This window comes from Oncorhynchus nerka, linkage group LG7 (genome assembly GCF_034236695.1).
Source record: "Oncorhynchus nerka isolate Pitt River linkage group LG7, Oner_Uvic_2.0, whole genome shotgun sequence".
NCBI lineage: Eukaryota > Metazoa > Chordata > Actinopteri > Salmoniformes > Salmonidae > Oncorhynchus > Oncorhynchus nerka.
The window spans coordinates 37,723,246-38,003,392 of NC_088402.1; the positions used below are offsets into that span (position 1 = coordinate 37,723,246).

General features: G+C 43.1%; 3 protein-coding genes and 2 long non-coding RNA genes across 7 annotated transcripts; 4 read left to right on the plus strand and 1 right to left on the minus strand.

Annotated features, from left to right (window-relative positions):
• Positions 1–50,165: 50,165 nt before the first annotated feature.
• Positions 50,166–187,817, plus strand: LOC115131575 (semaphorin-6D-like). Of its 3 annotated transcripts, none has more exons than XM_029663384.2 (21): positions 50,166–50,345; positions 56,597–56,666; positions 77,157–77,319; positions 138,108–138,234; positions 155,688–155,908; positions 157,652–157,766; positions 157,980–158,037; positions 158,938–158,994; positions 159,508–159,609; positions 160,403–160,493; positions 160,836–160,958; positions 161,207–161,295; positions 162,132–162,349; positions 163,518–163,649; positions 163,828–163,983; positions 165,131–165,304; positions 165,803–165,943; positions 167,209–167,286; positions 175,172–175,230; positions 176,497–176,550; positions 185,129–187,817. In XM_029663384.2, the coding sequence occupies exons 5-21, from the start codon at positions 155,773–155,775 to the stop codon at positions 186,487–186,489; spliced, it is 3,144 nt and encodes a 1,047-aa protein (XP_029519244.1). In that variant the 5' UTR covers positions 50,166–50,345; positions 56,597–56,666; positions 77,157–77,319; positions 138,108–138,234; positions 155,688–155,772; the 3' UTR covers positions 186,490–187,817. The 3 variants fall into 3 exon arrangements, with proteins under 3 accessions (XP_029519244.1, XP_029519246.1, XP_029519245.1); XM_029663386.2 differs by having other exon boundaries at positions 176,500–176,550; XM_029663385.2 differs by lacking the exon at positions 56,597–56,666.
• Positions 187,818–209,913: 22,096 nt separating this feature from the next.
• LOC135572330 (uncharacterized) lies at positions 209,914–210,600 on the plus strand. Its single transcript, XR_010464215.1, has 3 exons — positions 209,914–210,012; positions 210,112–210,395; positions 210,520–210,600. It is a non-coding gene; the product is annotated as an uncharacterized LOC135572330 (long non-coding RNA).
• Positions 210,601–216,364: 5,764 nt separating this feature from the next.
• LOC115132570 (uncharacterized) lies at positions 216,365–229,381 on the plus strand. Its single transcript, XM_029665319.2, has 11 exons — positions 216,365–217,465; positions 217,554–217,611; positions 217,737–217,886; positions 218,013–218,062; positions 218,183–218,252; positions 218,352–218,438; positions 218,537–218,635; positions 218,760–218,840; positions 218,923–219,027; positions 219,476–219,553; positions 229,190–229,381. Exons 2-11 carry the CDS (start codon positions 217,579–217,581, stop codon positions 229,379–229,381), a joined length of 945 nt encoding a protein of 314 aa, XP_029521179.1. The 5' UTR covers positions 216,365–217,465; positions 217,554–217,578.
• A 3,061-nt stretch (positions 229,382–232,442) lies between these two features.
• LOC115131576 (piggyBac transposable element-derived protein 4-like) lies at positions 232,443–265,249 on the minus strand. Its single transcript, XM_029663387.2, has 3 exons — positions 264,898–265,249; positions 260,109–260,267; positions 232,443–245,076 (listed from the first exon to the last, which is right to left on the minus strand). Exons 1-3 carry the CDS (start codon positions 265,026–265,028, stop codon positions 243,300–243,302), a joined length of 2,067 nt encoding a protein of 688 aa, XP_029519247.1. The 5' UTR covers positions 265,029–265,249; the 3' UTR covers positions 232,443–243,299.
• LOC135572469 (uncharacterized) lies at positions 264,572–266,539 on the plus strand. Its single transcript, XR_010464328.1, has 2 exons — positions 264,572–264,956; positions 266,150–266,539. It is a non-coding gene; the product is annotated as an uncharacterized LOC135572469 (long non-coding RNA).
• The last annotated feature ends 13,608 nt before the right edge of the window (positions 266,540–280,147 follow it).

Genomic DNA, 280,147 nt, shown 5'->3' on the forward strand with positions numbered 1-280,147 from the left:
GGACTGCCTTTAAATAACTAGGCCAAAAATTAGCTTTAGCCTGAAACATCCCAGAATCTATTGCATAATTTGTTGATAAAAGTGTTTACATTGTTAAAGGAATGCTGGATGTTGGGGAGCTAAGAAATCTTCCCCTTCAAAGTTAGATAGAAGATAGAGCTTTTGCTAATTAGCCGCGTTGTAGGTCATGTTAACTTGGTTATTTTATATTTTTCCCAATTAGCAAGTGATTACAGTTTGCTGACAGTGTTAGTCAATATGAGCAGAGTGCAACCGCTCATTTAATTCTCATACCAGTCACCCAAGAAAACAACTCCAAGTGATTCTAACATTTGTGGATCGGATGTGTGAGTCTGTGTTATTATGGACACTGTAAACGTGAATGGTAGGTTTTAGTAGACGCGTCATTTAGAGAGATATAAAAAGAGATATCTCTTTTAGAGATATCAATCATTCATAGAGCCAGACTGACAGGACCACATTGTAATACAAAATCCACATTTCTGTCCAACATCAAATGTAGCAATTCGCATTTCAAGATCTGTTTAGCATCATCTCCAGGCTTGTTTGTTATAAACAATATATTAACCACGTCCATTATGGTTGTGGTCCATTATGGTTATCTAGTTAGACATTGGTCTAACTATTTACCGTTAGGATAGTTTCAGTATAAAATGTTTTTGGAGACATTTCACATAAAAAATACAGCGGAAAAACAAAAAAACGATATATAATTGAAATGTATTTTTCAGTAGGCGGCATGTCGTTGATTGCATGCGTTGACTGTCTCTTCAATATGAGCATAATGGGAGCTTAGCTGTCATTTTCATTTGTAGTCGACCAAAATGTTCCGACGTCATCTGCCTCAGTGGCAGGAGGTTGACTGCGAGAGAGCAGACAAATCAATTAGCATACTCGGATAGGAGTGTGGTTGTGATACTGTAATACAGCACTCCAAATGCCAAGGGTTGTAGGTGGCATTGTGCATTGCGCCTCATGCTCGATGCCATCAATGCGGTAATGGTATGTGTATGTATGGCTTCATACATGCTTTATGACTCCCATTAGTGGAGAAACAATAATTGAACAGGAGAAGTATCTGTTATTATGTTGAAGAGCAGTCATTATAGCATAAATACCGTGTAGGATCATGATACACTTGAGTTATTGCAACGGCAGGGGGTCATGATACGTCAATTGTGAGAAGAGGCTGACGATCGATATGATCACCATCATGCCTATGGATTGTATTCATTCAGTTTCATTTTCTCATAAAATAGAAGGAAAAGAAACACATCTTTAGGTAAATGATGGCGTGAAAGAATTGCCAACCACCATGGAACCACATATTTGAGAAAGTCTCTCTTGCTAAATAGATTTTTATCTTAATGAGAATAACCTGTCTAAATAAAGGTTAGTGAACAGTGACTTCAGAAATTATTCACACCCTTCACTTTTTACACATTTGTTGTGTTACAACCTGAATTTTTAAATGTAGATTTTATGTCACTGGCCTACATAATGTCAAAGTGGAATTAGGTTTTTCAACATTTTTATTTTACAAATTAATAAAAAAATGAAGAGATTGAATGTCTTGAGTCAATAAGTATTCAAACCCTTTGTTATTGCAAGCCTAAATCAGTTCAGGAGTAAAAAACTGCTTAACAAGTCACAAAATCAGTGTTTAACATTTTTTTTTAAATATGACCACGCCATCTCCATACCCCACATGCTAAATTATCTCTGAAATCCCTCAGTTGAGCAGTGAATTTCAAACACAGATTCGACCACAAAGACTAGGGAGGTTTTCTAATGCCTCGGAAAGAAGGGCACCTATTGGCCAATGGGTAAAAAAAATATCCCTTTGAATATCCCTTTGAGCATGGTGAAGTTATTAATTACACTTTGGATGGTGTATCAATACACCCAGTCAATACAAAGATACAAGCCTCCTTCCTAACTCATTTGCTGGAGAGGAAGGAAACGGCTCAGGGATTTCACCATGAGGCCAATGGTGACTTTAAAGTTGCACTGTGCAGAAATCGCTCTGCCATTTCCTGGTTGAAAAAACTTTTATAGTTTGCCTAATTTCAGTTTGTGACAAAATAACTAACAGTGTAGAGAATCATTATACCTTATAAACTGCTGTGAAATGTATTTTCCATAACCAGAAATATTGTTGTTTGAAGCTGGTTTACAAAACCGAAAGTAAAAGACGCAAAAACAAAACTTGAAAACCAGAAGCATAGAAATAGTGCACATAGAACAGATCTAACGCTTCTTGGACTTTCTTTCAAATTGAACGATAGATCTGTGATTCACATTTCTATGTGAATTTGTCTGGGTCTCCCAGAAAGTTACATATTCTCACTTTAAAACAGTTTAATAGCTGTGATGGATCAACAACATTGTATTTACTCCACAATACTAACCTAAATGACAGAGTGAAAATAAGAAAGCCTATACAGAATACAATTATCCCAAACATGTCTCTAGAGAGTTGAAACAGCAGGTCAGCAGGTCTGGGACAGGTAGCACATCCGGTGAACAGGTCAGGGTTCCATAGCCGCAGGCAGAACAGTTGAAACTGGAGCAGCAGTACGGCCAGGTGGACTGGGGACAGCAAGGAGTCATCATGCCAGGTCCTGAGTCCTGAGGCATGGTCCTAGGGTTCAGGTCCTCTGAGAGAAAGAGAAAATTAGAGAGAGCATACTTAAATTCACACAGGACACCGGATAAGAAATACTCCAGATATAACAGATTGACCCTAACCCCCTACTGCAGCATACATACTGGAGGCTGAGACAGGAGGGGTCAGGAGACACTGTGGCCCCATCCGATGATACCCTCGGACAGGGCCAAACAGGCAGGATATAACCGCACCCACTTTGCCAAAGCACAGGCCCCACACCACTATGTACAGTGCCTTGCGAAAGTATTCGGCCCCCTTGAACTTTGCGACCTTTTGCCACATTTCAGGCTTCAAACATAAAGATATAAAACTGTATTTTTTGTGAAGAATCAACAACAAGTGGGACACAATCATGAAGTGGAACGACATTTATTGGATATTTCAAACTTTTTTAACAAATCAAAAACTGAAAAATTGGGCGTGCAAAATTATTCAGCCCCCTTAAGTTAATACTTTGTAGCGCCACCTTTTGCTGCGATTACAGCTGTAAGTCGCTTGGGGTATGTCTCTATCAGTTTTGCATATCGAGAGACTGAATTTTTTTCCCATTCCTCCTTGCAAAACAGCTCGAGCTCAGTGAGGTTGGATGAAGAGCATTTGTGAACAGCAGTTTTCAGTTCTTTCCACAGATTCTCGATTGGATTCAGGTCTGGACTTTGACTTGGCCATTCTAACACCTGGATATGTTTATTTTTGAACCATTCCATTGTAGATTTTGCTTTATGTTTTGGATCATTGTCTTGTTGGAAGACAAATCTCCGTCCCAGTCTCAGGTCTTTTGCAGACTCCATCAGGTTTTCTTCCAGAATGGTCCTGTATTTGGCTCCATCCATCTTCCCATCAATTTTAACCATCTTCCCTGTCCCTGCTGAAGAAAAGCAGGCCCAAACCATGATGCTGCCACCACCATGTTTGACAGTGGGGATGGTGTGTTCAGGGTGATGAGCTGTGTTGCTTTTACGCCAAACATAACGTTTTGCATTGTTGCCAAAAAGTTCAATTTTGGTTTCATCTGACCAGAGCACCTTCTTCCACATGTTTGGTGTGTCTCCCAGGTGGCTTGTGGCAAACTTTCAACAACACTTTTTATGGATATCTTTAAGAAATGGCTTTCTTCTTGCCACTCTTCCATAAAGGCCAAATTTGTGCAATATACGACTGATTGTTGTCCTATGGACAGAGTCTCCCACCTCAGCTGTAGATCTCTGCAGTTCATCCAGAGTGATCATGGGCCTCTTGGCTGCATCAGTCTTCTCCTTGTATGAGCTGAAAGTTTAGAGGGACGGCCAGGTCTTGGTAGATTTGCAGTGGTCTGATACTCCTTCCATTTCAATATTATCGCTTGCACAGTGCTCCTTGGGATGTTTAAAGCTTGGGAAATCTTTTTGTATCCAAATCCGGCTTTAAACTTCTTCACAACAGTATCTCGGACCTGCCTGGTGTGTTCCTTGTTCTTCATGATGCTCTCTGCGCTTTTAACGGACCTCTGAGACTATCACAGTGCAGGTGCATTTATACGGAGACTTGATTACACACAGGTGGATTGTATTTATCATCATTAGTCATTTAGGTCAACATTGGATCATTCAGAGATCCTCACTGAACTTCTGGAGAGAGTTTGCTGCACTGAAAGTAAAGGGGCTGAATAATTTTGCACGCCCAATTTTTCAGTTTTTGATTTGTTAAAAAAGTTTGAAATATCCAATAAATGTCGTTCCACTTCATGATTGTGTCCCACTTGTTGATTCTTCACAAAAAAATACAGTTTTATATCTTTATGTTTGAAGCCTGAAATGTGGCAAAAGGTCGCAAAGTTCAAGGGGGCCGAATACTTTCGCAAGGCACTGTATGGGGAAAATCCAATATAACACATTATTGTGTACCACTCTTCATATTTTGGTTTCCTGAATAATGTTATGGGTATGCTTGTAATCGCTAAGGACTGGGGCATTTTTCAGGATAAAAATAAATGGAATGGAGCTAAGCACCGGCAAAATCATAGAGGAAAACCTGATTCAGTCTGCTTTCCACCAGACACTGGGAGATTAATTCACCTTTCAGCAGGACAATAAGATAAAACATGAGGCCAAATCTACGCTGGAGTTGCTTACCAAGAAGACAGTGAAAGTTCCTGAGTGACCAAGTTAGAGTTTTGACTTAAATCTACTTGAAAATCTAAAAATATAAATGGGCAAATGTTGCACAATCCAGGGGTGGGAAGCTCTTAGTGACTTACCCAGAAAGACTCACAGCTGTAATCACTGTCAAAGGCGCTTCAACAAAGTATTGAATAGTATTGTGAATACTTATGGAAATGACATATTTCATTATTTAGTATTCAATACATTTGCAAAAATGTCCCACTTTTTAAAAAACTTTCATTATGGGATATTTTGTGTAGATGGGTGAGAACATGTTTAATTCAGGCTGTAACACATCTGGAATAAGTCAAGGGGTATGAATACTTTCTGAGGGCACTGTAACTTTTGGTCATATCTACTACAGTTACGGGTCTACTACAATACATGTGAAAAATGATATCTTTCCCTCGCCCAGTGATTTAGTTTAAAATCCATCCGTCTCTGGTGCAGTATGCTCACAGCACCTACCTGCAGCACAGATGGTAGGCCGCCTCCCCCTCATTATCGCTCCCTGGGAGATGAAAAAGAATGGAAATTGCCTTCCAATTACAGAGTGAGCAATTTGCGGCCTGCTGTCAGCATTACTGAAAAGAGAGCGATCATTACAGGGGTGGGATTAGTGCTGATTTACATGGCATGTAGATAGGGGATGCTCCCATCCCACCAACTTCGTGCCTTGAATAGGAGGATTTTGCTCAGTGAAGTCAGTGTCAAGGTCAGCCATGTTTAAATGGAAAGGGTATGGGAAAAGATAGAGGTCATTAAAAAAACTTGACTTTGTAGAGTAGAGATTCCATTGATGTATCTTTGTGTTACTGTTTTGATGTGTACTGAACAAAAATATAAACGTACCATGTAAAGTGTTTATCCCATGTTAAGAACAAATCCTTATTTACAATGATGGCCTACCGGGGAACAATGGGTTAACTGCCGTGTTCAGGAGCAGAATGACAGATTTTTACCTTGGGGATTTGATCCTGCAAACTCTCGATTATTGGCCCAAAGCTCTAACTACTTGCCGCCCAATCCCTGTTAATGAGCATTTCTCCTTTGCCAAGATAATCCATCCACCTGACAGATGTGGCATATCAAGAAGCTGATTAAACAGCATAATCATTACACATGTGTACCTTGTGCTGGGGACAAGAAAAGGCCACTCTAAAATGTGCAGTTTTGTCACACAACACAATGCCACAGCTCTCAAGTTTTGAGGGAGCATTCAATTGGCATGCTGACTGCAGGAATGTCCACCAGAGTTGTTGATAGAGAATTGAATGTTAATTTATGTACCATAAGCGGCATCCAACATCGTTTTAGAGAATTTGGCAGTACATCCAACCGGCCTCACAACCACAGACCACGTGTAACCACGCCAGTCCAGGACCTCCACATCCAGCTTCCTCACCTGCGGGATCGTATGAGACCAGCCACCCAGACAGCTGATGAAACTGAGGAGTATTTCTGTCTGTAATAAAGCCGTTTTGTGGGGAAAAATGTATTCCGATTGGCTGGTTCCCTGCCCCTGCACAGTCACGTGAAATCCATAGATTAGGGCCTAATTAATGTATTACAATTGACTGGTTTCCTTATATGAACTGTAACTCAGTAAAATTGTTGAAAATGTTGCATGTTGAGTTTATATTGTTGCTCAGTATGGTAATTAAGGTTTCCATTAGTCCAAAAGTCTGAGAAGCACATTGACTACAACATTTACTTAAAGCTTACAGTGACATTAAGTTCAAAGTTAGGCAGCAAGTACAGTAAATACAAAGGACTAATTATTTTGTAGCTTTGAGTGTCCTTGTTGAATAATTCATCCACTGATGTCAAGAATAATAATAGACAGTCTGGGAAGCCATCGCTGTTCTGTATTCACTCCCTCCAAGCGGCCATATGGCTAACACCATGGCTCATGAAATTATAAAAATAAATGTACAGTAGGGTGCTAAGAACTGCCAGCTAGCATCGCTCATAAATGCATATTAAGCCTCTCCATCAAAGCAATATTAGTCAGTGTTTGTGTGTGTGTGTGCGCACGGGGCTTTTGACATATAAATTCACACAAATGCAATTTCAGATCAGATTTGTGATTCGGGCCAAGTTGAGACAACACAATGGAGATGACATTCACTGGCGTCTTTAAAAAGGCATGCGGCGCTTGGTGAGTGATGGCCAATGTCCTGTTGTTAAAATTCATTGGCAGCATATGATCCGTCCATATGGGCCATAAGCAGTTCCAAAAACTGAGGCTCCATCCATTGCTTCTGTCGCAGAGAAAGAGGGAGATGGACAGATTCACTCCATATGGTCCACAAACATGGCGGGGACAGCAGTCAACTGTTGGTGGTCCACAAAGCCACATCATTACTCAAACCATGATTACATTTTAGTCTGTTTTTTTAACACAGGCAGTGGTCAACATAAGTTGCCCCAGACTGGAATTTATACAGGGATCCTTCTAATAGCATAAGTTTATAGGGCCTGTAATACTGTGCCCGATCATGAGAAAGGTGCAGTTTTATATGAGAGCTTGCGTTTATAGGGCTACCAGATTGACCTGGAAGCCTCAGCTGTAGGTGTGGATGGCTTTCACATGAATTCTCACATTAATGTGTTTCCACTTAGAAATGATCATTCACTTGAAATTACTTAGGGCTTAATAGGCATGCCATAACATGCCATAACATGTCATTACATGCAGAGCTACACTAAACCCCCCACAACAAAGTTTATGACAAAGTACTAACACTATTGTCATGCTTGCAATTGCTTTAATGTGACAGATATCCATACATGTGCCTCCAGAGGAGCATACTTTACAGTTAAAACCAATAAATTAATATTATGCGCATATTTATGTAACCCCATAGAAGAGCCAAAGCAAAGCGAAGCATTGTCAAATCACAAATGCCCTCCCTGTGTTTACTTCTGAGATATAGCCTTGATTGTGTGTGTGCACACCTCTCTGTGTGTGCACGTACATGCACATAATTGTGCTTACAGTACGTGTGTGTGTGTGTGTGTGTGTGTGTGTCTCCGAGGGTCTGGGTTTAGCTGGTCTCAGGGTGTGTAGGCGGTAATACACAAATAGAATACAAAAAGCAGTCTGCTGTGAGAGCAGACAGCTTTTTCAGCCACAGGCTTAACAATCACAGATAGACACCTTTCCCGTGACCTCACACTAAACTTTATCTGTCTAACCACCCCCAGTGCTACAACGCACACCCTCAAGCATAATCAAACACACACGAAAAACGCTGCCCACATACTTTCATACTCACAAACATAACCATAACACATTTACTTGTAATTTATGTAGTTCTGTTCTTGTCTATTAATGTTCTAAATGATGAACGTGGAACTTGAGTGAAATTTTGTCCACTTGTAGCTCTAGAGAGCCTGGAGGAACTGAAATGAGAACAGCAGTCTGGGCCGTGTCCGCAGAGATAAACGGAGAGAATACTTGGAAAAGTCAGCGGATCACCTCCAGATGGCTGCCATGGTAGTTTTGTCTGCCTGAGGTTAGGAGGAAGACAGCCTCCCTGCTCCTTCTCCATGTGTTATTGGTGTGTGTGTCTGGGTTTGGACCTACCAAACATACACGCACTCACACACACAAGCTTACCATAGTCCCAGACGGTATTAGATAGAACTTCACAGCCCGGCCTGCTTGTGGGAAAAACAACCTGTGGTTACCTAGGTTACCCCATTGGCTCACAGCAAAAACTTGACCTTTTTCAAACTCAATTTTCTTATTGTCTGCTTGTTTTAGTCAATTACAAAACTGCATTTAAGAAAAGTACATGTCTAAAGATGACTCGCCTTACTAGCGTTCTCGCTAGTAAAAATGTAATATTGTAGGGCTTCCCTCATGCCCCTTTTCATGACGGTGCTAGCAGGCGAGGAGGAGTGAATGACTGAGTGAGTGCTAGCTAGCTACCGACCGGAACATTAAGCTAGCCGAGATCAACAACACAAACCAAAAGAATGTACAGCTACAAGTAGTGAGTTGAGTTACAAACAAACTATCCTAAACAAGTTAAATGTCTTACCTGTGATTAAATGTTTTCCACTCACAGCCACGTGTAGCCTACTTGGACACCGAGAGCCCCACATTTCCTACTCTTCCACGTGGGAGCATTGTGAACCGTAGGTCGGGATTTTGGACCTGGTTACATGTACATTGAACAACACAGCAGCTTTTCTGCATGTTTTTTTTTTAAATTTCTGTCTAACAAAAAATGGAAAACGGTGTTTGCTCTTTTACACTGGGGGTCAATGAGAAAGAATGTGGCCATGGTCGAGGGGAATTCCTTATTATTACGTGACTATCGACTAGGCCCATATGATTAAACATACAACGTGATGCTTCTGCTGGCAACGATACGTCCATGTTTGCAGACATAGTCGGGGAATACAATGTATGCTCTATGATGGAAGCCACTGAGTTTGTTCTGCTAGCCATGTCCATGATTAGGTCTGTTGATACGCTTTCCCACTGACATCAGGAAAGGCTGAACTTAAAGGTTCAATGTATCAATTTTTTTAGCTCAATATCAAATCATTTTTGGGTAACAATTAAGTACATTATTATATTTGCTTTTAATTAAAAAGAAAAATAGCAATTTTCAAGTAAGACTTTTACTAGGACTATCTGGGAGTGGTCTGAGTGGGGAGGGGAAAACGACCTGTTATTGGCAGAAAGGTTGGGAACTCTCTTTATCCTATTAACTCATTTACCGCCTGGTGATGTCATCAGGCAGGCCAAAACTCCATCCCACCACAACAGGCAGACATTTCAGGCAGTCTTTTCAAACATCTCTTACACTAAAAGGGCATTATCATCATTTTCACAATTTCATAGCATCATTCCAACTTCCATAGTGTGGAAATATATAGAAACTCGATTTTCCTGTGTTTTAAGTCAAATCAAATGTATTTATAAAGCCCTTTTTACATCAGCAGATGTCACAAAGTGCTTCTACAGAAACCCAGGTTAAACCCCCAAACAGCAAGCGATGCAGATGTAGAAGCAATAAGGAATGCTCGTTTTTTTTTTCTTTTGAACTTTATTTGCTTTGGTGTGCCTTCATGGACACAACCCTGATGGACTATTGATCCAGGCCATAACACTTCAATAAGCAAGCCAATGGCCTTTGTGTTTTTATTGACTCAGACATGAATTTGAATGACATTCTGAATAAGTTTGTGTATGACTGATACATTACCCGACCACAGGACAGGACCCAACGGGTGCCTTTATCATGGTAGGAAATGTCTTCAGGGAATATTTACAAGAATGGAAAGCAGGTCAAACCCAGATTGAAATGTAAAAACACTATTGAACAAAATTGTATTCATAAGTATTGAGCTTCCCCATTCAACAATTCAACTGAAAATGCTCTACTCTACGTATAGTGCAAAGATGAAAAAGCACAGGAAGATGTTTTAATGCTGAATGTATCTTTATTACACCAAGCAGGCAAAAACATCCCACCAAAAGAGACTGACATTTCAGCTGGTCTTTTCAAGCAGCTCTTACACTAAAAGTGCATTATCATAACTTTCACACTTAGTCCAACCTCATAGTGTGGAAATATACACTGGGTGTACAAACCATTAGGCACACCTGCTGACCAGGTGAATCCAGGTGATAGCTATGGTCCAATTGTTCAATCCACTTCAATCAAGATTTTTTAATCCTGGAGTCAATTGACACATGGATTGTGTATGGATTGTGTATGTTTGCCATGGGCAAGAGAAAAGATTTGTGCCTTTGAACAGGGTATGGCAGTAGGTGCCAGGCACACCGGTTTGAGTGTGTCAAGAACAACACTGTATCGAGAATGGTCCACCTCAAAAAGGACAACTAGCCAACTTCACACATTGGAGTCAACATGAGCCAGCATCCCTGTGGAACGCTTTCGACACCTTGTAGTCCATGCCGACAAATTTAGGCTTTATTGAGGGCACAAGGGTGTGAAACTCAATATTGGGAAGGTGTTCCTAATGCTTTGTACACTCAGTGTATATACAACACAGGAAAATCACATTTTGGACTGCACCAGGCCTTTAAATTCAACTAAATTCATGAAACAATCTATTATCTGACAAAGCCATCACTCTTATTCCCATCTTTACTCAATTATTTTTGGCAAACAACTTGAAGAACATATTCCCTTTGATGTCCTTACCTTTGCTTTACTTGCTTTCCATCTCAGTGCTGCTAGACAGCTTGGTACTTCCAGAACTTTCCAAGGCAGTTTTCAAGTCACTGTCCTTCCTCCTCTCAAACTGTTGCCTTGCCTCACTGCTCTCACTTTTTCTGCTGCCCTTTCCTCTTCTCAGCCTCTCTTCCTCCATTTCTCTACTCTTCGTTTTTGCCTCTCTTGCTTTCCTTAGACTTCCTCCTCTCCATCATCCTCTCACTTGTCTCTTTCTTCATCCATTTTGCTCTGTTCCTACACACGAGGTCGGGGTAACTCAGGTCAGTCTCATTGGTATCAAGGTTCTGCACTCTCCTCCTTGTTGTTCTTTCTCCGATGCTCCTGTCTTTCACCTTCCTCACATCCCTCTCTCGTTTCAGTGCCTCAACCAGTCTTACCTCCATGTCCAGCCTGAGCCTCTCTCCCTCTTTCACCATTACCTCTTTCATCTTTCTCATCTCCTGCTCCATCTCGGTAATTTCTACCTCAAGCTTCTCGGACATGGAAATCCTCACCTGCTTTCTGAACTTCTCCACCTGTCTCTTTATCTCGCGCCACATCTCTGCCTCCCTTTCTGTTTTCTCTCTCTCTCCATCTCGGTGCATTTGGTCTCCCTGATCTTCTCAATGGCCTCCATCTCCTTCATTCCTCCTCTCTCTGCCTTCCTTTCTCTTCCAGACACATCCTCTGTTTCTCGTCCTTTCCTCTGCATCTCCACTTCCACCTTTTCAGCGTCCAGTTCTCTCTTTCTCCCTAAGCATGCTCCTTTCTTCCTCAATCTCCTCATGATCTTTCGTCCTCAAATTCCTTAATCTCTCCCTCTCTCTTTCCTCCAACTTCCTCTGCTCTTCAACCAACTCCTCTCTTTTTTGTCTCTGCCATTCCATCTGTTCCCTCCATCATCCCTCTCTTCCCCTCCACTTTCCTCAGTCGCCCATGACCTCTCCTCTCCCCTTCCTTCCCTCTCCTTCGTCCAATTCTCTCCATCTCCATTCTCCTCTCCACTTTAAGGTCATTGATCCTGAGCTCTATCTCTCTCTTGTTGTACTCGTGCATTCTGTCCAGCTTCTCATTCTTTCTCTCCTTAATCTGCTGCGTCTCATCCTCTCACCCATGTACAACCTCCACTCCTCCGCCTTCCTACCCATCTCCCACATCTTAACTCTCCAACTGAGGGAGGGAGAGACAAATCATTGTTATCCTTCACTATTTAATGCTTTTTTAATTCAAATATTTGTAAGGTCTTTACACTCTCTCTCTCTCGCCAATATTCTTCACTGGAACTCTACACAAACATTTAAACAAGAATACTTATTCTACCAAAGCAATGGGAATGCCATGGAAATGCATGGGGGAAAGATGCTATGACAGAAAGATCCCAAATCTCCCCATTGCCCCCCAGCAACATTAGCCTAAATGTAGGATATTGTTTATATGTGAATTTCATGTTGAGGTAAAAATCTGTCTATAATGCTTGTATGGATGTCTTCCGTTTTCTATCCCCCACGGTCTGCGTTCCATTGACCTCTTTACCGCATCTATGAAGTAACACCATTGTGACATCATAAATGATAACAATCATAACTATCTAGTTTGCCCTGCAATATAGGATGGTTAGTTTATCTGTCCGCTGATGAAGTAATGACAACATTATCTCTCTCTCAAACACGCATACATATACAACACACACACACACACACACACACACACACACACACACACACACACACACACACAAATAAAACAATTCAGGAAACTGCTCTCTGTAGAGACTTTGATTGAATTGGCACCCAATCAACAGCCCTTTTCCTCTCTTTTCTGTCTGTGATTTCCTCTTGTACGAACACAATGACCCAAAGTATGGGATCAGAGGAACATCCCTTTTATCAGTCAGTGTAAGCCTTCGATAGGTTTAAACCCTGAAGGAATCCTTTCCTAACTCGCATTCATTATTATCTACACCACTGCACTGCTTCTATAGTTACTATCCAAATGAAAACAAAGGGCCATATTGGAATGGGGAATTGGGAATACACAGCCATCCCTTAGGGACTTTAGATGATGCTGCTGCCAAAATAGCTGGCTTGTCACGTTTGACCTTATCTGACCTTCCCTCTAAATTCGGTTGTAACCTTTTCACACTTGTGTGAAGACCTGAACCCGTGCCTTGCTGGCTCTGATATGTTGCCTTTCACGTCGTCCTTTCCAGAAAGGTACCGTTATGTAAGATGCCGCCGACACGCAACAGCCATGCAGAGGTAATGACATGGCATCAGAGGCACGAGTTTGTCTGATGTTTATGGTGCGGACACACACGTTTTTTAATGCCATTGTTCAAGTGTTGTAACTCAACATGTACGACAATACATCTGTGGTCTACGGGAGACCCTTCAATACGTCTGGGGTCTACTTTTCATCCTCCAATCCACTTGAAGGTCTGAGGAACGCACGCACGCACGCACGCACGCACGCACGCACGCACGCACGCACGCACGCACACACGCACTCACGCACGCACACACACACACACACACACACACACACACACACACACACACACACACACCACCCCCCAAGTTCAGGGTACCAACAAAACAACAAGGATTATGTTGAAATCAAAGTTCATACTTTTATCCAGATTTCCCCTTTTCCTGATTCTGTCTTGCAGCCGTTAACCCACCCCAACCATCCCTGAACACCATAATTAGTTAATTATGCCTTAATTACCAAATAATGAACTCTGCATTTTTCCAGGAGGTTCTATTTTCTGCTTACCAGAGGGGAAGCTATTTTCAGGCTCTTTGTTGCCAATTTGTCATATTTCACCTCTCATCTCTCATTCAGGAGAGATGTATTGCTGATGGAGTGAGGAGATGTTGTGTGTGCACATATGGCTGTGTTTTCAGGAATGTTCACTCTGAGGCGGTTCGCCGTGCGATCCTAATGGCGTAAAATTGTCTTGTTCTTGTTTCGCTGTACAGAAGCATGAAATGTTATCATTTACTTTGAAACAAGCTAAGTATTATTTTTTATGGCATGACGTGACAGCATACCCAAGTCTAGCTGCAGAATCAGATGGAAAGCTGGGGGGAAAAACTGAAAATATATATTTTTTAAGATACAAAATGCCTGATATGACTAACCTTTAGCTGTGAGTGTTTTGATCTTACAGTAGCAAGATGTTGCCGACAGATAGGGCCGCTCTGCTTCTAGCTCTTAAACAACTTTGCAGTATTTAAAAAAATGTTGTTTCATTTCTTACATTATTAGCCCAGGAAATGTTTTGTGTCATTACATACAGCTGGAAAGAACTTTTGGATATCAGAGCGGCGGTAACTCACCAGCATTACGACCGGGAATATGACTTTCCCGAATTGGATCCTTTGTTCGTACCCCCCAGGGCAATAGAACTGATTCCAGAGGTTGCTCCAAAACACCGCCAGCGGAGAAGAGGTATTCGGAGTGGACTTCTAGTCTGACTCAGGAGGCGCGCACACCATCCACTGCTTCTGAGTATATTACTCGCTAATGTTCAGTCTCTGGATAATAAAGTAGACGAGCTCAGGGCAAGAATCTCCTTCCAGGGAGATATCAGGGATTATAACATACTCTGTTTCACGGAAACATGGCACTCTCGGGATATACTGTCTTTGTCCATACAGCCATCTGGGTTCTCAGTATATCGTGCAGACAGGAATAAAGAACTCTCCGGGAAGAAGAAAGGCGGGTGTAACGGTTTTCTAGGTGTGAAGGAGAGTCGGACCAAAATGCAGCGTGTAGATTGCGATCCATGTTTAATACACAAACGTAAAACACGAATCAATTATAAACACTACAAAACAAAGAACGTAATGAACGTAACGAAAACCGAAACAGCCTATACTTGTGTAAACTAACACAGAGACAGGAACAAGGACACTAAGGACAATCACCCACAAAACCCAACACAAAACAGGCTACCTAAATATGGTTCCCAATCAGAGACAATGACTAACACCTGCCTCTTATTGAGAACCATATCAGGCCAAACATAGAAATAGACAAACCAGACACACAACATAGAATGCCCACCCAGCTCACGTCCTGACCAACACTAAAACAGGGAAAATACATACGAACGATGGTCAGACCGTGACAGAACCCCCCCCCCCCCCCCCCCCCAAGGTGCGGACTCCGAACGCACAACCTAAACCTATAGGGGAGGGCATCTGTCCGCTGTGGCGGCTCTGGCGCTGGACGTGGACCCCACTCCATAATTGTCTTAGTCCACCTCCTTAGCGTCCCTTGAGTGGCGACCCTCGCCGCTAACCTTGGCCTAGGAAACCTAACAACGGGCCCCACTGGACTGAGGGGCAGCTCCGGACTGAGGTAGCTCAGGACTGAGGGGTAGCTCGGGACTGAGGGGTAGCTCGGGACTGAGGGGAAGCTCGGGACTGAGGGGAAGCTCAGGAGTGAGAGGAAGCTCCGGCAGGTTGATGGATCTAGCAGATCCTGGCTGGCTGGTGGTTCCGGCAGACTGGCGGATCCTGGCTGACTGGCAGTTCTGGCAGATCCTGGCTGACTGGCGGATCCTGGCAGACTGGTGGATCCTGGCAGACTGGCGGATCTAACTGATCCTGGCAGACTGGCGGCACTTGCGGCGCTGGACAGACTGGCGGCACTGGCGGCGCTGGGCAGACTGACGGCACTGGCGGCGCTGGGCAGACTGGCGGCACTGGCGGCGCTGGGCAGACTAGCGGCGCTGGGCAGACTGGCAGCTCCTTGCAGACTGACAGCTCTGGCTGCTTCATGCAGACTGACATCTCTGGCTGCTCCATGCAGACTGACAGCTCTGGCTGCTCCATGCAGGCTGGCAGCTCTGACTGCTCCATGCAGGCTGGCAGCTCAGGCTGCTCCATGCAGGCTGGCAGCTCTGGCTGCGCTGAACAGGCGGGAGACTCCGGCAGCGCAGGAGAGGAGAAAGGCTCTGGCTGCGCTAAACAGGCGGGAGACTCCAGCAGCGCTGTAGAGGAGGAAGGCTCTGTCTGCGCTGAACAGGCGGGAGACTCCGGCAGCGCAGGAGAGGAGAAAGGCTCCGGCAGCGCTGAACAGGCGGGAGGCTCCGGCAGCGCAGGAGAGGAGGAAGGCTCGGGCAGCGCTGAACAGGCGGGAGACTCCGGCAGTGCAGGAGAGGAGAAAGGCTCCGGCAGCGCTGGAGAGGCGAGGCGCACTGTAGACCTGATGCGTGGTGCTGGCACTGGTGGTACTGGGCCGAGGACACGCACAGGAAGCCTGGTGCGGGGAGCTGCCACCGGGGGGCTGGTGTGTGGAGGTGGCATAGGATGGGCTAGACCATGAAGGCGTACTGGAGATCTTGAGAGCAGTGCTGGCACAGGACGTGCAAGGCTAGGGATGTGCACAGGAGGCCTGGTGCGTGAGGCTGGCACCAACTTCACCAGCCGACTAACACGCACCTCAGGACGAGTATGGAGCGCTGACCCAGGTGCCATCAAATCCCCGACTCGCTCCGTCTGGCGAATTCCATGTTTAAAACACCAACACAGCAACTCCCTCATTACTCTCTCCTCCAATTTCCCCATTAACTCCTTCACAGTCTCTGCTTCGCTCACCTCCAACACCGGCTCTGGTTCTGGTCTCCTCCTTGGTTCCTCACGATAAACAGGGAGAGTTGGCTCAGGTCTGACTCCTGACTCTGCCACACTCTCCCTGAGCTCCCCTCCCAATACATTTTTGGGGCTGACTCTCGTGCTTCCTTCCGCGCCGCCGTGCTTGCTTCGCCAACCTCATTCTCTCGTAACCTTCTGCACACTGCTCCATCGAATCCCAGGCGGGCTCCGGCACTCTCCCTGGGTCGACCGCCCACCTGTCTATCTCCTCCCAAGTTGTGTAGTCCAGATATTGTTGCTCCTGTTGCCGCTGTTGCTTCTCCTCATACCAGCGCCTCTCAGCTCTCGCCACCTCCAGTTCTTCTTTGGGGCGGCGATATTCTACAGGCTGCACCTTGGGGCGGCTACACTCCCCTGGTTTAGCCCAGGGTCCTCTCCCGTCGAGGATTTCCTCCCATGTCCAGAATTCCTTATTACGTATCTCCTGCTGCCGCTGCCTGTTGACACGCTGCTTGGTCCTGTTGTGGTGGGTGATTCTGTACCGGCTTTCTTGTGGAGAAGGAGAGTCGGACCAAAATGCAGCGTGATGATGATTCATGATATTTTAATGAAGGAAAAAACTATACATGAAGAAACTACAAAATAATGAAATGTGAAAACCGAAACAGCCCTATCTGGTGCAAACACAAAGACAGGAACAATCACCCACAAAACACTCAAAGAATATGGCTGCCTAAATATGATTCCCAATCAGAGACAACGATAAACACCTGCCTCTGATTGAGAACCACTCCAGACAGCCATAGACTTTGCTAGATACCCCCACTAAGCCACACACCCAATACCTAACAAAACCCCAAGACAAAACACACCACAATAAACCCATGTCACACCCCGGCCTGACCAAATAAATAAATACAAACACAATATACTTCGACCAGGGCGTGACAGCGGGGGTGTATGTTTCATGATGAACCACTCATGGTGTGATTGTAATAACATACAGAAACTCAAGTCCTTCTATCCACCCGACCTAGAATACCTCAAAATCAAATGCAGACCGATTTACCTCCCAAGAGAATTATCTTCGGTTATAATCACAGCGGTGTATATTCCCCCTCAAGCCGATACCACGACGGCCCTGAAATAACTTCCCTGGACTTTATGCAAACTGGAAACCATATATCCGAAGGCCGCATTTATTAGAGCTGGAATTTTAACAAAGCAAATATGAGGCAAACGCTACCGAAGTTCTATCAACACATTGACTGTAGTACTCGCGCTGCTAAAACACTTGACCACTGCTACTCCAACTTCCGGGATGGCCACAAGACCCTCCCTCACCCTCAATTCGGCAAATCTGATCACGACTCCATTTTGGAATCCATGCTTCAAGATTGTTTTGATCACTCGGACTGGGATATGTTGCGAGTAGCCTCCGAGAACAACATTGACAAATACAGTCACTGAGTTTATCAGGAAGCATATAGGACTAGTAGTGTGTACCCACTGTGACTATTAAAACCTACCCTAACCAGACACTGTGGATAGATGGCAGTATTCGTGCAAAACTGAAAGCGCGAATCACCACATTTAACCATGACAAGGTGACTGGGAAAATAGCCGAATACAAACAGAGCAGTTATTCCCACCATAAGGCAATCAAACAGGCAAAACGTCAGTATAGAGACAAAGTGGAGTCCAAATTCAACGAGACGTATGTGGCAAGGTCTACAGACAATCACGGACTACAAAGGGAAAACCAGCCAAGTCGCGGACAGCGACATCTAGCTACCAGCTAAACACCTTCGCCAGCTTTGAGGATAACACAGTGCCACCGACTCAGACCGCTACGAAGACTGTGGGCTCTCCTTCTCTGTGACCAACGTGAGTAAGACATTTAAGCTTGTTAACCCTCGCAAGGTTAACATCCCTAGCTCATCCTCAGAGCATGCGCAGACCAGCTGGATGGAGTGTTGACGGACATATTCAATCTATCCCTATCCCAGTCTGCTATTCCCACTTGCTTGATGATGTCCACCAATGTTCCTGAACCCAAGAAAGCAAAGGTAAATTAACTAAATGTCACGCCCTGACCGTAGATTGCTTTGTATGTTTCCATTTTTGTTTGATCAGGGTGTGATTTTGTGTGGGCATTCTATGTTTGTATGTCTAGGTTTTTGTATTTCTATGTTTCGGCCGGGTATGGTTCTCAATCAGGGACAGCTGTCTATCGTTGTCTCTGATTGGGAATCATAATTAGGTAGCCTGTTTTTCCACTTTTAGGTGTGGGTAGTTGTAATTTCTGTTTAGTGTTTGTTTCACCTTGCAGGACTGTTTCGGGTTTTCCTTTTGTTATTTTTGTCTTCAGTGTTCTGTTCCTTGAAATAAAGATGAACACGTATCCCGCTGCATTTTTGTCTGACGATTCCTCTTCTTCCGATGAAAGCCGTTATACTAAATTACTATCGCCCCATTGCCCTCATTTCTGTCATCATGAAGTGGTTTGAGAGGCTAGTTAAGGATCATATCACCTCTACCTTACCTGACACCCTAGATCCACTTAAATTTGCTTACCGCCCCAATAGACCCACAGACGACGCAATCGCACTGCACACCGCCGTATCTTATTTGGACAAGAGGAATACCTATGTAAGAATGCTGTTCATTGACTACAGCTCAGCCTTCAACACCATAGTACCCTCCAACCTCATCAGTAAGCTCGCGGCCCAGGGTCTGAACCCCGCCCTGTGCAACTGGGTCCTGGACTTCCTGACGGGCCACCCCCAGGTGGTGAAGTGGTGAAGGTAGGAAACAACACCTCCACTTCGCTGATCCTCAACACAGGGGCCCCACTAGGGTGCGTGCTAAGTCCCCTCCTGTACGCCCTGTTCACCCATGACTGCGTGGCCACGCACGCCTCTAACTCAATCATCAAGGAAAATAACCTCTCACTCAATGTCGAGTGAGAGGTTATCTGGTTAGGGGCCCCCAAGATCAGGTTATCACCAGGGGCAAACTACCTGCCCTCCAGGACAACAACCACCCAAGCCACTGCCTGTTCACCCAGCTATCATCCAGAAGGTGAGGTCAATACAGATGCATCAAAACTCGGACAGAGAGACTGAAAAACAGCTTCTATCTCAAGGCCATCAGACTGTTAAATAGCCATCACTAGGTGGCTTCCACCCGGTTACGTAACCCTGCACCTTAGAGGCTGCTGTCCTATATACATAGACTTGAAATCACTGGCCACTTTAATAATGGAACACTAGTCACTTTAATAATGTTTACATATTTTTGCTTTACTCATGTTATATGTATATACTGTATTCTATTCTACTGTATTTTAGTCTATGCCACTCCGACTTTGCTCATCCTAATATTTATATATTCTTTAATTCGCTTTTTTTACTTTTAGGTTGTGGGTATTGTGTGTATTGTTGTGAATTGTTAGATATTACTGCACTGTTGGAGCTAGAAACACAAGCATTTCGCTATACCCGCAATAACATCTGCTAAACATGTGTATGTGACAAATAAAATTTGATTTGATGTGGTATCAATCTACAGTATATCACCCATGGTGGATTTGTTGAAGAATTTGTGTCAAAAAGGAAAGAAAAAAACAACTAGTTGCTATGTGGAAAAACTTGAGCCTGACCTTTGATCTCTAATCTCACTGGCTGAAATTGGGTCAGTGCTAAAGCAACAACAGGTCGCCTTCAATATCCGCAGCATAATATATATTATTCAGAAGCTGGTTCTGCTGTACAAAGAACAAGCTGCTATAAATTCCTTCTAGGACAGAATGATGTCAACTTGACAGAGGAGCCTGTCTATCCTATCTTTGTTTTGCCAGTAATGTCAACCGCACAGGCAAACAGGCAGGAGATGTCTATTATTACACTGTGGCATGGCAACAGCTGAATAGCCACTTGGGTGGAAAGCGGGTAACAGTCCTTGAAAAAACGGGTGGCATAATAGCTTGGCGTCTCAGGTTTTAGGCTTTTCTTCCCCCATTGAGAATCATTCACGCACCCCTGGATAGGCATGTACAGCTAGCTTAGCTGGCGCTAATTGACTCTAATAACTGTGGTGTCTGGTTCACTGATCCTAACCCAGTCAGTATAGCATAGTTGTTTTTGTTTCGTTAGCGTAGCCGATCACGCTAGCTTAGGTGCCACCACTCTGGCAGGACAAACATGTGGTTTCTTCTCTGAGCCAGGGCCAGGGTTGGATTACCCACTAGGCCAACTGGTCCAGCTCATGTCAAGGCATGCTCTCCTCCAGGTGAGCAGAACAATGGTCACTGAATAATTGAACATGTAAAAGGTAGAAAACATTGGGCCAAGCCAGCGCCCCTCTCAAAAGCTTTCAATGTCTGTCATAAAAGCCACCGTATAGGGGAAGCTATTTCGGTTTGCGTTTTTGTCGGCCCCGCAGCTCTATAAAGCAAATATTTCAATCATTGATGCCATAAAATAATTATGAGTCATATTTTTGGTTCAAATGGAAACTTTAGAACTCTGTAATGTATTGGTATGTCAGACATTGCTGGAGATCATGTGATGTTTTGTGTAATCTTGAGAGAATTGTCAAGCCATTGGTGTCCTCGAAGGAAAGGGTAGTGGAGAGACTGTCCAAACAAATGAATAATTAAATTGCAACCAAACTACTTAATGACGGGATTTTGTCACATCATTTCTCATGAGCTGATCCATGCCATGATAAATGAGGTGTTTTATGACACATCTGAAGTGAAAATGTTGTCACACACAGTCAATCAAACCCTGAGACAAATAACATGGAGGTGGTCCAAAACAACTAACCCTCTCTGTCTGGGGGAATCTTCTAAGTCAGTGATTTCTATTCCGATCACACTCTTTCATCATCTGTAAAAGAAACACGCAAATGGATACAAGCTCCAAGATACAAAATGTCATGATTTTGAACATGTTTTATCAGTTTTTTCTTTTTTCAGGGTCGCAAACAACTTTTTGTTCCATGCCATTTGTGGGTTCTTCCTGGTGGTAGAACGAAAAAGGGAAATAATGGGTTATATTAAATATGTTGCTCTCCGTGACACTAATGAGTAATCTGTCTAATGAGTCTATTAGAGAGGTCTATTTTCTGTTAATGTTGCCGTGGCATCATGCGCACCCATTAACATTAGTGCCGTTCACACAGCTTTAGGTAGCCATTTCACGGTTTAAACTTTCTACGCTACATAAACTACACATTCTCTACTTAGTATCATGTGGTGCCCTGGCTCATGACAATGTAACTGCACAAATTCCTGTCAAAGACTTGGGCATAGCATTTAAAGCATCGTATGATGGGCCACATTGCCTCGAACCGGTTTCTGGATAGAAAATGCTACATAAACAAAAAGTGTGGAATTACAGTCTCTCCTTGTGCCTAGACTGTTTTGAAGATAAGGAAGCAAACATTTTGTTTGTAATTTGGGTAAACTATATCCCTTTAAGGCAACAGGGTCATGTACAGTAGGGTCCAAACAGGTGGAAACGTCCATACTGCCTATAGCCCCTATATATATTGTTAAAGCCCAGACAAGCAATGAAGGGCGAATTCTCGTGGGGAAAAAAAGTGTTTACTGATGTGGTCCAACACAAGAGCAGCTAATTTTCTATTTTTAAGTGGAGATAATGTGAATAATTATCTTGTGTCAGACAAGCATGATTGACAAGTGATGCAATTAGTCTGTGTAGACTGCATGCTGTTTGACACCCTACTAAAAATGATGTTGTTTTCACACTCTCCATACATGATGATGATGACGAGGACAATTAAGACGCTGATCTGTTGAGGCTATCCCAATGTTTTCCATTTTGCCAGGCAAGCTCAATCAAGTGCAGCTAAAGTATTTGAAAGAAAGCAAACACCATTTGAACCTACCTCTGCATGAACAGATTGATCTATTGATTGATTTTATTTGCCAGTTAAAAAAAAAAAACGACATGCATACATAGTACAAACATTAGGAAAACGTTACTAGGATAGCACAATAAAGTCAGGGACTTATTTCCATTGGGGTCCTATGAACCCCTATGACACAGAGGTGGGGGTGTTCATTTAATTTGCAATACGCTTGTATTTTAATATTTATCCCTGTAGCATTTTAAACAAATAGGAGAAGGGTTTAATTAGCATGATTTAGAGAGACCCTGAAAGAGACATGGGTCCCCCTAGATGCAACAAAGTCAAAGTTTGGGGGGGGGCTCTAAATAACGCTAATTGAGAGGGAATATAAACAATATATATTCCACAAATCTAATAATATAGATTATTATTCCATGACCACGAATACCTTATTTACATAATTATTCAAACTCTTTGCTAAGAGACTCAAAATTGAGCTCAGGTGCATCCTGCTTCCATTAATTATCCTTGAGATGTTTCTACAACTTGATTGGAGTCCACCTATGGTAAATTCAATTGATTGGACATGATTTGGAAAGACACACACCTGTCTATTCAAGGTCCCACAGTTGACAGTGCATGTCAGAGCAAACACCAAGCCATGAGGTTGAAGGAATTGTCCGTAGAGCTCCGAGACAGGATTGTGTTGAGGCACAGATCTGGGGAAGGATACCAAAAAATATCTGCAGCATTGAAGGTCCCCAAGAACACAGTGGCCTCCATCATTTTTAAATGGAAGAAGTTTGGAACCACAAAGGCTCTTCTTAGAGCTGGCCGCCCGGCCAAACTGAGCAATCGGGAGAGAAGGGCCTTGGTCAGGGAGGGGACCAAGAACCCAATGGTCACTCTGATAGTTCTCCAGACTTCCTCTGTGGAGATGAGAGAACCTTCCAAAAGGACAACCATCTCTGCAGCATTCCACCAATCAGACCTTTATGATAGAGTGGCCAGACTGAAGCCACTCCTCAGTAAAAGGCACATGACAGCCCGCTTGGAGTTTGCCAAAAGGTACCCTAAGGACTCAGACCATGAGAAACAAGATTCTCTGGTCTGAGGAAACAAAGATTGAACTCTTTGGCATGAATGCCATGTGTCACGTCTGGAGGAAAACAAAAGGGGAATAATGAAGTGACATATGGGACTTTAATGAGGACCAGCCAATGTTTTGATACAGGATGCAGTGGTGAGTATTAAAGCTGTCTCCTGTGATAAAGCAAATGGACGCGATGGAAGACAGCAACCAAGAATGTCATTACACTTTTTGGTGTTTTTGCAAGTGCACAGTCCACTTAGACGGAGTTATTTTGGAGTGGACGGACAAGCGCAGGCAGCCTACTTTTCTTTTCTTTGTTGAATTTTACCCCCTTTTCTCCCCAATTTCGTGGTATCCAATTGTTAGTAGTTACTATCTTGTCTCATCACTACAACTCCCGTACGGGCTCGGGAGAGACGAAGGTCGAAAGCCATGACAAAACACAACCCAACAAAGACGCACTGCTTCTTAACACAGCACACATCCAACCCAGAAGCCAGCCGCACCAATGTGTCGGAGGAATCACTGTGCACCTGGCGACCTGGTTAGCGTGCATTGTCCTACCGGCCAAACCCGGACGATGCTAGGCCAATTGTGCATCATCTCATGGACCTCCCGGGCGACTGCGACAGAGCCTGGGCTCGAACCCAGGGTCTCTGGTGGCGCAGCTAGCACTGCAGCTAGCAGTGTCCTAGACCACTGCGCCGCCCGGGAGGTCCCAACAGCCTACTTTTTTGGTTGACAATAGGATGACATCAACACTATCATTAAATTTGCTGATGACACAACAGTAGTAGGCCTGATCACGACAACGACGAGACAGCCTATAGAGAGGAGGTCAGAGACCTGGCCGTGTGGTGACAGGACAACAACCTCTCCCTCAATGTGATCAAGTCAAAGGAGATGATTGTGGACTACAGGAAAAGCACGCCCTCATTCTCATCGACGGGGCTGTAGTGGAGCAGGTTGAGAGCTTCAAGTTCCTTGGTGTCCAAATCACCAACAAACTAACATGGTCCAAGCACACCAAGACAGGCACGACAAAACCTATTCCCCATCAGGAGACTGAAAAGATTTGGCATGATCCTCAAAAGGTTCTACAGCTCTACCATCGAGAACATACTGACTGGTTGCATCACTGCCTGGTATGGCAACTGCTCGGCCTCCGACCACAAGACACTACAGAGGGAAATGCGTACGGCCCAGTACATCACTGGGGCCAGGCTTCCTGCCATCCAGGACCTCTATACCAGGCGGTGTCAGAGGACCGCCTGGTATGTACATATTACCTCAATTACCTCGACTAACTGGTGCCGACTAATCGACTAACCACATTAACTCTGTACCGGTACCCCCTGTATATAGTCTCACTATTGTTATTTTACTGCTGCTCTTTAATTACTTGTTACTTTTATTTCTTATTCTTATTCATATTTTATTTTGATTTTTTAAAACTGCATTGTTGGTTAGTGGCTCGTAAGTAAGCATTTCACTGTAAGGTTGTACCTGTTGCGCATGTGACAAATAAAATTTGATTTAATTTGATACCACCCATGTAGCTATAGCTCAAACACAGACCAAATGGCAGCTTACCTTGTAAAAATGTTTGCTGTTTGGTGAAAACATTGTGTAAAATAAACATTTTGACTCTCGGGGCTGGTGATCAATAACGGTTGGTCACAGACAGACAAATAAGACATCCTCATAATCTGTGGAGTCTCGGCTTTAGGTATGTATCAACGCATTCTGTGTTTAATTCCTTTATGCTTCACAACGCTAACCGGAATGTAGGTATCAGCCATCTTGAAATTAGGTCATCGGCTCAGCCTGACCTTATAAATGTGTATGCCCATATTTGGTAGTAGGTCATACCAAAACTATGAATAGCCAAGATACTCAGCTTTCCGCAGACACCCTGTTTTTGCAGATAGGGTCTACCGTTCTCAAACCAAGATGAATTGAATAAAGAAAATCAAATACCCTCCCCAAATACGGGGAGTTTACATTTAAGAGGTTTTAAGACATACTGAATGATTCTTTCTGTTTTTACAGGACCTTGTAGCCATCAAAGGTTAGAGCCTTTCTTCTATGGCTGTACAAATCAGTCAACATTTAATACTGGTGCCTGAAAGGCACTCCCCGATAAGGTGGGAGGTACACCCTGATAAGGTAAGACTACGCTGTCCCCTCCAGACATCCAATCAATAGTCCAACAACAACATCCATGTCCATGTGGATAGACATAAAGCCAAAGGAAATGTTAATATCTGATACACTTGTTTAAAAAACTCACAGTTATTTTACCAAGAGAAGAAGAGATCCCTCCCTGTCCCTTGGCGTCATGGAAGTTTCACACCTCTCTGCGTCTTCCATCGGTTTTAATTAACCTTCAAGGCTAGCTATCTGTTAGAGAAGGAGAGACAGAAAGAGAGAAGGGAACGAGACAGAAAAAGAGACGACCAGGCTCTCTTTGGGGCTGTCATCTGATGCAGGGTTTTAATTTTCCTGCTCATCTGATGTCGAGGCAGGAACATCCTGGGAAAAGGGACGGAGCGCTGCACTTAATTACAGGAGAAGCGGCGGTCCGATCTGCAGTGTTGTCAGAGACCACGAGCCTCACGCTGTTCAACTTCAATGATCCATAGAGAATGGGAAAAGTCGCCTTTGATGAGTAGCTGGACGTGTTCCCACTTCACAAAATTGGGAAAGGGTGTGATAGAATTTTATTTTGTAGACTAAGTATTTAGGAAATGGGAGAATAGGAAAGTGGCCCTCGTGAGTTATGAATACGCTAGGAAAGAGGATTCGTCACCAATGTAATGTCATTAGTGGAGCCACTTTCAGCTTTGGAGGCATAGTTACATTTACTAGCAATCAGTTTTGTGGTTGTAAAGTAACTGTAAATAACTGAAATGTTTTGCCCGCTAGTTAACCAAGATGGTTAGATAGCTAGCTAAAGTTCTTTACATCTAGTTAGTTTTTTTAGGGGGTAGATCAGCTTTAATATTGAATAGAGATTGTAGCTTCCATCAATGTAATTGTCTGCATCAATTCCAATCCCCCATATATTTTTGGGCAAATATATATATATATAAAAAACTAAACATACATACATACATACATACATACATGCATGCATACCTACCTACCTACCTACCTACATACATACATACATACATACATGCATACATGCATACATGCATACATACATACATAATACATACATACATACATACATAATACATGCATGCATACATGCATACATGCATGCATACATACATACATACATACATACATACATAATACATACATGCATACATACATACATACATACATACATACATGAATGAATACATACATACATACATACATATATATATATATATATATATATATATATATATATATCTTTTTTTTATCCTTTATTACCCTCCAACCCCCCCCCCCCCCCCCAATTAGAGCAAACTAGTGAACAACAACGCTTAGGCCTGTATTTCCAGCTTATACATACTGTATACATTTTATGGAGAAAGTCTATCAACCTCTCCCATATATTTATGATGTGCATCCAGTTAGATTTTTATTTGCCATACATTTCAAACTGTGCTCTTTCAAAAAAGTTCTTAATGAACTTATATATGTTTTACGGGCACAGTATGTTTTACTTGAGTTATTTTGCTGTTATTAGTCCCAACCTTCAGCTCCATTAAGTTTTGAATCCGGCGTCGTTTTGCGTATCAGTTCATAAACCATGTGTCATGGAATAGGTACGTCAATAATCTCTTCCCAACTGTTTTGCAATCTAGAAAGGCGCAGCTGTCAATTTTTGGTCGTTAAATACATTTAGTTAGTTAGCAACTTCTCTTACAATAGTTTGCTGGGCCGATACCCTAACCCTGATGCATCAAAAACATGCTTCCAAAGATGACGTGGTGTCCCTTGTTTTGTTTACATTTTACAGATGAATATTGAAACATACTTTTTCCATGCATATTCAAGAAGGAATGTTGTCTCTGGTACATGGAATTGTCTTTTTACAAAATATAATGTAGGCCTATGGGGTTCACGGTGTCTGCTTAGTGTATGCCTCATATTCAAAGGTCTTTTGACTCGTTGCTCCCTACCTGCTAGTCAGTTTCTCTGGAATTGTCTCTGCCAGATTATAAAAGTAACTATTTCTGACCTAAAAAAAAGGACATATGACAAAAGGGAAGTGATGCCTACCTGACAATTATGTTTCACTTACCAGGTTCATTTTCAAATGTTTTCATTCCTTAGTGTACCGTTTTCATAAGGGACACTGGATACATAAAACAACTGACTGGCTTATTATATTGCACTCCCACTAACTTTGTGTTATGCTAAATACAACCTTAGGGACTATGGTGCACATAATCAACCGTAAAAGCAAACAAGATCAGTACAAGAAATCAGAAAAATACATAAAAGTAGATAGTACTTTATTTCCATTACCTAGTAAATGAATCCGTAATTAAAAAGTAAACAAGATGAGAGACTAAATGGTGCTCTCTGTTTGTATTTTTTTAATGAGGACAAGTAATATATGCTTTTATGTTGGTAACTTTTCAAAGCCTCTGAGCTTCAAACAAATTGCAGAAGTTTATTGTTGTAATTAGATTTCTTGCGTTTTGGATGAGAGTGAGACCCACCAAGGTGCTTGAGCTCCCCAGTAAATTCCCATTTCTGGAGCTCTTGCTCTTGCTGTGAGAGCTCTCCCTCGGTGGGGGCAATGAAGCAAACCAGAGAAGGCTCAGGGGAAAGAGTGTGTCTCTTTTTGACTAGAAGTCAGTAAGCATTAGATTCTGTATATCAGGTATACATGTAGCCAAGCTTCTTACAACTACCCCATGCTGAGTTCTAAAGAAGTAAGATAGGCTTTTGTTTATTTTTGTTGATGGACGGTGATGTATCGACATAGGGCTTACAATGTTTTGAAAGATGTACAGATGTCTGTTTGATTAATGTATTATGTTAGGCCTACTGCTATTTTAGTGTCATAGAATCCAAATTATTGAAGATATTGCTGTCTCCCCGCTTTGGGTTGTAAATACAGTGGGGCAAAAAAGTATTTAGTCAGCCACCAATTGTGCAAGTTCTCCCACTTAAAAACATGAGAGAGGCCTGAATTAATCATAGGTACACTTCAACTATGACAGACAAAATGAGAAAAAAAAATACAGAAAATCACATTGTAGGATTTTTAAATAATTTATTTGCAAATTATGGTTCAAAATAAGTATTTGGTCAATAACAAAAGTTTCTCAATACTTTGTTATATACCCTTTGTTGGCAATGACAGAGGTCAAACGTTTTCTGTAAGTCTTCACAAGGTTTTCACACACTGTTGTTGGTATTTTGGTATTTTCAACACAGACTTTCAACTCCCTCCAAATATTTCCTATGGGGTTGAGATCTGGAGACTGGCTAGGCCACTCCAGGACCTTGAAATGCTTCTTACGAAGCCACTCCTTCGTTGCCCGGGCGGTGTATTTGGGATCATTGTCATGCTGAAAGACCCAGCCACGTTTCATCTTCAATGCCCTTGCTGATGGAAGGAGGTTTTCACTCAAAATCTCACGATACATGGCCCCATTCATTCTTTCTTTTACACGGATCAGTCGTCCTGGTCCCTTTGCAGAAAAACAGCCCCAAAGCATGATGTTTCCACCCCCATGCTTCACAGTAGGTATGGTGTTCTTTGGATGCAACTCAGCATTCTTTGTCCTCCAAACACGACGAGTTGAGTTTTTACCAAAAAGTTATATTTTGGTTTCATCTGACCATATGACATTATCCCAATCTTCTTCTGGATCATCCAAATGCTCTCTAGCAAACTTCAGACGGGCCTGGACATGTACTGGCTTAAAGAGGGGGACACGTCTGGCACTGCAGGATTTGAGTCCCTGGTGGCGTAGTGTGTTACTGATGGTAGGCTTTGTTACTTTGGTCCCAGCCCTCTGCAGGTCATTCACTAGGTCCCCCGGGTGGTTCTGGGATTTTCCTCACCGTTCTTGTGATCATTTTGACCCCACGGGGTGAGATCTTGCGTGGAGCCCTAGACCGAGGGAGATTATCAGTGGTCTTGTATGTCTTCCATTTCCTAATAATTGCTCCCACAGTTGATTTCTTCAAACCAAGCTGCTTACCTATTGCAGATTCAGTCTTCCCAGCCTGGTGCAGGTCTACAATTTTGTTTCTGGTGTCCTTTGACAGCTCTTTGGTCTTGGCCATAGTGGAGTTTGGAGTGTGACTGTTTGAGGTTGTGGACAGGTGTCTTTTATACTGATAACAAGTTCAAACAGGTGCCGTTAATACGAGTGGAGGACAGAGGAGCCTCTTAAAGAAGAAGTTACAGGTCTGTGAGAGCCAGAAATCTTGCTTGTTTGTAGGTGACCAAATACTTATTTTCCACCATTATTTGCAAATAAATTCATTAAAAATCCTACAATGTGATTTTCTGGATTTTGTCTGTCATAGTTTAAGTGTACCTATGATGCAAATTACAGGCCTCTCTCATATTTTTAAGTGGGAGAACTTGCACAATTGGTGGCTGACTAAATACTTTTTTGCTCCACTGTATATCACCGGCTGGGTGTTTGAACCAGGGTCTCCTAAATGCTATGTTGGCCCACGGGGCTAAAGTCCAAGGCATTAGGTCTGGGAGCTTAAGCAAGTCTTTAGGTATCAGGTAAGGCTATTCATCCCACCGTTGTATGTCATTGGACCTTTGTGAGAGCCGTTGGGTTTGTCTACATCCAAAATGGCCGCCTTTCTTTTACAACCCTTTGAGGAGCTCTCGATCCATTGCGCCCTGTCATATTGTACAAGGGAGTCGATACAATCAATGCTAGTTTATACATCCATAATGACCAGACACAGTGCCCTTGTGCAGACGATCAACACCATTCATATTAATAGCCTCTCACCATCTCTTCAACTCCCATTAAATTTAAGAGGCATAAAATGGACTGTTTATAGATTATTTATGGCACCTTATAAAGAACATTTCCAGCTGGTGTTAGATGGTGTTTAGTGTTTACAGGGGGCAATACCGGGCAACCCTGGTGAAATCCACAGTCTACTACAGGGGGGAACCCAGTCGGGGTCTCAACTTACTGTAATTTTGAAAATTGATTGTACATCAGCAGTTTTTCTCTTGTTATTTCAGTCACTGACATTCACTCAATTAGCCCATGTCAGCAAAACTTTTTTTGATTGGTAAATTAGTCTAACCAGTTATCTAAACTTGTACTAATCATGGTCGAATTACCGACTGGGGGGCCACCATTGATTTTGTTATTCACTATCACTCAGATATCTTATTAAAAACTGCAAACATGTATCTCCAACATATGGACAAAATGAGTAGAATTGCTTGAAATGAGTTATAGAATTGCTAAAATCTTCTCTCCGTCCATATTAAAATGTGTAGAATGTCAAAAACTTGCTTTAAAACAGTAACATTTTCTCTACGCCCCGTGGCAAAATGTGTAGAATTAACTCTCTCTGCTGTCAAGAGCGGGGATGCTAAAATGTTTTGCTGGCAAGGTGGGTGTCACGACTTCCTCCGAAGTTGGTTCCTTTCCTTGTTCGGGTGGCGCTCGGCGGTCGGCGTCGCCGGTCTTCTAGCCATCATTGATTCACTTTTCATTTTCCATTTGTTTTGTCTTGTCTTCCCACACACCTGGTTACAATTCCATCATTACATGTTGTGTATTTAACCCTCTCTTCCCCCCATGTCCTTGTCCGGAATTGTTTATTGTAAGTGCTTGTGCACATTATGCTGGTGTGCGACGGGTTTTGTACCTATTGTATTGATTGTTCTGTTTACGGTGATTTTTATTATTAAACTGCGCCATTGTAACACAGTTTTTGCTCTCCTGCGTCTGACTTCTCTGCCGCCACCCTTACAGTGGGTGGGTGCATATGCAGACCCGTGATCTACCGCGGCCCATTATTTATTTTATTTTCATTTCACCTTTATTTGATCTGGGAGTCATACTGAGACCAAGGTCTCTTTTACAGATGAGCCCTGAATTACAGAAATCACAGAAAATAAACATGTTAAAATATAAATACAAAACGCAAGCCGATAGAAAGAAAAACATTCATCAGTAATAAGATCCTCAATTAGCTTTCTGAATTTCCCTACAGCCACCAAAACACCAACTTTAAGAACATTTTGAAGATTTTTCCACAATAGTGATGAGTATTAAAACTGTCGCTCGTAATAAAGCACAGTGAGATATGACAAACTGCATCTAATGGATTTTGATGAAGGGGCAGCTGTGTTCATATCGATAGTGTCGCCATAGTATGACCAATAGGTATGTCTACTGAATCATCTTCGATTGACTATTTAGCGAGAGGCATGACCTATTACTATAGAAGAAGACCATTTGTGTTCTCAGCTTAAATAACTAACTCATCAATATGCTTTTTAAAAGACAGTTTTTCATCTATCCAGATGCCCAGATTATTGTAGGCAGGGACACGATCAATATGGACACCATCCAAAGTATATATCCTTAAAACATGTTATGCACTGTAGAGAACAGTGGGTTAACTGCCTTGTTCAGGGGCAGAACAACAGATTCTTACCTTGTCAGCTCAGGGATTCAATCTAGCGACCTTGCGGTTACTAGTCCAATGCTCTAACCACTAGGCTACCTGCCATCCCTTATAACTAGGAATGCAGCAGAGATAGTGCTATGACCTGGTCTAAAACCCCACTGATGTACATTTACAATTTCAAATATAAGAAAGATCTTAGCTGGTAATAAGTCAAGGATTCTAATATTTTAGCTAGGCAAGAAAGTTTAGAAATAGGCCGATAATTTGTGAAAGGGGATTACATGGGCCACCTTCCAAACATTGGGGATAGTACCAGATATAATTATCAGGTTAAAAATATTCAGTTAATGGTTCAGCATTTAGGGGGGCAGTGGGCTGCAGCCAAAATGGATCAAACATGTCAGCTCCAGTGTATTATTTTTTTACATCAATCTTAAGCAAGGGATCTAGCACATCACAGGTAGTAAATTGTTGAAATGAAAACAAAGATTGACTGGAAGTTGACAGGTTAAGTGTCGCATCAGCTAGAGGCTGGCAGAGGAAAGAGCTGTCGATTGACTGACCAGGGTCAATTAAACCACCGTTTCTTCAAATAAAAAGCCTGCCGAGATAAAATGATGATTAAAAGCATCACTTATCCCATTCTTCTCAGTTATGATGCCAGAGTCAGACATAACTTGCTTAGGCAGGGAAGGAATTTGTATTCTTGGATTTCTGAACATGATGAGTTCAGATTTTTTGTGCCCATCCTATTATCTATTATCTAGTGCAGTGGTATTCAAACTTTTTCAGCAGGGACCCAATTTTTTGGGGGCCAGAAATTCTTGTGACACCTACCCTACCTTAAATCGAATGACACAACTAAAATCTGTCAATTTAGATTTTCACATTAACAAATAACCTTCAAGTCATTCCATTTTCATCTCACTAATCAAAATTAAGAGAACCAATTAATACATTTACTCAATGAAATTGCATTTCTCAAATGATCTTTCTCAAAAAAGTTTTTTAAAATTAGTCCCATACAATAATCTGTACTCACGACCCTGGTTTTGAATACCTCTGATCTAGCGTATAATCTCCCTTAGGCGACAATGTTATGGGAATTCCCTTTTGTGTCTTTCTCTGTTCCCAGTTCATCCCAAACCTCACCATTCCCTTGCCTAATGGTGATGGGAGGCTAGATCACATTACAATCCCCCTCATCCTCCCTTCTCTCTCCATCCCTTCTCCCTCTCCCTTCATCTCTCGCTCCATGAACACAGTTTTGTACCCTCCAGATCCCTCTGAATTTCATAATTCATGATCATTTACCAGACTGCCTGGGGCAGTAGCTAATAGAGTTATTACTGCAGGGGACAGAGTGAGGGGTAAGTAGGGGGTAGGGGAAAGAGGGAAAGGGAGGGAATATTGTTATTGCCCTTATTACCTGTCGCTGTCTCATTTTGTTGTTCTTCGGCTAGATTATGCTTGACATGTCCTATAATTGCAAATGCCATTCAATTAGCAAAGTGCCTTTTGAATTTGAACGAGCTTTTGAGGGAGAGAGAGAGAAAACGAGAGAGAGAATGAAAAATATATAGTTGCACTTTATGAATAGAGATAGATTAACAACATGGGACACACCGACACCAAAGGCGAATACATACTCTCTGTCTGCTCAAAGTGTGGTTTTCACATTGTACACTACCATTCAAAAGTTTGGGGTCACTTAGAAGTTTGGGGTCACTTTTTTGTCCATTAAAATGACATCAAACTGATCAGAAACAGTGTAGACATTGGTCATGTTGTAAATGACTATTGCAGTTGGAAACGACAGATTTTTTAAATGGAATGGAATGTTTTCATGTGATCACGTGATCTTATGTGAAGTTAATGTGATAACATGTGGCAACATGTAATTGCAACATGTGATAACATGAAATTCACAAGTATTCCAAAAACATGATTTCATATGAAATTTCACATCTGAAATATGTGATTTTCCACATGTGAAATCATGTGGGTTGAGGCAAAATGTATCATATGGGGATGATTTCCGTATTTTGAAAGTTACATTATCTTGAAAACTTGAGTGCTGACAAGCAAAACATTTTGGGACTATGTCAACAATGGACTAATGAAACAAATATCAAAATATAGTTTTTGGGTGGAATTGTCCTTTAAGATCTTTCCTGACCTTGTGGACATTATCTTACAATTATATTTAATGACATCGACATTTCTCTGACTATCTCTCCGTCACACCCACCCTTTTTAATAATTTACGTTATGAATACTTTTATAACTGTTTCATTTTTGATGAGGGAGAATACTGGCAATAAATGTGAATCTCCATTTGAGTATTGAGTCCCCTAGATTCAGTGAATATAGCTCAAGATCAGATCCTCAGACACCCCTCCAAAGGCTGATGTATAACGGAAGGTTCGGAGCGTAAGGAAGTGTCGCAATGTTGTTTTTTCGCCACAAAAGGGAAGGCTGCTTTTTATATGCTCCGGCATTTCGACTTACTTTTGAACTACCTGAAAATGTTGATGTGCCATATCATTCCTTGCGAAGACTTGAGGTGCATTATTGAGTGAGTTTTGCAACGGAAGTCCTGCCCTGTGTCTACATCACATCCCTTCTGCCATAAACACGGAAGCACTACATTTGAATGTGAATTTCCATTCAAGTTTTTTTCTCCTCTAGTTTCAGTGAATGTAGCAGAAGATCAGACACCCCTCCAACAATGTGGCTCTGAGCACAGCTACAGAGACCAACAATTTGATGTGAAGAAAAGAGGAGGTTGAAAGGTCACGAACAAACTGCAGAGTGGAGCACAAAAAGCTGTTGTTTGAGAAAATGTCTAAATTAGGAGGAGAGAGAGATGAAACAGTATGGTGTTTCTGTATGTGTGTGTTTGTGCGTGCGTGCGTGTCAGAAATCTCTGACAAATACAATTGTCTGGAAAGACACAATTGAAAACCACTGCCAGAGAGAGAGGCTTCAGAATGTAAAAGTGCAAACTCTGTGAATGAAAAAGATGCCTGAACAGTTTGAGAGGAGACATTTGCATATGGTTGAGAGGCCCTGAGACAAGTGACACATCTCAAGAGAGAGAAAAGGGAGAGAGAAAAAAAACACATCTTATAATGTGTATAAACGAATGTCTCATGCCATTATTATTAGATGAGGATGATGGTGTATTTCCCCTCAAGGGTATTGCTTGGGCACTGTACCCCTCCCCCACTCTTCGCTTGTCATTGTCTACTTCCCTAGTGACATGTTGTTCGGTTACTGAATATGGCTGATCACCAGCCTCTGTCCTTCTGCATTAATGCACATGTACTGTAACCCAATTGCGGATCCCACATTGCATACATAAAACATACTTTACATCAGCTCTCCATGTGTGAGGCGCGTCATGCCAGTGTTTGTTGCGTATAAATGATCCACGCTATGTGAATTCAGTGGCATGTTTGGTTAGCGTGGTCCCACAGCTTTTTATTTAATGAGACCCTACCCCAAGGCAGTGGGAGGGAGGGAACCGCCAAAAACCATCCACCGTTTTATAGAGTATATGGTTAATAGCCCACCGCTAACCATCTGTGGAGTTATATTAGCGCACAGAGTGGTTTGTCACTGAGCGTTCCCGTAAACCAAAGAGGCCATTACCATAACTAAAAACAACCCTGAGTGCCTACTAATGAATAATGAAATGTCATTAACAATTCCCAACCTAATTCAAAGACCAAAACATGCGAAAGTAGAACAGAGGTTCTGATGAGAGTTGTGTATGTTAACACTAATCCAATGAATAATAGGGTGTTTGTGAGCAGTAAGAATGTTCCGTAATATTTATGTTCATTGAGAAATCCAGTTTGGTTAAGAACTTTAAACCATTTTAGCTACTATAGGCTACAAGAACAATTTGTGCATTTCCTCTAAACCCCTATAGTCTGTGATTAGTGGTCGTGAGAAGAACAGCACACACAGCTATACTGAATTATAGACTGAATTCCACGAGAATTGTAAACTCCTACCCCTGAAGCGTTTGCTGAGATGATGACGAATGTTAAGCCAGGTTGTTAACCCTTAGTGCCTCCCGTTCTGTGCACCACTGAGTGTCCTGCATGGCGGCAGTGTCAAGTTGAATGGGCTTGTGCGAACATGCAGTAATGGTGGGGTAATCAATGGTTACAAATGGGGTCGGTTGCCTCCTGCTTTCTCTCACCCTGAGACCTTACTAAATGTACCTACATTAACGTAATGGTCAGTGGTAGAGCTACTCACCTATCTCATAATGGGTTAGTTATATGTTTAAGGTTTATAATGAGCCGTTAGTCTGCTAGCCGGTATGCTACTGCCCCATGTAAGACTGAAAGTAAATCATGCGGTAACTCTTCGCTTAGAGGCCTCAATCATAAAGACTATCTAACACGGGTGTCACCACAATCACTTTGTGCTTTAGTACTGGGGGGTGTTTGATGTCGTAAAATGACAAGATGGCTGCCATGACTCATTATGGCACTTTTTGTGTCATTTTCATGATATATTCATATTAGAAAGGGTTCACGCAGAGTATAATCAATCACCCGTAGGCGTTTTGGACATTTGCAGCGACGCTATGAATTGATGTTGGAGTCATTCAATGTCAGAAGATGCACAGTAGTAGATTATATAGGCAGCATTTTGTTTACCAATCCCTAAAGTGATGCTATCAATTTGTTTAACAAACTGAGCATTTTTACTAGCCTACCTCTTGAGCAAGATGGCGGTTGACTCGAGACATAGGCTGAGTTCCAATTTCCATAATAGCACACCAGTTATAAAGCATGCCCAATACATTGCATCAAGTGGCATGTGTGGATACTGTAACGTAGCCCTGGTTAAGCTATTTTCTACAGTGACCCGTGCAACTTACCCAAATGTGGGAAGAATCTTGAAGGGGTTTGAATTTGCAATATCCCCTGTACAAAAGAAAGAAAAGAAAGTAAAAAATGGAGGAGGAAATGAAAGGAAGAAAAGCCAGATTCCCTTCAGTGATCCTCCCTCCACCCAACTGTTCCTGCCCCCGCATCACACCTTATGGATAACTGTTGGGAGAGGGCCTGTGTCTTCCATTCTGCCTCACCTTGAAAAGCTTATCTGTTTTGAAGTTCACCCGCCCTCTGTCTGGTTACCATAGAAGCTAGCCATGTGGGTCCTCATTACTCTGAGACCAGAAATGCAAAATAGGACTAATTATCATTCTTCTTACTGCTGAAAGAACAATTCTCCTTATTACGTCGCCCTTAATTAGGATAGAGTGAGTTCCCTGGCTTCTCAGTCTTGGGTTATGGTATTGTTATGGCAGCATCACAGTGTTTCGAAATGATTTTCCACTAGTGATATTCCCCGAACTGTCCTCTTGAGAGAGAGTGTGTGTGTGTGTGTGTGTGTGTGTGTGTGTGTGTGTGTGTGTGTGTGTGTGTGTGTGTGTGTGCTCATGCGACTGTAGCTGACATGGCAACACACCGGGAAGTCCTTATAATTAGGGTTATACCTCATGTGAAGTTTGTAATCTCATGTAAGCCTGAATGGATCATTTATGCTGATGTTACCACACCTAATTTCTCCCTTTGTGTTCTGTGCCCAACCGCCTCCCCCAAACACTTTCTATCTGATATCTGCTATATGCTTCTCTCATCACCTTCCCACTTCCCCTCTGTTCAGTCATCATTAACTCCATTTCCATTTCTGTTACCTTGTTTTCCTTAATAACCAATTCTTCCAATCTCTCTGTCCCTGTCTGTCGCTGTCTCTCCCTCTCTCTCTCACTCGCTCTCTCTCTTCTCCCTACAGTGGCTCCCGTAAATTACGCATGTCCTTCTGTGTCATTGTGGAGTAGTCACATCCACTTTCAGCCACTGGACTTTAGGTGAGGTTAACCTATAAATCCCACTAAATTGCTACTCTCCCCCTCTTAAAAAAAAATAAAAATGAATGAGTGAGTGAGTGATGAAAATGAAATGAAAATTGGACGAGGAGGGTGATGGACAGGCAGACCCTGAGAGGAGGTGAATGGTATACCCTGTTGAAGGGTTCAGTGTTTCTTTTGTTTTTTTTATGCCCTCTGGTTGAATCTACCGTTCAGCTATCACTCTAATCCTAACCGCTGTGCTCATTTTGGAGTTGGACACATTAGCAAAGTCCAGCTAAGCCGTTAAAAACTGGGCACTTCAGAGATGTGCAGCGTGTTTAGCTCAAATGATCTGGTCCCTTATCAATACGCCAATCCTCCCAGCTTCAGGGTAATTAAAGAGAGAATAGTGGTTTTGTTAGTTGAAAGGTTTGTAAATGTTTTGAAATGATTACTTCCTAATACTGGAGACTTGTCAGTTTAAGCCGTTATTTAACGGTCATTAGTCCCCCGACCCATTTGTAACCTCTGACCCTTTAGCATAAACTTCCCCAAGCCCATATACTTTAACCAGGGTCTGGTCTGCACAACTCTGCCAGGACCTAGGATCAAGAGAGACACTAAAGTGTTTTAGTACTATATCTCTTGACACAATGATAAAAATAATCATGGCCTCTAAACCTTCAAGCTGCATACTGGACCCTATTCCAACTAAACTACTGAAAGAGCTGCTTCCTGTGCTTGGTCCTCCTATGTTGAACATAATAAACCGCTCTCTATCCACCGGATGTGTACCAAACTCACTAAAAGTAGCAGTAATAAAGCCTCTCTTGAAAAAGCCAAACCTTGACCCAGAAAATACAAAAAACTATCGGTCTATATCGAATCTTCCATTCCTCTCAACATTTTTAGAAAAGGCTGTTTCGCAGCAACTCACTGCCTTCTTGAAGACAAACAATGTATAAGAAATGCTTCAGTCTGGTTTTAGACCCCATCATAGCGCTGAGACTGCACTTGTGAAGGTGGTAAATGGCCTTTTAATGGCATCAGACCGAGGCTCTGCTAGAATCCTGAGGCGCTGCTAGAATCCTGACTAGAACTAAAACATTTGATCATATTACTCCAGTGCTAGCCTCCCTACACTGGCTTCCTGTCAAGGCAAGGGCTGATTTCAAGGTTTTATTGCTAACCTACAAAGCATTACATGGGCTTGCTCCTACCTATCTCTTTGATTTGGTCCTGCCGTACATACCTACACGTACGCTATGGTCACAAGACGCAGGCCTCCTAATTGTCCCTAGAATTTCTAAGCAAACAGCTGGAGGCAGGGCTTTCTCCTATAGAGCTCCATTTTTATGGAATGGTCTACCTACCCATGTGAGAGACGCAAACTCGGTCTCAACCTTTACGTCTTTACTGAAGACTCATCTCTTCAGTGGGTCATATGATTGAGAGTAGTCTGGCCCAGGAGTGTGAAGGTGAAGGGAAAGGCTCTGGAGCAACGAACCGCCCTTGCTGTCTCTGCCTGGCCGGTTCCCCTCTTTCCACTGGGATTCTCTGCCTCTAACCCTACTACAAGGGCTGAGTCACTGGCTTACTGGTGCTCTTTCATGCCGTCCCTAGGAGGGGTGCGTCACTTGAGTGGGTTGAGTCACTGATGTGATCTTCCTGTCTGGGTTGGCGCCCCCCCCCCCCCCCCCTTGGGTTGTGCCGTGGCGGAGATCTTTGTGGGCTATACTCAGCCTTGTCTCAGGATGGTAAGTTGGTGGTTGAAGATATCCCTCTAGTAGTGTGGGGGCTGTGCTTTGGCAAAGTGGGTGGGGTTATATCCTTCCTGCTTGGCCCTGTCCGGGGGTATCATCGGATGGACTTCTCCTGTCTTATTCGGTGTCCTGTGTGAATTTAAGTATGCTCTCTCTAATTCTCTCTTCCTCTCTTTCTTTCTCTCTCTCTCTCAGAGGACCTGAGCTGTAGGACCATGCCTCAGGACTACCTGGCATGATGACACCTTGCTGTCCCCAGTCCACCTGGCCGTGCTGCTGCTCCAGTTACAACTGTTCTGCCTGTGGCTATGGAATCCTGACCTGTTCACCGGACGTGCTACCTGTCCCAGACCTGTTATTTGACCATGCTGGTCATTTATGAACATTTGAACATCTTGGCCATGTTCTGTTATAATCTCCACCTGGCACAGCCAGAAGAGGACTGGCCACCCCTCATATTCTGGTTCCTCTCTAGGTTTCTTCCAAGGTTTTGGCCTTTCTAGGGAGTTTTTCCTAGCCAACGTGCTTCAACACCTGCATTGCTTGCTGTTTGGGGTTTTAGGCTGGGTTTCTGTACAGCACTTTGAGATATCAGCTGATGTACGAAGGGCTATATAAATACATTTGATTTTGATTTGATTTGATTTGGTTCTGTGTAAGATGTTGGAGATATTTGTAATGTTCTGGAAATGTCAGATACGATTTGGCCAGTTAAGCCTCAAATGGTATTGGGTGGTCACTGGTCAAGCGGTTGGCTGTGGTCTGGTCAGATGTGGTAGATTACTGTGACGTAATTATTTTGCCTGGTGTGCTGGCAAGAATCCCTTCAGGGAAGGGTGGTGGAGTGTCATCCCACCTATCACAGTCTGACAATAATGTCAAGGTCATCTTTGATGAACACGTATTTTTTTGTTGCTGTTTTCTGATATTTTCCAAATCGTACATAATGTTGAAAGTGTGACCAAAAGGAAGACAGTTGAATAGTGTGAGATAACAAGTACTACTGCACAATATGCTGCTGATTCAGATAAAAATGGCTCTGACTTTTGACCCTTGAGATGGAAATATGCTAAGGCAGCTCCATCGCATGTCTTCTTGAAGTTAAATAAGGTGCACTGAAATAGTGAATCCCTTGAGCGATGCATCTCTGTGTGAATACCAAGGGGACTACTTTGGTTAGAGGAGTCCACTTCTATCCCTCCCTCCCTCACATATACACACGTCACACATGAGTGTGTTTGCGTTCATTGGGGTACCGCATGTCTCTCCATTCTTAACAGTCACAGATTTTGCATGCCTTCAAATCCCCTCCTTCACGCTCAGGCGAGGTTTGTAGGGCGGAAAAACAGACCGTTTCACATAGCCATACAAACACACGCACACACAGATTCAGCGTACAAATCTCCCCTAATTATTTTAGACATGTCCAGGAGTTGGTTATGTTTTGCTTTCCCTCCTGTCCTGTCAGGGGCAGCAGTGGATCAAAGGGTTATGTCAACACTGAGGGTCGTAACAACAACCCTAACCCCATTCCTGACAACCCTCCATTCTGTTGCCACCACTCCCTTAGCTAATCAGATAGGCCCCAATCCTAGCTGGAGATCTGTTTGCGTAAACTTGAGTTTCCGCACAGGTCTTCCATTGAAAGTCAATGCATGATTTATGCTCAAATCTGAGTTAAGCGCATGCATCTCAAGTTGGGATTCAGCCTTTAGCCCATATCATATTGGCAGAGGGAGCGACATTCTCTCTTAGGAGAACTACTGAGAGCCAGCTAGGGATCGTACCAAATGGTATTACTGCAAGTCATTCTAACCTATTTCAGAATGCTTTGAGCTGTGCTGTATTTCATAATATTGGGTCTGACACAACCCCCATGCAGCCACCCACCTCCACCCCCATACCAAATGCAGATGACAAACCCCAATCATCGTCACCTTAAATGCCATCTGAAAACCTTTCCTTTTTGTCAAATTTGTTCCGTTTGAGGCCCGCTTTCGGTTCATGGTGCAGTGATTATGAGAACGTCAGCAAGTAGACCAACTGATCTGGAATCTGATTAGAATTACAATAAAGAACCAATAAATGGCCTTATTCGCAAATGAACAGGGAGAACCCGAGGGAAACTAAGGGGGGGGGGGTGTTGGTTATTGCATATGAGCATCTGTGAGATGTTAAAACAAAATTGGATTTGGCGTGTGTGTGAGAGAGAGGGAGAGGTAGAGAGGTAGAGAGGTAGAGAGAGAAAGAGAGAGAGAGAGAGAGAGAGAGAGAGAGAGAGAGAGGGAGAGGTAGAGGTAGCGGTAAGAGAGAGAGTTTGTGTCTTTCCTAAGACAGTGCATCCAGAACAAGCTCTCACCTTTTACTAAACCAGGAAGTTGGTTCACATTCAGTCTACCTAGCTTTAGCAAACAATAGCATCACCAGTAGGAGAATGAACGGCAGTTGACAGCGTGGCGACTGGAAGGAGGACAGGAAGCAGGTGACAAAGATGGAGTGTTCCATGTCCTCTTCTCTCTCTCTCCTCTCTCTCCCCCACCCCCTGTTCCCTTTCTCTGTCTAACTCATGCTGGACCAGAACCAAACATCTGGTTAGTGTCTTAGGACTTGGTGGCAGGGACTTGGTTTATGCGGAGAGAGGGGTTTGACTGGTGTTCGGGCTTCGGTTTGGAAAAGGGGTTATGTTTAAACCTGGGAGTGTGTGAAGGGGACAGAGGGTCAAGGGGTGCAGAGGTTGCAATGCGGTTGAAGCACTGCCTGTACCCAAACCTCGCCTCCTAATGAGGGAGAGCGCTGATGGAGGAAGATAACTGGCTATGTTGCTAACTCTGGATTATAAGGATTGTAAACATCATTGCCACTCTTTCACCTAAAGCAGCTTGTAGGTCTCAAAGACCAATAGTGTATTTTATCTGGCTGGAGCTATAATGAGCAGTTTTAAGTCATAAGTGCTAATGAGTGTACTAACAGCATGCCTTGCATTTCTATGCTGCAGACAGACAACATGTTTGTTCATGGTTTTTGTCTGCATGCTCAAATTGACAGTAATGTGGTGATTGACCTAATGTTTTTAACTTCCCAGTATTCCCTAAATATCTATCTTTGTGATGTCACAACTCTGGGCCTGACTGCAGTGAATAATGGGTAGAGAGAGAGAGAGAGAGAGAGAGAGAGAGAGAGAGAGAGAGAGAAGAGAGAATTCATTCACTTTGTTTTTGTCCTTCCTATGACAGTGCATCCAGAATAAGCTCTCACCTATTACTAAACCAGGAAGTTGGCAGATTAATAAGAGGTGTCTCATTTTAAAAATTGTATTTAGGGTGCATCCAGGAAATCATTTGAGCAAGGAGATATACCTCACACCCACATCACAATGGGCAGTAAAAAGGCCATAAAAACAAACTACACTTGGGAATAGGGAAATGCAACAGGCAATCAAACATTACGACTTTACTCGTTAGGTGAATGCCCTTTGAAGTGTCAAGGTAGGTATGGGAGTTACAGCGTGGGGTTTAGCCACATCGGTCATTGTCACGTTTCATTTGTTTACGTCAAAATGTCAAACTTGACAAGTCAAAAAGTCTTGTTGGAAAATAATTAGCCTATTGAACTGCAACAGAATCCACTTAGAAAAATAATTTGTGGTAGAAGTAGGCCTAAGTTCACTTCAGTCAGAAAGTGGTTCCAGACACGCAACCTATAATTCTGCCTGGCTGTAATGAAAATGGTGGTCCAAATCATGGCTGGACATGTCTAAGAGAGAATGAGAGTGCAGGTGCGCATGCACGAAAAGCTCGGCACATGAAAGCAGGAGAGTATATCGCTGTACGTATCTTTTTGGTCAGATATAGGGACCCATGAATGATGCTTGTAATTGCGTAGAGCTCTCAAAGGATTCTATGGACAGTTAACTGATCCACATACAAGGGTACTCACGCACTGTGAATGTTGAAAAAGGAATCTAGATCAAGGGAGCAACTATACCACAGAGATCCACCAAACTACATTTGGTGTAACAGTACATTTTGAAATTATACTCATGTTTTTCACAGTATAATTTCACTATCAATGGATGTCAAACAACACATGGGGAATATAATGACATTGCGAGAAAGACCAATGGAGTCAAATGTGAGTGTTTGCACTTCTCCAATGTACATTATCAATCATTTATCAATCCAATATATTTGTTTTGAAGAACTGTAAAACATAAAGGAATGCAGACACCATGCCAAATGTAACATATACAGTGCCTGCATAAAGTATTGACTTATTTCACATTTTGTTGTGTTATAGTCTGAATTCAAAATGGATTAAAGATGCACTATGCAGAAATCGCTCTGCCATTTCCTGGTTGCTAAATTTCTAATAGTTTGCCTAATGACAAGACAAATAAGTATAGTGTAGAGAATCATTGTACCATCTAAACCGCTGTGAAATATATTGTCCATAACCAAAAATATTGTATTTTCAGCTGTTTGAAACTGGTGTGCAAAACTGGAAGTCAAAGAAGAAAGGACTTTGTTTCTGGCCATTTTGAGCCTGTAATCAAACCCACAAATGCTGATGCTCCAGATACTCAATTAGTCTAAAGAAGGCCAGTTTTATTACTTCTTTAATCAGTACAACTGATGAGCTAACACAACGTGCCATTGGAACACAGGAGTGATTGTTGCTGATAATGGGCCTCTGTACGCCTATGTAGATATTCCATTAAAAATCAGCTGTTTCCAGCTACAATAGTCATTTACAACATTAACAATGTCTACACTGTATTTCTGATCAATTTGATGTTATTTTAATGGACAAAAAAATGTGTTTTCTTTCAAAAACAAGGACATTTCTAAGTGACCCCAAACTTTTAAACAGTAGTGTAAGTATTCACCCCACCCCATCCCATAATGACAAAGTAAAAAGAAGTCGGACCTTTTTGCAAATGTATTGAATATTAAATAATTAAATATGTACTTTACATAAGTATTCACAATCTTGAGTGAATACTTTATAGAAGCACCTTTGGCAATGATTACAGCTGTGAGTCTTTCTGGGTAAGTCTCTAAGAGCTTTCCACCCCTGGATTGTGCTACATTTGCCCATTATTCTTTTCAAAATTCTTCAAGCTCTGTCAAATTTGTTCTTGATCATTGCTAGACAACCATTTTACGATCTTGCCATTGATTTTCAAGTAGATTTAAGTCCAAACTAACTCAGCCACACAGAAACATTCACTCTCTTCTTGGTAAGCAACTCTACTGTATATTTAGCCTTGTGTTTTAGGTTATTGTTCTGCTGAAAGGTGAATTAATTTCCCTGTGTCTGGTGGAAAGCAGACTGAACAAGGTTTTTGCCTGTGCTTAGCTCCATTCCATTTATATTTTATCCTGAAAAATGTCCATGTCCTTAATGATTACAAGCATGCCCATAAAATGATGCAGCCACCACTATGCTTGAAAATATGGAGAGTGGTACTCAGTAATGTATTGTATTGGATTCCCCCCAAATATAACATTTTGTATTCAGGGCAAAAAGTTAATTGCTTTGCCACATTTTTTGCAGTATTACTTTAGCGCCTTGTACCAAACAGGATGCATTTAAAAAAAGGTTTTATTATGTACAGGCTTCCTTCTTCTCACTCTGTCAATTAGGTTAGTATTGTCGAGTTACTACAATGTTGTTGATCCATCCTCAGTTTTCTCCTATCACAGTCATTATACCCTGTCATGGTGAAATCCCTGAGCGGTTTCCTTCCGCTCTGGACGCCTGTACCTTTGTAGTGACTGGGTGTATTGATACACCATCCAAAGTGAAATGAGTAACTTCACCGTGCTCAAAGGGATATATTCAATGTCTGCTTTTGTATTTTTTTTTTACCCATCTACCAGTAGGTGCACTTCTTTATGAGGCATCGGAAAACCTCCCTGGTATTTGTGGTTGAATATGTGTTTGAAATTCACTGCTCGACTGAGGGACCTTACAGGTTATTGTATGTGTGGGGTGCAGAGATGAGGAAGTCATTATAAAATCATTTAAAACACTATCATTGCACACAGAGTAAGTCCATGCAACTTACTATGTGACATAACAAGCCAATTATTACTCCTGAACATATTTAGGTTTGCCATAACAAAGGGGTTGAAGACGTATTGACTCGTGATATTTTAGCTTTTCATTTTTTTTATTCATTTGTAAACATAATTCCACTTTTACATTATGGGTTATTGTGTGTAGGCCAGTGACCCCCGAAAATCTCAATTTTATCCATTTTAAATTCAGGCGGTAACACAACATGTGGAAATAGTTAAGGGGTGCGAAAACTTTCTGAAGGCACTGTAAGAGTGAAGCTAAAATACAGTACATAGGAAAAAGCAGTGACAGCTTCTTTAGCCTTATTTAGCTCCGAACGGCTAACAACACCCAAGCACACTGTGACATCTCTGCTAGGGTGAAGGGGTGGGACCCCGGGGGTAGGGGGCGAGACAGCGGTCCTGCCCCTCTGATTTGTGAATTAGGGACACTGGCCGGGGTCATTGGCCGGCGTGTTTTAATTAACACGGTGTCACCCTCTGTCTGCGGCCTGTCTGATGATGTTATTCTGGGGGCGCCCAGTTCCCTTCCTCTCTCTAGTGTCTGACTGTGTGTCTTATTTATCTATAAGCCTACGCGTGAGAAAACATACAGACTTCATTGGGTTAAAGTGGTTCTAAAAAGATTTGAGGTTGGTTATTGAACAAAGTGATGTCCCGAGTCAGTCATGCACAGAAGTCTAAAGGCTACAGGTAACATGTGTGTGTCTCTGTTTGTCTACTCTGCACGTAGAAATGTGTTGTGTCTTCTCTAAAACAGTTATGTTTATGCCCTTGACTCCTCTCCACTACCTTTTTGGTTGGGACATGAGGCCAATCAATTTGGATTTCATTGTAATCCATCTGGGAGTTGGGTATCAACTTGTCTTATTTGGATTGGGTGACCTTCCCGAAAATGAATTTGTACCTGGCCTCCTCCCGCCTCCCACAGAACAAACGAAGGCACCCATGAAATATTTAGTGATTGCTTTCTTAAAAACATAGGGAGTAATTTGCAGCCCATCTAGGGTCTCGTGTACGGGGGGCTGATATGGATAGTGGCACAGCGGTCTAAGGCACTGCATCTCAGTGCTAGAGGCATCACTACAGACCCTGGTTCAATTCCAGGCTGTATCACAACCGGCCGTGATTGGGAGTCCCATAGGGCAGCGCACAATTGGCCCCATGTCGTCCAGGTTAGGGTTTGGCCGGGGTAGGCCATCATTGTAAATAATAATTTGTTCTTAAACCGACATGACTAGTTAAATAAAGGTTAAATTAAAATAAAAAATATAACTGAGAACATTCATCTCCATGTAGCAGGACCTTGGAGAAAAGTTGATGGAAATTCAAGTTCATGTAGGGTCATAGAGTTTGCTGACTTGTGTTGGTCAACACTTGCTAAAGTCCTTCATTAGGGTTAAAGTCAATTGCATAAACCGTAAACCATTGATTTGTTCCAAATCATGTTGATCACATAGTCTATTAATGTTTCACTGCACTTATGTGGTGTTTGTGACAAAACATCTTATTTTATTTGATCAATAAACGTATGGATCTTGATTAATTATGTTTGTTGGCCAGAGAAATGCTGACTGAGTGACCCACTGGTCAGGGAGAGATATAATGATCACCATCAAATAATCACCATCTCTATCGCTTTAGCAATCCCAGAAACTAGAGACAGTGAAGTTAGCAAGTTTTTTGGCTCATAATGATCAAGTCCCTCTACCTGTTTGCCTTGGCAAAATGCAATGGGATGTTATTTGTGCTGCCAGATTTTGGTGCCCAGTGAGCATGTGTGATGGATATGAAACTTGTCTGTAGCATGTTGGCTGATGTCACCTTCCCTGAGACCTAAAGCCAACTGTCATTCATGGAGTGACAGAATAGTCTCTCTTACTCAATGAATGTTGAGCATTTAATTTACTTACTGAATCAACATTCATGATATAATGTGGGCTAATGTGGACAATGCACCACAAGACTGTGTTAGCATGCTGAACTAAAGCAAAGGCATTAGCTCATGGAGCTAACACACGTCTTCTCATCAAGCAAGGTTACTCATCATCACATGAGCATAGTTCACCGAACCATCTCTGTGACACTAACCAGTAACCAATGTGTTGATGTATCATTGACTCTTGGGGTGCTCTAATTAAGCAATACGGCACGAGGGGGTGTGGTATATGGCCAATGTACCACGGCTGCGGGCTGTTCTTATGCACGACGCAATGCAGTGTGCTTGGATACAGCCCTTAGCCGTGGTATATTGGCCATATACCACAAACCCCCGAGGTGCCTTATTGCTATTATAAACTGGTTAGCAACGTAATTAGAACAGTAAAAATAAATGTTTTGTCATACCCATGGTATACGGTCTGATATACCACGGCTGTCAGCCAATCAGCATTCAGGGCCCGAACCACCCAGTTTATAATGCTTATTAGAATATGAGGATGTATTTAATATTCATTTGCTTATTAGAATGTCCTGATTTGTTGTAGGAGTGTCCATCGGCTCCCCCAGGCAAGTCTGCAATTCTAACTTTGGTAATAGCTTCACTCATATGACAAAGTTTTTGTATAAATAGGCTATCCAATTATCTCACTTTCATTGTTAAAATACAGGCAATTTGTAAATACCAATGGACACTACAAGGTTTCAGTTTGTCATTTTCAGAGTGCATTCAGATCATCAGATATATATTTACTCTTTCTCTCTCTCTCTTTCTCTCTCTCGCTTTCTCTCTCTCTCTTTCTCTCTCTCTCTCTCTCTTTCACTCTCTCTCTCTTTCACTCTCTCTCTCTCTCTCTCTCTCTCTCTCTCTCTCTCTTTCACTCTCTCTCTCCCCCCCTCTCCGGCTGCTGCTGATAGTTTATGGTCTGGTGGCTTTGACAAAACACAGTCATCTCTCTCCTGTCACTGATACCATTAGCGGCGCCTGCAAATGGCTCTCCTTCCTTATTGGCACTTGTGTTAAATTTACATTCACAAACATGTCCATCAGTGTGGATAACTCAATTATGAAATGGACGCTGATCCTACATGCTTGGGTTAACAATGCAATACAAACACTGCATCGGGGTCCACATAACAACATTCCCTTTTTATGAATAGACAGCACCATGGAGAGAGGAAGGGGAAATCAACATCATAAGACTACGGTATAATCATTTAACAGTAGCTTTGACTTCGACAAATAAACCAATATTTCCCAGGATACAACATTTCTCATAATAAATAGGCCTATCTTTTTTCTACATAGTGTGGCTCTGGTAAAAACAAAACAAAAAAAACAGAGGTATTTGTCTCACTCTGGATAAACCGCATCTTTACATGTCTTTACATTTACTCTGGAGAAAAGACAATGACATTTGAATGATTAACTTTTGTTGAAATTATCGGCTGACTTTGAATGACACAAAGTGGGTTCAGCATGGGGCTAAAGGGCACGTCATTTCTTGCTGTTTCACCAGAGGTTGTTGGGAAATGGAAAATGGAGGTGGCAGGAAAATCAGCCGGGGACATTGGGACATTGATCCCTGAGATTGAATTGGGAGTTGAGCGGTGGGCTCTAAATGCTTTGATTGCTGGAAAAACAAGGTTTGGGACTATAGTTTAAAATGTAGAATAATACCACTTAATGACTCAGTTCTCAAGGTGTGTGCCTAAGTGTTCGATAAAAACCCTCCAAGTGAGACTGTGCAAGGCCTCACATATATTCATGGCATAGGGAGAGAATGTGTTATGGTCGAAGTAGATTGGATTTGCATTTGATCAAAAGAGAAGCGAGAAAGCCATGTCAAACACTATGCAACGCACAATTACACATTTTTCTTCTGTCTAATATTGTTGCTGGTTATTCCTACTTGCTTGCAACTATCCTTATTCTTATCATAATAAGATGACATGGTATATCATAGTTCATGCTTATCATAATAAGATGCTTCATGTTTGAGTTAATTATTTACCCTATTGTTGATTTCACACACACATACTCACGCGGAGAGAGAGAGATAATTCGAAACAGTGTTAAAAAGAAAGGGAAAAACCATTCTGAGAACCATTTTATGTTTACAGTCTGGACTGGGGTCTGAAGTCTGGACGGTGGTTTGAACGGTGTGGGAGGTGCCAGCTGCGTAGTCTACCGTGCTGCGACCCTTAATTGGCCGTAAGGGTCTTTCATGCAAACGAGGAGGGTGTGTCCTGGACGAGACGACAGTCGCGCGCCTGGGTAGATCTCCGCCTGTTTCAGTGTATAGTCAATGCAAACTCAACAGCGTGCGTCTTGGGAATTACGACGTTCTAGGAGTGAAATAGTGATTATTTTCAGACTGTTACCTCTTCGTCAATACACTTGCTGAATTTTGGACTATTTCCCTCGGAAATATCTCGCGGAATTTATTTTGGAGATAAGGTAAATTCCTTGTTGTCGCCCCTGTGCGGTATATGTTGCCGACAATCTGCATCTGCTCCCTCTGTACATTTGGTTTGGTTCAAATGTTTGAAAAGTCAGTCCTCATGCGGACCATTATGTTGTATGTTCTGGGTTGTCGGTCTTTGCAAACCCACTGAACTGAATTTGCGAAGTAAATGTCGACAACCTTCATCCCACGACTTGGCGACATGACTGCGACTTTCTGGTTTGACAGGTCTGAGATCTCAATTAAAGAGCTGTCACACAAGGTGTCAAATTAAACATTTGAATGAGAAAAACATTGCATTTATTCTAGTGACCGATTTGTAGCATGCATCCTTTATTGTTATGCTACATGGTAGCCTATTTTATTAGGTTAGTATTTTCCAGGTTTTGTATATATTTTTCTAGGGCACTTGATAATTTGCCAGATTGATGGTCACTATTGTAGTTTGTGATTATAATTTATGTCAAATTATTTCTTTAGCTAGTTTAAAGGGCGCGGGGTCATAGTCATAGTTGCCCATAAATGTCCGTCGCATCATTCTACCCCAAATCATCAATGAATATCGATGGGGGCAACTTCACAGGGTTTGTCAGTGGACGATAAATAGAATTGACACAATATCGAAAGCGTCAACTGTGTAATGTTGCTTTAGCCTATAAAGTCGTCAACTTAAAGTGACGTATAGGCCTATCTATCATTTTAGTGAACCGTAGACAATAATAATTCCTTATATTGACGCTTTCAAAGCCTACCTCTCGTTTTAGTGAATTGTAGTCAATAGCCATTCCTTATTTTGAGGCTTTCAAAGTTGATCATATTAGTTATGAAATGCTTTGTGCAGGTTATGTCAATTATGTTGTAGTTGTATCTTTAAAAAAACGATCGTATATATATATATATAATCTAGTCATACGCCTACCTTTAAAAAAAAAACCTAACTTGATATTTTTTTAATAAAAATCCTGTTTAAACACACAGACGGGTGGTAACAATAATGTTATTACACAAGATTTTATACTGAACCCCGGGTTGCCATGCGCCTATTTTTTCCCCTGAAATCTCTGCCGCGGGACTCGCCTTTTGTCCTAATCCGTTTCCCTCACCGTACTGGTTCACAATCAAAATACCGGACTTAGCGATTTAGTACTCCGTGACGTCTGGCCATCTGCAATTGCCTGCGAAAACACAGTCCAAATTAGCACGTTTTTATGCATGTATTCAAACAATGCCTTCACGCGGTAACAGATTGTATGACAATTGTTTTGGCAGATAAGGGGCAATATAATCGAATTTGCTTGCTCTTTTCAGGTGGTTAATTGACTTGCGCATTGTCTTTCCCGCAAATATTTTTAGCAGCTTTTGTCTTCACGCTATTATGCCAATGCTTCAAATCATCTGTCTTTTGCATTTGGGCATAGGCCTACATACATATATTATCCAATTGTAACACGGAAAGACTTATTTCAAGCTCAACAAAGTTCAGTGTAAATGAAGTAGACAGCAGGCTACTAAATGAATGCTCACTTACACATAATTCTGCAGTTGGCAACCTGAAGTAGAAGAGAAATGTTATCTTTGGACAGAGCTATCTGAAACATTTATTCACTGTTAAAATTGTATAAGATCTTCTAGGCTTCAATGCACTCGGGCTACTGTAATGGACCACACTGCCCATTCTCTCTGGAGGAGAGAGCAATCATGTGTCAACCCCATGCTTAGCCATCAGCATAGCCATCATATCTCGCCTCAGCATAGCCATCATATCTCGCCTCAGCATAGCCATCATATCTCACCTCAGCATAGCCATCATATCTCACCTCAGCATAGCCATCATCTCACCTCAGCATAGCCATCATATCTCACCTCAGCATAGCCATCATATCTCACCTCAGCATAGCCATCATATCTCACCTCAGCATAGCCATCATATCTCACCTCAGCATAGCCATCATATCTCACCTCAGCATAGCCATCATATCTCACCTCAGCAGGATGCTGTGTTGGAGCCAGCAGCCTGTGCTGTGTGTTTGTGTGTTAATTATTTGTTTCATGGGACCATCCTATTTGGGCCTAATAGGAAAGGCATGCCATTAAATGGTAAACATGTGGCATGAACACAACCAGTCATGATGTTTTCATCTGATTGTCAAACAAACCACTACCTGCACAAGTTCATCCTCTCCCAAAAGACTTCCAGCATCTGAACAGTGTACTGGGCACACGCCCATTTGATGACTAGAAAGAGACATTGGTTACAAAACAACAAGTCAAGTGACATTCTGCGATTTTCATTAGACCTACACTCATGTAGCCCGAATTAGTTGATATGTTTTTGTAAAAAGTCAAGTTGAGAAACCTGAAAAGGGGCTGAAATACAGGACTGTGCCAGGATGACAAGTGCAGCCACATTGGGAAATGTATTTTTTTAAACCATGTCAGAGATGTGGGGGTGTTTGTTAATTTAGAATAAACTTTTATTTGAATATTTATCACTGTAGCAGTAAAATGCATTATTTGGAGACCCCTCCCCAAAGATGGACTTTGCATTTAGATTCCTCTTTCATTCAGGGGGGTTTAGGCCCCCTGTAATTCGCTGTGTGTGTGTGTGCGCATGCGTGTAAATGAAAGCACAGTTTCATTTTTGGCTTGCATGTGTGTGCATATGTATTCGCTGTGTGCATGTCACCTGCTGCATGACTGATGAAGTTACTGATGCTGTGAATCGGTGGCCTTGCTCTACTAAGATCCCTCCATCACTGCCACAGCATGTCGGTGGGCCTACCACAAATCTCTCCCTTACCAGGTCTCTACCCTACACCTCAGCACCATCACGGTAGACCTCAGGTGCTCAGGCAGTTGATTTGTAGATCAGTGAATCAGTGTTGTGAACAGCTGATCTAACTGAACTGAAGCCAGTTTTCTGGCACTCGCTCTAGGTTTTGGCGACAGCCTTAATTGGCTAACTGGTAATTAGGAGTTTGGGTTCACAACCTCAAGGGTGTCGTTAACTGGCGCCACAACAAAACCATCGGTGTCGTTGCATCATCGAACCACATCTCTTTTTTTTTGTTATAAAGGAAAAGATTTTACCTCACTTAAAAGAGAATTCAAGGCCTCTCTTGTGGCGCAATGGTCTAAGGCCGTTACCGGTAGACCCATGAGGCGGCGCACAATTTGGCCCAGCGTCGCACGGGTTTGGGGAGTGTTTGGCCTGCTGTGATTTTCTTGTTCCATCGCGCTCTAGAGACTCCTTGTGGCGGGCCGGGCACCTACTACTGTATCTGACTTTGGTTGACAGTTGTACAGTGTTTCCTCAGACACATTGTTGTGGCTGGCTTCCGGGTTAAGTGAGCAGTGTGTCAAGAAGCAGTGCGCCTTGGCAAGGCCGTGTTTCGGAGGACGCATGGCTCTCGACCTTCACTTCTCCCAAGTCCGTACAGGAGTTGCAGCGACGGGACAAGACTGTAACTACAAATTGGATACTACAAAAAAAATAAAACAAAAAGAGAAAGAGTACTTGACAGTTGTCTGTAGTTGGTGTTACGTCGATCCCGTTCCCCCTTAGTGAGAGTTGTCTCTTTAGCGTGTGGCTTCATTAATTTCAACATCTCTATCTCGCTGGCAATTAATAGGTTTCCAGATGGCTCGAGCTATTATACCTCTGCTTGTGTGTAATGTTTGCATCTATTTAGTGGGCTTTTGTTGACAGATAACTTCATGTAGCTGGAAATCAGTGTTGTGTATGTAGCTGTATTTGAGCACACGGATCATGCCATATTCTGTCTTCGCTAATGTTTAAACATGGCTCCGACAAAGGTTGAAAAACATCAGTACTGCATTGAATGTGTTTGCACGTACACAAAGTCTAGGCCTAATCAGCATGGAACCTCTACAGTGTTTTGTCTGCGTGGTTATAAAAGCATTAACATGCACAGTTGTATCTGCCTGCCTGAATATCCAGCACACAACCTAAACAGGCTTATCTCAGTTTGGATGTGAAACCACCCCTCTGAGTGCAGTGCCGTCTCCCCGTCCCTCTGCTGTGACTGAGGGTGACACAGTGGGAGTGGTGAGGTTACGGCTGGAGAGCCGTAGCACCATGACAGGGGAACTGGATCTAGCCAGTTGCGTTGTTGACATGGCGCTTGTCGATTTGAGATGAGTGAATTAGAAGAGCATGATGTGGGATGTTCTCAGAGTGGGAAGCTGAGGAAGCTTCTGGTGAGATTGTGTGTATGTGTTCTGTGAGTCTATGTATTTGTGTGTGAGGGTGAAAGATATAACAATGCTTGTGTTGTATTCGATTTATGGCGTGTGTAGCTTGGATGAGTAGCTAGTGTGTGTGTGTGTGTGTGTATACACTGCTCAAAAAAATAAAGGGAACACTAAAATAACACATCCTAGATCTGAATGAATTAAATATTCTTATTAAATACTTTTTTCTTTACATAGTTGAATGTGCTGACAACAAAATCACACAAAAATTATCAATGGAAATCAAATGTATCAACCCATGGAGGTCTGGATTTGGAGTCACACTCAAAATTAAAGTGGAAAACCACACTACAGGCTGATCCAACTTTGATGTAATGTCCTTAAAACAAGTCAAAATTAGTCTCAGTAGTGTGTGTGGCCTCCACGTGCCTGTATGACCTCCCTACAACGCCTGGGCATGCTCCTGATGAGGTGGCGGATGGTCTCCTGAGGGATCTCCTCCCAGACCTGGACTGAAGCATCCGCCATCTCCTGGACAGTCTGTGGTGCAACGTGGCGTTGGTGGATGGAGCGAGACATGATGTCCCAGATGTGCTCAATTGGATTCAGGTCTGGGGAACGGGCAGGCCAGTCCATAGCATCAATGCCTTCCTCTTGCAGGAACTGCTGACACACTCCAGCCACATGAGGTCTAGCATTGTCTTGCATTAGGAGGAACCCAGGGCCAACCGCACCAGCATATGGTCTCACAAGGGGTCTGAGGATCTCATCTCGGTACCTAATGGCAGTCAGGCTATCTCTGGTGAGCACATAGAGGGCTGTGCGGCCCCGCAAAGAAATGCCACCCCACACCATGACTGACCCACCGCCAAACCGGTCATGCTGGAGGATGTTGCAGAAAGCAGAACGTTCTCCACGGCATCTCCAGACTCTGTCACGTCTGTCACGTGCTCAGTGTGAACCTGCTTTCATCTGTGAAGAGCACAGGGCGCCAGTGGCGAATTTGCCAATCTTGGTGTTCTCTGGCAAATGCCAAACATCCTGCACAGTGTTGGGCTGTAAGCACAACCCCCACCTGTGGACGTCGGGCCCTCATACCACCCTCATGGAGTCTGTTTCTGACCGTTTGAGCAGACACATGCACATTTGTGGCCTGCTGGAGGTCATTTTGCAGGGCTCTGGCAGTGCTCCTCCTGCTCCTCCTTGCACAAAGGCGGAGGTAGCGGTCCTCTGCCGGGTTGTTGCCCTCCTACGGCCTCCTCCACGTCTCCTGATGTACTGGCCTGTCTCCTGGTAGTGTTCCCTTTATTTTTTTGAGCAGTGTATATAATATATATATATTTTAATGATATTTAACTAGGCAAGTCAGTTAAAAACAAATTCTTATTTACAATGATGACCTACCAGAAGGCAAATGGCCTCCTGCTGGGATGGGGGTTGGGATTAAAAATATAGGACTAAACACACATCATGACAAGAGAGACAACACAACACTACATAAAGAGAGACCTAAGACGACAACATAGCATGGCAGCAACACAACATGACAACAACTTAGTACAAACATTTTTGGGCACAGACAACTGCACAAAGGGCAAGAAGGTAGAGACAACAATGCATCACGCGAAGCAGCCACAACTATTATAGTGTGGTCACTAAGAAGTGAGCACAGGCCTGTGTGATTGTCATTCCGCCTGATGTACAGTTGCTTTGTGCGCATGGGTCTTTTTGGCCTAGTATCTGTATCAATCTGTTACGTCTAGTATGTTGCTCCACTCTGTAACTCCAGAGGATCTGTAAAAGTCCCACTTCCTCTGTTTGTCATTAGTAGCCTCTCCATTCACCAGCCGAGTTGGGTTCTGCTCACCAGCCCATGATGGCTAAAAATGACCCTGCCATCGTAGCTTTTTTCCATTTCATTCAAAGATTGTGTCCCCCTCACTGATGGCCTGCAGACGCAGAAGCACCCTGAGAAATGGTCTGTTTTGTCAAGGGTGTGATTTTTATTTCCTGGCTGTCTCTTTTCCAGACTTTGGCTCCTGAATTGTGTCGCCGGTGGAGAGGTCCTCAAAGGCCCATCGCTCCTAATGCCCCCAGAGGTAATGAGTGCTGAAATAGCCTTCCCCTTCAAGTGCCTCTAGTATCTGCTCCTCGTTCTTATCTTACTTCATGTTTTCTCCTCTCTTTGTCTCCTTTCCCTCTCTCCTCTAAAGATGGGGGTAAATCGATACAGTAACAGTGCCTTCAGAAAGTATTCATACGTCTTGACTTATACCACATGTTCTTGTGTTACAGCCTGAATTCAAAATTGATTAAATATATTTTTTCTTACCCATCTACACACAATACCCCATAATGACAAAGTGAAAACATGTTTTTAGTCAATTTTATTTTAGATGAATTACAGATCTAATTTACATAAGTATTCACACCTGAGTCAATACTTTGTAGAAGAACCTTTGGTAGTGATTGCAGCTTTGAGTTGTCTTGGGTATGCTTTGCATATCTGGATTTTGGAATTTTCTCCCATTCTTCCTTGCACATTTTCTCAAACTCTTACATTTGATGGGAAGCGGCGGTGAACAGCAATCTTCAAGTCTTTCCACAGATTTGAAATGAGATTCAAGTATGGGCTTTGGCTGGGCCACTCAAGAGATTTCACATTCTTGTTCTAAAGCCATTCCAGCATTGCTTTGGCTGTATGCTTGGGGTCATTGTCCTGTTGGAACATACAGTTGAAGCCGGAAGTTTACATACACCTTAGCCAAATACATTTAAACTCAGTTTTTCACAATTTCTGACATTTAATCCTAGTAAAAAGTTAGGATCACCACTTTATATTATGAATGTGAAATTTCAGAATAATAGTAGAGAATGATTTATTTCAGCTTTGGTTTCTTTCATCACATTCACCTTGGGTCAGAAGTTTACAAACACTCAATTAGTATCAATGCCTTTAAATTGTTTAACTTGGGTCAAACATTTCAGGTAGCCTTCCACAAGCTTTCCACAATACGTTGGGTGAATTCTGTCCCATTCCTCCTGACAAAGCAGGTGTAACTGAGTCAGGTTTGTAGGCCTCCTTGCTCGCACACACTTTTTCAGTTCTGCACACATTTTCTATAGAATTGTGGTCTTTGTGATGGCCACTCCGATACCTGAACTTTGTTGTCCTTAAGCCATTGTGCCACAACTTTGAAATTATACTTGGGGTCATTGTCCATTTGGAAGACCCATTTGCGACAAAGCTTTAACTTCCTGACTGACGTCTTGAGATGTTGCTTCACTATATCCACAAAATGTTCCTACCCCATGATGCCATCTATTTTGTGAAGTGCACCAGTCCCTGCAGCAAAGCACCCCCACAACATGATGCTGTCACCCCCATGCTTCACGGTTGGGATGATGTTCTTCGGCTTGCAAGCATCCCCCTTTTTCCTCCAAACGTAACGATGGTCATTATGGCCAAACAGTTCTATTTTTGTTTCATCAGACCAGAGGACATTTCTCCAAAAAGTACGATCTTTGTCCCCATGTGCAGTTGCAAACTGTATTCTGGCTTTTTTTAATGGTGGTTTTGGAGCAGTGGCTTCTTCCTTGCTGAGCGGCCTTTCAGGTTATATCGATACAGGAATTGTTTTACTGTGGATATAGATGCTTTTGTACCCGTTTCCTCCAGCATCTTCACAAGGTCCTTTGCTGTTGTTCTGGGATTGACTTGCACTTTTCGCACCAAAGTACGTTCATCTCTAGGAGACAGAACGCACTTCCTTCCTGAGCGGTATGACTGCTGCGTGGTCCCATGGTGTTTATACTTGCGTACTATTGTTTGTACAGATGAACGTGGTACCTTCAGGTGTTGTGCAGGTCTACAATTTTTTTTCTGAGGTCTTGGCTGATATCTTTTGATTTTCCCATGATGTCAAGCAAAGAGGCACTGAGTTTGAAGGTAGGCCTTGAAATGGATCCTCAGGTACACCTCCAATTGACTCAAATGATGTCAATTAGCCTATTAGAAGCTTCTAAAGCTATGACATTTTCTGGAATTTTCCAAGCTGTTTAAAGGCACAGTCAATTTAGTGTATGTAAACTTCTGACCCAGTGGAATTGTAAGTGAAATAATTTGTCTGTAAACAATTGTTGGAAAAATTGCATGCACAAAGTAGATGTCCTAACCGACTTGCCAAAACTATAGTTTGTTAACAATACATTTGTGGAGTGGTTGAAAAATGAGTTTTAATGACTCCAACCTAAGTGTATGTAAATTTCCAACTTCAACTGTATATTTGGGGAAGGGTATAAAACGTCTTCTTCTTTTTACATAGTGAGCCGACATGTTTTCAGCACTTTTTTATTTCCATGACTGATCAAAACAAATGTTATTATGCTCTTTCTTGTCTCTCTGCAGCAGACATATACATCAAATTGCAATAAAATCTCAGTTTTGAATCGCAATACATCTAGAACCGTGAGAATCACAATACATATAGACTATCGTGTTATTATTGTATCACGAGTTCTCTGGAATTTAACCAGCCCTACTCTTAAGTTTTTATTAAACCCTCCACCACCCCCCCTCTTTGGAGCACAAATATCATAGTTTTTTAAAAATTTGCTACATATACATATATTTTTTTACATTTGACATACTTTTATATAAAGCAGTCACATAACAATAATACATTACCAAACATCAGCTCTTTAATCCCACCCCCTCAGCCACTCTCAGCCCATCCCACCTATCACCATAGACCACCCTCGTTTGGTTTCTATGTGCCATAAATCTTTCAATTGTGCTGTGATGTTTGACAAAAAGTTTGAACCTTTCTAATCGTGTATTATCCACAGATTGTGAGCTGAAGATGAAAACCTTTTTCCTATGAGTATTATTATATTATTTATTGACTGACAGCCCTACCTCTTCTCACATCATAAACTTTTATCTCTCCTCTTCTTCTCTTGTCCCAGCTTTTCAATCTATCTCCAAATTTCTCCCACAATTTCCTAATCTCTTCCACACTATTCTATTGCCCTATTATTGGTTCTGTCCACACAGATCCATAACACTATTTTTATTGCATTACGTGGGAGGAACAGAAAGCCAGATCTTTATAGTGTTTTGCTTTTAGCATTGCTATAGGCCTGTATTTGGTAAGAGATGATAGTTTGTCCAATTCAGCAGCAACGAGTCTCTGCCCAGTGTAAAGTCATGTCAGAGTATATTAAATACCATCATGCAATTGCCTCCTGTAGAAATGAAGGATCTGTGAAATGCTGCTCCGTCGTCATGGTCGGGGGATTTCGGTTGATGCCTAGTGTTGTAGCTCAGCGGTAATCTCCGCATGCCTGTGTAGACTCCCCATGATCCTCCCTGCTGCATGCGATGAAAACATTTCTGCAAATCTATCGGAAGACTTCTTTCACAGTTTGCCACTCACTAGCTAGCTTTGACCTAATGTCGCGATCCACGAACCCAGCACACTCTCCCCAAATGACTTAATTAACCTTTTCACGTGTGAGTTTCAAACATCTCTAACGGTCGCCCCAGTGTGAGTTTTTTAATGTGCTTAATGTCAGAATGCACTCACTGTTCCAAAACCAAGGCACGCTGCCTGCAAAAGGATCTATAGGCTATGATACAACTTGTCAGTTTCAAATGATTTTCTAACCAGTTTTATTTTCGAACAACAGTTTGAGGTGTGTTCCGCCTCCTCGTTAATTCACACAGAAGTAGCCTATTTAACTATTGCGGACAATTTATGTTTGAGGATTTACTGAGCTGTCTTTGACGAGAGCCCAAGCACTTCCCCAGTGTTTCCCGAGAACAAGTACGCAGGCATTTGCGCATCTCCAGTCAGAACATAACTTGCACAAACTTTTCCCCCCTGGCACATTTTCCGGCTGGTGTCCGGCATTGCCTTCTTGTTGTTTTCCTTGCTAATAATAACTTTGGACATGTGTGTGTTCCTATCAAAGTAAGTACCTTATTATGTTATCATTATAGTTTCTGTATATCGTGTTGTTTCTACTGTAGCACACCGTAAGTATGTATGGAGCATCATGTATTTACTGTTTCATTCACATGTTTTCAAGTACTGGTGACAAATCATGCATTCTGATTCTTGCATAGATTGTAATGGACACATATGATGTGTATAAAATACTTTTTGGAAGGTTGTACTGATTTATGATGAGCCAATGCTAAGCAAAATGCCAGCTATTCGTGGCACCATGTTTGTTGACGTCATACAATGCACTCTGGTTGTCGTCTGTCAGACCAAAGATATAACAAAATGAGGTATATAACAAAATGAGGTAAAGGGGATGGTTCACCCGATTGACTTAGTTACAATCTATCATTACTCAGGGTTTCCAGTTTAGACACCCCTTTCCAGGTGTTTTATTTTTATTTAACTTATAAACTTTCCTGTGTTTGCCACCCATTTATGGATAAATCCCCCGTCATATTAATATTTACTGCGTCATATACCCCCACGATAACTTCCCCCATTTCTATCCCCTATGGACTTGAAATCCTCAACAAACCCCCTTAACCTCTCTGAACCACCCATCCCGGTTCCGCTATAATTGTCATCAGCAACGCTGAATAGCATAGCGCCACAGTCAAATAATATTACGAGAAAATATTAATATTCATGAAATCACAAGTGCAATATTGCAAAACACAGCTTAACCTTTTGTTAATCCACCTGTCGTCTCAGCGAATGCAATACAAGCGTTTGTGTAAGTTTATCGATCACTCGACAAAACAATAAGTACACTTAGCATCAGGTAACTTGGTCACGAAAATCAGAAAAGCAATCAAATTAATCGTTTACCTTTGATGATCTTCGGATGTTTTCACTCACGAGACTCCCAGTTAGACAACAAATGTTCCTTTTGTTCCATAAAGATATTTTTTATATCCAAATACCGTTAGTTTGGTGCGCTATGCCCAGGAATCCACCGGAAAAAGCGGTCACAACAACGCAGGCAAAAATTCCAAATTATATCCATAATGTCCACAGAAAAATGTCAAACGTTTTTTATAATCAATCCTCGGGGTGTTTTTCAAATATCTATTCGATAATATATCAACCGGGACAGTTGGCTTTTCACTAGGACCAAGAGTAACAATGGCCGCCTTTCTCTTTTGCGCACAACTCACTCTGAGAGCCCTCACCTCTACACTTACCCAATGGGGTCGTTCACGCTCATTCTTCAAAATAAAAGCCTGAAACTATGTCTAAAGGCTGTTGACACCTTAGGGAAGCCATAGAAAAAGGAATCTGGTTGGTATCCCTTTAAATGGGCAATAGGGATGCATAAAAACAGAGGGGTTTCAAAAACAGGGGACTCCCTGATTGGATTTTCGTCAGGTTTTAGCCTGCAAAATCAGTTCTGTTTAACTCACAGACAACATTTTGACAGTTTTGGAAACTTTAGAGTGTTTTCTATCCTAATCTGTCAATTATATGTATATTCTAGCATCTGGTCCTGAGAAATAGGCGGTTTACTTTGGGAACGTTATTTTTCCCAACATAAAAATAGTGCCCCCTAGCTTAAAGAGGTTAAAATGGTTTCACCCAAATCTGGCAACGCTGTTTAGCTTTCTCTCTACGGTTAGGCTAGGCAATAGGCTTGTATTTGGGGTGATGATCTGTGAGGTGATAACATTTTATTTGCTTTGTGATTTGTCAAACTGTAAATGACTTGTCAAGTCATGTGCTCTGGTTCTGGTATACACTGTATCAAGTACATTGAAGATTTGTAATATGCTGAAAAGTGGCAAAACTAACTATTTTCTGGGCAATAGGCGCAACCAACTTTGACTTTGTTTATTTGTATCTTATAGTGAATGGCATTCTGGGATTAGGGAGTTTTTGCTTGTCAAACAACTCTCCTTCCGTGGCCTCCAACTGCTCTTAAACGCAAGTAAAACTAAATGCATGCTATTCAATCGATCACTGCCCGCACCTGCTCGCCCGTCCAGCATCACCACTCTGGACGGCTCTGACTTCGAATATGTGGACAACTACAAATACCTAGGTGTCTGGTTAGACTGTAAATTCTCCTTCCAGACTCACATGAAGCATCTCAAATCCAAAATTAAATCTAGAATCGGCTTCCTATATCGCAACAAAGCATCCTTCACTCATGCTGCCAAACACCCTCGTAAAACTGACCATCCTACCGATCCTCGACTTCAGTGATGTCATCTATAAAATAGCCTCAAACACTCTACTCAACAAACTGGATGCAGTCTATCACAGCGTCATCCGTTTTGTCACCAAAGCCCCATACACTATCCACCATTGCGACCTGTACGCTCTCGTTGGCTGGCCCTCGCTTCATACTTGTCGCCAAACCCACTGGCTACAGGTTATCTACAAGTCTCTGCTAGGTAAAGCCCCGCCTTATTTCAGCTCACTGGTCACCATAGCAGCACCCACCCATAGCACGCGCTCCAGCAGGTATATCTCACTGGTCACCCCCAAAGCCAATTCCTCCTTTGGTCGTCTTTCCTTCCAGTTCTCTGCTGCCCATGACTGGAACGAATTGCAAAAATCTCTGAAGCTGGAGACTCACATCTCCCTCACTAGCTTTAAGCACCAGCTGTCAGAGCAGCTTACAGATCACTGCACCTGTACATAGCCCATCTGTAAACAGCCCATCTATCTACCTACCTCAGCCCCATACTGGTATTTATTTATTTATTTTTGCTCCTTTGCACCCCAGTATCTCTACCTGTACATTCATCTTCTGCCGATCTACCATTCCAGTGTTTAATTGCTATATTGTAATTACTTTGCCACCATGGCCTATTTATTTCCTTAACTTACCTCATTTGCACTCACTGTATATAGACTTTTTGTTTTCTTTTGTTCTACTGTATTATTGACTGTATGTTTTGTTTATTCCATGTGTAACACTGTGTTGTTGTATGTGTCGAATTGCTACGCTTTATCTTGGCCAGGTCGCAGTTGCAAATGAGAACTTGTTCTCAACTAGCCTAACTGGTTAAATAAAGGTGAAATAAAAATAAAAAACATAAACAAACATGGCTGCCATCATAAAGCATTTAGCTGCTGTTATCTTAGCTGACACACACTTATTTTCTAAACAATATTACATTTCTCCCTTGGGCTCATAAGAGCTGTGGTACATTGTAAACAAGTCTAGCTGTTAGGTCGCCAATGTTTTTATTTTTTTCCCCCTCTCTCGGCGCAGCCTGTTATTTAGACTGGTTTATGAAATAAGTTTGGTTGTGGAAGTTCCGTGTGATGCTTAGATGATGACGTTCACATTTATCTTTTACAATAAAAGGTGAGATTGTGGAATAAAGTTGTGAAGACATTTATTTCCCATCAGAACAAAACATTGTTTAGATGCTTTTCAGACAACAATGCTGTTTGTTGCATCATACAGTGCATCCGGGAAGTATTCAGAACCCTTGACTTTTTCCACATTTTGTTATGTTCCAGCCTTATTGTAAAATGGATTAAATAGTTTTCCCCCCTCATCAATCTACACAAAATACCCCATAATGACAAAGCAAAAACAGGTTTTTAGAAATATCACATTTACATAAGTATTCAGACCCTTTACTCAGTACTTTGTTGAAGCACCTTTGGCAGCGTTTACAGCCTCAAGTCTTCTTGGGTATGACGTTGCAAGTTTGGCACACCTGTATTTGAGTTTCTCCCATTCTTCTCTGCAGATCCCCTCAAGCTCTGTCAGGTTGGATGGGGAGCGTCGCTGACCATCAAGTCCGGGCCCTGGCTGGGCATTCAGAGACTACTCCCAAAGTCACTCCTGTGTTGTCTTTGCTGTGTGCTAATTGTCATTGTCCTGTTGGAAGGTGAACCTTCCCCCAGTCTGAGGTCCTGTGCGCTCTGGAGCAAGTTTTGAGCAAGGATCTGTCTGTACTTTGCTCCGTTCATCTTTGGCTCAATCCTAACTAGTCTCTCAGTCTGCCACCACCATGCTTCACCATAGGGATGGTGCCAGGTTTCCTCCAGACGTGACGCTTGGCATTCAGGCCAAAGAGTTCAGTCTTGGTTTCATCAGACCAAGAATCTTGTTTCTCCTGGTCTGAGAGTCCTTTAGGTGCCTTTTGGCAAACTCCAAACGGGCTGTTATGTGCCTTTTTACAGAGGAGTGGCTTCCGCCTGGCCACTCTACCATAAAGGCCTGATTGGCGAAGTGCTGCAGAGATGGTTGTCCTTCTGGAAGGTTCTCCCATCTCCACAGAGGAAGTCTTTCAGAGCTCCGATCAGGTCCTTGGTCACTTCCCTGACCGAGCCCTTCTCCCCCGACTGCTCAGTTTGGCCGGGCGGACAGTTCTAGGAAGAATCTTGGTGCTTCCAAACTTCTTCCATTTAAGAATGATGGAGGCCACTGTGTTCTTGGGGACCTTCAATGCTGCAGACATTTTTTGGTAGCCTTCTCCAGATCTGTGCCTTGACACAATCCTGTCTCAGAGTTCTACAGACAATTCCTTCAACCTCATGGTTTGGTTTTTGCTCTGACATGCACTGTCAACTGTGGGCCCTTATATAGACATGCATGTGCCTTATCAAATCATGTCCAATCAATTTACTCCAATCAAGTTGTAGAAACATCTCAAGGATGATCAATGGAAACAGGATTCACCCAAGCTCAATTTCGAGTCTCATAGCAAAGGGTCTGAATACTTATGTAAATAAGGTATTCTAAAAACCTGTTTTTTCGCGTTGTCATTATGGGGTATTGTGTGTAGATTGATGATATTTAATCCATTTTAGAAGAAGGATGTAACAAAATGTGGAAAAAGTCAAAGGGTCTGAATACTTTCTGAATGCACTGCACGTTCTGTTTCTACTGTTCGAATCACATATTTGCGATGGTACGCTGCAGGGACTACTCAACAATGACCACAAATATGTGATCGTATGTGTCAAAGGGTTAGTTGTCAACACATGCCCTCCATACAAGGTAGGCCATCATTGTAAAAAATAATTTGTTCATTAACTGACTTGCCTAGTTAAATAAAGGTTAAATATGTATTTTTTATTTATTTTTTAAATACCAGCTTATTTGCTTTGCTCCTTTTAAAAACCGGCTGACTTTTAAAGCCAGGGACAGGTTTAAATTATAAATAAGGTTCAAAGGGGCTTCAGGGTGCTTGTGCCAAATGATCTCTACTTTTATTCACTTAATGATAGTGTATCTCTTTCCTGCTTCATTGATTAGCTGTTGGCAAATAAAATGGCTGAAGAGTCATTTCTGCGACTGGCCTGCTTCAAAGGGAGATCGGGGGTAGCTAAATCAGTTTTACGGTTGATGGTGTCTGCTGATATGCAGCACAGAGACTGTTTTATGAGCTTTATTGGTGAGGCGCGGAGATAACACAAGTTATTGCGTGGAGGAAGGCCTATTCTGTAGGGGGAGTTTTGCGGATGCAGGCTTGCCAGTTTTTATCAACTTCTTGCTTCTTTTGTGACCTCTTTTTTTTCCTCTGTCTTGCTCCTACTGTTTTTTTTGTTGCCTCATTGCTTGTTTGCTCACTTGCTTGCTTGAAGTTGAAGTGCAGGTGCTGACAAACACAACATTCAAAACTCCTTAGCACAAGCGTTCCAGGAATGTGAAAGTAGAAGCAAGCAAAGTGGGGTGAAGGGAGAGGGGATTTTTATTTTAAGAAAGATCCCGCGGAATTCCTTAGTGTTCCGAAAGAGGGGGGGTAGAGAAAAGCCGTGCTGAGGAAAGATTAAGAGGCCACGGACGCTCAAGATCTTTAACTTTGTCCCAGTCTGATGAGGATTGAGAAAAGTCCAAAAAAGGAGAAGAAAGAGCTCTCCAAAATGTACAGCTGGAAGCTGTCTCTTCCAAGCACTTAAAACGTTGCAGAAACAACGCCTTTTTGCAACACATGGAGCTTAGTGGAAAAGATGGCCTCTGTAAGTATTCCAAGGCCTCTCTATGGCAATTAATGGAACAATAATTACAGTAGCTCGGTTAGACAACAGAGAAATTTGACTTTGTCAGAATACACACAACAGATGATTTGGTGTGGTTAAATTGCCAGCTGATGCCATTAAAAAAAAAATTCTGTAATCAGGTTGAGAGATGAAATGAGGCATAAAATGGAAGGAGCCAGAGATTGGATTTCTGCAGTTCAGAGCTGTTCAATGGGTTTCATATTAATTCATTGCTCCCCTATCTCCTCAATCCCTACCAGCATGTGTTGCACATGACTCCCATTATTCGTAAAGGTCCTCAATTACCTCTTGTGTACAAATAGTTTACACCAGGACCTAGTCTAGATGTTTAATTCACTGATCCACATTCAATCTATCTGGCTTTGGCAAACAATGGCGTCACCAGTAAGAGATGGAACGGCAGTTGACAGTCTGGCGACTGGAAGGAGGACAGGAAGCAGGTGACAAAGATGGAGTGTTCCATGTCCTATTCTCGCTCTCTCTCTTCGCTCTCGCTCTTCCTCCACCCTTTCTGTCTAACTCATGCTGGACCAGAACCAAACATCTGGTTAGTGTCTTAGGACTTGGTGGCGGGGACTTAGTATATGCAGAGCGAGGGGTTTGACTGGAAAAGGGGTTATGTTTAAACCTGGGAGTGTGTGAAGGGGACAGAGGGTCAAGGGGTGCAGAGGTTGCAATGCGGTTGAAGCACTGCCTGTATCCAAACCTCGCCTCCTAATGAGGGAGAGCGCTGATGGAGGAAGATAACTGGCTATGTTGCTAACTCTGGATTATAAGGATTGTAAACATCATTGCCACTCTTTCACCTGAAGCAGCTTGTAGGTCTCAAAGACCAATAGTGCATTTGATCTGGCTGGAGCTATAATGAGCAGTTTTAAGTGTGTGTGTGAGTGATTTCACTTTGTTTTTGTATTTCCTAAAACAGTGCATCCAGAATAAACTCTCACCTTTTGCTAAAATGTTGCCCTCTGACCAAAAGTCTTTGCATGTGGCACCTTTAATAAAATGGCTCGTCTTTAAAATTGTATTTAGGTGCATCCAGGAAATCATTTGCGCAAGGAGATATACCTCACACCCACATCACAAGGGGCAGTAAAAGGCCATAAAAACAAACTACCCTTGGGAATAGGGAAATGCAACAGGCGATCAAACTTTAAATCAAATCTAATTTTATTAGTCACATGCGCCGAATACCACTGGTGTAGTAGACCTTACAGTGAAATGTTTACTTATGAGCCCCTAATCAACAATGCAGTTTATAAAATACTGATAAGAATAAGAGATCAAAGTAACGACTTTACTCGTTAGGTGACTGCCCTTTGAAGTGTCAAGGTAGGTATGGGAGTTACAATGTGGGGTTTAGCCCCATCAGCCATTGTCACGTTTCATTTGTTTACGTCAAAACGTTAAAAAATTAAATAAAAAGGTCTTGATGGAAAATATAAAAATATAAACGCAACATGTAAAGTGTTGATCCTATCTTTTATTTGAGATCATGAAACATCACAAATGTTCCATACGCACAAAAAGCTTATTTCTCTCAAAATGTGTGTACAAATGTGTTTACATCCCTGTTAGTGATAATTTCTCCTATACCAAGATAATCCATCCACCTGACTGGTGTGGTATATCATGTAGATGATTAAACAGCATGATCGTTGCAGAGGTGCACCTTGTGCTGGGGACAATAAAAGGCCACTCTAAAATGTGCAGTTTTGTCACACAACACAACGCCACAGATGTCTCAAGTTTTGAGGGCGTGTGCAATTGACATGCTGACTGTAGGAATGTCCACCAGAGCTGTTGCCAGATAATTTAATGTTAATTTCTCTACCATAAGCTGCCTCCAATGTCATTTTAGAGAATTTGGCAGTACGTTCAACCGGCCTCACAACCGCAGATCTCGTGTAACCACGCCAGCCCACATCCGGCTTCTTCACCTGCAGGATCGTCTGAGACCAGCCACCCGGAGAGCTGATGAAACTGTGGGTTTGCACAACCGATGAATTTCTGCACAAACTGTCAGAAACCGTCTCAGGGAAGCTCATCTGCGTGCTCGTCGTCTTCAACGGGGTCTTGACCTGACTGCAATTCAGCATTGTAACCGACTTCAGTGTGCAAATAGTCACCTTCAATGGCCACTGGCACGCTGGAGAAGTGTGCTCTTAACGGATGAATCCGGGTTTCAACTGTACCAGGCAGATGGCTCCCGAGTGGCGCATTGGTCTAAGGCACTACATCTCACTGTGCAATAGGCATCACTACAGTCCCTGGTTCAATTCCAGGCTGTATCACATCCGGCTGTAATTGGGAGTCCCATAGGGCGTCGCACAATTGGCCCAGTGTCATCCGGGTTTGGCCAGGGTAGGCCGTCATTGTAAATAAGAATTTGTTCTTAACTGACTTTCCTAGTTAAATAAAGGTTAAATAAATAAAAAATAATGGCAGACAGCGTGGGCGTTGTGTGGGTGAGCGGTTAGCTGATGTCAATGTTGTGAACAGAGTGCTCCATGGTGGGATTATGGTATGGGCAGGCATAAACTACGGACAACAAACACATTTTATTGATGGCAATTTTAATGCACAGAGATACAGTGACGAAATCCTGAGGCCCATTGTCGTGCCATTCATCCGCCACCACCACCTCATGTTTCAGTATGATAATGACGGTCCCATGTTGCAAGGATCAGTACACAATTCCTGGAAGCTGAAAATGTCCCAGTTCTTCTATGGCCTGCATTCTCACCAGACATGTCACCCATTGAGCATGTTTAGGATGCGCTGAATTGACGTGTACGACATACAGTATGTTCCAGTTCCTGCCAATATCCAGCAATTAAAGAGTGGGATAACATTCCACAGGCCACGGTCAACAGCTTGTTTAACTCTATGCGAAGGAGATGTCACTCACTGCATGAGGCAAATGGTGGTCACACCAGATGCTGACTGGTTTTCTGATCCACACCCCTATGTTTTTTAAGGTAGCTGTGACCAACAGATGGATATCTGTATTCCCATTTTGTGAAATCCATGGATTAGGGCCTAATAAATATATTTCAATTGACTGATTTTCTTATATGAACTGTAAACTTAGTAAAATCTTTGAAATTGTTGTATGTTGCATTTATATTTTTGTTCAGTGTAATTACCCTATTGAATTGCAACAGAATACACTTCGAAAAAGAAATTGTTGTCGAAGTAGGCCTAAATCCACTCCACTAAGAAAGAGATTGTGTCACTGGAACCAATCATTTTGCCTGGCTGTAGTGAAAACGGTGGTCCAAATCATGTCTCCATCCTTCCATTCACGGAGAGTAATGTTCTTAATTAACAGTTAGCACTAATGTCTTCCTCTTTCCATATACTCGGCTGTTCCGAGTCACTGGGATAGATATTGGGTTAGCAGAGCTTTAATTTCCCTGCCAGTATGAAAATCAATGTTCAGCAGGCCCAGTTTATTTAAGGCCTAGATTAGCATGATAATGTCAGAGTAGTGGGAGTAACTCATCAGATTCTCGTAGTGCTCGTGCAGCTATTATCATACGAAACACACCATTAGTGGGAATGGTATTCTGCCAATCCCTCACCATTCAATTATTTGAACTAGTTTCTTGGAAAGACGTATCAGAAATGGAACAGTGCGGGGGAGGCAGAGATGGACTGCCTTAAACCGCTATATGATGTTACCCACTGCGTTTTTCTATTACTCTGAACATCTATTGAGGCTGATCGCTTTAGAGCATGTGGAGTGGGTCTGGGCTCATGTTTGTCTGACTCTGAAGTAGACTGAAATGAGTCTGTTTTGGCCTTATATGAACCAGAATGGACAATACTCTAAAGTGCATTGCAAACATTTTGGTACAGTTTCTGACCTAAACTATACAAGTAGCTCAACAACGCTATTCCCAGTTTGCTGCATGTCAAAACAATTATTAGCTAGCCAGGCTCTTGATCCTGGAGGGGATTCCCTTCTGCTACCAAGTGAATGCATGATTTTTGAAGAAGCTAGCCACTTAGCTAGATAGCTAACTAGCTACTAAATTAGGAAACCAAACCAAATGTTACATTTATATTTTAGAAGATTCTCTTAACTATGATTGCTCTTGTAAGTCGCTCTGGATATAAGTGCCTTGCTCAAGGGCACATCGTTAGATTTTTCACCTGGTCGGCTCTGGGATTCGTTCCAGCAACCTTTCAGTAACTGTCTTGCTAGGCTACCTGCCCGCCATGCACAGCATTTAACATCTAAACAGTTAATTGAATGGTTATAAATATCTAGCTGTGAATTCCATCCTTTAATTCGATCGCCTAGCACATGCTGCACAACAGTGAGTGACTCACAAGGCTCCCTTCTCTCATAGTTGTGTGCATGTAAACAAACACCATTGTGACACGTGACTGGGGACTACGGTAAGATTCATAATAATGTGACAGCTGAAATGAGGAACGCAATGTTCTTTATCTTGACAGCAGGTATTTACTTAAAGTACCTACATGTATTGTAAAAAATAATAATAATTTCAACTTCAAATATTATTGGCGGTATTGAAAAACGATCTTTATTTACCCAGTTTATCAATAGAGATGTACCATACAACATTGGATTCGTAAAAAGTCATATTTATTGAATGATTGTGTAATTGATTCATTAATGCATAGCTGTCAAAAATAATGTGGCATAGAAACGTTCAAATCGAATGATATTGAACTTAAAAGATGCCCAACGATTGAACAGAGCAGTAGCTGTGTTTATCTGTCTGGATCAATATGCCTCATTTTTTTCATTGTTGTATCGTGATGGTATAAAACATTGTGATACTAAACCTGAAATCAGTGTTAGTCAAAATTCTGGTATCGTGACAACACTAGTTCCTATGGGTCCCATTTCTGTCTGGAGGCTCTGTCAGGCCCATAAGTCAACTGTGTGGGTGTATCGTTGGACCAGCTACTGATTTGCCCTGACGTCTCTCTCGCTCGCTCCTTTTCTACCGCTCTCTTTCTGCTTCTCTCGCTCCCTCTCTCTCGCACACACTATCTTAGGGCATACCTAGGTCAACTCTTGTTTAGGCCAGGGGGGTTGGCATGTTGAAAATCTGAAGAGCCTCTCGATATCTCTAGTCAGGTAGTAGATTGGACTGGTGGTGAGAGAGGTGGATTGTTCACATGAAGCAGGGCTATGCTGTTCATTATCTCACAATTCTTTGGGAAGGGGTAAGAAGTGTCTGTCGAAAACAAGCTGCTTTGCCCTGAAGCACTTCAGGCCTTCGGTCAAGCATGGTCAAAGCAATGCATCTCTCTCTCTTTTCTCTCTCGCTCTCGCTTAAATTCTAATTCAATATGCTTTATATATGACTGACAAGGTCAATGTTGCCAAAAGCGAAGTGATATACATAACAATTTGATGAATAGAAGCTATAATAATACATAAATAAATATATACAGTACCAGTCAAAAGTTTGGACACACCTACTCATTCCAGAGTTTCTCATTATTTGTACTATTATTCTACATTGTAGAATAATAGTGAAGACATCAAAACTATGAAATAACATATGTGGAATCATGTGGTAACCAAAAAAGTGTGAAACATATCAATATATTTTATATTTGAGATTCTTTAAAGTAGGCACCCTTTGCCTTGATGACGGCTTTGCACGCTCTTGGCATTCTCTCAACCAGTTCCAGGTTTATTTTAATGTTCATGAAATAATTAGCCATTTTATATTTGGCTTTGTAATCAGAATCTTCAAGTATTTAATTAAAAAGGTTTGTCGAAGACTTTCAAACCTGGTCCACAGAAATCTTGAAATGATTCTTCACTGTTTTGTTATTTTACTGTTTTGTTATTTTAGACTGTAATCCCACCCATTGTTGAACATGCTTTTTTGGCAAACATCTGACTAGTCCTAGAGTGTTATGAGTAGGCAATTCGGTCACAACACAGATCTGAAATGTTCTTCAACCCTCGACCTGCTTGGCTGACCTCCTGCCCAGTCTGCCCACAGCAAAACATGCTTTGGTCTTATAGCGAGGGAGGAGTGATCGGGTTTTGAGATTTAATCACATTTTTGGTTTTCTGTGGTGATCTGAACCACAATGGGCACACTTAGGACCCAGAACAAGGGCCGGATTCAGCTAAACTAGAAACGTCCTGCCCCAGGCTAATTCCCAATGACAGATCCTTTGTTGATGGGCGAGCTACTTTAGGAGGGAAACAAGAAACCCCCTATTGACAAGGTAACAAGCCATGACAGGAGAAATTATTTCTTTGGAAAAGGGTTTAAATTGACCCAGGAACAGATTTAAGGGGAAAAACAAGGATTTTGGGGTAGTGGAAGTAGGTTTCCTAAAGTCATGACAATAGCTCATTTCTCCTGCTAACGGTTTGCTGTGTCTCCCCTTAACCTCTAAAACTGGGGGAGAGTTGAGTTTGAGGTTAGTTCAACTGTTAGCACAGAACACACGGGCATGGTTTTGATAAATCTCAGCTGAGCTCAAAGGCTCTGGTTTGTGTCTTGGGGCACAGGTTGCCAAGCTCTACTGTTCAGGGAGAACACGCTCAGCTGCCCGTACCCTTCTCAGTACATTTTGTTTTTAAATCATCTCTCTCTGTACTCTACCACTTTGGTTATTCCGGCTGTGGTGTTTTCTGATTGCAGAGGATGTATTTTGGCCTCCACAACTTCCCAGCAGCTTTCAATTTTAGATCGCATACCAACCAATGGGCTCATTTTCAAAGGCCTGACGTATAGACCCCTACTAGTGGCACTTATCTGAAGCTTGGCACCACCCTGAACAATGATGACACTATCAGTGTTCAGAATGCCCTTTTCCAACATTTCCTCTATGTAGGAAGAGACCATGACATATTGGCTGGCTTCAACGCTTAACCACCGTGGGTTGGGGCCAACCCCCTGATATCCGAGTCTGGCTGGGGTGCCCTGCTCAGAGAATGATTTCCCCTCGCGCTCAGTAAGTGTGTTGTGTTGAGCTGCGTTCAAGGGAGAGGAAAAAAAACTCCCCAAGCAGCTGTGCTGAAAGCCTGTGCTAAACACAATCAGGAAGTCGACGGGGGAGGCAGCGTGTTTTTGGCAGGGCGACGGCAAGCGCCACGGCACATTTGATAGACCCTCTGGAAACGTCAAACGTGGGCGGCCCTGCCCCCCTGACACCAGATGGCAGTCAGTTGCATTCCACTTGGCCCGGGCTGCGCATGGAATAGGCCTCTGTCTTTCTGTGTATTGTTAACTAGCGACGGTTTAGCCAGGAAAAGCGGCCCATGCTGTATAAAACAGATCTGGTTCACTTTGGAAAGACAGAGTCGGTTGGATTCCAGCACAAATGTATCTGATCCAAAAGACACACTGACCTGCCCGATTGCCCCAATTCCCCCTCATTCTCTTCAGAACATGAAGACGTTCTGCCTTTTTGGCTGATATGTAGCTGTGCTCCTGGGGGGGCTACTCTCAATATAGGAACTAGTGGTCTGCGGGTCAGCTGTTTGTGCATCTGCACCCGCCCGCAATTGCTAATAACCCATCCGTAACCTCCTGACTGTATGTGATAAAGTGGAAATCTGAGGCCCGTACCCAACCTACAAATATAGAAAATGTGCTATAGGCTATTTAAAAAAAAATGTTTACCTTTATTTTACTAGGCAAGTCAGTTAAGAACAATTTCTTATTTTCAATGACGGCCTAGGAACAGTTGGTTAACTGCCTGTTCAGGGCAGAACGGCAGATTTGTACCTTTTCAGCTCGGGGATTCGAACTTGCAACCTTTTGGTTACTAGTCCAACGCTCTAACCACTAGGCTACCCTGCCGCTATAGTCAAAGACTGCAGAATTCTTTTGGACGGTGTGCATTTTTTGTTGTTGCCTGATTTAGATATGTTTCTGATTATAATTTCTGATGTTTTGGTAAGGATATTTGTTAGTCAACCTGTTTATAATTAAATGCATGTAGCTTCTCTGTTATCATTATATGTTTCCCTAAAGTACTTACAGAATAATGTAATAGATCGATTGAATGCTTCCATCTATAGTAGTTGACATCGGTAAAGTTTTCTATGTCATCTTTCACGGAGCAAACACGTTTAGGGACTGGGGAGAAAATACAATTAAAAAACAGGAAATATTTGCTGTGCAACCAGGTTGACCGGTTGTAAAGGAAAAGAAAGCTGCGAAAACAACCCAAGGCGTTTCTGATAAGATTTCAGTTCGGCTTCGATGCATATTTTATGTGGTTGAAATACTGTCAGCTTTTATGATAAAGACAGCACCTTTGAGCATTGCATTCTCTCAAGATGCAGAAAGAAAGAAATCATATTCCTCCAGTCCTGTTCTTGTCCAAGTTTTACCTACATTTGGTGTATAATTTTACTGCAAGAAATGCTTAATTCTGTAGGAATTCATATTAAAGCTATGTGAGAGGTTATAAACCTACAGTCAGTGCCCAGATTTCAGTTTCCATTGAACCCATCTAAATAGTAGGCTACAGTTCCCATGACGTGTCATAGGCCTATTGTATTTGAAGTCTCATCTTGTGACTGTCAAATTTGTATTGCGCCTCACAATCATCACACATCACACACGATTCGCTGTGTAGGCTATTTGGTGCACGTAGAGTTAAGCCCTACATTTTTAGGTTTATGTGCTAATACCAGATCGCCTAAAATAATGGAAGAAAAATCTTAATGTAGCCTATATAAATTACACAAGAATTATACATTGATGGATTTTTTTAAGGTATTGTTTCTCTTTCTTTAACCCACCCGCCAGCCACCCTTTCTGCCATTCAGCAACACAATATTTAATGACCCTAAACCCGTCCGCCACACAGATACGTCCGCCCCAGGGATTATGGGTTATGAGTCAACCCGCACATCACTAATGACCTAATGCAATCCATGAAGGGCCGAACTGACAGAAAAAAACAAGACATGGAGTCCATTCAGGGGCAGAATTCCCCACTTCTGAGCTCAGTGTTTACCTGGACTATGGTTCCTAAAGGCGTCTGGCTTTTTAGTAGGACGATGGTAAAAGTGACCGCTGCTGGGCTGGTATATAAACATCCTTGGAGGAATCTGACTCCGCTTCAGGGCTACTGAAAACATCTCAACTACTTCTCTGATAGAGTTCAGTGTGTCAAATCGGAGGGCCTGTTCTCCGGACCTCTGGCAGTCTCTATGGGGGTGCCACAGGGTTCAATCCTCGGGCCGACTCTTCTCTGTATACATCAATGGTATTGCTCTTGCTGCTGGTGATTCTCTGGTACACCTCTATGCAGATGACACCATTCTGTATACTTTTGGTCCTTCTTTGGACACTGTGTTAACTAACCTTCAGACGAGCTTCAATGCCATACAACTCTCCTTCCGTGGCCTCCAACTGCTCTTAAACGCAAGTAAAACTTTTCAACCAATCACTGCCCGCACCTGCTCGCCCGTCCAGCATCACTACTCTGGACGGTTCTGACTTAGAATACGTGGACAACTACAAATACCTAGGTGTCCGGTTAGACTGTAAACTCTCCTTCCAGACTCACATTAAGCATCTCCAATCCAAAATTAAATCTAGAATTGGCTTCCTATATCACAACAAAGCATCCTTCACTCATGCTGCCAAACATACCCTCGTAAAACTGACCATTCTACCGATCCTCGACTTCAGTGATGTCATCTATGAAATAGCCTCCAACACGCTACTCAACAAACTGGATGCAGTCTATCACAGCGCCATCCGTTTTGTCACCAAAGCCCCATACACTACCCACCATTGGGACCTGTATGCTCTCGTTGGTTGGCCCTCGCTTCATACTCGTCGCCAAACCCAGGTTACAGGTTATCTACAAGTCTCTGCTAGGTAAAGCCCCGCCTTATCTCAGCTCACTGATCACCATGGCAGCACCCACTTGTAGCACTCACTCCAGCAGTTATAACTCACTGGTCATCCCCAAAGCCAATTCCTCCTTTGGTCGTCTTTCCTTCCAGTTCTCTGCTGCCAATGACTGGAACGAACTGCAAAAATCTCTGAAGCTAGAGACTCATATCTCCCTCACTAGTTTTAAGCACCAGCTGTCAGAGCAGCTCACAGATCACTGCACCTGTACATAGATGGGCTGTTTACAGATGGGCGATCTACCTACCTCATCCCCATACAGCATTTATTTATCTTGCTCCTTTGCACCCCAAAGGAGCATCTTCTGCACATCTACCATTCCAGTGTTTAATTGCTATATTGTAATTACTTCGCCACCATGGCCTATTTATTGCCTTAACTCCCCCCCTTTTTTTTAACCTAATTTGCACTCACTGTATATAGACTTTTTGTTTTCTTTTGTTCTACTGTATTATTGACTATGTTTTGTTTATTCCATGTGTAACTCTGTGTTGTTGTATGTGTCGAATTGCTATGCTTTATCTTGGCCAGGTCGCAGTTGCAAATGAGAACTTGTTCTCAACCAGCCTACCTGGTTAAATAAAGGTGAAATAAAAACAATAAAAAAATGAATGAGTTAGGATAAGGATAAATGTGGAGGTGCCGCTTCTTGGCATGTTCAAGCACTCTCTAATGCTCGCTCTGTTTTCTTTACTTTTGTTCCTCACAGGTAGTCAGTCAGTTGGGAGGAAGAATTCAGCCCATACCTCTTAAATTCAGAACCCTTCAGAATCCTGTTCTGTCCTCTGATTTGGGATTCCTACTGGATGTTCACTCTGTACCGATTGGCTCATCGAATCCCACTGCCGTTGTTGGACGATTCAGAAGCTGAGGTAAGTAATTCTTTGTCCTTGAAGGAATAGAGAATGACAGCGAGAATGCTAATGTGACATAGTGAAGTAAATCCGAGGAGACACTGAAAAAATAGACCTACTAGTGGAGACTTGAGGCTTACTGTACTTTTAGAGTCATCTGTGGGGTTTCTTTGTACAAATGTGCCCTGTGGCAGCCAGATTAATCGGTCCAAGTACGAAGCTGGCCTATTTGTTTGATGCGGTCACCCAATAACTTGTGTTTTGAGAAAAATGCTTGTCTCAACAAGCCTCTTTTCTCCTGTAATTGGGTTGAACTTGTGCTGCATCTCTGAGGTTGCCTCAGGGCGCAACGAGGATCCCATGGGAAAGGCTCTGACCTGTTTTGAGTAAGAGCATTGGAACACATCCAGCAACATTTGTTGTTTAAGCAAGGGACCCTTATCTAGGGCATCGGATTTCGAATCAAATTTTTTTGCACATTTTTGTTTTTCTGCTGTCAGGCCATTTTCCTGATGTGAACCGTGTTAGCCATGTGAAGTGCCTCTCAGGTGCAGAGTGTGGTCGCATCAAGTCAAGCAGCAATTCCCATTTTGCAACCATAAACTGTTCCAAATCTGTTACGGGTCGTTCATTTTCAATAACTTTGACCGCACCCCTTTAGATTTGAACGAAACCTTCCATACGTTTGCCCATAATGGAAGTGGTCAGACAGTTCAGTCTGCATGGTCAGTGCAGCACATGCAACAATGTTGATGACAACGATGCTGTTTTCTCTTTGCTTCTTATTATCAATCCACTTGTGTTCTATAATTGCACTATTAGTTTACATCTGCAAACAGCTGGTTTTTATTTTCTTACCAAGTTGGGCCTAAATCGTGTTAGTAATACTAATCACTAGTTAATTGGCTAGCTAATAAATGTACTAAATCAGAGCAAACATAATTAACTATACAGCTTCATAACACCAGTGATGGTGTAGACCTAGATCAGCATGTCGTTTGTGCAACAGTATCTTCAGAATCAAAGAGGAATACATGAAGCATGAATATGAAAGCTACATGAAGTAGCTAAGAGAGAACATTCGATGTACCCAAAGATTATAGGGTCCCCTATGAAACACTTATCAACACTTTGGTTCCTACGCTGTCACAACTCTTCCCTGGCATTTTAATTCCTTATCATGTCAAACAGCTGTATAGCTAATTAGGTTTGCTCTGATTCAGTACATTTATTAGCTAGCGATTTAGGCCCAACTTGATAAGAAAATAAAAACTAGCTGTGCCCGCTATTCAATTCTAACTATAGAATTAGAATAATCATTCTACATGACTCCAACAGTTCACCCAATTGTTTTGCTGTAAATCGCAAGTCAAATTGCAATTACAATATTTGGTTAAAAATATGGCCTAGATTGTTTGCCAATACCTCGTGCAGACCTATGTGGCAGTGTGGAAATGCTTTTAAATGAGTGCAGAAATGTATGAAAATGCTGAAAAATGACTTTTGGTTGAAGTTGAACATCTAGAATGAAGGAAGACCCATTGAAATCACTGAGAATGTATTTATCACCCTCGGGTCACACACTACTCATTAAGAATATTTTTTATTTGTATTATTAAAAAAACGTCAAATACCGTCCATTTTTGTTTAAATAATGTGATATATCGGAGTTTACGCGCATTTAGAAAGGAATTATTATTATTTTTCTCACTTTTTATTTTAAAAAGTATTTGCAAGGCATTATTAAATAGTTTGACAACCCTGTTAAATGATATCACCCAACCCTACGGTTAAGTTTTAAATAATTTAACAGGGTTGTCAAACTATTTAATAATGTCTTGCAAATACTTTTTAAAATAAAAAGTGAGGGAAAAAATGATCCTTTCTAAATACGCGGATTCCCCAATGTTTTTCATTTTCGCATATGTTGTAGTTTAGAAACTATTTTACATAATCTGATGTGTTTGTGTTGTGCAATCATAGAAATATAATTCATAGAAATAGAAATATAATTCATAGAAATATAATTCATAGAATCGACATATCCATTCAGACCACTGCAATTTAGCTGGTACATCTTTTACATGTTGATTTAACTGAGTTGTTCACTTTCAGTTACTCCACAAAGATGGCTGCTGGTCGACCCACCGTCAAATGTCAATTTAAATGGGAATGTCTATTGTATTATCCAGATTTCTATGATCTTAATAGGAAGATTGACAGTATAATTTTAAACAACTGATGTTCCCATTTGTCAATATTCTCTGGTGTGTGATCCTCAAACCATCTTTGTGCTACCATTTGAAAGAGAGTACATTTATCAGCCAAAACATGACACCCACCCTACCCTGTTTTCAATAGCATGCTCTCTCTTAACCAGGCTGTATCACATCCGGCCGTGATTGGGAGTTCCATAGGGCGGTGCAGGTTTGTCCGGCATAGGCCATCATTGTAAATAAGAATTTGTTCTTAACTGACTTGCCTAGTTAAATAAAAATACAATTAACTGATGGTGGGCACAACATAAAAACCTCAGAAGATGTAAAATCAGGTCTAAACTACAACATATGCAAAAATGCTGAATAGTTTACGAGTTAAGAAAATGTACATTGAAGGTAAAAAAATATATATAATTTTTATTAAAACACATTTTTTTAAAGAAATTATAAAAAGTTTGACAACCCTGTTTGTGTCACGTTCGTCATAGTGAGGAGACCAAGGCACAGCGTGATTTGAATACATTCTTCTTTAATGAAAGAAAGAACACTTAAACAAACTATACAAAACAACAAACGTGACGCTATATAACAAGAGTGCTGAAACAGGCAACTACACATAGACATATTCTTTGGGTATTTTGTGGGTTATTGTCTATCTAAATATGGTCCCCAATCAGAGACAACGATAAACAGCTGCCTCTGATTGAGAACTAATCTAGGCAACCATCGACATAAAAACACCTAGACTGGACAACCCCATAAACATACAAAAACCCTAGACAGGGGAAAAACACATATAGCACCCTCGTCACAACCTGAGCTAACCAAAATAATAAAGAAAACAAAGATAACTAAGGTCAGGGCATGACAGTTTGTAAGCTTTTAAATTACATCAATCTCAACTGTTTATATTTTCCAATGATGAAGACATGGATGTCTCATGGTAGGATAGGGTGTGCGAAATGGCTCAACTTTGAGCATCTCTATCTCCTAAATGTTTTGGCATTCAGGTCCAAAAAGTTACTTTCTGACTACTACGACTATCATCGGTAAATATTTATAAAAGCTTTCATTGAAATCAAAAGGGGTGCGGTTAAAAAGTGATTGAAATCAAATGGAACGTCCCTTACTGCAAACCTTTTAGGTTGAAATCAGATTATTCCTAATGTACGAATTGTAGAATGTAGGCCTAATTGCTGTACACTTTATGATAATGGTTAAATAACACAGGAACCAAAGTGTCAGGGATCCTTTTTAACGGATTCCTGTGAATCTAACTTGCCTAACTAGATGTCTTTTAGACCCATTATTTGTGCCGTTTTGTAGATGTTCTCTTTTCTAGCAGCTCCACAGGTAATGCTCCATTTCCTAATTTCCTCTCACAGATGAAAGGGCTGAAGCATTGTGGCTTTATGCTGTGGAGCCATTATCGTCTGGAACCATTACTGTCAATCGCTGCTGCCTATTTTACAGTTATTAGCACAAAATGTTCCTTTCTCCATGTGCATTACTTTCCTAGTGGGATTTGGATGACTGCACACTTTAGTGAATTTCAGGTTTACCTCAGATACTCTACATCATTTTAGCGACAACTCAGGACAAAACAAAATAGTCTGATATTTTACATTTCAGGTAAAATTATTCATAAAATTGAATACATGAAATTGAATAGATTGCAGGCATTAAGTGCCATATCTATTGGCCTGTAGGTCAATATAGTGCTAGCTTTTGTGCTTCAGATGCATTTTTATAGGGGAAGGCATAACTAAGAACATGCTGCTGATATCACAGCTTAGAGACTGACAGAAGAAGGTGGTGATTGGGGGACCAATGACTGTCTCTATAGACAAATGGATGGACAAAGCCATCGATCACGTGACACCATTCATTCCTGCGTGACGACTCAACGGCGCATTGCAGCCAAATGAAGTCGAGTTTGTGGTACCATGATTGTCTTCAGGTTTTTATTTATTTACACGAAGATTGACCACAAGATCCTGTTATCTGCTAACAATGCCTGCGGTACCGTGGTCGGTCTTGAACTGCCGTGGCTTCTATGAGAGGGGAAGTCATCCTCCCCTGGGGGGGGACAGTTCAAATCCATTGACCTTTGACCTCCTGTCGCTAATTTCGTCTCCCCTTCTGCTCAGCTCCTAGCTCTCGTAACGGACAAACAGGGAGTGGTGGGTTAAGGGGGGTAAGCTTTGTTGATATTTTCAGACTAGTCATATCCATCAAAAATGTGGGGTGAAAAGTTAGCCCTGCCCGCTGTGAGCTAATCTGATTTAGCAGGGTCGAGGGAAGAAGGGGAGACGTGGGAGAGGGGAGGCGCAGAGGGAGAGGCGTCAGCTACATAATTGGGGTGAGTTGATGCACACAGGGAAACGGAGACGAACGCTGCTAAGCCTTTTGAACTCCAGTCAGGGGTAGATAGGCCTAATACGCCTCGGTTAGACAGCCATTTTGACCATTACTGAGTGGCGATAGAAGAAACCATTAACCTCACTACAGAACTGAGATGTGTTGTTGCTTGTGATTCTTCAAATGTCAGTCAACTTATGTCACTCCACAACTCTTTCATTTGGCTTTTTGCGCATGAAGTGCATCCTTGTTATTTATTTTAGACTTTTGAAGGGTGTCCATTGAGTGACTAGTTGATAATATATAGCTCACTCACAAATTAGTATTTGTGGTGGAAATGCAACTGTTGTGTTTAGATGGGTTGGAAGTATAATTCAGGTAATGTTGGGGAGAGCCTGGGGTCCATGGCAACAAGCCTCCTACCATGTCATGTGACCTCTCACCTGTGTGAAAAGGGGCTTTGGGGAATTGTGAACCACAGGGTGGGGAGTCAGAGAGGACATTACACTTATTATAATGTTGCATGGGTTTAACCACAAGTAGTCAAGTTGTTTCCGGTGTGCCTTCTCATACTTCCATATCAATCTACCATTCCTATTTGGTAAAAGTATATGTATTATCAGGGGAAGCCATCAACCGCCCATTGTCTCCATGTTTTCTCCAAACCTTTTGAAAGCACATGGTGGGTAAAGGCCTGATCTAAAAGTCTTTAATGGTGGAAGTCAGGTAGAGGAGGGGGTTAAGCTGACAGGTCTGGCTCCCTGGGTGGGGCTTGACTTGAGGAAGGGGGAGATAGAAGCTTGAGCTGCTCAGTCCAGTTGTCAGGGTGGGTCTACTTCTGTCTGTGGATTAAACCGGATCAGATCAGTGGCCCCCTGTAAAGTGCTCTAAGCCCCACCTCCTTGAGCCCAGAACGGCAGATGGACTGTTGCCATGTGAAGGTATTTCCCCTAATTTAAACAGGCACTGTCAAGTTGTGGTGGCATAGACAATGGGGTGATGGTGTACTTGTCCTGGGTTGGCCCGATTTTAGCCTCACTTGGAGACTGCCCTGTTTGGTGGCATTAAGAAAGTGGGCTAGGGAGGGATACACATGTTCTGAGGTATAGATGAAGGTCAAAGGTATGTGACCAGATCATTGACCAGTTTGAGGGTGTTCCAGAAATTTGGGTTCGGGTAAACCTTACACTTTTGAACACCTTGTTTTTTTGGGGGGCAAGTGAATCCCCTACGATCCCCTACAAACCATTTTTAGGAAGCGTTCTCCATTCCTTAAAGCTAGAGCCCTTGATATTAAACGTCAAGGGATTTTTAAATCTATTGGGGGGGGGGGGGGGATTGGCAAACATTGGCAGTAGAATGGCCTTACTGAAAAGCTCAGTGACTTTCAATGTGGCACCGTCTTAGAATGTTCATCAAGTTTCTGCCCTGCTAGAGCTGCCACAGTCAACTGTAAGTGCTGTTATTGTGAAATGGAAACGTCTAGGAGCTACAATGGCTCAGCCACAAAGTCGTAGGCCACACAAGCTCACAGAACAAAACCGCCGAGTGCTGAAGCATGTAGCGTGTAAAAATCGTCTGTCCTCTGCTGCAACTCTCACTCCCGAGTTTCAAACTGCCTCTGGAAGAAACGTCAGCACGAGAACTGTTCGTCGGGAGCGTCATGAAATGGGTTTCCATGGCCGGGCAGCCGCACACAAGCCTAAGATCACCATGCGGAATGCCTAGCGTTGGCTGGAGTGTTGTAAAGCTCGCCGCCATTGGACTCCGGAGCACTGAAAACACGTTTGGGGAAGGCCCTTTCCTGTTTCAGCATGAAAATGCTCACGTGCACAAAGCGAGTTCAATTAAGAAATGGTTTGTCGAGATCGGTGTGCAGGAACTTGACTGGGCTGCACAGAGCCCTGACCTAAACCCCATCAAACACCTTTAAGATGAATTGGAATGCCGACAGCGAGCCAGGCCTCATCAACCAACATCAGTGCCCGACCTCACTAAATATTTTGTGGCTGAATGGAAGCGAGTCACCGCAGTAATGTTCCAACATCTAGTGGAAGCCTTCCCAGAAGAGTGGAGGCTGTTATCGCAGCAAACGCGGACCAACTCCATATTAATGCCCATGTTATTTTAATGAGATGTTCAACGAGCAGGTGTCCACATACTTTTGGTTATGTAGTGTATTTCTAAAAGACTCCAAAAATACAGTCTTTTCTGGCTTTTACACCTTCAAGTACGCTTCCCATTTAATCCTGTGTCACGTACCTGTGCGTCCTTTAGCGATTCAGTAGTTTATGGTTGGTAGTTCTTAATGTGCCATGGCATAGTATAGTCTATGGCTCTTAGCTTCGTACAGTACACATCACCGTTTTATGCCAGATACTGTAACAAGCACCAGATAGTGCCAGCTAGAACTTTTCCCTCTCCAAACGTAGCCTAGCCCTTCTTGATCCTGTGAACCTTAGAGGATATGTTTTTTTTTTTACTTTGGAGTTTTGGGATGACATTTTGACAGTGCAGAAAAGCAGCGCAGATATCAAACTGCACATGTTGCATTCATTTAAAAAAAACGTTTTAAAAAACTCAGTCGTTCAACCTGTAAGCTTTTACCCAATTATTTTGGATTGTGCTATGAGCTTGAACCAATATCCATCTCATCAGACTCCTCAGGCGTCTCAAGTTTCCCTAGTTTGCCAAGGCAATGCACCATGACCTCTAACCTATAGTCCTTGCAGCCTCACCATCCTTATTCTCCCTGCAGGGTTTTTCCAGACATTTGGCATTAGTTCTGGTTAGTGTTCTCCTCCAATCAAGTAGAGCATGACTGATACAAGATGATGCGCTGATTGACGTCACCAGCGTAACTTATTGTGCAACCCTTTTTTTTATGTATCCCTTTTTGAGCTACAATATCCTCCGGGAATCTCTGCACTGACACCTGATACAGTGCCATCTCTGCCAAGATGTGCCAAGAGTCACTCTCATGGTTAAAACGTACCAGCAGTGCACTGGCTAAGGCAACGCCTATCCAATATTTACACTCAGCAATTAACATGATTGGATAAGCATGTTTGGATCATGGCACAACATGGTTGACCTCCGAACCTTGACTCGTGAATATACATTTTTCACTCTTGAACATTGCCCAATGCCCACACAAGAAATATCATGGGTCTGCCGAGTGGCTGAATTTGATAAAGCTTTTCAATTTAGCATATGCAAATTACACAACATTAAGCAGTTGACAAAGACACATTTTGACTTCCAAGATTTCCAAGAAAATTGGGTTCAAGGACAGCCCTACTCTATTACCTGATCTCAGACCTATTGTCCATCTTCCCTAGCTATTCATTTAAGTTATTTTAATGAAATACAGCTATTCTGTTTCCTGAGCACAAGAGATTGCGTGTTCATTAAAGAAAACCCTGATTAGAATGAAAGAGTGATTACGGTGTGGCAGCCATTACTCCCCACGTAAAGGCTACCGCCTGCTCATTTGTCTAATGGAAGACGACTTAGAGCTCCCTCAAAAGCCATTCATTAGCTTAAGTGGACCCTCAGGGTTCCGGCCTCTTTTCCTCTCCACCCCTTCCTCCAGGAACGTAAGTGACCACATTGCTCGTTGTCTGGTTGTGCTCCTTTGGCTATAATGTTGTCAATGACAGGAATAGTTAGGAAGGTGTAGATTGGAGTTGTGTTTTGGCTCCTTAGACTGTAGGTGCACACAGGCGTGTATAGAGAGAGACACACTTATAAGGGATTTGACTTATTGTGTTGTCCTTAACACAAGACAATTGACATTTACAATGACTGAGCTCATTAAAAGGAGTTTCAAAGGACTTTCTCTCAGTACGTCCCATGTGATGATAGCAGCAAGCAAATGTGAGATACTGTGCCATATCTTTTGGGTTAATTCATAACGAAACATCCCTTATCTGTCTGTGTCCTAAGGGCCAACACTTTATGGGGTTCATTCCTCAAAGTGTCTCCATGAACAAAGCTTCAACAGATGAGGGTTGGAATGCAATTAGCGAAATAATGACCTTACAAATAGAGATGGCAAGCTTTCCTGGGGATATTCCTCAAGCTAATTGACATTCAAGGCAGAAATGAGGGTCTCCTTACTTTCCCTTTCTTCTGCATGCACACACAATCCCATTGGCTACCATTGTTTTTGCTGTCACATATAATATTCCCATGTCTCAAGGACATAATGCCCCTCAAAAGAAGTGTATTGCCTGTGTGTATCTTTCATTTACAATCCACTCATGTACGCACAGGCATGCGCAGGTCGGACACACACACACACACACACACACACACACACACACACACACAGAGCCAATTGCTTTGCAACAAGGACCTGTTGGTTCTGCTGCAGTCCCGGTCTGACTGTACAGTTTTAGCCACCCTGTTTGCAGTGTTAAACTGTGGAGCATCGTTTGTAAACACACACAGTCACCTATTCTACAGCATTGGGGAACCTGTGCTGTTCACTCGCTATGCATGTGACTGGGACACATACATCTTCCCTTATAGTGGGGCCAGCTCCCCTTCCCCTGTGCCTGTCTGTGTGTTTCTCTATGTGTGTGTCTCTGTGCATGTGAGTGTGTCTCTGTGCGTGTGAGTGTGTCTCTGTGCGTGTGAGTGTGTCTCTGTGCGTGTGAGTGTGTCTCTGTGCGTGTGAGTGTGTCTCTGTGCGTGTGAGTGTGTCTCTGTGCGTGTGAGTGTGTCTCTGTGCGTGTGAGTGTGTCTCTGTGCTTGTGAGTGTGTCTCTGTGCGTGTGAGTGTGTCTCTGTGTGCGTGTGAGTGTGTCTCTGTGTGCGTGTGAGTGTGTCTCTGTGCGCGTGTGAGTGTGTCTCTGTGCTTGTGAGTGTGTCTCTGTGTGCGTGTGAGTGTGTCTCTGTGCGCGTGTGAGTGTGTCTCTGTGCGTGTGTGAGTGTGTCTCTGTGTGTGTGTGAGTGTGTCTCTGTGCGTGTGTGTGTGTGTGTGTGTGTGTGTGTGTGTGTGTGTGTGTGTGTCACTATATGTCTGTATGGTTCTGCTTTGGAGTGAATGTCTGCACCTTTGCGAGTGGAGCTGAAAGGACAGACCGGCGGCAAAGCCAGGGAGGAGGGACAGGTAGAGAGGAAGGGGGTGGTGTGGTGTTTTACTGGGTTGAGCAGAACTCAGCAAGAACCCGTTTGTCCTCGTCAACTCCAAATATTGTCCCTGTACCCCCACTCTCCCCCACCTCCCATTTTCACCTGTTCACTGCCTCTTTTCAGAGAGTACCTCTTCCCTGCTCCTTCTCCTGCTCCCCCATCTCATTCTTCTCCATTTTGTCATCCCCCTGTCTCACCGGAGGGGCCTCTTTAGCTCTCCTTTCTTCCCTCCTTTCGCACGTGATGTCTGTTCTCCTAAAAAGAATGCCTCTTCCTTGGCCTTTTCGCTTCTCTTCAGCTTTGGGTGCATTCTTGATATTTGCTCTCTCTCTCGCTTGCTCTCACTTCCTCGCTCTTTCCATCCTTAATGGTCTTTCTCCTCTTTCTGCTTACCCTTTCTCCTTGTCCTACCTCTTTATTCTCTCCCTCTCTCTTCTCCTCTTTCCCCCGCACTACATGTGGCCCGACCTGTCTGACAGCCCCTCCCATGATGACTGGTGTGACAGTAGATGACAGGTGCGATAGTGACGGTCTTGTTGTTACGACTTCTTATCTCGTTATTACGGCCACACCTGTCAATGTTTTTTAGGTTATGTTAATTCTGTCTTATCGTCTACAGGTAGGACGACATCTCGTCTTACCCCGAACCAAGTCCTCACAAAAACTCACATGTGAATGCACACATTTACTGTACTGTACATACTTGGAGTGGATATTAGCTTCACGTAACACATGAGCCTACACAAACATCACATGCATCACATCAGACATCTCAACAAGGATGTGCACAAGGATGTCAGAGTGAACCAGCGCGGTACGCTGTCTGTAATACGATCTTGATAAGTCGATACAACCCAGGAATCCTGAGGCAGGCGTCACACTGGGGTTACATAGCTGGATTCCGGACACTGTGTGCTGGTCTGCGCTATTGTAGAGATTAAAGAATGAGAGAAGAAGAGAAAAACTAGGATACCTCTTCAAAAAGCCTCTCTGAGCAAGTGTGTTGATCTCGGACCAGCTCCCTCCTGTCAAAAAGATCTTATTCATCATTTGGATCTGAAAGGTATAACTGATCCCTCCTACTCCGAGAATCTTTGTCAGGTATTGACAAATATCAATACTTTTAAAGAAAAGACATTCCAATTGGACAACATCCATGTTCCACACCTTCTAATTTGGAAGCTATTGAAGTTGTGGATTTGGCTGCAGTGTGTGAGAACAGTGTTTAGTTCACATGTCACCCCTGCAAAAGTGTGCCAACATTGTGCTGAGAACTGGTGATATGCCATATTGCTTCATCCGTGATGCAAAGACAATGGCCTTTATATCACCCAGCCATAGAAGGTACTGTAGTCTTTGGCAATCAAAGTAAGACCTGTCTGTCACACTGATAATATCACCATCTATGTTTCTGTTTTCTGTTGTTGAAAGTCTACCGACTGTTCTCTGACAGATGTCTATGTGGTGAACTGCTGAGGGGGTGCTTGGTGATTGGTGGCGGGAGGAGGGTCCGGGTGTATGAAAGCATTACACACGTTACCGCTAAGAAAACAGGTGCGGCACAGATGCATCGTTGTTGTTGCTCACATTTTTGGTTTGTTCTGTGGTTGGAGGGTAGGGGAGGCGACGACGTAGAGCAAAATGACATATCATGAGAAATGGACTGAATTGTAACGATACAGTTAACGTTTTTAATATTAATGTGCACCATTGTTATTGTTTGATTTTACACTTAAAACTACTTCTACTACTTTGAATGTTGTAGCTATCCATTGTCCCATTAACAATCACCCATATTTGCCAACTTATTTCATTTCAAACTTCAGATTTCTCTAGTAAGACCCTAAAGGTTATTTATCATAATGAACGATATCAGTAAAAGGTCCACGATAAGTGGTTGGTTTGGTCGATGTCGATCATTTCCGGTTTATCAGCTCATCTCTACGAGGAAGTGCAGTTGTTTGAGGGATGACTGAGCAGTGAGGACCGGTGAAAGTGTGTGGTCTGTGTGTGCATGGGAAGGATATGAGTGTGTGTGGTGTGGTTACGGTAGTTTGTTCGGCCACGAGTACACGCTCGCACGAATGCACACATGCATGCACATACACAGTGCCCAACAAAAACTAGGCTATAGCCCAATCACCTCCAGGGGAAGAAATAAATAATCAAATGTTAATTACTGGAATGAGTCTGAGAACCAATCATAACGACCCCTAGCCGTTGGGTCAGCTACCTCCTCCCGCCCTCCTCCTCCCACCCACATCACATCCCTCCTCCAACGGTCTCTCCGTGTGAAACCGGCACAAACGCTAACCAAATATGGCCATCCATCCTAGCCTGCCTCTGCAGCTGTGTCCCTGAGCTGTGACTAAAATCTTCCGAAGTCTCTATGCTACGATGAGACTGCGAAGAGGCACCTTTAGCCTTCCCTCACAGGGGCTGCTTCATGAACACTTAAAAAGCACTTAAGAACTTAAGAAACAAAGCTTCAAAATAAAAACTCCCAACAGAGATAGCTGGCAAAAGTTGCTGTGCTTTGAACACAACAGAGAGCCATCAAAAGCTTTCTGCTGAGGCTCCCTACCAAGCACCCTAAATGTATTCTTCAGCAGAATCAGTACCCTCTCTTCTTCCTTATATAGGGGATCATTGCGAAAACTGTTGATTTGCTGCAGGCTTCCAGGGACAGCTTTTCAAACAGATAAGGGCCGTCCAGATACCCAGCAACCCCCTCTCTTGTGTTCCCGAGGACCAGAGTAAAGAACAAACAAAAAGCAGATGGTAAACAACAAACATACAGCTCTATTGTTTGTTTGTGGGGTTCTCTCCAGTTTCGGTCGACCAGCCCTTCCTCAGCATTCACAGTGGGTTTTAGCTACACATTCCTCAGTAAGAACATTAAAAATGACCATTTCTGGAGCCACTATAATCCTTCCTCTTTTCTGTTGGGTATTTCTGGATATATTTACCCACTGAGGTTTACATTTTTCACATGTTCTCCACCCTCATCTATTGCCAACCGACTTGACTCAAGTCAAGTTAAAGCCTGCATCCTATGTCTCCGAGTTCTAAGTGGAGCCACTGTTGTGGGACAGGGGCTTCAAATAGACTCTGGGTAAAATGCTAGTTTAGCGCAGTGCGCTTTCCTTTCATGTGGCCTGGGGGCTGCCAGGCACTGTGACGTTTTTGTATTATTCATATGTGTCCCTTCAGGATGACTGTCAATAATTAATGCAAGGGGGGTTAACAGCATTTTTGGGTGTCCTTGGTGGCAGGCAGCTTAGGAGACAGGTGTGTGTGTGTGTGTTCATGTGTGTGCATGTGACTGGGTGTGTGCATGTATGCGCTAGTGAGCCTGTTCATGTTTGGCTGATCGCTGCCTGCTTGCCAGCCTGTCAGGAAAAGCTTCTCTCTGGCATTTTAAAATCCACATTTCAGTCTCCCGCGGTGCCCGCCACTGTCGTGATGTGTGTTTCGGAGCTTTTCTCCCCAGTGGCTTCCATAATAAAGCTTCTGTATTCAGACCCACAGTTGCTTGTGTAGACAGACACACACACACACACAGGCTTTATCACATACACACACACACCTGCGTTCTCTCTCTCTCTCTCTCTCTCTCTCTCTTTCTTTCTTTCTTTCTTTCTTTCTTTCTCTATCTCTCTCACTCACTGTCACACACACCCACTCAAATTCTCTCATTCTCTCGCTTCCTCTCTGTCTCACACAGACCTACACACACACACCGTGGGAATTGATATTCAGCCCTCATTATGCCTGCAGAAATAAGTAAAACTGGATCAATGGGCGTCGGACGACTGGCTTTGGATCACGGCGGGGCCAACCGCATTATGGAACTATTTGAATATGGTGTTCAGGGACCACTTAGAGGACCCACACACACCTCCACACACCATCCTATGAAGGTCCTGTGACAGTCTGAGCTGAGCTTCTGAAGAATGCCTCATGGCTGTGTATCGGTTAGGGTTGATTTGATGATAAAGGTTTTTGTCATTTGGACTCGTGATTGTATTGATTTGAGTCCATGGCCTGTGCAATATGAGTCTCAATTTTGATTGCAGTCGCCGCCCTGTCCATCAATCTCTCCCCCCTCTCTTCCTCACTGGTCTTCCCCACTCTCTTTCACTTCTTCTCTCACTCTTTCTTTCTACATTCCTCTATCTTCTTCTCTCGCCTTTCTGTCATCATATCATATGATCATCCTTTGCTTCTCTGCTTCCCTCTGTGCCCCCCCTGTCTATGTCTTTCCCCCCACCCTGCCCCCCTCCCTAATTGACTTTTATTCACCGTTTTACATCATGATTTGATATTCAAATTAGCCCCGTCAGCCAGGTTAGAGCACAGGTCTTTTATTCCAACCCTCAGCCCTCCATCTCTTCCCCATTTCCCCTCTCTCTCCCTCCTTTTAAGAGGGGTCGTTACATGAGCACGTCCCTATTAATTGCATGTTTAATGTGTCTGTTTATCTTCAGAGGGGCTGGAATGCAGAAACGGTCTCATTGAAACAGGCACGCACATGCAAGCGAGTCGATGTTTATCTGGAAAAATTGCTTTCGGGGTTTGCTGCAGCGTGTACATTACACAGGCTCTTGATGGATTTGTGGGACATCTGTTTCTATAGAAAGCCTGTTGCCTGCTTCCCAGTCAAAACAATTTGTGAAAATGTTATGACGTTTTTTTTTGGTTGTTTTGTTGTTCAGCAGGTTTTTATTGTACGTTTGTACGTAGTCAAAGTCTACGCCCCTTCTGTGATTGGTCAACAGTACGACTCCTAGTAGGAGTGGGAACTATGGACGGGATTCTTCAATTACGTGTTTGTTGTCATTCAGTGAGAGACGACTAGCTTTCGTATACATTTTTTTCACTGAAATACTCCAGCAAATATCTTAGTTGCGCAATTCTACATCTAAGACTTCTTCCTCTGGAATTTTTTTAAAATTAATTACAGATTTCCTTATTAATTCTGACTATTTTGAGGAGGTGTTATGACTACGTTGTTGCTACGTTGGCTCAAGAGGAACAAACCGTAATATTCCTGCTATTTTCCTCCTTTCTCAAGCGAAGGTCTTTAGGGAGTATGCAAGCACAGACGTTCACGTCGCCTAGCCGAGTTCTGCTAGGAGTAAACTGAACCTATGTACGCGGATGCCTTTACACGTTCTGTTTTTGCTCCAAGCTCTGCTGCGAGACAGTTTTATTTACAAAGTTTTTAATATTTTGGTCATCTTGTCCTTGTTGGGTGGACAGCCTTGCCAGCGAAATGTTCCTCTGGAGATTGTACTCCTCCTCTAATGCTGGGAGCAGGTAGCCATCTTCACTGTCAGTCTGAAGACGAGCTTGAACTTGTTCCAGACCTATAGCTTGTATCGCTGGGGTCTGGAGCCTCTTCCTCACTGCAATATCTGAAGTCCACTTCTTTTGGAGGGTGTAGACGTCATTGGCTGGGCTGTACTGGGTTCAGGTTGGTCCCATGTGATACAGTGCATAAGACAACTCAATAGTAGAAATGGAGACTAGCTTGATTATTCCACTGTCAAACATTCTAAGAGCTAAATGGCAGCTTACGATAATATTATGACTCAAGTGGCAAATGCATGTGGTAAAGCTGTGTATTCTTGTGGAGATAAGTGGTACAAATCGTAGCGAGAGAAGTCAAAGGTAACTGTGGTGACGAATTGCATAACATTATTTACCCTCAGGTGTAGTGGTGATTTTGTTGGCGATAATGTAGCGGTGGTGGTCACACTTTGCAAATACTAAAGGTGAAAACAGAGCGAGACATTTATCTAGCTAGTTAGCTACATCCTTGTCAATAATCTCCATCCATGATGACCAAAGGAAAATGGAGGGTTTTATGAGCATTTTGACTAGTTTAGGTACAGCTTTGATAACTTGCACACGACATATGCCTTTTTGTAGCCTGAAGACATGCTAGATTTTTTTAGATATATGGCTAGGTGGTATTAGTAGGGTAGATAAATAGTATGTAACAAAACATCTTCATTTACTTTGTGATGAATTCTCTTCTTTTGTGCTATTGTTTGATCGTCCCATTACGGGCATGCTGTGTTGTCATGTGTTGCTGCCTTGCATGTGTTGCTGTCTTAGGTCTCTCTTTATGTAGTGTAGTGTTGTCTCTCTTGTTGTGATGTGTGTTTTGTCCTATATTTATATTGTATTTATTTTTATTTTTAATCCCAGGCCCCAGTCCCCGCATGAGTCCTTTTGCCTTTTGGTAGGCCGTCATTGTAAATAAGAATTTGTTCTTAACTGACTTACCTAGTTAAATAATGGTTAAATTAAATAAATAAAAACGTCTCACCCCCGGGAACTGCACACCACGGCAATGCTAACAACTTTGCATCTTCTTCACAACCCACCTCCAAATATACATGCCCCATATTCAGAAAGGAGAGGAGGGGTGAGAGAACGGAATGTTGAGGCTTTGTGGGAAATGTAGGAAACTGAACATTCAGAGGAAGCTCGGGAAACGATTGCAAAAATAGGGAAAATACTGTTTTATGAAAAAAACGTAACAGAGGAAGTGATTTAGCAGTTTTTTTCCCCACTACAGTACATGTAAGGATGCTCTTAAGATATCAACTGAAAACCGTCCAATTTGTCCTTTGACGTCCTCAAGGGAGAGCAACGGCAAGCGGCAACTCGAGTTCAAAGCGGAAATCTCCTAAATTAGCTCATTTATTATATTTCAAACCCAAACTTTTGCTGTGAAAGTTTTGTCAGATCAGAAACCAGAGAGCAAATGCATGTTAGGTCTAAATATTTATATTTAGGTCTAAATATTTATATATGACAAGTTGGGGTTTCGGTTGAGAAAACGGAGTAACATACAGTCACAGTATATCAAAATACAGGACTGTAGCTCTAGGAAAAATATAGCCTATGATACAGAACGAGAAAGCAAATGCTTGCTTCAATGCTTCATTTCCCAATGAGAGTTGCATAAAGGCTGTATTGTTGGACCACTGCTAGCATACTGGCTCTGATAACTAAACTGGGTACTAAGAAACATACTCACCAGTCAGATCCTATTCTCAAAACCTTTGGAGTTTGGCTTGACTGAAAGACGAGCCTCCGCTGAGAGGTGCTCTTTGATGGCCTGAATAGAGAAGATGTCACCTTATTTGATAGTTAACTTAGCTAGTTGACATAGCATGACATCGCGTCACACTATATTGCAGTCATTTAGGCAATCTATATCCAGAATGACACATATTCGACCGTTGAAAGTGACTTGAGAAAGAGCTGTGCGAAATATATGTAGTCCTGAGAGTTTGTCGTGCTCGATCGTTGAAAGAAGCTGAATGGAGTGAGTGGTCTGAGAGAGATACTGTACAGTAGTTTGGAATGACCAGAGGGTACAGTTAGATGAAGCTTGTTGTGGCTGGGTACAGCGTGGGAGTGATGATCAGTCGTTGAAAGAGACCAAAGATGAAAAGAGGGAGGAAGGGAGGTAGGGGGGAAAAGGCTAAAAGTAGCAATAGGAGTGCAAAATAAGATGGTTGAAAGAAACTTGAGGGAGAGAATATAGTGGAAGATATATAGTTTAGAAGCTTCTGGATTGGAGGAGATATGGGTGGGATATTGTTTAGAGGCCAGTGGGAGCGAGTGATGTTAGACTGTGGCTGGAAGGAGGGATGGTAGATGCTAGAAATTGCTTATAGAACGTTTCTCCCTATTTAACATGCAGCTTCTGAAGATTTTTCTGATCCCTTGACTTTGTTTGGTGTAGCCATGTCACATGACGGGATGGGAGTGATGTTACCCAGTTAACAGGAGCAACCCTGTAGTCGGTAGTGTTCTGTGAGGCAGTGCCCTCGGGCTCATCTCAGGGAATAGGAGTGTATGTGGGGTGAACTAGGGTGAATAAGGGTAATTCAGGAAGCCCCCATAGAGAGATCTCTTATTTAATTCTGGACGCCCACTCTCACACCGACACTGTTTGCAAGACATTTAACAGCGATGAATGTATAAAGACTACATGTGAGCCCATTTAGTTTTACTCAGTTAGCTAAATGGTTAGATTGGGACCTATAGAGGTAAAGATACATCTTTAGGTCTCAGACAAAGTGACTCACTTGCGGAAAGTTTCAACAAAAGCTTAAACTTGAAAGACCTTCCTTTTCTCCCCGCACCTCTTCTTTTTCCGTCTCTGGTTTTACTCTCGCTTGCGCGGCTAGGTCCGTTCATTGTGGGAACTGCCATGTTTGCCCCGAGGCTGTTCTCATTCCCTATGGGCGTGAGTGTGTACGTGTATATACATGTGAATGTGCATGTGTGTGCGCACACGCTTGTGTATGTGTGTCTCTTTTGTCACTCTTCTGACACTTCAAGTGTTAGGGCTGGGGCTGCCATTAGGGTTATGCATGGCTCATTAGCATAATCACTTTTCTGTTGGAGGGTCATTATAGCTGGCACGGCGCCTTGGCACTCTGTAATGGGAGACATTTGATTGGCCTTTTCATTCATTTGCCATTATTAAAAGGGACATGGTGCCGAAAATGGCTTGACTTTGTTGCCCATAACCACAGATCTAGGATCAGACATTCCTACCCACAATTTTAACTTAAACCATTAGGACACGAAAAAAATAATATCTTACCCTGCATCAGTAATTCGGAGCAACTTTCTTCTAGCGCTTTAGAAAAGAGAAGGCGTCAAGGCTGTCTTCTGTCTCTAACACAAGGCCTATTTGCTGATCAAACTCGAAGGGGTTGCTTTGTGTATCTGTAATAGGTGTCAGTTCGGTGTGCACAGCACATACCAAACATTACACTGTATTTATGTTTTGCACCATGTATTTCCACTAAACACAGTCACTGAAAAGCAGCCTAGCCAGTTGCACCAGCCGCAGCAATGTGGTTTACCCCCTGATCAGTGTTGGTGTGTTTTTCAACCAGGATTGTGACTCGGGTTGAATATTTTTTGCAAATATTTCTTCAGGAAAATAAATCACTTTTCTCCCGGGTAACCAGTATGTCCCGCCAAAACCACAAGTGTCATTCTAAAGATTTTATAAAGCATATGAATATGTCTGGATTTGATTAGAGCGTTGATCAGCATAAAAATTCAAGCCTGATGCTACCTGAGCCTGATGAGTCATATATTAAATACATGCTATGAACCCAAGCCCCAAAAAAGCCCAAATCATAGTGCCGTTATCCAATACAGCATATATAATATACTGTATAAGCAACCACAAATTACGCATGAAAGAAAAACATAAAAGTCCATAGATGTAGCTTTCCTCTTTTAGGAAATAAATGAAACAAGCTCCAATAGGCTAATCTTTTTGAATGGGGAGTGTATTACTGTATTGTATTATATGACAGGAATTATGCACCTCGTTCAAACCATGAAGTTGGGAGAGAACATGGGACGCTGGTGCAGGACTTGTGTCCTACAAAGTTACAATTATAGGCTAGCAAATCTGACTTTAATTTTGAAATATAATAGGAGTATAATTAGTCTGAAGCATATATAGACTATCTTTCACAATATTTCCCCTAAAGTTGTGCGACGTGCATATTAGCCTCCTGCTACATTTCTTCCTTGCTTTCAACATTAGGACTAGAATATAGGATTAGAATAATGTAGACAAGCTTTCACTTTTCTTCACGAAGATTGAATGGTTATGGGTGACTGGTCTGAATAAATAACTGCTAGTCTACTGCCATCGCGTGTTCTTTCTTAATTCACACGTCCCGTGAGTTGAATTGGCTGCTGTATTTTAACATCAGCAAACAAGAGCTGGCATCCCTCTTCATCATTGTAATGACATGCTTGAGTAATATGGGACTAGAATAAGATGTAGATGATATTCACTTCTCTCCATGAAGATTGAATGGTTATGGGTGACTTATCTGAATAAATAACTGCGGTAGCCTACCGCCATCGTTCTCTCTTCTTTCAAACTCACATCCCTCTTCGAAAAGTCTTTGCCTTCAATTTGTCGAGGCGTGGACCCTTCGTGAAACAAACCTGTACCCCTGGCACCTACTACCATACCCCGTTCGAAGGCACTTACATCTTTTATCTCGGCCATTCACCCTATGAATGGCACACATACACAATCAATGTCTCAATTGTCTCTAAGCTTAAAAATCTTTATTTAACCTGTCTCCTCCCCTTCATATACACTGATTTGATGTGGATTTAACAGGGGAAGTGCAAGTGTTTCGTATACCCTGTGTGTGTGTGTGTGTGTGTGTGTGTGTGTGTGTGTGTGTGTGTGTGTGTGTGTGTGTGTGTGTGTGTGTGTGTGTGTGTGTGTGTGTGTGTGTGTGTTTATATATACAGTTGAATACCTAGGATAGGATAAAGTAATCCTTCTCACCCCCCCCCCTTAAAAGATTTAGATGCACTATTGTAAAGTGGCTGATCCACTGGATGTCATAAGGTGAACGCACCAATTTGTAAGTCGCTCTGGATAAGAGCGTCTGCTAAATGACTTAAATGTAAATGTTAAATTTAAGTCGGAAGTTTACATACACTTAGGTTGTGAATACAGGATTATTGTGAATCATCCTAAATTGTCCCTAACATATTTTACTCCCTCGCAACAGTTGTGGGATATACACACTCAACCCCTTTCCCCCACAACAACCATAGACTAAGATTCTCAACAGTTGCAACATCCCATAGCCCAACTCAAGAAAGGTCTTGATTTATGAATGCATATACAGTTGAAGTCGGAAGTTTACATACACTTTGTCATGATGTTGGCCTGGGGATAGGTTTATGACAGTCATAAATACCTCTTCCCCCCTTTTTCCTCTCTCTACCCTACTGATGTGACATTTGCAAACCCCTTGGTTAACATAGAGATTCTGGGAACATCAGAAGGTGGGGGGAAATTAACTATATTCTGGTAATCTGACCAAATGAACATATGCGGTGGTACTTAATGAATATGATGTCAGTTCGGTTGTCATCTGAGACATTCTCATCAATGATAAGATGACATAAACTCTACAGTGGAAAGTCTACATATCAGAGTTATCGGATTCACATGGAATTGTTGTTCAATTTAAATGTTTGAATATGAAATTATTTGTGATGGGATGAAATGTGATTTTCCTTCTAAAATGTGAGATTTGGGTTTTCATAAAGTTAGGGCTCTGCTCAATCAGTGGCCCGCCCCTGTGAAGGGACATGGGCTTAAAACTTTTCAAACACGCCCTCCTCTCCCTTCCTATATAAAGCCTTGATGACAATATAACCTCCTCAGTTCTTTGAACTCTTATTCACTACAGAGGATGCCATTTACATTTACATTTAAGTCATTTTAGGACGCTCTTATCAGTCAAATTGTGCTTTCACCTTATGATGTGGAACAGAATGGTTCAGATAATACCTACAAAGAACAGGTGTCTCCGGAAGCCAACATCAGCGTTTTGAGCTTTGTGGTTGTGAATGGTATGAACTTTGAACTCTTATTCACTACAGAAGTGATACCTCCTAGCCGTTGAGTTAGCAACAGCAGCTGCAAATGAGGGTTAGGAAGGAACAGACAGAGTATCCCGTCTATCACACAATGACGTTACTACAACATATCCAATTGACCACTAGAGACATTATTCAAAGGACTCGGTTTGGCAACACGACCTTCCATCTACCACCAACCTACTGAAGCGCAGCTCAGAGTAAATGTTTATTGCTTTTTCCTTTTCCAAATGGGCGGTAATTTAGAATGCATAAGATACTGTATTTACGATAGCACAGCTTCGCCCTTTGTTCCTCAGTCTTCCTGTTCTTTCACTCAAACCCAGCCCCTTTTCTTTTGTGTAACAAGCTGTCATATCTGTTCCGCCCGCTAGGGACGTTTTCCTTTATGACATAATTTGTAATCAAGTTATGATTAATTATGTGTATGTGTAATTCTGTGTGATTAGTTGGGTATTTAGTAAATAAATAATTAAACACAATTTTGTATTGCTGATTCAACTTGTTAGTCAGGGTTCGTGAAGCTTCCCAAAAATGTACAACTTTCAGATGAGACTGAATTAAGGTGACAATTAATATTGACTGCTATTGATGTAAAATATTACTAGGTCTTTAAGAGTTTATTCGGAAGATAACAGCTCTATAAATATTATTTTGTGGTGCCCCGACTCTCTAGTTAATTACATTTACATGATTAGCTCAATCAGGTAATATTAATTACGGAGAAATTATTTTATAGACTACCATGTCATATCACTTAATCCGGCATAGCCAAAGACATGACAACTTAGATTGGAGTCATTAAAACTCATTTTTCAACCACTCCACAAATTTCTTGTTAACCAACTATACTTTTGGCAAGTCGGTTAGGACATCTACTTTGTGCATGACACAAGTAATTTTTCCAACAATTATTTACAGACAGATTATTTAACTTATAATTCACTGTATCCAATTCCAGTGGGTCAGAAGTTTACATACGCTAAGTTGACTGTGCCTTTAAACAGCTTGGAAAATTCCAGAAAATGATGTTATGGCTTTAGAAGCTTCTGATTGGAAGTGTACCTGTGGATGTACTTCAAGGCCTACCTTCAAACTCAGTGTCTCTTTGCTTGACATCATGGGAAAATCAAAAGAAATCAGCCAAGACCTCAGCAAAAAATGGTAGACCCCCACAAGTCTGGTTCATCCTTGGGAGCAATTTCCAAACGCCTGAAGGTACCACGTTCATCTGTACAAACAATAGTACACAAGTATAAACACCATTGGACTAGGCAGCTGTCATACCACTCAGGAAGGAGATGCGTTCTGTCTCCTAGAGATGAACGTGCAAAATGTGCAAATCAATCCCAGAACAACACCAAAGGACCCTGTGAAGATGTTGGAGGAAACAGGTACAAAAGTATCTATTTCCACAAGTAAAAGAGTCCTAAATCGACACAACTTGAAAGTCCGCTCAGCAAGGAAGAAGCTACTGCTCCAAAACCGCCATAAAAAAGCCAGACTACGGTTTGCAACTGCACATGGGGACAAAGATTGTACTTTTTGGAGAAATGTCCTCTGGTCTGATGAAACAAAAATAGAACGGTTTGGCCATAATGACCATCGTTATGTCTTGCTTCCATTCGTGCACTGATGTTGGACGATAGGCCTGGCTCGCTGTTGGCGTTCCAATTCATCCTAAAGGTGTTCGATGGAGTTGAGTTCAGGGCTATGTGCAGGCCAGTCAAGTTCTTCCACACCGATCTCAACAAACCTTTTCTTATGGACCTCGCTTTGTGCATGAGGGCATTGTCATGCTAAAATAGGAAAGGGCCTTCACCAAACTGTTGCCACAAATTTGGAAGCGCAGAATCGTCTAGAATGTCATTGTATGCTGTAACGTTAACATTTCCCTTCACTGGAACTAAGGGGCTTAGATCGAACAATGAAAAACAGCCCCAGACCATTATTCCTCCTCCACCAAACTTTACAGCTGGGACTATGCATTAGGGCAGGTAGCGTTCTCCTGACATTCGCCAAACCCGGATTCGTCCCATCGGACTGCCAGATGGTGAAACGTGATTCATCACTCCAGAGAACTCGTTTCCACTGCTCCAGAGTCCAATGGTGGTGAGCTTTACACCACTCCAGCCGACGTTTAGCATTGCACATTGTGATCTTAGGCTTGTGTGTGGCTGCTCGGCCATGGAAACCCATTTCATTAAGCTACCGACGAACAGTTCTTGTGCTGATGTTGCTTCCAGAGGCAGTTTGAAACTCGTAGACAGTGTTGCAAGCGAGGACAGAGGCCAATAGTGACTTTAAAACAGTTTGTTTAATGGCTGTGATAGAATGGATCAAGAACATTGTAGTTACGCCACAAAACGAACCTAATTGACAGAGTGGAAAGAAGGAAGTCTGTGCAGAATAAAAAATATTCCAAAACAATCATCCTGTTTGCAACAAGGCACTAAAGTAATACTGCAAAAGCTTTGGCAAAGCAATTAACTTTTTGTCCTGAATACAAAGTGTTATGTTTGGGGCAAATCCAATACAACACATTACCGAGTACCATTCTCCATATTTTTAAGCATAGTGGTGGCTGCATCATGTTATGGGTATGCTTGACATTATTAAAGGCTGGGGAGTTTTTCAAGATAAAAAAATAAATGGAATGGAGCCAAGCACAGGTTCAAAATCTGGTTCAGTTTGCTTTTCACCAGACACTGGGAGATTAATTCACATTTTAGCTGGAGAATAACCTAAAACATGCGGCTAAATCTACACTGGATGTACTTACCAAGAAGACAGTGAATGTTGGCCGAGTTTCAGTTTGGACTTAAATCTACTTGGAAATCTATGGCAAGACCTGAAAAATGGTTGTCTAGCAATGATCAACAACCAATTTTGAAAATAATAATGGGCAAATGTTGCACAATCCAGGTGTGGAAAGCTCTTAGAGACTTACCCAGAAAGACACAGCTGCCAAAGGTGCTTCTACAAAGTATTGACTCAGGGGTGTGAATACTTATGTAACACAACAAAATGTGGAAAAAGTTAAGGGGTATTAATACTTTCTGAAGTGTGTGTGTGTGTGTGTGTGTGTGTGTGTGTGTGTCTCAATCTTGAACAGAATGATCTATTTTGGATGCAATTTCAATGGAATTGATGGAGCGAGAGAAAGATGGCAAGAGAGTGCTTGCTTATGCACTGATTTTACAGCAACGATATTCGAGTGATGGGCTGTTTTAAATCTCTGCAGCTACAATAAAAGAAAACATCTTTATAATAACATTTTAAAGTGAAACCTGAAAGGCAGATGGAGATGTGTAAATTAGACTCTCATTCAGTCATTTATATTACAGTAACATAGGCTATGCTGCAGCAAATGTAGGCCTACCTGTCTCAGGAGAAAAAGTTACCATGATGAGATGCATGCATTGTAAACTGCGCTTCTACTGTGATGCGCTGTCTGGCCCCACCCTGAGCGTTGATAATTAATCGTGCAGAGAGGTGGCCATAGAGAAGCCAGATTTAGAAATCACTTATAATTTAACAGTTCCATTTCGCATTGATTAGAAATCATTTATAATAATTTGCCGGATTCTCGCAGTTATTTATCCCGGAAAAAAGGGAGTGGGTTTGTTTTCATGTGAATATCTGTACAGTATCATGGAATTCTTTCTCTTGACTCACCTCTCACAGGTTGCAATCCTTTCTACTTCACTTTCTGCACAATTAGTTCCTGAATGTGTGTGTTATCATTGTGTGTCTGTAAGGATACCGTGCGCTCTAGCCACACCGACATGCTCTCGCCAGGGGGCCGCGCTCATATGGTCCCCACGAGGGGAGTCTTGTGGAGAAGGAGTGCAGAGTGCACATGGGATCAGGTTCTCAACGGGGGGCTGTGGCTCAGCAGCTTTTGCGGTAGCAGCTACCCACAAGCCCCTTCCCTTCAGCCATTAAGGAAGCAAGGATAAGTGCATTCACCCATTATCACTGACATCATCGATTAATATAGGAGGTTTTTACTTGGTTATATTTAGAGGGTACTTTTTATTTTTTTGTAACAGTATTTTTATTGAAATTTCACAATTTTCACCCATATTAAGAGATACAACAACAGAGACAAAGCACACAGAACAAAAACAAGAAAAACAGCCCCCACTTACCCATATCTACGTGCATATACATACACATACATACATACACATACATATACATATACACACACATATGCATACATACACGCACGCACACACACACATATACACACCCATACATACGTACACCATTTTCCCCTTCCCGCTCGGTGCTTCTCTCACCCCATCACCATCATTGCGTCTCTCAATACATACATTTTAAACAAACTTACAAACAGAAATTAAACAAAAAAGCTCAGTTTAAACCAAGAGGTTAGGTTCCACACATGGAACGTACAGTGTAGTTCTGAAATACATAGATCCCCGCCATTCTAAGAGAATCCTTGCAGCATAATAGCTGATACTTCAGGTTCTAGGTAATTTAGATAAGGTTCCCATACTTTGTAGAACTGGTCTGTTTTAGAATGCAATGTACATGTCAGATATTCCAGAGGCACCCATTCAAATAGTATCTTATGCCAGTCTTTAATAGAAGGAACCTTATCACTAATCCACTGTAAAAGGATGTTTTTCCTCGCTGCGAAGGTAAGGATGTTGTAAAGCCTCCTTTTACAGACAGAAGTAACATGCCTACTAGGGACACCTAACAGCAAAGAAACTGGGTCCAATTCTAGATCAACCCCTAGGATCTTTTCAATTTCTTGCAGGACACCAGACCAGTATCTTTGTATTTTGGTACATGACCATAAACAATGTTTTAGGGTGCCTGTATCAGTTTTGCATTTAAGACACTGAGGGGAAGAGGAAGTGGGGCTAAAAGCATGTCTGCGATTTGGGGATATATGCAATCTGTGTATTATTCTTAATTGGATTGCTCTAGTACTGTTACATATAGATATTGTTTTTGCATATCTCCAAATGTCCTCCCACATCTCTTCGTCAATAGTAACAGACAATTCTTTCTCCCACACTTGTTTCACCCTCTGTGTGTTGACAGCAGAAAAGGACCTTAAAGTATCATAAAACAGACTTACAGACATTTTCCTTTGTGGGAGAGGTTACTTTTTGATGGCAGTCAAGGACCAGCTAACTAAGATAGGCCCCTTTCTTTCTAAATACTCAGTATAAGGCTATTTATTTGGTGGAGGTATGCCTGCTAGCCTGCTGGCTATGGCTAATCTGACAGATGGTGCATCAATCATGGTGGAATACTGCAATGATGTCATGACTCACAAGTTATCTTTGCCCTTTTCACTTATTCACTAGATAACAAAGGACCTTTTAATTTATAAACTCTCTTTTGCAAGAGAGGTGGAAAGCTGCAGGGTCAACTACATATGAATGTTCCGTAATGTTGTGCCCTACGGACCGAGCCCAGATAACACGTAATAGGTCTATTGCCTGTAACTTTATTGCCCCACTTGATAACTGAAGTAAAGTATTACGAAACCCCAAGCACTAATGTTAATTGGCATACTTTTTTTTAAAATGTAGTAATTTAAATGTTTGTTTTTTATTGAATATCCGAAACATACAATATACTTGCAGTGAAGCCACTCAACAACTACATCATACCAGTCATCCAACAAACTCGCATTCAGAGCGACACAGAAGCATCCAGGGTCAATGCCCTGCTCAAGGGCACGTTGACAGACCTCCCACCAGGCCAAGAAACATGAACCCGAACCCTCCAAGATCCTCCCCACAGTTCCACAATAGCTGTCCCTCAACCATTTGAGTCCCCTCCCCCCCAAGAAGAAAAATAAAAAATACAATTAAGTCCATTCTCCACCCCCAAGAACACCCCAATGCACCAGAAACCAAGATAATGAACTAAAGAGAAAAAATAAAGACAGAAGAAAACAGCAAACAAGAACGCAAAAAAAGAATAATTTTAAAACCTCTTTAGGGATAGGCGGGACGCAAATGTCTCAACTGGCCAATTGCCAGGGAAAATGCAGAGCGCCAGATTCAAATAAAATACTATAAAATTCAAACGTTCATTAAATCACACGTGAGATACTCAATTAAAGCTACACTCGTTGTGAATCCAGCCAACATGTCAGATTTTAAAAATCTGTATTCAATACAGGAAAGAAAACAAACCAGTGCTGCTTTTCACGTCTTTTCAAGCTTTTCACAAAAGTGTCCTCAGTTCCTAGTTGGCCCACTTCTTCATTGCACAAAGGAATAACCTCAACCAAATTCCAAAGACTGGTGACATCCAGTGGAAGCGGTAGGAACTGAAAACAGGTTCCTATGAAATATCCCTTGGCAAAGACAATTCAGGGAACAGAGAGGGGGAAAAAAACAATTCTGAACAGTTAGTCCTCTAGGTTTTGCCTGCTACATAAGTTCTGTTATACTCACATACATGATTCAAACAGTTTTAGAAACATCAGAGTGTTTTCTATCCAAATCTATGAATAATATATCTTATATTCTTGGCATGAGTAGCAGGAAGTTGAAATTGGGCACGCTATTTATCCAAAAGTGAAGATTCTGCCCCCTAGCCCCAAGAGGGTAAAACAAAGCACATTAATGACAACTAAAATCATGACATCAATGCCAATTGTATATGTTTGTGTGCATGTCTGGCACTATTACATGTATGTGTGTGTTCTTGTTTATGTTGATTTGAATGCACGGCATCAGCCTCAGGCAAACCAGCATTAGCTGTACAAACACTGCCCCTCAGTGTTATTCAAACATACTTTTTATTATGTTTTATTTGTATTTTTTGTTGACTTTTATCTTTGACCATAATTCTATCTCCTGCACAGCAACTCCACTCCCACTTGTAACCAATTCCACATCCCAACCCTCAGCTTCCCTCAGCCCATCCCATCTATCTCTGTCGGCCACCCACTTCGGGTTTCTACGCAACACATATCTTTCAACTATGCTGTGATGTTTAATGTACAATTTCAATCTATCTAATCGAATAGAATCCACAGATTGCGAGTTGAAGATAAATACTTTTGCAAAGAGTATTAGTGTATTACTAAATGCTATGCATTTTCAGCCATTCCTGAACCTGAGACCAGAAACAGGCTACTTGAGGGCAATACCAAAATAAATGGTCTATTGATTCTGTATCCTCACATCAAAATCTGCAGAACTTGGATGATTTTATGCCCCAAATATTCAACATTTTGTTGATGGCATGAATTCTATATAATAATCGGTACATCAAAAATCTCTTCCCAACTATTTTGCAATCTGTATGGCACAGTTGTCAACATCCTGGTCCTCAAATGAAACTGGTATGCTTTCCTATTTATGCTATTTTTATTCCTCCACCAGTTTTGATCCTTTATATTGGGCAGACAGACCAGTTCCCTACCTCCTCCCGCTGCCACCTGCCTCCTCCATTTGTGGGGTAATGCTGTAATCAATTGGTTGTACTCTTCTTGAGCAGACCTTCCCGTACAATTCTGATAACTCCATGAAGGGCAAAACTCTACCATTCCAATTTACAATATAATTTAAGAACAAAATACTCTTTTAATTGGCATACTAGTTTCCTGATGCTTCTCTGTAGATAAAGTCTCAGTTCAATCCAAATTCGCTGACTGTAGTTCATATTGAAGAAGTGTCGTAAACTGTGTATGTAGTCGTCAAATATGATGTCTGTGTATCTAGACCCCTGATCCTTTTTGTCTAAGGCAATTAGAAAATGTAATTGAGCAATTAACAGCACAAGGGATTAACATAACTATTGTACAACGAAGCTCATTGCTTGGAATTGTTTTAGCACTCTGTGTGTGTGTGTCTGTGTTTGAGTGTGTGTGTGTGTGGTCAATTTGGATCAGGAACATGGCGACAGGTTGGGTAAACTGTGGTCATGTGAGCCCGGAGAGTTTGGCTACTTATTCCTATCGGATCTCAGAATTCCTGCCTAATCCCACATTGGGGAGGTGAAGAGCGGATTAGGCAACAGGAAATATCCTTCAAAAGGCCTATTCCCGCTGCTTTTCCGAGCCCTCGCAATCAGATTCCCGGGGTGTGTCTCTCCATCCTCTTGGCTCGTTGTTTTTCAGGGAGAAACGGGGAATCGGAACACCCGCAAACATACACATTTAAATGCGCACACACACACACTTTTTTTTGCGTACACAAATTCACATGCATACTCACTTGCATGCACCCACACATCCTTGCACACAAGCTTACCCATGCACGCACATACAAGCATAGGCACAGACAGATGCATACACACCCATGATCACATACGCACTATACACACAAACACATGGATTTTGTGTTGTAGATACAGTGGGGCAAAAAAGTATTTAGTCTGCCACCAATTGTGCAAGTTCTCCCACTTAAAAAGATGAGAGAGGCCTGTAATTTCCATCATAGGTACACTTAAACTATGACAGACAAAATTAGAAAATAAAATCCAGAAAATCACATTGTAGGATTTTTAATGAATTTATTTGCAAATTATGGTGGAAAACAAGTATTGCACAATTGGTGGCTGACTAAATACTTTTTTGCCCCACTGTATGTGGTAGTGGAGTTGGGGCCTGAGGGCTCACACTTAGTGTGTTGTGAAATCTGTTATGAATGTATTGTATTTTTAAAATTTTATTCTTTAACTGCCTTAATTTTTCTGGACCTCAGGACCTGGACCTTGCTGGACCTGCCTTGGCAGCAGCTAATGGGGATCCATAATAAATACAAATACAAACACACGTGAATTGTGTTGAGGCCATGTGATTCCAAGAGTTCAGAGAATGCAAAAGCTTCATTAGTAGATCATTTGGTGGTCAATGACACTGTAAACTACTTCGTATGTGCAAACTGTACATACTTAGTTGGGCTTATCCAACTAAACAAGATCTCAGTTTAAACTTAACTTTGTTGTACAGGGAGTGGTGTCTGTAGGAATCATTTGAAGCTTCAGTCTTTGAGATAAGGTGGCTGGGTGAGGTTCTGAAGACTTTTCTACAGTACCCAAGCCAAGGTAGAGGACATTGATCCTCTGACGAGAACACAATGAGAAAGTCGATAAATATCGGGCTGGGTTATCCAGTGGCTATGCAGGGAGGAAATCACTTCACATGGGACACAGCTATATTTCCCTGCTAGAGGTTTCCCCACCGAAAGAGGTTGTGTGTGTCTTCATAGGTGAGTGTCCGTTCATGAGTGTACTTGTGCACATGCCCATACATATCCTCCTCATTTCTCACACCTCCAAAAGCCCAGTCTCCATCCGATTAATCTTGAGCCGCTCGACAAGCCCTATCAAGCTATCTCAATAAGAGATTTACTCCTATCTAGGTGATACTATTCTATTGCTGAGGGTATTATTTTTAAATTATTTTACTTTGACCCTTTTCTCCCCCAATTTTGTGGTATCCAATTGGTAGTTACAGTATTGTCTCATTGCTGCAACATCCGTACGGACTTGGGAGAGGCGAAGGTCGAGAGTCGCGCGTCCTCTGAAACACGACCCTGCCAAGCCGCACTGCTTCTTGACACAGCGCCCGCTTAACCCGTAAGCCAGCCGCACCAATGTGTTGGAGGCACAGCTAGCACTGCGATGCAGTTCCTTAGACCACTGTGCCACTCGGGAGGTCCCTGATTAGTGATTTTTGAGATCAGTTTCGGTTCGATTATCAATTTTAGGTTTTGATTATTATTATTTTTTTTACATTAAATGCATCATTAAATAATGACAACATAATTTTAGAGCTTTTTAATGGAAATTCCAAAGCCACAAATAGTGAACATTCAATTCCATTGTCTCGTCCACATTGGGTAGACATCAATATAAAAATAGGAAATTACTATGAAATTATAAAATATTTCAGATGTGTGTGTATATTATTATTTTTTTAAATTTTTATTTGATAACTTTATTATTTTTCATTACTTAAAGCCTCATCTCATCTCTGACCAAGCAGTGGCAGCCAGCCAGCCAGGCCTTCTGTTATCTCTGCCACTGCTCCCCATACTATACTGTCTTTAGTCATCCTATTTAGCCAGGCTAGCCTTCCTAAGTATGCTACAGAGCTGTCCGACAACATCATCTTACTAGTTCTTCAAAGTAGATAAGGCATACTTTTACAACAAAAAAATTCTATCATCCTTGTCGTTGTGTACATTCCTCTCTTATGCGGTCTTTGTGTATCTAACCTAACATAGCAGGCATAAAAGTGTATCCATCTCTATCCGAGCCGGAAAGAACAGGCTTATGGTCATTGTAGTTAATTACCACGTTTCTGCGCAGAACTAGGTTGAATATTTGCTTCATGAAAACTGCAACTCCCTTCACAAAAAAACAAACTGAAAGGGAATTCAAGTAAATAAACCGATGTAGGTCAATTAGTTGTTTAATAACCCCAGAAATGTTGTTGAATCAGTCAGCACTAGACTATTCTAACACTGTCTCGCCTGTGTCTATTCCTGGACTATACGGAGAGCCAAGTCATAACCTAGTGAGAGGCCCTTATCAGATCCATCCCATAGAGGCGTTCTCTCAGTCTCACCCCCATTCACCCTTATGGGGGCTCAGCCTTATCTTTAGGACAGAGGTGCCAACCATACAGACTACTGGCCGGCTCTTTTTATGTGCCACGGGCAGATGCCAGATCGCATGGCAGCCGTTCCAGGTGGGTGAATGAATGAGGGCCAGATATGGTTAGCATGCTCTTTCTCTGTTTTCAACCTAGGATAATGTATGAAAAACGTAGACTGTAATAACTTTTTTACCACTTCATTTTATGAGTCCCACAGCACGGCATTGTCTCTTTTTAGAATGTACAACAATTGCATATAATCTCAATTTTTGCAACCTCTTCTAATACTACCATATTTGGTCCTGACCTCTCCCATGCTTCTCGCTCATGAGCATGTATCTGCGAGAATGTCCATGAGCACACGTGTTTGAGTCTCTTGTCTTCACAGATTAACAGCAGAGCTTGCATGAGTCCTTTTGATAAATTCTAGGTTCTGAAAAATATTCACCGGACATTGCAATAGTTCCGTGAACTGTGAAAACGATATAGCATCGGGTGTGAGTGTGTGAATTTCTGGTTTTCAGATATCAATAACAGACATAGTGGAAATGGGTTAGTGTTTAAGTTTGTAAGGTTATAGCGACACAAGTGAGTGACGCTTGTAGTGTTTGCAGCTGTTGGTATGACAAATAGCTGGGCAGAGTGAATTATTTTGTTTACGTGTGTTTGCATGGGTGTGTGTGCGTGTGTAATTGCGTGTGTGTCTGTGTATGTTCCGTGTGTGTGTGTGTTTGCGTGTGCGTAATTGCGTGTGTGTCAACTGTGTATGTTCCACACGTGTGTGTGTGTGTGTGTGTGTGTGTGTGCACATATTTATAACATATGTGTGTGGTATTAGGACAGCGGGTTATATATGGGCTAATAGGAGCTAACTAGTTTTCTGCCTAAAATGACATACCCAAATCTAACTGCCTGTAGCTCAGGACCTGAATGGAGGATATGCATATTTTTGACACTATTTGAAAGGAAACATTTTGAGGTTTGTGGGGATGTGACATTAATGTAGGAGAATATAACACATTAGATCTGGTAAAAGATAAAACAAACAAAACGTGTTTTCTATTAAAATTTTTATTTTGTATGAAGTCTCCCCATGTGTTCCTCACGAGTTTGCTCAAATGTACCCAAGGGGCTGAATTAGTCAATTGATACATTTCCAAGTACATAACTATAGAGAACATACAAAAATGCCATGGCAATAAAAAATACAAGTTTACACTCATCCAGGAATGTCATACATGATGGATCATTAGCTTCCCTACATAAAAAGGTACTAACCTTGGAGGTACCAATTCCTACATTTGAATGAGTGGGGGGTGGAGGGCTTGACTGTGGTGTCTTTGAAGTTGGCTCCCACAGGTCATCTGACTCTCTACCACTATTGAGGATTTAAAAATCAGTTAGAACTCAAGTTTACTATTACGTATTTTATTTCACCTTTATTTTGGCTGGGGGTGAGCACTGCTTCAATACATTAAATACACAAACCTTATCTATAAATGTATGTATGTGTGAGTGTGTGAGTGAATATAGGGAACACAATCACTATAATAAAATGTGGATAAATAGGCAATAAGACACAGACTATACTGATATATTGTATGCCTCATATTATATATATATATATATATAGAAATCAAAGACAAATATATTATATGAATATGCAACCATTTAAACAACTGGATTAGCATGAGAAGCAAAAATTGTATTTTACTTACTGATCTAAAAGTAACATTACCTTCTACAATCTTTCTTGCGTGCAGGACTCCTCATGCCCTCTCCTGTTAAATTTCTGCAATAATCTCATCCAAATGTGTATACTTGAAGTTCGATTTAGTGTTTATACTCTTAGTAGCCATGTCATACTTTTTACGTTTTGAGAAAACTTTGTAGAAGAAAGCGAGCGCTGCATAACACAAGCTCCCCTGCGTCCTCTGGATTTTCAATGGAGAATGAATCGCATTGCGCGCAGCCATAGGACAATGGGCGTTAGTCCTACAAAGGACCATCACATACTCATGTAAAGCCCAGCTCATTGGCTATCTAGCCAGCTATGTTTCAAAACGATAGGTGGTCCTTGGACCAAGAGACTGTTCATCAAGTGAACACTGCCCGACATAATGACGGCTGTCCTTTGTGGGCTAATTGACATGTTGTGTAGCCAATACGTAATGTAAAATTATGAAACAAAGTTTGGTTGCCTTCTAGAGTGTCTGAGGATTGCACCGAACTTGACCGGATGAAACAATGTTTAGCCGGTTAGATTTCATTGATTGTTTTGTTGAAATAATCGGAAGTCATGCGAAACGCTGTGTACAACATGGATTGTGAGGGGTTATAAAAATAGATTTTATCAAACAAAACTACCCCCCCAAAAATTCTCTGGGACCCTCATGATGACAAATTAGAGCAAGGTTACTGAATGTAAGTACATTATATGCTGTCAGAGGTGAATGTATCAAACCAGCTGCCTTAATAAGTGTTTTGTTGTGCACTACCCTCAAACAATAGCATGGTATTCTTTCGCTGTAATAGCTACTGTAAATTGGACACTGCACTTAGATTAACAATCATTTAAGCTTTCTGACCATATAAGACATGTCTATGTCCCAGAAATGTGGCTTTTGTTTACAACGCCATTCTAGTCAAATATCGCATATTGAGCAGCAACTGTCCCTATTTCGGGACACTGATCCAGTAGTTAAGAGGCTCTAAAGCTGACATTTATAGGAAGCCCAAAGTAATGGAGCTTTCCAAATGTGGCATCTGCTCTATGGTCGGCTGCTCAGGGCTTATTCAATTTAAAACATGACTGGGAGCTCTGTTAAAGGCAGATATGGACATTTTTTTAAACAAAATATCTCAGATCAGCTGTTCAAGTTGAACACGAGGATGACCTTTGACGACATTTTCAAAGGGATTTAAAGAGTTCTGGTGGCTATCCTAGTCGTACAATGAAAATGGGGAATTTGACACCTGTTTATTTCCATGTTATGATAAACTACTTAATGGATGACACACTGAGTTCGGAATACGAGGTTGTGATTTTATCACATGTGCATTCATTGTTTATGTACTGTTCACTTTGAATCAGCCCCTCATGGACCGCGTAAAAAGATCGATTGACATGTTCAGTGCTGTGAGTAATAGAGGTTTCTGCGCATCTCGGAGCATTTTATCAATGTCAAAAAGTCGCCAGAATAGTTGATCCTTGGTCCAAGATGACCAACAGATAACATTTTCAATTAAAAAGTCTCTCACAAACCCTATCAGAAACCGCACAGGCCTCCTCACGTCACCACACCTTTTGTGGTGTTATGGACCTTGTTCCACCTTACATTCGTTGTTGTTGTATTGGATTTTGTGGAGGTGGCACATCTTGTTAACAGGAAGACAAAGAATGCCGCAACGCAGGAAATGTCACGGTGTCCATGTGATGTGTGTTAGGGTGGAACGAGGGCCCCATTTGCTTTCGGTTCCTCCTGGAACCTGGCTAAATGCTACACATGCCAAGGTTGCCTTTTAACATTACATTCCCCACCTCAGAGAAAGCATTGTGTGTGTTAGGTTTCTATTTGTGTTTCTCTTCACGCCTACAGACAGATGTGGCCTGTCACACACACACACACAGAGAAATAGGCAGACATACAGTGCATTTTGTAAGTATCCAGACCCCTTGGCTTTTTCAAAATTTTGTTAATTTACAGGCTTATTCTAAAATGTATTAAATTGTTGTTTGTTTTTCATCAATCTACACACAATACCCCATAATTACGAGGCAAAATCAGGTTATATATTTTTGCAAATGTATAAAAAAAAAATGGAAGTATCACATTTACATAAGTATTCAGACCTTTTACTCATTACTTTGTTGACGCACCTTTGGCAGCGATTACAGCCTTGGGTATGATGCTAAAAGTTTGGCAGACCTGTATTTGAGGAGTGTCTCCCATTCTTCTCTGCAGATCCTCAAGATCTGTCAAGTTGGATGGGGAGCGTCGCTGAACAGCTATTTTCAAGTCTATCCAGAGATGTTTGATCAGGTTCAAGTCCGGACTCTGGCTGGGCCACTCAAGGACATTCAGAGTCTTGTCCCGAAGGCACTCCTGCGTTGTCTTGGCTGTGTGCTTAGGGTCATTGTCCTGTTGGAAGGTGAACCTTCGCCCCCAGTCTGGGGTCCTGAACACCCTGGAGCAGGTTTTCATCAAGGATCTCTCTTTACTTTGCTCCGTTCATCTTTCCCTTGATCGTGACTAGTCTCCCAGTCCCTGCCGCTAAAAAACACCCCAGTAGCATGATGCTGCCACCACCATGCTTCACCGTAGGGATGGTGCCAGGTTTCCTTCAGACATAATGCTTGGGATTCAGGCCAAAGAGTTTAATCTTGGTTTCATCAGACCAGAGAATCTTGTTTCTGAGAGTCCTTTAGGTGCCTTTTGGTCGAACTCCAAGTGGGCTGTCATGTGCCTTTTTACTAAGAAGTGGCATCCGTCTGGCTTGTCCTTGGTTGTCCTTCTGGTTGTCCTTCTGGAACTCTGGAGCTCTGTCAGAGTGACCGCTGCGTTCTTGGTCACCTCCCTGACCAAAGCCCTTCTCCCCCGATTGCTCAGTTTGGCCAGGCAGACAGCTCTAGGAAGAGTCTTGCTGATTCCAAACTTATTCCATTTAAGAATGATGGAGGCCCCTGTGTTCTTGGGCCTTCAATGCAGCAGAAATGTTTTAGTACCCTTCCCCAGATCTGTGCGAATTCCTTTGACCTCATGGCTTAGTTTTTGCTCTGTCATGCACTATCAACTGTGGGACCTTATATAGACAGGTGTGTGCCTTTCCAAATCATGTCCAATCAATTTAATTTACCACAGATGGACTCCAATCACGTTGTAGAAACATCTGAAGGATGATCAGTGGAAACAGGATGCACCTGAGCTCAATTTCGATTCTCATAGCAAAGGGTCTGAATGCTTATGTAAATAAGGTATTTCTCTTTTTATATTTAAAACATTTCTAAATATCTGTTTTTTCACCTTGTCATTATGGGGTATTGTGTGTAGATTGTTGAGAATTGAAAAAATATTTAATCCCTTTTAAAATAAGGCTGTAGTGTTACGTTTTTGTTTTTCCATGGCACATAATCAGACATATTTCAATATCTTACATTGTCAATAGATATGGCTTTCCTACCCCCTCCAGGTTTGGTAAATGGATCAACCAGACCCACCTTCAGGCACGGACTGAGAAGAATGACACTTACGTTCATGGTGTCTCACACACACCGACACATAAACAGGCTTTCAGTATCAGTTCTGGGAGGTTTCTGATTGCCTCACTTCAACCATAAATTAGTCAGTTCCAGGAAACAGAGGAGCAATTAGGTCCACTCTACACGGTGTCCTAGGTCATCCTGTTACCTTTGAACCTCTGGGCCTTGCTTATAGAGATTTGTCAAACTTGTTGGCATTCATGTCTCAGCTTAGGTACTGTAAGCCATCAGTGATTGCGAAAGTGAAGATCTCCATCTCAAATGCCAAAACAAGACAGACCATATCTATCTCATGCAGTCAGTGTAGATGGAGGGAGGATTATAGGGAGCTTTGTCTCTGGCTCAGCCATGTTTACAGGGAGATTGGAGTGTGTCTATGGGAAAGATTGGGGGCAGGGATAGGGAGGGAACAGGAGGAAGCTAACGGAGAGATGGATAGAGAGATGTCAAGGTGAGTGGGAGGGCAGAGACGGACAGAGAGGGAGGAGGAAAAGAAGCAGAGACCGGTAGGAGTCTCTGCGAGGAGGAAGAGAGAGAGTGTTGCATGTTTATGAAGTTTGCAGAGGTAGAAGACACAGCGGGGATATTAACTGTCTCAAGCCGAAGGACGTTGACTGCAGGAGCATATTGCCACATATCTACCTATCTGTTTATATACACACACACACACACACCGCCTACACAAACACACGCACTGCCTAAGATTGTTTTGGCCAACAATCTTATCTTAGATTTGTCTGGAGTCTGGACAGAGAGCAAGTACAGTGGCGATTGCAGGGTTGTTTTAGTTATTAAGGTATGGGGTAACGTGTCCTGAATGGGAACGTATACTTTACTCGCCTTTTTACTTCCATGTGGACTTTTTGCTCAAATTGGTCCCCAAAACCCACATCGAGAAAACGTGTTCAGTTGAAACCAGAAGAAAGCGGTTGTTACTGTGTGTTCTACACCCTGTTGGAGGGTGGGATAAATGTTCAACTGAAACCAGAAGAAAGCGGTTGTTACTGTGTGTTCTACACCCTGTTGGAGGGTGGGATAAATGTTCAACTGAAACCAGAAGAAAGCGGTTGTTACTGTGTGTTCTACACCCTGTTGGAGGGTGGGATAAATGTTCAACTGAAACCAGAAGAAAGCGGTTGTTACTGTGTCTTCTACACCCTGTTGGAGGGTGGGATAAATGTTCAACTGAAACCAGAAGAAAGCGGTTGTTACTGTGTGTTCTACACCCTGTTGGAGGGTGGGATAAATGTTCAACTGAAACCAGAAGAAAGCGGTTGTTACTGTGTGTTCTACACCCCGTTGGCTTGTGGGATAAATGTTCAACTGAAACCAGAAGAAAGCGGTTGTTACTGTGTCTTCTACACCTTGTTGTAGGGTGGGATAAATGTTCAACTGAAACCAGAAGAAAGCAGTTGTTACTGTGTGTTCTACACCCTGTTGGAGGGTGGGATAAATGTTCAACTGAAACCAGAAGAAAGCGGTTGTTACTGTGTGTTCTACACCCTGTTGGAGGGTGGGATAAATGTTCAACTGAAACCAGAAGAAAGCGGTTGTTACTGTGTCTTCTACACCTTGTTGGTGGGTGGGATAAATGTTCAACTGAAACCAGAAGAAAGCGGTTGTTACTGTGTGTTCTACACCTTGTTGGAGGGTGGGATAAATGTTCAACTGAAACCAGAAGAAAGCGGTTGTTACTGTGTCTTCTACACCCTGTTGGAGGGTGGGATAAATGTTCAACTGAAACCAGAAGAAAGCGGTTGTTACTGTGTGTTCTACACCCCGTTGGCTTGTGGGATAAATGTTCAACTGAAACCAGAAGAAAGCGGTTGTTACTCTGTGTTCTACACCCTGTTGGAGGGTGGGATAAATGTTCAACTGAAACCAGAAGAAAGCGGTTGTTACTGTGTGTTCTACACCTTGTTGGAGGGTGGGATAAATGTTCAACTGAAACCAGAAGAAAGCGGTTGTTACTGTGTGTTCTACACCCTGTTGGAGGGTGGGATAAATGTTCAACTGAAACCAGAAGAAAGCGGTTGTTACTGTGTGTTCTACACACTGTTGGACGGTGGGATAAATGTTCAACTGAAACCAGAAGAAAGCGGTTGTTACTGTGTCTTCTACACCTTGTTGGAGGGTGGGATAAATGTTCAACTGAAACCAGAAGAAAGCGGTTGTTGCTGTGTCTTCTACACCTTGTTGGAGGATGGGATAAATGTTCAACTGAAACCAGAAGAAAGCGGTTGTTACTGTGTCTTCTACACCCTGTTGGAGGGTGGGATAAATGTTCAACTGAAACCAATTGGGCACTTCAAGTGGTCACAACAGTGCATTTTGTCTTGGCGAATCCACTACACCTCCTAAGTAATGAGTTTGGGAAACAATATAACCGCTCTCCTCAGACCATTATAACTGAGATCTATTGTGAGTCTTTTGTGGAACTATTATGGATCATATGGCTCAGTAGGTTAGGTGCTAGCAGGGAGGGCAGTGAGTTAAAGATTCCACACTATTCCACAAGAATAGTTCTGAATATATGTTACCATCATTTAGCAGGCACTTTTAAATGACCTATCGTGATGATTGTATTCCAGTGAGCATCAGTTCATCTCTGTCTCTGTAATGTAGCCCAGAGCCCTATGTGTAGTCAGTGGTACAGATAGGTGGGGGTGTTTTTGTTGTGTGTGTGTGTGTGTGACTTTTTGTGCATCTGTGTGTGTGACTTTTTGTGCATCTGTGTGTGTGTGTTTGCATTGGCACCTGCACTGTCTGTTTATACAGGTGACTGCCGGGTGACAGTGAGGGGCTTTTTAGAAGGGTAATTGGATGCATCGGCAGGAGTTTGAGTAAATATCAACGCGTGGGTGTGAATATTCACTGAGGGCATACAGTTAACAGAAACACACACACACAGGGGGCTCTGGTATCAATCTCGCATCTGCCACAGCCATACTGTATCAGTACGGAGAGGGCCTGTCATGCCAAATAATGTTCCCCGGCCAAATAGTGTCCCCCTCTATGTCACAATGGGATTCAATAAACTATTAGGGTCCGCTGCTATATCGAACTGCGTGATGACCTAATGATTAGAATACAGAATATTAGAATATTAGAATACAGCCTAAATGATGTACTTTTCATCATCGCTATGCAAACAAGGCTGATTTCCATGACAATTTCGCCGTTTAAACACGTTTTCTTTTGAAAATAAAATTACTACTAATAAAATGAACTACTTTTGTGTGCATTGTTAACATTAAATCCATGTCTTAAACGGTGCTATGTTTCAGAAATGGGAAAGAAAACGTGTAATCTGCTTGACAAGTTACTTACCTTACAGATCACGAAGTCAGCTGATTTCCACTCCATTCATATGCAAATCCATTTGATTCATACACTGGCTTGTCTGGCTGTCATGTTTTATTTGAACATGGCCTTCCCCTATCTACACTGAAATAACACCATTTCAGTAGTCCTCTTGTGTTTTAAAAAATATATATTTTGCTTAGCTCATTAGCACAACCTTATGGTTGAATATATATATATATATATATATGTATTTTTTATTTTTATTTTACCTAGGCAAGTCAGTTAAGAACAAATTCTTATTTTCAATGACGGCCTAGGAACGAACAGTGGGTTAACTGCCTGTTCAGGGGCAGAACGACAGATTTGTACCTTGTCAGCTCGGGGGTTTGAACTTGCAACCTTGCGGTTACTAGTCCAACGCTCTAACCACTAGGCTACCCTGCCGCCCCGTGTGTGTGTGTGTGTGTGTGTGTGTGTGTGTGTGTGTGTGTGTGTGTGTGTGTGTGTGTGTGTGTGTGTGTGTGTGTGTGTGTGTGTGTGTGTGTGTGTGTGTGTGTGTGTGTGTGTGTGTGTGTGTGTGTGTGTGTGTGTGTGTGTGTGTGTGTGTGTGTGTGTGTGTGATGTGTGTGTGTGTGTGTGTGTGTGTGTGTGTGAAAGATGTGTGTGTGGGAAAGATGTGTGTGTGGGAAAGATGTGAAAGATGTGTGTGTGGGAAAGATGTGTGTGTGTGTGGGAAAGATGTGTGTATATATAATGTAGGTCCTTGGATACAACAATTAATCATGTGGAACAAATAAATATCATCAAGGGATACCTTACAACTTACAACAATGAACACGCTGTGAAAACCAACCCGGCAATATTTAAGATTTTTAATACATAAACTTTGATATTTTTTGGTACAGTCATTTAATATATTTTCTGGGGGGTTTTGTACACTCACATGGCAATCAGACTACAATACTGAGTTCTGGTGTGTGGAATATTGAGGAGGTGGTTGCTGTGTGGATAGGAGGTTGTTCTCAACAGACAGCCAGTTGGGAAGGGGGACTTGAAGAGGGTGACTGCGGTTCTCTTTGTTCTGAGTGTTTTGCAGTGCTAGTGTTTTTAGTTAATCAGTGTATCTCACACATTATGTGCCCAGTATGAGCAAGAACATTGCTTAGCAGATAACCTCAACATGACAATAACAGTAGCTGATGCAACGAAAAGTTGGAGGATGGTTGGTAATAGAGGACATCAGGTGGATCCACGTCTGGGTGTTGGACAGAATCCATAGGTCGTGGAGAACAGGAGCAGAGTTAAAGGGAACAGGGTAGGAGACAGAGACGTAAACAAGCAAACACACAGGTTACACTTTTCTGTGAGAATTTGATGGATAAGTGCAGTGTTATAAATGGGAGACATGTACTTGTCAACACTTTTGGAAGGCATAGCCTTCCTCAAGCTGGTCCCCTTCTGACTCAGAGCACAGAGAATTAGACTGATCTGAACTCACTGGTTCTGGTGGATGGGATACCTCCTGGGGACCATCGACTGTTGACAGTGGAACACTTCGGCGCTTCAAAATGGAACACTTACACAGAGAGCGGTGCAGGCCAATGCCAAATGTAGCTGGATTTATTTAGTCTTGATCTGGGAAATTGTGCTGCTGATAACGCAATGGGTATTGCTCATTCAAATCACAGGAGAGGTCAATTCATTTGAAGAGGTACATTTTTATAAGCTCAGCATTTTAGGCCTCCCGAGTGGTGTGTTGGTCAATTTCTTCAACAGATGATCAGGTCTATATAATTATTAAACGTGTGTATTAGTAGTAGAAAGGAAACACAGACTCTTTGTTTAAGTATTACAATTCTCCTTTAGTAAATAAATTGTAGGCAGAAGTTGGTACAGAGTATAGTATATGATAGGTCTCCCCAGCTTCTGCATGGTGTCTAAGACATCTGGCCACTTATATAGCTCAAAAGCATGCTCGACCGAAATCCGACACTTCACCACAGACACAGGGTCACAACAAGGTGACAATCACAACAGGCGAGTCTTTAAGCATCTTCTGACAGGTGTGAATTCCACAAGGCCTGCGGTGGCTTTGCATTCTCAGAAAACCAGTCGTCTTCTCAGCCAGCCACGGTGGGACCCAGACAGGAAGAGTATGAGCGTAGGCGGTTTCCGCCTTCTGACAGTGTCTGCAGGGCACATCACTCAAAACAGGTTAACACACACGTCTCATAAGGACACTTCACAGTTTGTTAATAAGTTATTAACCCATTAGAAGGTATGGGGTCTACACCTAACACCTTCAGGTGCAGCAGTCTACGGCACTGCAGCTCAGTGCTTGAGGCGTCACTACAGACCCTGGTTTGATCCCGGGCTGTATCACAACCGGCCGTGATCGAGAGTTCCAGAGGGCGGCGCACAATTGGCCCAGCGTCATCCGGGTTAGGTTAGGGTAGGGTTTGGCCGGGGTAGGCCTTCATTCTAAATAAGAATTTGTTCTTGTCTGACTTGCCTAGTTAAAATAACTACAATTTCTTGCTTTCTCGAATGTCAACCAAAGCCTAACATACTTTGTCTATTGGGCTTCACCGAAGTGTAGGGCGTCAGTGCTGTCAGTGGTTGACCGTGCAGCTGCTCCAACTGGAGAAGATTGTTGGCTTCCACCGAAGTAACCCTACAAAGACAAAGAGAAAAATCAGTGTTAGGGAAACTAAAACTAGCTTCAATTTATTTTGTGTGCAAATGCAAATAGTTATCTGAGATTTTTATATTCACCTTAAGGGATGGTGACCACAACTAGAAGTGAAAGAGCAGCGAGGTTTCCCAGGTCTCAACTTCCTTTCGTCCTTCTTCCAAACCAAGTCATTCGCCCGGATGTCTTAGCACTTGGTCCCCTTCTTGATTCTGCTCCGGTAGATCTCCTTCTGTTTCTCCTGTGCCTTGTCCATGTTCAGTCTCACCTTGATTGATAACAGGAATAAATGCAATTATATTTCATATTACAAATACATTTCTTACATATCTCTTGGAGGGCCAGAAAATAAATTAACAGCGGACAATCATTTTTACCTGGTCAAAAACCTCCCCATCCTTCTCACTCCGTGTCTGAAGGTGGGTCTGGTTGATCCATTCACCAAACCTGGAGGGGGTAGGAAAGCCATATCTATTGACAATATAAGATATTGAAATATGTCTGATTATGTGCCATGGAAAAACAAAAACAAATTGTAGAAAATAAATAAAACAAACCATTGGTGACACAATATAACCTATAACATCCGTATCTTGTTCCAGCGTTCATGACCTCAGTCACTCAAGATGACCTCAGGAGAACAGTGGGTGGCCTCGCCAGTCTCGTCCTTGATGGGTATCATACAAAACGAAAATCTATTTTTGGTTCCAAGCACCCTTTTTAATGGATTACAGAATGTAATTTAGGGTTAACCACATACTCTTCATTTACTGACCTTAATGGCTATTTCCTCCACCCACTTGGTAAAGTGATCGGTCACCGTCAGACACCCGCTGTTGCCATTGCTGGATTTCGTGGAGAATCTGAGGTCCACCCCTGACATTTAAAGTGTTAGAGAGAAGATCATTGTATTCTTACCCGTATCTGTGTCATACAGTATGCAAACTGTCATATTTGTAAGGATACTGACACACACACATTCTGTAATATTGAACTCTGCTGTGGTCAAATAAAGCAACCATTAAAAAACAACTTATTAGGGCAAAATTTGAATTGGGGACACTTACCGATCATGTGAAACAACTTTGATGGTGTCACATGTGCTCCCTCTCCGGGCCTCGAGGTCACCAGGCTGCTCATTATGGCGCACACCTGTCACCATCGTTGTGCGCACCTGCGCATCATCAGACTCACCTCCCTGATTACCTTCCCTATATATGTCACTCTCTTTGATTCGCGGCCCCAGGTGTTTCTGTTTCATGTCTGTGTGCTGTTAGCGTTTCTTGTTTTGTATTATGTTTATTTCATTGAAACACTCAATCCCATGAACTTGCTTCCCGACTCTCAGCGCACGTCGTTACAGATGGGCTTCACCTCCGGCGCCACAGTCTTGCCCTCTCACGTTTCTGGCAGGCTAGACAGGTTACTGACCTTTAAGCAGAAAGTAACCCATGTAAACATTGTGTGCTCTCTGATATGACATTCATTGAAATCATAATAATTTCTGATGTAATAGAATGTGATTGATAAACAAAAAGTTATTTGCCCAGCTGTCCACCTCCTTGACAATTCCCAGTCATAAGAAGCGTAGGTTGATTTTGGTAGTCATGCGCTTTTACTCCGAAATGACCAGCATGCATCTCAGTCAGCACAGTCTCTTTCTCCTCCTTAGTACAAATCACCCTCCTGTGTAGCTGGCCATCTATCCCCGGAGGTACATATGATTGCCTAACAAGTTGGAAGAGTTGTTGAAATACTCAAGTCTAAGTACATTTCCACTGCTGTCTTTCTCTCTCCCTCTCTCACTTTCATCTTTTCTTTCTAACCCCCCCTACCCCCACCCCGTCTCTGTGTCAGTCTAGCGAAGAAACCTAGTTAATGGGAATTTGGAATTACCATAATTGCTTACGCCTATCCATTTGATTGATCAGGTTTAACTTATAGCTAGAAACCTCAATATGACAGACATATAACTATATCAGAGGAGGATGGCTCATAATAATGGCTGGAATGGAGCAAATGGAATGATATCAACCACATACCATGTGTTTGATACCATTCCATGTACTCCCATTCCAAACATTATTATGAGCCATCCTCCCCTCAGCAGCCAGCACTGAACTATGTATAGCTAGCATCATGTAGATGACTAACTAGCTAGATGGAAAATTGTTGTTAAAAATGGTTGTGCATAGCTAAATCCGTCCAGTTATCTTATAGAACTGAACTGTTACCCTGAATTGTGAATTTCTCTGAATGTTGCGCCTCTTGTCGAGATCAGTGGTGCCTTCATAGTACTTCACCTGGTTGGAAACATTAACGCTATAAGTACAGAAGCTAGCAACGTCAATCTAAAAACAGCTTAAATTATTTATTCATAGCTTAAATTATTTATTCATATTTAAGAATAGTTTCTCATATAAAGACACATATACGGTTAAGAACGAGTGTTCTCTTTCCAGTCTTTTCGGTCCTCTGAAGCAGCAGGTAGTCAGCAGGTTGTCACCGTCAAAAACACCATCCTTGGAGAGCAATTCTGAGGTAATAATTTTGTGCGGACTGAGCGGGCCCTTACGAGGTGAAATAGAACTAGAACTGCCCGCGTCCTCCTGGCTTCCTTCGCGACCGCTACGAGGTAAAATAGAGCCAAGCAACCAGCATAGCAACGGACGCTTTGGTTCATTACGTAATCCGTTCAGAACGTTTCAAGTTCTACCAACAGATGCTAGAACTCACCGACACTATTTGGCATGACAGGGCCCCTTGACAAAGCAGCCATAAAGTGGACCCTGTCAAAACATGGCATTGTGTCTGAAAAGTTTATTTGACACACGCTGCTTGTGACATCAAGCAAAGCAGATGTTATTGTTGTTTTCATTTTCTTCGTCCAATAAACTCCAGACACCGACAAACAAGCCTTGTCACCAGCAGTGGCAAGTCTTCTTGTCAGTCGGCAGCATTTCTTTAATGGGGTTGCTAGGGGGGCCTTTTCTTCAAGACAGTTCACACCTACTCTCTCAGCCAATTTAGAAAATGCCTCAAACTCCTAAGGAGCCAATTAAAAGAGGGCGCTTATTATTATGGGTTGTGTTGGTTGGTGACAATTGTTTTGGGATGTTTTGGAAGCAGTGAGGCTTGAGGCTGTGTGTGTGTGTGTGTGTGTGTGTGTGTGTGTCAAGAGAGGACATGACGATTTAGAACTCCAGGCTCACTTCGTTATGGTTCTCTGACATCTTGGATTCACCTGTGGAAGATGCATCATGGTTTGTGGCAGGTTAATTTAAAGGTGCAAGACCAGTTGTCTTCTTCATGGTTGTGAGTGCACATATGGACATTGTAAATGATGTATTTACAATGTAGACCGGGAACTTGACGTGCATGTCTGCGTGTAAATGTGCATTCGTTCAGTATGTCTTTAACGTACTGTAGAACATGAATGTCCTTTAAGTAACAACACATACACAGATGAAGTATCATGAGTAACTGTCATTCATTCACTAAATGCATGCATAAACATCTCCATATCCCTTTAAGAAACATCACAACGGCATTAAATATAGGCTTTCTGAGACACTCAAATCTCAGTGATAGTTTCCCCTCATCCCCTTTAATTCACTACAGGCCATAATCTCCGCTATAGTCTTGTATAGAGATTTACTAAAGCCTGATATATCCTCAGTCGTTTACCAGGAAGTAGACCTAGATCTTTCACAACATCATAATAGCCATAGGCAGTTGGAGTTAGTTATCGATAGACTGATCTAAGGTCAGTTGTGCATTTTATCACTAATTTGTTCAGATTAGGATGTGGAAAGGGTGATATTAGATCTGTGCATAAGAGCCAATTATACACGGAGCTGATAATAGCAATGTAGTTGTGTATTTGTTAATGGGAGGGCTTCGAGGGTTGAGTTGCTAAGATGACACAACGTGTGAACTGGATTAGGGATTCACATTATCTCACGTTACGTCTTTTGGGGATTTCTATACCCATGATTTTCTATGTTATTCAGCTATTTTAACGACGAGGATCTTATGCAGGACGTACAGCCATTAGCCTATAACTCAACTGAAAATGGTAAAGACAAAGATCCTGTGGAAGTGAGTGTTAAGAGTTGGCCGGGGCAAGCACTTGCACAAAGAGCTCACAGAGCAGGTCACAGCTGATGTTTAGAGTGGCCAACTGAACAGAGCTTTGTTTATTCATATCAGCTGAGTGCTAACTGTTATTCAAATACTCGTTGCTGAAATGTTAAATATGGCAGCGAGTTGGAGTGATGAAAGCTAATGGGATAGAGTTCTTTCTGTAGTATTACTGTCATCTGGCCAACAGATGTGGAACTACTGTAAGGGAAGTGTCGTTTTTCCTGTGGGTTTGCTGCCCATGCACATAGTTGCAGGGGTGAGAGGCTTTGGCTAGCCCACATAGTGTGCAGGAGCATTGGTTTAATGAGCTATGGATTTTAAATGTGGCTTATGGTAGCATTCAATGAACTATACGGTGAAACACTGAGGATCATTTGTTTTTTCATAGGATATAAATTGTTATGGACCATGAGAGTGTGTGTGTGTGTGTGTGAGCTGTAATGTTATACTTGTATACACATTTGGTACACTGGCACGCACCAACTCTTTTAATACAATACTTTATTATGAGACTTGCTCCAATGTTCAGACATGGTATGCATGCCTACCCACTCACAAATATTCACAATATCGCATGATACACAATGTCCCTCTTGTGAGTAGTGGTTACATCTGAAACCGTTCTCTGAGAATGAGAGATTTTCCAAAAGTCACAAAACCACCCATAGGGACACAATAATGCACACACACACACACACACACACACACACACACACACAAACACTTAGCCAGCGCCCGTAGACATCTGTAATCCGTTTGATCCAATTAGCACATTCCATCAACAGCCATAGAGGGGAGGGGGAGGAGGGAGGGGGTGGGGTGTTGTGGGGGCAACAACCACCTTGAGCAGTCGCTCCCGGCAACACAGAGGCACCCACGCCCACTCTGCCTCAGCGGTAGGTCTTCAATTAGTTCTGGCTGGCTGCTCTCTTGCTCTGTTTCTCTCACTCTCTCTCTCTCTCTCTCTCTCTGCCTCGCTCCCTCTCCACTCTCCCTCGTTCTCTTTTCCTCCTATCCCTTCTTCTCTATCACTCTTCTTCCTCTTCATCTCCATTTCTCTGCACTCTTCCACCCCTCTCTCAATATTCTCTCCTTTCCTTACACTCGCTCTTATCTTTATCTTCCCTCTTTCTTCTCATGACATCTTTGTTCATCCTCTCTTCGCATCTTTTCAAATCCGTGTTTTTTCTTCTTCTCTCCTCTATTGGACTGCGGTGTATGAGAGCTATGGAGAGACAGGTGGCAACAAAAGAGCTATGAGACCTTGCTTTGTTCATCCCCTTATCACAATTTGCCCCGCAAATGGGGTTAATTGCTCAATCCTGATTGACATCTTGTTCAAGCCCTTACTGTTGGAATGCATCCACCTTTAAGTCTGCTCCAATGGAAGAAAAACAGGTATGCTTATAGGAGAAATGGGTGGGCTGTGAGTGCCTGCCTGTCTGTCTGTCTCTGTGTCTATGTCAATGTCTGTGTGATATTGACATAAAATATTTGCAGGTGTCTATGGGGTGTGTGAACCACGGGGGGCACCTGAGATGGACGCTCTTTACACGGCTTTAACATACCTTTTAAAATTCCCCCTTTGCGCGCCTCAGAGAAAAAAAAAACATCCCTTTCCCTCCTTTTGAACACAACACTTCAAAGGCTGATAAAAGAAATCCTTTCAAAGTGTATCCACAATCTACGTTGAGCTAAATGTAAACGTTTGATTCTAAATGTGTCAGACTCAGTCGTGTCTGGCTTTTACCTCACTTTGATCACAGTCTCGTTTCCCAGTAAGACAGCATGGCATTGCTCTGTACTTAGATGGTATATCGTACAACCCATGATGTTGTTTTCTTCCTATCAGCTACTGTGCCGTTTCTTTGAAAAGGGTTGCAAATTCGGAAATAGGAGGCCCAAGGTGTACACTCAAACACTTTACAGCCACAAATAGTTGTTTATTTTCAATCCCTCTGCCACATACACGCCCGTAATCTGCCTCACAAAAAAATCAAGAGTAACCTCTCCATTCCATTGTGTCTCTGTTCTCCCGGCCATTGTTTGTTATCAGGCAATAAGCCATTCTGATTACCCAGCTGACGATAAAAAATTAAAAAATCACAGTGAAAGCGCATCTCATCATCTCTGTCTCATCGCTACAGTATCTCCTGCGACGTCCCAAAATGGTAACACACAGACAGACAAGCCCGTGGTAAACAGAGGGGTCCCTAGATGAACCCCTGTGGCATATCGTTGCTACATTGTGTATGAAAACAGGCTTTATTGATGTTGATATATATAGGCATTTATTTTTAGTCTCCGACCCTTTAGAACTGGGGCAGAGAATATGAGGACTGACTCGTCATGAAGCCTGTATATTTTTGAACAGGACAACAGCCTATGTGTGACATACTGACCACACCGCTCGCGTCACATCTGCGTCTGCGTGGCCATGGCGCTGAAATAGAAATAGATTCTATTTGTGACGCTCAATGCGCTGCAAGTCCGTCCTCTCCCATCTCCTTATTGGTTTTTAAGAGCATGTGCCATCTCCTCATTGGTGTTTAAGAGCATATACCCACGTGGGTGATTGAAAGATGAACTGACGTCTACACGCCAGTCGGATGTAGTAATGCACCGTAAAGTTGGTTGCCAACCGCCATATAAAGTCCAAAGAAGTTAAAAAGAAGCCTGAGGAAGGAGGAGAGATGTCGAGAAAGGAATTCGGTTTATGGTTTTATCTATCGATTAATTGTTGGAGTAGAAGACCTTGTGCATTTCAGGTAAAATAACAACCCAATGTTTATATCCCAGTACAAATTAGCTAGCAACAGAAAGCTAGCTAGCTAAATTGCCATAAATGTTTAATGCTTTTTGACCTGCCCACAAATTTAATATAATTGGTTCAGAGTTTGTTTTGATATTTCAACCTGCGTGTCCTGATCGTGTCTGGTGTGGGGGTACAGAATCAACATGCGCGTGAAGGCGCACGCAGGCGCTTGTCCGGTTTGGTCAGCATGTGAGTTGAAAAGTAGAAAAGCAAAAAATGTATGTCGACAACATTTTTGCTCAAGCCCAACCACTTGAATAACCCAACCACCATCGTTTCAACCTCAAGACGACGCCTAAAAGCTCTGTAGGTTCATGGGAGGGTAAACCGTGCCCTTTCTGCTCTCCGCCTTTACTATGATTGTAATCCCCTCATTGACCCTAGCTGAGCACGACATCTGTTAAGATGAGGTTATAGTAGAAGTGCTCTGTGCAACGGGGGGCTCTGACGTGTGTGTGTGTGTGTGTGTCCGTGTCCTTCCAGTAGGGCTGGTGGAGGGCGTATCGATCATTCCACCCGGTGTGCAGTGATGACTTTGATTTCTTATTACACCCTGTTAAGCAGAGGTCCCTCACCACCTGTTACCAAGGGCAACAAGCAAATGGCTTCAAGAGGGACTGAGATGCATCATCTCCATTGGACACACACACATGGACACACACACACACACACACACACACATTCTCTCCCCTTTGAGTCCCATCCACAAAATATCAGCGGTATTGTATCATTAGAACTGTCTAGTGTAAAGTTGTAACATTCCTCCCATGATAAAATGCTCTCTGCCATGGTTTTGTGAGTCATTGGGATTGCTTATAGTTATTCCGCAAGGATGTTCAGCACTCTTCAGTCGGAACTAATGTCTTCTGTGACAGACTGGAAATGGCCTGATTGGATGGGTGACAGGAAGTGAATAATTGAATTTCTTAACAGGAAGTGAGGTCACACCCATTGATCACAAGTGACGGTTCCGACCTAACTGTCAGGCAGATGGATGAGAAATGACAGAAAAGATGACAAGAGACCGAACAGGCAGAGAGAGGAAAAAAGAGGGGAATAAAGTAGTGAAAGAATGAAAGAATAGACAGAACACTGGTGAAAAAGTGAGACGGGGAGAAAGTCAGGAGGCCTAATACAAACAGAAGGATTGGCGAGGAGGGCGTGCTTGAGAAAAAGGGATGGACATTTAGAGGGGAGTTGAGTGGAAAGGAAAAGAGAGGAGGAAGGAAGTGGAGGTTCATTAAGTCGGAGAAGGAGTGGAGTCAATGAATCATGGCCTAACGAGGATGAGCCTCATTTACGACCCAGTGTTGCTACGGGGACGGATTGAGAAAAGGGAATCTGTTAAGGCAGGCTGGGATACTCGTTAGAACTCATTTATCATTGGTCACGTAATCATGTCTGCTAGCGTTCAGGCCCAATCTCCTTGAGGAGACATTTTTGTTCTTGAGGGACACATTGAGAGAAGTGTACTTGTGGTTTAAGTCCGTTTGAAGAGAAGATGGGCTCGAAGATTAATGAGAAAATGGGCACCTCGGAACTAGGAACTAGCGGGAAAGATAGGTGCTCATACACCCAGACAGGTCACTTCTGAACATTGGACTAATCCAGAGTACATTTTCTGGAGCACCCATTCGTCTTTACACTCACTTTAGTGGAAGTCTGACAGACGCCATTAAAAATGTCTCTAAGGGCTCACTTGACGAAATCTTCTCCATCTTGTAGCCTTTTTAAAAATTATTATTCTGATGGTATACACAGCATCGAGCCCTATCATATCAAACTTGAAATGCGTTAATTAAATGGAGATGAACAAAACAGTTGAACAATGACACTGTCATTACACACGTTGCTATTGTATTTTGTACTGATAGCTGATGAAAAATCTTGTATGGCTCAGTTTAGTCAGCTGGAGTGTGTCCAGGATCTACGCAAAGAGATGCTGTCTGTGTTGGGCTACGCCATCTCTTTGTGCTGATATGATTTGGCTTAAAAACCCAAGATCAGATGAACCCTCTCTGAACTCTCTGTAGTGACTTTGCAGCAAAGTATTAAACACGCACACACCTACACACACCTGTCACTGCATCAGCCAATTGTAAACCCATTCTAGGATTGCAGCCTCCTCAGAACTTTATTGTATGTAGATTATCTTTGTCTTTGTCTTTCTATTTGCCCTCTTTCAGTTGAACTTTTTTTCAACTTCTCCGTCTTGTCTTATTTGTTCCAGTCTTTCTTGCTCCCCATTTACATTTACATTTAAGTCATTTAGCAGACGCTCTTATCCAGAGCGACTTACAAATTGGTGCATTCACCTTATGACATCCAGTGGAACAGCCACTTTACAATAGTGCATCTAAATCTTTTAAGGGGGGGGAAGAAGGATTACTTTATCCTATCCTAGGTATTCCTTAAAGAGGTGGGGTTTCAGGTGTCTCCGGAAGGTGGTGATTGACTCCGCTGTCCTGGCGTCGTGAGGGAGTTTGTTCCACCATTGGGGGGCCAGAGCAGCGAACAGTTTTGACTGGGCTGAGCGGGAACTGTACTTCCTCAGTGGTAGGGAGGCGAGCAGGCCAGAGGTGGATGAACACAGTGCCCTTGTTTGGGTGTAGGGCCTGATCAGAGCCTGGAGGTACTGAGGTGCCGTTCCCCTCACAGCTCCGTAGGCAAGCACCATGGTCTTGTAGCGGATGCGAGCTTCAACTGGAAGCCAGTGGAGAGAGCGGAGGAGCGGGGTGACGTGAGAGAACTTGGGAAGGTTGAACACCAGACGGGCTGCGGCGTTCTGGATGAGTTGTAGGGGTTTAATGGCACAGGCAGGGAGCCCAGCCAACAGCGAGTTGCAGTAATCCAGACGGGAGATGACAAGTGCCTGGATTAGGACCTGCGCCGCTTCCTGTGTGAGGCAGGGTCGTACTCTGCGGATGTTGTAGAGCATGAACCTACAGGAACGGGCCACCGCCTTGATGTTATTTGAGAACGACAGGGTGTTGTCCAGGATCACGCCAAGGTTCTCCGTCTTGCCGAGGTTCAGCTTGAGGTGGTGATCCGTCATCCACACTGATATGTCTGCCAGACATGCAGAGATGCGATTCGCCACCTGGTCATCAGAAGGGGGAAAGGAGAAGATTAATTGTGTGTCGTCTGCATAGCAATGATAGGAGAGACCATGTGAGGTTATGACAGAGCCAAGTGACTTGGTGTATAGCGAGAATAGGAGAGGGCCTAGAACAGAGCCCTGGGGGACACCAGTGGTGAGAGCACGTGGTGAGGAGACAGATTCTCGCCACGCCACCTGGTAGGAGCGACCTGTCAGGTAGGACGCAATCCAAGCGTGGGCCGCGCCCAACTCGGAGAGGGTGGAGAGGAGGATCTGATGGTTCACAGTATCGAAGGCAGCCGATAGGTCTAGAAGGATGAGAGCAGAGGAGAGAGAGTTAGCTTTAGCAGTGCGGAGCGCCTCCGTGATACAGAGAAGAGCAGTCTCAGTTGAATGACTAGTCTTGAAACCTGACTGATTTGGATCAAGAAGGTCATTCTGAGAGAGATAGCGGGAGAGCTGGCCAAGGACGGCACGTTCAAGAGTTTTGGAGAGAAAAGAAAGAAGGGATACTGGTCTGTAGTTGTTGACATCGGAGGGATCGAGTGTAGGTTTTTTCAGAAGGGGTGCAACTCTCGCTCTCTTGAAGACGGAAGGGACGTAGCCAGTGGTCAGGGATGAGTTGATGAGCGAGGTGAGGTAAGGGAGAAGGTCTCCGGAAATGGTCTGGAGAAGAGAGGAGGGGATAGGGTCAAGCGGGCAGGTTGTTGGGCGGCCGGCCGTCACATGACGCGAGATTTCATCTGGAGAGAGAGGGAGAAAGAGGTCAGAGCACAGGGTAGGGCAGTGTGAGCAGAACCAGCGGTGTCGTTTGACTTAGCAAACGAGGATCGGATGTCGTCGACCTTCTTTTCAAAATGGTTGACGAAGTCATCTGCAGAGAGGGAGGAGGGGGGAGGAGGATTCAGGAGGGAGGAGAAGGTGGCAAAGAGCTTCCTAGGGTTAGAGGCAGATGCTTGGAATTTAGAGTGGTAGAAAGTGGCTTTAGCAGCAGAGACAGAGGAGGAAAATGTAGAGAGGAGGGAGTGAAAGGATGCCAGGTCCGCAGGGAGGCGAGTTTTCCTCCATTTCCGCTCGGCTGCCCGGAGCCCTGTTCTGTGAGCTCGCAATGAGTCGTCGAGCCACGGAGCGGGAGGGGAGGACCGAGCCGGCCTGGAGGATAGGGGACATAGTGAGTCAAAGGATGCAGAAAGGGAGGAGAGGAGGGTTGAGGAGGCAGAATCAGGAGATAGGTTGGAGAAGGTTTGAGCAGAGGGAAGAGATGATAGGATGGAAGAGGAGAGAGTAGCGGGGGAGAGAGAGCGAAGGTTGGGACGGCGCGATACCATCCGAGTAGGGGCAGTGTGGGAAGTGTTGGATGAGAGCGAGAGGGAAAAGGATACAAGGTAGTGGTCGGAGACTTGGAGGGGAGTTGCAATGAGGTTAGTGGAAGAACAGCATCTAGTAAAGATGAGGTCGAGCGAATTGCCTGCCTTGTGAGTAGGGGGGGAAGGTGAGAGGGTGAGGTCAAAAGAGGAGAGGAGTGGAAAGAAGGAGGCAGAGAGGAAAAGTGTCAAAGGTAGACGTGGGGAGGTTAAAGTCGCCCAGAACTGTGAGAGGTGAGCCGTCCTCAGGAAAGGAGCTTATCAAGGCATCAAGCTCATTGATGAACTCTCCGAGGGAACCTGGAGGGCGGTAAATGATAAGGATGTTAAGCTTGAAAGGGCTGGTAACTGTGACAGCATGGAATTCAAAGGAGGCGATAGACAGATGGGTAAGGGGAGAAAGAGAGAATGACCACTTGGGAGAGATGAGGATCCCGGTGCCACCACCCCGCTGACCAGAAGCTCTCGGGGTGTGCGAGAACACGTGGGCGGACGAAGAGAGAGCAGTAGGAGTAGCAGTGTTGTCTGTGGTGATCCATGTTTCCGTCAGTGCCAAGAAGTCGAGGGACTGGAGGGAGGCATAGGCTGAGATGAACTCTGCCTTGTTGGCCGCAGATCGGCAGTTCCAGAGGCTACCGGAGACCTGGAACTCCACGTGGGTCGTGCGCGCTGGGACCACCAGATTAGGGTGGCCGCGGCCACGCGGTGTGGAGCGTTTGTATGGTCTGTGCAGAGAGGAGAGAACAGGGATAGACAGACACATAGTTGACAGGCTACAGAAGAGGCTACGCTAATGCAAAGGAGATTGGAATGACAAGTGGACTACACGTCTCGAATGTTCAGAAAGTTAAGCTTACGTAGCAAGAATCTTATTGACTAAAATGATTAAACTGATACAGTACTGCTGAAGTAGGCTAGCTGGCAGTGGCTGCGTTGTTGACTTTGTAGGCTAGCTGGCAGTGGCTGCGTTGTTGACACTACACTAATCAAGTCGTTCCGTTGAGTGTAATAGTTTTTACAGTGCTGCTATTCGGGGGCTAGCTGGCTAGCTAGCAGTGTTGATTACGTTACGTTGCGTTAAAAGAACGACAATAGCTGGCTAGCTAACCTAGAAAATCGCTCTAGACTACACAATTATCTTTGATACAAAGACGGCTATGTAGCTAGCTACGATCAAACAAATCAAACCGTTGTACTGTAATGAAATGAAATGAAAATGTGATACTACCTGTGGAGCGAAGCGGACCGGGTTGTTGAGTGCGGAAGTTCTATTCGGTAGACGTTGGCTAGCTGTTGGCTAGCTAGCAGTGTCTCCTGCGGACCGAAGTGCGGATGCGACCACTCGCTCCAACCCGGAAAGTAACTAACTCCCCCCTTCCTCGCATCTCTCTTTAAGTCAAGGGTTCTTAAACTGTTTCAGCCTGGGACCCAAATTAGAAATGTTGTGTTTTCCTGGGACCCAAGGAAAAAATGCAACTATACGTAAATGTCGGTACATTTCATTGCCCTTATGCCCTAAAACAAATACAATCTAGAGAAAAACAAATAATAATGAAACTACATATTCATATAAATATATATTCATGTTTATTTTCCGCATTAAAAACACTCTTACATATCTGTCTAGGTTGGAACTGTTGCTGTTAAAATACAATGCGTATTTTTTCATTCTGGAACTGGAATAAACTGATCACATCACTCAGATGAGTAACAGAACACACACACAGGCTTTTTGATAGTGCAACCCTAAGTAACAGTACAGATGAAAAATGTTCAGGCCTACTTTACATCTTACTGTATAAATGATTGTTAAAAGAAAGTCTAGGTTGGAACTGTGACTGTTAAAATACAATACATATTTTTCATTCTGAACTGGAGTAAACTGATTGATCACATCACACAGATGTAGACCAGAAAACACACACACACACAATCCTAATGAGAGGTGTGTTTTCAACAAACATGTCTATTCTTGACTCTGTTTTTGACAGTGTAACACTGAGGTCCTGCTCAGCCTTGAAGCTGTTTCTGTACTTGTTTTTTAAGTATGTCAGAGTTGAGAACCCTGACTCGCAGTATGTGGTGCCAAACTGGACCAGAACATATAACGTTACTGCAGTCAGACAGGAGACCGCTTCCTGCTGTAGATGAGCAACCCAGGACTGTGTGAGTGCGTTTGCCTCAAAAAGCATCTTGCTTCAATCAGTTGAATCCAGTTCAGAATAGAAATTAGTACTTGTATTTTAACAGCAACAGTTCCCACCTAGACTAGTTTTCAACAATCATTTTTATAGTGAGATGTACACTTTTATAGTGAGATGTATACTGTTAATAAGGGTTGCACATCAGTAACTAGCTAGCTTGCTTTGGTGAATGTTAGCTATTAGCTGTGTACAAGACCAGGGGATTGTTTGAAAGAGAAACTCACATCTACTACTATGAGAGTTAGTTAGTACTCCCTTATTTCTGCTTATCATCACCTGTTATAAAATGACAACAATGCCTTGCTAGCTGACTTACTTTTCCACTGTGGAAGCACTGTTTCCTGAAGCACTGTTTCCTGAAGCACTGTTTCCTGAAGCATTCTGCCCTTTTCTGAAAGAACTCCCTGGGTTTACCATCATGCTGTGGATGTTCGGTCCGGACGTGTCATTTTATTCATTTGTTTGCTTTGAGAGAATCATTACTAACATTCACCACTTCCCCACACAAAACACTTTGTGGGTGCTCCTGTGTTAATTCTCAAAGTTTGTATGAAATAGAGAGAAACTCATCCCCGTGTTTGTGTTTCATGACAATTGAGCTCAGTCAGAACTTGTGGCTAGCATGAGTCCATTTGATGACAGCGGTGAGTGATGGCGAGTGGGAATGTCAAAGTCAGTGGCTGACAGCGCATCATCTGCTGCTGAACGACAGCGCTGCATCGTGTGTCGCGGAGTGATCTTCAAGAACACTGCAGAAAAAAAGATCTGGTGAATTGCAAAGTACACGGGCATTTCCCTCTCACGCAGCTGCCAAACTGAGCAGAGACCGCTGCTAAACAGAGAGTGCAGATGCCCTTGGCCAAATCAATTCCAGTAATTCATGAAATATTATACATTTACTCTGACACGTCGTAACCCACCATTAACAGGTCCAAGTGGTTCGTGACCCATACTTTAAGAAAGGCCGCTTTAAGTCCATTGCATAATTTTTTCTTATTTCCATTTTCTTTACCTCTGCATCAACCCATTTGCTGCCTGCTCTTATTCTCTGCCTCTCTCCCGCTCTTCCTTTATTTATTGGTCTTTGTCTCAGCTCATGGAACAATCCAGATAGATTCACTCTAGGCGTGTTGTCCATGAGAGGTGGATGTCACAGGCACACCCTTTTACACAATCCCGCTCTCAGATTGGTGACCTATTGTAGAGGATTTTCTACTGCCTTGCCTAGAGTGAAACTGGGAATCAACAGGAAAAATCTCTCCATGACCCAAACGTTCCGTCTATGAGGACAAGCAGAATGTCTTTGATATGGCTGGAGATATTACATTTACATTTACATTTAAGTCATTTAGCAGACGCTCTTATCCAGAGCGACTTACAAATTGGTGCTTTCACCTTATGACATCCAGTGGAACAGCCACTTTACAATAGTGCATCTAGGTCTTTTAAGGGGGGGTGAGAAGGATTACTTTATCATGATATGACCAAGCAAGCTGCATTGATCTCTGTCTTAGCATGCCATTATTTTCTCCCAAAGTCAAACCACTCTCAATAAATCTCCAAAATACATCAGTGGAGTAATTCATTGGGCAAACACATTAAGCCATTGAAAGCACAGCTCTGGACAACTGCCCGGCGATAGCCAAACAACCAATTCATCCAGTAATCAAACAACAAGACAGATACTGTAGACAACTTGTTTAAAACATGCATCAAACACTCAATTAAGATTTGACATGCTGTACTAAAAACCCATTGGCAGTGTAAACATATCATAAAGAGAACGCCATTATCGTTGGACAAGCGATATAAACAAAGGCACTTCTGAAATGAAAGGGCACCGGAAGGAAGAAAGAGTGTGTACTTTGGGTGAAAGACTGATTGATAAAGAAATGGTAGATCAACAGAAAGGCAACAACTAGGCTCGGTGTGAAATAAAAAAATTTTTTTTAAAAATGGTATTACAAATCCTGACTCAGAGGAAGTCGAGCTGACGGACCGATTTGAGAATGGGAAAGGCAGCAAAGGGTGACTTGGGCAAAACGCCCAAACAATGGCAGGTCAAATCAGGATAAAACCTTCCAAAACATTGTTTTGTTGGAGAAAGCACAAGATAAAAAGCCAGTGACAGGATAATACAGCTGGACGCCCGGATCATAACAATGGGGCCATTACAGGCCTGAGGGCTTAGAGCCTTTGGATTCGTCTCTTATTCGGCTTCCTATTGGCCAGGTGGTCTCTCTGGGTTGCCGTTGCTAGCAGGTTGCTACGGTAGCAGGTTTTCTCTGGACTCACCTCAGTGGTCATGTTTCCCTCTGGTAAAATTAGATTAGAGAGCCTCAGCCAGTCTCCTGTGGGTCTTCGTTGTGTGTTTAACTCTTGAGCTCACGCTCGTTAGTCAAGTTCAATTATAATTGGACCAAGACTTCCTTTAAAAAATCTGATTAGGAAAGGTTATTCAACAAAAAAGTTCCCTCCAGTAAAAAGTTAGTATGTCAAATCCAGGAAATAGGCTACTTTTAACATGGATTGTTTTTTGTTTAAGAGGGTCATCTAATAGCTCAGTAAGCAAATATGTTATTCTAATGATAAAGAACTATCTTTTTTGGAATTAAAATAGCTAAATTTGCTGACAACCAGATTGTGGCATCATTTTATGATACAGATCTATTTACTTGAATGTCGTCAGTCAAACCTAATGCCACTGACCGCCATTCCCTACTAATAGTGGACCATGTTGAGGTCACCATTGAGGTTTTGACTGTCATCCACTCTTGGCTAGGGCTGTGCGATATAGCTATAATATCATGTCACTGTATTCACCCAGAAAATGACTGTATTTTATGTTTTTAAAAGTACAAATTCTAAATTTGCTTTCTGAGTAGTGTGTGACCATACAGTGACAACACATATATTCAAAGTGATTTCAATGGGTCTTTGTCCATTCTGATTGTTTTATACTGTTCAATTCAACTTCAACCAAAAGTAATTTTCAGCCTTTTCTGCACTCACTTGAGATCATTTCCACACTGCCACGTAACCATGGAATATAACTATTGTTTTAATTATATAGTTAGAATATAATAGTGGGCACTTGAATACGGTGTTTGACATGACAACGAAGGAAAATGCCAGGGAGGAGTTATTGTGTCAGGGTAGGAACCAAAGTGTTGTCTGTCCTAGAGGACCTTAGAATCTTTGACTACATTGAATGTTCTCTCTTAGCTACTTCATGTAGCTTACATATTCATGCTTCATGTACAGTATTCCTCTTTTTTTTGGAAAATGCTGTTGCACAAACAACATGCTGATTTATGTCTACCCCATCACTGGTATTATGAGTCTGTGTAGCAAATTACGTTTGCTCTGACATTTATTAGCTAGTTAGCCAGTAGACTAGCGATTAGCATTAGTGGCTAACAAGATTTAGGCCCAACTTGCTAAGAAAAGACAAACCAGCTGTTTTCAGATGTAAGAAACACAAACTAACAGTGTAATTATAGAACGCTAGTGAATTTATATTAAGAAGCAAAGTGAAAACAGCATCATTGTCATCAACATTGTTGCATGTGCTGCACTGACCATGCAGACTGAACGCAAGTGTCTCGTGGTAGAGGAACAACAAATGCGATCCTTGGGTGACAGGGGGCGGGGCTAGGTCTGTTGAAAGCGGCATGGCGAGAGAGAGAGCGGAGGGAGATGACTCAAGTAGCGAAGTAAAGTATAAAAATGTACATTAAACATGGTGCATCACATTTAATAAACCAAACATTCAAATATCGTTATTGAAGGTAAAACCCAAACCAATCCGTGCATCAATACTGGTATATCGTAAAATACAGTATACCGCCCAGCCCTACTCTTGGCCTCCATTGCACCTCAAACAGATGGATTTGTTAATGTCTCCCGGTTATCTGTTTATCAGGATGTTTATATGCTACATTAGCAGGCCCTCTCACTCCCACTCTGTCTCCTTAACCACAATCGCAAACCCTGGATTGGACAGTCAGAGGGGTGAAGCGAAAACAAGATGGGGCCGTTTTGTTGTGTGTTTATAAAAGTCAACATTTCTGATTAAATGTTGTTCTTGTTATCACAGGACCTTTCTGAGGACCACTCTGCGGGGGTCCACCCCCACCTCCCTCTCTTCTTCCTGAACCATTGTGAACTTCGACGATAGTGACTGATTGGACACTGCATCTGCCAGTCTCAGCTGATTCTAGACTGTGAGTATCAACTAGTTTCTCTCCTATTGCAGGACATGGTTAGATTTCACTTTGAGCACTTCTGTTCTCAGCCTAGCAATTTTGATTTCATAATGCACTTTATTCGATCAGCAAAGTCCCAAAGCCAAAGTATTGTAATCACTCTATAGCAATGTCGTTCACAACTGTGATGTAGTTACTGGCACAATATCTAAAGTGATAGTACTTGTATAAGCTCTGGAGACATGGTTAGCTAAGTCCATTGTGTGTGGCCCTAACGATATTACTCGGATCTCTCTCAAAGTTGGCACTAGGGCTGGGAATTGCCTAGGGACCTCACGATACGATATTATCACAATACTTAGGGGCCAATACGATATGTATTGCGATTCTCATGATTCTATATGTATTGCGATTTGATACTGTGATTTTATTGCGATTCGATGTTCCAAACATATTGCTCACCATGTGTCTGCTGCGGAGGGAAAAGAGAGAGCCATGAGAAAACAAGTTTTTATCCGCCATGGGAAAAAAAGTGCTTAAAACAAATTGCCGCCATATTTAAAAAGAAGATGGAGAACAAGCTATGAAAGAAAAATATTGGGAGTTTTGGTGCAACCAACTAGCGCACAAATAATATTGACATTATTGTCAAAATGATACGATATATTGTAAAAAAAATAAAAAAATCCTGACATGTAACTATCGATTTTTTCCCCACCATCACTAGTTTGCACACGCAAGGACGTGGCTGCCCAATGACACAGGCACACATAGCAGCACACTTCAATGTCAGCTCTACTACTCCATTGCCCTCAACCTTCGTTAAGTCCGTTTGAGTGACTAGACGGCCTTGGTTAGCTAACAGGCTGTGGAGAGGTTCTTTTTGTGGACAGACGGGTCTATTCGCGGCTCTTGTCCTCCTATCAGCCATGTTGGCAGAACCCTTTGTGTGGATTTGAATGAGACTGCTGCACTTATAGGTGTGCCGAGGTCAGCTTTGTACAGGGAAGGTCGCCGAGAGTAAAGGTGAAAATAGACACGGTAACACTCAACAGAGTCATGGGTAGACCATTCAGCCCAGGTGTGGAGAAACCCTGTTCGTTTTGGGCCAGAGTGTTGACGAGTTGTCAGCCATTGTGCCATAGCAATTAATTTTAGTCAGTATTTGGATAGAATGTTGGCTCACCTGAATTTTCAGCTGTGCTGACGCTAAATCAGGCCACTGGAAAAGCACGTGAGATTATTCTCAAATGTAATTGCAGGGGTAGCCTTTCCTCACTAACAACCAGTTAAGTGGTTAACATAGGGTCAGTCTTAAATAGTGATGCACCGATATGGCAGTTTTGGCCGATGCCGATATCCGATATTTTCCTTGCCAATAAACCTGATATTTAAAATTTTAGCGGCCTTTTAAGCTTCTAGTACAGTTAAATAATTAACACACACACACGGACGCAGCTGTCTAAAGCACTGCATCTCAGTGCAAGGGGCGACACTACAGTCCCTGGTTCGAATCCAGGCTGTACCACATCCGGCCGTGATTGGGAGTCCCATAGGACGGCGTGCAATTGGCCCAGCGTCGTCCGGGTTGTAAATAAGTTAAATAAAGGTTACACACACACACACACCACACTGACCAAAAAGTTATTTTATTGGCATTTACGTTTGCCCCATTACCAGTAAAACATAATCCGAACCTATTTCTTTCACTTACTTGCTGTGCTGTTGCGTTGTTCATTTGTTCAGTCGTTTCATTCTCAAGCAGGATTTCTATGGAACGCCGTTTGGGTCTTTGCATGTCAAAAAAGATACACGTCAAATAACACTATTTGTCATGTCAAATAAGCTTGCTGACCAATCAGGACCTGAATATGACTGCACGTCACATAATAATTTAACGTTAAACTAGACATCGGGCCGATACCGATGTTGGCAGTTTTATCTAATATCAGCCAATTCCGATATGTTCACCGATATATCGTGCATCCCTAGTTTTAAATAATTTGATAAATGGGGCATACCTTAAGCCAAAAGGGAGGACATTGAAATTATACTGACCCTGTGTAGAATGTCCACTTTGTACGTTCTGAATATTGTATTTGTTTGATTATGGGGTTTACACCTGTCCTCTACAAGGTTTTCAATCAGCTAAACCCTTGTCTTGTGACGAATGGATACTTTTGTAACTATTAATGTTTTCTTGCACCACTGCCACAGACACAGTTGGCTACCGGACATTTTAAAAACAGCAAGAAAACAAATTAAACGTGCATTATCTAGCTAGCTCGTAATTAACAATATATGACAATATTGTAGAAGTGTTAAATAGCTAGCGTTAGCTCGTTAATTTGTAAAGAAGAACATGGCTAACTTAGCTAACGTTAACGTTGTTAGTTATGTTGGCTATAATGTCGTTACACGTTAGCTAGCTAACGTAGCTACTGTACGTAACTTACCAGTCGTATAGTCCCTCTACCACCTTCTCTACTATCATGGACAACACCTTCTACTCCAGCTGGTTCACATGAATGGTTTCTCAGCTCCCTTCTTAGCTGCCGACTTAATGTCGGACCACTATTTTTTACGGCGGAGTCACTGTCCCTTTCCATACCCCCGACGTCAAAGACAGATTCTCCCATCCTCTCTTTTTGGTCACTGCAGTGACCCGGCAGTTTTCGAATGTCCCCAACAGCAATCTTTTTCCTGGCTGCTATTTCCTCCACCATCTCTTCAAGCTCTTGTTTGCTGAAGTTTATGTTGAGCTTTCCTTGGTAATCCATTTTTGTTTTTGATAGAGCTAGTCTGATGGCAAAATAATAAAATCTTGAGACATAAAGCAGATAAATAAATGTAATAAAATGTAAATATCAACACTTTATTATAGTGGGCCAAATCCTATCATCTCTGTCAAAAATACTTATTTATTGGTTTCAAGCATGTCATTAATGTCAATGCCACATAAGAAGATATTTCCAAAGTTCTTAGGAAAGATATTTATGAAGTTCCTAAGAAAACAATGAATTCCTAAGAACATTTTGAGGAATTGCACTTACTATCTTATGAACTTCTTATTTTTTTCCTTAATAATGTTTTGTGAATCCGGCCCATGGTAAGCAGAGCTAACGCAAAATAGCAATGAGAAAAAGAGGAGGATGACTTAGTGGAAAAGGCTGAAGGAGAAGAAGAACAAGACTATACAATAGTATAGCAATAAAGGAGAAGAGAGCAGTCACGTTTTGGCTTCCGATGCAGGTGGCAAGATGACATCTCTGGTGATAACAGGCACTTAGCTCTCACACTCTAGCACCTGGAGCACTCCCATTATGCACTTCTACGTTGGCACAGAACAGCACTGGAGGTCAAAGTATCGATTCCCCAACAGCCGGCTGTCCAGGGAGAGAGTAACCACAGAAACCCAGTTCTGAGTTGCCCTCATCACGGGGCATGACACAACCTTTTTCTCAAAGTGACGCAGAAGAGGGACTGAGGCTCTCAACCACACTAACACACACCATGCATACATACACTCGCTCTGACACAAACACACACTGACACACACCAATCACTTGAAATCTTGCTAAAGTCTGACAGGGCTAGTTGTTAGGTGGCATCTCCACCAGGGAGCAGAGCCCAGAAAGAAAAGCACTTCTGTGATTCAAAGCCCTCTTGCTCGGTAATCACTCCCATGTCTCACTGTTGCCTTCAGCTCCCCCCAATTATCGCTGCGTCAGCCGGTCCAGCCGAGTGTTAGGGACACTAAAGACTGGTCTATTTTTAGAACAAATGGGGCCACAGCTTCTGTCCCTATCTGCTCACAGACACACGTTGACAAACTGTGAAAGGAGACTGATGAATGCGGAAAGTTATAGGAAAATGGAGCAATCTATGGGCTCACACAAACACACACTTGCTATACACACACGCTTTCTCACAAACGGTAAGGCTCAGAGACATGCACTTTCAGGAAGGTTTCAGAATCAGTTGGGTGTCGGTCGTTTCAAGAGAATGAGGACGGTCAATCCTTTCTACCTATCTATGATAGCTCTACTATCACAGACAGTGTTTTATGGACTCGTGGTTAGAGGCTTGGCTGAGTACAGAAAGACAATGTCATCCTTTGTTGACAGAGTTAATATGCCCTAGATGAGACTGGTACAGTAGCTGGCTGCTCTGAGGAGGATCAATGTGTTTGGAACTGTCCTGGGATCAGAAGCCAGGGTTGTATAACATAACATTGCATGACATGCGTGGTGTTATAGTCTGTTCTGAGTACAAAGGCATCAAACGAAGTGGACCAAAGCAGCAGGCTCTAGGTCAAAATGAGAGGGGAGAAAGCAAAGTGACATGGGGAGAAGAGAGAAAAACAACAAAGTACAGCCAAAAAGACTGGCGATTTGAGTTCAAGAGACATTGAGGATTGATCCGAATTTGAAAGAAGGATGATTGAAGAGAGAGAAGCAGAAGAAATAGCATTGAGGGAGAGAGAGAGGGGGAGGTAGAAAAATGTCAGAGAATCCGAAAGTGGAAACAAAGAGGATGGGGGGGGACCTGCTATTCATCTCTCCCTGATGAGTGAGGGGCTATTTATAAAACCCTTCATCTGTCTAATCATTCCTCGGAGTTCTGGCGTTCATCTTTCGCCTCTTGTCTTTAGCGACCATCACTCGTTGTTCGGCATCCTAGTTTCCATTGAGTTTCTCTCTCTTTCAAACAGTTTACTGACAGTCTCTTGCCCTCCCCTTTTTTATGTTTTCTCTCTGACAAGCGAAGAGGGGAACGACTGATGCGATGCAAAACGAGGTCCCCCGTTTATTTCCAAAATGGAATTATTTCTCTCTTCCCCAAACAAAGTTCATAAAATAATCATGAAATGATATCTGAATCATAGTGACTTGGTCGTTTCTTGGGCCCTGCTCTCGCACTCTGTTCTTACATTTGCATGAAAGACACTTTAGAGTGTCTTTAGTGCGCCAAGGACATGGACGTTGATTAAGGAAGCTCCCCGCATCTCTCTGATTCAGAGGGGTTGGGTTAAATGCGGAAGACACATTTCGGTTGAATGCATTCCGTTGTGTAACTGACTAGGTATCCCCCTTTCCCTTCTAACTTGGCCCTCTTGAGGGCAACTGGCTTCAAATATTTAATTCATAGAATGTCAAAACCCCCCTCGCCTCCTTCCTCCAGGCAACGTTGGCTCTTTCTTTCTTTCCGCTAGCTATTTGTCTGATGCAGCCCTCCCTGGTCCCCAAAGTGGTTCTGCTTGGCGACTTTGGAGTCGCCTGTGGAAATTCCACAGATGTCAGCCAAGAGAGAAGAGAAGGGCAGAAATAGAGTTCAGGAGGGGCAACGGAATGAGACGCTAAGACCATAAATTGTGTTTCCAAGAGAGGCCCGATAACAGAGGGCTAATGTTACCACGCCACCTCCCCTCTCACTGTACCCTATTGCCCAAAAGGCTACACCCTCCGGTGCTGAAGAAATATGAATGGCATTGTGTTGGACACAGGTGGACGTGCGCGCGCACACACAAACACATACGCTTGCACACAGACACACATATGCATGCACTCAGAAACACACACACAGCCAATGGATCCCCCACCCTTCATGAGCGATGCCTCTGCAGCTCTCTACTGCACACAGAGTAATGAGATCTTCGGGCCTGTGGAGCTCAGTGCATTTATCACATGCTCACACTTAATGGTCCCTCTGCCGCGGCTTTAACGCCACGCCTGCTAGCCGCCTGCTACAAACAGGACTGTTTATCTCCACCGTCTCTCTGCAGCTGTGTGTATGTGTGTGGTTGGGAGTGTACTGTCTTCATTGTTGATGATCACTCTCTCTCTTTCTCATGTGGTCTCTCTCCAATGCACTCCTCTTTCTTTCTATCCTGATGTCATCCATTAGCGTAGCCTAGTGGTTAGAGCGTTGGACTAGTAACCGGAAAGTTGCGAGTTCAAACCCCCGAGCTAACAAGGTACAAATCTGTCGTTCTGCCCCTGAACAGGCAGTCAACCCACTGTTCCCAGGCCGTCATTGAAAATAAGAATGTGTTCTTAACTGACTTGCCTGGTTAAATAAAGGTAAAAAAAAAAAAAATTTAAAATCTCTATCTCTCCATCCCCTCCCATTTTCCTCTCTGTGTCTCTTTTCTAGGAGAGAAGGTTCTTTTGGTGTTTGTCCTTCAGCGTGACACCAAGCACACGCAGTGAAAGATGGCTGCTGGATTAGCTGTCATGATGAAAGCTTATCCCAGTTTTTCTCTCACGGTCCAGTGCCGTGTTTCAAGGCACTCTCTATTTTAGAGTGAACACATTATTTCCCTCTCTCTTTCTCTCTTTTTCCTTCTCACACACACTTTCTTTCAAATTATTTTATTTGCATGAGAAACATTGCATAAATATTGCCAAAGCTTCAATGTATACAATATTTAAAAAAAGAAAGTAAACACTTTCTCTCTCTGTGAAGGACTTTTAAGAGCAAGCATTCACAAAAAAAGTGCATTGCTTTGTTGTATATCAAGACAACTGAACTGATATGATTTGTGTTGTCTGTAGTCTCTACCAAATTCAAATCCATTTTAGGCCTATTGAGCCAGAGGAATGATCTTGCATTTTTTAATCAGGTTTAACTCAGCCCTTTTTACCTGGTTTTCCTCTTACCTAGAGACCATTCGTGATAAACAGTCTTATGCGTTTCGGGTTAACAACACGCCTTGCCAGTTGGTGCCCTGTAAAGTCTGTAAGATGCCACAACAATGTAAGAGCAGACACAATGATTAAGTATTTCATCACAGCGGAGAGCGCTGGGAAGCGAGCAGGCGAGGCCGTTGCATTTTACGCTGCCTAGCGCCGTATTCAAAATGGAGGGCTTAAGAAGTGCACAGATAAATCCCATTGATTCATAACGTGAATTTGCATAGACTGCGGTAAAATGGAAAAGCACTCGTACAAAGCGATCATTCTATTGTGTCAGGAGGATATCGGGAAGTGGGGAGCTCTGCTTTGTACCTAACCCTCTCCTTTCTGCTTTTCCTCTTTATCCTGGAGGAAAGGTAGTGCAGTCTGTACAGATGTTTAATGGCGCCTTTGAGATTCTCCAAAGCCTCTTTGTGAAAGTACATTACTACAGACTCAGCCATGGCTGGTCATTGATTCCTCCACCCTTCCCCCTCCCCACACATTCTGTTAGATCAGTGGTCAGGCCATTTCTCTATTTTTAATGTGAGGCAAAAGTGATTATCCATCTTTTGAAACAAAACGTGTTTTATGGGTTTCCCTGTTTCATCGCATGTTTTACTAGATTTGGTTTCAAGGCTACTTATTTCTACTTCTATGACATAACAGGCAAATACCTCTGTTGCTGAGCACAAAAGCCTTGCGTTGTTAAGTGTGAAACACCACACAAGCATGGCTGAGAAAGAGAAACGGAGAAAATGTGCATTTATAATCGCTCAGTGTTTGTTCGAGCTTTAAGTGTTTATGGAAAAACAAGGATAACACAAGAGAGCGACAGAATGAGAGAAACAGACCCGTTGAGAAAAACAAAGAAAGAGAAAGCGAGACCCGGGGAGAAAAACAAAACACACACACAAGACAAAACACAGACATCACATTATCCTAAAATGATCCTGTCTGGACCTGGCGGTTTCAGGTGTGCGTGGTGGAGCTGACGCTGTGATGCTCAGAGGAAAACGCTAGCGCTCATCTTTTTAAAGGGCCTCCTAATGATCCCTGAAGGCTGCCTGGCTGGGTACTGGCCCTCTGTGGGGAGGAAATGGAGGAATTAGCACAAAAGGAGACGCCGCCCACCAAAGCCGCTGACCACTGGGATATTCCCAGGTCGTGCCAGGGTTCCGTGACAGATCTCGTTTCTGCCGCCAAAGCAGATACTTGGATTTTGGCAGGTGGGTGGCGACTGGCTAGGAGTAGATTGGCAGCTGACTTGCTTAGCGAAGGGGATAGCAATGTCCTACGGATCATCAGAGACCGGGAAAGAGCAGAGCAAGGCACACACACACATGGAAATTACACACACATGGAGCTGAACACTGACATGTAACACACACACACACACACACACACACAGATAGCGGCCCCTTGCATCAATTCACACACAAAAACTGACCTATAGCAGTAGATAGGTACTTCAAGCTTCATTCATGAAGGTTACTCAAGTTCAACACAAGCAATGGTCAATACCATCTAATCAGTATTCCTGTCGAAAAAAATACTTTTTGTTTTGCATAGAACACGCAGCAATTGATTTGTGCTACGGACAACATTGATGTCTCCAAGCACAGACAACTTTCTCGGAAGCAGAAACGTATGTAACACCATCAGTTATTTTAATGACCACACTCATAATGCAACTGTGTGCATTTAGATGACATCACAAGGCACGTGTACTGCCTTTGTTTAATTTTCAGGCTCAGGTTCATTAAACCCGTCTTTAAATGTACCCATGCAGTTTAGAAATGTTAAACATGATGTTTATATGCCTGGTTCTTGGATATTTCAGTCGATATATCAATGGCACACTTTATTTTGGTGCACTTAGGGTTTGGTTTACAGGTCCCAGTAACAGTTGCAAACGTGTATTTGAATGATTGCCAAGCTTCTCACACACTTGCTGCTTTGCTGTGTGCGTGTTTGATAAGCCCTGTGTGTAATATGTTAATGCTTGCTGAAGGTTTTTCCACTGATATTCTCAACCTTTTACAGGACATTACGTTAATTTAGCGAAATGCTTTCACACGTCCGCACACACGGGACTAGATAAGCTAATTACATATCTTTGGGAACAGACTAAAACTCCTCTTCATACTTCGTAAGAGGCTGTTGCTATCAGCACCATTCCAATGCTATCCTTCCTATCCCTTCATTTATGTCTCTCTCTGCCAGTTGAGATCTGACCGTTCCAAAGCTAATTTGCGTTTTGCTCGGGTAGAGTCTTGTCAACACACCCCCGTCTCTGCTAATCTGTGAGCCACGGTGTCTGCCAGGGTCCCGTAAAGTTCACTCATGTTAGCAGCCACCAGCACCATTAGGGGCCCACCACAGCTTTTCACAGAACCTTTAGGCTGTTGAAAGATTTCCTTGGACTTTCTGCCACGGGTAACTAAGGGCAAGAGAAATACACCAGACGGTATTAGAGGATTACGTTGTTTTGTCACATGACACTGAGATTCTGTCTTTCTGCTGGAACCGTTTCAGGGAACAGAACAGGAAACTGTAAAAAAAGGAAATTGTTTGATGAACAGAATCAGAACCGAGAGTGATCTGTACTGTTACGGAACAGAACCGTTATTTTAAAATCAGTTGAACCTGTTAATAATATTCCGGGCATTTTCTTTTCAGTCACACAAAATACGCAACAAAGTGCCTATGCAAAGCCCTTACTCTGACTCAGAAATCTATTCCAGTGTAGGGAGAGATTTTTAATTGTAGAAGAATGGATTCACTTTTTCAATGCTAGTTAAAGGATACTATAGTTATCACGCTTGACATTGGATTTGTTAACTACAAAAAGGTAAGACATATTTTTAATTCTGGTGCCGCTCTGTACACACAAGCTTGTTATCGTTAGCTCTGGTCTAATGTTAAGCCAACTCTCGGAAATACAAAGACATTCAAAGCTTGTCCATAGAAGCCGCTCCTCCGTAGGTATAATATTGTTGGCCTAATTTAGGTAATGCATGTCATAACAAGATGCACAATGCTTCAATCCAAGCCTCCTCATTCACCCTCTCTTGCTCTCTCCCCACCCGCATAATTTCAGTCACATCTCGCGCCGTACACTTATCTGTCCATCACGCATATAAACAACTAGGCCATAGCTTGTGTCTATCCACACTAATTCGTGAGTAAATGTAATGTTAAGCTTAATGTAAAAAGAAAGATTTGAGGTTTAAAAAACAGAAAGGAACTATATAAATAAAATGTTCATTTTTTGGAGTTTGGGCCTGTTCAGAACTTTATTTTGTGGGTCGGAACTGTGGAACTAAAAAAAATTAAGCTTCTGTTCAGAACTATTTAGAAAATAATTTTGCTTCCAACCCCTGCTCTCGATTGACCGTACGTACAGTTGAAGTCAGAAGTTTAACATACACTTAGCTTGGAGTCATTAAAACTCGTTTTTCAACCACTCCACAAATGTCTTGTTAACAAACTATAGTTTTGGCAAGTCAGTTAGGACATCTACTTTGTGCATGACACAAGTCATTTTTTCAACAATTGTTTACAGACAGATTATTTCACTTATAATTCACTGTATCACAATTCCAGTAGGTCAGAAGTTTACATACACTAAGTTGACTGTGCCTTTAAACAGCTTGGAAAATTCCAGAAAATTATGTCATGGCTTTAGAAGCTTATGCTAGGCTAATTGACATCATTTGAGTCAATTGGAGGTGTACCTGTGGATGTATTTCAAGGCCTACCTTCAAACTCAGTGCCCCTTTGCTTGACATCATGGGAAAATCGCAAGAAATCAGCCAAGACCTCAGAAAAAAATTGTAGACCTCCACAAGTCTGGTTCATCCTTGGGAGCAATTTCCAAATGCCTGAAGGTACCACGCTCATCTGTACAAACAATAGTACGCAAGTATAAACACCATGGGTCCACGCAGCTGTCATACCACTCAGGCAGGAGACGCGTTCTGTCTCCTAGAGATGAGCGTACTTTGGTGCGAAAAGTGCAAATCAATCCCAGAACAACAGTAAAGGACCTTGTGGAGATGCTGGAGAAACAGGTACAAAAGCATCTATATCCACAGTAAAACTAATCCTATATCGACATAACCTGAAAGGCCGCTCAGCAAAGAAGAAGTCACTGCTCCAAAACCACTATAAAAAAAACAGACTACGGTTTGCAACTGCACATGGGGACAAAGATCGTACATTTGGGAGAAATGTCCTCTGGTCTGATGAAACAAAAAATAGAACTGTTTGGCCATAATGACCATCGTTATGTTTGGAGGAAAAAGGGGGAAGCTTGCAATCCGAAGAACACTATCCCAACCGTGAAGCACAGGGGTGGCAGCATCATGTTGTGGGGGTGCTTTACTGCAGGAGGGACTGGTGCACTTCACAAAATAGATGGCATCATGAGGCAGGAAAATTATATGGATATATTGACGCAACATCTCAAGACATCAGTCAGGAAGTTAAAGCTTGGTCACAAATGGGTCTTCCAAATGGACAATGACCATAAGCACACTTCCTTTACAAGTTGTGGCAAAATGGCTTAAGGACAACAACGTCAAGGTATTGGAGTGGCCATCCAAAGCCCTGACCTCTATCCTATAGAAAATTTGTGGGCAGAACTGAAAAAACGTGTGCGAGCAAGGAAGGCTTACAAACCTGACTCAGTTACACCAGCTCTGTCAGGAGGAATGGGACAAAATTCACCCAACTTATTGTGGGAGGCTTGTGGAAGGCTACCCGAAACGTTTGACCCAAGTTAAACAATTTAAAGGCAATGCTACCAAATACTAATTGAGTGTATCTAAACTTCTAACCCACTGGGAATGTGATGAAATAAATAAAAGCTGAAATAAATCATTCTCTCTACTATTATTCTGACGTTTCACATTCTTAAAATAAAGTGTGGATCCTAACTGATCTAAGACAGGGAATTTTTACTAGGATTAAATGTCAGGAATTGTGAAAAAATGAGTTTAAATGTATTTGGCTAAAGGTGTATGTAAACTTCCAACTTCAACTGTATAAGCTAGGCTTGGGGCGACATGCTTTGTGACTGGAAGATAAGGAGCATTTAGGCCTCGGTAGCATTAAAATAAGTCACGACATTAGGTGCCAATTGGCCAATTGAAGGTCAATGATTACGTTAAGCCTCAAGGTGGTCTTTCCAACCAGTGATGGTGACAGGTATTCTGTTTACACTTTATAGTACCCTCAAGCTGTCCCTCTCCCATTTAAGATTATATGCTTAAGCCCTGATCACCACAAATCAGATTTAAGAGCATGTAGCTTTTCCCCAAGGTCTTTAAGCTAATAGAGTGGCAAAGCCCCCAATTCTCCTTCCTTTGCTCCTGCATTGTAAAAACCTTTCACCCCCTCAATTCACTACAACCCAGAATTGAATTACAAATGTTTTTTCAAGCCCGCCTGAATCTATTCAAGCAGTGAAGAGTTAGTCTTGGTGTTGTGCTTACAGAACTTCATTTTCCACCATAATTTGCAAATAAATTCATTAAAAATCCTACAATGTGATTTTCTGGATTTTTTGTCTCATTTTGTCTGTCATAGTTGAAGTGTACCTATGATGAAAATTACAGGCCTGCCTCATCGTTTTAAGTGGGAGAACTTGCACAATTGGTGACTGACAAAATACTTTTTTGCCCCACTGTAGATAGCATTGCATGTCCTGAGGCGCTGTGTTTACGCTAGCTTAGATATATGGGGTGTTCGAGAGTTTTGTAGAGTTGGCATAGAAAAACTGCAAATGACGAGTGAATAACAGTGACGTAAGTACATGTGAATGAACATTTGCTGTCAAAGCAGGGAGTAATCTAATGCTATGGAATGACACACACCCACCGTTGGCAAGCTCGTCAAATAGGAAGACAGCCTGAACCGAACCAAGTTTGTCTTTGTTTTAGCCGGATGCGGATCTCAAATTTGTCTCTTCCCCTCTCTAACTAACTAACTAACAAACTCACAAATGCCGTGACTCCTTGATGTAGCATGATGCCCTCCCCTACTATAATTTTTGCCTTTGACTTCAAACCAGGTGTTACCCTCAGCCTTTGCAGTAATATGGGTCGCAAATGAGAGGAAATGAAGCAATTCCCTAAACTCTAAAGTCTCTAGATCTAATAACAAACATAAGGGCATCGACCCGTGTTGTGGTCTGTATATTGGAGACTATTTGTCTGTGTGTCATTGTAACCCCTTTTAACCAAGGCACCATTTTAGTCTGCGGGAAACGATCCCCGATTCCATCGTTTTTTTTTCACAGAGCAGAGAGTACAGTAAAAAAATACTGAAAACAAGTTGGACTGGTCCCTCGAAAGAAATGACACACTGTTTGAGGAGCCACATTCCCATGCATTGACAAACCAAAAGTGCAGGGGAGGTTTTGGGACTATGATGTACATAACAGAGATGTGTTTAGGTAATTGTGAAGCTGGTTGATGCGTGCGGAGTGATTTTCATGGACCATAATCAGTCTCAGCTTAAGTGGGGTTTTCCGATTGCTCCAAAACCCCTGGTGTGCGCCAGTGACCGCAGTGAGAGGGTTGAGAAGTTGAGTGGTAGGGTGACTGACACCCATGCCTCTTGTGGAATGTTTTGTGGAGAGCCATATCTCCTCTTCCTTTTTAAAGCCTGCATATCCTTCCAGGATTTTGCTTCATAGTTAATTCCTGCAGTTGGTCCCCTTTTCCACATAGGGAAGCTAACTTTTTGCTTGAACAGAAGAACCTCTAGTTACACTCTCCTCCATATGCATTTGGACAGTGAAGCAAAAACATTTAACTGTATACTCCAGCATTTTGGATTTGAGATTAAACGTTTCGGGCCTCCCGAGTGGCGCAGTGGTCTAAGGCACTGCATCTCAGTGCTAGCTGTGCTACTACAGATTCTGGGTTCGAGTCCAGGCTCTGTCATAGCCGGCCGCGACCGGTAGACCCATGGGACGGCGCACAATTGGCCCGGCATCATCCTGGTTAGGGGAGGGTTTGCCCGGCAGGGATGTCGTTGTCCCATCACGGACTACTGACTCCTGTGGCAGGCCAGGCGCAGTGCATGCTGACATGGGCGCCAGGTGCACAGTGTTTCCTCTGACATATTGGTGCGGCTGGCTTCGGGGTTAAGTGGGCATTGTGTCAAGAAGCAGTGCGGCTTGGTTGATTTGTGGATCAGAGGATGCACGGCTCTTGACCTTCGCCTCTCCCGAGTCTGTAGGGGAGTTGCAGCGATGAGACAAGACTGTAACTACCAATTGGATACCACGACATTGGGGAGAAAAAAGGGTAAAAGTACAAACAAAAAAAAATCTATAAAAAAAATGTTTCATGTGAGGCAACGGTACAGAATGTCACCTTTTATTTGAGGGTATTTTCATACATATCTGTTTTATTGTTTAGGAATGAAAGCACTTTATGTACGCTACATGGCCAAAAGTATGTGGACACCACATCTCATTCCTAAATCATGGCATTAATATGTAGTTGGTCCCCCTTTGCTGCTATAACAGCCTCCACTCTTTTGGGAAGGCTTTCCACTAGATGTTGGAACATTGCTACGGAGACTTGCTTCCCTTCAGCCACGAGCATTTGTGAGGTCGGGCACTGAGTTTGGGCGATTAAGCCTGGCTCGCAGTTGGCATTCCAATTCATCCAAAAGGTGTTCGATGGGGTTGAGGTCAGGTCTCTGTGCAGGCCAAGTTCTTCCATACCGATCTCGACAAACCATTTCTGTATGGACCTCGCTTTGTCCACGGGGGCATTGTCATGCTGAAACAGGAAAGGGCCTTCCCCAAACTGTTGCAACAAAGTTGGAAGCACAGAATCGTTTAGAATGTAATTTTATGCTGTAGGGTTAAGATTTCCCTTCACTGGAACTAAGGGGCCTAGCCTGAACCATGAAAAACAGCCCCAGACCATTAGTCCTCCTCCACCAAACTCTAAAGTTGACACTATGCATTGGGGCAGATAGCGTTCTCCTGTCATCCACCAAAGCCAAATTCGTCTGCCGGACTTCCAGATGGTGAAGCGTGATTCATTACTCCAGAGAATGCGTTTCCACAGCTCCAGGGCCAAATGTCGGCAAGCTTTACACTTGGCATTGCGCAAGGTGATTTTAGGCTTGTAATGCGGCTGCTCGGACATGGAAACCCATTTCATGAAGTTCTCAACAAACAGTTCTTGTGCTGACGTTGCTTCCAGAGGCAATTTGGAACTCGGTGGTAAGTGTTGCAACCGAGGACAGACAGTTTTTACGAGTTTCAGCACTCAGCAGTCTGGTTCTATGAGCTTGTGTGGCATCCTATGACGGTGTCACGTTGAAAGTCACTGAGCTCTTCAGTAAGGCCATTGTACTGTCAATGCTTGTCTATGGAGATTGCATGTCTATGTGCTCGATTTTACACACTTGTCAGCAACGGGTGTGGCTGAAATAGCCAAATCCACAATTTGAAGGTGTCCACATACTTTTGTATATATGGTGTATCTCATATTTAAACAAATTTACTTAGTGTATTAAAGTAGTCAATACTGTAGTATTTGTTCCCATATTTGTAGAGTTTGTAGAGTCACAAAGTTTATTTAGTCAGGAATATGGACCAAATACTAAACTTTTGATTGTTAATCTCTGGTGACAGGTCTTTATACATTTAGAACACTTAGCATAGCAAACAGAAGCAAACCGCTTAAATCAATCCAAGATGGCTTCAACCGTCTCCTGTTGCGGCTTCATACAATACTTCTGATCTCTTGCAATATCTCCCCACAGTTGTGACTGCCACAACCCAGGCAGGCGCCACCACAATAGAGAACCAGTTGAAGAGCTAGAGTGAGTTTTTGTCTCAGGGGTCTATGTCTCCCAGCTGGGAGCTCTTAGCAGTGCTGTAGCAACCACTCTATTGGAGAAAATGGGAATGCATGTTCTCACTTTTAGCTCCTCAAGTCGCTTGCGAGGTCAGCTGAAGGTGGACTGAAATCAGCTGGGCCTTAGCTCACACAGTCATACTATATCTTTTTTTATTTAACCTTTATTTAACTAGGCAAGTCAGTTAAGAACAAATTCTTGTTTACAATGACGGCCTAACCCGGCCAAACCCTCCCCTAACCCGGACTACGCTGGGCCAGTTGTGCGCCGCACAATGGGACTCCCTATCACGGCCGGTTGTGATATAGCCCAGGATCGAACCAGCGTCTGTAGTGACGCCTCTAGCACTGAAATGCAGAGCCTTAGACAGCTGCACCACTCAGGAGCCCTATATGACATTGGCTTACCCAGAAAAAATATATAACCATTGTTTCTTTTGTTTTATGATATTGGCCTGGAAAACAACATTGCAGTTACTACAGTACCTGTGATGTATTGTACTGAGTTTTGAACACTTCCCCTCTTTGTGTAATGTGATCACAAAAATTACCTCAGACTTACTTTCCCAAACATCGATTGAATGACAACTCAGGTTGCCTCATCATCCATTACTTTCTCTACAGTTTGACAGTAGTGAAGCAGTAGGTATTTAGTGTCTGAGTGGGTGTAATCCTTTAGAGTAGAGAGGCTACTGCGAGCCCCGCTGTAAACACGACTAGACGCTAATCGTTATAATTTATAGCGGGGGGCCATGACTGGCTGACCTCGCGGCTAAGCACAACACCTGCTCGGAATCTAAACGAGAATGGCGTAGGCTAATTGATATTGATGGCGAGTGCTCCTGTTGTTTGTTGACTTTGGGAGGGTATGTAGTTAGCGTGGCATGCTAACGTCCAGTCCCTAGTGTGTGTAGAGTCAGGCCTAATTTAAGGATTAATTTCCTCTTGCTAGCAGCATTCCTCCCACTATATTCCTCATGAAAGAGTCAGAGAATCAGGATGTTACCCAAGTATGTTACCCTAGTAATTGTAAAACATGTATATCTGGCTCTGTGCAATCTACTTGGTTTTTAATGTGGGACTGACTCATTAAAAATGTAGATGAATGCATCTCTATGGTCCATTGGACTGATGTGTACTGTATCTCCGACAGAATGACCTTTCCCACAATCACTCTGGTTGTGTGTCTTAGCATGTTAGCACTCTAAGAGGCAGATGTTGACATTAGCAGCCGTTAAGACCATCTGGGTTCCAGCCTGAACTGTTCGTTCCTCATTGATATTGTTTTGACGAAAGCAGACAGCTTGAAGTTGATCGTTAATATTTCCGACTAAACAGCCTGGTGTCAGTCTGACCTTGGATATTTATTTATTTTACTTATTAGTGTTAACATTTTGATTAGTTTGACGAGTTCTGGACTGCTGCCGGTGTCATGAGTTGATAGACCAGAACATATACACAATCACATAAATCAATTGTCCTGTGAGATATATTTTTGTGCATTACTTTCCAAATTGCAATGATGAATCCATTTTGTTTTACTCCCAGATCTGAGCTCCTGTGTTACCTTTAAATGCCATTACGCTATGATGAATCATAATGGTAGCTTTTTGCTTAGATAATGCACGCTAAAAATGCATCTTTTGTCCTGAAATTGTATCATTCAAATAATAGACTTCGTTTCCTCAGTCGATGAATATTTGAAAACCACTAGCCAATTGAGAAAATGTCCTAAGTTGAGCAATTACATATTTGACAGAACATTTACATATCTGCAGTATGAGATATGAAATGGGTTTTCATCATGTAGAGTCAAGCAACATGTGTTTGTATTCTGACCCCTTTTCATTTGACTGAACTGAATTCCTCTCTTCTCCTTCAATCTTACCTTCCACAGACAGGGCCCCCGTGGATCTGAGCCACACACCATGACTTGCTGAAGCCCCACTTGCTGCTACCCACCCCCCTTCTCCTCATTGAAGATGGTCCCTCCGGAACAGACGAGGTGGCGCCTCCTGCTGGCAGCCCTCACACTCACTTCCTGTCTACTGTCCACCTCAGCCACAGCCCCGCCCTTCCCAAAAGACCTGGAGCCAATCAACGTTGTCCGATGGGAGCGTGAGTAGACCCACCAGCCCCCTGATTGGCTTAAAATGATTTTAAAGGCCAAGTGGTGCCATGTTGCATATTTTTCCTCAGTGATATAAGGGGATTCATTTAGTAGCACGAGACTGGTAGTTAGAGTGCATTAATATGATGTGACATATAGATCTACCACTGAGTTAGGGGAGGAAGACTGCTGTGGTATTTGTCTCCAGCAGCACGCAAGGAAACAGATTCCCTATTTGCGTTGCCTAAGGCTGGCTCAGAGCCCTAATGCTACCTTGTTAAAACATTGATGGACCAAAGTCAGTCTGTAGATTTGGCCTGCACAGGAGATGAGTGTGGATGAACGGTCTTGTGCAAATTAAACCCCAAATAAGATTATGAACAGAGATGTACACTCAAAATGGCCATCGTTGATTTTTGAGTGGGTGTTGGGCATTGTTTTCCTAAAGTACTCCACTATATGTGGCTCTATCGGCTGCAGGAGGTATGATTTACATGATAGTTAATGAGCCGGGCAGGTCTAATACATTATTGGTGTGAGAAAGGAGGATAAAGAGCGGCAAAGGAAAAAGAGTCGCTGAGGCATTGGCACCATGGCATTAAATTGGTGTTGGTTTGCCAGGTCAACAGCTTGGAATCTCGGAAAGAGAGGGGGACAAAGAACGAAAGGGAGTTTACAGTGTGTTATCGGAATGCACAAATCAAAGTCGAGGTAAAATGCTGAACATTTCAGACTGATATCATCGCATCTCTGTTGAATGTAGTAGGTAACACCTTGAAGCAGATCCATTGCGGATATATCTCCTGACTTATCGAACAGTGGAAACGACACCATCAGACCTACCTAGACTAACTGTGAGAGTGGACTTCTCAAGGGCATTTTGTTTAGTGTTCGAGCGTATTCGTCTCCTCACTCTGCAGGTTGCGAGCTGACGCCGTCTTTGCCATCGACGAAATGCCAACAGTCTTATCATTTAATGAACACTTTTGCCTAGTCATCAGATTTCCTGTTGTATTGTCCAAACAAAGCCTTTCGGGCAGATGAATTGAGTTTAATCGTACAGCTACAGTATATGCTTTAATAATTGCCATTATGCAAATTGCTTACGACAGAAATACAATAGCAGACACTTTAAAAAAAATCTTAGCTCACTCATCCCAAGCCAAATAAACTATGCCTCTATTAAACCTCTATATACCCTTCAGCAGGGTTGTGTTCATTGGGCACCAAACGGAATAAAACAGACAATAGAAGAAACCCTCACGTTTTCTCTTGCGTGCCTTGATGAACAAGACCCAGGACTGGACATAGACGGCTAGAGCAGGAGAGCAGGGACTAGCAGAGGTTTCTGTTCATTATCTTTCCCCTAGTCTGACCTTTTAGAAACAAGCCAGGCCTCCCGAACCTGGATACCGTTCACAGGAAGAACAGGACATGACTAGAATGGGAGCGTGCCTGACCAGAGAGTGACTGGTTTAGTTTAGCGACTGCAAACCTACACTGTATCCATTTATTGCCACAAGCAACTGAAAATACAACAAATACTACGTAATTAAAGATTTAAACACCAGAATGAGGCCTGTCAGGACCAAGCACGATTACCAATTATAAATGACAACTTGAGATAGTAGTCATTTCCATAAAGCTGTGAGCTGTCCAGGAGTTGGGGTCATGAATTGGAAAAACCTTGAAATATATGTGATAATTCAGCTACTCTTATCTTCAACGTCTCTCTCTCTCTCTTTTTGTAGACTCCTACCTGTACCCAGGGTTCCAGGGGCTGGTGTCGGACAACGACACATTCAGACTAGGCCTGGACTTCCAGAGGATGCTGAGGATCAACCATATGCTCTACATCGCTGCCAGGTCAGTCAGCCAATTCACTGCCTCTGTTCTGGTCCACATGCTAACAATCACAACCAATAAAACATCACTACCAGACTGATCAAACTAGAGTCTGTTTCCCAGACACTGAAGGTTTTTCAATGCAGAATCCGGGAAACAAACCTTTAGTTTGTTTTTATTTATGAGACTGTGCACAGAACACCATGACACTAAATCTTAATCTTTACCCCACAGGGACCATGTTTTTGCAGTAAACCTGACCACAGCTGGTGACGACTTCGTCCCCCAGCTGGTAAGTTACATAATCAAACATTCGATCAAACCTCACATGGCTATTCAAGATGGAATACACCATAATACAAGCAGGAACTAACATGACCATCTGGTTTATTACTGCATACTTTTGATACATTTGTTTCTCTTCTAAACACCAAAGTGCCCATAATTTATTTGCAATGTCAATTATATTTGTTTTTAGAAGTACCGTAGCCTGGCCTCTTCTGAGTTTTCCTCACTAATGGACTAGCCTGCAAACAATGGCCCTTAGCTTGGCTGCTCCCCACCCGGAGGACCCTCGAGGGTAACCCCAATATGGCAGAGGTCCAGTAGTTCTACATGGAAGCCCCTTTTCATATCAGCTTCCCAGAAACAACTTCTCCGGATGGGGTTGCGAAGTCGAGCGAAGCTCTCAGCAGGTAGATCCAAAGATTACCCAAAGGTCACAGAGAGGCCTCTGACCGGTTATGGCCACATGAACGCACTCTGTGATTGCATCAGGCTCTTTCATGTAACCCTATGTGTGGTGGGGTGGCGCTTTCTCTAGAGCAGGGGTGTCAAACATACGGCCCGCGGGCGAAACCCGGCATTTGGGGTTCCAATCCGGTGATTTTTCATAATACTTTAAAATAACTAAAACCAAATGGAAACTGTGTATAAATGATAATGGACCTACATTCATACCGTTTCTTGACTGTGTCCAGCTCGCTACTAATCACCAAAATGAAAGCTATGGGAAAAAGGAACATTTTTAGCAAATTGACGGCGAGGAAGTACAACCAATTTTCAATGCGGCCCTCCGGACCTTATTGAAGACCGAATGCGACCACCCGGGACAAAATGAGTTCTACACCCCTGGTCTAGAGCATGGTGTGGTGTCATATTTTGTTCCCCCCCCCCCTTTCATGTATTGCAGAAGCTGACATGGAGGTCCAAGGATGTGGCCAAGTGTACCGTGAGGGGTAGAAACAGCGTGAGTATCTTTCTCCACCATGTTCTATGTGTGTCTACGTTAAGGTCAAGAGAGAACACACTAGCTACCGCTTGGCATTCTTCAGTGGTAGTCGACTCTCCCTAGCAGCATAAGTGGGGGGCTCCCGATTGGCGCAGCGGTCTAAGGCACTGCATCTCAGCATTAGAGACCCTGGTTTGATTCCAGGCTGTATCACAACCGGCCTCAATTGGGAGTCCCATAGGGCGGTGAACAATTGGCCCAGCGTCGTCCGGGTTAGGGTATGGCCGGGCTGGCTGTCATTGTAGATACTCATTTGTTCTTAACTGACTTGCCTAGATAAATAAAGGTTACATTTAAAAAATGTAAGTGCACCCTATAACATAATTGGATGGTTTCAAATGCACCATAATTCTCTTGTGAGGCCGAGTAATGCATCAGCGCTATTTTATTATGGCAGCCTGTTCTTGTTCCAAATGTATTTATAGTACATGAGTTCTCAGTGATACTGAATGAGCCTATGTGTTTTTCCAGGATGAATGCTACAACTATGTCAAAGTGCTGGTACCGCGGAACGACGAGACCCTATTTGCTTGCGGCACTAATGCCTTCAACCCCACCTGCCGTAACTACAAGGTACGTGTGTGTGAGTTTAGGTGTTGATGTGTGCTGTTAACTTCTTTCATCAAACCTTTAGATTCGACAGAGCCATGATTGACGTTTGTTAATGTCACTCCAATTATAAAGCTGTGATTGCTGATTGGCGGGCATGCAGAGACAACGAGCTAGTCATTATCACAAGGCCACAGTTTGGCTCTTCATTCACCCCCTCTTGAGTGCTAAGCCTTTGTGTGTTCAATCCTCTTTGCATTGAGAAGGTATAATTGCTTCCCGAGCAGTCGGTTTGTTCACTCATGACTCACAATTGAATAAAAGTCAAGATGACATTACACATTTGTCTGTTTTTCGCATTCAATACAATTACCAATTCAATTTGCATACATGCAATAGTGTGAAGTTATGTTGAAAAGGCAATAAAGAGGACTTGTCATTTAATATTAGAAACTACTTAATTGGAGCTCATTGAAGGCAGAGTGAGGTGAAGCCAACCAGACAGATGTTGTTTTGTTTTTCCTAGTGTGTGTGTGTGTGGGGGGGGGGGGGGGGGGGGCAGGGAGTCCAACTCCTGCTTAGCCACAACTAGGAGACCGTCCCAAGAGGGACTGGAGAGGCAGCCAGGTAATTTATGAGCGCCAGCGAGGGGCTAAACGTCCACAGCCGTGCTAGCAATAGCAATGGCTGTGTTAGCAATTCAGCTAATGTTGCAGCGGAGGTAAAGGAGTTAAGGGGTTCGTGCAGTGCTGGTTTCAGTCCATGCCCAGAGCAACAATGGCAACAGAGAACTAACAGTCTTCTCTCATTCCCACAGATGACCACCCTGGAGCAGGTTGGCGAGGAGGTGGTGGGTCAGGCGCGCTGTCCCTTCGAGTCGGGTCAATCCAACCTCGGCCTCTTTGCTGGTGAGTGGCTCAATTTGTAAATGTAGAATTTGAAATGAAATTTTGTCCGTAGTCCATTAGCAAATAATATGTTGTCCAAAGACTGAATGTAAGACCTTTTAGGCAGGTCGAGACAGAAGCCTAGTCTTAATGGTTAAATTGATGAGTCATAAAAGTCTGTACCTAGCTTATAGTAAATATTAGCTTAATCAGTTGAGCATTCTTATAGCATTATTTATGAAAATGTGTTTTTTTAAAATATATAAAGCGTATCCATATGAATTCTGGTATTTTACTATGTATTACTACTATACTATCATACGTATTAATTACTATATTCTCTCTACTTACTTTATTTTTCAGGCGGTGATTTCTACTCTGCCACCATGACCGACTTCCTGGCCAGCGACGCTGTCATCTATCGTAGTCTTGGCGACGACAGCCCCGTCCTGCGGACCGTCAAGTACGACTCCAAGTGGCTCCGAGGTTGGTCACATGACTTTTGTGTCGACCAGTGTCCTGGTTGGGGATGTGTAGCTCTTACACAACCAATCACCGTGTCATCAAGTCCTTAATTAGTTGGATCAGGTGTTAGTACTGGGTTGGAACAAATGCCTGAACAGCAGTGACTCCATCTCTGATACACACCAGAAAAGTATGACTCACTATAATGACTTTAATTCAATCTCAACTCTCACTTTTCCCCGCTTGTGTGTGTCTCCTTGCCTCCCCAGAGCCCCATTTCCACCATGCGATCGAGTATGGAAATTATGTCTACTTTTTCCTCAGTGAGATTGCAGTGGAGTACACCACACTGGGCAAGGTAAGAGGGTGTCACTTATATAAGATTGATGTATGACAGGGGTAGCCAACTAGATTCAGCCGGGGGCTGATTTTTGTCGGAGCGGATGGTCAGAGGCCCGGAACATAATTCTAATAATTTTTACACTGCAAATTGACTACAACTAAGCCCAAAAAGAGATTATATTGAAAAATAACAGTAATTTCATACCTTGATTACATTGAGACAGTCACGTGTCACTTTTTTATTTGTGAGAATAGTTGGGAACAAATTTCCTAAATTAACCAAAGTTTTAGCGGAATTCCTGGTGGTCTTTTTGTTCTGTTTAAAACTGAAAAAAATCATAAAGAAAAAAAAAAGATTAAACAACAGATGTTCTATGTACTCTTATCAGATGTATCATGACTAGTTGAGACGAGTGATCGATTTATTCTGAAAAGATGAAGGCACCATTATCGTTGGACATAGGATATGAGCTATAATGACAGGTCTGCAGCCTTATGTCCCGGAATCACTGAGCTATTACGAATGGGAAATAACGTCCATTTGTGGGGGTTAGTCTGGAGGTTAGATAGGCGTAAGTGCATCCAGAGGGTTGCGGATTGAAATCCTATGGTGAAGAATCGAGAAGTTGAAAATGAGATGACAGCTGGTGACAGAATCTCCAGTACACACTACTACCGTTGTGTCCTTGAGCAAGGCACTTATTAACCCCAGATAGCCAGCACTGTGACTGATCCTGTGCTGCTTCAAGCCTATTAAGTCATGTTTGTTGTCTCAAGGGGTCGGGAGAAGAGCGCCTAGGATAATAAAGCACTATTCTATTATATTGTATAATTTTCTGGTTCTGCTCCAAGGTGGTGTTCTCTCGTGTGGCGCGGGTGTGTAAGAACGACAACGGCGGCTCTCCTCGGGTGCTGGAGCGTTACTGGACCTCCTTCCTGAAGGCGCGGCTCAACTGCTCGGTGCCCGGCGACTCGTTCTTTTACTTCGACGTGCTGCAGTCGCTCACCAACGTGCTACAGATCAACCAGCGCCCCGCGGTGGTGGGAGTGTTTACTACGCAAGCTAACAGGTTAGCCTAGTGGCCAAGAAAGTAGTGGTGGGCACTATTCCATCAACGCCAATATCCATACATTTCTTCATACACAGACAACATTCCTACGATTTTACCGTGCCTGCTTTATTTTACCTTTGTACATCTGAAAGGGGTAGGGGGTTAAAAAACATGGACAATTTAAACCCACCTAAAGACCTAGTTATGATTCCTGCATTTTCACAGACCCTGTAACCAAAATACACCTATTAGGTCTGTGTGAATAGTTCTCTGCTTTTTTGCAGGTAAATTCATTAGCACTTCCATTGTTCAACACCTCCTTATTTTGAAATTCAGGGCTGGGCGATATGGCCTAAAAACCATATATCGATGTATTTCTAATTTACGGGCCACTCATGATATATATCTCGGTTTTCTCCAAATAATAATTTTTCACAATTTAAGGTAAATACACCGCATTTCAAACAGCCAGGAATAATCTAATGAATTCAGGGCTCGTAAAATGATACCTAGGCTAAATATAAGCCTTCCACAACCATATGACCCACTAATATATTACATTATTTTATCAAAATAGTTGAATCTGCTTTTTTTCCCCTCAATAATCACTGATCTGACTTTCAAGTCTGTCTATGAAAAAGCCCTTTTTGTAAAAAGAAATACTAGAACCATGGACAATGCACACCCACAGATAATGACCCACTTCTTGTAACAGGCATTATAGAAAATGAACACAGGTCTCATGAACAATCTCTCAAGCACAAGCCCACGTGCTAGTGAATAGCCAGTTCATCTTTATATTTGAAATCTAGCCAACTTGCATTTGCTTGCTAATGCGATAGAACAGTTAAACTGTTATGAATACACCCTCCTTTCTGTCTCCAACTGTTTACTTTGTTTAGATATTGAAATCAAGTGGCCGACCTGGATAAGGTGCTTATTTCTCAGAATGAGAGGTTCCAATTCCTTATATAAATGTGTATTTTTATGCTCATTGCACATTTATAAAAGTTGATATTGATTTGGAATTATACACAGAGCTCTACACTCACCAGATAAACATTGGATTCAAAAAAATGTTTGCCTTGTTTGACTAGCCAACCATGTTTCAACAAACCTTTTCAATAACTCAATCCCACAAGGCTCTTTTTTTGAACACGCTCTTTGCGTCTGTCTCCCTCGTCAGTATCCCTGGCTCAGCAGTGTGTGCCTTCTACATGGATGACATAGAGAAGGCCTTTAATGGGAAGTTTAAGGAGCAGAAAACCAGTGACTCAGCCTGGACCCCAGTACCAGAGGAACAGGTGCCCAAGCCTAGGTATGAGACTGCCTTCTAAAGGGGGGAAACACTAGCCTACATATGACAACGACCATATGAGTTGGCCATACAGCACCAACAGATCTGGGACCAGCTAGACTAGCACAGTACATACCCATGTTTTGTTTGAATAAGAGTTGCCAAATGTAATTTCTCAAATCTCTATTTTCTACTTCAGACCTGGTTCCTGTGCCGGTGACGGCCTGGCCTCTGCCTACAAGTCGTCCACCACCTTCCCCGACGACACGCTGACCTTCATCAAGTCTTACCCTCTGATGGACGAGGCGGTGCCCTCCGTCAACGACCGGCCCTGCTTCACCCGCACCACCAGCAGGTACTGTAGGGCAGTACCATGCAATAGAATATAACTATTTATCTTTGTGTGGACAAACGGCACCATAGACAAATATACAATAATGCAATATAACATACAATGTTATACAAATCTGACATATCAGCAGTATGACAGCAAAGTTTTTGTGCAACCATGTACAGTAAGTCAAATGACTCAATGAATAACACTTTACTCAAACCAGGCAACTGGGGTCCTCGCTCAGAAACTAAACCCAGAAATTGCCTCAGCCTAGCTACTGCTTCTCTGTTTGACCGGAGACTGTGGCTTCATCCACAAAGCTTGACATTTACTGGCGGTGCAGAGGTGATATGAGGTGTTTGAGTCTGCCTGCCGTACCCCCTGGGTGCCCGGCCTGCTGCTTCTCACCACAGGAAGCTGATGTGATACTCTGGTAAATGACAACAGAAGCCAGGGGGGCACAGGGAACATGTTATTTCACACTGCTCCAAACATCCTGAGACGAAACCTCCTAGTGAAATATCCCGAAGTCATGGAAATATTGGCGATAAAATGGGGCTTAAATCATAGGATGTTCTCATCGAGTGTGTTGCATTCATGAACCCGAGGAAATAACATTTTATAGCATAGTGGTTATTATTAAACTGAAAATAACGTGCAGGGGTTATGCTTCAGTCTTCAGCAGCCAGTAGAGATGACTGGCGTTAGATATGCATGTGTAAACACACAAAGATAAGAACATGTACATTTTGGAGACAATCATGGTTAATTTACAAAACCTTCCTTGACAGCTGCTATGCTGCTAGGGAACCAACACAAGCCATTCGGGAAAGTGCCAAATCTCACCCAGAAAGTAGCCTAAAGCAAAAGGGAATTTTCAGAGCAGCTGCACTCTAGCTATTCTGTTTTCCCCATTTGAGTGTACTATCCACTCCATCTTTTGGTGCACAGAAAACCATACTAGTTCAAATCAGGAAAAGCACAAAAAAGGCTGAGCAAAAATCTTTTTTTAAGGGATGAAAAATTCTTCATTTATAACCCTATGTTGACCTGTGTCTCAATGCCAGTCACGGCGGTTCACTTGTTCTGAATGACTGACCCATTATGGCTGACGAGTTACCAGTTCCGGAAGTACAATCAGCGCTAACTGTGTTTTTCACTTCTCCAGGTACAAGCTGACTCAGATTGCGGTGGACACCTCTGCCGGGCCGTCTAAGGACCGCACTGTGGTCTTCCTGGGCTCAGAGGATGGCAGGGTCCTGAAGGTGTTGTCCAGCACTCATCGTAACGCCTCCTTTGGCTCCCAGCTCCTGGAGGACATAGATGTGTATAACCCCTCAATGTGAGCACAAAACCTCAATAAGTCAGTCTATAACCTCACTTAAGTAAGTGTGTAACCACTTTTGAATAGGTCATAACTACGCAGGCGTAGTAAAAGTAAAAGTTGGTTATGGCACGAAAACCTGACTGCTGTATAAGCATCCCATTGTGACAGTACTGTAATATCAGTCTGGAAAATCTCCAAAATGAATGTCTATACCCTCTTTAAAGCTGTAACCTACATTATAATGCTATTACTTCCACCAAATGGTCCACATCTTTACTATGGTAGTTCACAAGCAGAGTAATTTTATTCTCCACACTATATTAGGGGTTCAAATGGTATATCAACTTCCTAAATGCACATTTCTTACAGAGATAGGCTTTAAATGGGGCTCCCATTTCTATCTGCGACTGAGTCATTGTACTGTGTTTCACATGTCTATGGTCTAACTCGAATCTGTTAGTATGGTTGTGCTTTAAGTGTTCTCACGTGTCATGTGACCATGTTTTCCCAAAGGTGTAACATTCAGGGGCAGGAGGACCGGAGGATTCTGGGAATGGAGCTGGATAAGGAGCATCATGCCTTGTTCGTGGCCTTCACCAGCTGTGTCATCAGAGTACCACTCAGCCGCTGCACTGAGCACGGCGCCTGTAAAAAGTGAGTTACAACAAGGTCGGAAACGATTGTGTGAAAATACACATGGGAGGATATACAGTATTGTTAGGGCCGAGTTTTCCCTGACTACGTGACCTAGGAAAAATGGGTCCTGGCATTTTTTGGTGCTTTTGCACTGCTCAAAATGGTTTACTCTAATGTGTTATAACAAATACTTAGTCTCTGTATACCAAGCTCTTTCAATGTCAAATTGTGGTCAAGTGATTTCAGTATCAACAAATATTTATATTTGTTCTAGTCATTTGTCAGATAATTGAGCTAGAGAGAACAGGGAAGCCATGAGGAAATTACCAAATTGTCCAAATGTATTTGGCACAGCTTCTAAAAGAGCCTGTTTGTATATTTTGGCAAACAACCAAAACATTAGAAATGGGCGCTTAATTGCCCCTGGAATCAATATTTTAACAGCCCGTAAATGTTGGAAATGTTTCAGGATATCATTAGCACAGAATACCACATCAACAATATCATTATAGTTGACTGATCCTGCCATTGGAATTTATCAACATTCAAACAGCAACAAAACAATTCACTGCCTCCTTCATAGTCGGACACACACTCGCATGTGCATGCATACAAACGCAGTCTGGGTCAGCCCACAATACCTTTTGAGAGGCCGTGTGCATAAACTCCTACTAGTGGGACGTGTGGGAGGCAGGGTTTCATGAAAACATAGAGCACTGATTGACAAGTGAGAAATCCAAAGGAGACAACCCCCTCTCTTCCTCCTTCCCTAGGCAAGTGTATGACAGTCCCCCCCCCCCCCCCTCCCCTCTCCCATATTCTCCCCTCGGAGCACCCCCTCATTCCCTGTGGTCCTGGCTGTCAGCATGTCTCCACAGCTGGAGGAGAGAGACTGAGGGGCACCTGTCACTAAGATAACTGGCTTCACTCCTCCAGGCTGCCCGTCATGACACACACAGAAATATTTAGAAACAGATGCACACACCTGTCCTTTATGAGGTCTTTCACAGGCATACTTGTCATCTTGGAGAATGAGCTAAAACACACTGTCAGACACATTCACCTCTCTGTGTTCACACGCAGGCCAGTCTCGCTCTGCAGACACCAGATGGGGAATAGCCCTAACAGACCGCGCTCCACTAGACCGCAGCAGTGTCCTTGCCTCAAGTGTGTGTGTGGCGTGTCACTTTGTCAACGTAGACACAGTCGGGCGCCCATTGCCTCCACGCCAAGGAGCAATATCATACAGGGATTTAACCGTCTCTTGCCTCGTCATTTTCTAGGAGTTGTCTGTCCTCCCGCGACCCGTACTGCATCTGGCTCCGGACCGGGAGCTGTGCCAACATGGCGCCAGGGTTCAAGTAAGTGTCACTTTCCTTCCTGTCGCGCTGAAAGGCATCAATCTGAAAGGTAATAAAGGTTTGAGAGCGTGATCGTATATCTGCCATCAGTATTGGCCCACATAAAAGGAGAGGAGAGTAGAGAGTGGAAGATATAAGGGAAATAAATCTCAAAACCCTTTGAAAGTCATATTAAGGAAGAATGTATTGAGTAAGTGACATCATTGTACTGCAGATGAGGACCGCTCTTCAAAGATGAGTTTTCCCGATAGTCAGTTTCTTTACACCAGCAAATTATACACTTTGGAACTCTGTTTGTGCAGTTAATGCTAATATGCATCCATTTGTTTCTTTATATCTGCTGGCTTTGGGCCAGTTTCCACTTTTGCAATGCACTTTAAGTGAAAGGAACAATCAACCACTTGAGCCACAATGGCTTGAGTCCATTGATTTATTTATGAGCTGACAGATACTGCAATCTCTCAGGAATAAAAAATGTTGTCACCCCAGACCTCCTGAAAATGAAAATAGTCTCTTCAATTCTCTGAAACAAAGGAAATGACTGAACAACTGATTGGTTGCCATCGATCAGTTCTCATGAACTGAAGAGGGGTCATTTGACACTGACTCATGATCATTGCTCTCCAGTGCTATGGAAAAGGTTGCTGTGTAAGAGCTTACTGGGATTCACTTGGCCATGCCACCAGTTCACTTTGTTCCACAACCCCACCCATTCCCTAGCAGTGATTATTTATCCTGCTCGCGGTTTCTGTCCCGGCCTAGTGCCATCACACCCGATTCAACTAATCAAACTAATTGTCAACACCTTGATTAGCTGAATCCGGTGTTTCACTGCAGAGTCGCAGACAAAAACCAGCGGTACTGTGGCTCTGCATGTGTAGGGCTAGCACCCCCCCCCCCCCCCCTTTGGTGAAGTGGTGCTAAAGAACAAGGTTGTGGCTCACACCTACTCTCACACCTCTCTTTTGGCAAGCTGACATAGTGGGTCCCCATCTCTCCTCCCTCTCCTGTCTCCTCTCCTACTCATTTGCCCGTTGTTCTTTCGCTGATATGTGACATCTCCCTGAATCTCCCAGATTGTCGAGGGGAAAAAAGCGAAGGTCTTTGATTTGTGGAACCAAGGAGAATAGCGGAAAGCATTCTGTCTGTTTTAACTGCTGCAGAATTGAGTTTCCATCCTGTGACTTTCGACATGGCGCTTCCAGGGTTGGCGGTTTAGCGCGATTTGTCATGCTGTGTCCGCAGTAGAAGGCCTTGATTAAATCTTTTAGATGCTGAAAAAAGTCATTTTGCAGTTTAAATGTCAGTCATCGACATGGATCTAATGGCACTCACTGTAATCTATATAGTTATGGGATTTTGGGGGACATTCCTAATCCCAGCAGCACAGGAATTGGTGGTTTAAGACGGGGATTCATGAACTTTGAGAGACTATTGCAAGTTCCATAAAGTTGCACCTCCAAAGTATAAATCTCAGTGAAATATCTCTGTTTTTGTTAGAGAGTTAGAGTACAGTGGACAAGGAAGAATGTTCTGGAAACACCTTATCCAGGACACTGTGGTTCAGCCACTTCCCTAAGATGAGCAGCAGATGGGCCTTGTTGTTGTGGCAGCGAGTCAGTGGTTTCCCTGGAGACGAACGGGTTGATCCAGACCAGAGGTGAATGCGACAGACGTTTTGGCAGACCGGGCCATCTTGGCAAAATGCTCTAAAGAGCTCCCAAGTGAGGCGATCGGCGAAAAACAAAATGGAGCTGAAGTGCTTTGCCAGTCCCGAAGCAACTCTGCAGCCTGGCCCACCACTGTTTAAAATATGATGTTTGTCTTCTTAAACTCAAACCTCTAATTAGGCCTTCTCCTAAACTGAATCCTCCTTATTTGGATGTGAGTGGGTGACTATTTTCTTATATGACTTTTAATTAGCAAGCATTTGTATAAACTTATATCAGTCTCACTGCCTGTATGCATCTCTGGTAGGTCCTTTTTTACGAGTATGCGTTGTCAGTGAGACTATTTCTGAGAATTTTCATATTTTCATATGTATGTCTCCTAGTCCTTTCCCCTCGTTCATTGCTAGTAAATAGAAGAACGTTACAGTTTGAGTGAGGGAAATGAATAGCACTCACGCATCCCACACTTTTGAAAATGGATACAAAGGAGAGTGAGTGAACGAGAAGCGGAGAGAGGAGAGAAAAAGCAAAAATAAACAAATGTACACAAAGCAAGGACTCCGCAGCACAGAGCTCCCGGTGGTGTCAGAAGTGGGATCCAATTTAATCATATTCATTCCCCTTCCCTTAATGGACACTTGTGTGCCGCCTTCAAACCCCACATTCCATTAGCCTCCAGCCACTCTAAATGTATCTGGTTGTGTATGGACCTTTCTCTCATTCACGGGCATGCTGAATCTAAATCTATAGATGGCTGTCTGTGCAAGTGGCAGGCACTGATTGAAAAGTCCTAATGAGAATGAATACTGGAACCCCCTCTTCTCCGTGGGTAGGAGGGGAGAGTGGCCCAAAATACAGCCCCCAATAGTTAAACCTGCACTTGTGTGTTTCACTTCCCTTTAACGTGTTCTGGAATATAGTAGTCCCTTGCAAAGCCAGGGTTGTGGGTTTGATTCCCACGGGGGACTAGTATGAAAATGTATGCTCTCACTACTGTAAGTCGCTCTGGATAAGAGTGTCTGCTAAATAGTGTAAATGTACATGCAAAACACTGGGTCTGGCTCCTTATTTTGTTTGAATAGGGTCTGGATAATGACCTTGGCTTTAGTCCTTGCTACCTTTTTCTCCTAACTGATGCAGGCTATCCTGGCCACTTCTGCTCCCCCTGTCACCTGATAGGAAGATTATCATCTGACCTTTATCAGTCGTGACGCTGGTTTCTAATTGGACAGCGCACAAGGGGAGAACAGACCAACTTTGTTAGGGTGCCAGCAAAACGGATGTTCTCTTTCCTGATTCGACCACCTTGTCTGTGGATGGTGACGTCATATGCATGTGCAGGATGTGTCTCTCAGGTTGTGAATGTACTGGATAAGAAAAATCTTCTCTCATCGACAACTGGCAGGTTGGGCAAGTTTTTCCAAACAGAAATGTGCATCCTGTAGCACAAACTCCAGAATGTTCTGTGACACTGTAAAGTCCATGGAGAATAAGAGCACCTCCTCCCAGCTGCCCACTGCACTGAGGCTACGAAACACCGTCACCAACGATAAATCTACAATAATCGAGAATTTCAATAAGCATTTTTCTACGGCTGGCCATGCTTCCCACCTGGCTACCCCTACCCCAGTTAACAGCTCTGCACCCCCCGCAGCAACTTGCCCAAACCTCCCCATTTCTCCTTCATCCCCCTCTTCAAACGGGGTGACACTCCCCGACACTCCGACACTTTCTAAAGTCTTCGAAAGCCAAGTTAACAAGCAGATGACCGACCATTTCGAATCCCAATGTACCTTCTGGTTTCCGAGCTGGTCATGGGTGCACCTCAGCCACGCTCAAGGTCCTAAATGATATCATAACCGCCATCGATAAAAGACAATACTGTGCAGTCGTATTCATCGACCTGGCCAAGGCTTTCGACTCTGTCAATCACCGCATTCTTATCTGCAGACTCAACAGCCTTGGTTTCTCAAATGACTGCCTCGCCTGGTTCACCAACTACACTTCAGACAGAGTTCAGTGTGTCAAATCAGAGGGCCTGTTGTCCGGACCTCTGGTAGTCTCTATGGGGGTGCCACAGGGTTCAATGATTCTCTGATCCACCTTTACGCAGACGACACCACAACTACAAATACCTAGGTGTCTAGTTAGACTGTAAACTCTCCTTCCAGACTCACATTAAGCATCTCCAATCCAAAATTAAATCTAGATTCTACATTTTCATCTGGATCTTCACAACTAGCTAACCGCAACCCCGGATGACTACTCCTGGCTAGCGTTTCCATCCACTTAGCTTGAAGCTAGCCCGACCAGAGCTCCTGTGCTACCACCGAAGCATACTCCTAGGCTACAATATCCGGACCCCTTCTACAGCCGGTACGGGGCATGGAACCCCGCAGATCCCCTACGACTGGAATACCGACATAATCTGCCCGAGGACTCCCAACAGGCCCCTCAGGCGCGACGCCCGCTGAAGGCCCATTATGCTAACCAGCTAGGCCTGCTAGCTACCTAGAGCTACTTGGAACCCTACTAATTCCACGACCGGTCTATCGACGTCACCGCACGAAGAGGCAAAAACAGACTTAACCCCATCGCGACGTCCCCCAAAGGCTACCTTTCTAGCCCCTGCTATCTGCTTGCTTTCTAACCCGGCCTGCTAACTGCTAGCCTGCCCCGGTCTACAAACTGCTAGCTTGTTTAGCCCCGGTCTGCTAACTGCTAGCTTGTTTAGCCCAGGCCTACTAACTGTTAGCTTGTTAGCACCGGCCTGCTAACTGTCTGAAACGCTGTGTCCCCAGCCAGACCCATATTTATTTTAAATCGCTTTTCGATTTTTAATTTGATTATACCTTCCAGTAACCTGCCTCACCCAATGTGATTCGGAATCACCATTATTTTACATTTTTAGAATACATTCAAGAACCTCCAGAAGCTAACCAGCTACTTAGCTACAAGCTGTTTAGTCATTGTTAGCCACTGCTAGCGGCTTTTACCTTCTGCACAGCCAGCCCTGTTTTTAGCCTGGATAATACTTGCCAGTCTACCAGTATCGAACTGTCTCTCCACAACAACGCCCCCGCGATATGCAACTGTTCAGGGAAGTCAGGAACCAATACACGCAGTCAGTCAGGAAAGCAAAGGCCAGCTTTTTTCAAGCAGAAATTTGCATCCTGTAGCTCTAACTCCAAAAAGTTCTGGGACACTGTAAAGTCCATGGAGAACAAGAGCACCTCCTCCCAGCTGCCCACTGCACTGAGGCTAGGTAACATGGTCACCACCGATAAATCCGTGATAATCGAAAACTCCAACAAGCATTTATCAACGGCTGGCCATGCCTTCCTCCTGGCTACTCCAACCTCGGCCAACAGCTCTTCCCCCCGCAGCTACTCGCCACCGCCTCCCCAGCTTCTCCTTTACCCAAATCCAGATAGCAGATGTTCTGAAAGAGCTGCAAAACCTGGACCCACACAAATCAGCTGGGCTTGACAATCTGGACCCTCTATTTCTGAAACTGTCCGCCGCCATTGTCGCAACCCTTATTACCAGCCTGTTCAACCCCTATTACCAGCCTGTTCAACCCCTATTACCAGCCTGTTCAACCTCTCCTTCGTATCATCTGAGATCCCCAAGGATTGGAAAGCTGCCGCGGTCATCCCCCTCTTCAAAGGGGGAGACACCCTGGACCCAAACTGTTACAGACGTATATCCATCCTACCCTGCCTATATCCATCCTGCCCTGCCTATCTAAGGTCTTCAAAAGCCAAGTCAACAAACAGATCACTGACCATCTCGAATCCCACCATACCTTCTCCGCTGTGCTCTAATCCGGTTTCCGAACCGGTCACGGGTGCACCTCAGCCACGCTCAAGGTACTAAACGATATCATAACCACCATCGATAAAAGACAGTACTGTGCAGCCGTCTTCATCGACCTGGCCAAGGCTTTCGACTCTGTCAATCACCATATTCTTATCGGCAGACTCGGTAGCCTCGGTTTTTCTAATGACTGCCTTGCCTGGTTCACCAACTACTTTGCAGACAGAGTTCAGTGTGTCAAATCAGAGGGCATGTTGTCCGGTCCCCTGGCAGTCTCTATGGGGGTACCACAGGGTTCAATTCTCGGGCCGACTATTTTCTCTGTATATATCAATGATGTTGCTCTTGCTGCGGGCGATTCCCTGATCCACCTCTGGCTAGATTGCAAACTCTCCTTCCAGACTCATATCAAACATCTCCAATCCAAAATCAAATCTAGAGTCGGCTTTCTATTTCGCAACAAAGCCTCCTTCACTCACGCAGCAAAACGTACCCTCGTTAAACTGACTATCCTACCGATCTTTGACTTTGGCGATGTCATCTACAAAATAGCTTCCAATACTCTACTCAGCAAACTGGATGCAGTTTATCACAGTGCCATCCATTTTGTTACTCTGAAGTTGGAGACTTATCTCCCTCACCAACTTTAAACATCTGCTATCTGAGCAGCTAACCGATCGCTGCAGCTGTACATAGTCCATCGGTATATAGCCCACCCAATTTACCTACCTCATCCCCATACTGTTTTTATTTTATTTACTTTTCTGCTCTTTTGCACACCAGTATCTCTACCTGCACATGTTCATCCGATCATTTATCACTCTAGTGTTAATCTGCTAAATTGTAATTATTCATTCCTATGGCCTATTTATTGCCTACATCCTCATGCCTTTTGCACACAATGTATATAGATTATTTTTTTCTACTATGTTATTGACTTGTTAATTGTTTATTGTTTACTCCATGTGTAACTCTGTGTTGTTGTCTGTTCACACTGCTATGCTTTATCTTGGCCAGGTCGCAGTTGCAAATGAGAACATGTTCTCAACTAGCCTACCTGGTTAAATAAAGGTGAAATAAATAATAAAATGTAAATAACCTGAAAGGCCGCTCAGCAAGGAAGAAGCCACTGCTCCACCACCACCATAAAAAAACCATACTACGGTTTGCAACTGCACATGGGGACAAAGATCATACTTTTTGGAGAAATGTCCTCTGGTCTGATGAAACAAAAATATAACTATTTGGCCATAATGACCATCGTTATGTTTGGAGGGCGTGCTTTGTGGGCGTGCTTTGCTGCAAGAAGGACTGGTGCACTTCACAAAATAGATGGCATCATGAGACAGGAAAATTATGTGGATATATTGAAGCAACATCTCAAGACATCAGTCAGGAAGTTAAAGCTTTGTCGCAAATGGGTCTTCCAAATGGAAAATGACCCCAAGCATACTTCCAAAGTTGTGGCAAAATGGCTTAAAGACAACAAAGTCAAGGTATTTGAGTCGCCATCACAAAGCCCTGACCTCAATGGGCCAAAATTCACCCAACTTATTGTGGGAAGCTTGTGGAAGGCTCCCCGAAACATTTGACCCAAGTTAAACAATTTGAAGGCAATGCTACCAAATACTAATTGAGTGTATATAAACTTCTGACCCACTGTGAATGTGATGAAAGAAATAAAAGCAGAAAGAAATCATTCTCTCTACTATTATTCTGACATTTCACATTCTTAAAATAAAGTATTGATCCTAACTTACCTAAAACAGGGATTTTTTACTAGGATTAATTGTCAGGAATTGCAAAAATGTATTTGGCTTAGGTGTATGTAAATTTCCGTCCGACTTCAACTCTATATCTCCCTCACTAACTTTAAGCATCAGCTGTCAGAGCAGCTTACCGATCATTGCAGCTGTACATAGCCCATCTGTAAATAGCCCACCCAACTACCTCATCCCCATGTTATTTTGTTTTTGCTCCTTTGCACCCCAGCATCTCTACTTGCACATTCATCTTCTGCACATCCATCACTCCAGTGTTTAATTGCTGAATTGTAATTATTAAGTCACTATGGCCTGTTTATTGCCTTACCTCCCGAATCTCACTACATTTGCACACTCGGTATATAGACTTTTCTATTGAGTTATTGACTGTACTTTTGTTAATCCCATGTGTAACTCTGTGTTGTTTGTGTCGCACTGTTTTTCTCAATCTTGGCCACGTCGCAGTTGTAAATGAGATCTTGTTGTCAACTGGCCTACCTGGTTAAATAAAGGTGAAATATATATATATTTAAATGACCCAATTACAGTTGGGTAGGTGGTTGCTTGTGTCAGCAAAGAGGAAAACGGGTGATGAGCCTTTCTTCTTTACTCTTTCTCTTTTGCTCTCTCCAGGGCTGGCTTTGAGCAGGATATCGAGGGAGACCACTCACTGTACCCTGAGAGCTGCCTTGGTGAGCGATCAACAACTTCCCTATACAGTAGCAACAGGCCAATCATCTAAATATAAGCCCTGTGAAAAAAGGGTATATTCCTTCATGGAAGTACAATGCATTCAGAAAGAATTCAGACCCCTTCCCTTTTTCCACATTTTCTTTTTACGTTACAGCCTTATTCTAAAAATGATTTTTTTTAAAGTCCTCATCAATCTACACACAATACCCCATAATGAAAAAGCGAAAAAGGGGTTTTAGAAAGTTCTGCAAATGTATTACAAATAAAAAACATATGATTGATTTGGAAAGGCACACACCTGTCTATATAAGCTCCACAGTGCATGTCAGAGCAAAAACCAAGCCATGGGGTTGAAGGATTTGTCCGTAGAGCTCAGAGACGGGATTGTGTTGGCACAGATCTGGGAAGAAAAATGTATGTAGCATTGAAGGTCCCCAAGAACACAGTGGTCTTTGGAACCACCAAGACTCTTCCTAGAGCTGGCCTCCCGGACAAACTGAGTAATCGGGGGAGAAGGGCCATGGTCAGTTAAGTAATCAAGAACCCGTTGGTCACTCTGACAGAGCTCCGTAGTTCCTCTGTGGAGATAGGAGAACCTTCCAGAAGGACAAACATCTCTCCAGCACTCCTTATCAGGCTTTTATGGTAAAGTTGCCAGACAGAAGCCACTCCTCAGTAAAAGGCACATGACAGTCCGCTTGGAGTTTGCCAAAATGACTCTCAGTCCATGAGAAACAAGTTTCTCTGGTCTGATGAAACCAAGATTGAACTCTTTGGCCTGAATGCCAAGCGTTACGTCTGGAGGAAACCTGGCACCATCCCTACGGTGAAGCATGGTGGTGGCAGCATCATGCTGTGCGGTTGTTTTTCAGCTACTGTGGCTGGGAGATTAGTCAGAATCGAGGGAAAGATGAACAGACCAAAGTACCTAAGTACCAAAGTACCTAGTATTTAATTGATGTAACAATGTTTCATTTGCTGCCTGTCAATCTGCCAGCTAACATTGAAGTAGTATGTTCTTAAGGTACACACGAAAGTTATATCAACAATTTTACTCGACTACAAGAATATGAGGAGAAATGTATTGTTGGGGAGAAAACAGCACACCTAAAAAGTATTTTATGACACTTGAATCCACAACTGGGTCACAGTTTGGAAATATCCAGAGCAGTCCAACCTACTTGCATGTCACGCCGCCATAAAAACCCATTTGTTTTCTTTCTTCTTTTGTTTTCGGTAGTAATGCTGTGTTTTGCTCCCATCAGCAGATGTTCTGGCGACCAAGCGAAACCAGAACCCCGCGGCAGACTCAGCCTACGGTCAGTTTCCCATTTTTCCCCCAGTCTCTTTCTCCCTACTTTCTCCCTGTGTTGGGTTCCACATTATTTTATTGCAGTATGACTGAGCATAAACACTTTTAAGTTGCATGCAATGAATTTGCATTATCTATTGGCAATTTGTAGTTTCACTTAAGGTTTCACACTAGACAACTTGAAAATGAAAGAATAGACAAATCTTTTCGGTGTCTGTTAAACCTTTTGACTTGGAGACCATACCATTATAGGTTTTGGGTTACTTGTAATTCAAAGTATTGTTTGTTTTGAACAGGTTCAGTTTGCTCAATAAGAGCTACAAACATTCCTCTAGTTCCACATGTTGTAGAGAAGATTAAACATATGTTGCTGCTTTTGGAAATGGAGGCTCATGAATAAGTGTCACATTCTGACCATAGTTCTGTTATTTTATTCTTTGTTTTAGTATGGTCAGGGAGTGAGTTGGGGTGGGCATGTTTGTTTTTCTATGTTGGTTTTTGTGTTCGGCCTAGTATGGTTCTCAATCAGATGCAGGTGTCATTAGTTGTCTCTGATTGAGAATCATACTTAGGTAGCCTGGGTTTCACTTTTGGTTTGTGGGTGTTTGTTTCCTTGTGAGTGTTTGGGCCACACGGTACTGTTTCGGGTTTTGGAAATTCACGTCATTCGTTTATTGTTTTGATTCAGTGTTCAGTGCTTTCTTTAATTAAAATCATCATGAACACTTACCACGCTGCGCTTTGGTCCAATCCTTACTCCTCCTCAGACGAAGAGGAGGAAATCCGTTACAGAAACAACCACCACAAGAGGACCAAGTAGCGTGGTAACGGGCAGCAGCAGCAGCGGCCGAAAACACAAGACTCCTGGACTTGGGAGGAGATTTTGGATGGCAAGGGACCCTGGGCACAAGCAGGGGAATATCGCCACCCTGAAGCAGAGCTGGAGGCAGCGAAGGCGGAGAGGCGCTGGTATGGGGAGGCAGCCCGGTACCGCGGCTGGAAGCTCTAGAGGCAGCCCCAAAAATGTATTGGGGGGTGGCACACGGGGAGTGTGGCTAAGTCAGGTAGGAGACCTTAGCCAACTCCCAGTGCTTACCGGAGAGCGAGAGGGACCGGGCAGGCACCGTGTTATGCGGTGGAGCGCACAGTGTCCTCAGTGCATGTGCATAGCCCGGTGCGGTACATTCCAGCTCCTCGTATCGGCCGGGCTTGAGTGGGCATCGAGCCAGGTGCCATGAAGCCGGCTCTACGCATCTGGTCTCCAGTGCGTCTCCTCGGGCCGGCGTACATGGCACCAGCCTTACGCATGGTGTCCCCAGTTCGCCAGCACAGCCCAGTGCGGGCTATTCCACTTCTCCGCACTGGCCTGGCTACGGGGAGCATTCAACCAGGTAAGGTTGGGCAGGCTCGGTGCTCAAGAGCTCCGGTGCGACTGCACGGTCCGGTCTATCCGGTGGCACCTCCACGCACCAGCCCTCCGGTGGCAGCCCCCCGCACCAGGCTGTCTCTCCGTCTTCTCCCTACAGGAGTCTCCCGTCTGTCCTGAGCCGCCAGAGTCTCCCGTCTGTCCTGAGCCGCCAGAGTCTCCCGTCTGTCCTGAGCCGCCAGAGTCTCCCGTCTGTCCTGAGCCGCCAGAGTCTCCCGTCTGTCCTGAGCACCAGAGTCTCCCGTCTGTCCTGAGCCGCCAGCCAGCCAGGAGCCGCCAGAGCCGTCCTTCACTCCGGAGCCGCCGGAGTCTCCCGCCTCTCCGGCGCCACCGGAGTCTCCCGCCTGTCCGGCACCGCCGGAATCTCCCGTCCATTCGGGACCCATGGCTAAGGTCCCCAGTCGGAGGTCGGAGGCGAGGGTCGCCGCTCGTAAGAGGCGACGGGGGCGGTTGAGGAGGCGGACAAAAACTGTGGTGAAGTGGGGTCCATGTCACGTTCTGACCATAGTTCTGTTGTTTTATTTTTGTTTTAGTATGGTCAGGGCGTGAGTTGGGGTGGGCAGTCTATGTTTGTTTTTCTATGTTGGTTTTTGTGTTCGGCCTAGTATGGTTCTCAATCAGAGGCAGGTGTCGTTAGTTGTCTCTGATTGAGAATCATACTTAGGTAGCCTGGGTTTCACTTTTGGTTTGTGGGTGTTTGTTTCCGTTTGAGTGTTTGGGCCACACGGTACTGTTTCGGGTTTTGGAAATTCACGTCATTCGTTTGTTTTGATTCAGTGTTCAGTGCTTTCTTTAATTAAAATCATCATGAACACTTACCACCCTGCGCTTTGGTCCGATCCTTACTCCTCCTCAGATGAAGAGGAGGAAATCCGTTACAGTAAGATCAGTTACACTTTTTAAACCAAGAGATCAAGATTAAATGGATCTCCTTGTGTAACCGATAGGTGATGTTCTTTTAATCTCACAATTCATGAATGGGCATGCCCAAGTCAATAAACCCCTCAGGTAGGCCTAATAATACCTGAGCGTCGTAATTGTTAATTACAGAGCGAGCCTCACACCAGGGAAGACCCTCATTATGTAATATAAGCCCAGCCTTAGCCGTTCACTGTGATGAACCCATGGAGTAAATTACACTATTAGAGGCTAATGGAGACTCTAGCCTCAGCTGCCAACAGGCACGTTGGGCATTAACCTCCTGGCGCAGGCCAGCCAAGCGTGAAGGTCCATGTCAGGGGTGTGATTTCTCAATTGGTGGAAGAGCCCAATTCCTACTGGATACTGCCATTTTGGTAATGCCAATTTAGTTTCAAATTGGGAATAGTGGCTTTTATTAAAAAGTAACATTTAAAACACATTTATATTAGGGCACATTTCCCCCTTGGATCTTGTGGCTGCAATGAACTGTACAATCAAGTCAACACAGATGGCATGTTGACGGAACAACATATTCCAGTGAGTGAACTTTTCAACCAGCCCCCAGGTGCAATCTGTGTGGAAAATCATGGCAGTATCGCCTCCGCAGCCTCATTAGCAATCAATCCCATCATGCAGCAGCACACAGGGTTCAAGGTGGCCCTCCACAAGCACAGGGAACATAGCGGAGGTCACTGAAACCCCTTAGAAACACTGGCAATGCCAAAGACCTTGAAACGGTCTTGATGAATACGCAGAAACGTCGGGACTCCAGTGACTGAACAGGCGTAGGGAGCATGCCAAAATTTTGCCAGGTAATGGACATAGTGACTGTCATTTCCGAATGCCTTTGACACAAACATGGGAACAAATCCATTTAATGAAGGCAATGCTTTACAGATTCTAGTTAAAGCCGGGGGATGGAAATATCATATGACAACTTTCCATGACACTAGTATTTAATAGATTATGACTTTAACCAAATCTTTGACTTGTTGTTTCATATTAGCTTTATTTCTAAAATGGATACTTTATATATAATGTAGAGACATACAGTGCATCAATAAGACATAGTGAATGCAGAGTTAGTTATCGAACTGCAGCTCATATAATAAATGACAGTGGCCTTGTGCCCATCTATGATTACTCAACAAAGTGGACCGCAGTGTTCTAAGAGATTGGTCCTGCGGCTGTAGAACATTGGACAAATCTCTGTTGGCTTTGCCAGCTGGCTCGAACAGTCCGGTCCATAAATTGGCTTTGGTTTGTCCCGAAAGCTCGACAAGGTCTTTAAAAGGAACAAGAGCCCCGTATAAGGCCTTCGAAAAGGTCTTGCAGTCGAACGCTGTGAAAAGGAACAGAATTACCTCAAATTTGACTTATTTGGCAGTAACCGATGCCATAGACCTTCCCTTTTTAATGCTTGGAAGATAACACAGAGACACTCCATTTGTAAGTGCTTCAACTCGTTAAAAACACTTTAGGAACTCGGCGGTGGATCGTCCGCTCGGTTGGTGGTATGCAATTGTGGGGCCGAGATGTAGCAGAAATCACAACAGATTGTCTCATGTGCATGCGTTATGTGGACGTCCACGTATCCTAATTGCTTTTACAACAGCTTAACGTGTATTTCCTATGGCTTATTATCACCTTGTAACAGTATACACCACGCGGGGCCGGGGCCCTATCAATAACACTCGCACACGACACACACGTCTTCACCTAGTGGAAATCCACGGCAGAGAGAATCATACTGTAGAAGGTGTTACTCCGTATTGAAAAGGCTATGTGTAAATAAATGAAAAGGCTGGGGAAATGATTGAATCGCCGGTTGGTGTTGACGTTCAGATTGAGTCAGCCAAAGAGTAGATTGGTCTTTTGAGACCACACTGACTATACTTTTTCTCACCACTAAGAACAACACAGACCTCCATTAACCCCTGAGAGTGAGTGAGTCATTATAGCTGCTTATCATGCTCAGATGTTCATGTATTCAGCTTCTCTTGGGGGTGCCTAGTGGCTTTACTTGTTGACGCAGTTATTTCCCGGGCACATTCATGAAGGTAACATCAATCCTGAAGGGAAGCGCTGTCGTGTTAGGCTTGGCAGCCCCCATTACAGCCATGAGGGTGCTCCGCATGAAACGGGCAAAACAAGATAATGAATTTCCTGCCCGTCAAGCGAGGTGTGCATATGGGAAAGTCAATGATTCCAGTGGCATCTATCCTAGAGATAGGCGAGGCGTTGTACAGACCCAACAGCAATGTGTCATGGTCGGAAGCAGAGATTTGCCGGACTGGGGGTGAATTAACTTTAATGATGGGATGGTGGAGATTTTAACTGAAAATATTTTCCTTTTCAGGAATATATATATATATATATATATATTATTGTACAAACAAGAATGGCAAAGAATGACCTTTCACTAAAGCTTTAGTTATTGCATTGTCTATTTTCTGCATTCTCACTAAAAGGCTTTACAGATCTGTCTTCATAGAAGATTTATTAAAGAGGTTCCCCGACACTCTTGTTAAAATGTGGATTATTTTAACAAATCACAAGCTTCTCCAGTATACAGCATTTTTCTGTATTACTTAAACCTAATGTTCCAATTGTCCTGGCTCAAGGGTACTCATAAAACCAAGTTCAGAAGATAAATGTGTGACTATAAACCCAGGCAGAAATACATTACTGGCAACCTGAAGTAGAGCTCTGTTGAACCTAAAGACCTGCTGAAAATACCAGATGCTCCCCATTTGAATTGGATACGTGAAAATGCACTATTTTCTAGGAAACGTATTATACTATGCAAACTGTTTGACTGCTCTGATTATGTTTCCTGGCGGGCTCTAGTGATAATGCCTTTCCCCTCAACCACTAATGACAAAATGCCTTAAATATGTTAAGGCAACGTGCATATACACCGTTTTAATAACACTCAAAACAATACTATCTGGAGTTCAGTTAAGAGAGCATTCACTGGGCACTCCACTTCTACCGAGTGCTAAATGTTTATTCCTCTGCCTGAATTATCTCTATCTGTGCTACTGTTCAATTACCGTTTATGAACCTTTTGACTGGGATGTATACCACAATGTATGCAATATAGGCTACAACAATATGTATATACAGGTAACTGCCAAAATAAAGGAAACACCAACCAAGTGTCTTAATAGGATGTTGAGTCACCACGAGCCAGAGCAGCTTCAATGCACCTTGGCATAGATTCTACAAGTGTCGTTCTTCCATGCCATATTCCATCATTTGGTGTTTTGTTGATGCTGGTGGAAACCGCTGTCTCAGGCGCCGCTCCAGAATCTCCCTTAAGTGTTCGGTTGGATTGAGATCTGGTGACTGAGACGGCCATGGCATATGGTTTACATCGTTCTCATGCTCATCAAACCATTCAGTGACTACTCGTGCCTTGTGGATGGGGAAATTGTCATCCTATGGGGGCATAGCCATGGTAGCCAAAATAATGACCTGCCTAGTATTTTTATACATGACCCTAAGCCTGATGGGATGTTAATTGCTTAATTAACTCAGGAACCCCAACTGTGTAGAAGCACCTGCTTTCAATATAGTGTGCTTTGTATCCCTCGTTTACTCACGTGTTTCCATTATTTTGGCTGTTACCTGTATCTGCCAGAGGGTGTTTGTTCACAAAAACACATCAAGGCAGGGTAGACATTCTGATGCATGTTTTGCTCACTGGTAGTTCCATAATCCTTCAAAAGGCACATCCTGCCATGTCCTGAGGCCTGGTCTAGCATCCATTGGCACTAAGCAGAGAAATCTGGACACCTCACACTCCCTGCAGATATGCATATGTCCTGTTCATTCAAGCCAAATACAGTGGGATGATCACACCCTTTATTAGCACTAGCCATAATACTTACACTTTGTGCCATATCGTGTCAAAATCCCGCCAAGATGAATGCTTCATAAACATGTAATTATCTGTCTTTACATACAGTAGCATTGCTGTCCTGCCAACAGAAGTAACACTGCAGTGAAGCATCAAACAGTCCATTGTGATTGGTTGAAATATTAACCAGTCTATGCTTTACATAACTGTTATGGTCAGTGATAAAAGGCTGAATAAAGTGCAGGTTACTTGGGACTGTGTATCTATCAAACTTGGCTAATGGCCAAGACATTTGGTTGCTGAATGGAATTTAAGGAGTATGCACGGATTATTATTCTGTAGAGTGTCTCAGATCAATTCAAAACACAAGTCTGTGTGTGTGTGTGTGCGTCACACTCCTAACCCATCACCCACCACTACCACACTCTCTTCGGCCTAAGGTAACAGAGTTTCTCATTTCTGTCAGCTGCTCGTGACCTTTAAGGTAGACTATCAACGGACAGTGGGTGCCGCAACATAGGCAATGTCAACATCCCTTGTCTCGCAGTGCGTGAATGCCAATGCATCGGCCTATGGGTGGAACCTAATGCCAGTGTTGGAGTCCCTGTGCCTGCTTACATATTCAGTCCCTGAATATTCCTTCCTCTGTTCTTTCCCCTGAATCATTGTCATAAAATGGCATCATGTCTTTGATTTTGTGATAGCTTGGTTTCTAATAGAAGTCATTTGTACTCTGAGTTAGTGACAAGCAGAAGACATATTGTACAGTATATTGACTTATCTTTGTTGTCGAATGGTATCTGGAGCATATCCAAGCCAATCATTTCCCTTGTAATATCTGTTTACTGGAGTTGGTAGGTACCGCACACATACAGCACTGTTTTGACAACAACAAAAGTCATAACTCACTTCGCAGATCCCTACGTTTTAACCCTCGATTGCTACTCTAAAGTTGGTTGGCAGGCAGTGCCATCATAATTGCTCAGAGCACAGGATCTCAAACCGGTGCTGAAATCCGCGGCTTACCGTGCATTTGGTTCCCATTAGAGGCAAGGAATCCTCTGGGAACATCACTCTTTCTGCAACTCTGTGACCTACTTCTGCGTCTATATGAGAACCACATGGGAGGGCCTTTACTCGACAGGGCTTTCGAGAGAAAGACATTCGCTTTGTTTGAGTCGAATTACCATATCTGTGTCTCTCGCCCCATCCTATTTTTAACTAATGTTGGAGGAAAAAAACGAGAATGATGAGGTGAAAACAAGCGGAACATGTTGCTGCTCACCGGGGGCAGATGATATTAGTGGTGGGTGGATGTGTGTGTTCTATTTCGGTATAATTTTGCATAAAGTACATCATTATTATGTATGGTTCTGCCTCGAACTTTCAGTTATAGAAATCTGTTGATATGTTGCAGAGGACACGGGCCAAGTACTATTTCATACTTCACACTTTAACACTGTCCAGTTACTCAAAGGAATCAAAATTCCATGAACCTACATGGTACCTTTTTAATTAATGAAAAGTGACTGACCAGAACCTTTCTCAGGAAGCAGCAAGCTACGCTTCCTTTAGTTACCTCAGTCCAGCACGTTCATCCACTCCTCCTAATCCCTCTGATGACATTTTAATGGAGCTCCCCAGAGTACACAGACACCATTACCTCTGTTGGGCTAAACCCAACTCCAGCTGCTGCTCTGCTGGATATGCCAGGGCACTGTTCTCATTTAGCCTCCCCATAACCGAGCCTGAATACTTGGCTGCAGTGTGCCAATTTGAGCCCTGATAAGCTTCTGGATATCGAAGTGTTGATCTTGGCCAGTGCGAGAAGCCAGGTGCACCTGCAGTGAAGTATGAACTCAAATAAACTCTTTCTTTCCCAGGGTCTTCTAAGCTGTTTGTGCTCTGTGTTTAGAGTCTGGACTGATTTGAGTGTTTGCTATGATGAACGAGTAGACTGTCTGGAGGCTTGTCTGTCACGGCCTCCTGAGACGTTGGCAGCAGAGTACTTGGCAGAATAGTGCTCCGTGTTTGACGGAGGGAAGAAGGACTGACTTGAGGCTGGATTCAATCCGTATCGCGGGACGTTCCGCGTTATAGCTCGGTTTAAATTTAAAGGCAATCTTCCCGCATTCGCAGAGACTGCATTCGCGGTAACGCTGCTTATGTCATCTCAATCGGAAATGACCTTTAGGTTTTAATGCGGATCTTCCGCGATACTTCTGCAATACGGATGGAACCTGATTTAGCATGATTCAAGGCTGTTACAGTCACAACAGGGGGGACGGTTGAATGTGAAATCCTTTTTATGTCATGGTTTTATTTTCGTATGGGCTAAGTCATGACCTCACTATCTTTATTTTTCTCCTTTAGGTGTCCGAAGGCTCCCTGACATGGAGAAGTCCAGCCCCAGCGTCCACTACACCCTCCTGATCGCCTGCGTCCTGGTTGCCTTTTTCCTCGGTGCCATCCTCTCCGGCTTCCTGGTGTCATGCTACTGCAGTCACAACGCCCGCCGTGCCCACCGGCTTGGCAAGGACCCTGAGGCATCCCTCCACCCCGCCCTCTCGCTGCGCAGCCTGGCCAAGCTAAATGGCCTGCTGGACGGCCAGCCGAAAGAGGAGAAGCTGGACGTGTCTACGCCCAAGATGTACAGCTCCTTCGTTCCCAACGGGAAGGAGCACACTCCGGGCAGGCACAGGATGTCACTGGGAGACCCTGACCTTAACCTCTCCCAGGGGGAGAACCTCTCAGGCCTACCCACCCCTGACTCCACCCCGGAGCTGCCGATCAAGAACATGAAGGCCTTCCGGAACCAGTGGGAGAGGAACCAGAACTGCAACAACGCAAAGGAGTCTAAGGCACCGCCTGGTATCGGTTTCGGCCTGGGTTCGTCGAGGTCCAGCTCGGGGGTCACCCAGCAGGTGTTCCCCTTCTCCCACAGCCTGACCAACGGCCAAGCCCTCGGGCACCTGCCCGAGGAGAGGAAGATCCCCAACGACGAGCGTGCAAAGGGGGCTTCGGCCTCCCAGTCCTCCTCCTGCTACCCGCAGACGGTGGTGGATGTGGCGGCCCTGGACGAGCTCCTCAAGCACATCCACGAGGTCAGCGCCTCAGGCAGCCACAGCATCACTGTGCTGACCTCACCGTGTGCTCCCTTGCCGGGTAGCTCCAGCTCCAGCCATAACCACAGTCACAGCCAGAGCAGCTTCAGGTCCCAGCCCCAGATCCCTGAGATGGAGTCGGCCCAGTACTACAGCTCCTCCACCCTGCCCAGGGACAGTCTGACCCGCCGCCTGGATGTGCCCCCAGACGCTGCTGCCGCCTCCTCAGCTGGCGCCACCCCGCTGCAGCAGCAGTCCATCCCCGAGCGGAGCTCAGTGACTCGCCACCACTCCCAGAGGCATTTAATGATCAAGATGGGCAACGGAGGGGCCGTCCCGCGCCAGCACAGCTTCAGACAGGGCGGGGTTGGGCCACCACCCCACCAGCTGCTCACCCGGATCAACTCTGGAGGTGGTGGTGGCGGCGGGGGAGGGGTTGGCTTTGAAGCCCACCGGCCACTCATCCCCAGTGCCTGCCTGACACGGCAGCACAGCTACAGCGAACCGCCCCACCTCCACCGCCCCGCTATTGTACGCCGCACGGCCTCCCTCAAGCCCCAGGTACCCCCCAAGCCCCTCTTCCTGCCCGCCACTTCGCCCGTAAACGAGCAAGGCAATTACAACTACTGAGAGCTTGGAGTCGGACTGAGAGGCCCCAAAACGACAGACGATGTATCCTCGCTCCTCTCAGAGTTAGGGCAACACCCCTGTGACGGGGGGTTGAGTGGGGTTCGAGGGGGCAACAACCGGGACTGGCATATCTTTTGACGAGACGGCCGACAATAGCCTCCACACCTGATGAATGTCCTTATACCATATTGGTATTATTGCAATGCTACTTGATCACAGGACAGTGATGGATTAACAGCATATAGAACATGTGGTAGTATTGAATTGACTTGGAGGATCTGTACCCTCGTTTGAGGCCAAAGAATAGAGTAACAGGGGCCCAAAACTCAATGTAAAGGACAGATCGCAAGTCGGCCACCAAAGCTGTGAACAATGCCTGCTTTAGCTTGGACCCAAGGCCTCAACTTAAGAGAGCACCTCACAACACAAACAGTGCTTATCCTGCCTGTAATGTATGTATACTGTATGCCTGTGTGTATACATGTATATGCACTTCATGTTAAGATACCAGAGGGCGGAACCAAGAAGCAGCTACATTAACTGTGGTGAGATGGTCAACTCCTAGCCATTTCTTAACCCTCTTATGACAGAGATACCATGGAGGCCCCACTCAGTACACACATTCGGTATATACATCCCTCGACGAGGGATTTAGCAATAACTTACCGTTGTGCAGTTAAGTATCAACTGTACCCCTTGATATAAGGGTAAGTATTATACTTCTTGCAGCATACCATAAGAAATGACCACTTCGATAATGCTTGGAAAATTATTAATTCTGTATTAGTGGAATGATGCTGAGGAACGAGACACATGGCGTCAGTATAGACCCATCATGCATCATAGCGTTACTATTATGTTTGTCCCTGGTGGATGGGGGCTCCGCTAGCCTGTGACAGAAGGCCGCCTCGGGGCCTGATGAGTTAGGAGAATCCTTGCCCTGCATTTGGAATTCTTACTTTTTGGACATAAATGCTACGATAACTCCAGAGGAATTTAACAAGCCCCCAATATGACTGTCATTGTCATTCAAGAAGAGGATGCAGTACACTGCAACCTCGAAAAACAATTTGTTTCATCCTTAACACTTAGTGAGAATTGGTTCCACATTGAGGTGCAATCATTCAGGCTATGTATTATATTAGCATTATAAAATGATATTTAGAAAGTCAAGTCTTAAAGCGGAGCCCCAAGAAACCACTCATGGGCACATAGCGCCCTCTTGTGGACAAGCCCTTAATAACTGTGTAATAAAGTCAGTAATTATGTTTACCATATCGCTATTAACATTGTGGATGTTGTTGTAAATAAAGGCATCTGTGGAATAATACTAGCCAAACTTTGATTTGTATGTGTTAATGTGTGCCTTATTTAATAATGTGGTGTGGAAAAGGGAAAAAAAGTCTGTTTTTGTCTCCATCGTTCTGTTGTCATTACAAATTAATTTCAAATCTGTCCTCCTGCACGGACTCCATATCAGAGGTTCTATTTCTACTAACAGCTGTTTTAAAAAATTGCATTCGTCTTCTTTTTTTTTCTTCGTGAATTTTAAGCTTCTTTATATACTGTATATTTAATGACAAATGAGCTAGATGGAAAAGATGAGTAGATCTGAAAGTATATCAGCAATGTTAGGTCTGTGTCATGTTTTTGAAAGAGCTCTCAAATATGTTTGAAATGGTATGGACATAGGCTGAGGCATTAACTCTGCTTTACAAAGAAATTGTATTTAATAAGGGCTCTATTCAGTCTGTAAAGCTGAAGCATTACAGATTCCCATAGAATTGTTAAGGTCATTTCCCATTGAGCCGACATGCAGTGTCTGCTAAAGCGGGAATATTGCATTTAAATTTCAATCACGCTGTAGAGCAGAATTTTCGCACTGCGGATTAAATATAAGCCCCAAGTGTGGGGCGAAAGAGGCTAGCTGAGGGACTTGCAAATGAAAATGCTGCAAGAAGGGCTGGATGGTTGATGATTGCCTGGTCCAACAAGTATGCTATTCAAATGAAGCTCAGGATTGTAGGACATAAAGTAGGTGTCTGAAGATGCCTACAGTGAGCTAACAGTGCCCATAGGTTTAGTTATTTCTTTGCTATTACTGTAAAAGGAAAATTCCACCCAAAAACTATCTTTTGGTATTTGTTTCATTAGTCTATTGTTGATCTTGTCCCCAAAATGTTTTGGATGTCAGCAATCAAGTTCATACGGCTGTATTTCTGTGTTTTTAAAGTTATAGCTTAACTTGATTGCTGACAATCCCAAAATGTTTGCATATGTCAACAATGGACAAATGAAACAAATACCAAAAGCTGGTTTTGGGGTAGAATTTTCCTTTAAATAGAGAAATAGCACCTGCAGCGTGTGTGTGTGCAAGGAACCAAGACTTTGTTTTACGTTGAGGTTAACAAGTGAGTTGATTGAGTGTGTGCACTGGCACCTTCTCTGCCTCAAGTTGAACAGAAATATCAAATAATTCAATGCTAATGTCAATTGCAAGACACGTCATGAAATGCCTACAACACTAAAACCACGTTATCTATATCCCCTCATCTGGCCACTTTGACAAAAAAAAAGTTGAGTTGGGTGCTAGAATAGATTCATGTAAACTGGTTACATTTGAGTACTGTATGCCAATATTGAGTTTATATGCAATGTTTGCGTTTTCAATTGCTATAAAAATCCCTTCAGAAGAATGCTCTCTGACATACATCTAAAATGTATTTCATTTGACATCTTATTAATGTATCATACCCCTCACTCACTTGACCAATGAGGTTTACTCTTTTTGTAAATATAGCAAACCAGCAGTCACTTGCATCTCCATGGTGATTTCATTTATTTTTACAAGTGGACTTCGCCCCAGATGCTCCTGAATTCTATTAAACACAGCTGTATGTCCGCTACAATTAAAGATATCTAATAAAATTATCTTCAAATGCATGTTGTATGTGTGTCAAATACGTCATACAACTGTGTGGCACCTGTCATACATAAACCAAGTCAATAGGGGCCCAATTACGACCGGAGTTGGAACGTAATTCCTTTTTATGCCCTTTTCTCTCTGTGTATTCTGACCTTGTATCAGGTATCAAGGTAAGACCCAGATGCAGACCGTGTCGAAGTAGCAATGTTTATTACAGCAACAGGGGGCAAAGGTACAGGACGGCAGGCAGGGTCAGGTCAGGCAGAGGTCGGTAATCCAGAGGTGGGGCAAAGGTACAGGACGGCAGGCAGGCTCAGAGTCAGGGACAGACAGAGTGGCCAGGTGGACAGGTACAGGGTCAGGCAAGGGTCAAAAACCAGGAGGACGAGAAAAGAGAGACTGGGGAAAAGCAAGAGCTGACACAAAAACACTGGTTGACTTGACAAACAAGACGAACTGGCAACAAACAGAGAACACAGGTATAAATACACAGGGGATAATGGGGGAGATGAGCGACACCAGGAGGATGGTGGAGACCATCACAAAGACCGGTGAAACAGATCAGGGTGTGACACCTTGAATTTAAGCATGACAATCGCGTGCCATTATCCCGCTATTTCTTCAGGTGGCGATCGAATAAATGGACGTGTGTACAAATACGACGTATTCTGACCTTGACTTAATTCCCTAATTATTCCACTACCTTTCACACAAGGAAACCATGAATATGGTCTAGCGAACATATCGGTTCCAAGTGCAAAAATCATATTTATTTTTTCCGATAGAAATAACACCGTTCTCCATGCGTTGTAATTTACAACATGATAAAAGCTAGGTACATTAGTAATCCATTTGGATAAGGGAATTGTAAATGACTTGTTTTGGATATATTTCATCCTATCATTTCTGGAGACAAATGTGAAACCAGTCATATGGCTGCAAACACAAACATATCAACACATCACCTTTCCCACAGTAAAGTTTATAAAATGCTGTGCCGTTATGCAGAATTTCAACTGTATGGCCTTTGAAGTTGCATGGATGGGCACTCTCGAATTTCTTAATTATAGGCTACCCCGACTTTCTCTGTTTCCTATTTCTGTCAGTAGGCCTAATAATACATATTAAACTGCCAATTCACTGTTAGTTCCCTTCAGTTCGTATAGGCTACAACAGGCATCACCAAATAGATTCAGCCAGGGGCCGATTTGTTCTTGAGCGGTTGGTCTGGGGCCGGAACATAATTACAAATCATTTGTAGACTGGAAATTGACTGCAACAAGCCCAAACAGATACAGTACCAGTCAAAGGTTCGGGACACCTACTCATTCCAGGGTTTTTTCTTTATTTTTACTGTAGAATAATAGGCAAGACAAACTATGAAATAACACATATGGAATTATGTAGTAAGCAAAAAGTGTTAAATAAATAAAAAATATATTTTATCTTTGAGATTCTTCAAAGTAGCCACCCTTTGCCTTGATGACAGCTTTGCACACTTTTGGCATTCTCTCAATCAGTTTCACGAGGTAGTCACCTAGAATGCATTTCAATTAACAGGTGTGCCTTTTTAAAAGTTAATTTGTGGAATTTCTTTCCTTTTTAATGCGTTTGAGCCATTCGGTTGTGTTGTCACAAGGTATGGCCTAATGCTTTAACCACTAGGCTACCTGACTCTAATGAGGACCGCCACAGGAAAGGAAGACACAGAGTTACCAATGCTGCAGAGGATAAATTCACTGCACCTCAGATTGCAGCCCAAATAAATGCTTCACAGATTTCAAGTAACAGACGCATCTCAAAATCAACTGTTTAGAGGAGACCGTGAATCAGGCCTTCATGGTCAAATTTTTAAAAAGAAACCACTGCTAAAGGACACCAATAAGAAGAGACTTGCTTGGGCCAAGAAACACGAGCAATGTGCATAAGACCGGTGGAAATCTGGCTTTGGTCTGATGAGTCCAAATTTGACATTTTTGGTTGCAACCGCTGTGTCTTTGTGAGACGCAGAGTAGGTGAACGGATGATCTCCGCATGTGTGGTTCCCACCATGAAGCTTGGAGGAAGAGGTGTGATGATGCTTTTCTGGTGACAGTCTGTGATTTATTTAGAATTCAAGGCACACTTAACCAGCATGGCTACCACAGCATTCTGTAGCGATACGCCATCCCATCTGGTTTGGGCTTAGTGGCACTATCATTTGTTTTTTCAACAGGATACGAATAGGCCTATGCATAGCCTATAGTTAGCTTTCTTTCATTGATCCCGACAAATTTCAATCTAACAAGGGACACCATATTAAAGGGGATGGTTTAAGATACATGTACTGAAAACCCCTTTGAATGAAAACCCCACAAGGTGTAACGTGGTGCGTACTGGTGAAAGATAAGTCAGGCGCAGGATAGCGAAAACTGATTTACAACGGTATCGTTTAATAAACATAAAAAAACACCGTAAACAGAACAATCAATGAATGGGTCAAACAAAACCCGGTAATCCACCAGTATAACGTGCACAAGCACTACAAGAAAACAATTCCGAACAAGGACATGGGGGGAAACAGAGGGTTAAATACACATGTAAATGATGGAATTGGAACCAGGTGTGAGGAAGACAAGACAAAACCCATGGAAAACGAAAGGTGGATCGGTGATGGCTAGAAAGAAGGTCGTGACTTCGACCGCAGACCTCCGCCCGAACAAGGAGAGGGACCAACTTCGGGGGAAGTCGTGATACAAGGAACATTTTTGGCTAGCAAGTAGGAGAGTTTTCAGCAGTTGAATTACATTTATTCAGCATGCGCAAGGGAACCACACCTGCAAAGCCTGTTATGTAAGCCTGAATAGCCAACAACTACTGAGAAGTGCGTAGGAAAGGTGTGTGTAAGAAATGCGCAATTTCCTAAATCGAAATCAGCCCCAAGGTGAAGATTAAGGGAATGAATAAATCACATTGTTTCAAGTGGACCATGTCCAGTGTTTTTTTATTTGGTCTGAACATACATTAAAATGGCTTTCTTTTATAAAAATCCAAATGGCTAATTTACATGGTTAATTTAGCTTAGACCCATACCTTGCGCTGTCAGATTCTGATGTTCCAAGCATGTTCATGTGAAGTTTCTAAAACATGTTTAAGAAAAAATGTAATTTTTGCCAAGTCTAGTGTCCTGTGAAATGTTTTGTCAAGAATTTGATTATGATTATATACCTGGAGATGAATGAGAGCCATATTTGGTGAGGGATTCAAAAGAAGAAATGGTTCAGGTTGAAACCACATGCCCATTTTTTAATCTCAGATCTTTGGCGCCCTCATGAGGTCTATTTGCGCACTGTGCAGTGCAGAAAGAGATGACAGTTTCTGTATCTTTTATTGATGAGTAAGTGTAGAGCCGGGATTCAATCCGATCTCGGGTTACAGGCATTGAAGTTTTTAAAGGCAGTTTCCGATAGAGCCGACATAGTGTTTATGGCGAATGGGATCTCCGCGAACGCAGGAACATTGACTTAAAAATCCGCAGTTAAAAGGAAGTAAAATAATCAAATGTAAAAAAACATCTTAATCAATGACTAGAAAATGGTTCTAACAACCAATAATTATACAGTTATTTTGTTAGCAATCCAAAACAATAACACTAAAGCGAGGCCCCATTGACTAAAAACAATAGACTGATCAAACACTGGGTAGTACTGAATTAATTTTCCTTTCAGACAAGTATAAACGTGTTCAATAGGTTAAAGGCTCGATTCAAGCCATAGCGCTGATATTATAGCGTGATTGACATTTAAAGGCAATGTTTCCGCATTCAAAGAGACTGCATTAACGTTAAATGCTGCATAAGTCGGCTCAGTCAATTTCAACCGTATATCATTTCAAACACATATTTTGCACTATGGATTGAATCGAGCCCTAGGATGCAGATCTGTATCCCCAAACAAAATACACCACTATGAATACAGTCAGTAGATCAAAGACATGACTTCCCAAAAAATGTGTCAAATGAACCTGAAGCCATTTGCCTCCTCATTGTAGGCCTTTCTTTAACACCACTTTTTAAAAATTTATTTATTTAACCTTTATTTAACTAGGCAAGTCAGTTAAGAACAAATTCTTTTTTTACAATGACGGCCTACCAAAAGGCAAAAAGACCTTCTGCGGGGACGGGGGCTGGGATTAAAAATAAAACATGTATAACTATATTAAATATAAATATAGGACAAAACACACATCAGGACAAGAGAGACAACACAACACAGAGACAGACCTAAGAGAACAACATAACAAGGCAGCAACACAGCATGGTAGCAACACAACATGGTAGCAACACAAAACATGGTACAAACATTATTGGGCACAGACAACAGCACAAAGGGCAAGAAGGTAGAGACAGCAATACATCACGCAAAGCAGCCACAACTGCCAGTAAGAGTGTCCATGTGTCCATTGAGTCTTTGAATGAAGAGATTGAGATAAAACTGTCCAGTTTGAGTGTTTGTTGCAGCTCGTTCCAGTCGCTAGCTGCAGCGAACTGAAAAGATGAGCGACCCAGGGTTGTGTTAGGTTTGGGGACCTTTGGAAGTGTTCAGAACAAGGTTAAGGGTAGAGAAAACTTGCTGGACACTAAGAAAGCTTTGTTATAGAGCATTTAACACAAAATCCAGGGAGGGGCCATCTGAGAATAAGACTGTATCATCTGCATATAAATGGATGAGAGAGCTTCCTACTGTCTGAGCTATGTTGATATTAGCCCCCAGACTCCGTATCCTTGTGGTTTTTGGCAGGCTGGGGGTTCAAGCCTCGGTCGAGTCATAACAAAGACTCTAAAAATGGGACCTGACACGCCTCTGCTTGGCACTCAGCATTAAGGAGATCAAATCAAATCAAACTTTATTTGTCACTTGCGCCAAATACAACAAGTGTAGACCTTACGGTGAAATGCTTACTTACAAGCCCTTAACAAACAGTGCAGTTCGAGAAAGTTAAGAAAATGTTTACCAAATAAACTAAAGTAAAAAATAATAAAAAGTAACACATTAAAATAACAATAACGAGGCTATATACAGGGGGTACCAGTACTGAGTCAATATGCGGGGGTACAAGTTAGTCGATGTAATTTGTACATGGAGGTAGGGTTGAATGGGGGCCTGTTCGACCAGCCTTTTCCTGTAGTCCCCGATCAGCTCCTTTGTCTTGCTCACATTGAGGGAGAGGTTGTTGTCCTGGCACAACACTGCCAGGTCTCTAACCTCCTCCTTATAGGCTGTCTCATCATTGTCGGTGATCAGGCCTACCACTGTTGTGTCGTCAGCAAACGTAATGATAGTGTTGGAGTGGTGTTTGGCCATGCAGTCGTAGGTGAACAGGGACTACATGAGGGGACTAAGTACACACCCCTGAGGGGCCCCAGTGTTGAGGAACAGCGTGGCAGACGTGTTGTTGCCTACCCTTACCACCTGGGGGCGGATCCAGGATCCAGTTGCAGAGGGAGGTGTTTACTCCCAGGGTCCTTAGCTTAGTGATGAGCTTCGTAGGCACTATGGTGTTGAACGCTGAGCTGAAGTTAATGAAAGGCATTCTCACATAGGTGTTCCTTTTGTCCAGGTGGGAAAGAGCAGTGTGGAGTGCAATAGAGATTGCATCATCTGTGGCTTTGTTTGGGCGGTATGCAAATTGGAGTGGGTCTAGGGTATCAGGAAGGATGCTGTTGATGTGAGCTATGACCAGCCTTTCAAAGCCTTCATGGATACCGACGTGAGTGCTACGGGGCGGTAATCATTTAGGAAGGTTACCTTCGCTTCCTTGGGCACAGGGACTATGGTGGTCTGCTTGAAACATGTAGGTATCACAGATTCGGTCAGGGAGAGGTTGAAAATGTCAGTGAAGACACTTGCCAGTTGATCCACGCATGCTTTGAGTACACATCCTGGTAATCCGTCGGGCCATGCGGCTTTGTGAATGTTGACCGGTTTAAAGGTCTTGCTCACAACGGCTACCTAGAGTGTTATTACACAGTCGTCCAGAACAGCTGGTGCTCTCATGCATGCTTCAGTGTTGCTTGCCTTGAAGTGAGCATAAAAGGCATTTAGCTCATCTGGTAGGTTCGCGTCACTGGGCAGGTCACGTCTAGGTTTCCCTTTGTAGTCCGTAATAGTTTTCAAGCCCTGCTACATCCAATGAGCATCAGAGTTGGTGTAGTAGGATTCAATCTTAATTGTATTGCCGATTTGCTTGTTTGATGGTTCGTCTGAGGCCATAGCGGGATTTCTTATAAGCATACGGATTACTGTCCAACTTCTTGAAAGTGGCAGCTCTAGCCTTTAGCTCAATGCAGATGTTGCCTGTAATCCATGGCTTCTGGTTGGGATATGGACGTACGGTCACTGTGGGGATGACGTCGCCGATGCACTTATCGATGAAGCCGATGACTGAGGTGGTGTACTCCTCAATGCCATTGTATGAATCCAGGAACATATTCCATTCTGTGCTAGCAAAACAGTCCTGTAGCGTAGCATCCGCATTACCTGACCACTTCCGTATTGAATTGTGATTGGGATGTAAGGCATCCTGTCCAGGGGTGTACTTGGAGGACTACATCAAGCTGCCTCTCACTACAGGGCCCTTCTGACTCAGACAAGGCTTACTTGTTCAAGGTTCTTACTTTCCCCTGCTTCCTCATATTTACAATACTCAGCTAACACAATGTCTTTTACACAACAAATAGCTCCAATGCTTAACCAAAGGTGATTTTATTAAGTAAATGTTTACATCACATCAGTAAACTTACTAAACCTTCACATAAAGCTTTGTTTGGGCATAGGCTGTCGTGCTTGTGGTTAACAATTTATCGTCGCCGAGGTACGTTTTATTTGCTCCAAATAAAGTATTTTCGTAGGGAGGCGCTGAATGTCCATACTCTGTGGTACGGTTTCCATACTCTGTAGTAAATGTGCACCACTAGCACATTCAAAATACTTTTGTCCACCTCAGAAAAAAAAATGACAATCTGTTATTAAAATAAGATGAGCGGATTCTCTTTTACTGCTGTCCTTCGCTCAACTCAAAAGGAGCTTCATGAAAGCCATTTCTGTCAGGCCTGACGCAGAGTGCAACCTGGCACTGTTGGCACCTCAATGGAGATTCCATAGTGACTCCCGTTCCTCCTGCATTGTAGGCACCTCTTCATTACCTTTTTTACAACACCCTTTTTCTTGACAGCGATAGGCGTTTTGACAGGGACAGGTACGTGTGTAGTTCTCATCCTCAATTGTGCATTTCTCACCTGTTCTAATAGCTCAACAGACACCCCACAAATCTGGTTGGTAAGCTCTTCTATGAATGCTTGGTGGGTCATGGGTGCAGTCCCATCCTTCGTGCACAGCTCATTCAGAAGATATTTTCCCTCCTGTAATACCATCATATTTCTAAACTTCAGCTGACCTCGGAGGATGACCATTCCAATGAAATTGTCAAACTTGGTTGTACCTTTTCCTCTTTTCTCCCTTTCCGTGTTATGTTGTTTGTCTGAATCAGCTTGTTTGTTTGTGTGGAGGCAGAGGGTTCTGACAGTGTTCACATTGAATAAGTCCAGAGGAGTGCTGTCAGGTGAGGGCTCTTCTGGTTAAACTCCTGGCTGCTTGGCTGGCAGAAATGTCAAATCGTCAGGAGCCTCATCAGGGTTTTTCTCAGTTTTCCACGGCTGTTTTGACAGGCTTGTTTTGTCTGTTGAAGTACACTACCGGTCAAAAGGTTTTAGAACGCCTGCTCATTCAAGGGTTTTTCTTTATTTTTCAAATGTTTACATTGTAGAATAATAGTGAAGGCATCACAACTATGAAATAACACATATGGAATCATATAGTAACCAAAAAAAGTGTTAAACAAATCAAAATATATTTTATACTTGAGATTCTTCAAATAGCCACCCTTTGCCTTGATGACAGCTTTGCACACTCTTGGCCTTCATGGGCGATTGCTGCAACAACAAAAAAACACTAATAAAAGACACCAATAACAAGAACTGACTTGCTTCGGTCAAGAAACATGAGCAATGAATATTATACCGGTGGAAATTTGTCCTTTGGTCGGGAGTCCGGAAGGTTGCAAGTTCAAATCCCCGAGCTGACAAGGTACAAATCTGTCGTTCTGCCCCTGAACAGGCAGTTAACCCACTGTTCCTAGGCCGTCATTGAAAATAAGAATTTGTTCTTAACTGACATGCCTAGCTAAATAAAGGTTAAAAAAATACTTTAAAAAAATCCAAATTGGACATGTTTGGTTCCAACCGCTGTGTCTTTGTGAGACGCGGTGTGGGTGAATGAATTATCGTATTTCCCACCGTAAAGCATGGAGGAGGTGGTGTTATGGTGTGAGGGATCATTGCTGGTGACACTGTCTGTGATTTATTTAGAATTCAAGGCACACTTAACCAGCATGGCTACCACAGCATTCTGCAGCCATACGCCATCCCATCTGGTTTAGACTTACACCTCCAGGCTGTGTAAGGGCTATTTTACCAAGAAAAAATGTGATATTTGAGACAAAGTGATCTTTTGGGCTGTTTATTTTTTTGAACAAACACAGCTCTTTTTCTGAACATAACGAGAGGAGGGTTGGTGACCAAGGGCCTAGCTCATCTAGGCCTATATCTCAATGTAACCCTCCATTTCATCTTCCCTATCCTCCTCCATATCAATTCCTCCACTGCGGAGTTGTTGGTTGTGGTACATGAAGACCAAGGCTCGTAGGTTGTTAGAGGTTGACCGCCTATGGCTGGACAACACAAGCTTGTAGATACTGTTGCTTCGCTCAGCATCAGCTGAGTTTGAGACTGCATCTTTGTAGCGTTTGGCCAGGGTGCTCAGCACAGGAAGTCTCTCTTGAAGTCCATCCCAGAAGATATCCAAATCCACCACCCCACTCACTGTGGCTCTAAGTGCTGCTGGTCCTGCATTGGTCAAGTAGGCATCCAGTTCATCTCTCGGTACCTTACTGAAGCCTGGAATAGCCTTGTAGCTGGACACTCGGTCATCCATAAACGCAATGTGACGTGGATCAAACACCCTAACTTCTTGGAGGAACTCCAGGGCAGGCTGACCATCTGACATGTACTGTAAGTTTTTCCTCTGCATTTCTGTATGCCTCTTCAACAGTGCTCAAGATTTTTGTTTTCACAGCAAAGGGCAAGTCGTCAACTGTGTCAAAGTAGTGTGAACAAGCCTCATACTGTAGTTATTTGCTGGCTGCAATGTTCATCTGCAAGTCCTCTAAATATTGAAAGATCTTTGCTGTCACCGGCTTCTGCTCTGGAAGATGTCGAGAGGATGACTTTATACTTGTCGCGATGTTCAGCTGAATCTGCAGCGACTGAACCAGCTCTTGTAGCATCTCATAGAGTTTCTCTACAGGTTGTGGTGCACTTCGGCCACACACCTGTGAATGACAAGGAATAAAAAAGAGGAACAGAAGAAATATTGCTTATCCTCACTGTGAAATGTCATCACGATTTACAAAAAATGTCAGCCACTTTTTTCTGCAGAATTACAATGATGTAAATGACAATGACTTAAGCAATTGTAGAAGGCATGTAGATTTAAATCATATGAACCCTTGTAGAGGCCAAACTGCTCTGAGTGGTACTGCACTGCTTAGAACTTACTTTGTGTGTCCCTGCCTGGTAAAACGTCTGCGAAAAACATAGCATGAATGCGTTCAGCTGATCAAAAGGTTTAAAATGTGCCGGGTTCTTGATAATTATTTATGCGATTTTGAGACTTAATAATCCAAAGTGATTTACATCAGTGAGTGCATACAATTTCACATGGCTGTAAATACGGAACACTATGATTAGTATGTCAAATGCAATTTAAAATCCATTCCGTCTATCCTCATACCAGACAAATGCATACTTAGAAGTATTTTCAAATGTATTTCCAATACACTGCAATGCTATGTAGCTGAAGAGGGGTAACACTGTCTAGGATGAGAGTGTCGATCAGTTTCTGAAGGTCTGTGTTCACTGGCATTTACTCTCACGTCTGCATCAAATCAACCTCCGCCATTAATATTCTAGTTTATTGTATTACAAATATAGCAGTACACAGTCCTCCAGAAATCTGTTGTCACTGACATATTCCGGTGTATTGGATCCTCTGTACATATAAAAATGGCAAAAAAAAGAGAATTTGACATTTTCCATTGCTACTAAATTGTACTGGAAAAAAAGTATAATTAAAGTCATATCTTTTTTTGTTGCCATGCACTTATGGTATATATATTTAGCTAGTTAATTGAACCATGTGCAATACATCTAAAGGAGACAATTAGAAAATCATGGTTCAACAAGACAGCCATCAAAATGGTAGATATGTATGTCACAGGACTTCACAGCTTTGATTGGATACATAAAATATATGACAAAGGGTGATGTAATTATCTGAATTACTGTAGATTTGAAAAGTTTAATCAAGAGTGAAGTATGGTTATAGGTCAAATGCGAAGATCCTTCTTTAATGAAGGAGGTATTGGGTGTTATTCATATACCATTCTCACACTCAAAATCAACATATTATACTGAACAGAAATATACATTTACATTTAAGTCATTTAGCAGACGCTCTTATCCAGAGCGACTTACAAATTGGTGCGTTCACCTTAAGACATCCAGTGGAACAGCCACTTTACAATAGTGCATCTAAATCTTTTAAGGGGGGGGGTGAGAAGGATTACTTTATCCTATCCTAGGTATTCCTGAAAGAGGTGGGGTTTCAGGTGTCTCCGGAAGGTGGTGATTGACTCCGCTGTCCTGGCGTCGTGAGGGAGTTTGTTCCACCATTGGGGGCCAGAGCAGCGAACAGTTTTGACTGGGCTGCGCGGGAACTGTACTTCCTCAGTGGTAGGGAGGCGAGCAGGCCAGAGGTGGATGAACGCAGTGCCCTTGTTTGGGTGTAGGGCCTGATCAGAGCCTGGAGGTACTGAGGTGCCGTTCCCCTCACAGCTCCGTAGGCAAGCACCATGGTCTTGTAGCGGATGCGAGCTTCAACTGGAAGCCAGTGGAGAGAGCGGAGGAGCGGGGTGACGTGAGAGAACTTGGGAAGGTTGAACACCAGACGGGCTGCGGCGTTCTGGATGAGTTGTAGGGGTTTAATGGCACAGGCAGGGAGCCCAGCCAACATATAAAACAACAATATAAAAGCAACATATGAAAAGTGTTGGTCCCATGTTTCATCAGCTGAAATAAAAGATCCCAGAAATGTCCAATACACACAAAAAGCATATTACTTTCAAATGTTGTGCACCAATATGTTTACATCCCTGTTAGTGAGCATTTCTCCTTGGCCAAGATAATCCATCCACCTGACAGCTGTGGCATATCAAGAAGCTGATTAAACAGCATGATCATTACACAAGTGCACCTTGTGTTAGGGACATAACAGGCCACTCTAAAATGTGCAGTTTTGTCACATGACACAATGCCTCCGATGTCTGAAGTTATGAGGGAGTGCGCAGTTGGCATGCTGACTGCAGGACTGGCCACCAGAGCTGTTGCTTTTGTTACGCCCCTGAAAACAGGGGAGAAATAATCACGACAGTGATATGGTGGTGTATTCTCCATTCAAAGTTTAGTTCAGTGAGAAAAGACCGCGATTTTCCCCAGGAATATGGGTGGAGACCAGAGCAATCGATCTCCGGCTCATAGATTAAGAGCATTTCGTAGATCACAGATTAACACTTTTAGGCACTACAAAATAAAGTAATCAATATAACGTTTACACATTACTCTCACAATTCGTACCCTTTGACAGATTTTTTACTTTAACACAATTATATGAATGTTATCAATCTCTATCAACTAATACTGAACGCATCTTTTTAACCTTAGATGTTTTAAGATCCTCACACACTATGGATTTACTAATACTTTTTAATGTATAACAGGCTATGAATATTTCCTTTAACCTGTCACACTCTCCCCGACAAAAGAAATGTTGTCCCAACATTACCAACATTGTCTTCTTCAACAGTCCGTATGCACTGGACCTAGAAAATCCTCTTCTGTAAGGTAGTACTTGAGCAGAGGTCAAGGGTCACAGTTCAAATATAACTAACAAGTTATATTCACAGTCCATATCTGTTGACCAGCTATATAACATAAGCAGTATTTTCTCATACTATTGATCAACAGTCCATCAATTTTAAATGATCTATATGCATAGTCTGTAAATTGTCTCTTTTGACAGTCTGTAAAATCAGATAGTAGTCCATGGTCAAACATGTCAACTCTGTAGCCTCATGTTTGCTGAAGCCCATACATGTAAGGTGGCTGAAAGTAACATTGCTGTAGTGATGGCAGCCATGGAACCAGTCCTGGTGCAGAGTAGACAGGGAACAACTGTGGCTGTGGCTGTATACTGTAGCAGGAAGGGATACCAAGCTGATCATAGGTGATACGTCTTGGAGGGTCTCTCTCTCTTTGTGGCAGCTGGTAGGCTGGTTCCTCAGGTTCAGCAGCATCAGTATATGAAGGAAAGGCACTTGGTGGATGATCATCAGGCACATTTTCAGCAGGCAAGTTAATCTCCTCAGCAGGCAGGTCTTTAACTGTTGTTGTCTCCTCCAGCCGCTTTTCAACAAGAGGCTGTGCTGGTAGCGTATCAGGGACTGGCACTGCAACTGTCTGTTTCACTGTTGGGGGTCTGTGTTCCCACTCTCTCGCTGGTTTAGCATTCCTCTCCTCAGGTACTGTAGGAGATGTGGGAACCTGTCTTCATCAGAATCTAGAGTCTGTGATGCAGGCTGGTGTCTCCTCGTTTTCTGACTTTTGTCCACTTTGGTCATTTCTGGTTGTGTCTCAAAAGGTAAGTGGTCACAGGACATGAGCAGATTTCTGTGCAGGACCCTGGAGCGTTCACTACCCTTTTCTGGTCTCAATTCATAAATCGGCAGGTCTGAACCCATTTGTCTCACCACTGTGTGAATTGTATCTTCCCAATAGTTACGGAGTTTTCCTGGTCCTCCTCTTGGTGTCAGGTTTTTAATCAGAACTCGCTCGCCAGGCAGCACTGAACTCCTAACTTTAGTGTCATAGTACTTCTTACTTCTTTCAGCGGCTTTCTGAGCATTTTCATTTGCAATGGCGTATGCTTCTTCCATCCCTCGTTTCCAGTTCTCCACGTATTCTCGCTGGTTACTGGAACCTGCCTCTGTGCACAATCCAAAGAGCATATCAACTGGAAGCCTGGGTGATCTCCCAAACAGAAGATAAAATGGTGAATAGCCAGTCACTTCGCAACGGGTGCAGTTATAGGCATAAACCAGTTTGTTCAGAGACTCCTTCCAATTTGACTTTTGTGTCTCAGTTAGTGTCTTTAACATTTGCAACAATGTTCTGTTCATGCGTTCCGCTTGACCGTTTCCCATCGGGTGATAGGGTGTTGTCCTGGACCCCGCCATGCCACTGAGTTTCTTTAACTGATGGAACAACTGATTTTCAAATTCTCCCCCTTGGTCATGGTGGATGCGGGATGGGAACCCAAACTTCAGGGCAAAGTCATTGAAGATGAGATTTGCAGCAGTTTTACCTGACTTTGATGTGGTGGCGTAGGCTTGAGTGAGACGTGTAAAATGATCAACAATCACGAGGATGTACTCATATCCCCCTTTGCATCTGTCGAGATGAAGGAAGTCTATACATTCCAGTTCAAATGGCTGTGTTGTCACAATGTTTGTCAGAGGAGCTCTTGTTGCATGGGCTGGCTTTTTCTGCTTGACACAGCTACAGGTTTTAGTCACATAGTGCTCGATGTCAGATTGCATATATGGCCAGAAGAAGCGGTCACGTACTAGTGATACAGTGCGGTCAGTACCTTGGTGTCCCATGTTATTGTGCAACTCTTCCATCACTTTACCTTTGTACTGCTCTGGTAGAACTAACTGCTTGCGGGCTGTAGTGATTCTGTACAGAATGCCATCACTGTCTATTGTCAATTTGTCCCATTCTCTGAATAGGCATTTTGTCTTTGGACTGAATTTCTTTTGCTCTTTAACTGGCGGTTTGGAACCAGACAGTTTGAAATTGAGCACAAGACGGATGACCGGATCAGATTCTTGTGCTTCTCTTATCCCATCTTTTGGGATCGAGCTGGTTGTTGCAGTGGTTGTCTCACCTTCAGCTGATACTGACATAGATGCAGCTGAAAATGACCAAGGTACAACAGCCTCTTTCTGTACCTCAACTGCTTGTATCGTGGCGGCGATGGTGTCTGGTGGAAGCTCCTCAGAACATTCTCTCATCAGTGACTCTACATCCAGTGGCATCCTTGACAAAGCATCTGCATCCCCGTTCTCTCTGCCTGGCCTGTACTTTATTGTAAAGTGGAAATCAGCCAAGTCTGCAACCCACCTGGAAGTGGTTGCGTTCAGTTTTGCAGTAGACAGAATGTAGCAGAGTGGGTTGTTATCGCTGTATACAGTGAAGGTCGGAGCATAGTACAAATAGTCATGGAACTTATCAGTGATTGCCCATTTTAGAGCTAGAAATTCTAGCTTGCTCTAGTGGTAGTGATAGTTCTTCTCAGCTGCTGTTAAGGTTCGAGAGCCATAAGCAATGATCCTAAGCTTCCCCAATGATCCTAAGCTTTCCTCTTGCTTTTGATAAAGAACTGCTCCCAAGCCTTGGTGTGACGCATCAGTGTGTACAACAAATGGCTGAGTGAAATCAGGGAAACCTAAAACTGGTGGGTGAAGCAAACACTCAATCAGCTGTTCAAGTGCCTGTTGATGCTGGTCAGTCCACAGGATTGGCTTGTTTGAGGGCACCACATGACTTACTTTCTTTGTTTTTGTTTTCCGTGGGTGGTCAGGTAATTTCTCTGAATCTGTTTTCAGGAGGTCATACAGGCAGCTGGCACTCCTAGAAAAGTCTTTGATGTACTGTCTGTAGTAAGTGAGTAAACCAAGCATTTTTCTGAGCTGGCCCACAGTCTCTGGTCTGATTTCTTTCAATGCTCTTACTGCTTCAAAATCGGCTGGGTCAACTCGGCTGCCCTCTGCAGACACTATTCTGCCCAAATAACGGACCTGGGGTTTAAAGAGATCACACTTACTTGGTTTGAGTTTAATGCCATACTCTCTGAGACGCTGCAAAACTTTTCGCACATCATTCACATGGCTGTTGAATGTTTTACTGAAAACTAGCGTGTCGTCCAGATAAGGAATGCAGATGTTATCCCGGAGCCCTTCCAAAAACACTCCTCCATACACCGCTGAAAAGCTGCAGGAGCGTTCATGAGGCCGAATGGCATACGTATCCACTCATAGAGTCCCCACGGTGTCACAAATGCTGTCAGTGGTCTGCTTTCTTCAGAGATGAACCCCTGGTGATACGCTTTTCCCTGATCTAAGAGGGAGAACCAGGAATTACCACCTAAACTGTCCATGACGTCTTTTACATTTACATTTAAGTCATTTAGCAGACGCTCTTATCCAGAGCGACTTACAAATTGGTGCTTTCACCTTATGACATCCAGTGGAACAGCCACTTTACAATAGTGCATCTAAGTCATTTTAAGGGGGGGGGGGGGGTGAGAAGGATTACTTTATCCTATCCTAGGTATTCCTTAAAGAGGTGGGGTTTCAGGTGTCTCCGGAAGGTGGTGATTGACTCCGCTGTCCTGGCGTCGTGAGGGAGTTTGTTCCACCATTGGACCCGAGGGATGGGCTGGCGGTCGGGATGTGTCTTTCTGTTCAGTTCTCTGTAATCTATACACAACCGGAGGGTCCCGTCCTTCTTACGAACGCACACGACAGGTGAAGAATATGAAGAGTTTGACTTCCTAACCCAGCCCTGGACTATGAGGTCATAAATGTAACCCTTCATCTCCTGATACAGTGGCCTGGGCACTGACATGTATGTGCGCTTTACTGGTTCAGAGTCCTTTAGAGAAATAGTCATTTTCAATCGTTCAATGCAGCCAATGTCATTGTCTGATCTGGAGAAGGAGTGACACTCTTCTCTAAGCATTTGCCTAACAACCTCTCTCTGCTCTTCGGTTAGGTGAGTTAAACCTACTGGTGGATCCCACTGTTCAGTAGCAGTACATGGGGTTCGAACGCTGGTGTGATTCACTGTGGCTGGGGTGACAGTTTTTTCAAAGACTTGGACAGGTAACACAGTCATAATGGTTTGTACTGTACCGATTATTGTGCGTCCTAGCAGGGCAATGTCGTGGTCAGTGGGGTTAGAGACATCAAGCAGGATAACTGGAAAAACACCTTTCCTGACTCTGGCTAGTGTGTCAAAGAACTCAAGGTCGTCTGGCCACTGCGGGTTCAGGTCTGGCTGGAAAAGCATTGTCATGTCATCTTTGAACGGCTGGGAAGCTACACGGCACTCAATCTGAATGCTACTGTGTTTTGGTACAGCAACCTTCTCTTTCTTGGTTTTCACTGCGTATTCATCTGTCTGTTCTGCACTAACAGCCTGTATAAAAGCTCTCACCTTGTTTCTTTTGAGGCTTGGGAAAGCTGTTTTTACTGTACTGTATCGTTTAGTCTTTTCGGTCATTGTCAGGATGTGCTCGATAACATTGAAACCTATGATGGGATGAGATAGGTGACAGCCTTTCATTACCAGCACTGGGATGATCAGTTCCTTTGTTTGGTCAGTTTCAGAGGCTAGCCGAAAAGTTGTTTCAATCCATCCCAGGTACAGCATTTCAGTCCCATTTGCTGCAGTCAACCTTAGATCATCAGGTGAGTCCAGGATTTCTGAAACATCTCTCAGCCTTGCGTTTGGGAGAGATTCCTCTTTCCATCGTTCATCAATGACCGATACCTGAGATCCTGTGTCCCATAGAGCTTGGAGGTGGTGGCGATTCAGGTGACACTCAATAAGGCACTGTCTGCCGACTAGCGAGGTGACCTTACGGGGGTGGCAACCTTGAGCTAGGGATGGTAAGGAGTGGGCATTTTCCTCTGTGCAGGAAAACCTTTCACTGGTAGAGTCAATTTTCAGGTGAGTGCATTTTTCCTTATGTTTAGTCCAATGTTGGTTTTGACATACTTTGGAACAGTACAGTGTCTCTTTACATGATGAACATTGTTTCAGGTTCTCAAATGAATCTTCTCTGGCACAATTTGCACATTTCTGGGACTTTTTGGTAGCTACGGTTAACACTCGTCCCTCAGCGGTAACCCGTTTCCGTTTAAAGGGGCCTCCCTTGATGGTCTGGCTCCCCGGATTTTACATCCAACTTGAAAATGTTCTCCACTCCCACATCGGAAGCAGTGTGTGCAGCGTGCATCTGTTCTGGCCTGCTGGCAGACAAAACACCTCCTTGGAGCTTGAGCAGAGCGGTTGGTATACCGGTTAGATGCATATTGATGCTGCACAGGGTCAGGTGCTTGGGACCGACTGTAGTTGCTGTAATACTGCTGCTGGGAAACAGGTGGCTGGGGGTCCCTATCTGGCCTCCTAACTGGGGGTGGGGCATTGGCACAAGGTGGTGACTGAAACATAGGCTGCTGTAATGTCTCCTTAATCTGAGCAATCTCTGCACTGAGACCTTTTAGAGAGGCTACACCTGTCTTCAGTTCAGCTAACTCTGTTAACAGTTCTGCGGGTATCGTAGTTTTGGCTTCCTTCACAGGACACTTTGCAGATGGTGTATCTTCTAACTGGACTACACTTACAGTTGTAGCAGGCTGTGGGGCATTAAACCGCTTTTTGTTTCGTCTTTCTATCTCATTAGCACAAGCAATGTAAAGCTTCTCTAGCAAAACCTCATCTGATGTTTTGCTCTCTAGCAGGAGAGGCTGCATGTCTATCCTGATACTGTCACTCTGGAGACCCGTAAGGACTGTGTGAAAACACACGCTCTGGACTAGAGCAGAGTCATACTTAAGCCCTGATTCTGACTCCTGCGATGCAAACAGTACTTTTTGCCTCAAATCTAAAACGCGCATCAGGAAGCTTTGAGGGGTCTCCTTGCTATGCTGTGCGTCTGAAGCTAGCTGTTTGTAAAGCTCTGTTGCACTCTTCTCTTGGAAGTATGAACGCAGGATACATCTACGTGTGGGAAAAGTTAGCTGGGGTTTACCTTCCAAGTAGCTGCGTAGCTGTGAGCCTGGAGAAATAGCCCTGACTACTGCGTCTACTATTTCTACCTCAGGATAGCCTCTGTTAAGTCCATTTTCAATCTGATGGGCAAGGCTGGAAAAAATCAGTTTTTCTTTCTGGCCCGGTTCACCTATCTGACCAGAAATGTTTAACTCTTTGCGCCAGTATGAGCTGGGCTGTGCATTGGGTGAGAGCGGCACGCTCCCCTGAAGATTGGCATGGTGTTGGGGCTGACGCAGAGAATCACTGGCTTTGGCTGCAGTAATCTGCTTAGTTCCCACCCCTTGTTGTGGGGTTACAGTTCTCAGTCCCTCTATTCTGTGATGTGTTCCGGCTGGTTCAATATCATGTTCAATTTGCCCTGTTTTGTTATCTATGCCACTGATCATCTCTGTCATTTTGTTTCTAAGTAGCAACAATTCCGACATGACCCCATCTTCTAACTCTGCGACTTCCTCTCTTTCAAGAAACATCATAATGCGAGTCATTAATGCTATGCGGGATTTGTCTTTAACATCTCTTCTCTGTTCGCCTGATATTTCAAGGAAATCACATATCTCTAGTAATTTGTCTTTAGTCAGGGTGTGCAATTCTCCTACTACCTCTTCCTGTAGTTCTTCCAAGGTGCTTGTCATGTTGACAGAACAGGAGGAACTTTTACTGTGCAGGAGTTGACTCTGAATTAGCTGGTCCTTACTGTCTCTGATGGTCGATCAATGGCCTCAGTTGACACGTACTTAACCACTAACTTCCAGCTTCCCTCGAACAGCAACACTTTCCTCACTGCAGCCTGCCTGAGTTGTTATGTGGAGATTTAGCTGGCTCGGAATTCAGCGACCAGTGTGTGGAAACTGGATATCTGAGCAGCAATCTCAGCGGAGCCTCCAAAAATGTTACGCCCCTGAAAACAGGGGAGAAATAATCACAACAGTGATATGGTGGTGTATTCTCCATTCAACGTTTAGTTCAGTGAGAAAAGACCGCGATTTTCCCCAGGAATATGGGTGGAGACCAGAGCAATCGATCTCCGGCTCATAGATTAAGAGCATTTCGTAGATCACAGATTAACACTTTTAGGCACTACAAAATAAAGTAATCAAGTAATATCACATTACTCTCACAATTCGTACCCTTTGACAGATTTTTAACTTTAACACAATTATATGAATGTTATCAATCTCTATCAACTAATACTGAATGCATCTTTTTAACCTGAGGATGTTTTAAGATCCTCACATACTATGAATTTACTAATACTTTTTAATGTATAACAGGCTATGAATATTTCCTTTAACCTGTCACACTTTCTCTACAATAAGCCGCCTCCCAATGTCATTTAGAGAATTTGGCCGTACGTCCAACCGGCCTCACAACAGCAGACCACGTGTAACCACGCCAGCCCAGGAAATCCACATCTGGCTTCTTCACTTGCGGAATTGTTTGAGATCAGACACCCGGATAGCTGAAGAAATTGTGGGATTGCACAACAGATGAATTTCTGCACAAACTGTAAGAAAAAGTTGCAGGGAAGCCCATCTGCGTGCTCGTCGTACTCACCAGGTTGACCTGAGGGAAAATGCTCGCCTTCAATGGCTACTGGCACGCTGAAGAAGTGTGCTCTTAAAGGATTAATCCCGCGTCACATGGGTTGGCGGTTTGCTGATGTCAATGTTGTGAACAGAGTGCCGTTCTTCCCCTGAGCGAGGCAGTTGACCCACTGTTCTCCGGGCATTGAAGACGTGGTTGTCGTTTAAGGCAGCCCCCCGCACCTCTCTGATTCAAATGCCTGGGTGGTTGGTGGAGAGAGTGCGTGGACGTCGGCGGTCAGCTGTGTCGCCAGATTGTTCAAATTCATTTGTGGGTTGTTTTTGTGCAACTTCGAAGAGGGCATGTGGAGTTTTAAACTTTGAAAAGGTAATTTGTGAGATGCTGTGTATTTCTGTAATACAGACTTGCAAGCTAACGTTAACTTTAGTAATTCTTGCTATGTGAAGCACTGTTGGACTTTTACTAGTAGTGACGTTACTAGCTAGCTTGATATGTTTTACGTCCTGACAATTGTTTGTTTGTATTCCTGCTACTAATTTTAGAATCAAATGTACTGGATGAGGCCCAGTTGGATGTGCCACTGCTGCCAGTCATCCTTGATTCCAGGATGCTGCTATTATCCTTGAGGATGTGCCAGATGTACCGACTATGTCATTGCATTGGTCACTGATGTTAAATGTTTGCTCTGTTGTTGTAGGGCTGGGAGAAGGACCTGCTGCCTGAGGAGAGGGAGGTCCCTCTGCTAAAGTGAGTTCCTCTAAATGTCTGTGTAGTCTGGGCTTGCCAGATGCTGAAGGATAGTGGTCACCATGCTGTTATCCCCATTGACCCTAATGGTTGACATGCTCCATTCCCTCCCTCCCACAGCCTCTACCTTACCACCAAGAGAGTGGAGGACATCGCCCTGAGGCTCGTCTCCCTGCGCCAGGCCTTCACTGTGAGTGGACTTCCTTTTTCCTTTTCTCTCTGTGTCTTCTTGTTCTGTCTGTCTCCAAGAGGAAGATGGGTGTCTCACTAACTCTTCCCTCTTCTCTAGACCCTGCTTGGTTCCACCCTGAGCAGGAACCATCTGTTTGTGGCAGGAAAGGTCCTAATGGGCGCACTGGTTCAAGCCCACCACATGGTAGCTCACTAACTCATTATTCATTCAAGGGAAAGAGAGCGTCCTCGATGGGAAATGTGTTCTGTTCACTAACGTCAATGCTCTTTGCTTTGTGATAGGACGAGGCCGAATTCATCCGTGCCTATAACGACTTTGTGGACTACCTGAGTGACCCCTCCAAGCAGATTGACATTGAGAGGGAGCTGGCTGAGGCAAAGGTGAGTTCATTAACTCTTTCAAGTCTCACTTTGAGTTCTTCCACATGCATGTCTTTTATACATCACAGTAGCTGATCTATTTGAAATCATTCCTATTTTCTCCAAACGTGTTTTCTTGTCCTAGATCCATCATGTTAACCTGATAGATGTCCTTTTTGAACTGGTGCTATTTGGGATGATGACAGCTCAGAAGTCCCTGATGGTGGTAAGTAGCATCTCACTGGTACATGTTTCGATGTCTCTCTATTTGTAATTTCACTTAAACTTCTCTCCTCTCTTTCCATTAGCACCCTGGTGGGTTCATGGAGCGTCTGTACCCTCTCCTGTACTCCTTCCTGCCCGTAGCTGCCAGCATTGAGCCAAAGGCCGAGAGATACCTGCTGCTGCTCAATGTAAGATTCAAGAGTTTACTTCCCTATTCCTAGTTTACTTCCTCTTTACTTTTTCATGAATAACAGGATGCCATTTTACAAGGAGTAACTCTCATTGTCTCTCTGCTCTTGATAAGCTAGTAACTTAGAGCCATTATCTATGTGTTGTGTGGTGTTCTCTTCAGGCCGGGCTGATGGCTCTGCTAGATGACATGTTTGGGCAGCAGCTGGCCTGGTACTTTAACCCAGTGTCTCTGGTCACTGAGCTCTCCAACCTCCTGGAGTACCACCTGGAGAACCTCATGGCCAGCATGTAGTCCTACTGCAGAGATCTGAAAGGCCACATTTCTTTCTCTTTCTCTCAGGAATTGAGGACTTGAAGTGCTTCACTGAACCCTGATTAGTTAACACCCATTGAATTAATGTATTCTCTTGTTTTCTCTCCCCACAGGATTCTTGCGACACTTTGCCACCACACAGGGGTCTAGACACAAATGCACTACATTACTTTGCACTGAATTTTACATTTTTAAATCAAATAACTAGTAGTTCAAAAGCATTTGTCTCTGTCTTTTCATTTACTTGATTATTTCATCACTATTTCCTATTCCTGGAGTTATGAGGCTAATATTACACTATTACATGAACAATTATGCATAATTCTTTTCATATGGAAATGAAAAACAAAGTTTAGGTGATTTACAGGTACAACAGGCCCACACTTTATGGCTTTGAATTGTGATGTGTGATTCTGTACTATTTCAAAATATGTAGGCCTACATACACTGCGTTTACAAAACATTAAGAACACCTTCCTAATATTGAGTTGCACCCCCTGTTGCTCAGAACAGACTCAATTTGCTGGGACGTGAACTCTACAAGGTGTCCACAGGGATGCTGGCCCATGTTCACTCCAATGATTCCCACAGTGGTGGACCATTCTTTATACACCTACTACCTTACACCGTTCAAAGGCACTTAAATATTTTGTCTTGCCCATTTACCCTCTGAATGGCACACATACATAATCCATGTCTCAATTGTGTCAATGCTTAAAAATCTTTCTTTAACCTGTCTCCTTCCCTTCATCTACACTGATTGAAGTGGATTGAACAAGTGACATCAGTACGGGATCATAGCTTTCACCAGGATTTACCTGGTCAGTCTGTCATGGAAAGAGGGGGTATAGTATAAGGTCGACCACTAGAGGGCACAATTGCTTCAGTCTTGAATGTAACTTCTCACTATCGGTACTCTACATTAAGAGTCTGCCATTGTAGACTCTGGTATCTTGGGTATTTTTGTTTCAATTTGCCATATTTCCCATTAATGTCTGAGCCATTTAGCATCTTTCCAACTGAAAACAATGTTAGCGTTCATGTGAGTGGGTGTAGTAGTGCATACTGACCACTAGTTGGATCATTGCGTGGTTAGTGGTGTTCATGCAGGAACCCAGAGGATATAGGCATTCTCCATCACAGTAGAAGGCTTGTTATCCTTTTTCTAACTAGGCAAGTCAGTTAAGAACAAATCCTTTCTTACAATGACGGCCTTCCCGGGAAACAGTGGGTTAACTGTCACGTTCAGGGGCAGAATGACAGATTTTTACCTTGTCAGCTCGGGGATTGGATCCAGCATCTTTCGGTTACTGGCTCAACACTAAACACTAGGCTACCTGCCGCCCCAAATCCACACCCCTGTCTTCATTTAAAAAGGTATCTGTGACCAACAGAGGCACATCTGTATTCACAGTCATGTGAAATCCATAGATTAGGGTCTAACGAGTGTATTTTAATTGACTGATTGCCTTATATGAACTTTAACTCAGTAATATCGTTGAAATTGTTGGATGTTGCGTTAATTTTTTTGTACAGTGTAGATACATCTATTTATCTGCATATTGCCAGATTATTGCTTTCAACTGCTGGTTGCAAAGGTATATCTTTTGGAAGAAAGGTAGTGAAGTTTATTAAAATGATGTAGAATAGATGGGTTGCCACAGGTGTCACAGGCATACACAACAACTTCAATTTGCTGTTTAACAACAACAAACTTGACTGATTTTTGAGACCTGAGATTGAAAAATCGACTGGAAAATGCCTGGGTGTTTTTCAAGATTGATGGAGAGAGTGCGAGGACCTGGGCAGCCTTCTGCGTCGACAGGTTGTTTAAATTCATTTGTGGGTTGTTTTTGTTGTCTTTTTCCGTTTTGCAGGGTTCGCGATCGTCGGGAGGTGGACAGCGACAGCGACTTCGAAGAGGGTACGTGGAGTTTTAAACTTCTTATTTTACCACATTCAGCATTGAAAATGTAATTTGTGAAATGTGTATTTCTGTAATAGACTTGCAAGCTAACGCTAACTTTAATAATTGTTGCTAAGCGAAGCACTGTTGGACTTTTACTAGTAGTGACGTTACTAGCTAGCTTGATATGTTTTACGTCCTGACAATTGTTTGTTTGTATTCCTGCTACTAATTTTAGAATCAAATGTACTGGATGAGGTCCAGTTGGATGTGCCACTGCTGCCAGTCATCCTTGATGTCCAGGATGCTGCTATCATCCTTGAGGATGTGCCAGATGTACCGACTATCCTTGAGGTACAATTTTCAGAACGTTTTTGGTATTATGTTTGAAAAGTATCCCAGATATTAATTCTAAAAATCTTTGTTGTCTGCTTTAGGAGGCCACTGGTAATTGGCAGTTGATACCGATTAGGTTTAGCCCCCTGTACTGTGGGCCTGTTGTGATCAGAGTAAGAGACCCCCCCCCCCCCCACACACACACGCATCACTGTTAAAATTCCTGTAATTAGCTGTTTCTAACCTGAATGTATTGTAATGTCACCCATCTCCTGTGCAGAACCATGCCGGTCCGGTGGCTAAAGCTTGGAGAACTTTCCAGTTCATCAGCCCTATTAAATTAAATCAAATCAAATTTTATTTGTCACATACACATGGTTAGCAGATGTAAGTGCGAGTGTAGCGAAATGCTTGTGCTTCTAGTTCCGACAATGCAGTAATAACCAACAAGTAATCTAACTAACAATTCCAAAACTACTGTCTTATACACAGTGTAAGGGGATAAAGAATATGTACATAAGGATATATGAATGAGTGATGGTACAGGGCAGCATACAGTAGATGGTATCGAGTACAGTATATACATATGAGATGAGTATGTAGACAAAGTAAACAAAGTGGCATAGTTAAAGTGGCTAGTGATACATGTATTACATAAGGATGCAGTCGATGATATAGAGTACAGTATATACGTATGCATATGAGATTAATAATGTAGGGTAAGTAACATTATATAAGGTAGCATTGTTTAAAGTGGCTAGTGATATATTTACATCATTTCCCATCAATTCCCATTATTAAAGTGGCTGGAGTTGGGTCAGCGTCAATGTCAGTGTGTTGGCAGCAGCCACTCAATGTTAGTGGTGGCTGTTTAACAGTCTGATGGCCTTGAGATAGAAGCTGTTTTTCAGTCTCTCGGTCCCAGCTTTGATGCACCTGTACTGACCTCGCCTTCTGGATGATAGCGGGGTGAACAGGCAGTGGCTCGGGTGGTTGATGTCCTTGATGATCTTTATGGCCTTCCTGTAACATCGGGTGGTGTAGGTGTCCTGGAGGGCAGGTAGTTTGCCCCCGGTGATGCGTTGTGCAGACCTCACTACCCTCTGGAGAGCCTTGCGGTTGAGGGCGGAGCAGTTGCCATACCAGGCGGTGATACAGCCCGCCAGGATGCTCTCGATTGTGCATCTGTAGAAGTTTGTGAGTGCTTTTGGTGACAAGCCAAATTTCTTCAGCCTCCTGAGGTTGAAGAGGCGCTGCTGCGCCTTCTTCACGACGCTGTCTGTGTGAGTGGACCAATTCAGTTTGTCTGTGATGTATATGCCGAGGAACTTAAAACTTGCTACCCTCTCCACTACTGTTCCATCGATGTGGATAGGGGTGTTCCTCTGCTGTTTCCTGAAGTCCACAATCATCTCCTTAGTTTTGTTGACGTTGAGTGTGAGGTTATTTTCCTGACACCACACTCCGAGGGCCCTCACCTCCTCCCTGTAGGCCGTCTCGTCGTTGTTGGTAATCAAGCCTACCACTGTTGTGTCGTCCGCAAACTTGATGATTGAGTTGGAGGCGTGCGTGGCCACGCAGTCGTGGGTGAACAGGGAGTACAGGAGAGGGCTCAGAACGCACCCTTGTGGGGCCCCAGTGTTGAGGATCAGCGGGGAGGAGATGTTGTTGCCTACCCTCACCACCTGGGGGCGGCCCGTCAGGAAGTCCAGTACCCAGTTGCACAGGGCGGGGTCGAGACCCAGGGTCTCGAGCTTGATGACGAGCTTGGAGGGTACTATGGTGTTGAATGCCGAGCTGTAGTCGATGAACAGCATTCTCACATAGGTATTCCTCTTGTCCAGATGGGTTAGGGCAGTGTGCAGTGTGGTTGAGATTGCATCGTCTGTGGACCTATTTGGGCGGTAAGCAAATTGGAGTGGGTCTAGGGTGTCAGGTAGGGTGGAGGTGATATGGTCCTTGACTAGTCTCTCAAAGCACTTCATGATGACGGAAGTGAGTGCTACGGGGCGGTAGTCGTTTAGCTCAGTTACCTTAGCTTTCTTGGGAACAGGAACAATGGTGGCCCTCTTGAAGCATGTGGGAACAGCAGACTGGTATAGGGATTGATTGAATATGTCCGTAAACACACCGGCCAGCTGGTCTGCGCATGCTCTGAGGGCGCGGCTGGGGATGCCGTCTGGGCCTGCAGCCTTGCGAGGGTTAACACGTTTAAATGTCTTACTCACCTCGGCTGCAGTGAAGGAGAGACCGCATGTTTTCGTTGCAGGCCGTGTCAGTGGCACTGTATTGTCCTCAAAGCGGGCAAAAAAGTTATTTAGTCTGCCTGGGAGCAAGACATCCTGGTCCGTGACTGGGCTGGGTTTCTTCTTGTAGTCCGTGATTGACTGTAGACCCTGCCACATGCCTCTTGTGTCTGAGCCGTTGAATTGAGATTCTACTTTGTCTCTGTACTGACGCTTAGCTTGTTTGATAGCCTTGCGGAGGGAATAGCTGCACTGTTTGTATTCGGTCATGTTACCAGACACCTTGCCCTGATTAAAAGCAGTGGTTCGCGCTTTCAGTATCACACGAATGCTGCCATCAATCCACGGTTTCTGGTTAGGGAATGTTTTTATCGTTGCTATGGGAACGACATCTTCAACGCACGTTCTAATGAACTCGCACACCGAATCAGCGTATTCGTCAATATTGTTATCTGACGCAATACGAAACATGTCCCAGTCCACATGATGGAAGCAGTCTTGGAGTGTGGAGTCAGCTTGATCGGACCAGCGTTGGACAGACCTCAGCGTGGGAGCCTCTTGTTTAAGTTTCTGTCTGTAGGCAGGGATCAACAAAATGGAGTCGTGGTCAGCTTTTCCGAAAGGGGGACGGGGCAAGGCCTTATATGCGTCGTGGAAGTTAGAGTAACAATGATCCAGGGTTTTACCACCCCTGGTTGCGCAATCGATATGCTGATAAAATTTAGGGAGTCTTGTTTTCAGATTAGCTTTGTTAAAATCCCCAGCTACAATGAATGCAGCCTCCGGATAAATGGTTTCCAGTTTGCAAAGAGTTAAATAAAGTTCGTTCAGAGCCATCGATGTGTCTGCTTGGGGGGGGGATATATACGGCTGTGATTATAATCGAAGAGAATTCTCTTGGTAGATAATGCGGTCTACATTTGATTGTGAGGAATTCTAAATCAGGTGAACAGAAGGATTTGAGCTCCTGTATGTTTCCTTCATCACACCATGTCTCGTTAGTCATGAGGCATACGCCCCCGCCACTCTTCTTACCAGAAAGATGTTTGTTTCTGTCGGCGCGATGCTTGGAGAAACCCGTTGGCTGCACCGCCCCGGATAGCGTCTCTCCAGTGAGCCATGTTTCCGTGAAGCAGAGAACGTTACAGTCTCTGATGTCCCTCTGGAATGCTACCCGTGCTCGGATTTCATCAACCTTGTTGTCAAGAGACTGGACATTGGCAAGAAGAATGCTAGGGAGTGGTGCACGATGTGCCCGTGTCCGGAGTCTGAGCAGAAGACCGCTACGTTTCCCTCTTTTACGAAGTCGTTTTTTGGGGTCGCTGCCTGGAATCAATTCCGTTGGCCTGTTTGTAAGGCAGAACACAGGATCCGCGTCGCGGAAAACATATTCTTGGTCGTACTGATGGTGAGTTGACGCTGATCTTATATTCAGTAGTTCTTCTCGACTGTATGTAATGAAACCTAAGATGACCTGTGGTACTAATGTAAGAAATAACACGTAAAAAAACAAAAAACTGCATAGTTTCCTAGGAACGCGAAGCGAGGCGGCCATCTCTGTCGGCGCCGGATCCCCTCACCTATATGCGTGGGGGATCCCAGGTATGTGTCTTTGTAACTATCTAGTCCTAATCTACATTGCCAGAGTCATGTGATCTTGATGGAAATATGTTACATCGATGGCTGATTTTGTTTTGTTGATGTTACTTGTCGTTTCTCTCCACAGCAGGTGGTGGTGAGGATGCACCATGTGAGTAGGGTTCGAGGCCTGGAGACTCAACTGGTGTGGGCCATCTCCAGGGAGACAGCCAGACTTAGTTCAGAGGGCATCCCCTACTGTGCCACCAAGGTTCAGTCCGTCACTTGGATCCTGGTAAGATGTAAATACTACCGAAATAGTACAAGATTAGGCTTTCTTCACTTATTCCATTTGGCCTTAACATGTCGTCTCTCTCTGTCAGTATGTGGCTGGCAGGGTGACCCAGTATGCTTCTCACCTCCGCCATTACCTGCTACCAGGTAAATATACATTTTCTTATGTATATTGAACAGAAATTATTGGGTGTTTTTCCTTTAGATATGCTCTGTTTTCTAATAATGCGTGTGTGTGGTAAACAGGTGTGTTGTGTGTGTTTTTGGAGCAGCAGACTGATGTCTCGGTGGTGTATGCCACTCTCCACATGGGGCCGGATGGGCTGCTCTCCTCCTCGGCGTGGTCGGAGGCTGCCTCCGTGTCTACGCCCACCAATCAGCAGTTCACTGAGCCAGAGCCTGAATGCCACAACTGCTATGAGGTCAGATGTTGCACACACACCTACAGTACACATACTATAAACTAGTAGCATTAAGATCCTTCCATTGACCCATTGTTTGTCATGTCATTGCATTGGTCACTGATGTTGAATGTTCTGTTGTTGTAGGGCTGGGAGGACGACCTGCTGCCTGAGGAGAGGGAGGTTCCTCTGCTAAAGTGAGTTCCTCTAAATGTCTGTGTAGTCTGGGCTTGCCAGATGCTGAAGGATAGTGGTCACCATGCTGTTATCCCCATTGACCCTAATGGTTGACATGCTCCATTCCCTCCCTCCCACAGCCTCTACCTTACCACCAAGAGAGTGGAGGACATCGCCCTGAGGCTCGTCTCCCTGCGCCAGGCCTTCACTGTGAGTGGACTTCCTTTTTCCTTTTCTCTCTGTGTCTTCTTGTTCTGTCTGTCTCCAAGAGGAAGATGGGTGTCTCACTAACTCTTCCCTCTTCTCTAGACCCTGCTTGGTTCCACCCTGAGCAGGAACCATCTGTTTGTGGCAGGAAAGGTCCTAATGGGCGCACTGGTTCAAGCCCACCACATGGTAGCTCACTAACTCATTATTCATTCAAGGGAAAGAGAGCGTCCTCGATGGGAAATGTGTTCTGTTCACTAACGTCAATGCTCTTTGCTTTGTGATAGGACGAGGCCGAATTCATCCGTGCCTATAACGACTTTGTGGACTACCTGAGTGACCCCTCCAAGCAGATTGACATTGAGAGGGAGCTGGCTGAGGCAAAGGTGAGTTCATTAACTCTTTCAAGTCTCACTTTGAGTTCTTCCACATGCATGTATTTTATACATCACAGTAGCTGATCTATTTGAAATCATTCCTATTTTCTCCAAACGTGTTTTCTTGTCCTAGATCCATCATGTTAACCTGATAGATGTCCTTTTTGAACTGGTGCTATTTGGGATGATGACAGCTCAGAAGTCCCTGATGGTGGTAAGTAGCATCTCACTGGTACATGTTTCGATGTCTCTCTATTTGTAATTTCACTTAAACTTCTCTCCTCTGTTTCCATTAGCACCCTGGTGGGTTCATGGAGCGTCTGTACGCTCTCCTGTACTCCTTCCTGCCCGTAGCTGCCAGCATTGAGCCAAAGGCCGAGCGATACCTGCTGCTGCTCAATGTAAGATTCAAGAGTTTACTTCCCTATTCCTAGTTTACTTCCTCTTTATTTTTTCATGAATAACAGGATGCCATTTTACAAGGAGTAACTCTCATTGTCTTTCTGCTCTTGATAAGCTAGTAACTTAGAGCCATTATATATGTGTTGTGTGGTGTTCTCTTCAGGGCGGGCTGATGGCTCTGCTAGATGACATGTTTGGGCAGCAGCTGGCCTGGTACTTTAACCCAGTGTCTCTGGTCACTGAGCTCTCCAACCTCCTGGAGTACCACCTGGAGAACCTCATGGCGAACCTCATGGCCAGCATGTAGTCCTACTGCAGAGATCTGAAAGGCCACATTTCTCTCTCTTTCTCTTTCTCTCAGGAATTGAGGACTTGAAGTGCTTCACTGAACCCTGATTAGTTAACACCCATTGAATTAATGTATTCTCTTGTTTTCTCTCCCCACAGGATTCTTGCGACACTTTGCCACCACACAGGGGTCTAGACACAAATGCACTACATTACTTTGCACTGAATTTTACATTTGTAAATAAAATAACTAGTAGTTCAAAAGCATTTGTCTCTGTCTTTTCATTTACTTGATTATTTCATCACTATTTCCTATTCCTGGAGTTATGAGGCTAATATTACACTATTACACGAACAATTATGCATAATTCTTTTCATATGGAAATTAAAAACAAAGTTTAGGTGATTTACAGGTACTACAGGCCCACACTTTATGGCTTTGAATTGTGATGTGTGATTCTGTACTATTTCAAAATATGTAGGCCTACATACACTGCGTTTACAAAACATTAAGAACACCTTCCTAATATTGAGTTGCACCCTCTGTTGCTCAGAACAGACTCAATTTGCCGGGACATGAACTCTACAAGGTGTCCACAGGGATGCTGGCCCATGTTCACTCCAATGATTCCCACAGTGGTGGACCATTCTTTATACACCTACTACCTTAAATCGTTCCAAGGCACTTAAATTTGTGTTGCCCATTTACCCTCCGAATGGCACACATACACAATCCATGTATCAATTGTCTCAATGCTTAAAAATCTTTCTTTAACCTGTATGGAAAGAGCGGGTATAGTATAAAGTCGACCACTAGAGGGCACAATTGCTTCAGTCTTGAATATAACTTCTCACTATCGGTACTCTACATTAAGGAGTCTGCCATTGTAGACTCTGGTATCTTGGGTATTTCTGTTTCTATTTGCCATATTTCCCATTAATGTCTGAGCCATTTAGCGTCTTTCCAACTGAAAACAATGTTAGCATTCATGTGAGAGAGGGTGTAGTAGTGCATACTGACCTCCAGTTGGATCATAGCGTGGTTAGTGGTGTTGATGCAGGAACCCAGAGGGTTTTGGCATTCTCCATCACAGTAGAAGGCACAGTAGCCCGTAGGAGCCAGGACCCAATCCTAACGGAGAGAAATACTATAGAAATGGAATGACAAGATTAGATGAATGACTAGAACAGACTATATTTCAATCAGAAATACTTCATAAACATTTACTAAAATGCACACAATGCCTTGCTTCCCTTAAAAATAATAATTGTGTGTTACAGCAAATAAGGTGACACAATGTTAGCTCTTGATACTATCTATTCAGTAGAATGAGTAGCTAAGTGAGACAAGCTCACCATCCAGCCTAGGTCACCAAAGCTTTCATATATTTCATGTCTCTTACAAGCCTGACGCCCACTGTTGACGTGGCTATGATCTGAAAGGGACCAAAACAAATATTATGAGGCAGGACAAGCTGTAAAGCACACTTTGGATGCATTGGATTTACAATAAAGACACAATTACTGCCATGATGAGCAGAACCATGCTAATGCCTTCAAAGCATTACATGGGCTTGCTCCTACCTATCTCTCTGATTTGGTCTTGCCGTACATACCTACACGTACGCTACGGTCACAAGACGCAGGCCTCCTAATTGTCCCTAGAATTTCTAAGCAAACAGCTGGAGGCAGGGCTTTCTCCTATAGAGCTCCATTTTTATGGAATGGTCTACTTACCCATGTGAGAGACGCAAACTCGGTCTCAACCTTTAAGTCTTTACTGAAGACTCATCTCTTCAGTGGGTCATATGATTGAGTGTAGTCTGGCCCAGGAGTGTGAAGGTGAACGGAAAGGCTCTGGAGCAACGAAATGCCCTTGCTGTCTCTGCCTGGCCGGTTCCCCTCTTTCCACAGGGATTCTCTGCCTCTAACCCTATGACAGGGGCTGAGTCACTGGCTTACTGGTGCTCTTTCATGCTGTCCCTAGGAGGGGTGCGTCACTTGAGTGGGTTGAGTCATTGATGTGATCTTCCTGTATGGGTTGGTGCACCCCCATGGGTTGTGCCGTGGCGGAGATCTTTGTGGGCTATACTCGGCCTTGTCTCAGGATGGTAAGTTGGTGGTTGAACATATCCCTCTAGTGGTGTGGGGGCTGTGCTTTGGCAAAGTGGGTGGGGTTATATCCTTCCCGTTTGGCCCTGGCCGGGAGTATCATCAGATGGGGCCACAGTGTCTCCCGACCCCTCCTGTCTCAGCCTCCAGTATTTATGCTGCAGTAGTTCATGTGTCGGGGGCTAGGGTCAGTTTGTTATATCTTCTCCTGTCTTATCCGGTGTCCTGTGTGAATTTAAGTATGCTCTCTCTAATTCTTTCTCTCTCTCGGAGGACCTGAGCCCTAGGACCATGCCTCAGGACTACCTGGCACGATGACTCCTTGCTATCCCCAGTCCACCTGGCCGTGCTGCTGCTCCAGTTTCAACTGTTCTGCCTGCGGCTTTGGAATCCTGACCTGTTCACCGGACGTGCTACCTGTCCCAGACCTATTATTTGACCATGCTGGTCATTTATGAACATTTGAACATCTTGGCCATGTTCTGTTATAATCTCCACCCGGCACAGCCAGAAGAGGACTGGCCACCCCTCATAGCCTGGTTCCTCTCTAGGTTTCCTCCTAGGTTTTGGCCTTTCTAGGTAGTTTTTACTTAGCCACCGTGCTTCATCACCTGCTTTGCTTGCTGTTTGGGGTTTTAGGCTGGGTTTCTGTACAGCACTTTGAGATATCAGTTCATGTACAAAGGGCTATATAAATACATTTGATTTGATTTAATGCAACAATTTTCACATCAACACTTTTTGGCTGAAAAAAGTTAGACCCAATCAATATATCCACATCACCAATAAACTATCATGGTCCAAACACACCAAGACAGTCAAAGAGAGCACAGCAACACCTTTTCCCTCTCAGGAAACTGAAAATATTTGGCATGGGCCTACACAGTGGCATGTGTCTAAAAGTTCTCCAGCTGCACCATCGAGAGCATCCTGACTGATTCATCACCACCTGTTATGGCAATGGCTTGGCATCTGACCGTATGGCACTACAGAAGGTAGTGCGTAAGGCCCAGTACATCACTGGGGCCAAGCTTCTTGACATTCTGGACCTATATACATGGAGGTGTCAGAGGAAGTCCCAAAGAATTGTCAGTCTCCAGTCACCTAAGTCATAGACTGTTCTCTCTGCTACCGCACGGCAAGCGGTACCGGAGCGCCAAGTCTAGGTCCAAAAGGCTTCTTAACAGCTTCTACCCCCAAGCCATTAGACTCCTGAACAGCTAATCAAAGGGCTACCCAGACCCCTCTTTTACACTGCTGCTACTCTCCGTTTATTATCTATGCATAGTCACTTTAACTCTACCTACATGTACATATTACCTCGACTAACTGGTGCACATTGACTTTGTACTGGTACCCCCTGTATATAGTCTCGCTATTGTTATTTTACTGCTTAATTATTTGTTAATAAAATAATAATAATAATTAAGTGTATCTATTTTTTATTAAACACGTTTTTCTTAACTTTTTAAAGCATTGTTGATTAAGGGCTTGTAAGTAAGCATTTCACTGTAACCTGTTGTATCCAGCGCATGAGACAAATAAAATCTGATTCGATTTGACATTGTAAATGTAAACCAACACTGTATAGCCTCATAACATGGTTAAAACAATTTTGATATAATTGATGGTCCGTCCTTGCATCCATAGCTCTGTCTATTAATCTGAGAGTGGTTACATTTCTCCAGGCCTATCCCTCAGCTTTTTACCAAAACAGAGGGCGACCATTTTGTTATTGTTTCAGCTGCCCTTTAAACAGCTGCATATTATCAAGATATCAAAGTGTCACCAAAAAAAGGTAAACAATAGCAAATGCAACATATGGCATTCCTTTTTCACATGTAAATAGCACTTTTCAGTAGTGCTCAAAGCATGCCATTCCATGAGCGCAGCATTTATTTTTCAACTTGAATCAATGAACCCAATCAGTCCTCCATGACAACAAAATCATAAACAACAGAGTAGAGCTGGCTAATAAATCCCCGGTTTTTGGGTTATGCTCATGGAAAACAATTTGGCTAAGCTATACTTCCATATTTCCATGTCCTATTCTTGAAGATCAAGGGGTATAACATGTAGTTATTTCTTTACATTAAAAACCAAAGTCTATCGTATGTAAACTCAGCAAAAAAAGAAACGTCCCTTTTTCAGGACCTTGTCGTTCAAAGATAATTCATAAAAATCCAAATAACTTCACAGATCTTCATTGTAAAAGGTTTAAGCACGGTTTCCCATGCTTGTTCAATGAACCATAAACACTTAATGTGACTCTCAAACCCGGATCCGGGAGCGTAATCATCGCCTGACACTAATTAGCATAACGCAATGGACATAAATCTTCCTAGAAAATCTTCCTATTCATGAAAATCACAAGTGAAATATATTGGAACACAGCTTAGCTTTTTGTTAATCACCCTGTCATCTCAGATTTTCAAAATATGCTTTACAGCCAGCCAACGCTAGACAAGCATTTGTGTAAGTTTATCATAGCCTAGCATTATGCCTTGCTAGCAGCAGGCAACCTTGTCACGGAAATCAGAAAAGCAACCAAATTAAATCGTTTACCTTTGATGACCTTCGGATGTTTTCACTCACGAGACTCCCAGGTAGATTGCCAAAGTTAATTTTTTCCCAAAATATTATTTTTGTTGGCGAAATAGCTCCATTTGTTCTTCATGTTTGGCTGAGAAATCGCCCGGAAATTGTGGTCACCACAACGCCGAAAAATATTCCAAATTAGCTCCATAATATCGACAGAAACATGGCAAACGTTGTTTATAATCAATCCTCAAGGTGTTTTCTAATATCTATTCGATAATATATCCGTCGGGACAATTCGTTTTTCAGTAGGGCCGATTGGAGTAATGGCTACCTCTGTATTTTACGCGAGAATCTCTCTCGGAGCCACCATGTGACCACTTACGCAATGTGGCCGCCTACGGCTATTCTTCAACAGAAATGCGTAAAACTACCTCACAATGCTGTAGACACCTTGGGGAATCCGTAGAAAGTGTAAGCTCGTTAATGGCACATTCACAGCTGAATAGGGACTCATTGGAACGCAGCGCTTTCAAAACCTGGGGCACTTCCGTGTTGGATTTTTCTCAGGCATTCGCCTGCAACATCAGTTCTGTAATACTCACAGACAATATCTTTACAGTTTTGGAAACGTTAAGAGTGTTTTGCCTGACAAAATATCACGTTTAAAACAGGAATGTTTTTTTCTTCCAAAAATGAAAATACTGCCCCCTAGTACCAACAGGTTTTATTGAACATGCACCTGTGGAACGGTCATTAAGACACCAACAGCTTACAGACGGTAGGCAAAGGAGCTCAGAGTTATGAAAACTTAGGACCCTAAAGAGGCCTTTCTACTGACTGAAAAACACCAAAAGAAAGATGCCCAGGGTCCCTGCTCACCTGCGTGAATGTGCCTTAGGCATGCTGCAAGGAGGCATGAGGATTGCAGATGTGGCCAAGGGAAAAATGGCAATGTCCGCACTGAGACACCTAAGAAAGCGCTACATGGAGACAGGACGGACAGCTGATCATCCTCGCAGTGGCAGACCACGTGTAACAACACCTGCACAGGATTGGTACATCCGAACATCACACCTGTGGGACAGGTACAGGATGGCAACAACTGCACGAGTTACACCAGGAACGCACAATCCCTCCATCAGTACTCAGACTGTCCGCAATAGGCTGAGAGAGGCTGGACTGAGGGCTTGTAGGCCTGTTGTAAGGCAGGTCCTCACCAGATATCACCGGCAACAACGTCGCCTATGGCCACAAAACCACTGTCACTGGACCAGACAGGACTGGCAAAAAGTGCTCTTCATTCACGGTTTTGTCTCACCAGGGGTGATGGTCGGATTCACATTTATCGTCGAAGGAATGAGCATTACACCGAGGTCTGTACTCTGGAGCGGGATCGATTTGGAGGTGGAGGGTCCATCATGGTCTGGGGCTGTGTGTCACAGCATCATCAGACTGACCTTTTTGTCATTGCAGGCAATCTCAACGCTTTGCGTTACAGGGAAGACATCCTCCTCCCTCATGTGGTACCCTTCCTGCAGGCTCATCCTGACATGACCCTCCAGCATGACAATGCCACCAGCCATACTGCTCGTTCTGTGCGAGATTTCCTGCAAGAAAGGAATGTCAGTGTTCTGCCATGGCCAGAAAAGAGCCCGGATCTCAATCCCATTGAGCACATCTGGGACCTGTTGGATCGGAGGGTGAGGGCTAGGGCCATTCCCCCCAGAAATGTCTGGGAACTTGCAGGTGCCTTGGTGGAAGAGTGTGGTAACATCTCACAGCAAGAACTGGCAAATCTGGTGCAGTTCAGGAGGAGGAGATGCACTGCAGTACTTGATGCAGCTGGTGGCCACACCAGACACTGACTGTTACTTTTGATTTTGACCCCCCTTTATTCAGGGGCACATTATTTCATTTCTGTTAGTCACATGTCTGTGGAACTTGTTCAGTTTATGTCTCAGTTGTTGAATCTTGTTATGTTCATACAAATATTTACACATGATAAGTTTGCTGAAAATAAACACAGTTGACATTGCTGAGTTTAGTAGAAAGTGATGCGTTAGAAGCCTACATAACCAACCCATAATGTAAAAAAATGTAACATCCATATATGGCCAGCTATGTAAACTTTAACATTGATTTATCCTGCAATAGATGTCGTTAAATTGGTAACATACATTATTGTCTTCTAATGCCTCTTAAAGGGAAAGTAATCTAAAAGTAACTGAATGTAATCAGATTACATTACTGAGTTTGGGTATTCCAAAAGTTACGTTACTGATTACAATTTTGGACAGGTAACTTAGTAACTGTAAAGGATTACATTTAGAAAGTAACCTACCCAGGTCATAAATTACCTTGGAGTTAAGGGTAGGGCAATATCTGCAACATCGTCGTAAGGTAAGACTGATTTTGCAGTGTGTTTGATTGCATTAATAACTATTAAAACCATAAATGTATAATTGTTGCATGATGTATCTGATCAATTACGTATGTATATAATCATATTTCCCTCTCTATGAAGTAGTTTAGTAGGCAAGAAGAGAGGATCCATGTAGAGACAAGGCATGTGGAGAGGAGGGGTGTGGACAGGAGGAGCGTGGAGAGGAGGGCCGTGGAGAGATTCAGGAGCTAAGTGAGGCGGCTTGTGCAGAGGAACCTGAAACCTGAATTGTTAAATTGCAGATATGTTGCATGATGTATCCCCAGTAGTGTAGCTACATTTAATTTTCATTTGTGTGTATTCGAGGTCCATCCAAAAAGCAGCGGGCATGTGATGCCAGATGTCTGGATATTTCCTCCAGTTGGTGTAAATATGACCGCAGGAGAAGACCTGGAATGCAGCGACAGAAATCTGTAAAGTTGCAACTTAATAGTTTATCAAATATGAGTAAACCAAAACATGCCTAAACTTTCACAACAATATTGTTACAATGGGACTTCCGGGTGTGTCGGCTCCCCCCTCATGTGGTTGTATAGTGAACAATATGTTGTGCTCGCCTTAGCTCTACTGGAGTTTTGGGAAATTTACTGTATAGCTGTTGTTTGTGTTCCCATTCCAGTGGCGATCCCTCACTCAGGGCAGGTGGGTCCGAGCCTGTTTGAGACCCACATTTATAGCTACAAATGTTTTGCAAGTTATTTTGGCATTAATACGCGTCACATATCAGTTGCAAACAATGTAAAATTTAAAAAAAATTACAAATCACTAAGTTAATAAAGCCTCCATACAAACATAGTCTCTTTTTTGCTTTCTTGAGTAAGGCAGCTCCAAAATGCAGGTGTTTCAGCCTAGCTCAGTGCTTTCTGTGGTGGGGCAGCCTGCGGAAAATGCGGAAAATACAGAGCGTAGGGGTTGGTAATGTTCTCTAGTTGCGCAGTGATTGGCTCAGTATTCTGTCACTCGTGCGGACACTACGTCACTGCCAAATCTAAGTGTAGAGCTCGAAAATTCAAGCCCCGTTGAATGCTGCCATAGAGTTACATTAGAAGTGCCCATCCAAGAAGGCTCAAGGTCATTGGCCACAGATAAAATTACGTCAAATCACGTTATATCTACAGTAGCTTTGATTGGACTGACCATGTCAATATCATACTTTCAAAATCTTAGCTAGCAGTCATCATCATGAATCAAGTCGACAATCTACTGGCAAATCCTTGTCATATGAAGAGAAATTGTAGATAAAACATGTAGGTGCTCATCGGCCATTGGACACAAACATTACACAACATGTTGGAAATCGCAAATTCAACAAGGAGTAATCAGTGGCTAACTGCAAGCATTGAAAAGCAATTACTAGCCTGCTATTCAGTGGAGTGGGTGTGTGGTCCCAATTCTGGGTCTCTTTTCCAAGCTTAAAATGATAAACATTCAACTTTGGCCATGCTGATTTCTGCCAGACTCAAATCAACTGTTAACTCGGGAACTGGGAAATCTGACTTCAGTGAGTTCAAGACAACTGGGAACTCAGGAAAAAACCAGCTCTGACTGGGAAAATACATTTTGAACGGTCATCCAACTTGAAATTGTAAGTCGGGAACTCGGGCCTCTTTCTAGAGCTATGACCTGAAAATCACTGACGTCATCATGATTTGACCCTAATAATTTGGTTTATTTCCCCCTCTTAATTTTGCCTACTGTTCTGACTTAGTGGTGCACATGTAGGCTATATCCTGCTATAACCTGAGAAATGTCATCATCGAATATTATAAGAGCTTCCTTTGTCTGCTTATATTCAACCTTTAGCCATGTCTTAAGGTCAATCAGATTTGTGAACATGGTCCCTAGCTGTGTGTTGCCGCTTTCCATGTCTGTTGTCTGTAGCTTGTGAGGTGTGGAAACACTTTGTTGCTTTTATGAATTTTATCTTGCTGCTTTTTGTTCTATGTTGCTATGTCTGTATGCTACGTCTTGCTTGTCCTAATGTTGCTCTGTCTTGCTTGTCCTAGGTTGCTATTGTCTATATTGTAATTGTTTTTAATAACCTGCCCAGGGACTGCGGTTGAAAATTAGCCGGCTAGCTAAAACCGGCACTTTTACTGAAACGTTGATTAATGTGCACTGTCCCTGTAAAATATAAAATAAACTCAAACAAACTCAAACCTTTATATATCCTACGGTTCTGACTTGGTGTACAGGGAGAACACTGTAAGAACAGCCCATGTTCTGAATTATGTCACTGTACATTTCAAAAGTGCTAAACAATTAGTTATATTGACTATGTCCGTCTTAGCTCTCCCATTGTCTTAATCGAATATCCAGATGACCTCTTATCCGCTCGTTCTGTACATCTCAACAGAAACCACATTAGTCAGCCGTAGACAAGGCTCCTCTGATAGCCAGGTGTAGCATTGGTAAGGTGTTGGGACAGCTGTATGTAGGGCCTAACAGTTTGTGGGCACCGTTTGTCACCATTATAGTGCAATTAATGTATTGTTTAGTGTTGTGTAGTGGCTTTGCTGGCATGCATCCCCCACATTTTTTTGTTTGTTTGCGCCACCCAAGATTTACATGCTAAAATCGCCACTGTCCCATTCTACAACTCATGAGTGAGTATCTCTATCTTCAAAACCGGACCCCACTATCAGCCCAGCCAACTGGTTACAGCTTCGCTAGTCATTCCATCGGAGTAAACTCCAGAAAAAAATGTAATCTATAAAGCACACCAATATTTTCTTTTAAACTCTAACGATAATAATAAGAAAACTCCTGCCACCCAGCCACCAGAGATCGAGGCAGGGATGGCCACCAGAGATCGAGGCAGGGATGGGCACCAGAGATCGAGGCAGGGATGGCCACCAGAGATTGAGGCAGGGATGGCCACCAGAGATCGAGGCAGGGATGGCCACAAGAGATCGAGGCAGGGATGGGCACCAGAGATCGAGGCAGGGATGGCCACCAGTTCCAGCTGACCTGGACAAATACATCTGTCTCCGATTAGAGACCGAAATTGTGATGTTGTTGGATGAGGCTTGGAAAACTTTCCTAATTTCCACATTCAACAACTTAACACAGCGTCTTCATGTGAGTACCATGTTCGATTACACTTCTTCATTTAGCTGACAACATGGTATTGTGTGTTCTTATTTCCTCTAGGTGTGTGTCTAAGATGGTCTTTCTTTTGTTTAAAGACGGAGGAGTTTGCCATTATCAGCAACATGTTTAGTGAGGACAGTAAAAGGCTTCACATGTGCACATGTAATGACCACCAAAGGAGGCACATTATAGCTTTCTTTCCCCACGTCGACCCATCTTTTGATGGTATTATACTCTCTTTTCTTGAGTGTCAGTTAAAAGTTTGGACACACCTACTCATTGCAGGATTTTAGTTATTTTTACTATTTTCTACATTGTATAATAACAGTGAAGACATCACAGCTATGAAATAACACATGGAATCGTGTAGTAACCAAAAAAGTGTTATACAAATCAAAATATATTTGAGATTATTCAAAGTAGCCACCCTTTGAATAATTTTGTCATTCTCTCAACCAGCTTCATGAGGTAGACACCTGGAATGCATTTCAATTAACAGGTGTGCCTTGTTAAAAGAGAATTTGTGGAATTTCTTTCCTTATTAATGTGTTTGAGCCAATCAGTTGTGTTGTGACAAGGTAGGGGTGGTATACAGAAGATAGCCCTATTAGGGAAAAGTCCATATTATGGCAAGAACAGCTCAAATAAGCAAAGAGAAATGACAGTCAATCATTACTTTAACCTCTTAAGTCGACCCTCTACTTTTTTGAACATTCTGTTAAAAATCGCGCAACATTTCAGCGCCCTGCTACTCATGCCAGGAATATAGTATATGCATTTGCTTAGTCTGTGTGGATAGAAAACACTCAGACGTTTAAAAAACTGGTTAAATCACTGCTGTGGCTTTACCAGAACGGCATTTACATCGAAAAGCACAGGAAAAACTGATCACTGAAAATGGGAAAATATATCCATGCGCTACTTGAACCCATTGATAAACGTGAACCACAATTAATTGACTGAGGTTGCAGTACCTACAGCTTCCACACGGTGTCTAGAGTCTTGTCATTTCCCTTCGAGTTTTTTCTTGGTCAAACACATACAGGACACTGTATCTCCTCCGGTCTAGGACCGGATATTTTCGTTGAGTTTCTAGCCGGACATTTTTCCAGACGGACAGCTAATGATCTTTACATCGCCTCCTGGTGAATTTTATCGCTTATTAACGTTTACTAATACCTAAAGTTGCATTACAAACGTATTTCGAAGTGTTTTGTGAAAGTTTATCGTCGACTTTTTGAATTTTAAAAAATGACGTTACGTTTTGAAACAATGTTTTTTTAGTTTATCACACAGTCTACATATAACGATATCTAGGCTTTATATGGACCGATTTAATCGAAATAAAGACCCAAATAGTGTTTATGGGACATCTAGGAGTGCCAACAAAGAAGATGGTGAAAGGTAATGAATGTTTTCTATTTTATTGTGCGGTTTGTGTAACGCCGAAATGCTAATTATTTTGTTTACGTCCCCTGTGGGTCTTTTGGGGTGTTGCATGCTATCAGATAATAGCTTCTCATGCTTTCGCCGAAAAGCATTTTAAAAATCTGACTTGTTGCCTGGATTCACAACGAGTGTAGCTTTAATTCGATACCCTGCATGTGTATTTTAATGAACTTTTGAGTTTTAACTAATACTATTAGCATTTAGCGTAGCGCATTTGCATTTCCAGAGCTCTAGTTGGGACGCAAGCGTCCCGAGTAGAAGCAACAGGTTAAGACATGAAGGTCAGTCAATCTGGAAAATTTCAAGAACTTTGAAAATGTCTTCAAGTGCAGTTGCAAGAACCATCAAGCACTATGATGAAACTGGCTCTCATGAGGACCCAGAGTTACCTCTGCTGCAGAGAATAAATTCATTCGATTTACCAGCCTAAGAAATTGCAGGCCAAATAAATGCTTGACAGAGTTCAAGTAATAGACACATCTCAACATCAACTGTTCAGAGGAGACTGTGTGAATCAGGCATTCATGGTCGAATTGCTGCAAAGAAACCCCTACTAAAGGACACCGATAATAAGAAGAGACGTGCTTGGGCCAAGAAACAGGAGCAATGAACATTATACTGGTGGAAAACTATCCTTCGGTAGAATGAGTCCAAATTTGAGATTTTCTGTTCCAACTGCCGTGTCTTTGTGAGACACAGAGTAGTTGAACAGATGATCTCCGCATGTGTGGTTCCTATCATGAAGCATGGAGGAGGTGTGCTTTAATGGTGACATTGTCTGTGATTTATTTCAAATTCAAGGCACACTTAACCAGCATGTCTACCACAGCATCATGCAGCGATACGCCATCCCATCTGGTTTGTGCTTAGTGGGACTATCATTTGTTTTTAAACAGGATAATGACCCAATACACCTTCAGGCTGTGTAAGGGCTATCTGACCAAGAATGAGAGTGATGGAGTGCTGCATCAGATGACCTGGCCTCCATAATCACCCAACCTCAACCCAATTGAGATGGTTTGGGATGATTTGGACCGCAGAGGGAAGGAAAATCAGCCAAAAGTGCTCACCATATGTGGGAACTCCTTCAAGACTGTTGGAAAAAATTCCAGGTGAAGCTGGTTGAGAGAATGCTAAGAGTGTGCAGAGCTTTCATCAAGGCAAATGGTGGCTACTTTCAATAATCTAAAATCTAAAACATTGTTTTAATTTGTTTAACACTTTTTTGGTTACTACATGATTCCATATGTGTTATTTCATAGTTTTGATGTCGTCACTATTATTCTACAATGTAGAAAATGTAAATAATAAAGAAACCACTCTTGAATGATTAGGTGTGTCTAAACATTTGACTGGTACTGTATGTCGGTATGACAAATGAGTTATTCCTCTACTTTGTAATCAACATAGAGTTCAGCAAGACTGGACTGTGTTGATAATGGGATATGATAAAGGGTGAGTCGGTCAAGGATCGATGCAGATAAGGTGGTAGATTGTACGACAAGCGACAGGTTTATTCAGAGTGAAGATATCTGGTACAGCGTATATACGGGCCCCTCTGTTAGCTCATCAGAGACTAGCAGAAAGGAACCTTGCTAACAGTGAGTACAAGCTTCATATACAGAACAGAAAGTAGGTTGATTTCTAGGAGATCGGATCTTCGGATTGGATCAGGCTGGGGTGTAGTCATCCGGCATTGGCTCAGTTGTCTGTCCGTCATCGTAGAGTTCTGCCATGCCTGTTCTTGGTCGTCACACCATGTTTAGCTGAAAAGGAGATTTGGTGTGTGCGCTATCTTCAGTCACACAATGTTCGGCTGGGAGGGAGATTATGTGTGTGTGCTAGTTTGTCTCTAAATCTAGGCTTTCTGCCAATCTGTGGGTGTCTTATCTGGGTGTCCTCGGCAGCTATGTGTGTACTGTATGTGCGTCGTCCCTGTCTTCTGGGGTCAGTGTGTAAGAACGTATGCGTCCCTGTCCTGTCCTCGAGAGTCCGTGTGTAATGTGTGTGCGTCCCTATCTTCAGGGGAGTTGTGGCCGAACTGACGGCTAGCACCTGTGGCTAGGAGTATCCTGTTGTGACAGTGTTGTGGATGATTTAAGTGAGTGTGTGTGTGAGAGATATCCTGTATGGGGCCCAACCTGTTTTACTATGAAAATACGTTGTCTCAGCTATAGTAGTGTAATGTCACCTACATAGGAATTAATAGTAATGTAATGTCACCTACATAGGAATTAGCAGTCCCTTACAACTGCGAGAGCATCAGGGAATTTAATGAAGTCCAGCTCAATATAGTGCATGTGCACTCCAGCGGAAGGGACATGGGTAGGAGTTAATTGTTTATTGCCTCCTTAAATGTTAATCCTTTTGACACTTCTGCAAAGTACAACCCCAGGAACCAAATGTGTCCCTACTACATGCTACCAGATTTATGTTTTATTTTACAGATCACAGCTATACCAGAAAATGGCACACAGAGTTAATGGTTCAATTAATTTGAAATAGGGCGGAATAATGTAACTGGTGTTATGCCCTTTGTCACCATTTGTTTTTCTATTCTAGAAAATTTAACTAATTCCATTCTCCACCACCCAATTTCTGATGGAAACCGACAAATATAGAATCGTCAAAATAAGTGAAGGGATGATGAAATGTCAAACATGCAGTATGCAACCCAAACCCTGACTTGTTTGTAAAATGGCTATTTCTACTGGACAGGTGCTATTTGAGATTCCAGTGGCTAAAAATGTATCACTTTGTTGTCAGTCTTATATGCAAGACATGGCAAAACAATACATTAGTCCCATAGTGTTCAACCAATGCCATATCACATATGTATATGATCCAGTACACATCTCACTGTGTGTAATCTGATTGTGATTGTATTTCACTTTTTGTTACCGGAACAATATGTCACAGCGGCACCACAGTTGTTTCAGGAGTCAAATGATATACTCCTTGTTTACCCCTCCTGTGCCAGTGTATGTGCCTGTGGCAGATGTCCAACTGGAAGGTGACGTGCGAGCGGTAGGCTCTGGGACTGTGACCTTAGATACCCATATGAACTTGATTTGAGATTCTTCATCTTCTATCTCTCAAAGACCACCAACTCAGATGCACAGCGTGCTTCAACACGATATGAGGGGGAGAGGATTTCTTTTTTTCCTATTACCCCCTTTTTCTCCCCAATTTCAATCTTGTCTCATTGCTGTGACTCCCCGACGGACTAGGGAGGCAAAGGTCGAGTCATGCGTCCTCTGAAACATGACCCGCCAAACCACCCTTCGCCAAACACCCACTAGCTAAACCCGGAAGCCAGCCACACCAATGTGTCAGAGGAAACACTGTTCAACTGACAACTGAAGTCAGCCTGCAGGCGCCCGGCAAGCCACAAGAAGTCGCTAGAGCGCGATGAGCCAAGTAAAGCCCCCCCGGCCAAACCCTCCCCTAATGCTGGGTCAATTGTGCATTGCCCTATGGGACTCCGAATCACGGCCGTGATACAACCCGGGTCTGTAGTGACGCTCCTAGCACTGCGATGCAGTGCCTTAGACCGCTGCACCACTCGGGAGGCCTTGGGGAGAGGATTTCATCCTTAACATGGTACAAATAGCCCCTGAGGACTATATATCCCTATATTATTGTGATGGCCACCCCTATATAAATTCCACGAACAATACTGATAGATCTCAATCCCGTGTAATGTTGTCAAGCCAATCATTTTTCTTTGTCTGTATCCTAGCACAAATATGTACAACTACCTTCAGGTCTGAGGCCAAAATCTGAGGGACAAAGTGACAGAAAACCTAGAAATGACATTACGTAAATTTAGAGACACAGTGATGTCATTTCTAGTTATTTTGTTAGCCGATTTTGTAGCTGGATACAAATGTCCAATCTGCAGTGACAAGATCAAAGTAAGTTTATTTTATGCATGCATGCTCTTAATGTATTACATTGCAATATATGCAATTTACTTCAATGAGTACGGTATGTTATACATGTCCATTGTTTTCAGTGAGGCATGAGGCAGTCCCTATCCCCAGGATAGATGACACTTCGAGGAAAGCCACAACAGCACGGGCTATAGATTTGGCATCTCCTCCCTCCAACTCAACAAGCCCCAGAAATGGTGATACAATTGTCTGCTTGGTGTCACTAAAGTTATCACACCCCTAGGTACTTAGAAACACTTACATCTGTGGACTCATCGAGTAGGAGGCTGAAACGCTTGTTACCCACATCTGCGACCAACTTTTTCAGAAAGTATGGTGCTAGAACACCATTCATAATTTCTGTGCACTTTGACCTGTGCATTTTGAAGTGGGTTGCAGCAGTGGAGTCTGAGAAAGCAGCTCTACATGCTTCTCCAATGTGTTCAGCGATAGCTAATGCCATGGTGGCCTCAGCCTTTTTTGCAGTCAATTTTATTAACTATAAATTGGGTGGAACTGTTATAAGGCTTTGCCTTTTGAGTATGTTTTTGAGTTGTCATGTATTTTTTTTACATCACTAAGTTTGGCGTAGAAATCAGCCTTACAATACAGGCAATAGGCCCGTGTATCACCTCCAATAAACGGCTTCAACCAGCCTTTGAATTCAGGGTTTGATTCCCACTCCTTTCTGTATTTTTGAGTGTACAGTTTAGACTGGGACATGATGAGCTAGCCAGCTAGATGTGTAGCTTATGTCACAGAGGCACACACACAGTGGACAAGGTGAGTAAGTGACTAAGGCTGTGTGAGTCAAATGCAGTGATTTATTTTAGACAAAGAACATTTTACATTTACATCCCTCCCTGAATGTAAGCCAGGGCAGGATCAGCCAGCGGCGGCTTCCCATATGCGCAATTAATTTGCAGTCTGGGCGCGGAGGGGTAAACATCTAATGCTCTGACTGCAGCTGGGAGGGACTGCTGCGTGAGGACTGGGCCGCCTTTGAGTGTTTTGGGACGGGGTGGGGCCCACGGTAGCATCCGCTGCTCGTTGAGAAGAGTAAGAACTATACATGCTTCCACGTCAGTCTCCAAAAGTCTCCAATAACATCAGGAAAAGTCGCTAGTCGATTTTTTTGAAAATGTGTCGCTAGAGGGATCTGAATACTCACTAAATATAGCGACAAAGTCACTAAGTTGGCAACACTGCCTGTGTGATGCTCTAGCAGCGTAGCTCGTCAGAGCTGCTTCGCCCATGGCGTGTTTCTGCAGGCTCTTATGAGGATTCTGTGTTATGCACTATAGCCCGTTACCATATATGTGATTGAATATTATCTGCTGTTGGCTTGTGTGGATGTGTGTATGTGTTTTGCAACATAGCTGACTTGAAACATTGTTTACAGTTTCAGGGCCATGGGCCTTTCTCATGATGGACAAATATAGAATAACATGAAGACAGGGACTGTGCAATGAGTTGGGGAGGCACATTCAGGACATAGTGATGCGAGAACAAACGGTCTTTTGTTAGATAACAGGAGCCAGGTGCGAGATAACGGTATTGAGCATGAGCGCATAGATATTCTTCACAGCAACAGTTACATCTATCAACTGAAGCGCTTAGGGGGCTGGGACCAGCCTCTGCGCCAACAATCAACGATAGGCTGGGTGAGTTTAAACCATGCCCAGTCTCTACTCTGACAGGCCGGCTCAGAAGCAGGAACTATTTCTGTCAGGGTATATTTATAATATCTTTGTCAAGAACAAGTCAGTTCTCTGTTTGCCCTGCGAGGTGGGACAGAGAGCCCGTATATATGAAAATTGCATTTACCACTTATTGCTTAGCTAATAAAAAATACATAGTATACAATCGGTGACTCATTGTCATATTTATTCTGATACCATATTCGAATTGACGCAAATCTAACACTCTGCATAGCGGTTCTTTAACAAGCCAGTTTTTGGTGAGCCACTTGTCGAGGAATTTACATTTTCCAGGCATAGCTGAAGCTTCACTTAACGTTAGCTTGAGCTGTTTAACCTGATTTATTCAACTTCAATCACTCTTGCACGCACGTGACCGTCGCACTCTCTCAGAGGCAGGTGGCTCGTGAAATAAGGGACGCAGAGACAGCGGGAGACACACATGCAGACAGCGGCGTAGCCTATTACTGATGTTAAGTTGTTTTTTTAAATCTAAAGAACTTCAATTTCTATTCTTGCACAAAATATATAAATTCAAGCACTTTCAACAACCCATGTCTATTTCAAAAAACTTTCAAGGCCTTGATTTATTTTCTCTCAAATTCACAAACTTTCAAGGATTTCAAGGACCCGTGGGAACCCTGCCCTCCATAGTCCTCAATGCAATACACTGTAATAGACTACATGGGACACATATCGACTTGTATAGTGTTAGTGTTTACATACTGGAGAGGGAATGCAAAACAACGACGCTGGACAGAGTTGTAATCAGGTGTATCAAAAAGGCAGTTTATTGAGTCAAAGATATCTTGTCCTACATCGTGCACGGACCTAAGCAATATGACTCTGTGAGGAGTCAGAATAATTAGGCTGCCCAGCCAGAGTTTACAACAGAATGTATACACAGAATAATGTAGGTGTAGTCTCGTCGTGTTGGTCTTCTGACTGGTCCTGAAGAGTTGGAGGCGGGCCTGCTCTAGCCAGAGCTGGAGCCCCATTGGTGCACAGCAGAGTTCTTTGCTCACGTCACCCGACCAGTAGGGGGGGGGGTGGAGTGTGAGTGTGCGTTGCTCATGAGATGTATGTGTGTCAAGGAAGCGTGGATTTAGGGACTGGTAATGTCTGCTTTAGGCTCAGGTGTTTCCTGTTTATGCAGGAGTGCATGTAGGGTTCAATGTCAGTGAGATAGTTTGGCACTCTAAGCTCGTTAGTGTTGCAGGCTGATCTTTGTAGTTACAGGGGAGTATATTTGCGTGATGGCAGCTGTGTGTCCTTCGGATAATCATGTTATTGCACGTAGGCTCTAAACTTGACTGAGGACACTGGGCCCAGAGTTATCTGAGGGCATCCGGTTTAACCAGAGCTTTGGTCTGCTAGTAATGCTTGATATTAGATTATTTATATAACACTTGTATAGCGTCCTTTTCTACCTGTCTGAAATAGGACTTGGTTCAACTATTAGTTGAAAAACTACACATTTGGTTAGTAGAGAGCCTACTGAGTATATCCCACCCCACTGTATCGGAGACAGGTAGATAAGTTCTCTCTACAAGCTATTAAGTATCCCATGTACCGTTTTTTTATTTTATTGGGGCTATGGTGGGGCCGGAGTAAAAAGCCAGCAGCAAGCCATGTCAAAACTAACCATATTTGGTTAGTAAAGACCCGACTGAGTATTTCCCACCCCAATTTATGAGACCAGTAGTAAAGTGCTTTACATACAAGTATCCCATATAATGTACCATGTATTGCACTGCAGTGAATGGAATAAGGAGTCACCAGCAGCACTCTGTATTAAACCCATTTAATACAGAGACCAATAAAAATGTTGCAGTATCTATTGAGTAATTCCAATAACATGTGTTTTATCAAAAGTGTATTTAAAAAAAATATATAGCCTACATGACCATACCAGTGTTTGTGTTCACTTTTTAAAGAAATTGTATGAATTCAACAAATGATCAACTTATTTTTTCTAAAGGTGGTAGCAATGTTTTGGATAAAACGTTCTACTGCACTGGAGTGCAAAAACATACAGTGCCTTGCGAAAGTATTCGGCCCCCTTGAAATTTGCGACCTTTTGCCACATTTCAGGCTTCAAACAAAGATAAAACTGTATTTTTTTGTGAAGAATCAACAAGTGGGACACAATCATGAAGTGGAACAACATTTATGGGATATTTCAAACTTTTTTAACAAATCAAAAACTGAAAAATTGGGCATGCAAAATTATTCAGCCCCCTTAAGTTAATACTTTGTAGCGCCACCTTTTGCTGCGATTACAGCTGTAAGTCGCTTGGGGTATGTCTATCAGTTTTGCACATCGAGAGACTGACATTTTTTCCCATTCCTCCTTGCAAAACAGCTCGAGCTCAGTGAGGTTGGATGGAGAGCATTTGTGAACAGCAGTTTTCAGTTCTTTCCACAGATTCTCGATTGGATTCAAGTCTGGACTTTGACTTGGCCATTCTAACACCTGGATATGTTTATTTTTGAACCATTCCATTGTAGATTTTGCTTTATGTTTTGGATCATTGTCTTGTTGGAAGACAAATATCCGTCCCAGTCTCAGGTCTTTTGCAGACTCCATCAGGTTTTCTTCCAGAATGGTCCTGTATTTGGCTCCATCCATCTTCCCATCAATTTTAACCATCTTCCCTGTCCCTGCTGAAGAAAAGCAGGCCCAAACCATGATGCTGCCACCACCAAGTTTGACAGTGGGGATGGTGTGTTCAGGGTGATGAGCTGTGTTGCTTTTACGCCAAACATAACGTTTTGCATTGTTGCCAAAAAGTTCAATTTTGGTTTCATCTGACCAGAGCACCTTCTTCCACATGTTTGGTGTGTCTCCCAGGTGGCTTGTGGCAAACTTTAAACAACACTTTTGATGGATATCTTTAAGAAATGGCTTTCTTCTTGCCACTCTTCCATAAAGGCCAGATTTGTGCAATATACGACTGATTGTTGTCCTATGGACAGAGTCTCCCACCTCAGCTGTAGATCTCTGCAGTTCATCCAGAGTGATCATGGGCCTCTTGGCTGCATCTCTGATCAGTATTCTCCTTGTATGAGCTGAACGTTTAGAGGGACGGCCAGGTCTTGGTAGATTTGCAGTGGTCTGATACTCCTTCCATTTCAATATTATCGCTTGCACAGTGCTCCTTGGGATGTTTAAAGCTTGGGAAATGTTTTTGTATCCAAATCCGGCTTTAAACTTCTTCACAACAGTATCTCGGACCTGCCTGGTGTGTTCCTTGTTCTTCATGATGCTCTCTGCGCTTTTAACGGACCGCTAAGACTATCACAGTGCAGGTGCATTTATACGGAGACTTGATTACACACAGGTGGATTGTATTTATCATCATTAGTCATTTAGGTCAACATTGGATCATTCAGAGATCCTCACTGAACTTCTGGAGGGTTTGCTGCACTGAAAGTAAAGGGGCTGAATAATTTTGCACTCCCAATTTTTCAGTTTTTGATTTGTTAAAAAAGTTTGAAATATCCAATAAATGTCGTTCCACTTCATGATTGTGTCCCACTTGTTGTTGATTCTTCACAAAAAGATACAGTTTTATATCTTTATGTTTGAAGCCTGAAATGTGGCAAAAGGTCGCAAAGTTCAAGGGGGCCGAATACTTTCGCAAGGCACTGTAAAAAATTGATATTCCCCAAGTTTAACATGTCTTTTCAGGGGAATCTTATTTTGGAATAAAGAAAACCGCACTTGTGCTACCAGCATAATAGCCTGCTGCTAGGAGAACGGTAATCCTGATTTCTTTGTTCCTATTTCTGTTTTCTTCGTGTGGCTTTCCTGCCTTTCAGTTTGGAAAGTGCATTGCACATTTGTAAAATATTACATACAAGGAAAATGGGGGGGGTTGTACCACCATCTAACAGCCCTTATATATACACACACAATACCACTATGCCCAACACACCTTCCCACTACTTTGGCCCCAACAGATCCTACACCCTTCTCTCAAAACCACCTCTAGCTCTTCTACACTAAAATCTCTGATACCCAAAAACTTCTCTACTGCTGCTGCTACCACCAATTCAATCTTCTGAGATTTCCTTTCCATCTGTGTGATACAATTAATGACCATGGCAATAAACTCCAAGAAGCCAACCTTACTAAAGCACAAACTGTTCCGGTCTCTCTGTACCACTGATGGCTGTACCCATACCCTCCTGCACACTTCTCCCTTCTAGCATGACTTCATCAGGCAAACGTTCTACATCAAAACTCCCTCTGTCTCGCGATCGCCACCAGGTCTGCGTAGCACCAAACGGCATGCATCAAACACCGGGGATTCCCAAAGGCTTACTACGAGCTTAACTCCGTTGATCTACGTGCAAGCGGGTGGCGTGGTATTTTGGAGTAGAACCTTTTTGGTAAAACAAAATAACCATTACTACACAGTAGAAAAGAGAAACTCAACAAATAATATTAAAGGTTGGTTCATCGTAGAGGAAGTTTCTTGTAATAACTACTCTTGCATGAAGTACGTTTAAAAAAAATTATGACAGTAAAACAGAGGGATAAAAGCTGGGTTATTTTGAGGTTGATTCTTTCACATCTGAAAATACATTGTTAGTCATAGTAGCCTCACCACATTATGAGCCATAGGGTTGCAATTTGTTTAAACTCCACATCATTGACCAGTACAGTACATTTTAAAACACCTTCACTTGACTCAAATTGAGCGATTACATAGTGGAAAAAGTCAGGCCATGTAATCTGATAAAGATAATTGTGATCAAACGGAAATGGTGTGAAGGTGTGTGCAGAGTCATGCAGGATTTAATGACACACTAGAATACCAGAACACAATATTGCTGAAGAAAAACAGCACAAGTTAATAACACAAGTTATTTACAAATAGTACATCCCAAAAACCATATACAGTGGGGAGAACAAGTATTTGATACACTGCTGATTTTGCAGGTTTTCCTACTTACAAAGCATGTAGAGGTCTGTAATTTTTTATCATAGGTACACTTCAACTGTGAGAGACGGAATCTAAAACAAAAATCCAGAAAATCACATTGTATGATTTTTAAGTAATTAATTAGCATTTTATTGCATGACATAAGTATTTGATACATCAGAAATGCAGAATTTAATATTTGGTACAGAAACCTTTGTTTGCAATTACAGAGATCATACGTTTCCTGTAGTTCCAGGTTTGCACACACTGCAGCAGGGATTTTGGCCAAGTCCTCCATACAGACCTTCTCCAGATCCTTCAGGTTTCGGGGCTGTCGCTGGGCAATACGGACTTTCAGCTCCATCCAAAGATTTTCTTTTGGGTTTAGGTCTGGAGACTGGCTAGGCCACTCCAGGACCGTGAGATGCTTCTTACGGAGCCACTCCTTAGTTGCCCTGGCTGTGTGTTTCAGGTCGTTGTCATGCTGGAAGACCCAGCCACGACCCATCTTCAATGCTCTTACTGAGGGAAGGAGGTTGTTGGCCAAGATCTCATGATACATGGCCCCATCCATCCTCCCCTCAATACGGTGCAGTCGTCCTGTCCCCTTTGCAGAAAAGCATCCCCAAAGAATGATGTTTCCACCTCCATGCTTCACGGTTGGGATGGTGTTCTTGGGGTTGTACTCATCCTTCTTCCTCCAAACACAGCGAGTGGAGTTTAGACCAAAAAGCTATATTTTTGTCTCATCAGACCACATGACCTCCTCCCATTCCTCCTCTGGATCATCCAGATGGTCATTGGCAAACTTCAGACGGGCCTGGATATGCGCTGGCTTGAGCAGGGGGACCTTGCGTGCGCTGCAGGATTTTAATCCATGACGGCGTAGTGTGTTACGAATGGTTTTCTTTGAGACTGGTCCCAGCTCTCTTCAGGTCATTGACCAGGTCCTGCCGTGTAGTTCTGGGCTGATCCCTCACCTTCCTCATGATCATTGATGCCCCACGAGGGGAGATCTTGCATGGTGCCCCAGACTGAGGGTGATTGACCGTCATCTTGAACTTCTTCCATTTTCTAATAATTGCGCCAACAGTTGTTGCCTTCTCACCAAGCTGCTTGCCTATTGTCCTGTAGCCCATCCCAGCCCTGTGCAGGTCTACAATTGTACCCCTGATGTCCTTACACAGCTCTCTGGTCTTGGCCATTGTGGAGAGGTTGGAGTCTGTTTGAATGAGTGTGTGGACAGGTGTCTTTTATACAGGTAACGAGTTCAAACAGTTGCAGTTAATACAGGTAATGAGTGGAGAACAGGACGGCTTCTTAAAGAAAAACTAACAGGTCTGTGAGAGCCAGAATTCTTAATGGTTGGTAGGTGATCAAATACTTATGTCATGCAATAAAATGCAAATTAATTACTTAAAAATCATACAATGTGATTTTCTGGATTTTTAGATACTGTCTCTCAGTTGAAGTGTACCTATGATAAAAAATTACAGACCTCTACATGCTTTGTAAGTAGGAAAAACTACAAAATCGGCAGTGTATCAAATACTTGCTCTCCCCACTGTATTTAGCCTTTCCCTATTGACAAATTTTTGGCCTGATATCCATTATCTTGGAAAAACAACACAAAAGTATTACTCCTATCAAAAGTCAAAATAGAAAAAGAGCAGCATTTTGTTTAAATACACTAAAATTTGCAATAAAGGCACAGATCCAACAGCACTCCTCATCTACGATGGATAGGATATAGCTGCACAAGTCTTACAGCTTTACTCAAGTGTCCGAAGACTGATACTCAACTGGGGCCATTCCCTCAAGGTTGTGCCAATCATGAAAGCAATTTCTGTCTGGAATGACACAAAGTGGTACGCCACACTCATTGCACTTCCAGGGAGTGTCTTTGGAGTGTCCCGATTTCTTGCAGAGTTCGCATCGCTTTCGTCCTGCAGAACTTCTCTTGCTTTTGTCTGCCACAGGCTTGATCGGGACAGGTGTATGTCCAGTGTTTGTCGGCTTGGACTGAGTCTCAATGGACACCTCACAGAGCTGGGCCACGAGCGCTTGTGTGAATTCTTTGTGGGTCATGGGCTGCATCTTGTTCACTTTACACAGATCCTTGTGAATGATGTAGCTGTTAGTAGTCGCTATGTCCACAAAATGGTAGAACAATGTTCGGTACCACTTCATTGTTTTGCGGTGGGCTGAGAAGTAAGTAATCAGTTGGTCAGATAAGTCAACACCTCCCATGTTTTTATTGTATTCTAGAATTGGGGTGGGTACTGGAATTGACTCGTGAGACCATTTGCCATCCTTATTCTTGCGTTTCCTTTTTATTGTCTCCCCTCCATACGCTTGATGAATGGTGGTACCCATTGACACTTCCCGGGCATCCTTCCACTTCACAAAGAGCAGGGAGCCCTCCCTTATCCACCGTAAAGATCCTCTTGGGGATTTCTTGGTCAGCGCATTTTCTTCTGATCTTGGGAAGCCCAATCTGCCTTCCCTCATGGTACCACACGCTCCCATTTTCATATCAAATAAGTCCTTGAATAATTTTGGGCTGGAGAAGTAGTTGTCAAGATACACGTGGTAACCTGAGCCAAGAACAGAGGGCCTTACGAGGGACATCACTGAATCGTGACAAATTCCAAAGCCAACGGGAAACGTGTTTTTACCGATATACACAGCATAGTCCACTGTATAGCCATTGCTGGAGTCAGCTAACACAAAAATCTTAAAGCCAAATTTAGTGGGCTTTGACTTGATATATTCAATCAACCCATTTCTTGCTTTTGATGCCACCATCCGTTCATCTACAGCCAGGTTTCTATGTGGGTGGAAACAGGACATGCAGGCATGACGAATGTCATTCATTAATGGTTTGAGCCGAAATAGCCTATCATATTCAGGAGTGCCCTTTTTACTGTCATTGACAGCATCCTCATCAGGATCACTCATGTGAATGTTCCATGATATGATTCTGTATCTATCCCTGTTCATCACAGTAGCTGGAAACGGAATTGAGAAGATGGAGTTTGTTATCCAGTAATCACTGATAGCTCTTGTCTTAACCAGAGCAGTAAAGAAGACCAATCCAATGAATTTGTAAAACTCCTTCACAGTTATATCTATCCACTTAAACTTTTTGCCCCTACCAATGTTTCTAGCCGCTTGTCTATTTGTATTGTCGCAGAGGGTTCTGACCGTGACTTTTGTAAAAAACATTTGAAATAAGTCTAACGGTGAGTACATGGCTGAGGGATCTACTTGAGGTCCAGGAGGTCTGCTTGGACAAAATCTCAAAGGTTGAGGACCCTCATCAGGGTGTTCCTCTGTTTTCCATGGCTGATCTGACTCGGTTGTTCTGTGTGGTAAGCGAGAGTTTTTTCTTGGGGTTGAGAGACGTGGTACTTTGGACTTTAATGAGGGTGAGGCCGGCACTCTTTTACGTGGAGAATAGTTCTTTGTTGACAAATTCACTGACGGGCTACGCTGTTGGTCTGGATGCAAGGTGCTCAGCAGTGGGGCTTCATCTTCATCCGTTTTAACACTATGAAAAGAAACATGAGTAATTATCAATTCAGCAAACATGTTTTGCACAACACTTCCAACTGAGCGACAGCTATTGCCATCGGTATTGGACTTCAATTCACTTTAAAACTTGAAGGTTAAAAAGACAAGAACTAGCTACACAGTGCCTATAGAAAGTCTACACCCACTAACTTTTTTCAAATTTTGTTGTCAGTGCCTCAGAGATTCATGCATTTAAATAGGGATTTTTCCCACTTATCTACACAACATACTCCACACTTTTGGCAGCAGTTACAGCTGTGAGTCTGTTGGGAAAGGTCTCTACCAACTTTGCACACCTAGATTTGGCAATGTATTATTTTTTACAAAACTGTTCAAGCTCTGTCAAGTTCCTTGGGAGCATTGATGGACAGCACATTTTCGATTTGATTTAGGTCGGGGCTCTGACTGGGGCACTCATGGACATTTACCTTTTTATTCCTGAGCCACTCCACTAACTTTGGCTGTGTGTTTCGGGTCATTGTCATGCTGAAAGGTAAACTTCAGCTTTCTTGCTGAGAGCAGCAGGTTTTCCTCAAGGACTTACATTTACATTTAAGTCATTTAGCAGACGCTCTTATCCAGAGCGACTTACAAATTGGTGCATTCACCTTATGACATCCAGTGGAACAGCCACTTTACAATAGTGCATCTAAATCTTTTAAGGGGGGTGAGAAGGATTACTTTATCCTATCCTAGTTATTCCTTAAAGAGGTGGGGTTTCAGGTGTCTCCGGAAGGTGGTGATTGACTCCGCTGTCCTGGCGTCGTGAGGGAGTTTGTTCCACCATTGGGGGGCCAGAGCAGCGAACAGTTTTGACTGGGCTGAGCGGGAACTGTACTTCCTCAGTGGTAGGGAGGCGAGCAGGCCAGAGGTGGATGAACGCAGTGCCCTTGTTTGGGTGTAGGGCCTGATCAGAGCCTGGAGGTACTGAGGTGCCGTTCCCCTCACAGCTCCGTAGGCAAGCACCATGGACTTGTAGCGGATGCGAGCTTCAACTGGAAGCCAGTGGAGAGAGCGGAGGAGCGGGGTGACGTGAGAGAACTTGGGAAGGTTGAACACCAGACGGGCTGCGGCGTTCTGGATGAGTTGTAGGGGTTTAATGGCACAGGCAGGGAGCCCAGCCAACAGCGAGTTGCAGTAATCCAGACGGGAGATGACAAGTGCCTGGATTAGGACCTGCGCCGCTTCCTGTGTGAGGCAGGGTCGTACTCTGCGGATGTTGTAGAGCATGAACCTACAGGAACAGGCCACCGCCTTGATGTTAGTTGAGAACGACAGGGTGTTGTCCAGGATCACGCCAAGGTTCTTAGCGCTCTGGGAGGAGGACACAGTGGAGTTGTCAACCGTGATGGCGAGATCATGGAACGGGCAGTCCTTCCCGGGAGGAAGAGCAGCTCCGTCTTGCCGAGGTTCAGCTTGAGGTGGTGATCCGTCATCCACACTGATATGTCTGCCAGACATGCGATTCGCCACCTGGTCATCAGAAGGGGGAAAGGAGAAGATTAATTGTGTGTCGTCTGCATAGCAATGATAGGAGAGACCATGTGAGGTTATGACAGAGCCAAGTGACTTGGTGTATAGCGAGAATAGGAGAGGGCCTAGAACAGAGCCCTGGGGACACCAGTGGTGAGAGCACGTGGTGAGGAGACAGATTCTCGCCACGCCACCTGGTAGGAGCGACCTGTCAGGTAGGACGCAATCCAAGCGTGGGCCGCGCCGGAGATGCCCAACTCGGAGAGGGTGGAGAGGAGGATCTGATGGTTCACAGTATCGAAGGCAGCCGATAGGTCTAGAAGGATGAGAGCAGAGGAGAGAGAGTTAGCTTTAGCAGTGCGGAGCGCCTCCGTGATACAGAGAAGAGCAGTCTCAATTGAATGACTAGTCTTGAAACCTGACTGATTTGGATCAAGAAGGTCATTCTGAGAGAGATAGCGGGAGAGCTGGCCAAGGACGGCACGTTCAAGAGTTTTGGAGAGAAAAGAAAGAAGGGATACTGGTCTGTAGTTGTTGACATCGGAGGGATCGAGTGTAGGTTTTTTCAGAAGGGGTGCAACTCTCGCTCTCTTGAAGACGGAAGGGACGTAGCCAGCGGTCAGGGATGAGTTGATGAGCGAGGTGAGGTAAGGGAGAAGGTCTCCGGAAATGGTCTGAGGAAGAGAGGAGGGGATAGGGTCAAGCGGGCAGGTTGTTGGGCGGCCGGCCGTCACAAGACGCGAGATTTCATCTGGAGAGAGAGGGGAGAAAGAGGTCAGAGCACAGGGTAGGGCAGTGTGAGCAGAACCAGCGGTGTCGTTTCACTTAGCAAACGAGGATCGGATGTCGTCGACCTTCTTTTCAAAATGGTTGACGAAGTCATCTGCAGAGAGGGAGGGGGGGGGGGATTCAGGAGGGAGGAGAAGGTGGCAAAGAGCTTCCTAGGGTTAGAGGCAGATGCTTGGAATTTAGAGTGGTAGAAAGTGGCTTTAGCAGCAGAGACAGAAGAGGAAAATGTAGAGAGGAGGGAGTGAAAGGATGCCAGGTCCGCAGGGAGGCGAGTTTTCCTCCATTTCCGCTCGGCTGCCCGGAGCCCTGTTCTGTGTAGCTATGTTTATAATTAAGCCTTAACATGTTATAAAGGTCTACAGCAATCGTGAGGGCGTGCTAGCAACTTTTGACAAAAATTTATCATGGTTTATATGGGTGCCGAATTCCTCCAGAAGGGGCAGTATTCAGGGCTAGCCCAATTAAGCTTGAAAGGGCTGGTAACTGTGACAGCATGGAATTCAAAGGAGGCGATAGACAGATGGGTAAGGGGAGAAAGAGAGAATGACCACTTGGGAGAGATGAGGATCCCGGTGCCACCACCCCACTGACCAGAAGCTCTCGGGGTGTGCGAGAACACGTGGGTGGACGAAGAGAGAGCAGTAGGAGTAGCAGTGTTGTCTGTGGTGATCCATGTTTCCGTCAGTGCCAAGAAGTCGAGGGACTGGAGGGAGGCATAGGCTGAGATGAACTCTGCCTTGTTGGCCGCAGATCGGCAGTTCCAGAGGCTACCGGAGACCTGGAACTCCACGTGGGTCGTGCGCGCTGGGACCACCAGATTAGGGTGGCCGCGGCCACGCGGTGTGGAGCGTTTGTATGGTCTGTGCAGAGAGGAGAGAACAGGGATAGACAGGCACATAGTTGACAGGCTACAGAAGAGGCTACGCTAATGCAAAGGAGATTGGAATGACAAGTGGACTACACGTCTCGAATGTTCAGAAAGTTAACCTCTTAAGACTCTAGGGGCAGTATTTCATTTTTGGATAAAAAGACGTGCCCGTTTTAAGCGCAATATTTTGTCACGAAAAGATGCTCGAATATGCTTGGAATTGATAGTTTTAGAAAGAAGACAGTCTTACGTTTCCAGAAATGCAAAGATTTTCACTGTGAGTCCCTTAGAACAAATGCTTCGGGCAAAACCAAGATGTATGACCGACCAGGAAATGCACAGGATTTCTGAGGCTACATTTTCCATGATCGCCTTATATGGCTGTGAATGCGACAGGAATGGACGGACTCTTTCTCTTGTTTCCCCAAGGTCTCTGCAGCATTGTGACGTATTTGTAGGCATATCATTGGAAGATCATTGGAGACTACATTTACCAGGTGTCCCGCTTGGTGTCTGCGTGGCAATTGGTGCGCAAAAGTCAGGTCCCGGTATTTTTCCATTCAAATCTCAGAACAAACCAGGCTACAAGGACGGTGCTTTCAATGGAGAGAAATATGACAAACCACCTTCAGGATTGATTCAAACAACGTTTTCCATGTTTCAGTCGATATTATGGAGTTAATTCGGAAAAAAGTTCGACATGTAGGTGACTGAATTTTCGGTTAGTTTCGGTAGCCAAATGCATAGTAACAAAAGGGAACGATGTGTCCTACACAAGAATCTTTCAGGAAAAACTGGACATCTGCTATGTAACTGAGAGTCTCCTCATTGAAACATCTGAAGTTCTTCAAAGGTAAATTATTTTATTTGATTCCTTGGCTGGTTTTTGTGAATATGTTGCGTACTAAATGCTAACGCTAATGCTAAGCTAGCTATCACCACTCTTACACAAATTAGTGATTTTCTCTGGTTCTAAAGCATATTTTGAAAATCTGAGACGACAGGATTGTTAAGAAAAGGATAAGCTTGAGAACAGGCATATTTATTTCATTTCATTTGCGATTTTTAGAAATCGCTAACGTTGCGTTATGCTAATGAGCTTGAGGCTGTAGTTACGCTACCGCATACGGGTTTGGGCGGACTATGAGGTTAAGCTTACGTAGCAAGAATCTTATTGACTAAAATGATTAAAATGATACAGTACTGCTGAAGTAGGCTAGCTGGCAGTGGCTGCGTTGTTGACACTACACTAATCAAGTCGTTCCGTTGAGTGTAATAGTTTCTACAGTGCTGCTATTCGGGGCTAGCTGGCTAGCTAGCAGTGTTGATTACGTTACGTTGCGTTAAAAGAACGACAATAGCTGGCTAGCTAACCTAGAAAATCGCTCTAGACTACACAATTATCTTTGATACAAAGACGGCTATGTAGCTAGCTATGTAGCTAGCTACGATCAAACAAATCAAACCGTTGTACTGTAATGAAATGAAAATGAAAATGTGATACTACCTGTGGAGCGAAGCGGAATGCGACCGGGTTGTTGAGTGCGGAAGTTCTATTCAGGTGGACGTTGGCTAGCTGTTGGCTAGCTAGCAGTGTCTCCTACGTTAAGGACGACAAATAGCTGGCTAGCTAACCTCGGTAAATTAAGATAATCACTCTAAAACTACACACTCTAAACTACAGAATTATCTTGGATACGAAGACAGCAAAGACAACTATGTAGCTAGCTAACACTACACTAATCAAGTCGTTCAGTTGAGTGTAATAGTTTCTACGGTGCTGCTATTCGGTAGACGGTGGACGTTTGCTAGCTGGCTAGCTAGCTAGCTGATGGGCAGATAGCAGTGTAGACTACGTTAGGACGACGAAATACGATAATTACGCTATTATCTTTGATACAATGACGGCTATGTAGCCGACTTCTCTTGCTCCATTCATTTTCCTGGTGAGTAACATCCCCACAACATGATGCTGCCACCACCATGCTTCACAGTAGGGATGGTGCTGTAAGGCTTTGCATTTTTTTCGCACAAGTTAAATTTTAGTTTAGTCAGACAACAAAGCATAATTCAAATGGTATTCAAGGCTTTCTTGAGTAATGGCTTCTTTCTTGTCACCCTACATGCCAGATTTGTGGGGTGCTTGGGATAATGTTGTCACATGATACACATAAGATGGCGCCGACAGATATGGTAACTCCTAACAACTTTGCAGTATTTAGTTTTGTGTTATTTTTTACAATATTAGCCCAAAATTGTTTGTGTTATCCAAAAGTTATTTCCGGCTGTATGTAATATTAGAGCGGCGGTACCTCACCAGCATTACGACTTTTACGAATTGGATGCTTGGTTCGTACCCCCCATGGCAATTGAACTTATTTCAGAGGCTGCTCCAAAATACAGCCGGTGGAGAAGACGAATTCGGAGTGACCTTCTAGTCGACTCAAGAGGCGTGCACACTAAGGCTGAAAGATATACAGTTGAAGTCAAAAGTTTACATACACTTAAGTTGGAGTCATTAAAACTTGTTTTTCAACCACTCCACAATTCTTTTGTTAACAAACTATAGTTTTGGCAAGTCGGTTAGTACATCTACTTTAAGCATGACAAGACATTTTTTCCAGCAATTGTTAAGACAGATTATTTCACTGTTCCAGTGGGTCAGAAGTTTACTTACACTAAGTTAACAGTGCCTTTAAACAACTTGGAAATGTCCAGAAATTATGTCATGGCTTTAGAAGGTTCTTATAGGCTAATTAACATAATTTGAGTCAATTGGAGGTGTACCTGTGGATGTATTTCAAGGCCTACCTTCAAACTCAGTGCGTCTTTGCTTGACATCATGGGAAAATCAAAAGAAATCAGCCAAGACCTCCACCAGTCTGGTTCATCCTTGGGAGCAATTTCCAAACACCTGAAGGTACCACGTTCATCTCTACAAACAATCGTACGCAAATAAACACACCATGGGACCATGCAGCCTTCATACAGCTCAGGAAGGAGATACGTTCTGTCTCCTAGAAATGAGCGTACTTTGGTGCGAAAAGTGCAAATCAATCCCAGAACAACGGCAAAGGACCTTGTGAAGATGCTGGAGGAAACAGGTACAAAAGTATCTATATCCACAGTAAAACGAGTCCTATATTGACATAACCTGAAAGTCCTCTCAGCAAAGAAGAAGCCACTGCTCAAACCACCATAAGAAAGCCAGACTATGGTTTGCAACTGCACATGGGGACAAAGATTGTACTTTTTGGAGAAATGTAGAACTGTTTGGCCATAATGACCATCATTATGTTTGGAGGAAAAAGGGGGAGGCTTGCAAGCCAAAGAACACCATCCCAACCGTGAAGCACGGGGGTGGCAGCATCATGTTGTGAGGGTGCTTTGCTGCAGGAGGGACTGGTGCACTTCACAAAAATAGATGGCATCATGAGTTGGGAAATTATGTGGATATATTGAAGCAACATTACAAGACATCAGTCAGGAAGTTAAAGCTTGGTCGCAAATGGGTCTTCCAAATGGACAATGACCCCAAGCATAGTTCCAAAGTTGTGGCAAAATGGCTTAAGGACAACAAAGTCAAGGTATTGGAGTGGCCATCACAAAGCCCTGACATCAATCCTATTGAAAATTTGTGGGCAGAACTGAAAAAGCGTGTGCGAGCAAGGAAGCCTACAAACCTGACTCAGTTACACCAGCTCTGTCGGGAGGAATGGGACAAAATTCACCCAACTTATTGTGAGAAGCTTGTGGAAGGATACCCGAAATGTTTGACCCAAGTTAAACTATTTAAATGCAATGCTACCAAATACTAATTGAGTGTATGTAAACTTCTGAACCACTGGGATTGTGATAAAGTAAATAAAAACTGAAATAAATCACTCTACTATTATTCTGACATTTCACATTCTTAAAATAAAGTGGTGATCCTAACTGACCTAAGCATTTTTACTAGGATTAAATGTCCGAAATTGTGAAAAACTTAGTTCAAATGTACTTGGCTAAGGTGTATGTAAACTTCTGACTTCAAATGTATATCGTGTGACGATAGATGTTTTTCTATCGTTTATTTTGTTGTGTCGCAAATCACACTTTACGGCAATATTTTGTGTGGAAGGAAATTTGCAACACAAACAAACATGGAGGAGAGTGAACGTGACACATAGCACAGAGACCATGCCTAAGAGGGGCTACTTCGGTCGCATGGACATGGTTTGGGTATGAAAAGTCTGACACGGACCAGAAAACCGTCCTCTGCAAAATATGCCGCAGGCCGGTCCAGACAACAGGCTCAAAACACCACTAACCTCTTTTACCACCTACGCAAGAGTCATGTGAAACAGTACGGAGAGAGTCTACGGATGAGACCCAAAAAGGTACAGTCAAGTGCTCAAAACAAACCTCAGACTCAGACGTTGCAAGAGGCTTTTGCCCGCGGCACACCATATGGCAAAGAATCACGAAGATAGGAGATAACAGCTGGCGTTACAACTTATATCTGCAAAGACATGGCGGGGTTTACGTGAGTTTGTGCTAACACTCGACCCAAGGTACCAAATGTAATAAGAAATAGGCCTTTACACATGGTAATTTTATATAAACTATTTATTCATTGAATTTACAGAAAATGTGTATATCGTGATATGTGTCGTTATCGGGACATGAAATGACCTATATCGGGATATGAGATCTTGGCCATATCGCCCAGCCCTAGCGCACACCATCCACCACTTCCGAGTATGTTACTCGCTAATGTTCACTCTCTGGATAATAAAGTAGATGAGCTCAAGGTGAGGATCTCCTTCCAGAGAGACATCAGGGATTGTAACATAGCCATACTTCTGTGAAACAGAAATAACAGAAAATATGAAACAGAAATGTGAAATAGAAATATGAAACATTGGGATATACTGTCCCCATTCAGCCAGCTGGATTCTCTGTACATTGCGCAGACAGGAATAAAGAACTCACCGGAAAGAAGAAAGGCAGGGGGTGTATGTTTCATGATTAACTACTCATGGTGTGTTTGTGACAACATACAGTCCTTTTGTTCACCCGACCTAGAATACCTCACAATCAAATGCCGACCATATTACCTCCCAAGAGAATTATCTTTGGTTATAGTCACAGCCGTGTATATTCCCCCTCAAGCTGATACCACACCACGACAGCCCTCAAAGAACTCCACTGGACTTTATGCAAACTGAAAACCACATATCCTGAGGCCGCATTTATTGTAGCTGGAGAATTTAAAAAAGAAAATTTGAGGAAAACACTACCGAAGTTCTATCAACACATTGACTGTAGAATTCACTCTGTAAAAACACTGCTACTCAACTTTTCGAAATGCCTACAAGGCCCTCCCCCGCCCTCCATTTGGCAAATCTGATCACGACTCCATTTTACTCCTCACGTCCTAATGGCAGAAACGCAGAGGAAGTACCCATGCTAAGGTATTTTCAACGCTGGTCTGACCAATCGGAATCCATGCTTCAAGATTGTTTTGATCACGTGGACTGGGATATGTTCCGGGTAGCCTCCGAGAATAACATCGACAGATACATAGATACAGTGACTGAGTTCATCAGAAAGTGTATAGGTGATTGGGTACAATGTGACTATTAAAACCTACCCAAACCAGAAACCATGGATAGATGGCAGCATTCGCGTAAAACTGAAAGGACGAACCACCGGATTTAACCATGTCAAGGTGACTGGGAATACGGCCGAATACAAACAGTGTAGTTATTCCCTCCATAAGGCAATCAAACAGGCAAAACGTTAGTAGAGAGACAAAGTGGAGTCGCAATTCAACGGCTCAGACACGAGACATATGTGGCAGGGTCTACAGACAATCACGGACTACAAAGGGGAAACCAGCCATGCTGCGGACACTGACGTCTTGCTTCCGGACAAGCTAAACACCTTCGCCCACTATGAGGATAACGCCGTGCAACCGCCCGCTAACAAGGACTGTGGGTTCTCCTTCTCGGCGGTCGACGTGAGTAAGACATTTAAGCGTATTAACCCTCGCAAGGCTGCCGGCCCAGACGGCATCCCTAGCCTCGTCTTCAGAGCATGCGCAGACCAGCTGGCTGGAGTGTTTACTAGTGATGCATGACATATCGGTGAACATATCGGAATCGGACGATATTAGCTAAAAATGCCAACATCGGTATCGGCCCAATGTCTAGTTTAACGCTGATGTGAAAAACCGATGTCAAAGCTGACATGCATACCTATATAAACTAGGTACATGACTAATGACGCCACGTAAAATGTAGCACTACACATGCAACACAGCATTCTAACCTAGACCATGTTATATAAATAATCTAATATCAAGCATTACTAGCAGACCAAAGCTCTGGTTAAACCGGATGCCCTCAGATAACTCTGGGCCCAGTGTCCTCAGTCAAGTTTAGAGCCTACGTGCAATAACACGATTATCCGAAGGACACACAGCTGCCATCACGCAAATATACTCCCCTGTAACTACAAAGATCAGCCTGCAACACTAACGAGCTTAGAGTGCCAAACTATCTCACTGACATTGAACCCTACATGCACTCCTGCATAAACAGGAAACACCTGAGCCTAAAGCAGACATTACCAGTCCCTAAATCCACGCTTCCTTGACACACATACATCTCATGAGCAACGCACACTCACACTCCACCCCCCCTACTGGTCGGGTGACGTGAGCAGAGAACTCTGCTGTGCACCAATGGGGCTCCAGCTCTGGCTAGAGCAGGCCCGCCTCCAACTCTTCAGGACCAGTCAGAAGACCAACACGACGAGACTACACCTACATTATTCTGTGTATACATTCTGTTGTAAACTCTGGCTGGGCAGCCTAATTATTCTGACTCCTCACAGAGTCATATTGCTTAGGTCCGTGCACGATGTAGGACAAGATATCTTTGACTCAATAAACTGCCTTTTTGATACACCTGATTACACTCTGTCCAGCGTCGTTGTTTTGCATTCCCTCTCCAGTATGTAAACACCAACACCCACAATGTCTTCTGTGTGGATCGAGCAGTCAACAAGTCGAGCAGTCATTTGAAAGAGTAAGAAAATATAATCAAGACAACTCAAAGGCGAAATCCATTAATGGCAAGATAATGGAAATCATTGCCCTTGACAATCAACCATTCTCTGTTGTGGGTGATGTTGGCTTTAGCGACTGGTCGAGCACAGGTACACACTAACATTACCAAATGCGCTATTGTTCAGATGTTGCCCTACAGGAGTTACACAGTAATAGTGTCACTGCTATTAGCTTCACGACATACTATGGAACGCAGTTTGGATCTTTGCGTGTCAAAAAAGATAACACCATTTGACGCGATAAATACGCTTTTAAATTTGACATATAAAATACACAGTTCTATTATAGAATGTTGTGTGTTCTGAATTTGCACGTGCAAGCCAAACGCCACCACTAATATCAGTACCACTGTCAAAGCTGTACAAAAAGAGTCTACAAACAAGAAAAAACACCGGCCATGAGCTATGTGTTTACAATACCGTGTTGGTAATAAAGCATTATTTGTTCGACCGCAATTTCTGGGGTAGCTTTTACTAGCTTTAACTTGGTACCTAGATAGCACCAATACAACCAGACTGAAAACAATGACCAGTAGAAACTGCAGTCATTTTCACTATTCTTAGGAATCCTTTTAAGTATTAGCTAGGTAGTCACTTGTTGTTCGCCTTTTGAAATTGAACAGCCAGCTACTTAACCCTGTTGCCCAACGCTAACGTTACAAGTGACTAGCTAGCTTCATCTGGCTAGTGAGGCTCGACCTGACCGGGTTATGTGTTGTGAAGCTAGCAAATAAGGATTAGGCACAATAGCGACATTTGCAGTTTGCCTTTAAAATAACAGTACCTATTTGAAAGTGATGCAGAAGGTTACAATTGTTGGAATCACGCCATATTTTGACTAGATAATGTTAAACGGGGTTGGGATGTGAAGCAATGAAATGGGGTATCAGTCTACTTGGTGACACCCACAGAACACAACTGTGAAGAGTTTACGCAAATATTAGAGTTGTAGCTCTTATCGCGGAACTGTGACTGTGTGAAATCAGCTCCCCAGTTAGTTAACCTTGTGTGTATTGACATTCATATTGCACTGTACAGCTTTGCCTAAGGATTGGGGATCAATGAAATGGGGTATCAGTCTACTCAACAGCCAATATATTTTTTCCTCTTCAGAGTTATCAGACTCCAAAACATCCATGCAGTATTGTTTTTCCTCGGGAATAGTGTTCAATACATATAGGTTGACAATAAATGTAGCTCAATTCACAGTTGTTTCATAGTCCCGCAATAACAGCTACATTGCTAATGTTCCTGGTGTCACTAAGTAGACTGATACCCCATGTCATTGATCCACAATCCATAGGTAAGGCTGGACCAGTGAAATAAGTATGCCCCCAGTGCAATTCTAAAGTATAATACATCCCGTGTGATTTCAACAGGTTGTCAAATTACTGTCTTTTGTTGATTTTTTATAACATTTCAACCTCATTTAGCATGATCTATTAAATTATGGCATGATTCTACTATTTGTATTCATTTGCATCACTGTCAATGACATAATTTTATTTTGAAGGCTAACCACAAAGTCCACTATTGTGGATAATCCTTATTGTGGCTAGCTTCACATAGATGGGTCCCGCCACCATTTATCAAATAAGAACTGTCTTATAAATTAGGGTTAATTTTAGATGATGACACCTAGCTATACAGTTAGCTAGCTAACTATAGCTACTGAAACAGATGTCATTTTGCTATGTTTTTTGGGAAGAACATTGTTTGCATCCATGAGCTAGCTAGATTTTATTTAAATGATCAGCACTGTAGGTGCGCGAGACAACATTACCAGCATCAAAGCATACGTATCGATGAATTGTTGTGACAAATGAAACACGAGTGATTGTGTAATCAATGTGTAATAACTACGTAAAAAAATATTGAACACGTTCAATTATTATGTGACGTGCAGTCATATTCAGGTCTTGATTGGTCAACAAGCTTATTTGACATGACAAATAGTGTTATTTGACATGTGTCTTTTTTAACATGCAAAGACCCAAACGGCGTTCCATAGAACTCCTGGTTGAGAATGAAATGACTGAACAACGAAACAGCACAGCAAATACGTGAAAGAAATAGGTTTTGATGATGTTTTACTGGTAATGGGGACATATGTAAATGCCAACAAAATAACGTTTTGGTCAGTGTGGTGTGTGTAACCTTTATTTAACTAGGCAAGTCAGTTAAAGAACAAATTCATATTTACAATGACGTCCTACACCGGACGCCGCCGGGCCAATTGAGCGCTGTCCTATGGGACTCCCAATCACGGCTGGATGTGATACAGCCTGGATTCTAGCCAGAGACTGTACTGATGCCTCTTGCACTAAGATGCAGTGCCTTAGACCACTGTGTCCATGTATGTGTTTTAACTATTTAACTGTACTAGAATGTATAAAAAGGCTGCTAAAATTTTAAATATAGGTTATCGGTACCGTTTTTTGGGGGGCAAGGAAAATATTGGATATCGGTATCGGACAGAAATCACTAGTGTTTACGGACATATTCAATCTCTCCCTATCCCAGTCTGTTGTCCCCACTTGCTTCAAGATGTCCACCATTGTTCCTGTACCCAAGAAAGCAAAGGTAACTGAACTAAATGACTATTGCCCCATAGCACTCACTTATGTCATCATGAAGTGCTTTGAGAGGCTAGTTAAGGATCATATCACCTCTACCATACACCCTAGACCCATTTCAATTTGCTTACCGCCCCAATATAGCCACAGACAATGCAATCGCCATCGCACTGGACAAGAGGAATACCTATGTAAGAATGCTGTTCATTGACTATAGCTCAGCATTCAACACCAAAGTATCCTCCAAGCTCATTATTATGCTCCAGGTCCTGGGTCTGAACCCCGCCCTGTGCAACTGGGTCCTGGACTTCCAGTTGGGCCACCCCCAGGTGGTGAAGGTAGGAAACAACACCTCCACTTCGCTGATCCTCAACACAGGGGCCCCACAAGGGTGTGTGATCAGCCCCCTCCTGTACTCCCTGTGTGCGTGGCCACGCACGCCTCCAACTCAATCAAGTTTGCAGACGACACAAAAGTAGTAGGCCTGATTACCAACAATGACGAGACAGCCTACAGGGAGGAGGTGAGGGCCCTGGCAGAGTGGGGCAAGGAAAACAACCTCTCAACGTCAACAAAACAAAGGAGCTGATCGTGGACTTCAGGAAACAGCAGAGGGAGCACGCCCCTATCCACATCAACGGGACCGCAGTGGAGAAGGTGGAAAGCTTCAAGTTCCTCTGCGTACACGTCACTGACGATCTGAAATGGTCCGCACACACAGACAGTGTGGTGAAGAAGATGCAACAGCACCTCTACAAATCACGAGGTTGAAGAAATTTGGCTTGGCCCCTAAAACTTTTACATATGCACAATTGATAGGACTCACAGCACCAGATGTCACAGGAAGGCCAAAAAGATCATCAAGGACATCAACCACCCGAGCCACAGCCTGTTCACCCCGCTATCATCCAGAAGGTGAGGTTAGTACAGATGCATCAAAGCTGGGACCGAGAGACTGAAAAACAGCTTCTATCTCAAGGCCATCAGACTGTTAAACAGCCTTCACTTGCCAGCTTCTACCCGGTTATGCAACCCTGCACCTTAGAGGCTGCTGCCCTATATACATAGAGTTGGAATCACTGGCCACTTTAATAATGGAACACTAGTCACTTTAATATGTTTAATATGTTTACGTACTGCTTTACTCATCTCATATGTATATACTGTATTCTATTCTACTGTATTTTAGTCAATGCCACTGGCATTGCTCAATATAATATTTATATATTTCATAATTCCATTATTTTACTTTTAGATGTGTGTATTGTTAAATACTACTGCACTATTGGAGCTAAGAAAACAAGCATTTCGCTACACCCGCAATAACATCTGCTAAATACATGTATGTGACCAACAAAATTTGATTTGACATGCACACTGTGACTAATCTTGGCCATAAAAGCCTGAAGCTCTTATAAAGTTGCCGTTGGACTAATGGTAGTCTCTCTGATCAGTTTCCTACTTGCTCGGTCATCCAGTTTGGAGGCATGGCCTGATCTACGCAGGGTCTTGGTGGTGCCATACACCTTCCATTTATTAATAATCGTTTTGACCGTGCTCCAAGTGATATTCAAGGAACCTGTGCCTTTCCACCACTTTGTCCTGGAGTTCTATTAAAAGCTCCTTGGTGCTTATGGTTGACTGTTTGTTTTGCAATTCACCTACCCAGCAGAAGGAACATACAGGAACTGCTGAAATAATGTGAATCACTACAATTTAACACAGTTGTAGGCCAATTAACTTGGTGTGCGATTTATTATTATAAAAAAAAAAAAACTATTTTAATGTATTTTAATTCCAGGCTATTAGGCAACAAACGGTGAAATGTTGAATGGGGGTGTAGACTTTCTATAGGCATATTGGCTCGAAGACATCTAAGGCTGAATATGGTCTCAGATTTGCTAGGCTTCTTTTACACAGGCAGGCCAATTCAGATTGTTGGTGCTGAGAATAGACATTTTACTCCTACTCTTATGGGTAAAAATAAAAACTATGCATGAAGTCTCTTTAGTCATAAGAGTCACACCTAGTCTACAGATACTTAGGACACCTCATGATCTGTCCTAACAAGTTAAGAGTTACCAGCAGGTGTCTTGATAATAGAAAAATACAGCGGGTCAAATATCGATGACTGCAGCTAAATGACTATAGCGGAAACACTGGTGGATTATGAAAGTTGGTAAATACCTTGATGTCCTTGTTGACTGTGAACCTTTGCATGGTAACCATGGTTCTTCTGGAGAATCAGAACACTTTACCCCGCTCTCAGATTGGCTCTCTTTCCTTGGAATGACTCTGGGTGGTGTGTCGCCTGCTGATTCATTTGAGTCCTCTTCCCAATCAAGACTATGAAGATAAATATGAACATGTTTACAATAATGCAATTCACTGAGTCAACACTATTAGGACTAGACAACAGAACACAATTAATTTACCATCTCCTACTGCTGTCGTCTACATGGTTCAACATTCACACATCAACATTTCATGTCAATTCAATGTGGCCGACACCCACCGTCTAAGATCAATCTGTTAGGTTTACAAACTGAGGAATATGCCTGTCAAATAGTTTAAAAAAATAAAAAATAATTCTGAGAAATGAGAATTCATTTTCAAGTATGTCATTTTGATTTCAGATCTTTTTAATGGAGTGGCGGCTGATCCGACTTTTCCGGACCTTTCCTCCCGACTGCTAAAGCTCCCGAAGCCTCTGCGCATGTGCAGGATCCTTTACTCCACTAGGCAAAATATGTGCTTTGCTTGAAACTAAATACAGGTAGACAATGCTACAGTTTATTAACATCATCTGGTTGATATACAGATGCTGCATGTTTCACCAGAAAAATTGGAATAATCGTCATTCACGAATCGCAATTGAATGAGAGAAATGAGAGATTCTCTATGGAAAGCGCAGAGAATATGCGCAAAGTAGAGAATCCTGCACATGCGCAAAAGCCCCAGCCGCCGGGAAGCGAGGTCCAGAAAAGTCAGATCCGCAGTCTCTCTTCTTTTAAACGGGGCTCCTGAGTGGCGTAGCGGTTTAAGGCACTGCATCTCAGCACTAGAGGCATCACTACAGACCCTGGTTAAATTCCAGGCTGTATCACAACCGGCCATGATTGGGTGTCCCATCGGGCGTAAAAAAAAAAATACAGACTCCAGCGATGTTTTTACTTTTCCTGTTGAAAAGCGATATTCCAGGTAGAAATACACTAAAGTACACACACTAAAGTACAAAACATATATTTGAGCAAAATATACACTACCGTTCAAAAGTTTGGGGTCACTTAGAAAGATCCTTGTTTTTTAAAGAAAAGCAATTTTTTTGTCCATTGAAATAACATCAAATTGATCAGAAATACAGTGTAGACATTGTTAATGTTGTAAATGACTATTGTAGATGGAAACGGCAGATTTTTAATGGAATATCTACATAGGCGTACAGAGGTCCATTATCAGCATCCATCACTCCTGTGTTCCAATGGCATCACAGAGTCACCTCTTCACTGTTGACGTTGAGACTGGTGTTTCGCGGGTACTATTAATCACAAAATTATTATAGTACTGTGCAGTATCGAAGAGCCCTCACTGCTGCTCGTTCATCCTATTTTTCCAACTTAATTGAGGAAAATAAGAACAATCCTAAATGTATTTTTGATACTATCGCAAAGCTAACTAAAAAGCAGCATTCCCCAAGACAGGGTGGCTTTCACTTCAGCAGTGATAAATTAATCAACTTCTTTGAAGAAAAGATCATGATCATTAGAAAGCTAATTACGGACTCCTCTTTAAATCTGTGTACTTCTCCAAAGCTCAGTAGTCCTGAGTCTGCACAACTCTGCCAGGACCTAGGATCAAGGGAGACACTCAAGTGTTTTAGTACTATATCTCTTGACACAATGATGAAAATAATCATGGCCTCTAAACCTTCAAGCTGCATACTGGACCCTATTCCAACTAAACTACTGAAAGAGCTGCTTCCTGAGCTTGGCCCTCCTATGTTGAACATAACCCCCAGATGTATACCAAACTCACTAAAAGTGGCAGTAATAAAGCCTCTCTTGAAAAAGCCAAACCTTGACCCAGAAAATATTTTTTTAAACTATCGGCCTATATCAAATCTCCCATTCCTCTCAAAGAAAATGGAAAAAGCTGTTGCGCAGCAACTCCCTGCCTTCGTGAAGACAAACAATGTATACGAAACACTTCAGTCTGGTTTTAGACCCCATCATAGCACTGAGGCTGCACTTGGTGTTAAATGACCTTTTAATGGCGTCAGACCGAGTCTCTGCATCTGTTCTTGTGCTCCTAGACCTTAGTGCTGCTTTTGATACCATCGATCACCACATTCTTTTGGAGAGATTGGAAACCCAAATTGGTCTACACGCACAAGTTCTGGCCTGGTTTAGATCTTATCTGTAAGATATCGGTTTGTCTCTGTAGATGGTTTATCCTCTGACAAATCAACTGTAAATGTCGGTGTTCCTCAAGGCTCTGTTTTAGGACCCCTGTTGTTTTCCCTATATATTGTACCTCTTGGTGATGTCATTCAGAAACATAATGTTAACTTCCACAGCTATGCGGACGACACACAGCTGTACATTTTGATGAAACATGGTGAAGCCCCAAAATTGCCCTCCCTGGAAGCCTGTGTTTCAGACATAAGAACGTGGATGGTGGCAAATGTTCTACTTTTAAACTCAGACAAAACATATATGCAAGTTCTAGGTCCCAAGAAACAAAAAGATATTCTGTTGAATCTGACAATTAATCTTGATGGTTGTACAGTCGTTTCAAATAAAACTGAACGACCTTTGCATTACTCTGGACCCTAAACTCTCTTTTGACGAACATATCAAGACTGTTTCAAGGACAGCTTTTTTTCCCCATCTACGTAACAATGCAAAAACCAGAAACTTTCTGTCCAGAAATTATGCTGAAAAATATATCCATGCTTTTGTCACTAATAGGTTAGACTACTGCAATGCTCTACTTTCCGGCTACCCGGATAAAGCTCTAAATAAACCTCAGTTAGTGCTAAACATGGCTGCTAGAATCTTGACTAGAACCAAAAAATGTTATCATATTACTCCAGTGCTAGTCTCTCCACACTGGCTTACTGTTAAGGCAAGGGCTGATTTCAAGGTTCTACTGCTAACCTACAAAGCATTACATGGGCTTACTCCTACCCATTTTTCAGATTCTTGTCCTGCCGTACATACCTACACGTACGCTACGGTCACAAGACGCAGGTCTCCTTACTGTCCCTAGAATTTCTAAGCAAACAGCTGGAGGCAGGGCTTTCTCCTATAGAGCTCCATTTTTATGGAATGGTCTGCCTATCCATGTGAAAGATGCAGACTCGGTCTCGACCTTTCAAGTCTTTATTGAAGACTCATATCTTCAGTAGGTCCTATGAATGATATCCCTCTAGTGGTGTGGGGGCTGTGCTTTGGCAAAGTGGGTGGGGTTATACCAAAGTGGGTGGGGTTTGGCCCTGTCCGTGGGTATGATCGGACAGGGCCACAGTGTCTCCCGACCCCTCCTGTCTCAGCCTCCATCCAGGATTTATGCTGCAATAGTTTAAGTGTCGGGGGCTAGGGTCAGTCTGTTTTTTTCTGGAGTATTTATCCTGTTTTATCCGGTGTCCTGTGTGAATTTAAGTACACTCTCTCTAAATGTTTCTTTCTTTCTCTGTGTGGACCTGAGCCCTCAGACCATGCCTCAGGACTACCTGGCCTGATGACTCCTTGCTGTCCCCAGTCCACCTGGTTGTGCTGCTGCTCCAGTTTCAACTGTTCTGCCTGCAGCTATGGAACCCTAGCCTGTTTACCGGACGTGCTACCTGTCCCAGAGCTGCTGTTTTCAACTCTCTAGGGACAGCAGGAGCGGTAGAGATAATCTGAATGATCAGCTATGAAAAGCCAACTTACATTTACTCCTGAGGTGCTGACCTATTGCACCCTCTACAACCATTGTGATTATTATTATTTGACCCTGCTGGTCACCTATGAACATTTGAACATCTTGGCCATGTTCTGTTATAATCTCCACCCGGCACAGCCAGAAGAGGACTGGCCACCCCTCATAGTCTGGTTCCTCTCTAGGTTTCTTCCTAGGTTCCGGCCTTTCTAGGGAGTTTTTCCTAGCCACAGGTGCTTCTACACCTGCATTGCGTGCTGTTTGGGGTTTTAGGCTGGGTTTCTGTACAGCACTTTGTGACATCAGCTGATGTAAGAAGAGCTTTATAAATACATTTGATTTATTGATTGAATGGGAAGGCGTTTGCCAAATTCCTGCATAATTGCAGACCATCCTTTAGTGACAATGAAAAAAAAACATTGCCTGACAAATTGGCTAACATTACCAAGCTGTACATATAGCTATACACACAACGACTCAAACATAAATGGTTGACTGTTGGAATTCTTTCTCCTGGTCTTCCAAGGGAAGCACATCTCCCTTGGATGTACAGTACCAGCAAAATATTGGACACACCTACTCAAGATGGTTTGTCGTTTCCAATGTGAACAAATTCATCCTAGTGGGCAGAACAGGCAAGGAGGTGGGCAGAGTCAAGCACGAGCTAGCGAGATCCTATTGGCGCGTTCTAACAAACGTTTGCATATTTCTGTTAGGGAACGCCTACTTTGAAGTGTGCAATAACTCAATTTGCCATTGCGCGACACTAAACAACGGCAACGGGTCAAATCTACAAAATTATAGTTTTGGGAACAGAAAGCTGTATTGGCATCAAATGTTTAATCGATTAGAAAATGTGCAGAATTTCGGCGGCCTTATTGATTTTCCCACTGGCTTCCAGTGGAAATTGCCAAGCGGATGCTTTCACATGTATAGATCGGGTAAAATATCTTATTATTCTGTGGTAAAAATGGTTCTAACGGATTCGGTGAGATTTCGGCCGGTGTGTTGACTGGGTACAGTATGCGCTCTGGGAGTGATTATTCCTACTTACGCGTCCTCGTGTGGATCCACTCCCTCCTGATAGTCGAAGCTGAAGTCTTCGTCTGCAAGGTAACTATCATCAGACCAATTGCTTCCCTCCTCGCTGCTATCGAAGTCCTCCATCTCGGTGTCGCTTTCCATAATATAATCAATCAATTTCAGCTATATTGTTGTGGCTAGAGCTACGGTCTAAAACGTAGTCACAAATTCTCTGCAACTACACTATCACGTTAACGTGCAGCTTCTTCTTCGCGTGAGTTTTCGGCAGACGACACGGCTTCTTCTATGATATAATGGTAGTCCGCAAACAAGGCGCATGCCGACACCTACTGTGCTGGAGTGTGTGGTCAATCACGGTTTACAACATTTCTAAATCCTCCTACCTAACTCAGAAGTATAAAATAAAAAACAGCCCTACTAACTTGTAATAGACCCTCCCCCAAATCCCTTCCAAACTCAATGACCCTACACTTCAATCTTTCCCTCTCTTCAACACACTTACAACAATATAGCACATGCTCCACTGTTTCAATCCACCACACTCCAGACAAAACACATTAACATGCTTGCCAACCAGATATAATAACGAGTTTAATGTACAATGTCCTAATCAAGCAAACACCACCTCTTCCTTCCTAATCGGACCTTTGAATATTGGTTCACCAACCTTTCTTTGGAGGGCATACAAATGCCTGCCTTTGGGCTCAGAGTCCCATCTCTTCTGCCACACATCTATCAAAATGGCTCTGATCTTAAATTTGGCCTCACTTCAACCCAGTGGAACATTCATGTAAATTATATCTTGTTTCAAAGCTATTTTGTCCAAATGGTCTACAACTTCATTCCCTTCCACACCCGAATGTGCTGGGACCCAGCACAATCTCACTACTACACCCAGTCTCCCAATTCTCTATAATAACATGAATACCTCCAATAGTAGATCAATCCTATTAGATTTACCAGATGATAAACTATTCAAATATGACAGAGAATCTGAGCACACTATAATTCCAACATGTTGTACATCCTCTACCCACTGGAGGGCAACTATTATCACCAACAGTTCAACTGAGTATACTGAAAGTTAATCTGTTAGTCTTCTACATATATCAACATCAAATCAAGGAATGTAAATGACTGCTCTTATGCACCCACTATCTGGAAAAACAGTAAAAAAAACAACTTCTACCAATGTAATTGTCAACCTGTTTCCCTATATCACTGACTTCTGACCTATCTTTATTTTTGTCTACCGAGGTTAGATCAACAACAGGATCTGGGAGTAACCATGGAGGAACGTCCCCTATTACCACAGAAGGGCCATCTTCCAACTCCCTCAAACCACTTCTCATCAGCAAGCTTTCCAACTGTCCAACCAAAACCACTGCTTTGCCTACTAGTATATTCCCAACTAGAACAGTAGCAGTGGTATTCACAGCCTTTCAACCTAACCGAATAAGCTAATGACAATGTTTTTATGCCATAAAGTACCAGTTAAAAGTTTGGACACACCCACTCATTCCAGGGTTTTTCTTTATTTTTTACTATTTTCTACATTGTAGATTAATAGTTAAGACATCAAAGCTATGAAATAACACATATGCAATCATGTAGTAACCAAAAAAGTGTTAAATAAATCAAAATATATTTTATATTTGAGTTTTTTCAAAGTAGCCATCCTTTGCTTTGATGACAGCTTTGCACACTTTTACATTTACATTTACATTTAAGTCATTTAGCAGACGCTCTTATCCAGAGCGACTTACAAATTGGTGCTTTCACCTTATGACATCCAGTGGAACAGCCACTTTACAATAGTGCATCTAAATCTTTTAAGGGGGGGGGTGAGAAGGATTACTTTATCCTATCCTAGGTATTCCTTAAAGAGGTGGGGTTTCAGGTGTCTCCGGAAGGTGGTGATTGACTCCGCTGTCCTGGCGTCGTGAGGGAGTTTGTTCCACCATTGGGGGGCCAGAGCAGCGAACAGTTTTGACTGGGCTGAGCGGGAACTGTACTTCCTCAGTGGTAGGGAGGCGAGCAGGCCAGAGGTGGATGAACGCAGTGCCCTTGTTTGGGTGTAGGGCCTGATCAGAGCCTGGAGGTACTGAGGTGCCGTTCCCCTCACAGCTCCGTAGGCAAGCACCATGGTCTTGTAGCGGATGCGAGCTTCAACTGGAAGCCAGTGGAGAGAGCGGAGGAGCGGGGTGACGTGAGAGAACTTGGGAAGGTTGAACACCAGACGGGCTGCGGCGTTCTGGATGAGTTGTAGGGGTTTAATGGCACAGGCAGGGAGCCCAGCCAACAGCGAGTTGCAGTAATCCAGACGGAAGATGACAAGTGCCTGGATTAGGACCTGCGCCGCTTCCTGTGTGAGGCAGGGTCGTACTCTGCGGATGTTGTAGAGCATGAACCTACAGGAACGGGCCACCGCCTTGATGTTAGTTGAGAACGACAGGGTGTTGTCCAGGATCACGCCAAGGTTCTTAGCGCTCTGGGAGGAGGACACGATGGAGTTGTCAACCGTGATGGCGAGATCATGGAACGGGCAGTCCTTCCCGGGAGGAAGAGCAGCTCCGTCTTGCCGAGGTTCAGCTTGAGGTGGTGATCCGTCATCCACACTGATATGTCTGCCAGACATGCAGAGATGCGATTCGCCACCTGGTCATCAGAGGGGGGAAAGGAGAAGATTAATTGTGTGTCGTATGCATAGCAATGATAGGAGAGACCATGTGAGGTTATGACAGAGCCAAGTGACTTGGTGTATAGCGAGAATAGGAGAGGGCCTAGAACAGAGCCCTGGGGACACCAGTGGTGAGAGCGCGTGGTGAGGAGACAGATTCTCGCCACGCCACCTGGTAGGAGCGACCTGTCAGGTAGGACGCAATCCAAGCATGGGCCGCGCCGGAGATGCCCAACTCGGAGAGGGTGGAGAGGAGGATCTGATGGTTCACAGTATCGAAGGCAGCCGATAGGTCTAGAAGGATGAGAGCAGAGGAGAGAGAGTTAGCTTTAGCAGTGCGGAGCGCCTCCGTGATACAGAGAAGAGCAGTCTCAGTTGAATGACTAGTCTTGAAACCTGACTGATTTGGATCAAGAAGGTCATTCTGAGAGAGATAGCAGGAGAGCTGGCCAAGGACGGCACGTTCAAGAGTTTTGGAGAGAAAAGAAAGAAGGGATACTGGTCTGTAGTTGTTGACATCGGAGGGATCGAGTGTAGGTTTTTTCAGAAGGGGTGCAACTCTCGCTCTCTTGAAGACGGGAGGGACGTAGCCAGCGGTCAGGGATGAGTTGATGAGCGAGGTGAGGTAAGGGAGAAGGTCACCGGAGATGGTCTGGAGAAGAGAGGAGGGGATAGGGTCAAGCGGGCAGGTTGTTGGGCGGCCGGCCGTCACAAGACGCGAGCTGTTATCTGGAGAGAGAGGGGAGAAAGAGGTCAGAGCACAGGGTAGGGCAGTGTGAGCAGAACCAGCGGTGTCGTTTGACTTAGCAAACGAGGATCGGATGTCGTCGACCTTCTTTTCAAAATGGTTGACGAAGTCATCTGCAGAGAGGGAGGAGGAGGGGGGGAGGGGAGGAGGATTCAAGAGGGAGGAGAAGGTGGCAAAGAGCTTCCTAGGGTTAGAGGCAGATGCTTGGAATTTAGAGTGGTAGAAAGTGGCTTTAGCAGCAGAGACAGAGGAGGAAAATGTAGAGAGGAGGGAGTGAAAGGATGCCAGGTCCGCAGGGAGGCGAGTTTTCCTCCATTTCCGCTCGGCTGCCCGGAGCCCTGTTCTGTGAGCTCGCAATGAGTCGTCGAGCCACGGAGCGGGAGGGGAGGACCGAGCCGGCCTGGAGGATAGGGGACATAGAGTCAAAGGATGCAGAAAGGGAGGAGAGGAGGGTTGAGGAGGCAGAATCAGGAGATAGGTTGGAGAAGGTTTGAGCAGAGGGAAGAGATGATAGGATGGAAGAGGAGAGAGTAGCGGGGAGAGAGAGCGAAGGTTGGGACGGCGCGATACCATCCGAGTAGGGGCAGTGTGGGAAGTGTTGGATGAGAGCGAGAGGGAAAAGGATACAAGGTAGTGGTCGGAGACTTGGAGGGAAGTTGCAATGAGGTTAGTGGAAGAACAGCATCTAGTAAAGATGAGGTCGAGCGTATTGCCTGCCTTGTGAGTAGAGGGGGAAGGTGAGAGGGTGAGGTCAAAAGAGGAGAGGAGTGGAAAGAAGGAGGCAGAGAGGAATGAGTCAAAGGTAGACGTGGGGAGGTTAAAGTCGCCCAGAACTGTGAGAGGTGAGCCGTCCTCAGGAAAGGAGCTTATCAAGGCATCAAGCTCATTGATGAACTCTCCGAGGGAACCTGGAGGGCGATAAATGATAAGGATGTTAAGCTTGAAAGGGCTGGTAACTGTGACAGCATGGAATTCAAAGGAGGCGATAGACAGATGGGTAAGGGGAGAAAGAGAGAATGACCACTTGGGAGAGATGAGGATCCCGGTGCCACCACCCCGCTGACCAGAAGCTCTCGGGGTGTGCGAGAGCACGTGGGCGGACGAAGAGAGAGCAGTAGGAGTAGCGGTGTTGTCTGTGGTGATCCATGTTTCCGTCAGTGCCAAGAAGTCGAGGGACTGAGGGAGGCATAGGCTGAGATGAACTCTGCCTTGTTGGCCGCAGATCGGCAGTTCCAGAGGCTACCGGAGACCTGGAACTCCACGTGGGTCGTGCGCGCTGGGACCACCAGATTAGGGTGGCCGCGGCCATGCGGTGTGGAGCGTTTGTATGGTCTGTGCAGAGAGGAGAGAACAGGGATAGACAGACACATAGTTGACAGGCTAGAGAAGAGGCTACGCTAATGCAGAGGAGATTGGAATGACAAGTGGACTACACGTCTCGAATGTTCAGAAAGTTAAGCTTACGTAGCAAGAATCTAATTGACTAAAATGATTAAAATGATACAGTACTGCTGAGGTAGGCTAGCTGCGTTGTTGACACTACCCTAATCAAGTCGTTCCGTTGAGTGTGAAGTTTCTACAATGCTGCTATTCGGGGCTAGCTGGCTAGCTAGCAGTGTTGGTTACGTTATGTTGCGTTAGGAGAACGACAATAGCTGGCTAGCTAACCTAGAAAATCGCTCTAGACTACACAATTATCTTTGAAACAAAGACGGCTATGTAGCTAGCTATGTAGCTAGCTACGATCAAACAAATCACACCGTTGGGACTGTAATGAAATGAAATGAAAATGTGATACTACCTGTGGAGCGAAGCGGAATGCGACCGGAATGCGAAAGTTCTATTCAGTAGACGTTGGCTGGCTGTTGGCTAGCTAGGAGTGTCTCCTACGTTAAGGACGACAAAATAGCTGGCTAGCTAACCTCGGTAAATTAAGATAATCACTCTAAGACTACACACTCTAAACTACACAATTATCTTGGATACGAAGACAGCAAAGACAACTATGTAGCTAGCTAATACTACACTAATCAAGTCGTTCAGTTGAGTGTGATAGTTACTACAGTGCTACGGTAGCCGGTGAACGTATGCTAGCTGGCTAGCTGCTAGGCAGATAGGAGGACGACGAAATACGATAATAACGCAATTATCACTCTAAGACGCCACACTCTAAACTACACAATTATCTTGGATACGAAGACAGCAAAGACAACTATGTAGCTAGCTAACACTACACTAATCAAGTCGTTCAGTTGAGTGTGATAGTTACTACAGTGCTACGGTAGACGGTGAACGTGTTGGGCAGATAGGAGGACGACGAAATACGATAATTACGCAATTATCTTTGATACAACGACGGCAATGTAGCTAGCTAAGAAGAAAGTGCTACGGTAGACGGTGAACGTGTTGGGCAGATAGGAGGACGACGAAATACGATAATTACGCAATTATCTTTGATACAACGACGGCAATGTAGCTAGCTAAGAAGAAAGTGCTACGGTAGACGGTGAACGTGTTGGGCAGATAGGAGGACGACGAAATACGATAATTACGCAATTATCTTTGATACAACGACGGCAATGTAGCTAGCTAAGAAGAAATTGCTAAGATTAGACAAATCAGACCGTTGTACTATAATGAAATGTAATGAAAAAGTTATACAACCTGCAGACCGAAGGAGACCGAAGCGCGGATGCGACCGGCTCGCTCCAACCCGGAAGCAGACAGGTTTTTGGCATCCTACAATGTAGAAAATAGTACAAATAAAGAAAAACCCTTGAATGAGTAGGTGTGTCCAAACATGACTGGTACTGTATATCCAAAGGCATCTCACCTGCCTCCACTAGGTAAGGCACATACAGATGTTGATTTAAATGCACCAATACATATCCTTAAAGCAATATACTGGATGCTGTCCAGCCTCTGAAGCCAAGTCTTCGCTGTTGTTCCATAAACCAATAAATTGTCATCCTGATCAGACCTCTATAAATATCCATCAACGATTGTCTGTCAGCACCCCATTCATATCCAGAGACTGAGCGTTTAACATCCACCACCTTCTTACTTTGTTTAAACTTTTATGACATGATGTTTCCATGTATATCGCTCATTGAACCATAGACCCAAATATTTGTACTCAGAAACCCTCCCTATAGACTGTCCATACAGAAGCAACTGTATATTATCAGCGACTTTCTTCTTCGAGAAGAACATACAAGAAGACTTCGCCACCGACAATTTAAAACGCCAGTTAATTAACCATCTTTCAACATACACTATAGCTTGTTGAATATATTTAATCACATGACATTCCTTCCCCTCTTCCAAATAGCTCCATAGGGAAGTCCCAATACCCCTACCTACATTCGAAAACACATCATTAATCATAATGTCAAACAAAATAGGACTGATAGCACTGCCTTGAGGAATAACATTGTTAACTCCATAGGCATCAGATAAAATGGGTTCTATTTGAACCTGAAAATAGTGATTTAAATGTGAAGGCCAAAACCCAGTTATATAATCTCCCTCCAATACCAAGTCTTTCCATCTTAATCAGTAGACCTTCGCTCGACATAGTGTCGTAAGCCTTTTCAATGGCAAAAAAAAAGACAGTAACCATTCATTCTTTCATGAACAGTTTTTTCAACTTCATTGCTCACCTTTACTAATGCATCCAAAGTATATCTACCTTTACGGAATCCACTTTGACATTGACTCAATAAATCTCCATGTTCCAGGAAATATGACAATCATCTTTTCCATCAGTTTACACACGTTACAGGTCAGTGGTATTGGTCTATAACTATCAGCACATGAAGGGTCCTTACCAGGCTTCACTAAAGGTAATATTACTGCGCGTTTCCAACCCGAAGGTATAACCCTCTCACTCCAAATCTTATTGAATAATCCCAGGAGAACATGTATGACCTCATTAAACCCAAATAACTTCACAGATCTTCATTGTAAAGGGTTTAAACACTGTTTCCCATGCTTGTTCAATGAACCATAAACAATTCATGAACATGCACCTGTGGAACGGTCTATAAGACACTAACAGCTTACAGACGGTAGGCGATTAATGTCACAGTTATGAAAACTTAGGACACTAAAGAGGCCTTTCTACTGACTCTGGGAAAACACCAAAAGAAAGATGCCCAGGGTCCCTGCTCATCTGCGTGAACGTGCCTTAGGCATGCTGCAAGGAGGCATGAGGGCTGTCGATGTGGCCAGGGCAATAAATTGCAATGTCTGTACTGTAAGACGCCTAAGACAGCCCTACAGGGAGACAGGACGGATAGCTGATCATCCTCGCCGTGGCAGACCATGTGTCACAACTCCCGCACAGGATCGGTACATCCGAACATCACACCTGCGGGACAGGTACAGGATGACAACAACAACTGCCCGAGTTACACCAGGAAACACACACAGTCCTGATGAGAGCATGTTTATTCTTGACTCTGTTTTTGACAGTGTAACACTGAGGTCATGCTCAGCCTTGAAACTGTTTCTGTACTTGTTTTTTAAGTATGTCAGAGTTGAGAACCCTGACTCGCATAGGTATGTGGTGCCAAACTGGACCAGAACATACGTATTTTCCACTGTCGAAGCACTGTTTCCTGAAGCATTCTGCCCTGTTCTGAAAGAACGTGGATGTTTGTGGATGTTTGGTCAGGACGTGTCGTTTTATTAATTTGTTCGTTATGAGAGACTCATTACTAAGCACTTCCACACACAAAACACATTGTTGGCACTCCTCGTTGTAAGTTTGTATGAAAGAGAGAAACTCATCGCTGTATATCCGTTTCATGAATTGAGCTCAGTCAGAACTTGTCTAACATGACTCAATTTGATGACAGCGTCAAGTGGGAATGTCAAGCCCAGTGTTGCCAACTCCAAAGGGAGAGTGCCAAGATGGCTGCTTGAACAGACGCTTTTTTACCGAGCTCCGTACCAAACTTCAGAAAGATTGTGAAATTAAAAATAAATAAAAAGTTTAGTCATTATTTTTATTTGTTCAAGATATAAGACCTTTCCTGTGACTGGAATGATAATTGGATCATTTATTTCAGCATGTCCATGCAAAGTCGTGACAAAAAAAGAAAGGAAAAAGTTAGCCGTTCTATTGCTAATCAACAAGAGAGAAACGTGCTTATAGACAACTGACATAACTACACTTGGCCTATGGATAATATCATGCTTTCGAATGCTGAAGATGACGAATTCCCCTCTTTACCAGTTACTCCGTGCAAACCTCCACCCTCCAAAAAACCCAACATGAACTCTGACATCGTGGCTACCCTCTCCTTACTCATCAACTCCAGGTGTGACGCCATTGAGAAAATGGTAGGCGCGAACACCATGGTTATCGAAGGCTTGAAAAAGACTGGAGTTTGCATGTGGTGAAATGAATGATGTGAAAACGAGAGTGGCAAAAGTTGAAAAAAATGTGGAAAGGGTGGAAAAGAATAACAATGTCTACCATAGACGTCTCACTGATCTGGAACAATACACAAGAAAATGGAACCTGAGACTCTACGGCTTGCCAGAGGTGGAGAATGAAGATGTGCGAGGAGAGGCTATCCGTATCTGCAAAGAAGTTTTGCCTGCAGAGAAGAACAAAGTTGGTGATACCATCAACGTTGTACATCGCCTCGGGAAGAAGCAACAGCAAAGCAATTCAAGACCCAGGGGTATCATCATCCTATTCACTACCAGATTCTACAGGGATGCTGTCTGGAAAGCTGCTAAGAAGAACGCCTTCCTTCAGAGCCATGGTATGCGTTTCGCCGAGCATCTCAGCCCGGAAGACATAGAAAGAAGGAACAAGTTGTGGCCAACGATCAAGATAGCACGAAGTGAGGGGAAGGCTGCTCCGTTTCATCAACGCTTCAGAAATCCATATTCCTCCCTAAAATCTCACCAGAAGGAACAGGTTGATGGTTTCAGCCATGGTATTCTCATTTTCCTTATGTGGTTTACCTAACAAGCATCAGGTGACTATTTTACAGGAATACTCAGGTATTTCAATTCATTAGTTTATTCTTGTATGACCAGAAGTCCTATTTTGTTTACAAACTTACGAAGAAGATTGAAAGCTGAATTTATGTTTTATGTATAGAGTAACTAAGATACTGTTTTAAATTACATACAGGTCTGCTCTGACTTTACACGGTTATTGTTCTATTTAGTTATTAATACTTATTTCCAAAAAAGGTCTTAGGAACGTTTATATGTAAAACATTTTGTTATTCAATTATTTTATGATCAGTTTTCATTTGTACTTAAAATAGTAGGTACCCTTTTATTTAAATTATTATTTGTTGTTTTATTTCTCAGAATAGTTCCTGATTACACTAAAGAGGGTTTTTAGTCTCTCTTACTACAAGAACCCTTGGTTTGGTCTTGAACATAATTTCCAGTTGAGTTGAATTTCAAAGGTTATGGAATAAGCCATTTTCACTTTAAATTGACTTAAATGGTGCAGATCTCGGTTCCTTATCGTTTACGTTCACTGCTCCTACGTCTTTGACTCATCCTACTACAGTTTATACTTTTATATAATCTTTGTTGTTTTGTCTTTGTCTATATTATCTCTTAATGCTAGGGGGTTACGTTACGAAACAGTGTGAAGCGCAAGGCCTTATTTTTATTTGCTAAACAATTTCGAACAGATTTTTGCTTTTTTCAAGAGTCTCACTCAATTTCTGCTGATGCCAACTTCTGGAGGTCACAGTGGGGCAACGATATTTGGCTTTCCCATGGATCTGAACGCTCTGCTGGTGTCACTACAATGAAAAATATCTTTGGTGGTAATATTCTACACTCAGAATGTGATCCCTTTGGTCACTTTATTTGTCTTGTGATCAGTTACAATGACATTACACTCATTACTGTAAACTTCTACGGGTACAACACCAAACATGAGAATGATGAGTTGCTTGAATCTATAGAGAAACATATACTTCATTGGTTATCTAAATTTCCCAATTCGTTATTATTGATAGGAGGGGACTTTAACATTACAATAGATGTATAATAATTCAACTGATAGATGGCCCCCAGGTAGGCCAACCAATCAGAATTTGGGTTTAATACTTTTTATGGAAAAGTTTGATCTTACTGATATATGGAGAGAGAGGTTTCCGGCCGAAAGATCATTCACTTGGAGTAACAAAACAGGCTCCAGACAATCCAGAATAGATTTTTGGCTTATATCCAAATGTATTGATAGTGAGTGTGTTACTACAAATATTTGTACTACTCCCCTCACAGACCATAAGGCTATTTACATTGATATCAAAATATTTACCCCTGATACGAACCTTGGTAGAGCATCCTACTGGAAGCTAAATAGCTCATTATTAAATAATGATATAGTTACATTTGAGGTTAAAGATCTGCTCTCACACTTTTGGGAAAGGGCTTGTGAAGAAAAATCTTATTGCAAGAACTGGGAGCTCTTTAAATTTGAGGTGTCCAAATATCTTAGAAAATATGGTAGTAAGTAATCTTGCTAAGACCAGAAGAGCTGAGGAGGAAAAGGTGATCATTAAGATAACTTCCCTTTCGCAGAGGTCCCCAGCTGACCTCTTGGGGGAGGAGAAGATGGAACTAATTGAGTTACAAAATAAACTGGATAATATATATAAATTAAAAGCAGGAGCCTTTATTAGATCTAGGAAAAAATGGATTGTGGAGGGAGAACAGAATTCATCCTATTTCTTTAGACTTGAGAAATTTCACTCTAAAAATAACACTATCCATAAGTTAAACATTGATGGTGTTATTACAGATGACCAAAAATTAATCGCTAAATACTGCAGCAATTTTTACAGAAAATTGTATAGCTCTACGTACTGTCAGGAATCCACAGATATGTTTTTTAACTCACTGAATAATGTTCACTCTATCAGTGATATAGAATCTAAACAGTGTGATGAACCCATCAAAGTTGAAGAGATTATAGAGTCTATCAAACATCTAAAGAACAATAAATCACCAGGTGTTGATGGAATTACATCAGAATTTTACAAATTATTTTCTGAACAAGTAGCTCCCTTCCTATTTGAAGTCTTTTTAGAGAGTATTAAAAACAATGTTCTCCCTCCTACAATGTGTCACGTTCTGACCTTTATTTCCTGTGTTTTGTATTAGTTAGTATGGTCAGGGCGTGAGTTGGGTGGGCAGTCTATGTTTGTTTTTCTATGATTTGAGTATTTCTATGTTTTGGCCTAGTATGGTTCTCAATCAGAGGCAGGGTGTCATTAGTTGTCTCTGATTGAGAATCATACTTAGGTAGCCTGGGTTTCACTGTGTGTTTGTGGGTGATTATTCCTGTCTCTGTGTTTGCACCAGATAGGAATGTTTTGAGTTTCACATTTCTTGTTTGTTGTAGTCAGTTGTTCATGTGTATCTTAACGTATTAAAAAAGAACCATGGACACTTACCACGCCGCATATTGGTCCTCTGATCCGTTTCGCCTCTCCTCTTCGGAAGAAGAGGAGGAAATTCATTACACAATGAGTCAGGGGTTAATAACACTGATACCTAAGCCTAAAAAAGAAGTGCTGCTCATTGATAACTGGTGTCCAATTTGTCTTCTTAATAATGACTATAAGATATTAGCCTCACTACTTGCAAAAATAATTAAAGAAGTCCTGGATGCAATCATTGATGAAACAGTCTGGCTTCATGAGGAACAGACATATTTCTAACAATGTCAGACTAGTATTAGACGTACTTGACTACTCAGACCTAATAACTGAGGATAGCTTCATATTATTTTTAGATTTTTACACAGCATTTGACACAGTAGAGCATCAGTTTCTCTTGCACTCCCTTGAGAGACTTGGCTTTGGGGATTTTTTCTGTAAGGCTATTAAGACTCTCTATGCAAATGGTAACAGCTCTATCAAATTGAAACATGGCACCTCACCTAGATTTGAGTTAAAGAGAGGAATTAGGCAAGGTTGTCCTATCTCTCCGTACCTGTTTTTATTAATCACCCAACTTCTTGCAAATTCTTTAACTAATAGTCCTGTACAAGGTATTTCCATAGCTGGTAAAGAAATTATTATAAGCCAGCTGGCTGACGATACTACACTTTTTCTGAAAGACGCTAACCAAATTCCCATATCGATCAATGTGATACAATCCTTTTCCAAAGCGGCTGGTCTATATCTTAATATTAAGAAATGTGAACTCATGGCTGTCAAAGATTGTGTGACACCTTCATATTATGGTATTCCAGTAAAAGAAGAACTTACATATTTAGGCATAACCATTACAAAGGATCAGAAGTATAGAGGCTTACTAAATTGTAACCCTCTTATTTAAAAAAACCAGAAGAAACTAAATCAATGGCTACAGAGGGACTTATCTTTAAAAGGTAGAGTCCTAATAACCAAGGCTGAAGGTATCTCTAGACTAACATATGGTGCTCTATCTTTATATCTTGACCGTAAAATAAGCAAGGAGATAGACCAGATGCTTTTCAACTTTCTTTGGAGAAACCGTACCCATTACATTAGGAAAACTGTTGTAATGAACACTTACGAGAATGGTGGACTGAATTTTCTGGATTTTACTACTTTAAATAATACTTCCAAGATCAATTGGATAAAACAATTCCTAAGAAGACCCACTTCTATCTGGAATTTTATTCCTCATCATGTCTTCTCTACTTTTGGTGGCCTTAACTTCATGTTGTTTTGCAATTATAATATTGACAAAGTTCCAGTGAAACTTTCTGCTTTTCATCGGCAGGTTTTCTTGTCATGGTCCTTAATTTATAAACACAATTTTTCTCCACACAGATATTATATATGGAATAATCGGGATATATTGTATAAAAATACCTCTGTTTTTAGAATATTGGTTCAGAAATAATATCCTATTGGTGAGCCAACTGGTAAATGCAGAGGGTCTTTTACTCAGTTATAAAGAATTCTTATCACTTTACAAGGTCCCTGTAACACCTAAAGATTTTGCAATTGTTTTAGATGCCATTCCCCCAGGTGTTGCTATGTTATTCAGGAACATGTCAAGACCTGACCCTCAGAGCCTACCTTCTATTGACCCTGTTGACTCATCAGTAGCAGAGCGATACGATCCTTGTTTCAGCAGGATGTTGTATCTATACCTTATGTCATGCCTTATTGGAATGGATTTATTGATAATATCTGTTGGAAAAAAGTTTGGATGTTGCCACACACATACCTACTTGTTAACAAAATTAAGGAAGTTTCCTTTAAAATTATTCATAAATATTATCCTGCCAACCACTATATGAAGAAGTTTAAGGAAAACATCAACTCAAATTGCTCCTTTTGTAATGACCACCCAGAAACAGTTGTGCATCTTTTTTGGCATTGTATGCATGTAAGAAAACTGTGGCAAGACATCAGTAGGTTTATAATTGAACACATTTATGAAGATTTTACACTATTGTGGAGAGATGTACTGTTTGGATTCTTTACATACAATAGAAATAAGCGGAATCATTTTTATGTAATTAATTTAATTATTCTTTTGGCCAAATTTCATATACACAAATGTAAATTTACAAACAGAAAACCACATTTTCGTACCCTACAAAAAGAAATTGAACTGTATTTTAAGACGGTTAAATGCTCTACTAACAAAAAAGCTGTTAGAATTGTAAGTATATGCATGTCCCTTAAGGTCCTTGTGTAATTGTAATGTGATATTGTACCCCCTAGCTCGATTGTCTATTGTTTGTAATCTATGTATGCTTGTGTTCCCTCATGTGCTGCCAACTCCTCAGTAAGGAAAGTAGCTATTGGCTGTCCTAAAAGTTGCTAAATGACATCACCTAATTTGCATAATTGACCATGTGCATGTAATTGTGATGGACGCTGTAGAGGAATAACGTCGTGGGAGAGACAAAACGTGAGTAAAAAACACCCTAAAATACGTTTAGAACTACAAATGAACTCAGGCACACACACAGTGGACAAGGTGAGTAAGTGACTGAGGCTGGCTGTCTGTTACATCTACATCCCGCCCTGAATTTAAGCCAGGGCGGGATCAGCCAGTGGCGGCTTCCCGCATGCACGATTAATTTGCAGTCTGGACGTGGAGGGGTGAACATCTCCTGCTCTGACTGCAGCTGGGAGGGACTGCTGTGCGAGGACTGGGCCGCCTGTTAGTGCTTTGGGATGGGGGTGGGGCCCACGGCAGCTCGTTGAGAAAAGAACGCTAAATATAGTGACTAAGTCGCTAAGTTGGCAACACTGCATGTGTTGCAGAGTGATCTTCGAGAAAAAGATCCGATAAACCGGGCATCTCCCTCATACGCGCACCGCTAACAAACTGATGAGACCGCAGCTAAGCAGAGAGCATACTAAACAGAGAGCGCAGATGAATTTGGCCAAATCAATTCCAGTAATTCATTAAATAATTATACATTTACTTTGACACGTCGCAACCCACCATACGTTAAGACTGGGCTAGGTTTATTGTATGAAATCTGGTGGTTTGGGGAAATTTTTGCAGCTTGTTCCAGTCACTAGCTGCAGCGAACAGAAAAGATGAGCGACCCAGGAATGTGTGTGTTTTGGGTGATGGTTGTAGTAGGTATCTCCTAACTACTGGTGCTGGCCTGTTTCACCCTCTACAACCACTGTGATTATTATTTGACCCTGCTGGTCATCTATGAATGTTTGAACATCTTGGCCATGTTTTACATTTTTTTTTAAACCTTTATTTAACTAGGCATGTCAGTTAAGAACTAATTCTAATTTTCAATGACGGCCTAGGAACAGTGGGTTAACTGCCTGTTCGGGGGCAGAACGACAGATTTGT

Bases quoted from the DNA above. Each gene is read 5' to 3' on its own strand.
- LOC115131575 (XM_029663384.2), top strand. From the start codon at position 155,773: ATGGTCCCTCCGGAACAGACGAGGTGGCGCCTCCTGCTGGCAGCCCTC. The intron at 158,995-159,507 runs GTGAGTATCTTT...GTGTTTTTCCAG, and splicing joins CCGTGAGGGGTAGAAACAGC to GATGAATGCTACAACTATGT. The intron at 167,287-175,171 runs GTAAGTGTCACT...TGCTCTCTCCAG, and splicing joins AACATGGCGCCAGGGTTCAA to GGCTGGCTTTGAGCAGGATA.
- LOC115132570 (XM_029665319.2), top strand. From the start codon at position 217,579: ATGCTTCTCACCTCCGCCATTACCTGCTACCAG. The intron at 217,612-217,736 runs GTAAATATACAT...TTTTTGGAGCAG, and splicing joins CCGCCATTACCTGCTACCAG to CAGACTGATGTCTCGGTGGT. The intron at 219,554-229,189 runs GTAAATAAAATA...CCTGCCACCCAG, and splicing joins TTGCACTGAATTTTACATTT to CCACCAGAGATCGAGGCAGG.
- LOC115131576 (XM_029663387.2), bottom strand. From the start codon at position 265,028: ATGGAAAGCGACACCGAGATGGAGGACTTCGATAGCAGCGAGGAGGGA. The intron at 260,268-264,897 runs GTAAGTAGGAAT...TTATCTTCATAG, and splicing joins GTGGATCCACACGAGGACGC to TCTTGATTGGGAAGAGGACT. The intron at 245,077-260,108 runs GTATTTACCAAC...TTCTTTTCATAG, and splicing joins CAGTCAACAAGGACATCAAG to TGTTAAAACGGATGAAGATG.